Below are 220,670 nucleotides of genomic sequence, written 5' to 3' on the forward strand. Positions count from 1 at the left end.
CCCACAATGCATCTGGGTGACAGTCGCATGCACAGGACACAAGTTTACAGACCGTTTCGGGCGGGGTCCGTACGGCCAGGGAAAAAACTTATCAGACTTCCAATAACAAACTTTTCCCATCGTTTTGTTGTTACTATCAGTAATACACTGATAATGATAATACTTTACTAGAAAGCATTTAAACATGTCATTAGTATCATTTATATTTAAGAAAAAAAATTCATATGATGGAATTGTAATAAATGACATTCAATACAAACGTTACGGTGACGTCATCTGCCTCAAAACAATGAGAATACGGACCGGTAGCTCAAAATATTTCGAAAAAATGTCCACGTCACAAGAAATTATAATAAAAATCATTCCAAATTCGATATATTTTCGTTAGCTAGAAACATTACCGTTGCTACAGACTCCAAACGCTCGACATCATCAGTTTCAAAATCGAGCTCGTTACTACAAGTACGTTAACAACTTTCAAATTCATGAAAATAAAGAAAGTGATAATTAACCAATATTGATCACTGATAGATAATTTATGATGATCACTCTCCCTATTCTGTTGCACTACTACATTGCATCCATATCGAATATTACTAACCATTTGGTAACAGTTGATTGCCGCATAAATAACAATGCGAAATGTCATGTTAGCTCGTTCAATATTCTACCACTAACACTTGTTGTATTTATATATATTTAAATAAATGATCTACTTTTACATGTTCGTCGTCACATTTAAAAAAACTGTGTTGGTTGCTAACTAAAGGTAGGCAAAGATAACTGGGTAAAAAATTTCTCACGCTTGTTGAACGTCAACTTCGCTTAGACCAAGGGTATTAGTCCGATTTCTAGCGAAGTTCGGTTGAACGTTTTTATAACTACCGTTTAATTTGAAATTATTACAATGATAATTGACCTTTCAAATTAATTTAAAATATGTTGGATTTTTTTTTTCAATTTCAAAATTTGATGATATATCAATAATGTCTATTTCGCAAAAAATGGAGATTATCGAGGCGGAACGACCAAATATCGTTGTCAGAGAAGTGATGGATTCGAGCCGCCATATTTGATTTTCAACAGAATAATGTCACAGTACTGTGATATAACCCTAGCCTATAGAAGACATGACCGATCTGAACAGCTGAATGTATATCATGGATGCGTCGGTCTACGAATGCGATATAGATCCGAAGACTAAATTCATTATAAAATCGTAACTTTACTTTTCGTGAATGAAGGATAATATTTCCATGGTTTGTTTAGGACTATTTTGAATGCAAAGACGGAGGATTAACGCATGGTTTTACAGTTTCGGATAAAGGTTTACCGTTTTTATGTGAACCTGTACAAGATCTGATTAAACCTATTATTTTCACTTAGAAGCTCTAAGAACTGTTCTCCAATCAGCTGTCCCGTATATTTGGGTGAGAGGAGTTACCGAACACGCATGATTTGACGTAACTATCCTTTATTTGCACCTATTACAGAGTTATCTGCCCTCGCGGATAGGCATGGAGTAAAATATCATGTGTTTGCGAGCATAACGTCATACTTTTTAGAGATTTTTGGTGAATTTCGCTCCAAATAAACCTACTGGACATTAAAAACTTAATGAGATGAAAGATTGCAGTGTGAAACTTTCAAAAATCGACAAACATTAACAGTTTATCATCAATTCCGTCTTAACTTTTTATATAACAGAGATACCTTCCATCTGGGTAGACATCATCTCTGATACTCAGGGGGTTTCCGATCATTACGATCTCTAACCCCTGGACTATTCTCATAGTGAAATTGGAGGCATCAGCGGAAAACATTTGACCAATACACAGGCCAGCTAAAGATTTCCTTTGAAGACTACAGAGAGAGCGAGCCTAACATCAAAAAAGCCCCACAGCCAAACACATACAGTGTTACCGTTATACGCTCTTTTGATGTACATCAAATGAGGTAAATTACTGTTTCTATTCTGCTTGCATCCAGTTTTAGCTATGGGATAGTCGAGGGGGTGTAGAGATCGTAAGTGATCGGAACCCCTGGAGTATCCGCGGATGGGTAGACATACATTGTAACGTCATTATCAGGTGAGCAAAATTTATGTCACAAAATGCGACAACACAAACAACACAGGGCAAACTGTCTGATTGTCACATCTTCAGATTATAAAACTGTATTTGATCCAATAAAGGCGACTAGATCGTATGTCTTTCTTTTTAGATCGGTGACTTTTCAAAACCGGTTACCTTACAAAATCGGTGACCTAACAAATCTGGTTATCTTAAAAATCATACCTTACAAAACAGGGGGGTTGTTGTGCGGTCGGCTCTTGCCATTTTATGGAACATTCTCCGAACATTCCTGAGGAATGTTCCTTGGTTGTAGTCTCGATTTAATTTGGTTTTTTTATTACCATTCCAACGCATGACCTATTATTTTGTTTTGATGCTAAATTTTAGTTGTATAAACGGTTATCTAATAACATTTGCGAATCTACAAAATTCGTAAATTCTATTTTTACATTTTTATTATAAAAGTCAAAATGCCATTTGAAAAGGTATTGGATCTTTAATATCACACTGATCATAACTATCTAAACAATTAGTAATCAGAGCAAAATTAAATGCTAATTTCATAACGCCGGTCGTCTTATGATTTCCGCTGTCGTCCTAATTTCCTAGCGTTATATAATTAATTGACTACCACTACACCAGACGTTGAAAAAATGAAATGAATCTTCATTGTTAACATAGACTAGACAGGGAATCTAGTATTTGATTGGTGTTGTAACCTCATCTTAGACCATAGATATGAGATTATTTTTTTAATGAAACTTTTTTTTCAGACAGGTACAGGTACATTGTAGTATAATGTAAGTATAGGTATACAAACAAGTTATAACGTTCCCGTTAGAGGAATGGTTGAGCTGCATTGTTGTAGCTTTGTATGTGTAATTATCTACCAGTGCCTTTCTTCATAGCTTATTAAATATTTTGTCAATTTACAATGTATACCGTATAAAAACACCACCTCAATGCTTTATATTCAATCGCTAGACGCTAGTTTATAAAAAGGGTTATGAGTTATCGATGTGTCCTTTGAAATATTTCGTCACGAATGTACTATCGAGTTACATATATTTACGAGCGTGTTCAAAAATTGAATGATTTGAAAAGATGTGTCACATGCACATTTATTAGCTGTTTCTATTTTTAAAGCAGTACGTCACTGGAAATTTCCACTGTCTCCATAGCTCCAGTGTATACAGCTACATGTACATGCAAGTTTGTTAGATACTATTTTCCTGTGTAGAAGAAAGACTTTAACATTTACCTGCGTAAAGTTGTCTATAACTACCTATGTATGTAAATCGAACTTGAGATCTCTACAACCTGTAATTTTGACTTTTTGTATACTATATATAACTAGCACTGGACTGGACATTTTAAAAGACAACTGAAAGATCAACCTAAATACGTTTGATGTGGGTTATGACTATAGAGCTCTCTACAACATATTAATAATGACTTTTACAACCACATGTATGGATAGTGCTTGATTGATCATTGCTTTTAACATGGAACGCCAGAACTGTCTTAGGGGGTCATGAACTATCATATTCGAAGTTTTCCCCATTATATTCTGTGCATATGTCTTTATATGTGGTAATTACGGCGTTATATTCGGTAGTCAAGTCTTTATAAGCGGTAGTTGTGTTGTTATATAGGTGTTCTCGAACTACTATTGTTTTTTAGATATTTGCTGACCGAAAATAGAAAAAAAAATCACAAAAAAATATGTTTTCTGTAATCTTAGGACGAATGTTATCTCGATCCTGTTGATTTTCTGCCTTAATTTCTAACGATGTAACAATATACAAAACTATCGTATTTTAAGAAATGCTAACTAATTTACGTTATTTCCGAGAACCGTTTCTATACGTAATTATCATGTTTTGCCATATTTTCGCCCCTAAAAAAATCAATGAATAGGAAAAAAGGCATTGAACACTCATGTCAATTTCATAATATTTGTACATGATATGCCCAAGGTAATATGTTTTTCAAATATCATATAATAACATGGGGTCCTCGATCAAATATTCACAATTTTAAAGCTTAAAGTTTGTAACTCACACTCCTACCCCCATTTCATCCAGGGCTCAAAGGGTCATATTTGATTTTTTTTTAAATCATGCGACAAAAAACATTCTACATTAGTTCATATAATTTGTCATATCATATCATGTTTTTGTTTGTTTACTTTTGCGATTTTCTCTAAATTTTGTGTTTTAAGGAATTTTCAGAATTCCGGAATTTCAGTCCGGACGGGTCCGCTCTTATCATTTATTGCGACGAACATTACTTCCGGTGCTTGAAAAATCCATTCCCATTTACGACATGGACCGCAAAAATCTAAAAGATTGCATCTAATATTCACTTCATTGTTTTTATTTGATTTATTTAATGATTTTTAACATTGAATAAATATCCAAGTGGAATGTCGTAGCGTATCGGAAACCATTCTGGAATTCAAAACAACCACGGTAGCTTTCGGTTTAGCGTCATATTTATTGGCATGGTTTTCAAAAATATGAACCAACATTTGATAATCAAATAGTGTTAAATTGGATGAAGGTAGGGTTTGGATTTCAACATACTTTTTTAAACCATAATTTAAACACACAAAAATGGTCTGTTTATTACAACTGACAAACATATATAAAAAAGACCCACGGGTAGTAAAATATAAACTTATTGTTGACTTATATTTATCAGGTTTACTGATTTACATTGTTTATTTTTGAAAGACGACCTGAACAGTGAGTAATAATACTTTGTAACGCTGGTAAGAACCACAGATTTTCTATCATGATATGCGGCTGAAACATTTAAATGAGGCGTAATGAATCACATTGTATTGTATGGCGTTAGATGTGTATTGTTCTATTGTTCTAGTGTAACGACTTGATAACAATCATAGACATTTAAATGGGACCTCCTCTGTGTGTCGTCTGTATACTAGTCTCCCTTTGATAAGGGCCGAGGTAGCCAAATCTGCCAAACATTAAAGTACACGACACCTGGTTAAAGCTCTCCATTCATTGATCCATTAGTCTTGTGTTTGAGGAATTAAGGGGCGCAGTGGCCGAGTGTTTCAGACCCCAAACATATCAACACAAATCCTCCACCTCTGAGTCACGAGTTCAAATCCTGGACGGAGTAGATCTCAGGCACTGAGTGCAGGTCGGTGATTTACTTCGGATACTCCTACTTATCTTCACCTTCTAATACCAATCCTGACACGTCCTGAATTGACTTTTTCTATAACGTTTACTTACTGCTTAGGGATGAGGCCGATACATTTACTTACTGTTAGGGGTAGAGGCCAATACATTTACTTACTGTTTGGGATGAGGCTAATACATTTACTTACTGTTTAGGGATGAGGCCAATACATTTACTTACTGTTAGGGATGAAACCCAACACATTTACTTACTGCTTAGGGGTGAGGCCAATACATTTACTTACTGTTTTTAGGGATGATGCCAGTACATTTACTTACTGTTTAGGGATGAGTCCAATACAGTTACTTACTGTAAGGGATAAGGCCAATACATTTACTTATTGCTTACGGGTGAGGCCAGTACATTTACTTATTGCTTAGGGATGAGGCCAAATCATTTACTTACTGTTTAGGGGTGAGGCCAGTACATTTACTAATTGCTTAGGGGTGAGGCCAGTACATTTACTTATTGCTTAGGGTTGAGTCCAATACATTTACTTATTGCTTACGGGGTGAGGCCAGTACATTTACTTACTGTTTAGGGATGAGTCCAATACATTTTCTTACTGTTAGGGGTGAGTCCAATAATTTACTTACTGTTTAGGGATGAGTCCAATACAGTTACTTACTGTAAGGGATGAGGCCAATACATTTACTTATTGCTTAGGGGTGAGGCCAATACATTTACTTACTGTTTACGGATGAGTCCAATACATTTTCTTACTGTTAGGGGTGGAGTCCAATAATTTACTTACTGTTTAGGGATGAGTCCAATACATTTACTTACTGTTTGGGATGAGGCCAATACATTTACTTACTATTAGGGATGAGGCCAGTTAAATTTACTTACTGTTTGGGATGAGGCTAATACATTTACTTGCTGTTAGGGATGAGGCCAGTACATTTACTTACTGTTTGGGATGAGGCTAATACATTTACTTACTGTTAGGGATGAAACCAACACATTTACTTACTGTTAGGGGTGAGTCCAATAATTTACTTACTGTTAGGGATGAGGCCAATACATTTACTTACTGTTTAGGGATGATGAGTCCAATACATTTACTTACTGTTTGGGATGAGGCCAATACATTTACTTACTGTTAGGGATGAAGCCAACACATTTACTTACTGCTTAGGGATGAGGCCGATACATTTACTTACTGTTTAGGGATGAGGCCAGCACATTTACTTACTGCTTAGGGATGAGGCCGATACATTTACTTACTGTTTAGGGATGAGGCCAGCACATTTACTTATTGCTTAGGGTTGAGTCCCAATACATTTACTTATTGCTTACGGATGAGGCCAGTACATTTACTTACTGTTTAGGGATGAGTCCAATACAGTTACTTACTGGAAAGGGATGAGGCCAATACATTTACTTAGTGTTTAGGGGTGAGGCCAATACATTTACTAATTGCTTAGGGTTGAGTCCAATACATTTACTAAATTGCTTACGGGTGTAGGCCAGTACATTTACTTACTGTTTAGGGATGAGTCCAATACCGTTACTTACTGGAAGGGATGAGGCCAATACATTTACTTACTGTTTAGGGGTGAAGGCCAGTACATTTACTAATTGCTAGGGTTGAGTCCAATACATTTACTAATTGCTTACGGGTGAGGCCAGTACATTTACTTACTGTTTAGGGATGAGTCCCAATACTTTTACTTACTGTTTAGGGATGAGGCCAATACATTTACTTACTGTTTAGGGATGAGGCCAATACATTTACTTACTGCTTAGGGATGAGGCCAATACATTTACTTACTGTTAGGGATGAGGCTCAATACATTTACTTACTGTTTGGGATGAGGCCAGTACATTTACTTACTGTTAGGGGTGAGTGCCAATACATTTACTTACTGTTAGGGATGAGGCTAATACATTTACTTACTGTTTAGGGATGATGCCAGTACATTTACTTACTGTTAGGGATGAGGCCAATACATTTACTTACTGTTTAGGGATGAGGCCAATACATTTACTTACTGTTAGGGATGAGGCCAATACATTTACTTACTGCTTAGGGATGAGGCCGATACATTTACTTACTGTTTAGGGATGATGCCAGTACATTTACTTATTGCTTAGGGTTGAGCCATTACATTTACTTATTGCTTTAGGGTTGAGGCCAATACATTTACTTACTGTTTAGGGATAGGCCAAGTACATTTAACTTATTGCTTTGGGTTGAGTCCAATACATTTACTTATTGCTTAGGGGTGAGGCCAGTACATTTACTTACTGTTTAGGGATGAGGCCCAATACATTTACTTACTGTTTAGGGATGATGCAAGTACATTTACTTAATGCTTAGGGTTGAGTCCAATACATTTACTTATATTGCTTAGGGATGAGGCCAATACATTTACTTACTGTTTAGGGATGAGGCCAATACATTTACTTACTGTTAGGGATGAGGCCAGATACATTTACTTATTGCTTACGGGTTGAGGGCAAGTACATTTACTTATTGCTTAGGGGTGAGGCCATAACATTTACTTACTGTTTAGCGGATGATGATCAATACATTACTTACTATAAGGGATTGAGGCCAATACATTTACCTTACTGTTTGGGTTGAGTCCAATACATTTACTTACTGTTTACGGATGAGGCCAATACATTTACTTACTGTTTAGGGATGATGCAAGTACATTTACTTACTGTTAGGGATGAGTCCAATACATTTACTTACTGCTTTACGGGATGAGTCCAATACATTTACTTACTGTTTAGGGATGAGGCCAATACATTTACTTACTGTAAGGGATGAGGCCAATACATTTACTTATTGCTTACGGGTGAGGCCAGTACATTTTACTTACTGTTTTGGGATGAGGCCAATACATTTACTTACTGTTAGGGATGAGGCCAATACATTTACTTACTGTTAAGGGATGAGTGCCCAATACATTTTTACTTACTGCCCTTAGGGATGAGGCCAATACATTTACTTACTGTTTAGGGATGAGGCCAATACATTTACTTACTGTTTGGGATGAGGCCAATACATTTACTTACTGTTAGGGATGAGGCCAATACATTTACTTACTGTGTTAGGGGATGAGTCCCAATACATTTACGTTACTGCTTAGGGATGAGGGCCAATACATTTACTTACTGTTAGGGGAATGAGGCCAATACATTTACTTACTGTTAGGGATGAGGCCAATACATTTACTTACTGTTAGGGATGAGGCCAATACATTTACTTACTGTTTAGGGATGAGGCTTAACACATTTACCTTACTGTTAAGGGATGAAGGCCAATAACATTTACTTACTGTTTAGGGATGAGGCCTAATACATTTACTTACTGTTTAGGGATGAGGCCTAATACATTTACCTTACTGTTAGGATGAGGCCCAACACATTTACTTACTGTTTTAGGGATGAGGCCCAACACATTTTAACTTACTGCTTACGGTAGGCCAATACATTTACTTACTGTTTATGGGATGAGGCCAAGCACATTTACTTATTGCTTAGGGATTAGGCCAATACATTTTACTTACTGCTTTAAGGGATGAGGCCAATACATTTACTTACTGTTAGGGATGAGGCGAATACATTTACCTACTGTTAGGGATGAAAACCAATACATATTACTTGCTTAGGGTTGAGTCCAATACAATTTACTTTTACTGCTTAGGGATGAGGCCAATACATTTACTTATTGCTTACGGATGAGGCCAGTACATTTACTTACAGGTTTAGTGATGAGCCGCCAATACATTTACTTATTGCTTAGGGCCACACATTACTATTTGAGTCCCCAATACATTTACTTATTGCATACGGTGAGTCCAGGGTACATTTACTTACTGTTTAGGGATGAGGCCAATACATTTACTTACTGTTAAGGGATGATGGCCAATACATTTACTTACTGCTTAGGGTCTCGAGGCCAATACATTTACTTACTGTTTGGGATGAGCCAATACATTTACTGACTGTTTAGGGATGAAGCCAGTACAATTTACTTACTGCTTAGGGATGAGTCCAATACATTTACTTACTGTTTTAGGGATGAGGCCAATACATTTACTTATTGCTTACGGATTGAGACCAATACATTTACTTACTGCTTAGGGATGAGGCCAATACATTTACTTACTGTTAGGGATGAGGCCAATACATTTACTTACTGTTAGGGATGAGGCCAATACATTTACTTACTGTTTACGGATGAGTCCAATACATTTACTTACTGTTAGGGATGAAGCCAATACATTTACTTACTGTTAGGGATGAGTCCAATACATTTACTTACTGTTTAGAAATGAGGCCAATACATTTACTTACTGCTTAGGGTTTGAGTCCAGATACATTACTTATTGCTGTTACGGGATGAGGCCAATACATTTACTTACTGTTTAGGGGGATGAGCCATACATTTTACTTACTGTTAGGGGTGAGTCCAATACATTTACTTACTGTTAGGGATGAGGCCAATACATTTACTTATTACCTTATGGGGTGAGGCCAATACATTTACTTACTGTTAGGGATGAGTCCAATACATTTACTTACTGTTAGGGATGAGTCCAATACATTTACTTACTGTTAGGGATGAGGCCAATACATTTACTTACTGTTAGGGATGAGGCCAATACATTTACTTACTGTTTAGGGATGAGGCCAATACATTTACTTACTGTTAGGGATGAGGCCAATACATTTACTTACTGTTTAGGGATGAGGCCAATACATTTACTTACTGTTAGGGATGAGGCCAATACATTTTACTTACTGTTAGGGATGGAGGCCAATACATTTACTTACTGTTTTGGGATGAGGCCAATACATTTACTTTACTGTTAGGGATGAGGCCAATACATTTACCTTACTGTTAGGGATGAGTCCCCAATACATTTGTACTGTTAGGGAATGAGGCCAATACATTTACCTTACTGTTAGGGATGAGGCCAATACATTTACTTACTGTTAGGGATGAGGCCAATACTACATTTACTTACTGTTAGGGATGAGGCCAATACATTTACTTACTGTTAGGGATGAGTCCAATACATTTACTTACTGTTAGGGATGAGGCCAATACATTTACTTACTGTTAGGGATGAAACCAACACATTTACTTACTGCTTAGGGATGAGGCCAATACATTTACTTACTGTTTGGGATGAGGCCAATACATTTTTACTTACTGTTAGGGGATGAGGCCAACACCATTTACTTACTGCTTATGGGATGAGGCCCAGATAACATTTACTTACTGTTTATGGATGAGGCCAATACTTTTTACTTACTGTTAGGGTTTGAGGCCAATACATTTACTTACTGTTTAGGGATGAGGCCAATACAGTTACTTACTGGAAGGGATGAGGCCAATACATTTACTTACTGTTTAGGGATGAGGCCCAGTACATTTACTTAACTGTTAGGGATGAGTCCAATACATTTACTTACTGTTAGGGATGAGGCCACATTTGCTTACATGTTACTTACTGTTAGGGATGAGTCCAATACATTTACTTACTGTTTTAGATGAGGCCAGTACATTTACTTACTGTTTGGGATGAGTCCAATACATTTACTTACTGTTAGGGATGAGGCCAATACATTTACTTACTGTTTAGGGATGGATGCCAATACATTTAACTTACTGTTAGGGATGAGGCCAATACATTTACTTACTGTTTGGGGAGAGTCCAATACATTTACTTACTGGTTAGGGATGAGTCCAATACATTTTACTTACTGCTTAGGGGTGAGGCCAATAATTTACTTACTGTTTAGGGATGAGTACCAATACATTTTACTTACTGTTGGGATGAGGCCAATACTAATTTACTTACTGTTAGGGGTGAGGCCAATACATTTACTTACTGTTTGGGATGAGGCCAGTACATTTTACTTACTGTTAGGGATGAGGCCAATACATTTACTTACTGCTTAGGGATGAGGCCAATACATTTACTTACTGCTTAGGGATGAGGCCAATACATTTACTTACTGCTTAGGGATGAGGCCAATACATTTACTTACTGTTTAGGGATGAGGCCAATACATTTACTTACTGTTAGGGATGAGGCTAATACATTTACTTACTGTTAGGGATGAGGCCAGTACATTTACTTACTGTTTGGGATGAGGCCAGTACATTTACTTTACTGTTAGGGGTGATGCCAATACATTTACTTACTGTTAGGGGTGAGGCCAATACATTTTTACTTACTGTTAGGGATGAAGCCAACACATTTACTTACTGTTTAGGGATGTGTCCAATACATTTACTTACTGTTAGGGATGTGTCCAGTACATTTACTTACTGTTAGGGGTGAGGCCAATACATTTACTTACTGCTTAGGGATGAGGCCGACACATTTACTTACTGTTTAGGGATGATGCCAGTACATTTACTTATTGCTTAGGGTTAAGTCCAATACATTTACTTATTGCTTACGGATGAGGCCAGTACATTTACTTACTATTAGGGGTGAGTCCAATACAGTTACTTACTGTAAGAGATGAGGCCAATACATTTACTTACTGTTTTAGTGGTGAGGCCAGTAACATTTACTAATTGCTTAGGGTTGAGTCCCAATACATTTACTTATAGGGTTTACTAATTGCTTACGGTGAGGCCAATACATTTACTTACTGTTTAGGGATGAGTCCAATAAAGTAACTTACTGTAAGGGATGATGCCAATACATTTACTTATTGCTTAGGGTGAGGCCATATACATTTACTTATTGCTTAGGGGTGAGGCCAATACATTTACTTTACAGTTTTTACAGATGAGGCCAATACATTTACTTACTGTTAGGGATGAGGCCAACACATTTACTTACTGTTTGGGATGAGGCTAATACATTTACTTACTGTTAGGGATGAGGCCAATACATTTACTTATTGCTTAGGGGTGATGGCCAGTACATTTACTTATTGCTTAGGGGTGAGGCCAATACATTTACTTATTGCTTAGGGATGAGGCCAATACATTTACTTATTGCTTAGGGGTGAGGACCAGTACATTTACTTTATTGCTTAGGGGTGAGGCCAATACATTTCCTTATTGCTTACGGGTGAGACCAATACATTTATTTTTATTGCTTAGGGGTGAGGCTAATACATTCACACGTACTGTTTCGGATGAGGCTCAATACATTTACTTATTGCTTAGGGGTGAGGCTAATACATTCACTTAATGCTTACGGGTGAGTCCAATACATTTATTTATTGCTTAGGGTCGAGGCCAAAACATTTACTTATTGTTAGGGGTGAGGCTAATACATTTACTTACTGTTAGGGATGAGGCCAATACATTTACTTACTGCTTAGGGATGAGGCCAATACATTTACTTACTGTTAGGGATGAGGCCAGTACATTTACTTACTGTTAGGGATGAGTCCAATACATTTACTTACTGTTAGGGATGAGGCCAATACATTTACTTACTGTTAGGGGTGAGTCCAATACATTTACTTACTGTTAGGGATGAGTCCCATACATTTACTTATTGCTTAGGGTTGAGTCCAATACATTTATTTATTGCTTAGGGGTGAGGTACCAATACATTTACTTACTGTTAGGGATGAGGCCCAGTACATTTACTTATTGCTTAGGGATGAGGCCAATACATTTACTTATTGCTTAGGGGTGAGGCCAATACATTTACTTATTGCTTAGGGGTGAGTCCAATACATTTACTTATTGTTACGGGATGAGGCCAGTACATTTTACTTACTGTTTAGGGGATGAGGTCCAATACATTTACTTACTGCTTAGGGTGAGGCCAATACATTTACTTACTGTTAGGGGTGAGGCCAATACATTTACTTACTGTTAGGGATGAGGCCAACACATTTACTTACTGTTTAGGGATGATGCCAATACATTTACTTACTGTTAGGGATGAGCCAATACATTTACTTACTGTTAGGGATGAGGCCAATAACATTTTACTTTACTGTTTAGGGATGAGGCCAGTACATTTACTTACTGTTTAGGGTTGAGGCCAATACATTTACTTACTGTTTTAGGGATGAGGCCAATACATTTACTTACTGTTTAGGGGATGAGGCCAATACATTTACTTATTGCTTAGGGGTTGAGGCCAATACATTTACTTATACTGCTTAGGGTGAGGCCAATACATTTACTTATTGCTTAGGGGTGAGGCCAATACATTTACTTACTGCTTAGGGGTGAGGCTAATACATTTTACTTATTGCTTAGGGGTGAGGCCAAGTACATTTACTTATTGCTTAGGGTGAGGCCAATACATTTACTTATTGCTTACGGGTGATGAGGCCAATACATTTACTTACTGTTAGGGATGAGGCCAATACATTTACTTACTGTTTAGGGATGAGGCCAATTACATTTACTTACTGTTAGGGATGTGGCCAATACATTTACTTACTGTTAGGGATGAGGCCATTCATTTACCAGTACATTTACTTATTGCTTAGGGTGAGGCCAGTACATTTACTTATTGCTTAGGGGTGAGGCCAGTACATTTACTTATTGCTTAGGGGTGAGGCCAATACATTTACTTATTGCTTAGGGTGAGCCAATACATTTACTTTATTGTTTAGGGGTGAGTCCAATACATTACACTTTACTGTTAGGGATGAGGGCCAATACATTTACTTACTGTTTAACGGGTGAGTCCAATACATTTACTTTATTTTTTAGGGGTTGGAGGCCAATACATTTACTTACTCCTTAGGGAGTGAAGTCCAATTACTATTACGTACTGTTCGGGTTGAGGCCATACATTTACTTATACTGTTACGGGATGAGTCCATAATTACATTTACTTTACTGCTTAAGGGATGAGTGCCCAATACATTTACTTACTGTTAGGGTTGAGGCCAATACATTTACCTTACTGTTAGGGATGAGGCCAATACATTTACTTACTGTTTAGGGATGAGGCTAATACATTTACTTACTGTTAGGGATGAGGCCAATACATTTACTTATTGTTTAGGGTGAGGCCAATACATTTACTTACTGTTTAGGGATGAGGACCAATACATTTACTTACTGTTAGGGGTGAGGCCAATACATTTACTTACTGTTAGGGATGAGGCCAATACATTTACTTACTGCTTAGGGGTGAGGCCAGTACATTTACTTATATTGCTTAGGGGTGAGTCCAATACATTTACTTACTGCTTAGGGGTGAGGCTAATACATTTACTTATTGCTTAGGGGTGAGGCTAATACATTTACTTACTGCTTAGGGATGAGGCCAATACATTTACTTATTGCTTAGGGGTGAGGCCAATACATTTACTTATTGCTTACGGGGTGAGGCCAATACATTTACTTATTGCTTAGGGTGAGGCCAAATACATTTACTTATTGCTTAGGGATGAGGCCAATACATTTACTTACTGTTTAGGGATGAGTCCAATACATTTACTTACTGTTAGGGGTGAGGCCAATACATTTACTTACTGTTTAGGGATGAGGCCAATACATTTACTTACTGTTAGGGATGAGGCCAATACATTTACTTACTGTTAGGGATGAGGCCAATACATTTACTTACTGTTAGGGATGAGGCCAGTACATTTACTTACTGCTTAGGGGATGAGGGCCTATACATTTACTTACTGTGTGTTGGATTCGAAGTTCAATGATACATTTACTTACTGTTAGGGATGAGGCCCAATACATTTACTTACTGTTAGGGATGAGTCCAATACATTTACTTACTGTTAGGGATGAGGCCAATACATTTACTTACTGTTAGGGGTGAGTCCAATACATTTACTTACTGTTAGGGATGAGTCCAATACATTTACTTACTGTTAGGGATGAGGCCAATACATTTACTTACTGTTAGGGATGAGGCCAATACATTTACTTACTGTTAGGGATGAGGCCAATACATTTACTTACTGTTAGGGGTGAGGCCCAATACATTTACTTACTGTTTTGAGCCAATACATTTACTTACTGTTAGGGTGAGGCCAATACATTTACTTACTGTTAGGGGATGAGGCCAATACATTTACTTACTGTTAGGGGTGAGGCCAATACATTTACTTACTGTTAGGGATGAGGCCAATACATTTACTTACTGTTAGGGATGAGGCCAATACATTTACTTACTGCTTAGGGATGAGGCCAATACATTTACTTACTGCTTAGGGATGAGGCCAATACATTTACTTACTGCTTAGGGGTGAGGCCAATACATTTACTTATTGCTTAGGGTTGAGGCCAATACATTTACTTACTGTTTAGGGATGAGGCCAATACATTTACTTACCTGTTTAGGGATGAGTCCAATACATTTACTTACTGTTAGGGATGAGGCCAATACATTTACTTACTGTTAGGGATGAGGCCAATACATTTACTTACTGTTAGGGATGAGGCCATATACATTTACTTACTGTTAGGGGTGAGGCCAATACATTTACTTACTGTTAGGGATGAGGCCAATACATTTACTTATTGCTTAGGGGTGAGGCCAATACATTTACTTACTGCTTAGGGGTGAGGCCAATACATTTACTTACTGTTAGGGATGAGGCCAATACATTTACTTACTGTTAGGGATGAGGCCAATACATTTACTTACTGTTAGGGATGAGTCCAATACATTTACTTACTGTTAGGGATGAGGCCAATACATTTACTTACTGTTAGGGATGAGTCCAATACATTTACTTACTGTTAGGGATGAGGCCAATACATTTACTTATTGCTTAGGGTTGAGGCCAATACATTTACTTACTGTTTAGGGATGAGGCCAATACATTTACTTATTGCTTAGGGGTGAGGCCAATACATTTACTTATTGCTTAGGGGTGAGGCCAATACATTTACTTATTGCTTAGGGGTGAGGCCAATACATTTACTTATTGCTTACGGGTGAGGCCAATACATTTACTTACTGTTTAGGGATGAGGCCAATACATTTACTTACTGTTAGGGATGAGGCCAATACATTTACTTACTGTTAGGGATGAGGCCAATACATTTACTTACTGTTTAGGGATGAGGCCAATACATTTACTTACTGTTTAGGGTTGAGGCCAATACATTTACTTACTGTTTAGGGATGAGCCAATACATTTATACCAATACATTTACATACATATTGCTTAGGGATGAGGCCAATACATTTACTTACTGCTTAGGGATGAGGCCAATACATTTACTTACTGTTAGGGATGAGGCCAATACATTTACTTACTGTTTAGGGATGAGGCCAATACATTTACTTACTGTTAGGGGGATGAGGCCAATACATTTATTTTACTGTTAGGGATGAGGCCAATACATTTACTTATTGCTTAGGGGTGAGGCCAAATACATTTACTTATTGCTTAGGGATGAGGCCAATACATTTACTTACTGTTTAGGGATGAGGCCAATACATTTACTTACTGTTAGGTGTGAGGCCAATACATTTACTTACTGTTAGGGATGAGGCCAATACATTTACTTACTGTTTAGGGATGAGTCCAATACATTTACTTACTGTTAGGGGTTGAGGCCAATACATTTACTTACTGTTAGGGGATAGGGGATGAGGCCAATACATTTACTTATTGCTTAGGGGTTGAGGCTCAATACATTTACTTATTGCTTAGGGGTGAGGCCAGTACATTTACTTATTGCTTAGGGGTGAGGCCAATACATTTACTTATTGCTTACGGGTGAGGCCAATACATTTACTTACTGTTAGGGGTGAGGCCAATACATTTACTTACTGTTAGGGATGAGTCCAATACATTTACTTACTGTTAGGGATGAGTCCAATACATTTACTTACTGTTAGGGGTGAGGCCAATACATTTACTTACTGTTTAGGGATGAGGCCAATACATTTACTTATTGCTTAGGGATGAGGCCAATACATTTACTTATTGCTTAGGGTTGAGTCCAATACATTCACTTATTGTTTAGGGGTGAGGCCAATACATTCACTTACTGTTTAGGGATGAGGCCATACATGCTTTACTAATATTACTTACTGTTACGGGTGAGTCCAATACATTTACTTACTGCTTAGGGGTGAGGCCAATACATTTACTTATGTTTACGGGTGAGTCCAATACATTTACTTACTGTTAGGGATGAGTCCAATACATTTACTTACTGTTAGGGATGAGGCCAATACATTTACTTATTGCTTAGGGATGAGGCCAATACATTTACTTACTGTTAGGGATGAGGCCAATACATTTACTTATTTTAGGGTTGAGGCCAATACATTTACTTACATGCTTAGGGGTGAGGCCAATACATTTACTTACTGTTAGGGATGAGGCCAATACATTTACTTACTGTTAGGGTGAGGCCAATACATTTACTTACTGTTAGGGATGAGGTCCAATACATTTACTTACTGCTTAGGGATGAGGCCAATACATTTACTTACTGTTAGGGTGAGGCCAATACATTTACTTACTGTTAGGGGTGAGGCCAGTACATTTACTTACTGTTTAGGGATGAGTCCAATACATTTACTTACTGTTTGGGATGAGGCCAATATATTTACTTACTGTAAGGGATGAGGCCAGTTCATTTACTTACTGTTAGGGATGAGGCCAGTACATTTACTTACTGTTAGGGATGAGGCCAATACATTTACTTACTGTTAGGGATGAGGCCAATACATTTACTTACTGTTAGGGATGAGGCCAGTACATTTACTTACTGTTAGGGGTGAGGCCAATACATTTACTTACTGTTAGGGGTGAGGCCAGTACATTTACTTACTGTTAGGGATGAGGCCAATACATTTACTTACTGTTAGGGGTGAGGCCAATACATTTACTATTGCTTAGGGTGAGGCCAATACATTTACTTACTGTTAGGGTGAGGCCAATACATTTACTTACTGTTAGGGATGAGTCCAATACATTTACTTACTGTTAGGGATGAGGTCCAATACATTTACTTACTGTTAGGGGTGAGGCAATACCTTAATACATGAGGCCAATACATTTACTTACTGTTAGGGTGAGTCAATACATTTACTTACTGTTAGGGATGAGTCCAATACATTTACTTACTGTTAGGATGAGGCCAATACATTTACTTACTGTTACTACGTAGGGATGAGGCCAATACATTTACTTACTGTTAGGGGGTGAGTCCAATACATTTACTTACTGTTAGGGATGAGGTCCAATACATTTACTTACTGTTAGGGATGAGGCCAATACATTTACTTACTGTTAGGGGTGAGGCCAATACATTTACTTACTGTTAGGGATGAGTCCAATACATTTACTTACTGTTAGGGATGAGGCCAATACATTTACTTACTGTTAGGGATGAGGCCAATACATTTACTTACTGTTAGGGTGAGTCCAATACATTTACTTACTGTTAGGGATGAGTCCAATACATTTACTTACTGTTAGGGATGAGGCCAGTACATTTACTTACTGTTAGGGATGAGGCCAATACATTTACTTACTGTTAGGGTGAGGCCAATACATTTACTTACTGTTAGGGATGAGGCCAATACATTTACTTACTGTTAGGGATGAGGCCAATACATTTACTTACTGTTAGGGTGAGGCCAATACATTTACTTACTGTTAGGGATGAGGCCAATACATTTACTTACTGTTAGGGATGAGGCAAGTACATTTACTTACTGTTAGGGATGAGGCCAGTACATTTACTTACTGTTAGGGTGAGCATACATTTTACTACATTACTGTTAGGGATGAGCCAATACATTTACTTACTGTTAGGGATGAGGCCAATACATTCACTTACTGTTAGGGGTGAGGCCAATACATTTACTTACTGTTTGGGATGAGGCCAATACATTTACTTACTGTTAGGGATGAGGCCAGTACATTTACTTACTGTTAGGGATGAGGCCAATACATTTACTTACTGTTTAGGGATGAGGCCAGATATTTTTTTACTTACTAGTTAGGGATGAGGCCAGTACATTTACTTACTGTTAGGGATGAGGCCAATACATTTACTTACTGTTAGGGATGAGGCCAATACATTTACTTACTGTTAGGGATGAGGCCAGTACATTTACTTACTGTTAGGGGTGAGGCCAATACATTTACTTACTGTTAGGGATGAGGCCAATACATTTACTTACTGCTTAGGGATGAGGCCAATACATTTACTTACTGTTTAGGGATGAGGCCAATACATTTACTTACTGCTTAGGGATGAGGCCATACATTTACTTACTGTTAGGGATGAGGCCAATACATTTACTTACTGTTAGGGATGAGGCCAATACATTTACTTACTGTTAGGGATGAGGCCAATACATTTACTTACTGTTAGGGATGAGGCCAATACATTTACTTACTGTTAGGGGTGAGCCAATACATTTACTTACGTGTTAGGGTTGAGGCCAATACATTTACTTACTGTTAGGGATGAGGCCAATACATTTACTTACTGTTTAGGGATGAGGCCAATACATTTACTTACTGTTTAGGGGTGAGGCCAATACATTTACTTACTGTTAGGGATGAGGCCAATACATTTACTTACTGTTTGGGATGAGGCCAATACATTTACTTACTGTTAGGGATGAGGCCAATACATTTACTTACTGTTAGGGATGAGGCCAATACATTTACTTACTGTTTAGGGATGAGTCCAATACATTTACTTACTGTTAGGGATGAGGCCAGTACATTTACTTACTGTTAGGGATGAGGCCAATACATTTACTTACTGTTAGGGATGAGGCCAATACATTTACTTACTGTTAGGGATGAGGCCAGTACATTTACTTACTGTTAGGGATGAGGCCAATACATTTACTTACTGTTAGGGATGAGGCCAATACATTTACTTACTGTTAGGGATGAGGCCAGTACATTTACTTACTGTTAGGGATGAGGCCAATACATTTACTTACTGTTAGGGATGAGGCCAATACATTTACTTACTGTTAGGGATGAGGCCAGTACATTTACTTACTGTTAGGGGTGAGGCCAATACATTTACTTACTGTTAGGGATGAGGCCAGTACATTTACTTACTGTTAGGGATGAGGCCAGTACATTTACTTACTGTTAGGGATGAGGCCAATACATTTACTTACTGTTAGGGATGAGGCCAATACATTTACTTACTGTTAGGGATGAGGCCAATACATTTACTTACTGTTAGGGATGAGGCCAATACATTTACTTACTGTTAGGGATGAGGCCAATACATTTACTTACTGTTAGGGATGAGGCCAATACATTTACTTACTGTTAGGGATGAGGCCAATACATTTACTTACTGTTTGAGGCCAATACATTTACTTACTGTTAGGGATGAGGCCAGTACATTTACTTACTGTTTAGGGATGAGGCCAGTACATTTACTTACTGTTAGGGATGAGGCCAGTACATTTACTTACTGTTAGGGGTGAGGCCAATACATTTACTTACTGTTAGGGATGAGGCCAATACATTTACTTACTGTTAGGGGTGAGGCCAATACATTTACTTACTGTTAGGGATGAGGCCAATACATTTACTTACTGTTAGGGATGAGGCCAACACATTTACTACTGTAGGGTGAGGCCAATACATTTACTTACTGTTAGGGATGAGGCCAATACATTTACTTACTGTTAGGGATGAGGCCAATACATTTACTTACTGTTAGGGATGAGGCCAATACATTTACTTACTGTTAGGGATGAGGCCAATACATTTACTTACTGTTAGGGATGAGGCCAATACATTTACTTACTGTTAGGGATGAGGCCAATACATTTACTTACTGTTAGGGATGAGGCCAATACATTTACTTACTGTTAGGGGTGAGGCCAGTACATTTACTTACTGTTAGGGGTGAGGCCAATACATTTACTTACTGTTAGGGGTGAGGCCAATACATTTACTTACTGTTTGAGGCCATACATTTACTTACTGTTGGGTGAGGCCAATACATTTACTTACTGTTAGGGTGAGGCCAATACATTTTACTTACTGTTAGGGATGAGGCCAATACATTTACTTACTGTTAGGGATGAGGCCAGTACATTTACTTACTGTTAGGGGGTGAGTCCAATACATTTACTTACTGTTAGGGATGAGGCCAATACATTTACTTACTGTTAGGGATGAGTCCAATACATTTACTTACTGTTAGGGATGAGGCCAATACATTTACTTACTGTTTAGGGATGAGGCCAATACATTTACTTACTGTTAGGGATGAGGCCAATACATTTACTTACTGTTTGGGATGAGGCCAATACATTTACTTACTGTTAGGGATGAGGCCAATACATTTACTTACTGTTAGGGATGAGGCCAATACATTTACTTACTGTTTAGGGATGAGGCCAATACATTTACTTACTGTTAGGGATGAGGCCAATACATTTACTTACTGTTAGGGATGAGGCCAGTACATTTACTTACTGTTAGGGATGAGGCCAATACATTTACTTACTGTTAGGGATGAGGCCAATACATTTACTTACTGTTAGGGATGAGGCCAATACATTTACTTACTGTTAGGGATGAGGCCAATACATTTACTTACTGTTAGGGATGAGGCCATTATACATTTACTTACTGTGTAGGGTGAGGCCAATACATTTACTTACTGTTAGGGATGAGGCCAATACATTTACTTACTGTTAGGGATGAGCCAATACATTTACTTACTGTTAGGGGTGAGTCCAATACATTTACTTACTGTTTGGGATGAGGCCAATACATTTACTTACTGTTAGGGATGAGACCAACACATTTACTTACTGTTTGGGATGAGGCCAATACATTTACTTACTGTTAGGGGTGAGGCCATTACATTTACTTACTGTTTGGGATGAGGCCAGTACATTTACTTACTGTTAGGGATGAGGCCAATACATTTACTTACTGTTAGGGTGAGTCCAATACATTTACTTACTGTTAGGGGTGAGGCCATTACATTTACTTACTGTTTGGGATGAGGCCAGTACATTTACTTACTGTTAGGGATGAGGCCAATACATTTACTTACTGTTAGGGGTGAGTCCAATACTTTTACTTACTGTTTTTCGTCTACATTCAGGGAATGAGTTTACGCTTCCAGTTGATTTGAATAAATTACATGGACTTTCTTTAATATGTACGAAAATAATAGTATGATTACTGTCTTTGACTAAAATACAATTGCACTACATCCTAAACTTAATTATGACTAGATTAACAACTTGATTAACTTTCTTGAAAGTTGAAATATGTCACTTAATTCAAAATTCGAAAAAGTTACAATTATGAGAGGTCATGATGTCATTTAGATATAGAATTTGGACCAAAGACAAAAGATTTTACATGACTTTGTTAATTCAACGTAATTGTAAATTCCATGACGTATCATTTACTGGAAAGACTGTAGTATTATGTTTTAAAGAAATGATAACGTACAATTATTGTACAAATACATCAAATTAAATAATTAGAAAGGAAATTCCATATTCCATAAATATCCAACAGTGCTGAGTGTGATAGAAATAGTAGCAATGAATTTTAAAAACTTCCCACAATGCACTGCACAAATTAAGGAAATGTAAACAAAATGGCGGGTCAAACACGTGAGTGAAGTGAACACAAACAAATTCCGATAGAAATCGGAGTACGGCAAGGGTCAGTAACGCGCGCGATTTGGAAAGGAGGTTATGAATATAATGGATCGCAGCAATGCAAGAGTCGGGAGCAACACTGTATACATACCTGCATAATGACATGTCCATAAGGACAATAACCTCCCTTGGCGGTGCCCTGGAGGATAAAAACTTTCGTTTTACTTTCGATTTATATCATTCTAACGCTAAGCAAATTGTTTTATAACAAATATTAACAATGTAGCTTACACCGTATGTATGTGAAACATCATAAATTTGAAAAGCTTCTAAGAATATGGAAAACATATGTTCATTGCCATGTCAACGACTTTAATTTATTGTTCATCATAGCCTCATTTTTGACCAGCTTTCGTTTTGTTTTCCAAAAATAGAATATGACGGTCTATTTTTAAAATATTTGGAGTTGGTATTCCCCACGTTATCTTGACGTTTTAGATAACCAATCATTGTAATGAAACTATCAGCAAACATCTAAAAATCATGTCTACGGAACAACTTATTTTGCGTTCATGTCCCTTTAATGATAGTCTAATCATAATAAAAACATTTGAAAATTAAACGCTACAATCTGATTAAAATACAGATCCTTATAACCACTCCGTTAAATAAAGGATCTGACAATATCCCATAGGGGGTCACGTCCATATGACCTTTATACCACGTGGTCTTCATATCAGATACATTTTCTACACCTTGTCACGTCAACTGAAAACAATATTTCGTCCCAGTATACATATACAATTAGCTTTGTTTTGCTCTTTTGGGGAGACGACTATGTAAACCAAAATAATTCTGGCAGTTTTTTTCAAACTATTTCGTCTCCTGAAATTCACTGTCAAAATTTGGAAGTAGCAATTTGATTGGTCATTTCCAAAGGTCACCTGGACATGACCTCTAATAGGATTTTCTTAGATCCTCTTATCAAACGTAGTGATAATAAGAATCTGTATTTTAATCATATTGTTAAACGCTATGGAATGCAGTCAAACATATCCATCAAGTGAAGATGATCACAAAGAATCATGACGTCACATTCACGTCAACAAATGCCGCGAAATCAAAGAATTCGCATACACAAAATCGTTGACCTTTTTACAAAATTGGTAACCCTACGAAATCGTTGACCTTACAAAACCGGTCATCTTACAAAATCGGTGGATGTACGCTTATATGGAATACATACATTGTATTCTCCGAACATTCCCGAGGAAAACCCCCGGTTGTAGTCACGACCAGCAATTTTTTGTTGTTTATTACCGTAACAACGCTATTATTCTGTTTTGATGTCAAATACAAACTGAATATAAAACAAAATATCATGACGCAGGTCGTCTTATGATTCCCGCCGTCGTCCTAATTACCACGCGTTATACAATTGAATGTGGTTGACTATCACTGCTTCAGACATTGAAAATAAAAATGAAATGAATAATCACTGTTGACATAGACTACACAGGAAATTTGGTATCTGTTTGGTGTTGTAACCTCATCTTATGACACCGATATGATATTTTCTTATGTTATTGTTGTTTTTATATAAGAAACTTTTATTTTTTTGTTTTGGAAAGGTACATGAACATTGAAGTGTAGTTATAGAAACAAGTTATAACGTCCCCGTTAGAGGATTGGTTGAGCTGAATTGTTGTAGCTATATATGTATAATTATCTACCAGTGCCTTCTTCATAGCTAATTAAATCTTTTGTCGATTCACTGTGTATACCGTATAAAAACACCACCTCAATGCTTTATATTCAATCGCTAGACGCTAGTTTTTTTTTTTTTAAAGGTTATTAGTTATCGATATGTCCTATAAATATTTTGACTGTCACGAATTTACTATCGAGTTACATTCAGTACAATGGCGGTACAACAAAACATATGTATACGAGCATGTACAACGTAATCGAATGATTTGAGAAGATGTGTCACGTGAACATTTATTAGCTGTTCCTATTTTAAAACAGTACGTCACTGGACATTTCCGCTGTCTTTATAGCTCCAGTGTATACAGCTACATTATGTACATTTTTTTTATTTGTTTCTTATTCATGTTTTTCAAAAAATATACACAACACAACATGTACAGAAGGTACATGTAAGACAAATACATTAGAAGTTACATTTGAAGAATTCTTTTAAATTGGATATATGTTTACAAGTATCTTTATTATTAAAATAACATATAAAATACAAATGTCGTGACAAAGTCAACTAAGGAAGACAACTCTTGATAAAAAATACACCAAAGACAAGACAGAATAAAAAAAAGTGTGTGGGGGGGGGGGGGGTAAACCTAGGTCAGAGAACTATCATTAATTTTTAAAATTTACTGTTTATATATTTAACCAATTTTGTATTTCTGCAAGTGTTTATGATTTATACTTTAAATTACTATTGGATATTATAATCTAGTGAACTTCTAGTTCAAATTTAATATGATTTTTAGTCTGTTTGAATTGAGTTCTTTTTCAAGACATTTACAGTTGTAAATGTATTGTTTTACTAGATGCGATATCAAATTTCCAATATGAAAATCAGTATGTGTACTATCTTGTTTACCGAAAATAAAATTCTGTTTTTCAAATCTAAGACCTAAATTATTTGTAATTATAGAATTCTTAATTGTTCAATCAAATTTGATACATTTTCACAGTCCCAATATATATGAGTGATTGTTTCTGGCTATGGTTTACAAAATGTAGATAGATTGTTGTTTTATTTACCAATTCTTAATACAAATGTTTTTGTAGTTAGTATTCTGTGATTTAATCGGAATTGTAACCATTGAAGCTTGGAGCTAGTAGTATCATTAAAAGGATGTTTATAAATATTTCCCAACCCATCTCGATCAATTTCAAAATTTTGATTCCATTTATTTTGAGCGATAGGTATAACTTCATTTTTAATAAGAACAGTATATATATTTGAACACCTTTTTTACAACTTAAAATTAATTTGAGGTTTATTTGTATGTTGGGTAGAGTAATATTTTTTTTAAGTAAAGTCAAAACTTTGTTGATTGTTTCCTATAACATGATTAATGGCGTTTATTTCATACTCTGATATTCTAGAAAATTGGTCTGAATATTATACGTTTCACGTAATTCATCTAGACTATATATGGATTTGTCTGTTTTCAAAATGTTATAGATGAACAGAACACCCTTTTCATACCATAACTTCTTAAAATTAACTTTATGGTTTATTTTGATTTCACTATTAAACCAAAATAAATATATATAAGAAATATTTCATCAGGAATGTACTATCGAGTTACATATAACGGCAGTACAACAAAACATGTATATATATACGAGCGTGCACAACTTTATTGAATGATTTTAAAAGATGTGTCAAATGACCATTTATTAGCTGTTCCTATTTTAACATAGTGCGTCACTGGAAATTTCCACTGTCTCCATAGCTCCAGTGTATACAGCTACATGTAAATGCAAGTTTGTTTGATATAATTTGCCTGTGTGTAGAAGAAAGGCTTTAACAGTTAAACCGTAGGATTATTTTAATAAATTTTGGTTCTATACAACATTGACGGATATCCTTACCTTAAAGAGAATATATTTATCTTTCCAATGAGTGCTTGATGAACAAAATTGACCAGTATTGACGAAGGATATTGCTTGATTAATAGGAAAATTTACGAAAAATATGCTAGGGTAGACATCATTTCCCTGTCCGGGTCGAAATGTCCTTCTCGGCTCTAATGGTACCACTACATCAAAAACAAGCCATAATCACAAAATCCCTACCGCTTTGTGGTGGAAAACAGTACATAACTGTGTTCATCCACAATCTCCTGAATGGTGTCATGACCCGTACTTTGTATGAAACTCCATTTTAAACAGTCGTGTAGCTCACTTACTTTAACCGTCACCCCGCCATGTTCCCATTTTTCTCTCGGAAACGAAGTAACAATTTCATTGGCAAAATAGTTCCCAAAATGAAATTTGGAATTTCCGATTATCTTTTTTTTTAAATTAAGTTAAGGACGGTACCGAACAGTGGTCGAATGCGCCGTTCGTTCGGACCTCCTCGGGTCAAATGTGGTGCATTCGGAAATGCACATGGAAACTCTTTGTTGACTAATATTATGAAGAATAGCGATATATATGTTTATCCGTCTAACGATACCTGACCTTTTAACGTTAAAATCAGGATAGTATACTCGATAAACTGAGTATTTGTCTATATTGTACTTAGTTCGGTTTGCCGAAAGCTTGATACCGGGTGAAAATCAAAGTTTGTACGGTAGGTGTAGGACCTAGTTTCGATAAACTAGAAAAAAATAATGTCGTCAGATCTTTGAATTTGGCTAGGCTAATATAACATGAAGCTACATGTATCTTTTGAGAAGCACATTACATAACTCATACAAACGGACTGATATATGCCGATACGGTCTCGATCTTGTAGGCCTACTGAATAAAATGAGATTTCATAACAATCAAGTGATTTAAACATTTTCTGTTCAACTCTGTTAAACTGTGAATATCTGACACTTAATATACATGTGTTTTAAGGGAGATCCATAATTAAATCAAGATATTCCAATTTTGCCGAGTAATACTCTAGTATAAAACTACACAGAAATATTTTCATCTCTCCATCGCCCCACCCCTACTTTTCGTACATGTACATTTTTGTACAAAGTAGTGTATTTCATGAATATTGCGTATGGAGATGTCTACATGTATCATGTTTAGCTAATATGATCCTCAATAAGTACTAACACGTTCGGGAAACAAGATTTTATTTACTGTATACATGTACGATAAGACATAGGCCTAACTACTGTAATTAGATGATGCATGGATTTCCCGTTTTGAGAAAATACACGGAAGTACTCTGATTCAGTTGATCAAATACTATCTTACGAAAAAGCATATGTAAGCTAGTGTCAACATCAATATTATATCTGTGATATAGAAATTAAACATTTACATATAGGCATAGACTAATTTTTTTTTCTGTCTACAGTAATCAGCTGAACGTAGATCGATGATTCAGAATAAGAGATTTTTTTCTTAGGGGTATACTTGCCGTCTAGGTTATATCAGAAACGTATATACATAGAGATTGGCAACTTCGCCATTTTTACGATAGGCAGATGTACCTCTGTATGTCCCTAGGGGCTTTTAGATAAACTCTTAAATAGTTAAATACAGCAGAATAACTTTGATATGTTATAAAAGTTAAGTAATTTTCAGATGGTTTGAGTACGAATTTGGAAAGAAAAAATAATATTTTTACTTATATAGGGATTGGATTTCGTTTTTATGTTAACCATGCTTGTATGGAGCAATTCCTCCAAGAATATATTCTATGGGGCGCGTTAGCGCCCCATATTGAATATATTCTTAGAGGAATTGCTCCATACAAGCATGGTTAACATAAAAACGAAATCCAATCCCTATATTTACACTGACACGACTTTTTATTTATATTTTATGCAATAAAATCGTCATTTGAAAGTGACGTAATTATTCAATAAAAGTCGGTCAAAAGTGGGAGGAGCTTACTCAATTGAACAGCGAATGATGACGCTTCACGTAAGGTAGAATTATTCATCCGCGACGACAAAAAAAGTTCAATATTTTAGTGTAAAATAAACATGACAAACAAAGTAAATTTCATAGATAATTTTATTTAATCAGATCAGAACTTTAAATATATATTCAATTTTGCTAAGCGTAATAACATAAAGAATTTGTACACGGCCACATGTGTGAACTCGGTGACCGTTATATAAATATTGTGCAGCGAGGCGAAGCTGACGCACGCTTACACACTGGAGTTTGCCGAAGTTGTCGGACACCGATTTTCAAGTAACTCAATGTGTTTGAATTGTCGTCTGACTTGACGGTTTTACATCCTTGGGAGCCATGTGATTATATAATCTACGCTTAGATCCATATCGCCATCGATAGATGAAACAAATTCACTTGTGTTCGATGGATACAATGTATTTGTGGTGACGCGGAACTGTCAACACGTGGATTATTAGCGGTGCGTGTTTTATAATACACATGATTAAATACTCAAAGAACAAAAACAAGAGGATATGTTTATAACTGACCTCTATCAGAGGGTCTCACATCCGTCTACCCCAAAGACTCGATCGTAGGACGAACATAGGCACAGAGGTAATGTTTACATTTGTATGATTTGACATCCATCATTTTTAACATGATTGGTTGGGATATTTTTCCGTTTCTTTATACAATTGTTAATTTAAAAATTGTTTGAATCATATATAAATATAAAACATGTATATATTGTTAACATTTTTCCAAAATTCTATGAAAAACAACAATATACACGTAATGTTGCGTCAAAATGTAAACAAAGCCATGTGTTTCTTTTTTTTAAAAAGTAGTCCTTTTACGTTGCACAGAACATTTCCTTACGCAAGTTCAAAGTTCAATGTTACCATGCAGTTATGGTAAACAAAATCGGCTAGTATTAGCGTATAGTGACCAAGCCTAGCAAGTGTAAATATATGTTAATAAAACAAAATGCACTTCCGGTTTTGAATGCCTGATTTTCGAAAACCCAGGTAAAATTGCTCATTTTCATACTTTCAAAAATCATATTAAATAACATCAAATGGGAAAACTGATCACATCAAACCATGATATAATGTTTAAACTTTGTGTTGATGCAAAAATGTCATGTTTAAAAGAATACACTTAAAAGTAGTTAGCCAAGGGAAAATGCCTATAAACTGGAGGTCCCTCTGCCTGTCAACATAGACAAAGAAGGAGTTTCCAATTTTATGTATATATGTTTCTGGTTATTTTGAGGATCCAAAAATTTGTTTTAGTTTACTTCGGATAATAAACATATATCTACATGTATTAGATATGCAGATATCTCCTCAAAAACATACAAAGACATACAGTCGTGTATGATGACATGGATTTTATCGACATTGTACATGTTGTGATCAAGTTGAAGTTATCAACTTCGATCGTTGTCACGTAGACGCTTTTCATTGTTACAATTTTGGCGCCAAATTCAAATTTATGCTTGAATATCTGCCTCAAACGACTATTGAAGCTAAGATATCTTGACGATGGAAAGATAGATTTTGATAAAATATTTTCCCGCTAAAACAATATAAAATCATGGATTGTCTAAAGGGTAATTGAAGTAGAATCTTTACACGGAATTTTCCATATTCATTTTTCAGATATTATATCCAGGCAAAATAATGGCTTATTTGTGCCATTTCTTAGCTTTGTATAGCATCAAATCGGTGGCATCGTGACATAAAATTAACAGGTATAACAATTCATATTATCAGACTATTACACTTTATAATATTCAATATATAAGATGTTCTTTATAAAAAATATTACCGCTCGATTTCGGTCTAATAATATAATTGTGAAAAAGTCATTTTTTAGGGGGTAGGGGTATAGAAAGGCTAATTACTCAAAAATTCCGCGGTCAGTTTTTTTTATATTCTTTCATCATAACCCAAACAACTGTTTTATTATGTGGACAAAAAATAAAAAAAAAATAAACGACACGATTTTTTGAAATTAAGTATTTAAGTTGAAATTCAAATGCAAAAATTGGCCCTTTGCAGGCCTCATTTACACGCATTTGCGTGAAAAAATCACAATTATTGTATTTTGAAGAGTGGAAACGACATTGAGGTCCTTGATAGCTTTATAAACTTACATATTAAAGATACAAATGTTGTTGTTTGTAATATTTCAGTCAATTATCAAGCTTTGAAAATATGTGTGTAAAATTGTATTTTGAGAAAAACAGACGGTAAAGTAGGGTTATTGAGAGTACAATATTTCCAAAACCGCACGGTCAAATTTCAAATAAAAGCCTTAATAAACAGTTTATCAACCAATCTTTCAATGAGCAAATTTTAAAGAAAATTAAACGAGGGGAAATTTTTAGGCCTAACTGTATCGAACCACCTTAAATTGAATTTTATGCATTCATTTAAATAATTTTTTTATGTTATTTAGATATACACAAAAATCTGAGTTTACGCTCACCATAAGCCGTTTTGCGATTTATTTAGTGTACACTTATATTTCTGTAACATAAAAGATCGTTAAATTGTTGTACAGAATCGGCATAAACGGGAGGGTGAAACGAGCACGACCTTTTGTTACATGTACATCCGAGAAGTTCCGAGTGTTCGTTACTGAGTTTCGGATTACAGCAGACGGCCGAATATTGATTACATCGGATGAACAGACATCAAATTTAAAACAGTCGTCGTTTTGTCAAACTGAGAAAATGAAGGTAAATGAAGTTGCTCTGGTAAATTTATAAGGTCTAAGCTGTCACTGACAAGCAGTTTCAATCTAAGTTAATTAATAAGCAGTCACTGACTGAACATTGCAGTAAAATGTATAGTTTAACAAGCAGTGTCAAAGCTTGTATGGTGAAATATTAGCAGTTTTCAGTGACTTCAGTGGCTACTTCTAACATTGTTGCAGTATTTGACATGGGTGGTCATTTCATGTAGGATCATTATTGAATCCTTGGATAATCTATTTCTACCGGACACTAATAATATAATGTCCACAGGGACCTGGCATGAATTTCTAAGCAACAGTATTTATATATAAATTAATATGAACATTATGAATAGCGGAGAGCCTATTTCGACGAAACTTTCTCTATTCTGCATACAAATGTAACAGAAGGCTTTGTAGAAAAAAATACCAGTTTTGTTTGCTTTCGGCAGTTTGTCGTGCAAGATACTCGTAGACAATTTCTCATCACCAATCAATGCAACTAGGATCAACATTTTCCATTTTTCAACAGGAAAGTAAACTTCTTTGTATAATCCTTTTATAGACTTCTGGTCTTCTCAAAGTATGCATTCTGCATTCCGGAATAAAGGACCCTTCCGTGGTAAGAGAATAGAGCATTGTTCCATCAATGTCCATCTGCCTTCCAATTATTTTTTTCTAATTAACAGGCAGCAATTTACGGGACGCGTAAGGACGCGTCCATTTCAGTTGGGACGCATCATTTTATAACTAGTTTTCGACCGTTAACGCGTCCCGATTTCAGTGGCGAAATCACACAATTTTTTGGGAGTTCTCAATCGAATGCACCCGAAAATTTGCAATCGAACGCACCCGAAAAATGGCGGCCTTGATATGCAACAGGGGCTGTCAGCTACATCCCTGACTGTACCCGTCCACGTACGTACCGGAAGGCTGTAATCGTACCGGATGTATATATAGCCTGTTATCTATAAATAATTCGGTCCATCCGAATATCGGCATAACAACGCACAAACTGTAATTGATTTATTTTCCGTCTCTAATACGCCTGCACCGTCGATCCTGTTTTAAAATAGAGCCTGTAGAAAGGGGATAGCTATTGTAGAATGTAATAAAACGCATAACACTTATTCACGCGAATCTGACTTAAATGTACTACATGTAAGATGGAAAGAAAAAATGATTATATTCTACTACTTGTTAGGTATAGATATTCATCATTGTCGGTATCAGTCGGAGGAAAACTACATACAATATTATAATGTTATAAAATATATAAAAAACAATCCTGGATGTATCCGTCACTTAAAACATAATAAAACAGCTTATATATAGCATGTATAACTTCCATCCCTGACTGTACCCGTGCTATACTACATATATAACTTATAATTACATCCCTGACAGTACCCGTGCTATACAACATATATAACTTACATCCCTGACTGTACCCGTGCTATTCAACATATATAACTTACATCCCTGACTGTACCCGTGCTATACAACATATATAACTTACATCCCTGACTGAACCCATATTATACAACATGTATATAACTTACATTCCTGACTAAACCCGTGCTATGCAACATAAATATCTTACATTCCTGACTGTACCCGTACTATACAACGTATATAACTTACATCCCTGACTGTACCCGTACTATACAACATCGATAACTTACATCCCTGACAGTACCCGTGCTATACAACATATATAACTTACATCCCTGACTGTACCTGTACTATACAACATATATAACTTACATCCCTGACTGTACCCGTACTATACAACATGTATATAACTTACATTCCTGACTAAACCCGTGCTATGCAACATAAATAACTTACATCCCTGACTGTACCCGTACTATACAACATCGATAACTGACATCCCTGACTGTTCCCGTGCTATACAACGTGTATATAACTTACATTCCTGACTAAACCCGTGCTATGCAACATAAATAACTTACATCCCTGACTGCACCCGTACTATACAATATAGATAACTTACATCCCTGACTGTACCCGTGCTATACAGCATACATAACTTACGTCCCTGACTGTACCCGTACTATACAACATCGATAACTTACATCCCTGACTGTACCCGTGCTATACAATGTGTAATTTACATCCCTGACTGTACCCGTGCTGTACATCCTGTATAACTTGCATTCCTAACTGTACCCGTGCTGTACAACGTATATAACTTACATCCCTGACTGTACCCATACTATACAAAATATATAACTTACATCCCTGACTGTACCCGTGCTATACAACGTATATAACTTACATCGCTAACTGTACCCGTGCTATACAACATATATAACTTACATCCCTGACTGTACCCGTGCTATACACAACAAATATAACTTACATCCCTGACTGTTCCCGTGCTATACAACATCGATAACTTACATTCCTGACTGTACCCGAACTATACAACATATATAACTTACATCCCTGACTGTACCCGTAGTATACAACATATATATAGTTATAAGTTATATATGTTGTATAGTACGGGTACAGTCAGGGATGTAAGTTATATATGTTGTATAGCACGGGTACAGTCAGGGATGTAAGTTATATATGTTGTATAGCACGGGTACTGTCAGGGATGTTAGTTATATATATTGTATAGAACGGGTAGAGTCAGGAATTTAAGTTATCGATGTTGTATTATACGGGTACAGTCAGGGATGTAAGTTATATATGTTGTACAGCACGGGTACAGTCAGGGATGTAATTAAGTTATATATGTTGTATAGCACGGGTACAGTCAGGGATGTAAGTTATAAATGTTGTACAGCACGGGTACAGTCAGGGATGTAATTAAGTTATATATGTTGTATAGCACGGGTACAGTCAGGGATGTAAGTTATATATGTTGTACAGCACGGGTAGAGTCAGGAATTTAAGTTATCGATGTTGTATAGTACGGGTACAGTCAGGGATATAAGTTATATATGTTGTACAGCACGTGTACAGTCAGGGATGTAATTAAGTTATATATGTTGTATAGCACGGGCACAGTCAGGGATGTAAGTTATATATAAGTTGTATAGTACGGGTACAGTCAGGGATGTAAGGTATTTTGCTGAAATACTGTACATTTTCTATGTTCGACCACATGTGAGAAGAGTCTTTGACTCAATGTGCAATTGAATGAAAATGAAGTCAATTATTATTATTTATTTATTATTATCATTATTATATATGTTGTACAGCACGTGTACAGTCAGTGATGTAATTAATATTCGTTTGATAGTACGGGTACAGTCAGGGATGTAAGTTATATGTGTTGCGTAGCACGGGTACAGTCAGGTATGTAAGTTATATATGGTGTATAGCACGGGTACAGTCAGGGATGTAAGTTATATGTGTTGTACAGCACGTGTACAGTCAGGGATGTAAGATACATCTGTATATATGTTGTACAGCACGGGTACAGTCAGGGATGTAAGTTATATATGTTGTAAAGTACAGGTACAGTCAGGGATGTAAGTTATATATGTTGTATAGTACGGGTACAGTCGGGGATGTAAGTTACATATGTTGTACAGCACGTGTACAGTCAGGGATGTAAGATACATCTGTATATATGTTGTACAGCACGGGTACAGTCAGGGATGTAAGTTATATATGTTGTAAAGTACAGGTACAGTCAGGGATGTAAGTTATATATGTTGTATAGTACGGGTACAGTCGGGGATGTAAGTTATATATGTTGTACAGCACGTATACAGTCAGGGATGTAAGTTACATCTGTATATATGTTGTACAGCACGGGTACAGTCAGGGATGTAAGTTATATATATTGTAAAGTACGGGTAGAGTCAGGGATGTAGGGTATATATGTTGTATAGAACGGGTACAGTCAGGGATGTAAGTTACATATGTTGTAAAGTACGGGTACAGTCAGGGATGTAAGTTATATATGTTGTATAGAACGGGTACTGTCAGGGATGTAAGTTATCGATGTTGTACAGCACGGGTACAGTCAGGAATGTAAGTTATCGATGTTGTATAGTACGGGTACAGTCGGGGATGTAAGGAATATATGTTGTACAGCACGTATACAGTCAGGGATGTAAGTTACATCTGTATATATGTTGTACAGCACGGGTACAGTCAGGGATGTAAGTTATATATATTGTAAAGTACGGGTACAGTCAGGGATGTAAGTTATATATGTTGTATAGAACGGGTACTGTCAGGGATGTAAGTTATCGATGTTGTACGGCACGGGTACAGTCAGGAATTTAAGTTATCGATGTTGTACAGCACGGGTACTGTCAGGGATGCAAGTTATGTATGATTTAAAGATGCTCCAGGCTGACAAATGGTAATTTTTCACTATCAAAAACAGGAGTAGACGATTTAGTATTTTTCTTCATTTGCAAAAGTTACTTATCTTACACCGTTGAAAAGTTTGAGCTTCTTATTTTACTTCAAGTTAAAGATATGAAAAATAATTAATTGCATCCCGAAAATATTCCGTCGCACTATATCCTATTTGAAATGGAGTACTGATTGCGCATGCATCAAAGGCAAAATAAATTATTTTATATCATTTTTTTGTGTTAATTAGACATATATATACACGATAATACACCAATTATTGTTCAAATAACGAATATCATTTATGCTCTGTCGGCGGTGGAGCATCTTTAATTGATATGTGTTGTATAGTATTTTTTACATTAACAACAGCGCGCCATTCGATTGCACCGAAATAGTGTAGTAACTGACTTCCGGTACGACCACGGCCGTCCGGTACCAGCAGTGATACGGCTACAGTCACGGATGCGCCTGACAGCCCCTACTCTTGACATGTGAGTCGGCTGGTCGAGAACACAGGTAAACTAACCGAGGTACGGACGCAAAACGCTAACAAGGCATGGCAATTGGATCATGAATGGCAATCAACAATTAACTAACACCTCAAGCAGCTGCACAATCAATATCTTCGGTCCTGTCAGTAGGTATTTTTGCCACATGGCCGACTTTCAGCTTGGTACATACATGTAGTTAGCATGTTGTGTCAGTACAGCGCGCGCGCGCGGTTAGCTGCGATGACGTAGCTCTGAACGATGGACGGACGATTTCTGACAGATGGTCGTCGTCAGAGCTACGATTGAATCGGATTCCGTCCCATTCACCATAGTGTTGCAAAACATCCAGCGGTGAAAATGTTACATTTCACGTGTGCCATGTAAATTTGTTATATTCTACTATATCAAACTTTTTTTTAAAACTTTTTTTTTCAAAACTTCAAAACATTTTACCTGTTGAGCGTTTCATTTCGTCACGGTTTCCGGTAAATCAAACATGGCGGCATATTTGAACAGAATTATATGTGTGTTTTGTTTGCCATGGATTTTACCACTAATAGTTGTGAATTGAATATTGATCATAGTTGTCAGAACAATACAGTTACGTATGAATATTATCCGAAAAATATATTTTTATCAGCCTCCGTATCAAAGTGTCCGATGTGGATCACATCGGGGCTTGCAACACTGTCGGCAATGGGGTGGAATTCATACCCTGCCGGGAATGGAGTGGTTTCGTCTGCTATATGAAGTATGGGAGAAATATTTATCATTATTCCAGACTGAGAGTTGTGATTTCATTGCCACACCCTCATAGGTAGAAATTGATTCGCTTTCTTCCATATACAAAAGAAAAAGATGAGATAATAGCCAAACAACAAGCATTTTCACCGCGACATGAACATGGTTCCGTCAAATGCACGTAAATATTGATGACGTCATCAACAATGTACGCCACCTTTACACCGCATGAAGTCATGCTAAAACCGATGACAAATCAGTGAAAACTCATCTTACACAGTGGTGTAAAGCATCTCATACGCACTATACAATAACGTGACGTCATCAATACATGCTGTGTAACCGTGTCGTGCACTGTCCATGACGTCATCAATTTTGACACATATACGACGTTCGTGTGATAATGGCGCGATGATAAAACTGGAAAGCCACTGAAATGGCTTTTTTTTGTAATCAGTATTGAAGAGAAAGAATCAAATATGGATCTGTCAAGTGGGCAGGAATATCTCAACCCGAATTAATGATTTTGGCTCTTCATTCCCTCGGCAAGCCTCGGGTTGACAAGCCAAAATATTTCACTCGGGTAGAGATATTCCTGTCCATTTGACAGACCCATTTAAGATTCTAATAGTTGCAACCTATAGGACGAAGTTGGCGATGTTTTGTTACCGTTCTGGAATAAAGCTAATACTTCGTTAGCCAACAGAGTCGTGTTTTAAGTTCTATCTCCTACATTATCCACCATTACTTGGGCCATCATTGATATTATATACAAACAACTAACTATGACGTCATAATTAACCATCAATTGTTCCGTAACCATGACAGACACGTTAGTTCCGTAATGAGAGGTAGTTCTGTACTTAAGTATGTTACGCAATTCCTACGTGTTCATATATGGATTGGATTTCGTTTTTATGTTAACCATGCTTGTATGGAGCAATTCCTCTAAGAATATATTCAATATGGGGCGCGTTAATGGTTAACATAAAAACGAAATCCAATCCCTATATTTACACGCACACGACTTTTTATTTATATTTTATGCACAAAAATCGTCATTTGAAAGTGACGTAATTATTCAATAAAAGTCGGTCAAAAGTGGGAGGAGCATACTCAATTGAACAGCGAATGATGACGCTTCACGTAAGGTAGAATTATTCATCCGCGACGACAAAAAAGTTCAATATTTTAGTGTAAAATAAACATGACAAACAAAGTAAATTTCAGAGATAATTTTATTTAATCAGATCAGAACTTTAAATATATATTAAATTTTACTAAAAGTTAATATATAGCGTAATTACATAAAGAATTTGTACTCGGGCACACATGTGTGAACTCGGTGACCGTTTTTGTGCAGCGAGGCGAAGCTGACGCACGCTTACACACTTGAGTTTCCGAAGTTGTCAAAACACTGATTTTCAAGTAGCTCAATGTGTTTGAGATGTCGTCTGACTTGACGATATTACATCCTTGGGAGCCATGTGATTATATAATCTACGCTTAGATCCATATCGCCATCGATAGATGAAACAAATTCACTTGTGTTCCATGGATACAATGTATTTGTGGTGACGCGGAACTGTCAACACGTGGATTATTAGCGGTGCATGTTTTATAATACACATGATTAAATTCTCAAAGAACAAAGACAAGAGGATATGTTTATAACTGACCTCTATCAGAGGGTCTCACGCCCGTCCACCCCAAAGGCTCGATCGTAGGACGAACATAGGCACAGAGGTAATGTTTACATTTGACATCCATCATTTTTAACAAAAATGAAAGCACGTCGCCCCGGTCGGGATATTTTTTCGTTTCTTTATACAATTGTTAATTTAAAAATTGTTTGAATCATATATAAATATAAAACATGTATATATTGTTTACATTTTTCCAAAATTCTATGAAAAACAACAATATACACGTATTGTTGCGTCAAAATGTAAACAAAGCCATGTGTTGCTTTTAAAAAAAAGTAGTCCTTTTACGTTGCACAGAACATTTTCATACGCAAGTTCAAAGTTCAATGTTACCATGCAGTTATGGTAAACAAAATCGGCTACTATTACCGTATAGTGACCAAGCCTAGCAAGTGTAAATATATGTTAGTAGCAACACAGTTAATCAGTTATCACCCCTTTCGATTGTGCTATAATGACGGATGAAGTGTAAGACAGTAATTTTTATCATCACAAATTTAAGTAATATTTACCCCCTCCACCTCAAACTAGTGAATTCTGAATTTTTGGTATAATCAAAATGTCCCAGTGACGTGATATTACAGTGTAGTTTTAATAACCATAAGATGTTTACCTATGTAAATGCATATTTCTTCTAAAAATTATAAATTTAATCTTGATTTATATACAAAATTGGTTATCTGTTTGTAATGTACAATAATCACCACATATCTAACACGCTCTGATTTCCCCTATACTCATTGGTAATATCTGGTCACGTGACAATCAATATGTAGTATTTTGACTCGGTGTTTCTATTTTTAGAAACAACGAGTCAATATTTATTTGCAAACATCATTGCCCAAACGCTGCATTCTTCAGTGTGGCGTTCTTTGACCAATGCTTTTATCGTAATTAATATCCGCATTAGAAATTGCTTTTGACATTTGATAAAGAAACGTCATATCTAATATAAAAATTAAGGAACTTTGTTTCGGTTAATATGGTGTTATATCGTCCTTGTAGAATTTAAAAATTATAATGAGGGCGTAGACATACAGGCCCATGATATTTATATGATTTACAGATATCGTGTGTGATACAAACTCTATTCATTGTTAACACATTTGACAATAACTAAAGTTCTTGATCTAGTGACATTAAGTCTATTAGACTCTATTATTGCTGATATCTAAAGCAGGATGTCATAGTATATTTATATGCAAAGGGAGATAACTAGTAATTTGTTGACCAAATCAAAGAAGATGAAATACTTAGAAGTTATTCATTTTGATTAATAACTAGTAATTTATCAAAGAAGATGAAATATTTAAAATGATTCTGACATGGTCCCGACCAAGGGCTACCAAGTTTGTTCAAATGAATGACCTTGACCTTCATTTAAGGTCACAGGGGTCGAATAGGCTAAACTCATTAAACAACCTCTGTATGATAACTAAGACCGTGGGTAATAATAGTTGACCTGTAGCATGCTTTGATAAAGGGCTATCAAGTTTGTTCAAATTAATGACCTTGATCTTCATTCAAGGTCACAGAGGTTAAAGTATGTTACAATCGTTAAACATACAACTTACTGTGTATTTCAGTTCTACTACATATTAGATTAACAGTCAGATGACTGTTAAGGCCTATTGGGACTCTTGCCATAGCATATAACAGTCACATTATCGGGTCATCTTAGTCATAGACAAGAAGCTGTTTATAGATTTAAGCCTTTTGACCTCATGTTTAATGCTACCAAGTACCAAAGATCCATATATATTGTTGTCTAATGTAATTTACTCTAATCGTTTCAGATGTTGATGGTGTAAATACTACATATATGAAGTGCATTATGATTGAGAAGACAGACCATAGCTGGTCGATCATCTGTTACACATTTTTCCTCCGACTGTTTTCCTCCTCCGTTGTGTTTGTTGATTTAGAGTTCCTCCTACGTTACCACCTGTCCTACTGAGGTTATAAAAATAACAGGTATGTAAAATCACTGATAGCATATCTAATACGTTTTAGTTACAGTGATAGCTAATAAAGCAACACAATTTTCGGTATGTATGAACTTACTGAAAACAACGAAAACAGTAATTGCATGCTCAATCACTACAATTCTAGGTCACTACCATTACTCGGTCAAAACCACTGATACGTATATGGCTAATGAAGCAACACAATTATATATTAACTGACATAGCCGATTCTCAGTTAATTTACCAATGAGTGGACACTACGAATGCATGGTCACAACCAATGCTTGGACACTACTAATGCTTGGTCACTTCAAGAGCTTGGTCACTACTAATGATCGATCACTACTAATGCTTGGTCACTACCAATGCTCAGTCACTACTTATGCTTGCCCACTACCAGTGATCGGTCACTACCAGTGATCGGTTACTACCAGTGACCAGTCACTACCAATGCTCTGTTTCTACAAATGCTCAGTCACTACCAATGCTCTGTCACTACCAATGCTTGGTCACTACCGATGCTCGGTCGCTACCAATGCTCGGTCACTACCAATGCTCGGTGCCTACCAATGCTCTGTCACTACTAATGCTCGGTCACTACTAATGCTCGGTCACTACTAATGTTCAAGCACTACCTCATATTTACAACTGACAAAAAACAGTTTGGATGAAGGGCTTTGTTGAATGTCACATTATTCAAACAATTATACTCCGATATTAACTCGATATCTAGTTTTGGTATAATAAAGTGTTTCGGTCAATACAAAGAGTTGAACGTAATTCAAATCTACAGAATCCAATAACATGTTTAAGCAATAAACTGAGGCCTGATACATGTGTTTGATCTTTAGCATGTACCAATCGTAGCCTATTTGTGCAAATAAATGAACTTAACCTTCAATGAAGGTCTAGGGTATCAAACATGTTAAAACTTTGAAAATAAATTTTTATCCGGCATTTAAGAGACCTACAGACATGATACTTTGACTGACATGCTGGCAATTTAAAAAAAAAAAAATTATCCCCCGCCCAACGAAGTTGGCGGGGGATATACAAATGGGTTCCGTCCGTCCGTCCGTCCGTCCGTCCGTACGAATGGTTTCCGGAGCATAACTCTAAAACCAGTAGAGATATTTCCACGAAACTTCATACACACATTGGTCTTATGGTCTAGTAGTGCCTTTTGCTATTTTTAGGTTTTCATATTTTGCATTTTTTCCGTAACCATGGAAATATAGCTGAAATTATCATATTTTTTCTACCAGGATCGTTCCTGAGCATTACTCTAAAACCAGCAGAGATATTTCCACGAAACTTCATAGACACATTGGTCTTATGGTCTAGTAGTGCCTTTTGCTATTTTAAGGTTTTCACTTTTTTGTACTTTTTTTCTGTAACCATGGAAACATTGCTGAAAATGGCAGATTTTTGTGTAAGAATCGTTTCCGGAGCACAACTCTAAAACCAGCAGAGATATTTCCATGAAACTTCATAGACACATTTTATGTAGGACTTCTAATTTTGTATTATGCTTTACTTTTTATTTAATATGCATGCAGTAAAACTCAGATATATCAAACTCAATTACTATGAACATTCACTTAATTCCTATGTAACTCGTCGCTGTTTAAAACAAATCAAAAATCGCACTGTTAGCTGCTGAACTTTGTTAAAGCTAAGATCAATTCTGGTATTTTTCAAAGAAGCAAATGTTTTCAAAGTTGGTTTCACTTTGTTAAAAAAAACATAAGTATGTTTTGTAAATATTCTTCAATTGCAGTTGGGTTTTAAAATAATTTCCCTATACTCTTACTAGCATATAAAATTAATGCATTAATCGATTTAGCTCTCCATTGGCGGGGGATCTGAATGACTATGTCCTTGTTTTGTTTTGTTTTGATGATAGGCTATTTTGTATGCTAGGTTATCAAATAAGGAAAAATGTCCAGCTGACCTTTGAACAATACCGAAACTGAGACCAATATACCTGATGTTATTATATATATTATTGTAACATGTAACACTTAGATATATCGACGTACTTGGTTCAATTTGACTAGCATGTTTACAGACAACAAGGGCAGTTTCGCCGTAATATTCTGCAACTATTCAAAACTTATTTTATCGGAAATGAAAAGACATGTCACCTGGCAATCTCTAATCTAAAATGTCCTCTTTATTTTTACAGCTTTGTGATACTGGAAGGCTGCACAGCTTTATAAAATGGCCAGCAGATACCCATCTCAAACCGAGACCACCAATTTTGCCCGTCTGTCTCGACTTGTGCTGGATGTCTGTAGTGATATCCTGCGAGATGTTCTTGCCACCCACATTCCTCTACCCGGACTCCATGCCATTCTCAAAAGCCAAAAACATCATCTTAGACAGAAGCTTATAAGCCGCCAGTTGTCGATTCTGTACCCACCTGGCAATGTGTTTCTTGGTACCCTTAAAGATCTCGACTTTAGCCTCCTTTACAGCCTTGTCCGTAACATCCAGGGTATCAACATTTCACCTCATACAAAGGGGTGGGGTAAGGAACCAGACGCTACAGACCGGTCACTGGCGGCCAATATTGACAGGCTGAGGGTCCTAAGGAATGAGGCTTATGGACACCTACCAAAAGCATCTCTGTCCGATACAGACTTCCGTCGTATCTGGGGCACCATCCGTCAGTGTGTCTTTGAAATAGAACAAGACGTGCTGTCGGGAGATACATATGTCAAAGAAGTATACAACCTGTTGAATGTGACTATGGACCCAGACACAGAGAAGGAGTATATAGAGAGACTGAAAAAACAGCGGGATGAATTTGAGGCTGTTGTTGAGGGCCTGCCAGGTAAGTTTGTACAGTAAGATAAAATACTATATAAAAGCATGAAAGTATGTAACGATTAAGTCTGCGATTAAACTCCAAGGTGATCAGCACTTACTTATAATGTTATGAATAGATATTAATGAAACTTGGCACTACTAGTTGATCTTCTTCATCAATCAAGGGGAGATCAATCTGTATGTTCTCGTTTCCGGTCTGTTGACATAACTATTGCAGTTTCAATATATGGTAAACGGGATCCGGATCCGGTTGCTTTGTATCTACTTCAGGAAAAATCGTACTCAAAAATGATAAAGGTACATCCATTAGGCTACCAGAAACTGCCATCTTGGATTTTGATAACTGAAGATTATAATCGCTATTTATGAGAAAGAAATCTGAAGGGATCTGTCTCAAATATCATTGATAGTGGCTCCACTTTGGTCGACAGACGGATATCATAGCTTAGATGTGTTACCTTAAATAATTCTTAGAAAGTTAATATTAAGGAAATATTTATGCAATCAAGTCCTGTTTATTACCTTATTGTAAGCTAACCTGGCCCCAAGGACCAAGTGAGCTTATGCGATACCATGGCGTCCGTTGTCCGTCCGTCAACAATCAAATTCTTCTTCATAACCACAGGTCTGAATTTAATAAAAACAAATTCTAGTGTCGTACTTATGGGGTAGTGATACAAAATTATATCAATGGTCGGGCAGATGACGGACGAAGGACGCCATGATATCGCATAAGCTCACCTTTGTCCTTGGACCAAGTGAATTAATACGATACCATGGCGTCCTTCATCCGTCATCTGTCCCTCTGTCAACAATCTAATTCTTCATAACCACATGTCGCAATTTATGGGTTAGTGATACAAAATTGTACAAATTGGGGGCTGATCCTCTGGGGGCTTGAAGGGCAGACCAAAAAGGTTTAATTTTGATATTTTCATATAAACGTCTTCATTTCCTAAACTAAGCAATAAATAGCACTTCTATTGCCTTGGTAGCATTCCTGGACACTTGAAGAACAGGGACAAAAGTGGTCAGTATGGATATACATGTAGTATTAGACAATCATTTAAAACCATAAAGAAAAAGTTAATGATGTCTTTTTTTAATTTGGTACATGTAGCCGAACAGGAATCTATGTCAGCCAGGCAGGATACCATGGAAACCGAACAGAAATCTATGTTAGCCAGGCAGGATACCATGGAAACCGAACAGAAATCTATGTCAGCCAGGCAGGATACCATGGAAATCGAACAGAAATCGATGACAGCCAGACTGGATACTGTGGAAAATCAGCAGAAAACAATGACAGCAAATCAAGAGTTCAAGACGAAAGGTAAAAACCATAACTCAAATTACATATTGAACAATAAAAATTGGACACAAAAGTCAATGTAGTTATTGAACCGTGTAGCTGTCTGCTGACAGTATATTGAACATAACTTTTTGATATTTGTTCTAGGTATATAGGCAGTCATCTAGGATATTGTAATAGATGATGTTTTTAAGGCTTTTACTCATTAATTACGAAAAGTATTTGTCTCAAATTTCATATGTAGTCTTTCGTTGGATTCATTGTAGGATTAATAATAAACCAGCATGGTTGATAGGCAGTCATTTTGAATTTAGACATTTAAACTTTGTAATCATTACTGAATTATCATGTACTGAAGTGATATTCTTCATCTACAACTTTGTAGGGCCTTCATGGTCCTTCATTTTAGAACAAATCCAACCACAAAAGTGGCAATGGAAGTGTATTGTTGCTATGCATAATTGATGTGGAGTTTCAGTTTACATCTATGTGTATTCATTTTTTCTTAAGAAAAGGACTAGAAGAAAAAATCACATATCCTTCTTTACATCGAATGACATAGAATGTTTTGCAACTATAATTTATATTAATTTTTTTTTTACAGAAATCCATCCCGACCTTAAACCAATGATAGGTGAGTCATCTCAACTAGGCAGTGTATCGTTGTAGGATGTGATATACACTGTTAACAACATAATTATATCCACTACCCAGACTTTTATAGTAATACACACGTCCTTGTCTCAACAATAAGTTCTGTATAATGTATGTCAATGTGATCAACAGTAATTGGGTAGTGTAGTGGTCATTCGACTTTCACCTAGCCGGCGGACGTGAAAAGCCGCATTACCTGTCTGATCAGGTGGTCAATCTGTTCCTTAATCTTCTCACTCTTACATACCTTGCACACTTGAACAGAGCCATAAAAAGAAGATTTCGCAATCGATGTAATTAACAAAAGTTAATAGTTAATCTAGTCAAAACTTGAACCATCCTCGATATTCCAGGGGTTGCTATCAATATTGATATATCCACCCCTGGACTTTGTCAAAGAAAAACTGAAGACTCTGTGTGTTACAACAGATGTGCTGGTAGTTTGGTCCTTTAATGTACAAAATGTACGTCAAAAGAATCAAATAACGGTACATTGTGAAGTTAGGCATTGTCCTCTGCAAATTTTTCAAAGGAAATATATGCATACATAATTTGGTCATGTTTTTTTCCTAAATCATCTCGAGTTCTTGACATAGTCCAGGGGAGGTCATTACGACAGTGGTAGTAATAATATTAGATATAATGGAATATTGAAAATACTCATATAATAAACAAAAGCAACTGTTTTCTATTTTATACAGAAACAACTATGAACAGGATAAGAACGGAAAAAGAAAAGCAATTTCTGGAAACCAAAGCCTTCCATGATGCTCAAGACAAGCTCAGAATGAACAAAGTTTTAGTGATCAAGGGGAACACTGGGGACGGAAAAACGTCTATGGCACTCCAACTGCTACGCTGGTTAACAGAGGAGGAGCAGTGCAGAAAACCACTTCAGCTTCATAAAATTAAGAAATTGGATTTACTGGCTCCAAATTCTAATCTTGTTTGTATTATTGATGACATATTCGGACAGAAAGATATTAGTAAATCAGATGAGGTAGAGTGGAACAAAAGGCTGAAGCATGTAGAAACACTTTTTGTTGATAAACAAAACCAGACAAATATCTTATTTATTACCATTCGAAATGAAATATTTAATGCTTTGACAGAACAGTCTCTAGGGACAGTTTTTACAGAAGAAAATATTGTTGACCTGAGCTCAGACACGTACAATATCAAAGAAGAAAAACAAGAACTATTAGCAATGTATACACCCAAAAACTTTTCATGGACAGAGAAAGAAATGAAAAAAATCCTAGGTTGTGAATTGCATATTGGATTCCCACAATGTTGTCACCTTTTCTCCAAGTCTGATGAATTGCAGAAAAAAGGGGCTAAATTTTTTGAAAATCCTTTTCATTTTTTCAAAGATGCTCTGTCAAAATTACCAGAATGTTGTGCCATTTTGTTTCTCTTCCTCAATAATGGGGAAATAAAAGTAAATGATTTAGACCCAAATGTTGACAAAGTAGACAAAACATTGTTAGCACAAGCATTTAGCATTGAATTAGTTGAGAGTGAAGATCAAATTAGCCTAGGGAATGAGAATAAACAAGTAGATTTTGTAAGAAAGAGTTTAGATAAGCTATTGGGATTTTTGGTAAGGAAGGATAAATATTGGTCTGGTGAGGAAGTGTACAGATTTGATCATGAGTCTGTACATGTCACACTAGCTCTGTTGTATGGAAAGAAAACACCTGTTGGCTACATAAAATATCCATCTCAAACCGAGACCACCAATTTTGCCCGTCTGTCTCGACTTGTGCTGGATGTCTGTAGCGATATCCTGCGAGATGTTCTGGACACCCACATTCCTCTGCCTGGACTCCATGCCATTCTCAAAAGCCAAAAACATAATCTTAGACAGAAGCTTAAAAGCCGCCAGCTGTCGATTCTGTACCCACCTGGCAATGTGTTTCCTGGTACCCTTGAGGACCTTGACTTCAGTCTCCTTTATAGCCTTGTCCGTAACCTACAGGGTATCAACATTTCACCTCATGCAAAGGGGTGGGGTAGGGAACCAGACGCTGCAGACCGGTCACTGGCGGCCAATATTGACAGGTTGAGGGTCCAAAGGAATGAGGCTCATGGGCACCTAAAAAGAGCATCTCTGTCCAATACAGACTTCCGTCGTATCTGGGGCATCATCCGTCAGTGTATCTCCGAAATAGAACAGGACACGCTGACGGAATATACATATGTCAGAGAAGTAGACAACCTGCTGAATGTGACTATGGACCCAGATACAGAGAAGGAGTTAATACAGAGACTTCAGGAGCAACAAGTGGAATTTGAGACAATTGTTGAGGGCCTGAAAGGTGAGTTTTGTGTAGTAAGATATAATACTATAGAACGAGTACATGTCTACTGTGCATATTTTGAATAAAAATTTATGAAACTTGGTGCTAATGTTTGATCAATTTCATCATTCAAGGGAAATTAATTAATGCGTTTGATATAACCTTGGCCAGTACTCTTGATTACATATGAATTACATTGATTGCTGTATTTAACATTACCATTATGTGATTAATTACAGTTACACTGGAAACAATGCATTTTCTGATTTATGTGATAATTACTTTTTTGTATGTAAATGGTTATGCAAAAGCTATGTATACATAAAAGATAAGTGAGGCTATGAAGCCATTTTATTTCATTTAAAAAAAAACTTGTTTGTTTTGTAAAAAAATGAAGCGTGAATTCCTGATATCACTATATCCTTTTGACGGCCGTAGCGTATATATCTATTAACCCCCTTTACAGACATTGTGAGCTTCATTTTCAAGTTAGAAATATGCAAATGGACTCAAATCATAAGGATGATTGCATTTTGTACAGAGAACAGGATATCTACTAAATTCTCTTTATTCAGTTTATCATTGTAGATGTATATATTGTAGCGGTAGTCATATCGTTGCGCATTTAGACTTATTCAAAATCAGTTGTACGCTAATATTTAATTGTGCAAAATGAATGTTTTTGTAGAATTAAAGTAAGTTGATGACATGGTGCGGAGTCGGTTATCCAGCAGTCATCTTTTCCATTTAACCACCAGAAACTCAATAATTCTAATAAGGGAAGATATATAAATGAATTCCCTTCATCTACATCCAAGATTACAGGGGTCAAAAAGACTAAAATCTTTGAATGACTTCTTAGCATGCCCTGAGACCTCATCATAGAATAGTTTTGTGCTTGTATTTAGACCTACTTAGCATGTTCAAACGAATGACATTGGCCAAGGTCACATGGTATTAACGACTTGTCAATATATTAGATACCTAGATACCTGATAACGGGCCTGTACATTGTGGCATGCTGACGTCTAGTGCTAGCACTTTAATAAATGAATGACCTCGACCTTTAATCAAGATCAAAAAATGAAAATGGATATTACATGGATTCAAAATTTGCAACTTTGCTAGTCATGTTTTAGTGGTATTCTTACTTTACCGCTTTGGCATTTCACATAAAGAAAATTTGATTGCAGTTGCCAGGAACTGACCGCTGTCGGTGGGTTTTTTTCCGGGAACTCCGACTTTCCTCCACCAACAACGTTAAACTACTACAATCCAAAATATTTTTAAACTGTAAAGATAACTTAATGTACAGTCGTTTTTATTTTGTTCTTTTCCTGTGACAGATGAACAGAAAGCAGTGAGAGCAAAGCAGGAATCAATGGCAAGGGACATGGAAGAAATGAAAGGTAAAACATATTGTCAGTGAAGATATTTATAACAGGTTACAATCAAAAGATGAAAATGGAGATAACAGGTATTCAAAGTTTGCTACTTTGCTAGTATTGTTTTAGTGGTATTTTTATTTTACCGCTTTTCTCTACTTTAACATACATCTTTAACGTACATATAGTAATAAATGTGTACGTTGACCATTCGTGTAGGTTCCTCTAGGGCCTTTTGTTGTGCATAGCATTTTGGAACCAATGAGTGAACAAGATGGCCGACAGACCGCCATCTTGGATTTTGATAGTTAAAGTTTGTAACTGCTATTTCTCAGAAAGTACTTAAGCTATCTGTCTCAAATTCAATATTCATGTTCTTCTAGGGCCTTAGTTTTGCATATTGCATTTTTGTTTTTGGGACCGACCGGTGAACAAGATGGCCGATAGGTTGCCATCTTGGATTTTGATAATTGAAGTTTGTTACTGTTATTTCTCAGAAAGTAATGAAGGGATCTGTCTAATGTTTCATGTGCAGGTTTCCCTAGGTCCTTAGTTGTGCATTTGCATTTTTGGACAGATTGGTGAACAAGATGGCCGACAAGCCGCCATTTTTTATTTTGATAGTTGAAATATGCTACTGCTATTTCTTAGAAAGTACTGAAAGGATCTGTCTCATATTTTTAGCCCACCATCTGATAGCACACCATCATCAGATGGTGGGCTATTCAAATCGCCTTTCATCCGTGGTCCGTCGTCCGTCCGTCTGTTTGTCCGTCCGTCCGTTAACAATTCTTGTTACCGCTATTTCTCAGAAAATACTGAAGGGATCTTTCTCAAATTTTATATATAGATTCCCCTAGGACCCTAGTTGTGCATATTGCATTTTGGGACCGATCGCTCAACAAGAGCGATTTTGATAGTTAAAGTTTGTTACCGCTATTTCTCAGAAAGTACTAAGGGATCTTTCTCAAATTCCATATGTAGGTTCCCCTAGGACCCTAGGTGTTGTAGTGTATGCGAAATGGTTCAGTAAAGTGTGTAAATCCTTTTGTTATATATTCTGTTATTACACAGACTGTAATACCCCAAAAATACAGTTTTATTAATTTTGAATTTATTTACATCAACAAGAACAAAATATATTATGGAATAATGGCCGCAGTATGATAAGAGCACAGGAGAACTGGTAGCCAAAGAACCGAGCATATCAGAGTCTCCCACGGTAACACGTGAAACCGGTCTCCCAAAGTTAAAATTTCTGAGGGCGAACTGGAAAATAAGACCCCCATCCGTTTACTAAAACCCATTATGACCACCAGCCCACTTTGGTCAAATATAACAAGGTGGACACCTCCCTCCATGGTACCACAGATGGAGGGGGCCCTGCGATAACGACATAAACCCCGTTTAATTCTTTATGCCAAATAACCACCAGCCTATTGTAAAGCAAAGCAGGTATGAGAACTTAGCCGGGTGAGCCCATGTTCTCCTCTGTCTCCCTCTGGGCTTTGTCCCCTCCCTTAAAAATAAACAGCGATATAACATTATGACTATGAAAGGCTTAATGATTATGTAAATGCAGAATGAACAGTGTTTTGATAACGTTTAAGGTGTAATGAAAGCAATAGGATACAGACATAATCAATGTAGCGCGTTAGCGCTACATGTAGGATATGTCTGTATCCCATTGCGTTCATTACACCCTTTTTTATTACATTTTTTTAAATTACACATTACATATTTTTAATTACCTTTTTTAAATGTGCCAAACATCATTCTAGGTGGGGCGTGCTTGATTGGTATTTTAGGCTTTTAAAGATACCTTGTACCTGCATGCACCATATCCCTATTGATACCTATAAACTACAAAAAAAGCATTCACTGGCATTGAACACGTTTATCTTTTATTTGATAAACGGTATTAACGCATGCGTAGTACATGAGACGCAATAAAGATACTGTCGAGAGTAACATTCAATGGTGTTTGTTTATGATGTGTGTGGATTAATCTCGGATAATACACAATAAGGGTTGTACAAGTGTCATTGGTGTCTGGGATCCTCCAAAATACTTGATAACGAATGTATTCGATTAATTTAACAAGAAAGAAGTCCGTCATTCAATGTCGTAGTCATATCCTCATAGGGGTCAGAATGTTTAAAATCTTTAAAGTACTGGTATCATCGAAAGTTACCTCTTGCACGGAAAAATCTTCGTTTGATCCGAGACTCTCTTTAATGTGTCCCCACTATACTAGTATACATGTAGGTAAACTAAAATTATATTACATAACCATTTTTTATACATTTAAACTATACTCTTGATATATAAATCCATATTATTCATCAAAAATATTTCAGGGTCAAAATAAAAAAAAATGAAACGTTTGTCAATCTCCAATCATTTTTTTAATAGATTAAAACATTTTATACTTACTATAATTTTTTTTTCTAAAATGATTTAGGCATGCGACACCCATTTCTTCGTTTAACATGGAAACGAATGCAGTGCCACAACAATATAATTCTGAAATGTGCTCATCTCAATGAATGATATATTTCAACGATTTTTCCCCACACCTATTCACTTAAAACATTTGTTTTCCAAATAACGGTAGATTTGAAATAACCTGCAAACGTACGTGACGTTATATATATATATGTTACATTAACATCCTCTTTCGGCACACCCATTTTCCGTATATTACATTTCAAACATTTGATATGCTATTGTTCTGTATAACAAATATTGGGTGTTTGCATGTGGGAGCAGTTTTAATTCGCAATAAATTTGTAGTAAACAGCAGGACAAGGAAATGAGGCACACAGACACCAGATAAACACTCACTTGTCTATTATTGAGACCGTTTTACGACTGCTTTACATACTGTTATCTATGCTGTTGAATACGGCGTCTATATAAATGATTAATTTTATTCCTTAAACCTGGATAATGAGTGTGTCAGCCCTCTTAACGGGATGTTTTAATGTTGTCTACAGTTTTAGAACTCTCCTGTGTTGTATAGTGAGCCATAGCAACTGTAGAAAGTTTTTGATGTGAGTTTTATCATTTGTATGTCATACCTATAAAACAGTTGAAAACTCTTTCTTAAAATTAATCTACGGGAAAATATTACATACCCATGTAGATCTTTGAAAATATATGTATAAACATGTGAACCGGTGTAAATGTAACGTGAGGCCTGTAAATATTGCAGTGTCATCAGATGTCATCGGAATGTTTGAATGGCAACAACGTATAATATCGTAAAACATTGTACTTTTTATACAGAACAATACTGGAAGGTGGACAGCATTCACTCACAAGCGTCAGATATCAAGATATTAAAGAAACCTTCTTCACCTATCAACATGGATGAAACCGAAGGTGTAGAGTCCGTCAAGGATAAGGTGAGCTATTTGCATCATTTTATGTCACCTGTTCACACCATGGACATCACAGCATATAAGGAGACTAGTATACATATATTGCGCTTTTATTTACCTGTTTCCATTTGTACTAAAGTTGATAAAACATGTCTTCATTGCATACGTTTTAAAGCAGACGAGAATGTGAATGTTTTATTTGACTTTTTAGGTCATCTGACCGTGCGCCGTTCGCCGTTCGCCGTGCGCCGTGCGTCGTGCGTCGTGCGTCGTGCGTAAGACTATTTATACAAAAGCCTACTCCTCCTTAACCCTTGAGTGAATTACATCCATATTTGGTGTGAAACATCATTGGGGAAGGACAATAATATTTTATATAAATGAGATACGTCCGACCCCTAGGGGCAGAGGGGCGGGCCCCAAAAGGGGAAATTTTCTTAATTTTAGCTTTAAAATTCTACTCCTCTTTCATCCTTGGATAAATTTCATCCATATTTGGTGTGAAACATCATTGGGGAAGGACAATCATATATTATATAAATGAGCCTGGTCCGACCCCTAGGGGCTGTGGGATGGGGCCCAAAAAAGGGCAAATTTTCTTAATTTTAGCTTTAAAATCCTACTTCTCCTTCATCCTTGAATGAATTTCATCTATATTTGGTGTATAATATCATTGGGGAAGGACCATCATATTTTATATAAATGAGCCTGGTCCGACCCCTAGGGGCTGAGGGGTGGGGCCCCAAATGGGGAAATTTTCTTAATCTTAGCTTCAAAATCCTACTCCTCCTTCATCCTTCGATGGATTTCATCCATATTTGGTGTGAAACATCATTTGGGATGGACACTCATATTTTATATAAATGAGATAGGTCCGACCACTAGGGGCAGAGGGGCGGGGCCCTAAAAGGGGAAATTTTCTTAATTTAAGCTTTTAAATCCTACTCCTCCTTCATTCTTGGATGAATTTCATCCATATTTGGTGTGAAACATCATTTGGGAAGGACAATCATATTTTATGTAAATGAGATAGATCTGACCCCTAAGGGCTGAGGGGTGGGGCCCCAAAAGGGCAAATTTTCTTAATTTTAGCTGGTCCACTTCCTGTTTTCAGGTTTCAGTCTCCATTCACAATGAAAATTGGTCTATAGGGGTTTAAATTGATGCCGAACAACATGCAAACATTTTCGTAAAGATTTTGGTATTCCAAGATGGCCGCTGGTTCACTTCCTGTTTTCAGGTTTCAGTCTCCAATCTCAAGGAAAATTGGTCTATAGGGGTTTAATTGATTCAGAAGGGGGAACTTTAGGTGCGGACAATGATATTTTATAAAGGACCGAGCTAAGACCCATAGCGATAGTACGGCGGATGTCCAAAATGGAAGCTTTGCTGAAATTTGGCTTTAAGATCTGAGTCCTCCTTATATTAATCCGTGAATGGGTTACAACCATATACATATATGGATGAAGGGCTACCAAGATTGTTCAGCAAATGACATTTACCTATTTCAGAAACTTACATATTCAACTAAGGAGTTCCTTGTATTGTTTATATTAATCGTTAACCAATACTTTATACTGTGACTTTGTTGTTTTGTGTAATGAGTCAGATGACCGTTAAGGCCCATGGGCCTCTTGTTAATTTTTGCATCCTTCCATCCATGTTACATATTGTGTCACACAGTTTTTGTTTTCGTTTAATCTCTACTACTTGACTGATATCTCAGACATCTCGTTTGGGATTGAAACAACATAACAAAGACTAATTTGTAGAAAAATGTATAAACAGAAGTGTGCTGATAATATTTAAATCATCAATATGCATTATACATTTTACATCATATCTAAAGGATATAACTTAATCAGGAGAGAAAAATGTAATGGTGTTATCAGAAATGTAGATATTTTATGACAATTAAGAGTTCTCTTAGATCAACAGAGAACCATCAGGAACTGTCAATGAGCACTATGACAAGCAGAGAGGAAGGCTCATGTTGAAAAAAGGAGCAGACCCGGACATGATAGACCGTGCATACTATCAATATGTTTGTGAGATTTGTTTAAAGCACTGACAACTCTGAATCATCATTTTGAAATGGTTTCCAAGGAAGACAAACGCCTGAGAAGAGCAGACCTCGGACTGTTTCAGGACAAGATGGGTGTTCTGTTCAAACAGGTTGAGCATTAGAGAATCGTCGAAATATACTTTTCTTCGAGTGCAGAAACCTCACTACAACCTGCAGCAGTTTGGTGAAACCAAAGAAGGCGGCATGACCCGGAAGTGGAATACTTTCCCGTTGCAAGTATAACGGTGGAATTTATGTGACGACTTCTTCAATGTTTCAAAATATTTTATTGATCGCATGCTTGTAGGTACAAGCATATTTTAAAAACACTTTGCACTGGATTGAATTTCCAAAATAGCGTTTAATCGTTTTTTAGAATTGACACAAATCATGCATGTTGCTGAAAAAACACACTAATAGATAATGATGCACACATACTACAGAAGAAATTACATATAGCTATGAATAACATACATGACTTTCTGTTCTATTAAACACTTAATGATAACGGTATTTATTGGTCAGTTATCAATATTCGCTTAATTTGATTTTAGTTACACTGGATTTTGACTCTTAACTTAATCCCTCGATGTCACTCTCACTCCCGACATTCATGGGTAAACAGCTAGCAGGCAGCACTAAAATGTCCATAGTGTTTTAGCACTTAGTGCCTACCCAGCCACAAATATACAGATCATGAGCAACACTAATGGAGTAAATCATTATATATATATATTATATACATGTATATTCATTTTTACTTTCAATCCAAAAAGGAAAAGAAATTAATATTGGTTTGTTCGTTACATTAATGATTTCGCCAGTCTCTAGGCTACGCCCCATCATAATATAGGTTACAGCAAAGGGAAATGTCGGAATAGATATAGTAACTATGCAGTTGAATTAAAACATATAACAATTTTACTTAAAAGTTGCTTAAAGCTCTAAGGTCTAGTTGATTTAATGTATGACTGGATATATGCACACATTGTATTTGCAGAATTTAGATCATAAATATGATGATTACTCCCCCTTGTAAGCAAGTTAATATACCTAAACATTTAGGTTTTGATTCAACTAAAGATTTAGTTAGATATCTTCTTGTAGGACAGACAGAGAGTCAATTAAAAGTCATCTTTTAATTATGATTCTAGGCCAAAATTGAAAGAAGTAACAAACATCCTTAACAGAGCTGCCACAAATACAAGATCCAATGTCAATCATATGATCTTTGTATAAATCTGAGTTGATTTGACTTATTGACTTATTATAGGATATAGATCCACTATACAAGTATTTAAAAGCATAAGTACATGATTTTTCAGTATAAGTGCGTATGACATGACGGCTTGTTGTGCTGACCTCTTGATGACAATTTTGGAAGTAGGCTTCTACTGAAGTGGCCCACATTAAAGCTATGCCGACGGATGGAGTCTCCGTTTTGAAGTTAGGAGAATCAACGTTGAAGTCACACAGATATATGATTGAACGTCTAGCTCCGGACTTCTTGCAGACCAGAAATATTCTTGAATAGAAGCAGCTGTTTGTGCAGTCCTCCACAGGTATATTCTCAGCTGCGCTCTTTAGTTTCTAAAAGTGAATTATCTGGATCCCTGGAGGAGGAAAAAATAGGCTTTGTCACCTGGAAGGATCCCCCAATAGGGGAATGCCCAACCCTTTATTACCTACAAACAAGGCACAAAAGTTCTCTGTGATTTTCCTCCACTCCAGAAGGAATGCAGATAGACGCCCTCCTACAGTCAGTTCGGGAGGAGGAAGATCGAAACCCTCTAAGGTTGGAGAATCCTTTCCTATCGCGAAGCCTAATCTGCAAAAGGACCATAATTTGAGAATGGAGCAGCGTTATCTTCCAGAACAGACCCTTTGTCTTGAATGACCAAGAAATGGGAGTCAGGAACCCTTCTTCATATCTCCAAAAGGGATCATTCCCATTGTTGCCCTTGAAGTAAGGCCTCCACTTCGGCTGCAGAGCAGACTCGGGAGTTGAAATTAGCCTTCTTCTTAGTTCGCGCTGATACCTCCGAGGAACTGGCCTTCACTGTCTGCATTCTCTTCAAAGTAGGACTGAAGCGATCAAGTAATCCTTCAATCCCTTCTTAACAGAAGAAAGAGTCCTCCCAAAAAGAGTGGACCCAGAGAAGATGAAGTCAGCAAACTGGAACGGCAGGATTTTTAAAACAGAACAACGCCTAGCCAACAAGATATTGGAGAGCAATGACACCTGAGGCTTGCTTGGAATGGCAATCGCTCCCGTTAGCCCTTGCACGACAATAAATATGTCATCGTGAACGGCAGCTAGTGCTAGGACGCGCATCCGATATGGTGTCTCCCGTCACTTGTTCTGGCACTATTATCAGAATAAATATGTACTTATGAATATGCTGTTATTCCATAAACAGGGCGTGTTTGAAGTGGAAATAGGGGGTTGAATGACCTCTCACGTTTTTATTAACATGTCTCTCTCTATCTTTTAATATCTAAAATAGGTTGGTGAGGACATAATTGCTAAACAAAATCGCAAAATTGGATTTAGTGGCGAACAGCTCGTTCGATAGGCTCGCGGGTGCAAGTGCGTTGAGAAGGGCCACTGTAATGAAGCCAGCGCTCGCAAAGCCCTGATCAGGGAAGAGATAACTTTGTCCTGAATGTCGGCTTGTTCTGTTTCGGATATCCAAAGCTCAGCCACCCTATATAGACAATCTGTCAGGAGGTCTATATAAGACACAATCTGGATGAGGAGATGCATCAACATCTTTTTTTCTTGTGATATTCCTTGCAGTCATAAAAAACCGTCTTAACCGTATAGTATTGAATCAAAATATCAAACAGTTCATAAGAATACCTACTAATACATTTTGAACCACTTATAATGTTTTTAAGTAATTGGGAATCGAACATGTAATCAGGGAATCGAATAAGTAATCATGAAATCGAATAATTAATCAGGGGATCGAATAAGTAATCAGGGTAAAGCCGCCCGTATATAAATTTAAAGATACTCATCCTCATCCTAAACTGTTTTCAGTACTAAATCGATCGTACGATTGGGAAACATGTACATGTATCAATATATTAATTTGGGCATATGCACATACCTGTGTAAAAACAAGTGTGGTAAAGTTACATTGTTAACATGATCTACCATATCCCTTTGATCATGCGCATGGTGTTGATTTTACAATGTTGGGTAATGAATTTTTTACACACACGTTCCGATGATATCGCAATATTGACAGTTTCGTCGACACTGTCCAACACTGCGTTGTTCGTTACAATAAAGTAATTTGTGTTGGTTTCATTGCAAATGCATATGATATGGCAAGATGACAACAATAATGTGGTTAGATAAGGTTTCACCAAAGCGACAATACATACGAGTAGATCTAGCCTATGATATACTGTAACCTGTAACAGTACATGTAACCGGTCGTGGCACCCTGGCCTACCTACCCTGATGTGTTTCCAAATAACAGTACTAATGGATCATACAGTTTTGTTCCATATTTACGATAAATATCTATAAAACGTATTAATGAAGCGATTGAATCAAGGATGGAACTCTATGCTATTTTTTTCTGTTCTTCAAGGTCTACCTGTGTTTGCTTACCTACATTTCCTTATCCGATTATCTTGGAATTCAAATGGAAATAATGTTTGATATACCTCCCTGTGTCTCACCTATATACCACTGATCATGTTTGATATACCTCCCTGTGTGTCACCTGTATACCCCTGGTCATGTTTGATATACCTCCCCGTGTGTCACCTGTATACCCCTGGTCATGTTTGATATATCTCCCTGTGTGTTACCTGTATACCACTGGTCATGTTTGATAAACCTCCCCGTGTGTCACCTGTATACCACTGGTCATGTTTGATATACCTCCCTGTGTGTCACCTGTATACCACTGATCATGTTTGATATACCTCCCTGTGTGTCACCTGTATACCCCTGGTCACCTTTGATATACCACCCTGTGTGTCACCTACATACTCCTGGTCATGTTTGATATACCTCCCTGTGTGTCACCTGTATACCCTTGGTCATCTTTGATATACCACCCTGTGTGTCACCTGTATACCACAGATCATGTTTGATATATCTCCCTGTGTGTTACCTGTATACCACTGGTCATGTTTGATAAACCTCCCCGTGTGTCACCTGTTTACCACTGGTCATGTTTGATATACCTCCCTGTGTGTCACCTGTATACCACTGATCATGTTTGATATACCTCCCTGTGTGTCACCTGCATACCATTGATCATGTTTGATATACCTCCCTGTGTGTCACCTGTATACCACTGGTCATGTTTGATATACCTCCCTGTGTGTCACCTGCATACCATTGATCATGTCTGATATACCACCCTGTGTGTCACCTGTATACCCCTGGTCATGTTTGATATACCTCCCTGTGTGTCACCTGTATACCACTGATCATGTTTGATATACTTCCCTGTGTGTCACCTGTATACCCCTGGTCATCTTTGATATACCACCCTGTGTGTCACCTACATACCCCTGGTCATGTTTGATATACCTCCCTGTGTGTCACCTGCATACCATTGATCATGTTTGATATACCTCCCTGTGTGTCACCTGTATACCACTGGTCATGTTTGATATACCTCCCTGTGTATCACCTGTATACCACTGGTCATGTTTGATATACCTCCCTGTATGTCACCTGCATACCATTGATCATGTTTGATATACCTCCCAGTGTATCACCTGTATACTACTGGTCATATTTGATATACCTCCCAGTGTGTCACCTGTATACCACTGGTCATGTTTGATATACCTCCCTGTGTGTTACCTGTATACCACTGGTCATGTTTGATATACCTCCCTGTGTGTCACCTGTATACCACTGGTCATGTTTGATATACCTCCCTGTGTGTTACCTGTATACCACTGGTCATGTTTGATATACCTCCCTGTGTGTTACCTGTATACCACTGGTCATGTTTGATATACCTCCCTGTGTGTTACCTGTATACCACTGGTCATGTTTGATATACCTCCCTGTGTGTTACCTGTATACCACTGGTCATGTTTTATATACCTCCCTGTGTGTTACCTGTATACCACTGGTCATGTTTGATATACCTCCCTGTGTGTTACCTGTATACCACTGATCATGTTTGATATACCTCCCTGTGTGTCACCTGTATACCACTGGTCATGTTTGATATACCACCCTGTGTGTCACCTGTATACCACTGGTCATGTTTGATATACCTCCCTGTGTGTCACCTGTATACCACTGGTCATGTTTGATATACCTCCCTGTGTGTCACCTGTATACCACTGGTCATGTTTGATATACCTCCCTGTGTGTCACCTGTATACCACTGGTCATGTTTGATATACCTCCCTGTGTGTCACCTGTATACCACTGGTCATGTTTGATATACCTCCCTGTGTGTCACCTGTATACCACTGGTCATGTTTGATATACCTCCCTGTGTGTTACCTGTATACCACTGGTCATGTTTGATATACCTCCCTGTGTGTCACCTGTATACCACTGGTCATGTTTGATATACCTCCCTGTGTGTTACCTGTATAATACTGGTCATGTTTGATATACCTCCCTGTGTGTCACCTGTATACCACTGGTCATGTTTGATATACCTCCCTGTGTGTCACCTGTATACCACTGGTCATGTTTGATATACCTCCCTGTGTGTCACCTGCATACCATTGATCATGTTTGATATACCTCCCTGTGTGTCACCTGTATACCACTGGTCATGTTTGATATACCTCCCAGTGTGTCACCTGTATACCACTGGTCATGTTTGATATACCTCCCTGTGTGTCACCTGTATACCACTGGTCATGTTTGATATACCTCCCTGTGTGTTACCTGTATACCACTGGTCATGTTTGATATACCTCCCTGTGTGTTACCTGTATACCACTGGTCATGTTTGATATACCTCCCTGTGTGTTACCTGTATACCACTGGTCATGTTTGATATACCTCCCTGTGTGTTACCTGTATACCACTGGTCATGTTTGATATACCTCCCTGTGTGTTACCTGTATACCACTGATCATGTTTTGATATACCTCCCTGTGTGTTACCTGTATACCACTGGTCATGTTTGATATACCTCCCTGTGTGTTACCTGTATACCACTGGTCATGTTTGATATACCTCCCTGTGTGTTACCTGTATACTACTGGTTATGTTTGATATACCTCCCTGTGTGTTACCTGTATACCACTGATTATGTTTGATATACCTCCTTGTGTGTCACCTGTATACCCCTGGTCATGTTTTATATACCTCCCTGTGTGTCACTTCTATACCACTGATCATGTTTGATATACCTCCCTGTGTGTTACCTGTATACCACTGGTCATGTTTGATATACCTCCCTGTGTATCACCTGTATACCTCTGATCATGTTTGATGTACATCCCAGTGTGTTACCTGTATACCCCTGGTCATGTTTGATATACCTCCCTTTGTGTTACCTGTATACCACTGATTATGTTTGGATATACCTCCCTGTGTGTCACCTGTATACCACTGGTCATGTTTGATATACCTCCCTGTGTGTCACCTGTATACCACTGGTCATGTTTGATATACCTCCCTGTGTGTCACCTGTATACCACTGGTCATGTTTGATATACCTCCCTGTGTGTTACCTGTATACCACTGGTCATGTTTGATATACCTTCCTGTGTGTCACCTGTATACCACTGGTCATGTTTGATATACCTCCCTGTGTGTTACCTGTATACCACTGGTCATGTTTGATATACCTCCCTGTGTGTCACCTGTATACCACTGGTCATGTTTGATATACCTCCCTGTGTGTTACCTGTATACTACTGGTCATGTTTGATATACCTCCCTGTGTGTTACCTGTATACCACTGGTCATGTTTGATATACCTCCCTGTGTGTTACCTGTATAATACTGGTCATGTTTGATATACCTCCCTGTGTGTCACCTGTATACCACTGGTCATGTTTGATATACCTCCCTGTGTGTTACCTGTATACCACTGGTCATGTTTGATATACCTCCCTGTGTGTCACCTGTATACCACTGGTCATGTTTTATATACATCCCTGTATACCTATATAATCATGTATTTTCTTTTCAAGTGGATTTCACAAGGACCAAACCGGTCTTCTCAAGAAGCATATCAGCAACCAGTAGTGTAATCTAGGCATTTCATAATCCATTTGTTTTAAACAGGCATCAAATGCTGATATATTAGGTTATTCGTGATTAAACAGCTGGGTGTATCTCTGAATGCCAACATTTTGGATTTACCTGTAGGGTAGTTTGTTGTGACAGTGGTTATAGTCTTTTTCCTAAAAGGAGTCCCAATGCCAACAGGTAATTTTTTTAGGTAAGAGTTACCTGTGTTGAACCAATGTACTTATCTAAATGCGTATTGATTATCATACATTAATTTTTATTTCAATAAGTGTTCAGAATTAATATCAGAAACATATATACATAATATAGGTTTCTGATAATATATATAAAAATATAATATGTAACAGAATTTATGCATGAAATTAAATTCACAATGATTTTATTTCAAGAATTTTTAAGATTTCCATGATATATCTAAAATTTCTGGTATCAATCTCATTAGATTTTCAATAGATTTATACTAAAAACAAGCAAAATTCTTTGAAACCTATATTACATGGAAGTAACTTTCCCATTCAGATATCAAAGAAAAAAATCCAAAAAGAAATTATCTTCTTTCAACTTCGTGTGACACCAATTCGACTAAAATTTTGAAATAATATAAGTTCTGTGCCTGTTCGTTGAAACGTGATATTTTTCAACAATGTCTTCCCTATATGTCTTTTAAGTGACCTTATACACACACACACACATATATATATATATATATATATAAATATAGAACATGTAACATCTGCTTAAAAGAGAAAGAGTAAGTGAATTTATGTCATATATGATTTCCAAACTTTAGAAATTTATTTATTGTACTTGACTGACATTTTGTTAAGCTAACAGAACATACAATATATTTTAAAAATTGCATAAGTATGCATCATTTATCACAATCATATAATTATCCTAAGATGGTATTTCTAGATCAGCGTGATATAACATTATAATGTAAACGTATTTCATTATAGCAAAAGAGCGCCCAATATTTAACTGTTGTCCGTTTACAGCGCAGTAAAATGATATATTTTTGTGCATGTTAGAAATGACATATAAATTTTTTTCCTATGGTTGATTTTCGGTCAAACATTGTGACTAGATACAAATTGGTGTATGTATGTTCTGTAATCTTAAAACAGAAAAAGAAATAAGAAAGTTGTTAATTTGGTATTCTGAGCACTAAAAATTTGCAACATTTTGAGAATTACAAAACCTACAACATATGGACTTGAAATAAATTTGCCAGTATTGCAACATTATATCAAAACAAAAATAAACATATATAATGTGTATTAAAATTTCAGTAATAATCTTTAATCTCATTTCATTTAGTGTTTTAACATAATTAAGTGGCTTCTAAAAAATGTATCTAAAATACATAAAGAGCATTAGAAACCATTTATATATATATATTACCAATGTTTAGAAAACTATAATCAAGATGTCAAAATTTTCGACATAATCAATTTAAACTTTCTTATGACATTGTTTTTCTCCATTCATTTTCTAGCCACATGTACTTAAGGTGTACGTCTATGCGATAAAAGAAATCAACTATACCGTATGCACGGCCACAAGAAATGAAAGTTGACTAAGAATATAGACCTGGAGAACTCATATGTCAATACAGAATACCGTTACATCAAAATATACACTGTTCAAGAAACCTGTTTTTTCTGATAAAATTGAGATATGATTTGTGAAAAAAAAATTCACCTGGAACCCAAAATGCATTGTTCTTATAATAATCCACACATAGCTCCTTATTATTTCTTAGCATATTAAAGCACTGATTATCTTTAATTAATAATTTTAAGCATTACATATATATATTACATTACATAAAATACATTATATATTGTAAGGAATATATTGAAGGAATTATTTGCCAAAACCCACCAATGTTACCTATGATACTGATTGAAATACAGGTAAATCTCTAGTGAGTTTACAGGTGAAAATAAAGACAGCTTATATGAAACTGTATATAATTGCCTTCCTATTGTTTCCTAAAACAACACCTACCTATTGTTGATAAATATGTTGGCGTTCAGAGAACACCCCAAATAGCTATGTACAACTTACTCACCATGGAAATAGTTATTTTTTATTTGTATATTGTCATTGTGAGGCTGTTAGTTAATATATGGGTAGCGAATATGTTCTGTGGATGAATAAGTAAAATGATTTAAATATCGCTACATCAAGTTAATGAATCCGACACATTTTCTTTATACACAAATACAAATATAACTATTCTATTAATATCAATAAGAAATATATATCTAATGGCAATTGTTTGTTTTCTCAGACCAACAGAGAACTATTAGTAGCTATCAGGGATAATGACAAGCAAAGAGTTAAGGACTTGTTGGAAAAAGGTGCAGACCCGAACTTGGTAGGTGATAAATCATGCATACTATTAATATATATTTTTGAGAATTGTTTAATAAACTGACAAAATCTTGGACTAGTGGCAAGTATATCAAATAAACCAACTCTGTCTCTGACGATTTGTCAACACATACAAGCACCTCATTTCAGCATGTTGAAAGGCTTGTTTGAAATTGCAACTTGTAATAATTACAGTCTGTGGTGGATTGATAATACATTATGAAATACCGTTCATGTCAGAAACAAGATATTTAACGTGTTTTTTATCACGTCAATAAATATTTTATCATGTTAACATTTAACGCGTTAAGCTTGACAACCAATCAGAAACGTCGATAGGTTAGCACACAGAGAACTGCTTTTCGCTTGTGAATAGAAAGTTAATAGAAAAAAATATATCGATGGCTCATGGGTTTCCAACGATGCGTCATTCTAGCATTATTTTCTCCGTGCACCCGAAATGAAACTACTTTTCCAGCAGAAAAGAAATTGGCTACACTAAAGTCAATTTGATTGATTTTGGAAAATTGTTCAGTGGTAAGAAACGTGGTTAAGAGCGTTTTGGTTTCGCTTTTCGTCTCTGTATGCTTTACTGGCCTTGTAATTATTTAAGTACTGATGAAACCAAAATCGAATGATTCTGAAACAAAAATTAGATTGTGAAATGAGATAGAGACTGATAATGGTGAAAAAACTTAATAAGTTATTTTGAAACGCATTTTAATTGTTTCAGTAAACTTGGACCAACTAGGACAATTTTCGTAGCTCAAGTTGGTTCAAGGAAAGCTTTGCGTATAATTAATGTTATGTATATACATTTAGATATCGTGATTTTGATATAGAATCTTAATTATTTGTCGTTGACACATGATGTCTGGTTTCTATACACTATAAACAAACAATAAAATATATTTGAATTCAGAGTACGTTTTGTCAGAATCATATAACATGTCCACCAAGATGGCAAATTTTATTATCGGTGGTCTTCTGCTAATTGTTGATCAAACGATCTCATGAAACAACGTCTCTAATTGGTTAGCTTAGTTTTGTAAAACTTTAACGCGTTAACAATACAAATGTTATGTTAAACGCGTTCAACTTAAAAAGTGTTTAACGCGTTAAATGTTAACGCTTGGAAAGTGTATAGCCTTTAACGCGTTAACAGTATAAACCCGTGATTTCAACCAAAGGTTACTCAACTTGAATCCTCGATAGATTGACTACGTCACGCGCAATTTGAAGAAGCTGGATTGTATATAATATGTATACTGATCATCATTATCAAATGTTTTAGTACTGGACTGATCGTGCGATTGGGAAACATGCCATTTACTAATATTTATGTTTGGTAATATACGTGTATGCAAATACAAGTGTAGCAAAGTTATATTGTTAACGTAATATACCGTATCCCTTTGACCATGCACATGCTGTTGATGATACAGTGTGGTTTCATGTAAGCTTTACATACACGTTCAGATGACGTCGCATTATTTACATGGTGCGTCGACACTGTACAACACTGTACTGTTCCCAAATACATAGTAGTGTATTGTCAAAGTTTTTGTTGGTTTCGTTATAAATAAAATGGATAAGATATGAAAGATGGCAACACTATTTTAGTTGGATGATCAAATATCGACATTTTCGATCCAACAATATGCCTTTATTTCCTTGACCGTTTTGATGGTTTACTTCGCCGATATATAAGGTTATCTTTTGAAAGGCCAATTGCCTGTCGTCATAGAAAGGATTCCCGATATATCCCGTTACACTGACAAAGGACTTAACGCATGATTTCTGGAAACTAGGTTTCCGCTCATGCTCAGAGTAATCATCATTGTTCTCATTGAGAATCGGGACACCATGTTGTTCAAAGTTTGAAGAAAGCATGAAACTTTGCATATAGCTTCTTTAGGTTTTATGGTTTCAGGAAAAAATGGACCCCAAACAATCATGGCACATGATGGCCGCCATATTGGTTTTCAAAATGGCCTTCAATTACCACCTTCTACTACCCAATATCTCACTTTCTTAAGAAGCTAGACCCAAGCTTTAAAGGTCTATAACCATATTATTGATAATTAAGAACATTCTTGTAGTGTTCACATTAATGAAGAAGGACCACTATGTTGTATTTCAAAATGGCCGCCGACGTATGCGGCTATATCTATATCTGTATATAATACATAAAACTGGTCAAGCTGGCTTTAAAGAAATAAACACCTGCATATTACATAGTGAGAGTATTTATACCTTTGTACAGTTTGATACAAAAATAATTTGAATTTGAATTTTAAAATGACCGCCATTTTGAAATTCAAGGAAGTTAACACTCTTGAAATGTTAATACCTATGAGATAACTTGATTGTTATTGGAATAATTCCCTGTATTGCAACTCTACAGGCGTCATCAGTAGATCATCTTTTATGGGTTTTGTCGCCTCCTCAACTGGAAAATCTTCAAAGTCGCAAGTCAACTGCGATTGGTCAAATTACTGCTTATCTGCGGATAACATCAAGTTCATACCTTATCACTTCTACTGTAAACAGTCGTGCGCCTTCTTTCTATTATGACGGTACATTCATCGTGATTTCTAGTCGCTGCCCTTGACTTCCAGTATTGGAAATAGCTTTTAAGTTGAGCATGCAGGAAACATGAACACCCATTCCTGCATTCTAGTCCATTGATATCTTTCTTTATACGTCTTATTCCCCCTTTCAAATCCTAACTCATATTGAACAGTCAATTCATCCATAACAACGTCTGATGTGACCAGCTGAGAACATCTGGACACATTTGACTATCGTGTCTGAGGAAACAATTAAACTTATTTATCATGTGTATGCATGTATTCCTTCATCAGGTCATACAGACGTCTGTCATCCATTTAGTGGCTACGGGTTCTTTGTCTCTTCACCTTTCAAGAGGCCAATTTACATCCTCTTAGGGCGACCGCTATACTTTCTTTGTAGGATTGTAGTTCTCGCAAGAGTTCCTGCAGTACAATCAGTAGCGCGCACTATCTATCCCACTTTTTCGTCACATACCGATATCAACCAGAACTAATTTCGACAAGGTTCCATATGACCAATATCCAGTTAGTTTTCTGAACATGTGGTTCCCAATCCTATTTATACTCTACATCATCTTCAGAGTGTGCATCTAGTTTTAATGACCATACATACTTTCTCTTTGAAGGCTTACTGTTCTCCTGTTCTCTATCGCTGTGATTTTTTCCGCAAGCCGCGATGCCATATGCATGTTCTACCGATGGTGGCTATGGGTTTTAGGTTGATTAATTTGCATATGCTGCACTGCTAGAATATCGTTTTATCTTTGTGCTTAATTTAACACTATCACCGAAGAGAAGGTTGACGGAATCGTTGTGGACAGAATTTGCGTACTTCTGACTTCGGGCACGCTTCGGCGGCATTCTGGGGAGCTCGAAGCGCGAAAATGGTAGAATACCTTCTGCACTATCATCTGTCTAGCCTTCGCCAATTGTTTTCTCATAAGCTAGTAATTGGATTGGCAGTTCTTGCTCGGATGTTCAGCTAACATTTGTAAAACATTGACATAAAGGTATTCTTACTATTTTCATAAAGACTTGTTTGTGTTTAATTCTAGTGCCATTACTGTCAAATTGATAGACGTACCATAAGTGGCCATGTCATACGAAGAAAATCTCTTTAAGTGATGTCTCTTGATGAGTCGTTCAGGATTGTATCGAAGCAATTTCCCTGATATTCTATCTGATTATCAACAATAAAAGGAATATCTTCCACTGTATCCACATACAATCTATTGAGAAAGAATTTCCCTGGGTATGAACGTGATTATACAATAATATCCTTAAATTTGGTACTTCTGCTTGTAGGTCTGATTAATAGGTGAATCTCTCGGATGCCTTTCAAATGGATTTCGTTTATATATTTTCTGACAATTCCCTTTTTGTGGTCAGGGATAGTGATATGGTATTATCCATATGCATTAAATAGGTGAAGTCATAATAATCCAGTTGAAGCTGTAAATGCCTTTTTGCTATAACGAACGGTTATATTCGCTAGCCGTCATTAAGATTCTTATTACTCTGGCAATTGGATTTTGTTGTTTAGAATCAGAATCTTGCCGCTCTCTACAGTTTATCCGACATCCTATCTTTCTTCCAAATGACATTTTCAAGTCTACACATTATCTTTGATAAGGTTATGGCACAACTTGTGTTTGAAGACGGTATAAAGTATACATAAAACTCATTTGTGATTTTTTTCTAACTTAATATGAACATGTTCTTACCTGAATGACAAACATTGTCATCGTTAAATTTTATTCTAGGACTATAATTATCATGAATGATAAGGAATCAATGTAGTTAAAGGTCGGCTAACTGTCCAAAAGGATGAAATGGTTAAAAATTTACTAATAGCCGTAGTTAAGGTCAACCACAGTGTGTTTATAAGGACGATATCGGGAGTGATAAACGACTCGCGTTGTGGAAATCAACGTTTACATTACAATTGGTTCAGAAATTAATGCTTAGTGTAATATTTACAGAAGTTAATAATATTTGAGACCCAAGTTTGAAAGTAATGTTTTAGAAATGATCAGACGTTTTGGTTAATATATGTACCTTTTATATAATGCTGCCGGACATATTGAATTTCAGATTAATGGCCATTTTGAAATTAAAATAAGAATCGAATCACTGTGTATCAAACGCTACAAACTATAAATACCCACCATATATACAGATATTTTATTTGCTTAAAGTCAGCTTAGCAAATTAATATATTATTATTATATACATACTATATAGGTACATGTAATACATTTGGCAGCCGTCTTGGAATACAAAATGGCGGCCTTTCTACATGAAGTTCACCACTACCAGAATAATCCTAAGTATTAATGATAATACAGATTGATAATATGGGTGTAGATGTTTAAGAGTGTTAACTTGATGTTTTTTGGGTTTTTTTTTTTGTTTTTTTTTTTTTTTTTTTTTTTTTTGCTCGATCACATACAGAATGAAATACGGAAACAACTTAAACAGCCATCTTCGATGTTAAAATGGCGGCAATAATAATTTAAGAATCAAACTATTTATGTATCAAACATTTCAAAAGTATAGATACTCTCGCTATATTTGCGATTTGTTTATTTGCTTAAATTGAGATTTGCCAAAATAAGATATATTACATAATGATATAGCTTGCACAGTTGGTAGCAATCTTGAAGTACAAAATTGCGCTCCATCTACATGAAGTTTAAAACTACCAGAATGTTCCTTAGTATTGCTTATATGGGTGTAGTCGTTTTAAGCTTGAGTTTAGCTGGTATAGAACGTGAAATATGGGTAGCACAAGGTGGTTTTTGGTTGCCATTTTGAAAATCAATATGGCGCCCGCCAGGAGCCGTGATTTTTAGGGTTGATTTTTTTCTGAAACCTTATGTCCAAAAGAAGCCAGATGCAAAGTTTCATGTCGCAAACGAAAAGCAAAATAAAAGCGTGGCCGGACGGCCAGATTGTAATAATAATTGTTGATCGATAGATCGCAAGCTTAGTGAGCCGGACTTAGAAAGCAGTGCTTATTTTGATTTTGATTTAGTACGAGTTACATGTAAATTATTAGTATGATATACTACCTTAGAAATAAATTGTATTAGAAATATCCCGTTTACTTCAGTTTCTGATGCAAAGGTCTCCTCCCATATACAAGTACCTTATGACTGTAGAAAAGAAAGTATCAAAAGACAAGTGGTATTCTGTTTTATTTTCGAAATATATGCACTTTTCAAGACAGCTATCAACATTTGCTCATTTTCGCATATAAGGGGGTGAGGGCACTTAAAATAGTATTTTTATTATCTTCTTCCTGTTTGCTATGGAAACTATTACCCATATATGGATATGTTATTGTAGGAATAGCATCACAATTATGAATTCTGATATTTACAAATATTGAAGATATTCTATGTACCTCTGTATAACTCTAAGGTTTCTGATTCGACATCCATATGTGACACCTTCATGTTTCCCGGACTCTCCAGTTTCACACATGGAATCTGAAGTCTCATTCACGTTGATTCGTTTGAAACAACTCCGAATTGTTCTTATTAGTGACTAAGATTGTAATCTGAGCCCGGTAACCCTGCTGGTTCTGGTCAGGATCCATATACATTATGGTGTCGCTTCTGCGCTCTTAGTACTTTCTTCTTTTGCGATTCCTAGATATTCAGTGAAGTACAAATTTGTTGTTTTTATCCAATTATTTTCTTCTTATGTAAAGATAATTCAATCTAACAATTTGCGGAGGAAAATGTTGTTACCTTTCATACATACAATTTGACACTTGGTCTAATATGTTTTCTACTCGGATACAATTTTCGGGAGGATCAGACCTAGAACAAGGTAGTCGTCGGCCAAACTTATTGTGGATTTTGTGCTGAAGTATTCATTTCAATCAGAAACTATTTTGTTATTTCTCAATTGCATATGGTAATCTTACATATAAAACATACTAGGTGAATGAATGGGATGGTTAATCAAGTATCAGCTTTAATGATTAAGAAGGTGAATATTGGATGTGTGATTAAGTGTTTTGATGACAAAACGCTTATGGTTAATTCTACCAAAAAATGATCACCAATCATTTGGTCACAAAAACAGGATCCCCTCTGGCTTGGTCACACGAACAGCTCAAATAAAGACAATTTTCAGCTAATTCTGTCAAACATATAGGACATGCAAGATATTTCTATACAGCCTGTTTTAAGATGAAACAATTTAGCGACTGTCATGAAGTTGACTTCAATATATGATCACTGATGGAAGGATTCAGATTCGAGTCTTTAAATATCATGGTACTTATCGGGTTGAATCTTTACCTACCATGGTTTCTTTCATTTGGTCATATCCCATGCCTGCAGATAATGTAAGAACCTATTTAATACTGATGTTTAATTTACCGTAGATTGTTGGTTTCAATCTCCAAACAATCTAGTTATATACATTTCATACATTCCCTGTCCTTGTTCTTTTGACTTTTATGGAAATCAATTAATATCGTTTTGCTTCAATGAACAATTGTACTATTAGAAGTGCGGCATATGGTCAAAAATAGGAAAATCGTTCATTTTTATGATACAGGCATATACCTTGGCATGCAAGTAGTTATGACTATTTAAAAGAGAATAAGGGCAGGAGCCATCCCAAATAGTGCCTACTTCCGGTATTTTTCAAGATGGTCTGCATTTTCATGGTGAAACTAAGAAAACTAGTGAAATAACAAGCTGCACCTTTTGATAAAAGCATGAAAGTTGGCATGTCAGTAGCTAAGACAACCAAAAAAGGAATTAAACAGTAAACCATTGAAAAAAGTATCTTCTTCCGGTATTTTTTAATATGGCCGCCATTTTTGTAGGCGAAAGTTAGAGGAGTAACGAAATAACACGCTGCACGTTTTTATAAAAACATAAAAAATGGGATGTGAGTAGCCAAGGCAATCAAAATAAGATAAAAGCCGAAAGCCATTCACAATAGTACCTACTTCCGATATTATTCGATTATTCGATGTTTCTGTAGGCAAAATTAGTAGCTGGCATTTTCGTACATAATATACGGAGAAGTTATAATATGACAGACTGCAGGTTTTCATAAAAACATAACCAATTGGCATGTGAGCATCTAAGACAATCAAAATTAGATTTAAAACCAGGCGTCACAGAAAAAAGTACCTACTTCCGGTATTATTCAAAATAACGTTTATTTTCAAAGGCAAAACTAGCTGGCATGTTTGTAGACAATACCCGGAGAAGCCAAAGACAATCAAAATAAGATTTAAAACGGGAGCCATTGAACAACAAATGCCTACTGACGGTATGTTTTTTTTCAATATGGGCGCCATCATGGTCAGTAAAAGGTAGAATGAAAACCAGATGTAAATATTTTGTTTTGTGGGATATTGTTTTAAAAGATGATTGATGCATTGATGGAAGGCATATATCCTCCAAAACAAAATATTTACATCTGGTTTTCATTCCACCTTTTACTACCATGATGACGCCCATATTGAAAAAAAAAATACCGGAAGTAGGTATTTTTTGTTCAATGGCTCCCGTTTTAAATTTTATTTTGATTGTCTTTGGCTACTAAAATGCCAATTTTTATGCTTTTATAAAATATTGCAGTTTGATATTTCATATCTTCTGGCATGTTTGTATTGTCTACAAACATGCCAGCTAGTTTTGCCTTTGAAAATGAACATTATTTTGAATACTTGAAAAAGGAGCTGACGTAAATAAAGTTAGTGTCTAAACATATTTTTATACATACACATATGTACGACTTATTCATTATATTGACCGGAAATAAATTATTTGTTTTGTTACTCTCAGTAGGTAATTTTCAGATCTGGCCGAATTCAGTGCCATAAGCAGAATTACTTTACCTCTTTAAAACGAAAATAGTGCAAATGTTATCAAGCAATCGAAAACATGTTAGTTACAGTTCTATCGTTTTAACCCGTTTATTATTATAATTAACCTTTAAAAACACCGGTTCAAGCTCATCAGCTTACTTTATCTCGCCGAACAAAAACCAAATTGCATTGAACTCGCTAATTGTTTTCTTTAAAAATCAGAAAATAGTGCAAAAGTAGAGTTGTCGAAATTCTTTTTATATTTGTTCACATTTTTTTCTAATTAAAACATGTGTTAGGTGTTTTATTTCTATCAAAGCATCAACAGACTATTGTATTCAGTCTTTTCCTCGACGTAAGTTGAGAAAATGCATTTTTTATTTTCATTTTGGCATTGGATTGTATTCTTCTTATTTATACTCTTTCGTTTTCTTTCTCACTTTACTAGAGCTAATAAAAATACTATTGTATACTTGTTATAATGCTAAACCTTTCTTCCAATCTCGTTTTCTCTCCCTCTACCTGTGGAGAGTTAATAAAAAAAACTGGTGTTAGTTAGTGAATATGGAATAATTACCAAATATAAATAAAAACTGAAAAAAATAAACAATACAAAATGAAGGATGAGAAACTATTTTCACCACGGACAAAAGTTTCCAGCGGTTACAGGTCCCCAATCTACATGGATAATCTTAATTCCATACAAAGAAAAATGGTTGCCGGATTTACCGATATGTTATCCGCTTCGTATGTTATACAAGAAGTAACAATTTTAATGTAAAATGACAAGATGCTAGAGCACGATTACGTCAACATGTGTAGAACAAGCCTAACGTAGACACTTCGATGTGTCTATTTTTAGCCAGTCACATTGCTTGATATATTTTTCTTTAGAAGCATACAAATATATATCACAACCAGCTTTAGATTCTAAAAAAAGATATTTACATGACAGTGAATCATATTTTTAATTTATTATGTCATGTCCGTTTCTAGGGAAATGTCGTGGAGGAAGCGGCTTGGAAAGGACGCAAAGACATCTTGACACTGTTACTTGAGAAAGGAGCCGACGTAAATAAAGTTAGTGTCTAAACATATTTCTATAGATGCACATGTGTACGATATATTCATTATGTTGATCGGACATAAATTATTTGTTAATCTCCGTAGGTACATGTAATTTTTAGATCTTGCCGAATTCAGTGACATTAGCGGAATTACTTTACCTCTTTTAAACGAAAATAGTACAAATGTTATCAAGCTATTGAAAACATGTTAGTTACAGCTCTATCGTTTTAACCCGTTTATTATTATAATTGACCTTTCAAAAACACCAGTTTATTCTCATAAGCTTACTGTATATCGCCGAACAAAAACAAGTTGTATTGCACTCGCTATTTGTTTTCTTAAAAAATCAGAAAATAGTGCAAAAGTTTACGTGTCGAAATTGCTTTTATATTTTCAACATTTCTTTTCTTCTATGTAAAACATGTGTTTGGAATTTTCATTTCTATCAAAAACATCAACAGACTATTGTATTCAGTCTTTTCCTCGACATAAAATGAGAAAATGCATTTTTTATTTTCATTTTGGCATTGGGTTGTATTCTCCTGATTTATACTCTTTCGTTTCTTTCTCACTTTACTAGAGCTAATAAAAATACTATTATATACTTGTTATAATGCTAAACCTTTCATCCAATATCGTTTCCTCTCCCTCTGTCTGTGGCGAGTTAATAAAGACCTGTGTTAGTTAGTGAATGTGGAATAATTACCAAATATAAATAAAAACTGAAAAAAATAAACAATAAAAAATGAAGGATAAGAAACTATTTCCACCACGAAAAAAAAGTTTCCAGCGGTTAGAGGCCCCCAACCTACGTGGATAATCTAGATTCTATACAAGGTAAAATGATCTCCGGATTTACCGATATGTTATCTGTTTCGTATGTTATACCAGAAGTAACAATTTTAATGTAAAATAACCACATGTTAGAGCACGATTACGTCAACATTTGTAGAACAAGCTATCGTACGTAGATACTTCGATATGTCTATTTTAGCCAGTCACATTGTTTGATATATTGTTATTTAGAGACATACAAATATATATCACAACGAGCTTTAGTTTCTAAAAAAAAGATATTTACATGACAGTGAATCATATTTTTCATTTATTATGTCATGTTATTTCTAGGGAAATGTCGTGGAGTCAGCAGCTTGGGGAGGAGACAAAGACACCTTGACACTGGTACTTGAGAAAGGAGCTGACGTAAATAAAGTTAGTGTCTAAACATATTTCTATAGATACATATGTGTACGACTTATTTATTATGTTGATCGGAAATAAATTATTTGTTTTGTTACTCTCAGTAGGTAATTTTCAGATCTGGCCGAATTCAGTGACATTAGCGGAATTACTTTACCTCTTTAAAACGAAAACAGTACAAATGTTATCAAGCTATTGAAAACATGTTAGTTACAGCTCTATCGTTTTAACCCGTTTATTATTATAATTAACCTTTAAAAACACCAGTTCAAGCTCATAAGCTTACTTTATATCGCCGAACAAAAACAAATTGCATTGAACTCGCTGATTGTTTTCTTAAAAAATCAGAGAAAATAGTGCAAAAGTAGAGTTGTCGAAATTGTTTTTATATTTTTTCACAATTTTTTTTTTTCAAATTAAAACATGTGTTAGGCGGGTTTTTTTTCTATCAAAAACATCAACAGACTTTTGTATTCAGTCTTTTCCTCGACATAAGTTGAGAAAATGCATTTTTTATTTTCATTTTGGCATTGGATTGTATTATTCTTATTTATACTCTTTCGTTTTCTTTCTCACTCTACTAGAGATAATAAAAATATTATTATATACTTGTTATAATGCTAAACCTTTCATCCAATATCGTTTACTCTCCCTCTGACTGTAGGGAGTTAATAAAAAACCTGTGGAAAAATTACCAAATATAAATAAAAACTGAAAAAAAATAATCAACAAAAAATGAAGGATAAGAAATAATTTCCAACACGAAAAAAAGTTTCCAGCGGTTAGAGTCCCCCAACCTACGTGGATAATCTAGATTTCATACAAGTAAAAACAGTCTCCAGAATTACCGATATGTTATCCGCTTCGTATGTTATACCATAAGTAACAATTTTAATGTTAAATAACCACATGTTAGAGCACGATTACGTCAACATGTGTAGAACAAGCGTAACGTAGATACTTCGATGTGTCTATTTAACCCAGTCGCATTGTTTGTTATATTGTTATTTAGAGACATACAAATGTATATCACAACGAGCTTTAGTTTCTAAAAAAAAGATATTTACATGACAGTGAATCATATTTTTCATTTATTATGTCATGTCCGTTTTTAGGGAAATGTCGTGGAGGCAGCGGCTGGGAAAGGAGACAAAGACATCTTGACACTGGTACTTGAGAAAGGAGCTGACGTAAATAAAGTTAGTGTCTAAACATATTTCTATAGATGCATATCTGTACGACTTATTCATTATGTTGATCGGAAATAAATTATTTGTTTTGTTACTCTCAGTAGGTAGTTTTCAGATCTGGCCGAATTCAGTGACATTAGCGGAATTACTTTACCTCTTTAAAACGAAAACAGTGCAAATGTTACCAAGCTTTTGAAAACATGTTAGTTACAGCTCTATCGTTTTAACCCGTTTATTATTATAATTAACCTTTAAAAACACCAGTTTATGCTCATAAGCTTACTGTATATCGCCGAACAAAAACAAGTTGCATTGAACTCGCTAATTGTTTTCTTTAAAAAATCAGAAAATAGTGCAAAAGTAGAGTTGTCGAAATTGTTTTTATATTTTTTCACATTTTTTTTCTAATTAAAACATGTGTTAGGTGTTTTATTTCTATCAAAAACATCAACAGACTATTGTATTCAGTCTTTTCCTCGACATAAGTTGAGAAAATGCATTTTTTTATTTTCATTTTGGCATTGGATTGTATTCTTCTTATTTATACTCTTTCGTTTTCTTTCTCACTTTACTAGAGCTAATACAAATACTATTACATACTTTTTATAATGCTAAACCTTTCATCCAATATCGTTTACTCTCCCTCTGCCTGTGGGAGTTAATAAAAAACTGGTGTTAGTTAGTGAAATAATAATTACCAAATATAAATAAAAACTGAAAAAAAATAAACAATAAAAAATGAAGGATAAGAAACTATTTCCACCACGAAAAAAAGTTTCCAGCGTTAGACGGCCCCCAATCTACGTGGATAATCTAAATTTCATACAAGGAAAAATGGTCTCCGGATTTACCGATATGTTATCCGCTTCGTATGTTATACCAGAAGTAGCAATTTTAATGTTAAAATAACCACATGTTAGAGCACGATTACGTCAGCATTTGTAGAACAAGCGTGACGTAGATACTTCGATGTGTCTATTTTAACCCAGTCGCATTTTTTGATATATTGTTATTTAGAGACATACAAATGTATATCACAACGAGCTTTAGTTTCTAAAAAAAAAGATATTTACATGACAGTGAATCATATTTTTCATTTATTATGTCATGTCCGTTTCTAGGGAAATGTCGTGGAGGCAGCGGTGTCGGAGGAAGAACAAAGACATCTTGACACTGTTACTTGAGAAAGGAGCTGACGTAAATAAAGTTAGTGTCTAAACATATTTCTATAGATACATATGTACGACTTATTCATTATGTTGACCGGAAATAAATTATTTGTTTTGTTACTCTCATGTAGGTAATTTTCAGATCTGGCCGAATTCAGTGCCATAAGCAGAATTACTTTACCTCTTTAAAACGAAAACAGTGCAAATGTTATCAAGCTATTGAAAACATGTTAGTTACAGCTCTATCGTTTTAACCCGTTTATTATTATAATTAACCTTTAAAAACATAGTTCAAGCTCATAAGCTTACTTTATATCGCCGAACAAAAACAAGTTGCATTGAACTCGCTAATTGTTTTCTTAAAAAAAATCAGAAAATAGTGCAAAAGTAGAGTTGTCGAAATTGTTTTTATATTTTTTCACATTTTTTTTTCTAATTAAAACATGTGTTAGGAATTTTATTTCTATCAAAAACATCAACAGACTATTGTATTCAGTCTTTTCCTCGACATAAAATGAGAAAATGCATTTTTTTTATTTTCATTTTGGCATTGGATTGTATTCTCCTTATTTATACTCTTTCGTTTTCTTTCTCACTTTACTAGAGCTAATACAAAAATACTATTATATACTTTTTTATAATGCTAAACCTTTCTTCCAATATCGTTTTCTCTCCCTCTGTCTGTGGGAGTTAAAAAAAAACTGTGTTAGTTAGTGAATATGGAATAATTACCAAATATAAATATAAAACTGAAAAAAATAAACAATAAAAAATGAAGGATAAGAAACTATTTCCACCACGAAAAAAAAGTTTCCAGCGGTTAGAGGCCCCAATCTACGTGGATAATCTAGATTTCATACAAGGAAAAACGTTGCCAGATTTACCGATATGTTATCCGCTTCGTATGTTATACCAGAAGTAACAATTTTAATGTAAAATAACCACATGTTAGAGCACGATTACGTCACATTTGTAGAACAAGCGTAACGTAGATACTTCGATGTGTCTATTTTAGCCAGTCACATTGTTTGATATATTGTTATTTAGAGACATACAAATGTATATCACAACGAGCTTTAGTTTCTAAAAAAAAAGATATTTACATGACAGTGAATCATATTTTTCATTTATTATGTCATGTCCGTTTTAGGGAAATGTCGTGGAGGCAGCGTTGAGAGGACGACAAAGACATCTTGACACTGTTACTTGAGAAAGGAGCTGACGTAAATAAAGTTAGTGTCTAAACATATTTCTATAGATGTACATATGTGTACGATTTATTTTCATTATGTTGATCGGAAATAAATTATTTGTTTTGTTACTCTCAGTAGGTAATTTTCAGATCTGGCCGAATTCAGTGACATTAGCGGAATTACTTTACCTCTTTAAAACGAAAACAGTGCAAATGTTATCAAGCTCTTGAAAACATGTTAGTTACAGCTCTATCGTTTTAACCCATTTATTATTATAATTAACCTTTAAAAAACACCAGTTCAAGCTCATAAGCTACTTACTATATATCGCCGAACAAAAACAAGTTGCATTGAACTCGCTAATTGTTTTCTTAAAAAAATCAGAAAATAGTGCAAAAGTAGAGTTGTCGAAATTGTTTTTATATTTTTTCACATTTTTTTTTCTAAGTAAAAATGTGTTAGGTATTTTATTTCTATCAAAAACATCAACAGACTATTGTATTCAGTCTTTTCCTCGACATAAGATGAGAAAATGCATTTTTTATTTTCATTTTGGCATTGGGTTGTATTCTCCTCATTTATACTCTTTCGTTTTCTTTCTCACTTTACTAGAGCTAATGAAAATATCATTATATATTTGTTATAATGCTAAAACTTTCATCCAATATCGTTTACTCTCCCTCTGCCTGTGGGGAGTTAATAAAAAACTTTGTTAGTTAGTGAATGTGGAATAATTACCAAATATAAATAAAAACTGGAAAAAAATAAACAATAAAAAATAAAGGATAAGAAACTATTTCCACCACGAAAAACAGTTTCCAGCAGTTACAGGCCCAACCTAAGTGGATAATCTAGATTTTATACAAGGAAAATGATCTCCGGATTAACCGATATGTTATCCGTTTCGTATGTTATACCAGAAGTAACAATTTTAATGAAAAATAACCACATGTTAGAGCACGATTACGTCAATATTTGTAGAACAAGCGTAACGTAGATACTTCGATGTGTCTTTTTTTAGCCAGTCATATTGCTTGATATATTGTTATTCTGAGACATAAATATATATATCAAAACGAGCTTTAGTTTCTAAAAAAAAAGATATTTACATGAGAGTGAATCATATTTTTCATTTATTATCATTTCCTTATTTCTAGGGAAATGTCGCGGAGTCAGCGGCTAGGAGAGGAGACAAAGACATCTTGACACTGGTACTTGAGAAAGGAGCTGACGTAAATAAAGTTAGTGTCTAAACATATTTCTATAGATGCATATTTGTACGACTTATTCATTATGTTGATCGGAAATAAATTATTTGTTTTGTTACTCTCAGTAGGTAATTTTCAGAATTGGCCGAATTCAGTGCCATAAGTCGAATTGCTTTACCTCTTTAAAACGAAAATAGTACAAATGTTATCAAGCTATTGAAAACATGTTAGTTACAGATCTATCGTTTTAACACGTTTATTATTATAATTAACCTTTAAAAACACCAGTTTATTCTCATAAGCTTACCGTATATCGCCGAACAAAAACAAGTTGCATTGAACTCGCTAATTGTTTTCTTAAAAAAAAAAAATCAGAAAATAGTGCAAAAGTAGAGTTGTCGAAATTGTTTTTATATTCTTTTCACAATCTTTTTTCTTCTAAGTAAAACATGTGTTAGGTATTTTTATTTCTATCAAAAACATCAACAGACTATTGTATTCAGTCTTTTCCTCGACATAAGTTGAGAAAATGCATTTTTTTATTTTCATTTTGGCATTGGATTGTATTCTCCTCATTTATACTCTTTCGTTTTCTTTCTCACTTTACTAGAGCTAATAAAAATATTATTATATACTTGTTATAATGCTAAACCTTTCTTCCAATATCGTTTACTCTCCCTCTGCCTGTGGGAGTTAATAAAAAACCTGTGTTAGTTAGTGAATGTGGAATAATTACCAAATATAAATAAAAACTGAAAAAAATAAACAAATAAAAAATGAAGGATAAGAAACTATTTCCACCACGAAAAAAAGTTTCCAGCGGTTAGAGGGCCCCAATCTACGTGGATAATCTAGATTTCATACAAGGAAAAATGGTTTCCGGATTTACCGATATGTTATCCGCTTCGTATGTTATACCAGAAGTAACAATTTCAATGTAAAATAACCACATTTTAGAGCACGATTACGTCAACATTTGTAGAACAAGCGTAACGTAGATACTTCGATGTGTCTTTTTTTAGCCAGTCATATTGCTTGATATATTGTTATTTAGAAGCATACAAATGTATATCACAACGAGCTTTAGTTTCTAAAAAAAGATATTTACATGACAGTGAATCATATTTTTCATTTATTATGTCATGTCCGTTTCTAGGGAAATGTCGTGGAGGCAGCGGCTGGGAGAGGAGACAAAGACATCTTGACACTGGTACTTGAGAAAGGAGCTGACGTAAATAAAGTTAGTGTCTAAACATATTTCTATAGATGCATATGTGTACGACTTATTCATTATGTTGATCGGAAATAAATTATTTGTTTTGTTACTCTCAGTAGGTATTTTCAGATCTGGCCGAATTCAGTGACATTAGCGGAATTACTTTACCTCTTTAAAACGAAAACAGTGCAAATGTTATCAAGCTCTTGAAAACATGTTAGTTACAGCTCTATCGTTTTAACCCGTTTATTATTATAATTAACCTTTAAAAACACCAGTTTAAGCTCATAAGCTTACCGTATATCGCCGAACAAAAACAAATTGCATTGAACTCGCTAATTGTTTTCTTAAAAAATCAGAAAATAGTGCAAAAGTAGAGTTGTCGAAATTGTTTTTTATATTTTTTCACAATTTTTTTTTCTAAGTAAAAACTTTGTTAGGTATTTTATTTCTATCAAAAACATCAACAGACTATTGTATTCAGTCTTTTCCTCGACATAAGTTGAGAAAATGCATTTTTTATTTTCATTTTGCCATTGGATTGTATTCTTCTTATTTATACTCTTTCGTTTTCTTTCTCACTTTACTAGAGCTAATAAAAATACTATTATATACTTGTTATAATGCTAAACCTTTCATCCAATATCGTTTACTCTCCCTCTGTCTGTGGGGAGTTAATAAAAAAACTTTGTTAGTTAGTGAATATGGAATAATTACCAAATATAAAAAAAAAACTGAAAAAAATAAACAAATAAAAATGAAAGATAAGAAACTATTTCCACCACGAAAAAAAAGTTTCCAGCGGTTAGAGGCCCCCAACCTACGTGGATAATCTAGATTTTATACAAGGGAAAATGGTTTCTGGACTTACCGATATGTTATCCGCTTCGTATGTTTTACCAGAAGTAACAATTTCAATGTAAAATAACCACATTTTAGAGCACGATTACGTCAACATTTGTAGAACAAGCGTAACGTAGATACTTCGATGTGTCTATTTTGAGCCAGTCATATTGTTTAATATATTTTTATTTAGAGACATATATCACAACGAGCTTTAGTTTCTAAAAAAAGATATTTACATGACAGTGAATCATATTTTCATTTATTATGTCATGTCCGTTTCTAGGGAAATGTCGTGGAGGAAGCGGCTGTGAACGGAGACAAAGACATCTTGACAATGGTAATTGAGAAAGGAGCTGACGTAAATAAAGTTAGTGTCTAAATATATTTCTATAGATGTGCATGTGTACGACTTATTCATTATGTTAGTCGGAAAATAATTATTTGTTTTGTTACTCTCAGTAGGTAATTTTCATATCTGGCCGAATTCAGTGCCATAAGCAGAATTATTTTACCTCTTTAAAACGAAAACAGTGCAAATGTTATCAAGGTATTGAAAACATGTTAGTTACAGCTCTATCGTTTTAACCCGTTTATTATTATAATTAACCTTTAAAAATACCAGTTCAAGCTCATAAGCTTACTTTATATCGCCGAACAAAAAATAGTTGCATTGAACTCGCTTTTTTTTTTCTTAAACAAATCAGAAAATAATGCAAGTACTAGTAACAAGTAGAGTTGTCGAAATTGTTTTATAGACCATTGTCTCCTCGACATAAGATGAGAAAATGCATTTTTTTGTTATTCTTTTAATGACAGTAAATCATACATATATATATTTCTAGGGAACTCCCGTAAAGGCAGCAGCAAAACAAGAACACAAAGAGATCGTGACACTACTTCTTAAAAATACGTTTATTTAGATGGAAATATGTAATACTTATTCGTTGTCTTGATCGGTTTATTAAGGAATATCTATAGGTAAAATTGGTCTAATTCAGGGACATAAACACAATACATTGGAAAATGAAAACGTACAAGCATTAGAAAATCATTGACATTTTCTTAGTTACACTTGTATCGTTTTACTTCAATGACATTAGCAGGATTGCTATACAAACGTTATAAAGCTATTAAAATAATGTTAGTTACATCTTTTTTTATCAATAGACTATCAATAGACTATAATATTAAGTCTTTTTCCTGATATGATATGAAAAATACCTTTGAATCTTAAAAACAAATATTAATATGCCGATGTATATTGAATACCTAAACCGTTTTATCAGTTTATGCTCTTTAATCTTAAGAAACACCAGTTTATCTTCATTGGGTTACTAGATGTCAAAAGACAAACACGAGTCGTATTGAAATTACCATTTGACATTTGAAATAATCACGAACACAGAAACATTCAGATATCCAGAAAAAACAATATCCAGTGGATTGATGGTTTTATTTCTACTTTATTTTTATTTAATTGTATGCCTTTTTGTTATTCCATACGGTATAACGGAGAATTACATGTATATTTACCCGCTTTCTTATATTTAAGTGAAGAATCAATTTTAATGTGATATGCCCACATACTAGAGCATGTTTAAGTCACAATCGTTTGCGAGTGCACGATTACGTAAAAAGACATAGAATCATCATAATATCTATACATCGATGTGTATATTTTAGCCCCTTCAGATGCATTTTATCAGACACATATGGCTCATATTAATATCTGATTGTAAATTTGGCATTCAATCACACGTTTTGCGATATTATTTTAAATCACATAAACCACAATTGTATTGATGTTCTAGTTTCTAAGAAAATACATTATCTAAATCACAGTACGTATAGAAGGTAATGCTGCTCATCATTTAGTAGCCCAAAAAACAAGTGATATAATGGTGTACGATGCTATACATTATTGGAAATCAAACAATTTGATGTCGTAACATTATACAGATTTCGCGTTTGATTTGCACTGCTTGATACGATGTTTGCACATATATTTCTAATTATCTGCATTGATATGCTACATTTTACAGCCGATTAAGTTTAAAAGGAACATTTAACAATAATATATGTTACATAAAAACAATACAATTGGCATACGATTGCTCTAGTTTCATGTTTGCTTTCATTAGTTACCATTACTATGGCGTAAATTCTTGTCCGATATCAATCAATAGCATACACAGACGCTGAGGTTAATATTACGAATATGTAAGAGTAATTCTAAAACGTCTCAGTATTGGAAAATTGTAAAAAAAATGTCTATGATAGGAAACATTTTTGCCCATGGGACACTAGCGCTGTATAGCTGCTGATATCAAGTTATGACGTCATAATTTGTTATTGGCAACCAGAGCTATCAGCCCGAGCTAATTTGAGTTATCGGTCCTGGTAGATGTCATGTCATTTGGATTTTTCACTCTGAATTTTAGTGTTGCAGCTTCTATTCGGTTTACGAGGCAGACAATAAGTTTGACAGCGGGTAAATCTTTCAATTTCAAAATAGTTTGCATTTATTTATAAAAACCAGTTAGTTAACTATTGAGAAAGATCACGAAAATCAGAAATTGTGCATTTGAGTCGATTTGAATGGAGAAAATTGTTTTAGGTAGGGTTAGGTTAATTATTTATTTTTAACCAAAATGAATTACAGTATATATAAAAAACAATGGCGTGCAATACAGTAATGAAGCACTTTCCACTACTGTTATTCAACATCAAAGTGATATTTATTCAAGGTCACAGGGGTCAAATAGGCTTAAAATTTTAATTGACTTCTTGAAGTCAAAAGACAGACTTGATTTTGGGAATGTTGTATGTTGAAATAAAGAGCTAAGTTTTTTTTGAGTGAATGAATTTGACCTTTATTCAAGGTCTTGTTAAATCAGTTTTAATTTTCTTCAAACTGTGATATTATTTCTGAACATAATAAAATTACCCCAAGAGTTATCTTCCTTTCGCATGTCTGTTCATTTTATCTGCGACATTCCTTCAGGTGTCGCCCACTAGTACAGAAATCACATAAAATCAAAAATTGAAACCCTATTTATCTCATTTTACACTATTCTGGTATTCTAAAACTGGTAGAAGAAGTAAAATTTAGTATTTGCATCCATACATAAAACCAAGATAGCTCCAAAAACTAAAAAATTATTAAAAATTACCCAATCTTACAAAATACAAGTTCATGCAGGTTGAATATCAAATGCAAGGTTTTAAATTATAAGGATTAAAATCCACGATATATTATGTATATTTTGAAAATAATCTACGATAATTACTTATTTCAAGATGGCGAACCAAAATGGTGCAAAAATATGTGATAAATCATTATTACAGTATCGACTCCAACTACCGAGTTTAATGTTTTATTTCAGCTCAATATTTCTTCGGTATATTTCTCTCTATTGAATACTATCTACTGGAATGTCCTTAAATTTAGATATAACAGTCAGTATTTTCAAATCATTTTACTAGTTATATATAGAATATATAGTTGCACTTTTTTTTTAATTTCAAGATGGCGATACATATGACCGACAATAGCTGTTATATTTGTCCAAGATGGCCGCTGAATTTTGAAACATTCCATATTTCCTTCATTGAAAATTGAATCGCAAAACCATTTATCTCATTTTACTAGGTTTCAACTGTTATTTTTTTCAATGCTACACACTGTATACATCATCAAAACCAAAACATGATGGCGGACGAAATAACACAAAGTTCTAAAAAAATATTGCAGGTTGAATGTTACATACAAGGTTAAAGTAATATGGGCACGGCTTTCTGTTTTGTTTGTAAAAGAGGGGGAATGAGGAGAGGACAGCGTTTCCATCGTGAACAAAGCATAGACAAGAGAGATTTGAACATGAAGCTAGTCTTTCCTGATGACATTGGGCCCTGGAATCATGAACTTGTCGTGAAGTTTACACTCCTCATCGCAACATAATTGACAGGAATAAAATAAACAAGAAGTACAATCAGACGTTTGGCGAAATAGGCAGACTATAGAAACGGGAAGACGAGCCATTGTTGAAACCTACGTAGAGAGCGTTGGTTGAGGACCATTACACATCGGTCATTCCAAGCTATTTGATGTTAAAACATCAGAAGAGGGCTGGCACAGCATGAAATCTTTAATAGATGCGACTAAATGAACACCAGTGATATGCTTCAAGTAACGGATGTTGCAGAATGGGAATGTTCTCAACCTGCCGAGTATTTGGATTTTTTGTTAAGCATTGTTTCATTTCCAAATTGAAAAAAAAAAATGTCTTTCATCGAGATAACGTTTTCTGAATTTTGTTTTTGAAGTGCAGCATTACATTTTAAACGGAGATTATTTTGCTGTATAACATATAACTTAGGGGTATCACCTTGGCCAATCTGCGATATGCCTGTAAATACATTAAGGTCAGATGAATAGTGTATGTTATTCAGAACATCTGGTATTTTTTTATTTATATATTTATTTTCCTGTTCTTAAAGACTACGACACACTTTCATTGGGCTTTATTTTGTCATTTGGTCAATATTTGATAGGAAATGTGCTTCCGTAGAAAATATAACTTCTGTTTCCTGCTCTCTGATGTTATAAAACAACTTCTTAGCGTGATTTGTCCACATACTAGAGCACAAGTGCGTCAACATCCATGGAACTACCATATTGTCAATACATCGATATATTTACATATGCCCTTATACAGTCAATGGGAGGTGAGTTGCGTTCAAATAAGTGTAATCGCGATTATGTATGAATACAAACGCAGTGCAGGATCAGACTACTTCTAGTTCACGCCTCGATAAGATTTTGCGTCATAAGTTGACGGATTATAAAATTTTATCGCGAACATGTAAAAATATGCTTATTTATGTAAATATATATTGAACAGTATTTTGATTGCGTTAAAGTTGGTATGAACGCAATGGGATACAGACATATTCTACCTGTAGCGCAAACGCGCTAACCCTAACCCTCTATGTATATATTTAGCCACCTTATTTTGCATTTAATCATACACATGTGGTTGGTATATCTGTTTTTATGTTTTGCAATGCTATTATCAGTTGACATAAATAACAATTATATGAAAGTTCCATTTCTATGAGAGAATACAAAGATGATAGTTAATGATAATTTACATTTATTATATTACTTTTTTCAGTGGAATCCCTTGAGGAACGCTGTTTACTGTGGACATATAATATATATAGACATAGTGAGACTACTTCTTGATAAAAGGGCGGATGTAAATAATTTTAGTACCTCAACACGTTTGTATTTTATACGAATTCAGGGATATTAGTAATATAGTAATACCTTTTGAAACTAATAGAAAGTCTACGAGCTATACAGATATTAAAATTAAGATAGCGCCACCGGTGTTGTGGTATCGAAACAAATCGTGAACTTTTATCAAACACCTTTAAGCGGTAAATATTGTTCAATCTTAAGGGAAAAAACTACCAGTTAATATTCATGAGCTTTCTAGATATTCCCGGACAAGAAAGAGTTGTGTTGCAATAAATGTGTGCTTGCTAAGAAATCACCACGTGGTATAAAGGAGGAATTTTCAGTTTTGAATGAATGTTTCACGATCCTTCTTTTAGTTTAATATTTATATGATGTTTGAAATTTATCGAAAGTATCTACAGGCTATATCGTTTTAATCCTTTTCTCGACATGAACAGAACAAATAACATAAAGTCTTAAAATTGATATGGTGAAGAGAAGAATAGGTCAACGGTCATTACAATTTACTGCTGCGTGACAAATAACTTACGAAACTATCAGAGCCAGTAAAAATCTTCGATATTTCAGTTTTTTTTTCTTAATTGGTAATCGCTCACCCATTTTTTTCATTTCATTATTTTTTTTCATGATGCGTTTACAATATTAGAACAGAGACTAATTTATACTGACAAAACATATAATTAAAGGTAACTGTGTCCCCTAAATGATGTCTATACCAACACCTGCTAGATAGCCATTGTATACAATTTTATTTGTGTAAACTCAAGGTCAATAAATACTGTAACGTCGTCACCTATTCGCCGGCACCAATCGTAACGTCATTACCATTGTTTCCGTATCAACGACCGCGGTGACGACAAGACGTTTATGAGTTTCTTTTGTGGATAAAATGTGGTGCGATTAACGACTTGACAAAATGGAAACAGTTCGGAACATTATTAATTCTTAGTGAATTTAAAGTACATACAATTGATATCACAGTATGATACATGTTTTGAGGTTCACGAAAACAACAATTTCCTTCTATAAGAAAATGCTGCGCGCAAATGTCAAGAGTTTGGCGAATTTTATAACGGGGATGACGACAGAAAATAACAATGGCTCTGTACAGTTTGAGTTCCCGGATAACGTATTCAACGCTCACCCTATACGAGCTGAGGATTCTGTTAAATTTTCTAGATAAATGTTGTGGATTTGAGGGCTGTCTCCTTATTAAAGTACAATAAATTTATTACGAAAACAAATCCAAAGCTATCTGCGTTAGGTGTTTTGATTCGAGCAGCGACAGCGAATAAAAGCTATTACATCAGTAACAATTGTTTGTCTCCATTTAATCACAAAAATAGAAATGCATAACTAGGATCTACGTAGAGTGTACATATAAAATTTGAGACAGATCTCTGCAGTTATTCTTGAGAAATAATGGTAACACTTCTCTTTCGTGTGAATCTCTCACTTTCTTGATTTCTTTTTCCCGCTAAATACGAAATTGAATTGAAATAAGTTCCCGATGCTGTATCATAAGATTGTAAGAAATCATTGTAAAGATATCTTCATTTAAGGATACGAATATTATCAAGTACTCTCTTAATTACCACCGCTGTCAAACGTATTGTGATCCGTTGTATACATACTGGCTCGCGACCAGTTATCATGACTTCTGCGCACATTTTATATTTTTGTTACTTAAGTAATCTTGAAATTAAGATTATCCATCTGGATTTTCAGCAAATCCCGTGTGGTTGCTTTTGTTGGCAAAATTCTTTGAAAATTTTTGGAAAAAAATCATGATAACTAGTCGCGATCCAGTTGGTACATGTACATGTATTTAAAAAAAAATCATCACTTTTTCTCGTGACATGGTGGCTACAAAATCATCACAATTATTTTATCACTAGCGAAACGACTACACGGCGCATTATGCGTGGTACATTTGGTTATGTACATGTGTTTTAACTTTTCATACGACCCCCGAATACACGTCCGTCTAGATGTACGAGTACGTCTAAGCCCAGAATTGGATATGTCTAATAAAAGGTCTATCTTGCCTAAACATTTAACCATTCTAATGAAATAATCTATATTCTCAAAATTACTACAATACAAACATTTGTAAACTAAGTTGTGGATATCTGCTCATAAATCACATATAAAGAAATAAGGAGACATCAAAATGTGATAAGAAGAAACAAAATTTGTAATATGTGTAATTTGAAATTTGAAATAGAAGATGAGTTTCATTTTATTTGGAACTGTCCATTTTATATTCAACTCAGGCTCTGAATAATGAAACATTATTATAAAACACTATCGATCTTTTAAGTGATAATACATAGTATATACAATATTAGAGAGTTTTCAAGTTAAATAATTGTATTTAGCTTTTGAGAGACCACGATATAAAATATATGTACTTTGTCATACCTATATGTCAATCTTGAAAATTATGTATAATTTTTTTTATAACGGATTGTGTATTTGATGTCATTTACCACTGTCTAAACTATGTATGTTTGTAAATGGAAGTGTGCACACAAAACTGAAAGCCTTTTGATTGATAAAAGATGATTTATTGATTGATTAATTGATTGTTTGATTAGTTTAGTCACGTTATATGTATTTGTATATCAAATTATGTGGTTTTATATCTTTCATTGCAAATATAACAATCACTCGATTTTTTGTCATTAATCTGCTTCAGTATAACATATCTGACAAGTAATATAATAATTTTATCTTTTTCAAGGGAAATCCTCTAGAGACACCAGCCTTAAGAAGAGACACTGAAATAGTGGATCTACTTCTGGAAAAAGGAGCAGACATAAACACGGTTAGTGTCTCAACACGCTTTTATAATACTAATGAATACCCAAGTTAAATGTTTACATATAATTGTTTTGATTTTAGAATGACGCATACATTGTCCATTAGCATATGTATTAACGGGTCTCGATACACGCTCAGATATGTAATTAGATATCGTTCTCAATCCCCTATTTCTTAAGAATTCTTAGCAGAGTTTACGAATATTCTACCTTTTCATTCAAAGTGATTTTCCACCCTTTTGCATTATCATTTTTTGTAACCAATCCATATATATCTCGAGACTTCAGATCAGTTTGGCGTATCTGTGAGTTAAGAGGTTAATGTATGGGATATTGTTGAAGATAAATACCAGCATTTGATAGAAAGAAAACATACCCTAAAAAACTTGAAAATAAAACGTGGCTTTCGAGAGTATTTTAGTGGTAGTCAAATATATTAACGATGTTTTTTAGTGAATTCTTTATTTGAGTTATCTTCCTAAATTTTCCTTTTAGTTGTTACAATAAAATGTCATTATTCTTAATAACAATGACAGAGATAACTGAACATATTCTAAGCTTTATTTTAAAATTATTTTCAATTATTATTTTAAAAGCAATTAAGTATCTGACTTCGTATTAAAACGGAAAATCCAATCCCCGTTAGTCAATTTACAGGTGAGGTAACCATGCATGCATATCGCTCCGTATAAATCTGCAAGTGTGTACGGTAAGGCGTGTACATCTCGAGTTAGCTGTTTTATTGCTTAGAGGATTAAGAGACACTCTATAACGACATCTTAAACTATAAGTGAAATTGTAATACGTGATATTAAAACAAATGTACAAGATCTGTTTAATATGTTGTTCTGTGCGTATATGTATATGTACTTATACCATATATACTGTGTAAATGGATATATACAATTTGTATCACTAGATCTGCTAATGTGAAGGTATATTGATTGATTATAAGAGTACATGAACTCTTTCTGAATCATACTTAGAATTGCACTTAATAATTATATACGTTATATACGTTATCGGCCAAGTGTATACACAAATATCACTAACAAGTATTATGGGTTTCATTCTGTAAATTTATCTTAAATATTTATAGAAAAAAATGATATATTTGACAAGAAACCGATGACATCAATTGTTGAATTTGACTACATGTATACGATTTCCGTCAGTTACTTTAAACAGGCGTGTTTTTCGAATCAAGCTTATTTTCAGGATATTTTTTTCCCGTAGCTAGTTACAGGGTTATTTTCGAGTACGGCTCATTTTCGAAGCCGGCTTATTATCAAGATTTTAGAGTATCATTATCCTAGTATCAATATGAACATTCTGATTATTTCAATTCTCCCATCAAATTACTGACGCCACCCGAACAAATATTTTAACATAATGTGTCGCTATCATTAGTATAATTTCCTCCGTGCGTTCAAAAGGCTATAATTCAAGTATATCAAATGCAGAAAACCACAAAATTTGAATATGTTAGCTTCTGAAATCAATCGACATATATGTCATATATATTCTATGAAATAGTTTTCATAAAACATTAATTCTCCTAGTGGGGAAATAAGTGTCTATCAGATTATATCACTTCGTTTAATTTAAATGTTTGAAACTTCATTTCAAGTTTTATATATGAGTATTGCATTGATATTAGCGTTGGTCATGTGGTCTGAGAAACCAATATGCTGGAACTACCACTAGGATTGTCTTTATGCTTCAAGTTTAAGTTATGTTCTGATTGCTATGTATACAGTGTATATGTAAATTGATAACTAGCACAAACATGGGTTTTATATTCTTATTTTTAACAGAAAAATAATAGCTTCTGTAGTAGTACATGTAATTCTCTCGCAAAAATAAGGTACTTAAAAAACACCGAATGGTGACCAGAAATATATTCTTAATGAATGCATATCAATTGAATGATTTAATAAATAGTGTGTTATATTAGTAGTTATTTTGAATATATAATCAATAACTTTAAATCCCTTCTAATATAGAGCCTGTGTCAAATATGCTTCATTTTTAAGAATATTGACCTTCTTGTTCGAAACTGACCATAAAAAGCCCGCCTTGGCAACTATTGCGAAGTGTTCTGCCCCAATGACTCCGTACGGTAATGTACGGATTACGCGGGAAAAATTAGAAAAGAACATATTGCTGAATCCTTAGTTAATAATCATTAGTGTGTAGTAATTAGCGTACAAACTGTAGAACTATATTCTTATATCATTAGTGTTCAATAAGGGAGGGAATGTGTGTTAGGGGACAGATACAAATTAGGTACGCGGCAGATAAAGGTTGCTGGGCTAGCAGTGCTCTCTGGGGCTGGAAGTGATTAATGAGTTTTTAGGTCTGAAACCCAAACTGTATCTAAGTAAACCGAGCTCTCTGTATCTAAATGTCCCCCACCCCCCTGGTCAAGTATAGATTTATGGGATTTAGGTCCACTCTCTGAGATACGGGCATTCGGTATCTAAAATATCCCCCTTCCTACTTAGATACAAAACTTTAGGTCTAGTTTAGGTCTAGTTTAGATACAGTTCTGGGTATAGGGGTATATAAGGAACAAGTAAGATAGTTCGGGGGTTCAGAAGTTTATAGCGGGGTGGTTAGTTTTGAGTTGGGAGTGTTTGGTTGGTAGTCTTAAGTTGAAAGTTTTTAGCGAGCCTGATAGTTTAGAGTTGGAGAATTTAGAGTTTGAAGAGGAGTTACTGTTTTAGGACTTAAGGATACAGCTATAATTGATGTGCATTGTGACTGATGTTAATAATGTAAATAAACTTAATTGTACTACCTGCTTCCTGTGGAACGCTACAATATGATAGAAATTGTCAAAACTGATTCTGAAATACCTTAATCGATAGGGCTTCTGAGCAGAATAAATCGTTACTGTTTATATCATTTTAAGTCAAAGAGCATTGTTAACGTTTTCTGGTTCGTCACTAACAGAAATCGACTAAACAATTAAGAAATCAATTATATCCTGTATACATATGTACCTGAATACACTGACATAAAATGTCACAGTTCTTGTGTTTTTTGCGTGTCATTTTTTTGATAAATAGCATTACTGTAAAATGTAAAATGCATTAGGCTTCATGGTTTTACAGTGACTACCCTCAGACACAAATCTGCACTGAAGACAGAAATAATGATTTTTTTTTTATACATTTTTGCCAAATAAAGTATATTATATAATGTTTGTATTATTAAGGACTTTGCATCGTTGATATATTATTTCCCAAAATGTTGGTGGTAAATGACATTAATTCATCTGTAATCATGAAAAATATTGCACATATAACCTGATCATTTTGTATTTGTTTTGTTCTAGAAATCTGGGCCAGAAATGCCAAACTATGTAACCAAGTTTATCCATGAAAGGCAAGGTAATATACAATAAGTAATACAAAATATAATCGGCTCTTCGTTTAGATGTATCTTTACAATCGTGTATATATATATATATCATTTCCTTTTAAATTCTTATACTATATAATTATATAATTTTTTATGAGGTTGATGCATGTTTGACCAAAGAAAAATATCGAACGAGGACGTAGTCCGAGGTTAATCATTTTTACTTTGGTCAATATTAACATGTATCGACTGCATTCAAATTGCTACACTTGTTTTATTATTTACTTTTCATTACAGGATTTATATGTATCACCTACGTCCTTGATAGTGTGAACATTCCTTTTCTGTCAGTTATATCTATTTATATCATATATTCATTTATCAAAATGATTCTACCTATAAACTGAAGATTTAGATACTGTTGTCTATTAGTTTTGATTCCCAGATACAATGTAGAATATGGATAATGCACCATCAAACCCATACTGTAGTTTCCAATTTTCTCAACCTCTTGTGAACAACTTGGATCACTGTTTATTTCTAAATATATAATTATATATATATATATAATATGTCCAATCAGTGCTCTTATCGTCACATTTTGTATTTGCATCTCCGACATTGTTTAAAATGTTTCATTTCTCCTATACGGGTAGATAATGTTTGACGAAATTTGTGTTTCCAACAAAATCGGCATTTTAGAAACGCTTAAATTATCAACGTATAATGCATGTCGCATGTAAACGTTTAAATGACCTCGACGCTTCGATGCACTGGTTCGGGGATTTCAGTTCTATTTATAAACAGATCTTTCAATCAACTGTTATTAATCAATTTTTACAAGTCGATTATTGTTTTATAGGGAGGCACTTGGGGTACCGAGGTCAAATGTGGGGTGTACCATCTTATGTTGAATTCCGCACCAAAAATTGGGATTTCCAGGAATCTATTTTTGGTTTGATTCTGCGGTCCCTATATCCAACCGATAATATGTATTACATTTATTATCATTTGAATAAGGAGATGTAATACTTATAGTATCGGTATGTTCAAACTGAGACACGGGAGACAAATGAGGGTTGATGATATTTGTATGAGGCAAATGTTTCAACTGCTTGCACTGTGTGTTTTCACATTTGCTGAATGTAGATATTTCGTTTTCACTGACTCAGTAAATAGTATTGATACCACTATAAAATGAGTCTTTAAATGACTTAAATATTGGATTGGTTTCAGGTTTACTTTTCATTGTTCAACATTTGGTCCATTTGGGTTTTTGTATTGTAGTAGAATTCTTTATAAAAACATGGCCAATTCCACGCGTAGGAACATCGTTTACTCGTTGGTGTGATGAATAAATGACTGTATTAAATTGGAATTTGCATAATAAAATATTTAATACATACTGATTATGCTCACAATTAAAACACAAAACAGTTTGTCATCCCTTTGAGCTTTATTTGTTACCTATTTCTCACGAGATATTTATCAAAATCAAATTATCAAATTAAAGACCCATGCCAATATTTGTATCAAACACCAGAGTTAGTGTTGTTTGTTTGTTTGTATCTTTATAATTACACTTCCTCACTTGACTGTAACACACATCGCGATACCAGCAAGCTTTTTATACAGAAAAAAAATCAATGTCCAAACAAAATGTTTAATTATGATTTCGACGCGAAAAACACCATATACCGAAAAATTCACAATCGGCTAGAAACCTATTTTCATTGAAGAAAATGTGTCTATACAATATACGCGAAAAACTGTAGATTTTCCATATACCGGATAATGCGAATTTTTGCATTTGCCTAATTCCATGCATCCATCTAAAGTCCCGCTGTGACCCAAGAAAAAACAATATTGTTTTTTTTTAAATGATAAGTTCATCACTATATAACGTGTCAATATCGATTCGGTCATTGTATTAATGACGTCACAAATCACCTTCGAACATGCCAAAATAAGTAAAACAAAACAAAATGAGGTCTGACATCCACAATATAATCTGTGCCCGGCAACCTATCATTGTGAGCTTTATTGTCAAGATACAGACATGCAAATGGTCTCCGATGATACAGGAAAATATTAAAGTAAGAGAAAATAGAGAAAAAGGGAAGAGAAAATTAAAAAGTCCCACGCAGGTTTCTATTACGGGGACTTTCCGATGAATGTTGTTTGCTTTTTTCCTCGTGAGTACTGTTATTTATTGTCTTGAATAGAGCATCAAACAGAAATTTGGATACAAACTGCTTTCATAAATGGCATTTGTTATAACCTAGGTGACTGAGGTTCGAATACTGCCGGCCGTCGAAAGAATATAGCGCAACAAAGAAATGATAAGTTGGATGTCCATTTTATGTTCTGGGAAATAGATATATTATGGTAAAAATTCGTTGATTATAATAGTTTAAGAACTTCAGTACAAAGATAATGGTATGAAATTCAGAAAGATGTATGATATAAATATACTTTCATCATTTTAGCAAGATTAAGACGGCAGCAGGAATATACACAGGGGATACTGGAGACGACAGAACATCCCTGTAATATAACTATTACAGTCGTTGGTCATAAAGGAGTCGGTAAATCGTGTCTTGTCAAACAACTAAAACAAGAACACATTCCAAAAGGGGGTCCAGGATCAACAGACACAGCTGACTTCTACATAGACTATATTGCCTACAATCCTGACACGGGGTTCCGAAAAACGCTTGACGAAAATGGTGAAATAGAAACTCGCCAGCATCGACTGAAAACGTTAATTGATAAATTCCGAACAAGCAAGAACGACAGAAGAAACGAGGCTGACAGACGCAAAGAAATGGAAATGGTTGACCATCAACAAATACAAAACGAATATCAGAAACCATCGGAGGAGAATGCATTGCATCAAAATGAAACCTACGCTGAAAAACAAACGGACCCAGAACCACCGAATCAAACTAAAAAACAAACGGACCCAGAACCATCGCATCAAAATGAAAAACAAACGGACACAGAACCACCGCATCAAGCTGAAAAACAAACGGACCGAGAACCACCGCATCAAACTGAAAAACACACGGACCCGGAACCACTACATCAAACTGAAAACCAAACTAACACGGAACAATTACATCAAAATGAAACAAGAAATCAGTTTACGGAAAAACACAGTTCCTGCACAAATGTCACCACGAACACCTTCGACATCAAAGGGGCATAAGACAGGTACAACATATGTTTCTGTTTTATATGCGAGAAGCAAACAATTACTTACACCTAACAAACAAACACACATTTACAAAGGTATTTCAAGTATACTTTCTAAGTCAAGTCATTGATGAGTCAAGCAATTTCAAGATTAACAAAATAAATCCAGTCTGAGAAAAGAATATCAAAATAAAACATGGCATGTCAGGCGAATAAACGTTCTGTATGTTCGACTTAACTCACGAGAGCCGATAGTGGACCGAGGAAATAGTATTTAAAATGACAAACGTAACAACATACTTTGCTTTACGTTTTTGTTATAGAATCACTGGTTGAAGAATCATATGTCAAAGATGAAGTTCAACAGACCAGTCAACACATTTCCCAGGAACAAAGTCAGGTCATTTATCAGATAATGGAATCAAAAACAAAGGAAGGTGAAGAGGAAGTGAAAGGTTTTGTAACAATCTATGATTTCGGCGGTGAGAGGGTGTTCTATAACACCCATCATTGTTTTATGTCCAGCAACATGGGTGTTTGTGTTAGTGTTTGACGTGGACATGTGTCTGGATAAGGACAGATCATCAGCGGGCTACGGTAATTATTGCTCTGCTATTGATTGGAGGAAATGCATGATTAGAGTAATCTAACATTCGTTTCGTAAGTATGATAACGTTTTATTGCATACAAACATATACATATCACTCGTCTATAGTTGTTAAAAGTGCATCACATATAAACTATATAATATTTGCTTATATATCATACTTTGTTGACAGAAATAGCTGAGCATTGGCTTAAGACTATAGCGACGTATGCTTTGGATGACGAGCCGCGTGGTGACGGTATACCACCGATAATTCTTGTAGGTTCTCACTTGGACAAGGTGGCATCTAACGTAAGTGTCTTAAAATGTATAACACTTAAATAATAAGAAATTATACCCTAAATTACTTTCTTTGATAGTAAGAAGATTATAGGCTTATTTTCGAATGGCCCTAAAGTTCGAGATTATTTAAACAGTCGTCAAATATAGCATGGCTTATCAACGAGTTTTTTTTTTTTTTTTTTATCAAATACTTCGTTGGAGTTAACTCCCTAACTTTTTTTTCTTTTGCCAATTAATTATTAACAGTATACCTATTTGGTAATATCAAAATATCAATATTTTTAATTAAAAGGACAAAGATAATGCAAGCCACTGAAGTGAACATATTTGTCATTTCAAATTAACCAGTAACATTTTATATACAATTACGTTTCTGACTTCGTAACAAAGCGTGGAATATCCCGCCTCCCTGTAGGTAGGATGGTAGGAGTTGCGGTCAGGCGTGAAAGCATGATACCTTGACAACATCAAAACAATAAACAGAGATCTAAACTTGGCTGTTCTATTGTTTATAGTATTCTAAACGGCATCTTAACGTTGGATTGTTTAATAATTTATGCAGATTAAATTACAAACTTTGGAGGTGTTCAGAAATTATATAAATTGTAATAAACATTTACATAATATTTTGTCATAACCAAAAGTATATTCTGTGCGTATACCATATATAAATGGACATATCTATTTTGTATCTATGTTAATGTATATGCATATCAGTTAATTATAAGAGTTCAACTGTCATGTACTTTCTGGAACATATGTAAAATTACACCTAATTATTATATATTTTATCGGCCAATGGACCACGCATTTACTTATACAGAAACAATTCTTACAAATATAACGGGTTTCTTTTTTTAAAGTTATCTAAATGATTATAGAAATTTTAAAAAAAGATATACATGGTCAAGAAACAGAGGAAGTCATTTTTGGAATTCGACTACATGTATACTACTTTCAGAAATCGCTTATTTTGGAATCAGGTATATTTTCAAGGCGGTTTTTACCGTAGTTAGTTACAGGCTTATTTTTGAGTACGGTTTATTTAAAAAGCCGGCTTATTTTCAAGTTTTTAGGGTATTTTCTTTAACTTGTTCTTTCATAATGAGAATATATCCAATCACTCTTAATTTACGCACTTACAAGATAAGTATAGCTTCAACAAGTTTACATGTACTGTATTTAACAAGCCAATGGAGAAGTGCAAGATCCTTTTTTAGTATTTCAATTGTATCTGTCACAAAAAATACACCTATAAAAAGTGAAATATTTTTTTTTGTGTATGCTCACTTTCAAGGAATATTTGATTTATAAACTAAACTTGCATATGCTGTTTCTGTCATGAAATGAAAATGGAAGACTTTTAAATCAAAACTTTGCAAACTTTCATTCATTATAAATACAATGCATATTCATCATATAAATGACTATTACCTACTCTGATCCTGCCATATCCTGTCCGTTTCTGCCCGATCTGGTAAAGAGTTAATTCCCGTAATTATCCATTGTCATTCAAAATCTTCAAATGGTTCGACCTTAGAACAATCGACGGACCAATGTAGTGGATCAGAGAAGCAGATGTCCTTATTCGAATTTAAATGACTTAAAATTCAGGAAGGTGGTGCAGAAGAGTTTGTAACCAAAATTTATATTTTCTAATCGTAGTCAATAGACGTTTAGTTGCTATGGTTATTGATATAATATATATGAACACTTATTGTAGAGGATGAAGTTTTTGAAACTTGTTTCTTTATGTTAATGTATATTTTATTGGGTATTCAGAAGAAAACACAGGACCAGAAGTTTATCAAGGTATTAAAAAAACTACATTACAATAAGCAACTGCGTAAGATCATGGAAGATCATGTTCAGGAAATGTTCGCCATAGCAAATCTCAATGACTCAACAGCCAACAAAGATGTTTACGAAGCACTGTGGCAGAAGATCATTGAGATTGCCCCTTTACAGTCTCAGTGGAAAAAAGCAGTTCCCTCCCGATGGATAGCAATGGAGCACGAACTCATCAGACTGAAGAATAAAGGACACATTCTTCTGAAATATGAAAAATTACTTGATGTCAACTGCAAGCAGGCGGTTCCACTAAAGGAAGAGGAGATTAGAGATTTCTTAAGGTATCGTTTTAACATATCAATTATATATGCATCATAATACGTTTCACAAGTGTATGGGTTGATTTAATTTATAACATATCTTAAAAAACGAGACCAACAAAGAATGTATTGAAATGCATTAAAGAAAAACACAAATCGGCTATATGAAAATGCAATGAAGCGAGATAGTGCACTATGATGAATTTCTAGGTAACCCAGAACCAGGTGTAAATATGTAGATATATTCGTACAATTCAATGCATGACTTTAAGCATGAGTACCAGCTGAAATCGAGTATGTGTATTTTGCAGGGTTATAAATATGACGTCGTGCATAAATGACGTAACAAATAACGGTAATATGAAAATCCCAAATCTTTGCATACCCGGTATATCATATTCACTGTTTGAAGTGTTTGTAATTGAGTATGCAAAGTACCTTTGGTAATGATTACCAAATACATATGCAAGTCGTTTATCATAGTCCGGGGGCTAAATTTTCGGCGGAATTGTGCATTTTGCGATACAAGTATGAAATTTGGTACACCATTACTATGGGTAATATAAGGTATTTAGAACGGGACACCAAGCGGATCTTGCTGCTGACGGCCATCGCAAAATAACCGATAAAAATATTTAAAGTCTTTTGAAAACTAAATGATGTAGAACAATCTTTGTTATATACCTATATTTTCAGGGTAACTGAATGCAATATAAACATTAGTACACCATTACTATATGAAAATATCTAAAGTCTAATATCTTGACAACTAAATGATGTAGAATCCAGATTTTTGTTCTATACATTATATATTCAGGGTAATTGAATGCAAATATAAACATTAGTAATTGATAAAAGCTGTATGCCAACTTCTTTTTCAAAATGGCCGACACAGAAATGTTTAAATTGTAATATCTTGAAAACTGATTTATATATAATCTTGATTTGTGTTCTATACCTAGATTTTCAGGGTTACTGAATGCAAATATGAACATTAGTAATCACATTTAATTACTGAAGGTACAAAACACTTACTTACGAAACTGTAAAGGACATACACAGTACACAGCTATTTTAGCGTCATCCCCATGTTATTACTACACTGTAACTGCACGATTTAGGCCATTCTATGAATTTGATATCTTGCACATCATTATGTTGTGAGATTCATATTTGTTCATGACACTTCAGTTACACGTTTTTTTCCGTTTGTCGTATTTGCCCCGAAACTAGAAAAAGCATTTACTAATATACCAATCCGTTCCTACGACGTTAAATTACTAATTTATATATGTTTTTTTCCAGGTACCTTAAATATGCAGGGAGGTTCTTGTGTTTCAATCTCTATACGAAGCTTCCCTTCATAGTTATCCAGCCCCAGTGGATCATCGACGCGTTTAAGCAAATAATAACTGATCAGAAATTCAAAAAAGCTTTGTCGAAAAAAATGAAACTTGAGTGGGATGAATATGAAAAAACTGGAATTCTGCCGATGCATTTCCTTCAAGCAACTTTGGAGTGAGGACACGTTTCACAAAAATATGGAAGAACTCTTTATCGTCATGGAGACTCTGAATCTGTCAGCGCTACCAATTCCGATTGATCACAATGACAAGGTGAATTACTACATCGTTCCCAGCATGCTTCCAACTGCCGAACCAGAGCTTATTGGCCGGGTACTAAATGACCCCAACATCGTCATCACTGTAACGCTTTGTCTCGTGTTCAACAAACCATTCATCCCACAGGCAGTATGGGACAAGATGGTCGCTTCATGCCTACACAGATTTCAACGTCTCAATGAGCCTGGACATGACGGTTTGAAGTTTATCCAGCGTGGATTTGCTTGTCTAGAAGTAAATTTTCTATGGAATATGATCCTGAACTGTAGGAACAATGTCATTAAAATAACGATGTTTAAGAGAGATACAGATCGTTCAACACCAAAAGGAGCTGGTGTTAAACTACTGCCAGTATTGGAGTTTCTGATGGGGCGCATTCTGGAACTGAATCATCAAAGTCACCTTGGGTACACATACTATCTCCACAACGACTACCGATTCGATGTGAATGACAAGATGGTGAAGGTAGATGATCTACGGCAGACAGAAAGATTCCAGTGTTTTGGATCAAATGGATCATCATGGATAACTCCTGATGAGCTGAGTGTCTGGTTCGCACAATCAGAATCAGAGGTAACTTGCATAGACTTACCTTGTTTATTTTTATCAATATAATGTTTGAAAAACAAATAGTGAGACAGGAAGGTGTTTATTATATTTTCAATATCAAATTTATTAATATAAATATGATATATTTTACGTCAGTATTTTTTAAACCACTATGTTATTTTATTTGAAGATGGTGAAAGTCGCGAAGAAATGCAATGGTAAGTACACTGCTTTTGTCATTGTTTATTCCATATTTACTTTAACGTCATTCGTAGATAAACGAGATGATTTATTACTTTTCTATGTATGTTTTAGAAGTAACCATCACCAACCTGGGTATTCCTGATAGAAAGTTGACAATGAGAGAAATCGGGCGACTATCGTCATACATCGGTAAATCATACCATATGTTCTTTGTTGAACTGGACTGCCCGGTGGAACTACTCGAACAATTGATGGAGGAAAACCGTCATCATGCCTTCAGAGCCCGCATTACAAAGGTCTTGATTTGTCTTCAAAACGCCCAGCAAACTATTTGTTTCTCTAGTGTCGCTTGTGCGATGTCTAAAACTGGCATGGACCCTTCAAAATTGTCATTACTATTGGATAGCCACAGAAGCAATAACTTCAAAGGTGTGTGACTGTCGTACAATAAGAAATCAAAAATCATATATAGACTAGCAAATACATATGAAATCAATCTGTTACATTGTGTCCCTTCATCTTAAAATACAACGTAATGATAGCCCCACAGCACCAAATAATTTGTGGGGAATTTTTTTTCATTATTTTTGTTATTTTGATTAATACGTTCTCCCTGGGTAGACTTTTGAGAGAAAAACAATATTCTCTACGGTTGAATTATATATGTTTTTTTGTTGTTGTTTTTTTTCAATTGGATCATAATCATTATATCAATTATCTGCTAAATATTTTTTCAGACGACATACGGCTACAGACACCTACATCTGTAAAGGATGTTCCAATCATTGCAAAACATGTCGGCATTAAGATGTACTTCAATCTTTTCCTGGAACTCGGATTCTTACCAGAGCAGATTGATGACTTTGATGACGCTTTCCCTCCTGGTAAAACTCGTGAAAAGGTTGAGGCCATGTTAAAATGCTTCATTAATGAGACTAAGCCGACTCCTGCCATCTACGTTATTCTACAAGCAATGGAGGAATGTCAAATGAATGTTAGCGATGTAATTGAAGCATTACTGAGCAAACATGGTGAGTGAAAATTCTAAATGTAGTCCGTATCAACATATTCCGAAACGTCCATATTTACCTGGTGACGAGTATAGTTTAGACGAGCACATTCATTTTTGGTATTTACATTTTGTATATTGCAACGTTTTCCATTTCGTACCGGGTTGTTTCCTGCGTTGGGGTGTTCGCGGGATTAAATATATATGTAAGGGAATAAGAGAAACACTTAGCTTCCTTGACCAACAGATATATTTCAAATCCCTATGACATGTGAACATGTGTCACTGCTATATTAAGTACTTCTCACTTGGAAAGTTAGAACAGGGATGAAGACGTAAAGCTCAGTTTTCCCCTTTATAATCTGCATCATTTTTGTCACAATATCTATCAATATACAAACGAATTTCAAATATGGCTGTTTGTCTAAACAAAGATTTAGACAAAATTAGGTTAGTTTCTATTCATTAGGGATATTGTTTAGATTACATATTTTTTTAGAAATCTAATTACTATATCTAAAGTCTATAGTCAGAAAATTTCTTTTTGACGATGTAGAAGACGAACAGAATGTAGACCAAGCAGGCGTACACCATGAAGACGTCAAAGGTGAGAAGAATAACAAAGTTATCAGGGGTAGCGAAGCGATAATGAACGATATGATAACATTACAATAGGACCAAAGTAGAAAACAATCTTGGTGTAGCTAATAACTCTGATAACTGACGAAGGTAAACACAAATCACAGGCGACCGAAATTCGTTTTAAACTGAAGTAATGATATCCCTACCTATCCCGTATGTGAGATACATTGTAATTGCTTTAAATCATACAGACCCTGACTTCTGTTATTTTTTTGTGGAGAGGAGATATCCTATGATAAAAATGAGCAATAAGAATGAAAAACGATAAATCGTTTTATAAATAAAATGACATTTCAAATATACATTCACAAAACTTACTAGTCATTTACATAAGCCGTGGGTTTCCCTGTAATCCGTGTGTCATGAGTCGAAATATATATTCCGCTACATTAAATCCAGAAAGTGATATTTATATATATTTATATAACACCTGCTGCAACAAGCTATCTCTGAACAACGGACGGTCGAGGATTTCTGACAGATGGTCGTCGTCAGAGCTACGATTCCGTCCCATTGACCGTAGTGTTGCAAAACACCCAGTGGTGAAAATAATACAATTCACGTGTGTCATGTAAGTTTGCAATTAAATTCAACAATATCCAACATTTCTAAAATAAACTGATTATTATTATACCGACGTCCATGTCTAAAGTATGTTTGTAAGCACATTTCGACTCGCATCTCCGACACGAGTAACTTGGCCACTATGATGATTTCCATTAGCCTACTTCACCATATTTGGAAAAACCTAACTTACTTGCACACATTTTTACTACAAAAGATGATTTCAGCCGTTCACTATAAAATGTGCTATTCCGTGTATTTTACTTTATAATGGTCAACGAACGTATCACATTACATTAAGTTGGAATATTCAGGATATGCTTATATGTAAAATATATAAATAAGCAATGCAACCCGCCTTTCTATCTTTGCACTTTTAGGATGACCGTTATCTTTTTTTGATGTTTTAAATAAATCATACCTTCAGTCCCTAGAAAAAAAAACATTTTTTTTTCTATTCTAAAAATCTTAATGTATTGACCTTGTGTGCATTTAAGTAGATACGTTTTAAATATAATCGCTATTTAAATAATACTAGAAATATCAATGCTCTAGTCATAATAAATAAAATTTAATGTCACTTTACAGCCTACCAAATGACAACATCAGGCCCGAGTAAAATATCGTCGACCACCTGTGGTATTATTTGAGATGGTTACTTCAGCTATACATTCGGAGAGTTTCTGGAGTTTAATTACTTACCAGAGACATTGTTTATAAGCTGTGGATGTGACTATTGTGAAGAAACGTTTAAACCGTGATGTGAATTCCTTGACCTAGCGAACCATAGTTTATACTACCGATGGAATGGCGGTTTAGACTGTGATAACAGATGATGCTGTCAGAGTACCTATCAGTCACAGAGACTTTTATTGCTATATGTACAGTACAGTAACAGTAAAAGTTATAATCGTATCTGCATCACTTATAACGATTTAAAGAGACAATTCCGTCTAAAAGTGTGGAATACGAATATATATCGGAGTGAAATGAGTTCTAATAATACAGTTCAGTGTTTACCTTAATTATTTGATGCATAATCATGTCTAGAAAGCAATCGTTAAAATCATTTAGCCGTGCGATTTGGAATTGCAAAAGTTTGTTTTTCATACGAGAATTATGAACAGTTTTATGTCATATTTTGCTTCGTGATTACGTAACATAATTAGCCTCCCTGAATTGTTCTTTTAATTTGGTAGGTAAGTAACTGTGCCATTTTCACTTTACCCTTGATTCTATTCAGTCATTTTTTGTTTGATAACTTTGCCTATATGAGCTTTATGATTGTTAAACAAATGAGGTATTGTTTTGTCTTTTTTTGTTAGTGTATCTAATCCAAGCTGTATATTTTTCATCTCCATATTTTGTAATTAATATTGTTTAGGTAAAGAAAAGTGTGGTATTTATGGTATCAATAAGTATGTTATTATTGTATTGAAGGCATTTATAACTATGTTTGTGTTGAATAATGATTGATCCAATAACGTATATGACTGTGTATTTTTGGAAGATGATATGCGTACTGAACATGCACTCATTTTAGCGGTGTTCGGACATGTCATTGTGCTAATTCAAGTAAAGCGCTAAAATATGTCCGATATGTCATTTTTATACATGTACATAGTGAGATGTAGTGGTTGTGTGAACTGAAGATTGCGCTAATATGCTAATACCTTCTTTGAGCACTTAACTTTTGGTACGTTAATTTAAGTAACCATGCAATATTGGATAAGTTTCAGATGTATTATGCTACAATGTAACCACATATGAGATTATTGAGACGAACTATTAAATTACAGAGGATAAAATATCAATGCAATTTAGGCAGAGAAGAATGAGGGTTATATTATCCAGTAAAAACACTGTTTAATTTACGAGGTAATAGTTTCGACGTCCATTTGTGTGATAGAAGTTATGTATATAATGGCATAAACACAACCATGGAGATGATGTGTATAGAAGATTTTGTTTCAATATGCCACACGTGTTATCATGATGATGTTCTTATATAAATATGTGTTTCTGGAATATGTTTTTAATATTTTAAATATGTATTTTTATTGGAGTGTAAATAGCTTTAGAAGCATTAATATCATTGATACCATTGAAATGTATATTCCAAACAAAATTATATATTTATTGAATTTCAAGACAATAAACCGATATATATGAAATAAATATATAACATTAAAGTTTTCCCATTTTTATTCATTTTAAAGAAAGTGTATCACTACTTTATTTTGCCTTTTCTTATTTACTTGTTGAATACGACATGCCACTTTTAAAAAACCATATTTTTGCTTTCCACACTTTCGATGATTATATGAATGTCAGTATTATTATTGCTGTTTTTATCCCATTTGAAATCATCATTGTTTTGCCTTTTCCGATCTTATTTGTAAATAATGCATCTATTATTGAATATGAGAAAACTATTATGTGAGTGTTTTCAAGTAAAACTTTACTATTTTTGTTATGTTGATGATAAAACAGTATTTCATTAGATTACATTCAGATTACTAAACAGATAGGAACACATATGTAATATGAACAGATATGTAATGTAGTTTTTTTTTGTCTTTTTATGAATATTTTATGTCACTTTTCAAATATTCTTTTTTAAATTTTACAATTCTTTTAAAAAAAGATCGCTTTGAAAAATGTTTGTTTTTAGCATATATTGTTTTTTTTGTAAAAGCTGTAATTATGTAACATTATTACACATTTTTCTCATATTTCTTTCACTGATTTTTCACTATCTTATATCACCAGTCATAGTCGTAACAATCGGTATAAACTGTGTTGTATCTTTACCACAGCCACGACAGTTTTTCGTCCCCAAGATATGATGAAAAATATTTTGTATCATTTGTCTCTCATGTCTACAATATTTGTCCTAGCTTTGATACGTACTACTCTTGTGATTTAAAAGTAGCATCATGGGAATATGTGTTGCAGAAACTGACTAGACACTACACAATCACATTAATAGTATATTTTAGGAACATTAATTTTAATGTTCTTTTTTTTCATTGATGACATAAAGTTGTCTGATATTCAGTGACTTTGCCCACGTAAAGTTTTGTCACACATGTCTCTAATGAAACCATTCTTTACCAAGACCACTATTCAAAAACTGGAATTAACTGTGACGACATGACGTAAAAAATTCGAATAAATGGTTATTTCCACTGGGTTTAGCATTCCATTTTCACGTTAAAATGTAAGTTGATTTATTTAGGTAGTAAAAATAAGTTATTTATGTGTTTATTTGTAAATAATGCATCTATTATTGAATATGAGAAAACTATTATGTGAGTGTTTTCAAGTAAAACTTTACTATTTTTTTTATGTTGATGATACAACAGTATTTCATTAGATTACAGATTACTAAAAAGATCGGAACACATATGCATATGTAATATGAACAGATATGTAATGTAGTTTTTTGTCTTTTTATGAATATTGTATGTCACTCTTCAAATATTCTTTTTTAAATTTTACAATTCTTTTAAAAAAGATCGCTTTGAAAAATGTTTGTTTATAGCATATATTGTTTTTTTGTAAAAACTATAATTATGTAACATTATTACACATTTTTCTCATATTTCTTTCACTATTTTCTCACTATCTTATGTCACCAATCATAGTCGTAACATCGATATAAATTGTGTTGTATCTTTACCACAGCCACCACAGTCTTTCGTCCCCAAGATATGATGCAAAATATTTTGTATCATTTGTCTCTCATGTCTACAATATTTGTCCTAGCTTTGATACGTACTACTCTTGTGATTTAAAAGTAGCATCATGGGAATATGTGTTGCAGAAACTGACTAGACACTACACAATCACATTAATAGTATATTTTAGGAACATTAATTTTAATGTTCTTTTTTTTCATTGATGACATAAAGTTGTCTGATATTCAGTGACTTTGCCCACGTAAAGTTTTGTCACACATGTCTCTAATGAAACCATTCTTTACCAAGACCACTATTCAAAAACTGGAATTAACTGTGACGACATGACGTAAAAAATTCGAATAAATGGTTATTTCCACTGGGTTTATCATTCCATTTTCACGTTAAAATGTAAGTTGATTTATTTAGGTAGTAAAAATAAGTTATTTATGTGTTTAGTTCATTTGATGTTTTTTAAAACTCGTGTCGAAGCTTTATCCAATGACAATCTAATTAAATACATATCTATATTATCACTCTGAAAATATCCAATCAAGGGTAACGTTGTAGTGAGCTTTATACAAATGCACCTACTTACATCAATTAAAAACGACATTTCGTCTCAGTATGATTAGCCACTTGTAAGGTTTCAAGACCACGCCGACTCCTAATAGGCCCTGGGATCGATGTTAAAAGATCCTTAGGAGACATTGAGATTAAGGATATGTATTTTAATCAGATTATGCCAATGATCGAAAAAATTAAAAGTTCCTGAACTCTTCATAAAATCTTATATTGAATAAATTTATACTTATTTGAAAGTCTACACCTATTTTGAAATCTACATTTTTGTTAAAAAATATTTTACAATTCAAGTGAAGATAAATATTAATGTTAAACTTATAAAACGTTAAATACATAATGTAGATATGCTGTCAAATGTTTAACAATGCTTGTGTTCTAATGACAATACCATTATTCACTTCATGGCGTTCTTATATTTGTTTTTACTATATTCATTATTCATTGTTATATTTAATTGAAATGAAAGTTATGCTGATCATACTAGGTGGCAGTGTAAAACGGCACAATTTAGATTTTGTACATATTATCAATATTGACAGTAGATATTTTTGTACATATTATCAATGTAAACAGTATATGAATTTGTACATATTACCAATATTGACAGTACATGAGTTTGAAAATATTGACAATATTAACAGTACATGAGTTTATACATGTTGTCAATATTGACAGTACATCAATTTGTACATATTAACAATATTTACAGTACATGAATTGTGAACATATTGACAATATTGACAGTATATGCTTTTGTACATATTATCAATATCTATAGTACATACATTAATATATTATTGCCTTCTTTTTAGGGCACTATGGTCTCATAGTGTTGTCAAGGGATGGCATAGTACCCGAGCCGGAAGCGATAATATGTCATTACAAGACAACACTGTGAGGCCATAGTGCCCTCAAAAGAAGGCAATTATGTCTTAAGAACATAACGAATTAAAAAAAAAGCGACAGTGACGTCATTTTCGTCAATATGACGTTCGTAACAAAAAGCGCGCCAAACCATAGTCCCGCGGGAAACCCGCGGGAAACCATAGTCCGGCGGGAAACCATAGTCCCGAGACTATGGCTAAATAGTGACCGAGGGCTGAGCCAATGAAAACGCGAGGAAAGTCACGTTATGTACTAATTGTAACTATATTGATGAATTTGTACAATTTATCAATATTGACAGTACAATATTTTGTCCATATTATCAATATTAACAGTACATGATTTTGTATATATTATTAATATTTACAGTTCATATTTTATACATATTACCAATATTGACATTTCATGATTTTGTACATATAGATAGTATTGACAGTTCATTACTTTGTACATATTGCCATATTGACACTACATTTTTTTTACATATTGGCAATATTGACAGTACATGATTGTGTACATATGGTCAATATTCACATTCCAAAAAAAATGTACATATTATCAATATTGACAGTATATGAATTTGTACATTTTAACAATTTGAACAGTACATGATTTTTTACATATTGACAATATTGATAGTACATTAATTTGTACATATTGTCAATATTGACAGTACACGAATTTGTACATACTACCAGTATATATAGTACATAAATTTGTACATATTTTCCATATGGACTGGACATGAATTTGTACATATCATCAATATTAACAGTGCATGAATTTGTAAATTTTGTACATATAGTCAATATTGACAATACATGATTCTGTACATTTCATCAATATTGACAGTACATGCCTTTGTGCATACAATCAATATTGACAGTACATGAATTTGCCAATTACATGATGAAGCAAAACAAAATTTAATGGGACAATCAAATCGTGTTAACGAAACAAAATAAAATAAGTTGTGTATTGCATCTTGATTATTGAACGCAAACATACTTTGCAAGACTTTTGAACATTAAAGGTCCTCTGATTACTAAGATTATTTCAAACATAAAACATTGAACATGTCGAATATGCAAACTACAACATTTTTACTTATTGAGGTAAGAATCCAAATTCATACCAGTATATTGTATAAGCTGTATGGTATATTCTGGTTATAATGCCAAGCGGGGTATTTTGGACAATAGATAGACATGTAAAAGTTATGTTAAGAATGGTACATGTATGTAGTTCACATTAACACCATTCTGACGGTTCTAACCCTAAGTGGTCGAATACCTTCAATTCCTAGTTCTATGGTATTTATAATGCAGTCTACAGTGGATTTACAAAACTAATCTAAACAGTTTTGTGGACAATTGTGAACGTTATAATTATATTTCCGACTGTCAAACGCTAATGATTCGAATACACTGTGTTCTCGAGATTATTTACACGATCTTAATCTGGTCCAGATATCTGGACTCTGTAGTTAATGTATATTTGGAGCAGTTTGTACTTTACAATAACTGTAATAAGTATTCAATTGCTCTATGTATACATTACATTTATTAGATGTAATTACATAATTTGTATTAATTTGTTCTATTAATACAAACTTAAAATTTAAATCAATGGAGCCGAATACATAAATGTAAATGCGTTCTCAAATGGTAAAAATAAAATAACTGGAACTGAGATTACTTCCATTGTTTGCGTCTTTTATGATTTTTCCCCATGATTGTTTTCTGATAAAAAAATATCGTTGACAAATCTTTCAGATGTTAAGTTAATACATCTTTACACCGTTACAATGTTTACAATGTATAATAAACTGTGGGAATCTAATAAGTTTTTTTTTCTTGAAGTATCTAATTGTGGAGTCATTTATAGACACTTGGTATCGGAGCCAACAAAAACAAGGTTTTGTCGACTATGAATGGGAATGAATATCAAAGGACAGGTATAGCCGTCGATGTATATATTATTTAGGAAATTGATCGATGAATGGGGAAAATATGTGAATATATGATCCATTTTGCTGAAGAGTGAATGTATTCCCATGACTAACGTTTCCAAATATAAATAATTTGGCACAAGAAGCCGTACCAAATTTGAAAATGGAATAAAAATCACATATCGATGTGTTGTTTTGAATCAAAGTTATTTATTTGACATAATCTTAGCCATACACACGACACGCTGAAGCAATTGCGTATTTACAAGAACCAGTTAACCGCAGTTTTTGCTAAAAATTAAAAATACTTCTTAAAAGCGAAAATATGATAACAAAAGCTTATTTATCCAAATTTAAATCCTTAATATTTTTTCCTTAATGTACATTTAACAGATTCACAGCAGATGCACATAATAAGTACATAAAATACTCAGAAGTTTCGTCGATTCATTGGAATTTTGAAGTACAGTGTATAGTTTTTCGTCTGTCCTCAAAGGATATTAAGCACCAATTTCCTTGTAAAAAAACCATATGTAGCTACAATAAAGGAAGTTTGATGATCTGACATCCCTCTGTAGATTGCCCCTTCATTTTCCATTTCTTTACTATCCCTGAGGACCTGATATTAGTGCACTGTACAAGAACAGCAAATGCTACAAATAAGTTATGCATATACTGACTGAAATAAAGATGCCCGTCAACTCTGACAAGACTCAATGGTATCGGTATGCGTGCTTACACATGAACAAAAGAGTAATTGGGCAGAAACAATCAGATAACAATGTGTTAGTAACGTAAGAATTTACCACCAATACATTGTCGCGTATATGATTATAAACCTTTTCATGATTATCAATATATCTATACTTTTATGCGGTACACAAACGAAGCATCTTTTACTCGTTTCTGTACCATGGTACACTTCTGTGGCCGAGAGCGGCCATTGATACAATATGACCCTCAGTGCACGGCTATTAATCTTCTGATTGAACCAGAAATAACCTGACACTTAGGAATTCACTCTCTTGTATAATCTTCTTGATGTCGGGGTTCATGTAGGGAAACTTCAATTAATTCGTAAAACAATGTTATATTTTTATCTGTAAAGCAACTGATGATTACGATCATGAATTGAATCAGATTTATTTCATGATTTTTTACCAGGACAGCTCCGTATATTTCATTGTTGTTTTGTTGTTAACCTATGTCGCTATTTCCGCTTTCAGCCATCGTAGGTTTAGATGTTGTGGAGTACAGATCTTTGTTATTGCAAACACGGATGGATGTATTTGGATATTGAATGTAAATAAACTGCCGTATATTGTAAAATCTTTGGTCTGTTTTAATAGAAAATACAATGATTCACCACAGAAGTTATTTACCGTTTGTGAGAGAAAAAATAAAACAAACAATGTTAATTCGATTTACAAAGAAGATATTGAACGTCATTTAGAGACAGAAGTCGAGGACAATTGCTACAAACGACATCAATTACAATTGTGGAAGTGGTCGCCTATTTAACACGAAGCAGCGAATACAACCAATTCCTGAATCTGATGATCAAATAATAATCTTTTAATTTAATGAATTAACTATTTAGTGCTAATAACATTGTTTTCTAAAACTACTTCACTGAACAAAATTGTGCATCATATGATTGAGAAATGATATTCCCTCTTTTTACGTCAACACTTTTATGGTATTATTACAGAGCAGTTTATCTAAGGACGAGTGCATGTCAATATAACCCACCATTCCTTTAATCGGACAAAGACAACATAAAAAGAAAGATCTGAAATGGGAAACGACAGATATTTATAAACTTGAGCTACCATGTAGTCGCTTCAGTTTAGGTTACGTACTAAGGAGCATGGACTATTACAGCGAAATAAAACATGCGACATTGTGTACTTTATTTACGACCATTTTTATCCACTCTTTACTTCCAGTGAACGCAATGTAGTGTAGTGATCTATGTTACCGAGATGTGTAATCATAAATGTGTAGTCAGCTAAGGTTAAATATTAGAGAGTATGGACCAGTGCAGCGAATCACACACGCGACATTGTGTATCTTATTTCCGATCAGTTAATGGATCAACTATTTACTTCCCACTGCATGCAATAATCTATTTAATCAGGTTGAAGTTTAATCTATATAACTAGTGGCTCTAAAAGGTCTGTTGGTAGTCTTCTGTTTAAAGGTCTTGGAAATGGAAAGATTTCTGTATAAGATTGATATATAACTGTATATGTCAGTCGGTAGGTATTTTCCGGGTACTAGGATTTCGTAGGCAGTAATTGATGTAATGCACAAAATATCCAAGGTCTTATTTCAAATCCACAAACACTATCAAACAAAATGTTAATCCTAGAAGGACGAAAAAGTAAACACTTCCTGTTGTTCGGTGTTTCTACCGTTTGTATTACCGATCTTTCTCCAATATTATAGGTAACTTTTAAAATGCAGGAACTTAGTCATTCAAAGACAATGCCAGTTTTATAATTAAAAACCGGCTCTATCGTTCAAAGTATTTTAATAATATTTTATAATAAAGATATAAAAACAGCAAACTAAAGTGCTAGATGAAACAATATTTAAATTTCAAAATAGACACAATAACATATTTGATCGTCATGAAATATTCTGAATTAAATAGCCGATCTTCACTGCTAATTGTCTGAATCCACTTAATAGAATAGAGCATAAGCACTACGTAGCTTGAGAGGTGTGATTAATAATCAGAATTGACACGGATATGTCATCACTTATTTGCTTTTTAATTAACATTCTTATGTTGATATATAGAACATTTTAAATGTCGGCGAGTGTTTATCGTTTTACTTGTCAGTCCCTTTAATTCTTTATGTACAATATAAGCAAGATCTTAAATCGGAATTAACTGACAGCGCATGCTACCAGTTGGTCTTCATGACCAGTCTATCGTAGCGGAATCAGACACGCGACATTATGTATGTAATGAAGCGCATTATAAAAACAGTTCTATTCTCAAGTTAGAAAACATTATAATTTCAACGACAGTCATTTGTGTTAAGTTGTATTGTGATTAACACTGTAACATATATATAACTGGTGACCCTCTATAGATCAGTTGATACGTTTATTATTTAAATCACTGTTGATAGCGTCATTAATAGGCGTATCCTTTCAACACCTACGGAATCTACCGAATGCGTAACTTAAAAAAATGATGATGTGCATGGAGTGTAGATCGATATATTTTTTGTTTCGGTACTAGGACTTTGCTGACAATCATTTTCCTCTATAAATTATATGAGAGTCTGCACTTTACACCACCATTAGTCAAAATTATACTTCAAGACTAAAAGAAAATAGTAATATCAGTTACACCATTTACACGTAGAGATACTGGTGTGCGCAAGATTAACTCCTATATCCGTGAAATATGAGAAAGGATACTAAGTGTGTATATTTGATGGGATGGCTTGAAAGGTTTAGAGTTCTGATTATTTGTGCCTAATACGTACTTTTTGTATGGGCTCCACGTTTTCATGAACCAGTCTAACACATAACGAACCGGTCTAAGTTGTCATTATTATGTATCCGACTAAGTGTGATTGTTTACATTGTTCAGTGATAATCAGTATAAATGAATACACCATGTATAAACTTGTACGTCCTTTATTGAGCCAACATAACAGGGCTCTCGAGCAGAAAAAATAACGATAAAGTTTATGGTAGAGTAGATACATCTCGGTTACAGATGTGTATGTATCCGTCATATTGTTTTATACGTGTCGAGCTATCTACTCTAATCACAAAGAATGTAAACAATATTTTGTTATAAAAAGCAGCAAATGTTTATAAATAGAACAAAGGCAGGAAAAGTCATGCTGCAAACACGAAATCCTGATACTGCGAGAGTGCATCCCTTAAATATAATTATAACGTAAAATTAATAATATTAAGCCATCTTATCATGTACACATGTATAGTATATGTGTTGTAAACTGTAATGGAGAGGGCGTTTGTAAGTTATAATTAGCTTGTGTCCTATCCTCTTGCTAATATGGCATACAATATGTATAAACAAATCTTTAAATCTGTATTGTTTTACTTGATAATGCTCCGGGTAACCGAGCTCCGTATCAGAATAGTGTCTGTCAACAGTAAGGAGAGAGTGTAGGTCAAACGGGGTCACTTTAAACTTCCTTCTATAAAACTTCGCTGAGAGACTGTCAGCTAATTTTAGTACGTAATCAAGATAAGTGTGATTTGTTTTCGGAATAGTTATAGAGCAGCTTTGTTTAGGCAGTTCAGGTTCATGTTGCCAGTGTAGAGGATTTTGTGGAGAACAAGAATGTTTACGTTTTTATGCGCTGTGGATTATTATACAAACTTGAGTCTGACTTCAGAAAAAATGCAATGAGTCACCAGAAAGGTTATTTATCGTGTGTGAGAGAGAAAGATAAAACAAAAAATTGTTAATTCGGATCACACAGAAGATATTAAACGTCATTTAAAGACGAAAGTCGATGAAAAATATTACAGACGACATAATCTAAAATTGTGAAAGTGGTCGCATATTAAACACTAAACTGCAAATACAACCGATTCCAAAGTATCCATTTGATGAAATAACTTACTTTTTGAGTTTAATGAGTTAACTAATCATTGTTAAATCAATGCGAGATATCAATTAAAAATCCCAATTTTTTGTAAAACTACATAACTGAACAAAAATGTTCATCTAAATGCTAGGAAATTATGTTTCACACTTGAAATTGATACCAGGATGCCTTCGCTTATAAGCTTTTAATTGAGCACTTTTTTAGTATCAGTACAGAGCAGCTTATCTGAGGACGACGAGTGCTTGTAAGTATATCCCACCGTCCCTTTAATTTGACAAGGACAATTTCGCGTGCTACCTTGTGAATCTCACTTACGGTCAAATAATGTATCTCCTTTGATAAATCACTATCTACTCTTCGTGTACTTCATGCAATGGTAATGCAATGTGTTTTGTAATAAGATATATATAATCAGTGACTTTAAAGAGGTATGTGTCCTACAAGGAGGCCAGCAATTGTCGAACCTGTTAATTATGTCACGTTGTTAATTAATTATAATACATTTTATGCAAATTCATCCTGTAAGGTTAATAGTGCCAATTAACACTCTCTGAGTGTATAGGGGAGGTCAACGAGAGCTGTCTCAATTCCTGTTGATCTGATTAGCAATAAGCGTAGTGTTTCAACACTGAGTGGTACTGTTCTGAACGTTGTGTCCAGTGTAAGACATCGGTCTGTTCTATACTCAGATCAGTATCCTACCCTGTCACACATTAAGTGTACTTTATATGTACCTAGATATCACTAATAATTTACCAACATTTATCGCACCTCGGACAGAAATGTCCCCAAATGATTGGCGGAGAGCCGTCACGTGGTGACCCCCTATCACTTTATAGGGGGTCATTAAATTTTATTATGGTGCAATATGGCGGCTCTCGCCCTCGCTTCAAAATTTAAACACATTATCTTCACCTAATATATACCACTTCATTACCGTTAAACTATATATTACTTGTTATTTTTGTGTAAAAATAACTTTAATCGTTTTATTGCTTAAAATTAAATGAAATGCATATTTTCAAATACGAGTTGCTTCCCCTATGCCAGTTTTAAAGTTGATGACGCGGCGAAAGGCAAACGTTACAATTCAAGCGTTTTCTAGACTGTGATTATAAACAAATGGATGAGTTCGTACCTACCGATCAATACTCACTCTACAATCAATTAATCGGCATACCTTGTAAGTGATTATCTCAACTCAACGAGAATGCACAGATGATCAAGGAGATTGCACTTTAAATGTTGGATGGATGTTTGTGTCACTTTTGTTTGTGATGCATTCAATATCTACAGCCAGTTTGGTGTCGTATTGTGGTAGGCCTGTCTTACTGTACACTAGGAATGTCGAATATTGTTGATTTATGGATATTCAGTACGTATACTGCAGGTTCCATAATACAGTATATTTGCAAAGAAGTACATAAATAGATATGTAGGCCTACTGCCTAACGTTAGGCTACTTCTGAATTATTTTAAAAGCGGCGATTGGTTGTATCCTTCGCCAGCATATTTCAACTTTGAATTCAGATTCTTGACAAAACAAATAGGAAATAAAGACCTTATGAAACAAAGGTCCTCGATGCGATAAATTCGTTATATAGTTAGTTACTGACCCCCTATAAAGGCATAGAGGGTCAGTAAGAAGTATAGGAGGCTCGGACTACGCCCTCGCCCCCTTTAAATCTTACTGACCCTCTATGCCTTTATAGGGGGTCAGTAACTGACTATATAACTATTAATAAATACAATGCGTGTGCCTGCCCGCCAGGGATACCAGATAGACATTCAAAGAAGAGGTAATGACTTATGAACGAATAACACTTCATAATATAATATTCTACTCTATGATATAAATGCTAAGATCCTAAAATTACTACTGTAACATTTCGTTCTACAACTTTAAGCTCAGACCGACCTCCAAACGCTTTTCAACAGTATCCTCAACATGTCCGTCCTTGGACTTGTCGCACTTCTAGCGACCATGGTGTTTTAACACCGCTCGTTGACCGTATATCTTGCTGCCATAAAAGCCCCGCCAACCCACCTAAACTACGTGTACCTATACACAAATAAAACAGTGGCACATTTACATCTTATAGATATAATGATCAACTCACTCTAATATCACTTATCTTAACGGCCAGCCATAATTCTACTTAATTAATTAACACTAATTAGCATTACATGTAACCGGTCTAGAGAAAAAGAAATATATAGACGTTTCCAGGGAACAGAAGGAAGTTATAGAGGAGATTATGCACACAGAAATATCAGAGAGAGTGATGATGGCGTGAAAGGTTTTATAACAATATGCGACTTTGGCGGCTAAGAAGTCTTCTACAACACGCACCATAGTTATTTGTCCAGTAACATGGTGTTTATTGTTGTACTCGACTTAAAGATGTGTACAGATCCAGAAAGATTGGCAGCAGGATATGGTAATTATATCAACGGAGTGTTAATTATAGTTTAACATAGTCCACATCTAATGATTTCAGTATGCAGTAACATTATTGAGTGTCGGTTTTTCTTTTGTATACATGTATGTAACCCTGATCAATACCAACCGCAATATACCACCCGGCTACAGAGAGCGTCTCTATAGTCAGAGGTTCCGACCCCTGGCAGATGCAGTGATTGGATTTATCATATAACTACATGCTCTGTTGCATTAACAGTCATGTATTTCTCCTTTGAATCAATGTTGACAGGTATAACGGAGCAGTGGCTGAAGAACATTGCCACCTATGCTATTGACGACTCCGCAGTCGATGCCAGAACTCCACCCGTGATCCTCGTCGGGTCCCACCTCGACCAAGTGTCGTCTGATGTAAGGAAATTTATTGTATGTGCTCAATCAGTAGAATAGTATATGCTTACATCATTTCACCGGCCTTGTGCTTCGTCCGTTGCCGTGCTTCTACATTCATAATACATATGTACAAGAAAGCATGAACACTTCACAAAACAACATACATTTGTAATAATATCCGCACCGGAGACCCCAACCCTAACATATAACCTTACTCCTTGCCCAATGTAGAATACGTTGTGATAAATATTGTATGATAATGTATGAAAAGGCATACATAAACCATATGAAAAGATACAGTAATTTCTGATAGGGACAAATCCTGATAATATTTACAATATGAAATATATCATTCCCGATCTACTGTGACGTGAACGTAAAAATCTGATAAATACAGGAAGAATGCTATAATCAAAGCAGCATTTGAAAATATGGCAGTAAGCGTCCACTCATGGTAGGGGATACACATCAACGTAACCGTCAATGCATCCTGGTCATATTGACAGCCGTCGTTCTGTCAACGATGATCATCATAGAAAGTGTAGTGTACATTTGTTCAAATAGAAGTATTGTTTTGCTATACACTGATTGTTATTTCTTTAAGTGATGACACTGAACAATTATAACTTATATATCCTAACCGTAGAGAGAAGAGCAAGAAGCAATGTTTGCTGATGTTCTTCAAACTCTCCACGATAATCCAACTCTGCAAGGAATCATGGTGAATCACGTCCAAGATGCGTTTCCCTATCGCAAACCTATTCAATTCTACGATAAACCAAGACACGTACGAGGTAATGTGGCAGAGAATATTGGATATATCCCATCTTCAATCACGATGGAAGAAACCTGTCCCTTCGAGGTTGACAGATCTCCAACACGAGCTGGTACGGCCAAAGCATCAGGGTGTCATCGTTTTGACATATGAGGAGCTGCTTCATGTCAACCGTAATTTGCCAATGCCACTTAAAGAAGACGAAATCAAGGACTTCCTCCAGTAAGTATTTCTAAATTCTTGAAATGAGTTTTCCCTTGCACTAGAAACAATCGCTTCCCAGATATGAAACAGTTTGGGCAAGTATATTCATATTTATATATTTGAGGTTATCAAAACTATAATGTAAATTACATTTTTTTATCATACTCTAAAATCAGGAACTTGAAATTAAACGGATCATTTCATTGCAACAACGTTCATGGGAATAGCCCATTTGTCATCCTCCAAGCCCAATGGACGATAAATGCTTTTAAGAAGGTAATTACGGATCCGAAATTTACAACCAACCTTCCTAAAATACTGAGACCTCAGTGGACACAGTATGAAAATTCTGGCATCCTTCCTTTCAAATTACTGCTGCAACTTTGGAATGAAGAAACGTTTCTTGATAATAAAGAAATCCTTTTTTTTATCGTAATGGAAACCCTCAACCTTTTGGCTTTTGGCGAAACCACTTTCTGATGATCCCAATGATGATATCGGCTACTACATAGTACCATGTATGCTGAAAACCGCGGATCCCGAGGTGCTTCGACCCATACTTGAAGATCCCAACACTGTCATCACAGTCACTCTATGTATCCAATTCAACAACCCATTCATCCCACAGGCTGTATGGGACAAACTCATTGCATCTTGTATTCCAAGATTTGAACATTTCAAGAGACCAGGACAGGTTGGCTTCAAGTTTATTCAACGGCGGTTTGCTTGCCTGGCAGTAAACGGACTGTGGAACATGGTCATCAACTGTAGAGACCAAACAATGAAGGTCACCATGTTTACAAAGGATGCACAAGTAACAACCAAGGGAGCTGGGATAAGTTTATCCTGCATTCTAAACAATCTTTTACAGCGAATCCTTGATCAAAATCAGCAAAGCCATCTGGAGTATCAATTGTACCTACACAACGACTTCCGGTTCACGTCCAGTGACAAAATGGTGAATATAGACGAATTGAAAGGGTTTGAACGCCTTGAATGCATCGGACCAAATGGTTGTGAATGGATTAAGAGAGATGATATTTACGTCTGGTTAGATGATCCATCAACAGAGGTACGTGATTGATTTTTATTAAATGTGTATGCTAATGATTTGCATTGTTTTATTATGTTAAATTACTTATTTGTTATTGTAATAGACATGCTTTATTTTTCTAGGACAACCAGACAGCAAGGTTATCTGAAGGTGGGTCAATTAATCAGTGAAACTTAGGCATGCAATTCTAATTAATTTCTGTACAATTATGTTTAAAATGTAACTTGTAATTTTAGTTTTCCGACTTTTTTATGACTTACATATGTAGTCATTGAGACAAAATAAGACGTAAACTAATTTTCAACGTAAGATTAGAATGTAAAGATAGCGTGTGTGTGTTTATTTCGTTTTCTTCTATCGACCTCAGAAGCATATTCGCAGAAATGGGGAAACTGCAAAAAATATGTTTTTTTTTTAATCAAACAGATGAACCAATATTGTATCGGGAAAAAAAGTAACTGTATCAAATCCCCCTCTTGCAATGCATTAAAAGTATTATGCTTTGTCTATGACGTGGTTAAATTAAAGTTGATTGTAATTGCAGATATGAGTCATGAATTGCCTGAGAGGAAATTATCGTACAAAGAAATTGACAGGGTTTCCAAATATATCGGCAGTGGATATCAGACATTCTTTGTCGGCCTTGGCTGTCCTAGTGAACTACTTCAACAGGAGATGGAAGAGCATCGACACCTCGCATTTAGATCTCGGATAACAAAGGTTTTCCTTCAACTTTCCAAAATGAGAGTAGATAGCAAGTTCAAGACAGTAGCTGTGGCAATGTTACAAAACGGAATGGACCCAGGGAAACTATTTGGAATAACTGACTCCAAGGAGGATTTTATCTATAAAGGTAGGGATGTCTGATGAACAAATAGGCCACACATCGTGTGATTATTGTTAATATTTTCATCTTTCCTAACTAGATGATGAATTTCAATATCCGCAAAGGACGTCAAAAAATAAAGAAACTATTGGTTCCTTTAAGTCATCACCTTTTCAATATAATTTCAGATGAGCGATTGCCGGTGGTGTGGCTACAGGAAACACTCTCTGTACATGATGTCCAAATCATTGCGAGGTATATAGGCGTTAAAACCTACTTCAACATGTTCCTTGAGCTTGGTTTCCAGCCAGAAGATGTAGACAATTTTGACGACCAGTATAGAAGCAGGCCGACTCATGACAAGATTAAAGCCTTGTTGGAAACGTTCATTACCGAGACCCAGCCTCCGCCAACAAGGAACATGATTTTACTGGCGATGCAGGAATGCAACATGGACACAGAGTCTCTGATCACAGCATTTATCGCCACAAAGGTATCGTATCACGTTTAATTTAGTACCATTTATTAATTTATCCAATGTTTGAGACCTTTTCATATTATTTTCCATTTCCTTAATTGGTTTAGTTTAGGTAGAACTTGAACACATATGAAATTGTAATCCTAGTATATTGCTTTTAGCAAACCAGAACTTCAACTTAATGAACATACAATGCGTTTCCTGTTAACTATTTGATGTATTGTCTTATTATAGTTTTCACTATCACAATCAGCTACTGATAATGCGTTCCTTTGTCTTCTGTAGGGAACCAGATAAGAGCGGCAATAATAATAGTATGGTGACATTCAAGCACGCACGGGATATTTAATGCAAAAGACATATGTTGTGTTTCTCATTACGGATACATCAATTTTGTCATATCGTCATGCATTATAATTAAGTCTTATCTACATCGGATGAAAATTTTCGTGAACCAGTGAACTTTCAGAACTTTTCAAACGGACATATACAGAACGCATTACAATGGATCCCCGGAGAAGCAGTGTTTAGACAATATGGAGACAACACTGATTTCCTGTATGCTAACGTCACAAACCTGAAAACATGTAGCAACGATTGTGCCGTGAAAAGGACATATAAGTGAAACGATAAGACTATGTTTACCAGAGTTGTAGATCATATATGTATCAATGGATTCAGTATATTAAAACGCATGTGTCATTTCGATCACCTATCTGTTATAGACGTTAAGTTTGAATCCATGACTGGCATCGTTTTTGTATTTGTTTTTCTTTTATGTTAAATCGGGCTATATAACCTTTATGTAAGAAGGTGTTTATAAACAGGACCTATTTCAATCTGTTCTACCTAGAGTGATTTAATGAAACGTAAATAACCTAATGATGATGATGATAATTATACCATTGTTATGTTTTGAAATTTGTATCTACTTGTAATTATTTGTAAATGTCTTGCTGTATTTTCAACATAGCTTAACATGTATCGCCATGTTGTCGCAGCTACATGTATGCAATGAACAGTTTTTATCAGTGATTGTCTTTGCAATTATTATCTTTTATTGATCAGTATGTAAAACAGCGAAAATATTCCTTTTTAGTTTCTTGTTATTTTATCATTTATATATTTTTTCAGTGTTATATATGCTAAAGAAGTGTGCACATGGACCAAATCTGTGTAATATTGATATTTCCTATTAGGAAAGTATTCGGTACAGATCTAATGACCACACGGGATTGAACTGAAACATCATTGTATTAAAACATCGGTTTTTATTTGAAATGTCAAAGGTCAAAAAAAAGTACAATGGAAGTTAGAGAAAATTACTCAGAGGTGTCTTCGTCCTACAGATTCGTATGTAGGTAGAAACCCTTCAATGTGCACCAACTACTCTGTTGGTCTTGGACAAATAGGACATAATTATGACGTATAACACATGCTTTTATAACGCTTGAATTGATATCTGTTCTCGTAGATTTATCTAAACCGTCTTTTTTACCTTTTGCGAAAATATATATCAGGACTGATAATGTTAAAGGTGTTTAATCTGTTGTGTGCTCTGTTAATGAGTATGTGCATTGTATGTGAGTCTGATTCATGAGAATGTTTTCGTATGGCAAAATATACTGGTTGTAACTGTCAATTTGTCTGTGTATTACTGCACTGGATGTTTGGTCACACGTTATATCTAAATACCATAATTGACAATGTGACTTGGGAAAAGGTTGTTATCATAAGTTTGTCCTGTCGTCATTTGATATCAAACATATCGGAAGCATAATGTAAATTAATAACCAATGCAAATAGTAAATAAAACAAATTGTAAATGCATTTTTGATCATTTGGTCATTTCCTTTGCAGAATCATAATTCCCTGATATCTACAAAATGATACTAACAAGGTCCGTTCGTCATAACATATCAACTGACACCATACCCATCCCGACACAATTGAATATATCTTATAACACCAGCGAGTTGTACCTGTAACATCATGATATATACCTTATAACACCAGCGAGTTGTACCCTGTAACATCATGATATATACCTTATAACACCGAGCTGATGTTTACTTATACCAGCTGTACCCGTAACATCATGATATATACCTTATAACACAGCGAGTTGTACGAGATTACCTTAAACCCTGTAACATCATGATATATACCTTATAACACCAGCGATTTGTTTCCTATTACATTATGAGATATACCTGTAAACACCAGCGAGTTGTAATCTATAACATTATGAAATGTACCTGATAACACCATCGAGTTTTATTATATAACACCATCCTCGAGTATATGACACATGATGTTACTGATAACACCTCACAAAAACCCTATGTGACGCCATTTGTGTCCATAATAACACAATGTAATCAAAAAATGAAAAATAAGAACGTCAACATATATATTCTGCATAACTACCTGATGTGTAGATCTGTGGTATCTGACAACACTTGGTTGTCTACGACGACACCTCGGAGGTATATCACAACACCTCGGAAGTCTTTGACACATCTCGCAAAATTTGTATCAACGGTCTCTGGTTACACCTCCCAGGTCCCCTTAAAATACCTAAGATGTCTCTGACAACATACAAGATGTATCTGGAGGTATCCGAAGACACCTGTGGAGTCTCTAACAACACATCAGTTATCTCTTAAAATACAACTACAACAATACATCCCTGACGACACCTCGAAGGTCCCTGACAACACCTCGAAATATAGATTCAAACGAAAAGGAATTTCTAAATTTGTGGACTCGGAGAAGGATATTGGAGTTACCATAGATGATAAATTTTCTTTGATAAACATATCTATAAAAAGGTCAATAAAGCAAATATTTAGTCATGGGATTATTATGGTGGACTATGGAATATATAGACCAGCGCAGTTATCTTCTATAACCGGTATTGCATATGCCTGATATTGAATATGCTGTTTAAGCCTGTTGTCCTTGCATTCGAAAACGTTCTACATTGACCACCAGGCAAATATCAGGTCTCTCAATTTTGTCGAAAGCACTCATTTACAGTCGTTGATGCTTGAAATATTCTCCCATCAAATGCTGCAATTTTGATGTAAACTTGATTCATATTGGAAAAAAGCCACAAAATGTATTCTTAAACTGAACATATAATACTGTAACTTTCTAAGGGCTGTCTATTATATGATTATAAATGTATAATGTCAGAATAAATATATGTTTCTATGTATCATATAGTTTCTCCCTAAGTCAATATATAAAAATCCTATAGTTTGTCCCTAAGTCAGCATAAAAATCCTATTGTTTCTCCCTAAATCAGTATGTCTATATAGTTTGTATTCAGATATATAAAGCATCTGAAGTATAGATTCAAACCATATATGTTATTCCTAAATCTGTGAACAAGCCCTATCTTTTCTTCCTTAGTTTTTATACTAAATTCATCTGTATATAAACCATATATTTTCTCTCTCCTTTGTTCTGCTGCTGTACCTAGGTCTATATATAAACCATATTTCATCTATCTAAGTATGTATATACATATATTCTCACTAATGCAGTATACATGGCATTGTTTTTAAACCTGAAGTAGTGATTATTTTTCGTATTACACAGATTAAATGCCCTTGAGTGTCTATCATTATATTTCCCCGTCCCTTTAATAAGACGTGTGTGATATAACCATGACGATGTGGTGTGCGATAGAGTAGGCAGGCTAGATTACAGGTAGACTATTCGCTTTAACACCTCAGTGAAGGGTAGACCAGTTTAAATGGCGTCGATTGTTATCAATTTACGAGTCCGTCCCTTTAATTGAACAGGTGCAATGCATAACATGCTCAATGTAGTCAGTCTGTGTTACAGGTTAGGTATGTCGACATCAGACATTTTACTGGGGCTCAACATAACACTTCTGGAACCAATCAGGAGATATATAAATAAGAATGTATTGTTATTTACAATGAACTTTTAACGGTCATGTAAACCCAAATAAGTATTATTTATTGGACGGTAAATATATCCAGTTTTAGTTTGTAGGCGATATCGTATCCGGAGTCACTTCAATGCTTTCTAATGCCACGATGTTTCTACCCCTTTTATTACCAATATCACTTAATTGATTAATTAATTTATGTCAAAGGAGTCATGCGTAACTTGCTGTGAGCGATTGTTGTTTGGTAGTTTAGGCAGCAATTAAATTAGCCCCGGTGTGCATATAGCGACAGCATATGACATGAGCACATTGCAAATTGTGGAGACTTGTACGCCAATTCCTCATACATATATAAAACTAGAAGGAAAGTAAACGTTGTACGCCTTTAATTATAAGTGATTTTAGTACAAGAGTAATTTTAATCTTTGCAATTAAATGGTAATTTCATACAAGAGTAAGTTGAATATCAGCAAATGAATTATAAAATTAGTATGTATAACATAAATTGAAGAAAATATATACAGACGATACAAAACATAACAATAACGACAAAATCAAACTGTTAGCGTTTTCACTCTATCTAAGGGAGTCCGAAAATAAACGAAATCAGACACCAGATATCTGGTTGGTTTAGGGGAGGGGGGGTGGGTGGAGGGGGGGGGTATACCATGATTCACTACGGGACAGTAATATTTCTACTATCAATGCAAACACTGCACTAGCAATTTATATACTATGAATCACAATATAATGCAAATAAACCACTGTTAAATATATATTGGAATTTCTTACGATTACTTGTAGTTATTAAAGTTATTGTACACAATACTTAAAATGGAAATTGGCGTATGTAAGCACAATGTCAGTCGTTTAGTATATTTCAGGTAGCAGAGTTGTGTAGGCGATAAGTAATGCAAACATAATTTTGAGGGTTTGTTCGCGTTTAACACATCATCACAAACAAAAATTAATAAAATTAATAGAAATAAAAGATAATACTAAATCTAGTAGAACTAAAAACGTAATTAGACACTTGTATTTCACACGGTATTACTGCTATTTATATCACCGATAAATTCTTGTGTAGTTAAGATAGAAAAAATGATTAAATATATGGCGATTACTAAACTGAAATGCTAGATATCATTAACATATTCTAATTCATTAACATAATATATCAAATATATTTGAATGTTAATAAATGTGTATTTTTAAATGTCGATGAGTGCTTATCGTTATATATTTACATTTTCCATTACTCCAATGATAATCATGATCTGCATTATGAGTCATTGAATGCAGTCTGGACTTGAATGGGTGTCCTGCTTACTGACAGTAAGTTAGCCTGCGTGGTAAACTTACATTGTGGTTGAATGAATCAGTTTGGTTATGAAAATAAAAATAAAAAACTTTTAAATGTCTGTATTATCAATAGGAAACTGAAAAGCTATCTAGTGGTTGTCTATAGGTCTGCTGCTACGTTTTTTGTTTAGCTGTCTGTTGTTGATAGTCTTACCAATATTCGTAGCTTTCGACACTTGGTGGTATAACTACGTAATGCTTAAAATGGTATGATATGGCACAGTGCATGGAGGATATATCGGTAAATAATTTGGTCCGGAAATAGGCATTTGTAAGCGATAGATTATATCTATGAAAGTCTCTTATAAAATAATTATTATTTTGTGTTGTTTACTGGATAGGTGTGTGAACTGACAACTTTGTATATAAATGTTAAATGACACACGTTAATACCTTATATTTACATTTTGACAGAATTTTTCTTTTATTTGTGTTACGATAACATATACTCTTTTAATCTGGTCAATTCTTTTAATCTGGTCAATTGATTGGATCCCGGAATAGCTGACTTCAGTTTTTTTCATGCTATGCATGCAATATTTCTAAAACATTTTACTTCCTGATAAACAATTTCAGATTCCCATTACTTTACATCCACACCATTTTCGGGAGGCAGTGTTCCGTTGAGTGTTTTCATGCGCGGCATATTCTGAGTTTTCTCAAGTGTAAACGATTTTCCGACTGCATAGATCGTACAGCAAAGATATTAAAAATTAATCAGAACTGAAATAGTAAAAACATTGACATTAAAACTACCGGTCTACATTCTTTGTTTTATCAATTATCAGACTAATTGCGGGTGTTTAATTTACAATTAATGTCAAAATGGCACGTTTAAAAATCAGTTGCTTTACGGTAGACCGTCCCCTCTGATTTCCTCGGAAGAATTTTGTTTATTTTCTATTTTCTTTGATAAGGCAAATCCTGATCACAGAAAGCTCATAAAAATCACATATCACCAGGTTTTTTCCATGGTTCGTAAAGATATGTACGGATGACCTAATATTCCGGATTTTAAGGATTTTTAGATAGATACGATTTTCTCCCTGTAACTTCCCTTAAGATATAAAGAGTATGCCTATATCATATTCATACCTTCAGTAGGACATATACAATTCATAACTGTATAAGATAAAATGCATTTTCCGCAATAAAACAAAATATATTTATTTTTCAAATAAATCCAGACCCATTTCTAGTGAAAAATTGCATCAAAATGTTCATATTTTCTTTTTTTCTGAAGAAAATGATCTAAAATAAATAGAATTTTGAGAATTCCCATAAAGATAGATGTATTTCAATTACGAAAAGCAAATAAAGGTATACCTCACCATATTATTTTTAAAAATATGACCGATTCACTTACTGATACTCCTTCAGTTTGCTCAGAAAATGCTTAAATATGCGAATCCGTAGCATCCCTCTACATTATATGTTATTCATTTACCCTTGTATTTTTTATATTTATTTTATTATGAAAGTATATAAAATAACATAAATGATTACATACCTTGATAAATAACAAGCTTGGGAAGCTAGGCCTAACCTCAATCCTTTGTTTTAAAAGGTCTTATTCAGAAGGATATATAAATTAGTTTTTCTAAGGCGAATATTTTGCTCTGTGCGATTCGGTATTGAAATCAACTATTTTCCGAAATAGAACCTTTCAAATTTCAAGTAAAATCAGTATAATTTTGATAAAAAAAATGAAAATATGTTCAAGCAATTTTATTTCCTTTATATTGTTTATGCGTTTCAAGACGAAAATTAGTATACCAGTATGTTACGATTCAACTATCGAAGCTGAAAACTCGAATATTTGCAATCAAAACATCACAAACTTACTTCAGCATCGATATATTGTGCTAATAAGTTCAATCCTGCAAAAAGGATAGTATTGCGTACATGGTTATAAATGATAACGGTAATTAAGTTGTTAAAGTTGCATGGTCTGTGACTTGTTGTATATATCACAACGGAATTCCTGGTAGTTACAATATTTCTCTTTTTGCGGTATAAAATCGAGAGACGCTAATTAGTTTGCCAAATACGAATTTATTAAATCATTTTTCTATGAAGACCGAGCTCTAGATCCTAACTGATGACAAAATATGAGACATGGAATTAAATGTACAATTGATAAAATGGGTGACACCTGGCATGTATATGACTCTAGTATGGCTTGTCGGTACTCGGACAGGTGAGATAATTAGCTTATCTATTGTCTGAGTCGTAAGTGTCATAATACTAATAAGACCAGTTTGGATAATTAACTTCAAAGGGTAGATGAGCTATAAAAACACAATGAATACATTACAATTAACCATATGTTATATATAGAGTAATTGACTGAAATAGAGTGAATATATACATTTACATAATGTAGCTTTAAAATATCATGTCACAAGAAGGAAATAAAGTTACGAAAGTTTGAGGAAATCAAATTAAATAATACTGAATTAAAATTTTAACCAATGTTAAAAAAATGCATAATGTAGCACTTATATCATAAAATTCTTCATGATATACATTTGGCCTAGAAACGTATGTAAATCGTTCTACATATTTGTATTCGCCTCTCTAAGTATTTTCCGTATTTAATGACTTATGAAAAGTTGGTATTCGCAAAGTTACTAAACAATTAAATTAAAACATTGATTGTTTTCGTTTAAAATAGCTCGGCAGTATCCGAACTATTCCGATCTGTACGGGTATTGCCGATATTGACCACGTGGGACGGTTCGGGAGGTTCCGATCTATACGAGTATCGCCGATATCGGTCACGTCATGCAACTCAATTTTCCGATATTACCCGAAAGTTTGAATCATGGCGTTGACTGTGGTGGTTCTTTCAAAGCGTGTGATATTTCGTGTGACATTTACCACTATTCAATAGGGTATTGGTGTTTTTATGAATCCGAATTATCATATATATCAATTTTCACACATTGTATGTTTTATGAGAGTTTGTGATGGTGCAAATAACGAGAAATACAACTTTAACGTTAGCCTACTGACGCAAAATTTTTCATTTTGGGTTCAATAAATCCATGTGTATTCAATTTGATTGTTTAACGGCCATTGTTACTCTTGAGTTCTATTTTATGCATGAATCTAATGAATTATACAATATTTTCTGATTACCACACGGTTCACACTTTAAGATTGGTAAACGTCAAGTAAACATTCGAAAAACTTGCATACGAAATATTTGCGGATATCCAAAACCAGTTATAATGGGTACGGATAATTAAAAGACCCTTGCCGGGATCCGGATAGCGACGTTGCAAACGTATGGCGTCACAGAAGGGAAGGTGTACGTAAATACTTCAATGGTGAGCAGCACCTAGCTGTTTAAATGATGGTATTTGTCCATCATTACACCTCCCTCGTCCCCTTCATTGCTCTGATAATAAACTGGATTCTGAAATCGGAACAAACAATCACGTGTGTGCTTGTGTAGTCCACCTGTTGCAAAGCTAGAATAACATAAAAAAAATCTGACTTACTATATATGGTATTTGAACCCAAGATAATATTTTTGATCAGATTTGCTGAATAACACATTCCCTATCTTTGCAGTAGCCATTGTGATAAGAATAAATTATTTTATAGTATCATGCATATAACCATACAAATAATGTGCAGTTTACCCTGAGATATCGTCATGCAAACCATTTACTTTATAAACGGCCGCTGTGCGTATCCCAGAATGATCTATTTATCCCATTTGTTATACGCAGATCAATAAAATAGTAACCACTCAGACCAAATTAAGTTACAACTTCCTTTTGACATAAAAAGGTCATGGGTCATATCCTCGATCACATTGGATGTCTCCAGCTTTTCCAACATCATGATCTCTCACGCGCTTAAATCTAATAGTTAACAAACTCCTTTTTTTGTGATATAAATACTAACCCATTTATTGTCACATCATATTGTCTATTTGTGTTGGTTCATTGGTTTGTTTTTTATTTTATTCCTGAACATAATAATGGTATAAAGACACAGTATTTCCGCATGAATTAAATAACACTTTATTTGTATTGAGTGTTGCACGTTCGGCGAAAAATTGACAATGATGAAAGTGTGCAGCTGGTATGTGAAAATACGCCATTATCAAAAATTAAAAAAATGGCAAAAAAGACCTAACACAATGCTATTGTTGCATAGGTTAAGGCAACTAAATACGGAACCTTTATCTCGTGGCTCTAGCAAAAAAATATCATGTACAATGTATTTAACATCTAGTGTTGACTGTTAGAAACAATTCCCTTTGAAAGAACTGGTTTGTTATGACAGGAAAGTCCTAAGGAGAGACAAAAAGACTCCTCTATGATATTTGAGACGGAAATTCAAAATATTTTAATCTAGAATTGAGATCTCGGATATACATATGTAGGCGCCTTTTACGGTCATGCAATGGGGCAGCAGGAATAATTATAACATCATACTTTCAATTTAGCTGGTGTTTAAGGATTTTATTATAAAACGAACTTTTATAACTTGAACACTTGCTGTAAACATTGAAAATATTTAATTTTCAGGCGATACAATTCAATGAATATAACCTAATTTCTGCAACTGACTCGGCATATGTGACACAAGAATGTACTCATCTGAAATATACCGTGATATAATGCTTAACCTCACCCTAAATATTTGAAAAGTTTTTAAAATAGATTTTTGATCTAGGTAGCCATAGGATTAAGATTTAAAATTTAGATTTAAATAAATGCTTTAAACATTGTCAAACAAATAAAATTTCGTAAACAAATGGTATCATTCATTAACTATGACCTAGCTAATTGATGCACGTGACCCAGCCAATGTGATACTAGGATGTAATCATCTGAAGTAGGTCATGTCAAGATCAATATCAAGTTTTCATTTTCATAAAATTATCAAAGTTTTTATTTCCGAAATGTAATGCTAAACTAGGTCACTGTGACCTACTTATTCCATATTTTCTGAATTGAACTTCACAACCCCAAGATTTGCTGACAAAAACTGCTAAGAATAGCATTTTTAATATTGTATTTCATTAATTATGACTTAAATAATGAACATGTTAATTTCTACCCTTTTGACTTCTGGAATTACCATGAGCCCAGAAAAAAATGGATATTATGAATAGTATACAACATGCAGCTGATCCTAAGGTTTCTACATGCAAAATGTTTGACTTATCACTGAGTGGCCGTAAAACGACCCAAAGTGATACCTCTACTTTCTGGTGTATTTCTTTTTCGACTTCTTCATTTCTAATCTACCTTTTTATCGCCATGCTAAAGATGTTCCGATATACTAGAACACTCGTTCCATCTCTTTGTTCAAATCCCAGGTGGGTTAGTTGCCCAGTACTTACCACTGACGGGTGGTGTGTCCCCGAGTACTCTGACTTCCATCCATCATATTAAAGATGCTCCATCGCCGACGGAGCATAAATGATATTCATCATTTGAACAATAATTAGTATTTAATCGTGTATATATATATGTCTAAATAACAAAAAAAATATCTGAAAATAATTCATTTTGCCTTTGGTGAATGCGCAATCAGTACTTCGTTCCATATAGGATATAGTGCCGCCGACTTTTTTTTCGGGATACAAATAATTATTTTTTAATTATATTTTTAACTTGATGTAAAATTAGAAGCTCAAACTTTTCAATGCCGGTAATGGTGTAAAGTAAGTAACGTTTGTAATTGAAGAAAAATACTTAATCGTCTGCTGCTGTTATTGAAAGTGAGAAAATACCATTTGTCAACGGTGGACCATCTTTAACCTGATCCGTCCTCAAATGGACCATTCCATAAAAATAGACTACTATCCTAACCAAGTTTAATGTTAACTTCCATTGCAAATGGAAATGCCAGGGAGTCATCTGCTCAACCACGTTTTTTTTTCTTGACTATTCTTAATTTCTATCACTTTAAGATACATGGCCCGCTTACATTCGGGTCATTCAAAGTGATTTGTATAAGGTATTTTATTTGTTTCGAAATCGACGAAAAATAAATTAACAAGTTGATTATCATCGTGTTTATCTTTAATGATATCAAAAACTAATTTCAAACATATATTTTCTATTTATAACCATTGTTATACATGCATTTAAAACATACTGGCTTGGGGCATTTAAACTATTTAACACACTAAGACTTACAGTCATGTTGAAACCTACCTATTTCCTCAATGCACATGCGCGTATATTTCGTCATTGCTAGACAACAATAGATATACACCATGTTTTACTGATCCTGTTCAATTCAGTATAGTGAAAATGGATTATTGGATTTTCTACATGATAATGTGTTCCATATGAACAACCACTGAACAAGATGTGATGGTAAGTGTATTATTAACGGAACGTTATCCACGGTTGGGACTATTAATTAATATTCACATATGCCCCTATATAGTCAACGGGAAGGGAGTTGCGTTCAAATTAGCGTAAACGCAATGACGTATGAATACAAACGCAGTGCAGGTTCGGACTACTTCTAGTTCACGCTTCGATAAGATTTTGCGTCATAAGTTGACGGATTTTAAAATAACAATAAAGAGTTTTTATTAGATCTAATTAAATATGTATTTGACATCAAAACAAAACATGTGTTCAAGCATTGTAACGGTAATAAACTACAAAATGAATCGCTGGTCGGGGCTATAACCGGGGGGCTTTCCTCAGGAATGTTCGGGGAATCCCATAATTACGTCAGATGTACATGTGTGTACGGTCACTCATCTCACCTAAATATACAGAACATCAAATTGTCGGTGAATAATTCTGGGAGCGTCTAACCGAACAATAGGTTAACAGATCATATACAGGTTTCCAGAAAAAAACATTACAGGTAGCCTATCCGAAACAGTATCATGAGCTTAAATGGCCTCGTCTTTGCATTCAAAATAGGCCTACACACACGCAAACACTTGTCTATCCTCCGTACAATAAAATAAAAGTCATGACTGCGAAGAATTTAGTGTATATCGCGTTCTTAGACCGATACATACATGACAAACATTCAGCAGCTCAACGGTCATACCATCAATAGGCTTTATCACAGTCACTTTCCTCGGTTGAAAATCAAATATGGCGGCTCGCTTCACTTCGCACCGCATCACTACCCTGACAACGATACATACCGGTAGTCGTTCCGCCTTGGTTATCTCATTTTTATTCGAAATGGACATTATTAATATATATTATCAAATTGAAAAAAAAATATATGTTGAAAATAATTGAAAAGTGACATTGTTGTATTTCAAACCAAACTGCAGCTATAACATTCAACAATCGGAACTATATCTTCGGTCATCCTGACTACCGTAGTTACCCAACTTAGCAACCATCACCGTTTTAAATTGTATGTAAAGGTAGATTTATTTATGTAAATATATAGATTGAACAGTGTTTTGATTGCGTTAAAGGTGGTATGAACGCAATGGGATACAGACATATTCTACATGTAGCGCTAACAACCAGGGTCATGTAAGGACGGCCCCCCATGCTTGCAGTGTGGAACGTGTGTGAAGTGCGAGGTGTATGTTTTGGGAGACTGCCGTATGTTCGTGTTATGTATTATTGTATAGTGGAACTTTTGCCCTTTTTGATACCAATTGAAAGACTTCAATGATGAAATCAGACCATGGTGTTTTGGCAATCCTCTTTGGCATTGGAAGTTTTCCCGATGTAGTGCTATACTACAGACATGAAAAGGAAGCCTTTGCACTTAATGGTTTCAGGTGCCATATACAACTATATTAGCTGTAAAACATTTTTGTTTTATTTATTCCAATAAACACCTATTATCGATTATTGCAGGGTACGTTTAGAGAACAGGGGACGATAATTGGACACGTTTTTTTTAAAAGTGTCTATTTAAATTATGTTGTAAAAACCTCTTTCAAGAAACCCGATTATGATATTATGACAAGAACTTATTAACATATTTTTATGATACCTGTATCAATAGATAACGTTAGTATACTTAGTTAAGATTAAGTGAATAACCAGGGAATGGAGAAATATTTCTGAGAGTCTTTTTCTTATAACCGCGACCTGCTTCTTAGTTTTAACTCAATTAGTTACGGATGAACTGGAAATTGTGATTATGTAGAAAGTGTTCATGCCTTCAAATTATCTATGTAAATATTCTTACATAGAATCTATGTAGATATCCCTACATGTAGTCTATGTAGATATTCCTACATGTAGTCTATGTAGATATTCCTACATGTAGTCTATGTAGATATTCCTACATGTAGTCTATGTAGATATTCCTACATGTAGTCTATGTAGATATTCCTACATGTAGTCTATGTAGATATCCCTACATGGAGTCTATGTAGATATTCCTACATGTAGTCTATGTAGATATCCCTATAGGAGTCTATGTAGATATTCCTACATGTAGTCTATGTAGATATCCCTACACGGAGTTTATGTAGCTATCCCTACATTGAGTATATGAAGATATCCCTACATGGAGTCATAGTAGATATTCCTACATGGAGTTTAAGTAGATATACCTGCATGGAGTCTTAGTAGATATCCCTTCATGGAGTCTATGTAGATATCCATACATGGAGTCTATGTAGATACCCCTACGTGGGGTGTAGGTATAATAGACCCGGGAATGTAGTTTTTAAAGTCTGTAAAATCGCTGTCTATATTGCCTTCTTATTACCACTTAAATTATCGTGTTATTGTGTAACGCGAGTTTGTTTTGGAGACCATTGTATAGTTTGACTGCCTCTATGGTATTATTGAAAAGCTCAGATGTCGCTATCGAAGGACAAGGTCACACATTACTGGTTTTGTTTACAAAACCGGTTTTTAAACGTCATATTATGCTGTTTATGAACAAAGTATATTCATATATAGAGACGACGCTTATTTTACGCGACGTACAACTATACATTGTACATGGGAATTTATTTATGACGCATTATATACCGATTTCTTTCTCAAATGTAAACAGAAGTGTTCTTTGCAAAGTAACCTTCTAAGTTAGGTCGTGCAGGTATCATAATTAATTATGTGTTAAATGTCTGTAATGTCCCTTTCAAAACAGTAAATATTTGAAAATGACCAAAATGGATATGAAAGGTACGAAAAGAAAAAATAATAATTTGAGTGTAAATATGATAATCAGGTTAAAAATACATTTTGAAACTTTCCTTTCCAGTAATTAATTGACCATCACCTTTGTCTATTGTCACATGTATAATTGATTATTAGTGATATGGGTCTTACCATTACATTAAGTCAACCGTTTGATTCCCAAGGGATATGACGTATGTTAACATACGAACTAATAATAAGCTAGTAAATCGTGAAAGAAAAATAAAAAATAACGTCTAACTAAGATATGAAAATATTATTTTATTTAGACAATATCACTATGCAGTTTTGGGGATCATGTAAGTGTCAGTTATGCATAAATAAACTCGACATATACTCAACGACCATTACGGTATTCCACCCGGGTGACCTCAAGAGGGAAACATACGGAAGTTTGTTTGTCATACAGACATTTTATATGATCCGTGTATCAATCACAAAATACGATGGAATTTAGATATAACATCTGAAGCAAAATAAGTTTTGATTTCTAAATTGATTTTACATGTTTAAAACATGAATCCATCGTTAAAAGGTTGTCCCATATCTGCACTCGAAAAAAACTCTGAATTGTTCCTGTCCTTCCTATCACTAAATGTTTTTTTTTTCTTCAAAAATCACTCTAATACATCGACATTTGCAAAAAGACTTTTTTGTTTTGTTCAATTTAGAAATCAAAAGTTATTTTTTTGTCTTATCGGTAAAGTCTAAGTTAACATATATTGTGGAACGTTTAGTAGGTGGGAGACTATGAGACAAAGAAGCTAACGCTGTCACTAAGATGATATTACATTTCAGAGGGTATTCAGAAAAAAATAGGTTTAATTTGGATTAAGTGAATAGCCTGATAATTATTTTGGAGTATATTTTTAGAGCTTTTAATCTTTTGTTTCGTTATCAATTAGTAACTGATTTGATATAAACTGTGATTGTGTAGAATGTGTGCTTGCTTTTGAATTTTTTATGTATGTATATTTACACAGTGTTCGTGTATACGTAAGGACCCTTACCGAGAGTGTAAAGAGATATCCCTACATGAAGTCTTTGTAAATATCGCTACATGAAGTCTTTGTAAATATCGCTACATGAAGTTAATGTAGATATCCCTACATGAAGTCTATGTAGATATCCCTACATGAAGTCTTTGAAAATATCGCTACATGAAGTCTATGTAGATATCCCTACATGAAGTCTATGTAGATATCCCTACATGAAAGTCCCTTTGAAAATATCGCTACATGAAGTTAATGTAGATATCCCTACATGAAGTCTATGTAGATATCCCTACATGAAGTCTTTGAAAATATCGCTACATGAAGTTAATGTAGATATCCCTACATGAAGTCTATGTAGATATCCCTACATGAAGTCTTTGTAAATATCGCTACATGAAGTTAATGTAGATATCCCTACATGAAGTCTATGTAGATATCCCTTCATGAAGTTAATGTAGATATCCCTACATGAAGTATATGTAGATATCCCTTCATGGGGTCTTTGTAAATATCGCTACATGAAGTCTATGTAGATATCCCTACATGAAGTCTTTGTAAATATCGCTACATGAAGTCTATGTAGATATCCCTACATGAAGTCTATGTAGATATCCCTACATGAAGTCTTTGTAAATATCGCTACATGAAGTCTATGTAGATATCCCTACATGAAGTCTATGTAGATATCCCTTCATGAAGTCTTTGAAAATATCGCTACATGAAGTCTATGTAGATATCCCTACATGGAGTCTTTGTAAATATCGCTACATGAAGACTATGTAGATATCCCTACATGAAGTCTTTGTAAATATCGCTACATGAAGTTAATGTAGATATCCCTACATGAAGTCTTTGTAAATATCGCTACATGAAGTTTATGTAGATATCCCTACATGAGGTCTATGTAGATATCCCTACATGGAGTCTTTGTAAATATCGCTCCATGAAGTTTATGTATATATCCCTTCATGAGGTCTATGTAGATATCCCTAAAAGGAGTCTTTGTAAATTTCGCTACATGAAGTCTATGTAGATATCCCCTCATTGAGTCTATGTAAATATCCCTACATGGAATCTTTGTAATTATCGCTACATGAAGTCTTTGTAGATATCCCTACATGGAGTCTTTGTAAATATCGCTCCATGAAGTTTATGTAGATATCCCTACATGAGGTCTATGTAGATATCCCTACATGGAGTCTTTGTAAATATCGCTACATCAAGTCTATGTAGATATCCCTACATGGAGTCTTTGTAAATATCGCTACATGAAGTCTATGTAGATATCCCTACATGGAGTCTTTGTAAATATCGCTACATGAAGTCTATGTAGATATCCCTACATCTGTGCTTGATCCGGCTTCCTTAACAAACAGCGGTTCGTGACACTCAAGACCTCTGATTTATAAAAGACATTCTGGCAGCATGAAAGTTAAAACAATTAGGGCGGGAGGCTGGGTTTGATAACTTGTGTGCCCTGACAAATGACTAACCACAAGTTATAATCAGATAAAGGAAGGGCAATTGATATTTCATCATTTTAAATGTGCCAAACATAATTCTAGGTGGGGCGCGCTCGATTGGTATTTTAGGCTTTTAAAAATACACGTACCTAGTACCTTCATTAATCATATCCCTATTGATACCTATAAACTACAAATAAAGCATTCACTGGCATTAAACACGTTTATATTTTGTTTGATAAACGCTATTAACGCATGCGTAGTACATGAGACGCAATAAAGATACTGCATGGCGAAAGTAGCATTCAATAGTGTTTGTTTATGATGTGTGTGGATTAATCTGGGATAATACACAATACGGTTGTACAAGTGTCATTTGGTGTCTGGTATTGTAGTGTTCTTGAATTGGTAAACTAATCGAAATAATAATTACTCAATATCTAAATAACGATTTCTCCCTATACTTGATGTTGATGTGATCTGATGTATTGACATGCGCAGTGTTCATAAAAAGAAGCATGTGGTCATGAATGACACCTGATCAGAGTTATTCTATCCGTAGTGAAGAATATCTACAGGGATTTTCCAAAATACTTGATAACGAATATATTTGATTAATTTAACAATAAAGAAGACCGTCATTCAAGGTCATAGTACAATCGTCATAGGGGTCAAAATGTTTAAAATCTTTAAAGTACTTAGTTTAAGGGTATCATCGAAAGTTGACTCTTGCACCGAAAACTCTTCGTTTTATCTGAGACATTCCTTAAGGTGTACCCACTATACAAGTACACATGTAGGTAAACTAAAATGCTATTGCATAACCATTTTTTTATATATTTAAACTATACTCTTGATATAAAAATCCATATCATTTATCAAAAATATTTCAGGGTCAAAATAATCCAATTTAAGCGTTTGTCAATCTCCAATCATTTTTTTATAGATTAAAACATTTAATACTTACTATAACATTTGTGTTTCTAAAGTGATTTAGGCATGTGACGACTATTTCTTCATCCACATGGAAACGAATGCAGTACCACAACAATAGAATTCTGAAATGTGCTCATCTCAATGAATGATATATTTTAACGATTTTTTCCCACACCTATTCACTTAAAACCTTTGTTTTCTAAATAGCGGTAGATTTGAAATAACCTGCAAACGTACGTGACGTTATATATATATATATGTCATATTAACACCCTCTTTCGGCACACCCTTTTCCCGTATATAACACTTCAAACATTTGTTCTTTATAACAAATATTGGGTGTTTGCTTGTGGGAGCAGTTTTGATTCACAATCTATTTGTAGTAAACAGCAGAACAACGAAATAAGGCAAAAAGACACCAGATAAACACACAATTGTCTATTATTTAGGCCGTTTTACAACGGCTTCACATACTGGTATCTATGTTATTGAACACGGCGTGTATATAAATGATATAAATGATTAATTTGATTTCTTACACCTGGATAATGATCTTGTCAGCCCTCTTTACGGGATGATTTAATGCTGTCTATAGTTTTAAAACTCTCCTGTGTTGTACAGTGAACCATAGCAACTGTAGAAACTTATATTTTGATGTGAGGTTTATCATTTGTATGTCATACCTAGAACAGCTGAAAATTCTTTCTTAAAATTAATCTACGGGAAAATGTTCATGTAGATCTTTGAAAGTATATGTATAAACATCTTGTGAACCGGTGTAAATATAACGTGAGACTTGTAAATATTGCAATGCCATCAGATGTCATCGGAATGTTTGATTGGCAACAACGTATAATATCGTACAATATTGTAATTTTTACACAGAAGACTACAGGAAGATGGCCAGCATTCACTCACAAACGTCAGATATCAAGAAATTAAAGAAACCTACTTCAGCTATCAACATGGATGAGACCGAAGGTGTAAAGTCTGTCAAGGATAAGGTGAGCTATGTTTCTTGTTGCTTTTATGTCACCTGCCAATATGTCCTTATGAATATGCTGTTAAAAGATCCATAAACAGGGCGTGCTCGAAGTGGAAGTAGGGGGTTGATAGAACGAATACACGTACCCGGCCAACTATACCTCTCGGCCGGGTACGAATTGGTCCCTATGTTTCGTAGTGGAGCACTGCCTCCGAAAATCACTCGGGCACAGTTTTCTATATTTTTTGTAGGTTTCCAATTATCTGTTGCGTATATATGCATTTACATATTATTTTTGTCCAAAACAAACATAACTACTATTCTTAATCTCTATCGTACCGCTCACAAGACGTCAAATTCACAATTTGTAGATTTGCCGTAAAAATTCTCTTCAGAAAGACCTTCATATGTATTATGTTAAAAAATAATGCCTCGATGAGAATTTGGTATTTTATGCGGTTCAGTTTTATTGTCTACTAGGTAAGCGATATCAATCAAGTACGATAAAATGCAAACAAACGTTTTGTAATGGTTTGCATAATCATTTCTTTGCTCCATTAGCAGTAATAGGCATCAACTGTAGCTCTAAAGACGACACCATTTTCTGTCTAAAAGTCTTTTGAGTTACAATATTGCAGCTAGGGGATTGAATGACCGCTCTCTATCTTTTAAGGTCTAAAATAAAATTATTTTGTACTGTTTTCTTATTTCTTTTAAAATATCCTAAAAAGTTATTCCCATTCGGTTGGTAAGGACATAATTGCTAAACAAAATCGCAAAATTGGATTTAGTGGCGAACAGCTCGTAAGATAGGCTCGCGGGTGCAAGTGCGTTGAGAAGGGCCACTGTAATGAAGCCAGCGCTCGCAAAGCCATGATCAGGGAAGGGATAACTTTGTCCTGAATGTCGGCTTGTTCTGTTTTGGATATCAAAAGCTCAGTCACCCTATATAGACAATCTGTCAGGAAGTCTATATAAGACACAATCTGGATGAGGAGACGCATCAACATATTTCTCTTGTGATGTTCCTTGCAGTCGAAAACCGTCTTAACCCTATAGTATTGAATCAAAATATCAAACAATTCATAAGAATACCTACTAATACATTTTGAACCACATATACTGTTATTAAGTAATTGGGAATCGAATATGTAATCAGAAAATATAATAAGTAATCATGAAATCGAATAATTAATCAGGGGATCGAATAAGTAATCAGGGTAAAGCCGCCCGTATATAAATTTAAAGATACTCATCCTCATCCTAAACTGTTTTCAGTACTAAATCGATCGTACGATTGGGAAACATGTACATGTGTCAATATATTAATTTGGGCATATGCATATACCTGTGTAAAAACAAGTGTGGTAAAGTTACATTGTTAACATGATCTACCATATCCTTTGATCATGCGCATGGTGTTGATTTAACAATGTTGGGTAATGAATTTTTTACACACACGTTCCGATGATGTCGCAATATTGACAGTTGCGTCGACACTGTCCAACACTGCGTTGTTCGTTACAATAAAGTAATTTGTGTTGGTTTCATTGCAAATGCATATGATATGGCAAGATGACAACAATAATGTGGTTAGATAAGGTTTCACCAAAGCGACAATACATACGAGTAGATCTAGCTTATAATATACTGTAACAGTACATGTAACCGGTCGTGGCACCCTGGCCTACCTACCCTGATGTGTTTCCAAATAACAGTACTAATGGATCATACAGTTTTGTTCCATATTTACGATAAATATCTATAAAACGTATTAATGAAGCGATTGAATCAAGGATGGAACTCTATGCTATTTTTTTCTGTTCTTCAAGGTCTACCTGTGTTTGCTTACCTACATTTCCTTATCCGATTATCTTGGAATTCAAATGGAAATAATGTTTGATATACCTCCCTGTGTCTCACCTATATACCACTGATCATGTTTGATATACCTCCCTGTGTGTCACCTGTATACCCCTGGTCATGTTTGATATACCTCCCTGTGTGTCACCTGTATACCACTGATCATGTTTGATATACCTCCCTGTGTGTCACCTGTATACCACTGGTCATGTTTGATATACCTCCCTGTGTGTCACCTGTATACCCCTGGTCATGTTTGATATACCTCCCTGTGTGTCACCTGCATACCATTGTGTCATGTTTGATATACCCCTGTGTGTCACCTGTATACCATGTGTTTGATATACTACCTCCCTGTGTGTCACCTGCATACCATTGATCATGTTTGATATACCTCCAGTGTTTCACTGTATACTACTGGTCATTTTGATATACCTCCCAGTGTGTCACCTGTATACCACTGTCATGTTTGATATACCTCCCCTGTGTGTCACCTGTATACCACTGGTCATGTTTGATATACCCCCCTGTGTATCACCTGTATACCACTGGTCATGTTTGATATACCTCCCTGTGTGTTACCTGTATACCACTGGTCATGTTTGATATACCTCCCTGTGTGTTACCTGTATACCACTGGTCATGTTTTATATACCTCCCTGTGTGTTACCTGTATAACCCTGGTCATGTTTGATATACCTCCCTGTGTGTCACCTGTATACCACTGGTCATGTTTGATATACCTCCCTGTGTGTTACCTGTATAACCCTGGTCATGTTTGATATAAACTCCCTGTGTGTCACCTGTATACCACTGGTCATGTTTTATATACATCCCTGTATACCTATATAATCATGTATTTTCTTTTCAAGTGGATTTCACAAGGACCAAACCGGTCTTCTCAAGAAGCATATCAGCAACCAGTAGTGTAATCTAGGCATTTCATAATCCATTTGTTTTAAACAGGCATCAAATGCTGATATATTAGGTTATTCGTGATTAAACAGCTGGGTGTATCTCTGAATGCCAACATTTTGGATTTACCTGTAGGGTAGTTTGTTGTGACAGTGGTTATAGTCTTTTTCCTAAAAGGAGTCCCAATGCCAACAGGTAATTTTTTTAGGTAAGAGTTACCTGTGTTGAACCAATGTACTTATCTAAATGCGTATTGATTAATTGATTATCATACATTAATTTTTATTTCAATAAGTGTTCAGAATTAATATCAGAAACATATATACATAATATAGGTTTCTGATAATATATATAAAAATATAATATGTAACAGAATTTATGCATGAAATTAAATTCACAATGATTTTATTTCAAGAATTTTTAAGATTTCCATGATATATCTAAAATTTCTGGTATCAATCTCATTAGATTTTCAATAGATTTATACTAAAAACAAGCAAAATTCTTTGAAACCTATATTACATGGAAGTAACTTTCCCATTCAGAATATCAAAGAAAAAAATCCAAAAAGAAATTATCTTCTTTCAACTTAGTGTGACACCAATTCGACTAAAATTTTGAAATAATATAAGTCCTTTGCCTGTTCGTTGAAACGTGATATTTTTCAACAATGTCTTCCCTATATGTCTTTTAAGTGACCTTATATACACACACACATATATATATATATATAGAACATGTAACATCTGCTTTAAATACCAACAAAAGAGTAAGTGAATTTATGTCATATATGATTTCCAAACTTTAGAAATTTATTTATTGTACTTGACTGACATTTTGTTAAGCTAACAGAACATACAATATATTTTAAAAATTGCATAAGTATGCATCATTTATCACAATCATATAATTATCCTAAGATGGTATTTCTAGATCAGCGTGATATAACATTATAATGTAAACGTATTTCATTATAGCAAAAGAGCGCCCAATATTTAACTGTTGTCCGTTTACAGCGCAGTAAAATGATATATTTTTGTGCATGTTAGAAATGACATATAAATTTTTTTCCTATGGTTGATTTTCGGTCAAACATTGTGACTAGATACAAATTGGTGTATGTATGTTCTGTAATCTTAAAACAGAAAAAGAAATAAGAAAGTTGTTAATTTGGTATTCTGAGCACTAAAAATTTGCAACATTTTGAGAATTACAAAACCTACAACATATGGACTTGAAATAAATTTGCCAGTATTGCAACATTATATCAAAACAAAAATAAACATATATAATGTGTATTAAAATTTAAGTAATAATCTTTAATCTCATTTCATTTAGTGTTTTAACATAATTAAGTGGCTTCTAAAAAATGTATCTAAAATACATAAAGAGCATTAGAAACCATTTATATATATATTACCAATGTTTAGAAAACTATAATCAAGATGTCAAAATTTTCGACATAATCAATTTAAACTTTCTTATGACATTGTTTTTCTCCATTCATTTTCTAGCCACATGTACTTAAGGTGTACGTCTATGCGATAAAAGAAATCAACTATACCGTATGCACGGCCACAAGAAATGAAAGTTGACTAAGAATATAGACCTGGAGAACTCATATGTCAATACAGAATACCGTTACATCAAAATATACACTGTTCAAGAAACCTGTTTTTTCTGATAAAATTGAGATATGATTTGTGAAAAAAAAATTCACCTGGAACCCAAAATGCATTGTTCTTATAATAATCCACACATAGCTCCTTATTATTTCTTAGCATATTAAAGCACTGATTATCTTTAATTAATAATTTTAAGCATTACATATATATATTACATTACATAAAATACATTATATATTGTAAGGAATATATTGAAGGAATTATTTGCCAAAACCCACCAATGTTACCTATGATACTGATTGAAATACAGGTAAATCTCTAGTGAGTTTACAGGTGAAAATAAAGACAGCTTATATGAAACTGTATATAATTGCCTTCCTATTGTTTCCTAAAACAACACCTACCTATTGTTGATAAATATGTTGGCGTTCAGAGAACACCCCAAATAGCTATGTACAACTTACTCACCATGGAAATAGTTATTTTTTATTTGTATATTGTCATTGTGAGGCTGTTAGTTAATATATGGGTAGCGAATATGTTCTGTGGATGAATAAGTAAAATGATTTAATTCTTGCCGTTTTGTTAATGTAATAATAAATCCGACACATTTTCTTTATACACAGAAACAAATATAACTATTCTATTAATATCAATAAGAAATATATATCTAATGGCAATTGTTTGTTTTCTCAGACCAACAGAGAACTATTAGTAGCTATCAGGGATAATGACAAGCAAAGAGTTAAGGACTTGTTGGAAAAAGGTGCAGACCCGAACTTGGTAGGTGATAAATCATGCATACTATTAATATATATTTTTGAGAATTGTTTAATAAACTGACAAAATCTTGGACTAGTGGCAAGTATATCAAATAAACCAACTCTGTCTCTGACGATTTGTCAACACATACAAGCACCTCATTTCAGCATGTTGAAAGGCTTGTTTGAAATTGCAACTTGTAATATTTACAGTCTGTGGTGGATTGATAATACATTATGAAATACCGTTCATGTCAGAAACAAGATATTTAACGTGTTTTTTATCACGTCAATAAATATTTTATCATGTTAACATTTAACGCGTTAAGCTTGACAACCAATCAGAAACGTCGATAGGTTAGCACACAGAGAACTGCTTTTCGCTTGTGAATAGAAAGTTAATAGAAAAAAATATATCGATGGCTCATGGGTTTCCAACGATGCGTCATTCTAGCATTATTTTCTCCGTGCACCCGAAATGAAACTACTTTTCCAGCAGAAAAGAAATTGGCTACACTAAAGTCAATTTGATTGATTTTGGAAAATTGTTCAGTGGTTAGAAACGTGGTTAAGAGCGTTTTGGTTTCGCTTTTCGTCTCTGTATGCTTTACTGGCCTTGTAATTATTTAAGTACTGATGAAACCAAAATCGAATGATTCTGAAACAAAAATTAGATTGTGAAATGAGATAGAGACTGATAATGGTGAAAAAACTTAATAAGTTATTTTGAAACGCATTTTAATTGTTTCAGTAAACTTGGACCAACTAGGACAATTTTCGTAGCTCAAGTTGGTTCAAGGAAAGCTTTGCGTATAATTAATGTTATGTATATACATTTAGATATCGTGATTTTGATATAGAATCTTAATTATTTGTCGTTGACACATGATGTCTGGTTTCTATACACTATAAACAAACAATAAAATATATTTGAATTTAGAGTACGTTTTGTCAGAATCATATAACATGTCCACCAAGATGGCAAATTTTATTATCGGTGGTCTTCTGCTAATTGTTGATCAAACGAACTCATGAAACGACGTCTCTGATTGGTTAGCTTAGTTTTGTAAAACTTTAACGCGTTAACAATACAAATGTTATGTTAAACGCGTTCAACTTAAAAAGTGTTTAACGCGTTAAATGTTAACGCTTGGAAAGTGTATAGCCTTTAACGCGTTAACAGTATAAACCCGTGATTTCAACCAAAGGTTACTCAACTTGAATCCTCGATAGATTGACTACGTCACGCGCAATTTGAAGAAGCTGGATTGTATATAATATGTATACTGATCATCATTATCAGATGTTTTAGTACTGGACTGATCGTGCGATTGGGAAACATGCCATTTACTAATACTTATGTTTGGTAATATACGTGTATGCAAATACAAGTGTAGCAAAGTTATATTGTTAACGTAATATACCGTATCCCTTTGACCATGCACATGCTGTTGATGATACAGTGTGGTTTCATGTAAGCTTTACATACACGTTCAGATGACGTCGCATTATTTACATGGTGCGTCGACACTGTACAACACTGTACTGTTCCCCAATACATAGTAGTGTATTGTCAACGTTTTTGTTGGTTTCGTTATAAATAAAATGGATAAGATATGAAAGATGGCAACACTATTTTAGTTGGATGATCAAATATCGACATTTTCGATCCAACAATATGCCTTTATTTCCTTGACCGTTTTGATGGTTTACTTCGCCGATATATAAGGTTATCTTTTGAAAGGCCAATTGCCTGTCGTCATAGAAAGGATTCCCGATATATCCCGTTACACTGACAAAGGACTTAACGCATGATTTCTGGAAACTAGGTTTCCGCTCATGCTCAGAGTAATCATCATTGTTCTCATTGAGAATCGGGACACCATGTTGTTCAAAGTTTGAAGAAAGCATGAAACTTTGCATATAGCTTCTTTAGGTTTTATGGTTTCAGGAAAAAATGGACCCCAAACAATCATGGCACCTGATGGCCGCCATATTGGTTTTCAAAATGGCCTTCAATTACCACCTTCTACTACCCAATATCTCACTTTCTTAAGAAGCTAGACCCAAGCTTTAAAGGTCTATAACCATATTATTGATAATTAAGAACATTCTTGTAGTGTTCACATTAATGAAGAAGGACCACTATGTTGTATTTCAAAATGGCCGCCGACGTATGCGGCTATATCTATATCTGTATATAATACATAAAACTGGTCAAGCTGGCTTTAAAGAAATAAACACCTGCATATTACATAGTGAGAGTATTTATACCTTTGTACAGTTTGATACAAAAATAATTTGAATTTGAATTTTAAAATGACCGCCATTTTGAAATTCAAGGAAGTTAACACTCTTGAAATGTTAATACCTATGAGATAACTTGATTGTTATTGGAATAATTCCCTGTATTGCAACTCTACAGGCGTCATCAGTAGATCATCTTTTATGGGTTTTGTCGCCTCCTCAACTGGAAAATCTTCAAAGTCGCAAGTCAACTGCGATTGGTCAAATTACTGCTTATCTGCGGATAACATCAAGTTCATACCTTATCACTTCTACTGTAAACAGTCGTGCGCCTTCTTTCTATTATGACGGTACATTCATCGTGATTTCTAGTCGCTGCCCTTGACTTCCAGTATTGGAAATAGCTTTTAAGTTGAGCATGCAGGAAACATGAACACCCATTCCTGCATTCTAGTCCATTGATATCTTTCTTTATACGTCTTATTCCCCCTTTCAAATCCTAACTCATATTGAACAGTCAATTCATCCATAACAACGTCTGATGTGACCAGCTGAGAACATCTGGACACATTTGACTATCGTGTCTGAGGAAACAATTAAACTTATTTATCATGTGTATGCATGTATTCCTTCATCAGGTCATACAGACGTCTGTCATCCATTTAGTGGCTACGGGTTCTTTATCTCTTCACCTTTCAAGAGGGCAATTTACATCCTCTTAGGGCGACCGCTATACTTTCTTTGTAGGATTGTAGTTCGCGCAAGAGTTCCTGCAGTACAATCAGTAGCACGCGTTATCTATCCCACTTTTTCGTCACATACCGATATCAACCAGAACTAATTTCGACAAGGTTCCATATGACCAATATCCAGTTAGTTTTCTGAACATGTGGTTCCCAATCCTATTTATACTCTACATCATCTTCAGAGTGTGCATCTAGTTTTAATGACCATACATACTTTCTCTTTGAAGGCTTACTGTTCTCCTGTTCTCTATCGCTGTGATTTTTTCCCCAAGCCGTGATGCCATATGCATGTTCTACCGATGGTGGCTATGGGTTTTAGGTTGATTAATTTGCATATGCTGCACTGCTAGAATATCGTTTTATCTTTGTGCTTAATTTAACACTATCACCGAAGAGAAGATTGACGGAATCGGTGTGGACAGAATTTGCGTACTTCTGACTTCGGGCACGCTTCGGCGGCATTCTGGGGAGCTCGAAGCGCGAAAATGGTAGAATACCTTCTGCACTATCATCTGTCTAGCCTTCGCCAATTGTTTTCTCATAAGCTAGTAATTGGATTGGCAGTTCTTGCTCGGATGTTCAGCTAACATTTGTAAAACATTGACATAAAGGTATTCTTACTATTTTCATAAAGACTTGTTTGTGTTTAATTATAGTGCCATTACTGTCAAATTGATAGACGTACCATAAGTGGTCATGTCAGACGAAGAAAACCTCTTTAAGTGATATCTCTTGATGAGTCGTTCAGGATTGTATCGAAGCAATTTCCCTGATATTCTATCTGATTATCAACAATAAAAGGAATATCATCCACTGTATCCACATACAATCTATTGAGAAAGAATTTCCCTGGGTATGAACGTGATTATGCAATAATATCCTTAAATTTGGTACTTCTGCTTGTAGGTCTGATATATAGGTGAATCTCTCGGATGCCTGTCAAATGGATTTCGTTTATATATTTTCTGACAATTCCCTTTTTGTGGTCAGGGATAGTGATATGGTATTATCCATATGCATTAAATAGGTGCAGTCATAATAATCCAGTTGAAGCTGTAAATGCCTTTTTGCTATAACGAACGGTTATATTCGCTAGCCGTCATTAAGATTCTTATTATTCTGGCAATTGGATTTTGTTGTTTAGAATCAGAATCTTGCCGCTCTCTACAGTTTATCCGACATCCTATCTTTCTTCCAAATGACATTTTCAAGTCTACACAGTATCTTTGATAAGGTTATGGCACAACTTGTATTTGAAGACGGTATAAAGTATACATAAAGATCATTTGTGATTTTTTTTTAACTTAATATGAACATGTTCTTACCTGAATGACAAACATTGTCATCGTTAAATTTTATTCTAGGACTATAATTATCATGAATGATAAGGAATCAATGTAGTTAAAGGTCGGCTAACTGTCCAAAAGGATGAAATGGTTAAAAATTTACTAATAGCCGTAGTTAAGGTCAACCACAGTGTGTTTATAAGGACGATATCGGGAGTGATAAACGACTCGCGTTGTGGAAATCAACGTTTACATTACAATTGGTTCAGAAATTAATGCTTAGTGTAATATTTACAGAAGTTAATAATATTTGAGACCCAAGTTTGAAAGTAATGTTTTAGAAATGATCAGACGTTTTGGTTAATATATGTACCTTTTATAAATTGCTGCCGGACATTTTGAATTTCAGATTAATGGCCATTTTGAAATTAAAATAAGATTCGAATCACTGTGTATCAAACGCTACAAACTATAAATACCCACCATATATACAGATATTTTATTTGCTTAAAGTCAGCTTAGCAAATTAATATATTATTATCATATACATACTATGTAGGTACATGTAATACATTTGGCAGCCGTCTTGGAACACAAAATGGCGGCCGTTCTACATGAAGTTTACCACTACCAGAATAATCCTAAGTATTAATAATAATACAGATTGATAATATGGGTGTAGATGTTTAAAAGTGTTAACTTGATGTTTTTTTGTTTTGTTTTTTTTGCTCGATCACATACAGAATGAAATACGGAAACAACTTAAACAGCCATCTTGGATGTTAAAATGGCGGCCATATTGATTTAAGAATCAAACTATTTATGTATCAAACATTTCAAAAGTATAGATACTCTCGCTATATTTGCGATTTGTTTATTTGTTTAAATTGAGATTTGCCAAAAATAAGATATATTACATAATGATATAGCTTGCACAGTTGGTAGCAATCTTGAAGTACAAAATTGCGCTCCATCTACATGAAGTTTAAAACTACCAGAATGTTCCTTAGTATTGCTTATATGGGTGTAGTCGTTTTAAGCTTGAGTTTAGCTGGTATAGAACGTGAAATATGGGTAGCACAAGGTGGTTTTTGGTTGCCATTTTGAAAATCAATATGGCGCCCGCCAGGAGCCGTGATTTTTAGGGTTAATTTTTTTCTGAAACCTTATGTCCAAAAGAAGCCAGATGCAAAGTTTCATGCCACAAACGAAAAGCAAAATGAAAGCGTGGCCGGACGGCCAGATTGTAATAATAATTGTTGAACGATAGATCGCAAGCTAAGTGAGCCGGGCTTAGAAAGCAGTGCTTATTTTGATTTTGATTTAGTAAGGGTTACATGTAACATTATTAGTATGATATACTACCTTAGAAATAAATTGTATTAGAAATATCCCGTTTACTTCAGTTTCTGATGCAAAGGTCTCCTCCCATATACAAGTACCTTATGACTGTAGAAAAGAAAGTATCAAAAGACAAGTGGTATTCTGCTTTATTTTCGAAATATATGCACTTTTCAAGACAGCTATCAACATTTGCTCATTTTCGCATATAAGGGGGTGAGGGCACTTAAAATAGTATTTTTATTATCTTCTTCCTGTTTGCTATGGAAACTATTACCCATATATGGATATGTAATTGTAGGAATAACATCACAATTATGAATTCTGATATTTACAAATATTGAAGATATTCTATGTACCTCTGTATAACTCTAAGGTTTCTGATTCGACATCCATATGTGACACCTTCATGTTTCCCGGACTCTCTAGTTTCACACATGGAATCTGAAGTCTCATTCACGTTGATTCGTTTGAAACAACTCCGAATTGTTCTTATTAGTGACTAAGATTGTAATCTGAGCCTGGTAACCCTGCTGGTTCTGGTCAGGATCCATATACATTATGGTGTCGCTTCTGCGCTCTTAGTACTTTCTTCTTTTGCGATTCCTAGATATTCAGTGAAGTAGAAATTTGTTGTTTTTATCCAATTATTTTCTTCTTATGTAAAGATAATTCAATCTAACAATTTGCGGAGGAAAATGTTGTTACCTTTCATACATACAATTTGACACTTGGTCTAATATGTTTTCTACTCGGATACAATTTTCGGGAGGATCAGACCTAGAACAAGGTAGTCGTCGGCCAAACTTATTGTGGATTTTGTGCTGAAGTATTCATTTCAATCAGAAACTATTTTGTTATTTCTCAATTGCATATGGTAATCTTACATATAAAACATACTGAGTGAATGAATGGGATGGTTAATCAAGTATCAGCTTTAATGATTAAGAAGGTGAATATTGGATGTGTGATTAAGTGTTTTGATGACAAAACGCTTATGGTTAATTCTACCAAAAAATGATCACCAATCATTTGGTCACAAAAACAGGATGCCCTCTGGCTTGGTCACACGAACAGCTCAAATAAAGACAATTTTCAGCTCTTTCTGTCAAACATATAGGACATGCAAGATATTTCTATACAGCCTGTTTTAAGATGAAACAATTTAGCGACTGTGATGAAGTTGACTTCAATATATGATCACTAATGGAAGGATTCAGATTCGAGTCTTTAAATATCATGGTACTCATCGGGTTGAAGCTTTACCTACCATGGTTTCATTCATTTGGTCATATCCCATGCCTGCAATTGATGTAAGAACCTATTTAATACTGATGTTTAATTTACCGTAGATTATTGGTTTCAATCTCCAAACAATCTAGTTATATACATTTCATACATTTCCTGTCCTTGTTCTTATGACTTTTATGGAAATCAATTAATATCGTTTGGCTTCAATGAACAATTCTACTATTAGTAGTGCGGCATATGGTCAAAAATAGGAAAATCGTTCATTTTTATGATACAGGCATATACCTTGGCATGCAAGTAGTTATGACTATTTAAAAGAGATTAAGGGCAGGAGCCATCCCAAATAGTGCCTACTTCCGGTATTTTTCAAGATGGTCTGCATTTTCATGGTGAAACTAAGAAAACTAGTGAAATAACAAGCTGCACCTTTTGATAAAAGCATGAAAGTTGGCATGTCAGTAGCTAAGACAACCAAAAAAGGAATTAAACAGGAAACCATTGAAAAGAGTATCTTCTTCCGGTATTTTTCAATATGGCCGCCATTTTTGTAGGCGAAAGTTAGAGGAGTAACGAAATAACACGCTGCACGTTTTTATAAAAACATAAAAAATGGGATGTGAGTAGCCAAGGCAATCAAAATAAGATAAAAGCCGAAAGCCATTCACAATAGTACCTACTTCCGATATTATTCGATTATTCGATGTTTCTGTAGGCAAAATTAGTAGCTGGCATTTTCGTACATAATATACGGAGAAGTTATAATATGACAGACTGCAGGTTTTCATAAAAACATAACCAATTGGCATGTGAGCATCTATGACAATCAAAATTAGATTTAAACCAGGCGTCACAGAAAAAAGTACCTACTTCCGGTATTATTCAAAATAACGTTTATTTTCAAAGGCAAAACTAGCTGGCATGTTTATAGACAATACCCGGAGAAGCCAAAGACAATCAAAATAAGATTTAAAACGGGAGCCATTGTTTTGAAAGATGATTGATGCATTGATGGAAGGCATATATCCTCCAAAACAAAATATTTACATCTGGTTTTCATTCCACCGTTTACTACCATGATGGCGCCCATATTGAAAAAAAAATACCGGAAGTAGGTATTTTTTGTTCAATGGCTCCCGTTTTAAATTTTATTTTGATTGTCTTTGGCTACTAAAATGCCAATTTTTATGCTTTTATGCAACATTGCAGTTTGATATTTCTTATCTTCTCCGGGTATTGTCTACAAACATGCCAGCTAGTTTTGCCTTTGAAAATGAACATTATTTTGAATACTTGAAAAAGGAGCTGACGTAAATAAAGTTAGTGTCTAAACATATTTTTATAGATACACATGTGTACGACTCATTCATTATGTTGACCGGAAATAAATTATTTGTTCTGTTACTCTCAGTAGGTAATTTTCAGATCTGGCCGAATTCAGTGCCATAAGCAGAATTACTTTACCTCTTTAAAACGAAAATAGTGCAAATGTTATCAAGCAATCGAAAACATGTTAGTTACAGCTCTATCGTTTTAACCCGTTTATTATTATAATTAACCTTTAAAAACACCGATTCAAGCTCATCAGCTTACTTTATCTCGCCGAACAAAAACAGGTTGCATTGAACTCGCTAATTGTTTTCTTTAAAAATCAGAAAATAGTGCAAAAGTAGAGTTGTCGAAATTCTTTTTATATTTGTTCACATTTTTTTTCTAATTAAAACATGTGTTAGGTGTTTTATTTCTATCAAAGCATCAACAGACTATTGTATTCAGTCTTTTCCTCGACGTAAGTTGAGAAAATGCATTTTTTATTTTCATTTTGGCATTGGATTGTATTCTTCTTATTTATACTCTTTCGTTTTCTTTCTCACTTTACTAGAGCTAATAAAAATACTATTGTATACTTGTTATAATGCTAAACCTTTCTTCCAATTTCGTTTTCTCTCCCTCTACCTGTGGAGAGTTAATAAAAAAAACTGGTGTTAGTTAGTGAATATGGAATAATTACCAATATAAATAAAAACTGAAAAAAATAAACAATACAAAATGAAGGATGAGAAACTATTTTCACCACGGACAAAAGTTTCCAGCGGTTACAGGGCCCCAATCTACGTGGATAATCTTAATTTCATACAAAGAAAAATGGTTGCCGGATTTACCGATATGTTATCCGCTTCGTATGTTATACCAGAAGTAACAATTTTAATGTAAAATGACAAGATGCTAGAGCAAGATTACGTCAACATGTGTAGAACAAGCCTAACGTAGACACTTCGATGTGTCTATTTTTAGCCAGTCACATTGCTTGATATATTTTTCTTTAGAAGCATACAAATATATATCACAACCAGCTTTAGATTCTAAAAAAAAAGATATTTACATGACAGTGAATCAAATTTTTAATTTATTATGTCATGTCCGTTTCTAGGGAAATGTCGTGGAGGAAGCGGCTTGGAAAGGACGCAAAGACATCTTGACACTGTTACTTGAGAAAGGAGCCGACGTAAATAAAGTTAGTGTCTAAACATATTTCTATAGATGCACATGTGTACGATATATTCATTATGTTGATCGGACATAAATTATTTGTTAATCTCCGTAGGTACATGTAATTTTTAGATCTTGCCGAATTCAGTGACATTAGCGGAATTACTTTACCTCTTTTAAACGAAAATAGTACAAATGTTATCAAGCTATTGAAAACATGTTAGTTACAGCTCTATCGTTTTAACCCGTTTATTATTATAATTGACCTTTCAAAAACACCAGTTTATTCTCATAAGCTTACTGTATATCGCCGAACAAAAACAAGTTGTATTGCACTCGCTATTTGTTTTCTTAAAAAATCAGAAAATAGTGCAAAAGTTTACGTGTCGAAATTGTTTTTATATTTTCAACATTTCTTTTCTTCTAAGTAAAACATGTGTTTGGAATTTCATTTCTATCAAAAACATCAACAGACTATTGTATTCGGTCTTTTCCTCGACATAAAATGAGAAAATGCATTTTTTATTTTCATTTTGGCATTGGGTTGTATTCTCCTGATTTATACTCCTTCGTTTTCTTTCTCACTTTACTAGAGCTAATAAAAATATTATTATATACTTGTTATAATGCTAAACCTTTCATCCAATCTCGTTTACTCTCCCTCTGCCGTATGGGAGTTAATAAAAAAACTGGTGTTAGTTAGTGAATGTGGAATAATTACCAAATATAAATAAAAACTGAAAAAAATAAACAATAAAAAATGAAGGATAAGAAACTATTTCCACCATGAAAAACAGTTTCCAGCAGTAACAGGCCCCCAACCTACCTGGATAATCTAGATTCTATACAAGGAAAAATGATCTCCGGATTAACCGATATGTTATCTGTTTCGTATGTTATACCAGAAGTAACAATTTTAATGTAAAATAACCACATGTTAGAGCACGATTACGTCAACATTTGTAGAACAAGCCTATCGTAGATACTTCGATATGTCTATTTTGAGCCAGTCACATTGTTTGATATATTGTTATTTAGAGTCATAGAAATATATATAAAAACAAGCTTTATTTTTTTTTAAAGACATTTACATAAAAGTGAATCATATTTTTCATTTATTATTTCATTATTTCTAGGGAAATATCGCGGAGTCAGCAGCTTGGGGAGGAGACAAAGACATCTTGACACTGGTACTTGAGAAAGGAGCTGACGTAAATAAAGTTAGTGTCTTAACATATTTCTATAGATACATATGTGTACGACTTATTTATTATGTTGACCGGAAATAAATTATTTGTTTTGTTACTCTCAGTAGGTAATTTTCAAATCTGGCCGAATTCAGTGCCATAAGCAGAATTACTGTACCATTTTTAAACGAAAATAGTACAAATGTTATCAAGCTATTGAAAACATGTTAGTTACAGCTCTATCGTTTTAACCCGTTTATTATTATAATTAACCTTTAAAAACACCGGTTCAAGCTCATCAGCTTACTTTATATCGCCGAACAAAAACAAATTGCATTGAACTTGCTGTTTGTTTTCTTAAAAGATCAGAAAAAAGTGCAAAAGTAGAGTTGTCGAAATTGTTTTTATATTTTTTCACAATTTTTTTTTTTCAAATTAAAACATGTGTTAGGCGGGTTTTTTTCTATCAAAAACATCAACAGACTTTTGTATTCAGTCTTTTCCTCGACATAAGTTGAGAAAATGCATTTTTTATTTTCATTTTGGCATTGGATTGTATTATTCTTATTTATACTCTTTCGTTTTCTTTCTCACTCTACTAGAGATAATAAAAATATTATTATATACTTGTTATAATGCTAAACCTTTCATCCGATATCGTTTACTCTCCCTCTGCCTGTGGGGAGTTAATAAAAACCTGTTGAAAAATTACCAAATATAAATAAATACTGAACAAAAATAAACAATAAAAAATGAAGAATAAGAAATTATTTCCACCACAAAAAAAGTTTCGAGCGGTTAGGGGCCCCCAACCGCCGTGGATAATCTAGATTTCATACAACGAAAAAGAGTCTCCAGAATTACCGATATGTTATCCGCTTCGTATGTTATACCATAAGTAACAATTTTAATGTTAAATAACCACATGTTAGAGCACGATTACGTCAACATGTGTAGAACAAGCGTAACGTAGATACTTCGATGTGTCTATTTAACCCAGTCGCATTGTTTGTTATATTGTTATTTAGAGACATACAAATGTATATCACAACGAGCTTTAGTTTCTAAAAAAAGATATTTACATGACAGTGAATCATATTTTTCATTTATTACCTCATGTCCGTTTTTAGGGAAATGTCGTGGAGGCACCGGCTTTTAGAGGAGACAAAGACATCTTGACACTGTTACTTGAGAAAGGAGCTGACGTAAATAAAGTTAGTGTCTAAACATATTTCAATAGATACATATGTGTACGACTTATTCATTATGTTGACCGGAAATAAATTATTTGTTTTGTTACTCTCAGTAGGTAATTTTCAGATCTGGCCGAATTCAGTGCCATAAGCAGAATTACTTTACCTCTTTAAAACGAAAATAGTGCAAATGTTATCAAGCAATCGAAAACATGTTAGTTACAGTTCTATCGTTTTAACCCGTTTATTATTATAATTAACCTTTAAAAACACCGGTTCAAGCTCATCAGCTTACTTTATCTCGCCGAACAAAAACAGGTTGCATTGAACTCGCTAATTGTTTTCTTTAAAAATCAGAAAATAGTGCAAAAGTAATATTGTCGAAATTCTTTTTATATTTGTTCACATTTTTTTTTCTAATTAAAACATGTGTTAGGTGTTTTATTTCTATCAAAAACATCAACAGACTATTGTATTCAGTCTTTTCCTCGACGTAAGTTGAGAAAATGCATTTTTTATTTTCATTTTGGCATTGGATTGTATTCTTCTTATTTATACTCTTTCGTTTTCTTTCTCACTTTACTAGAGCTAATTCAAATACTATTATATACTTGTTATAATGCTAAACCTTTCATCCAATATCCTTTACTCTCCCTCTGCCTGTAGGGAGTTAATAAAAAACTGGTGTTAGTGAATGTGAAATAATTATCAAATATAAATAAAAACTGAAAAAAATAAACAATAAAAAAATGAAGGATAAGAAACTATTTCCACCACGAAAAACAGTTTCCAGCAGTTACAGGCCCTCAACCTACGTGGATAATCTAGATTTTATACAAGTAAAAACAGTCTCCAGAATTACCGATATGTTATCCGCTTCGTATGTTATACCAGAAGTAGCAATTTTAATGTTAAATAACCACATGTTAGAGCACGATTACGTCAACATTTGTAGAACAAGCGTAACGTAGATACTTCGATGTGTCTATTTTGAGCAAGTCACATTGTTTGATATATTGTTATTTAGAGACATATATCACAACGAGCTTTAGTTCCTAAAAAAGATATTTACATGACAGTGAATCAAATTTTTCATTATTATGTAATGTCTGTTTCTAGGGAAATGTCGTGGAGGAAGCGACAAAGAGAGGAAACAAAGACATCTTGACACTGTTACTTGAGAAAGGAGCCGACGTAAATAAAGTTAGTGTCTAAACATATTTTTATAGATGCACATGTGTACGATTTATTCATTATGTTGATAGGAAATAAATTATTTGTTACTCGCCGTAGGTAATTTTTATATCTGGCCGAATCCAGTGTCATAAGCAGAATTACTTTAGCTCTTTAAAACGTAAACAGTGCAAATGTTATCAAGCTATTGAAAACATGTTAGTTACAGCTCTATCGTTTTAACCCGTTTATTATTATAATTAACCTTAACAAAACATTAGTTCAACATCATAAGCTTACTATATATCGCCGAACAAAAACAGGTTGCATTGAACTCGCTAATTGTTTTCTTAAAAAATCTGAAAATACTGCAAAAGTAGAGTTGTCGAAATTGTTTTTTTATATTTGTTCACATTTTTTTCTTCTAAGTAAAACATGTGCGAGGAATTTTATTTCTATCAAAAACATCAACAGACTATTGTATTCAGTCTTTTCCTCGACATAAAATGAGAAAATGCATTTTTTTAATTTTCATTTTGGCATTGGATTGTATTCTCCTCATTTGTACTCTTTCGTGTTCTTTCTCACTTTACTAGAGCTAATAAAAATATTATTATATACTTGTTATAATGCTAAAAGTTTCATCCAATATCGTTTACTCTCCCTCTGCCTGATGGGAGTTAATAAAAAAAACTTTGTTAGTTAGTGAATGTGGAATAATTACCAAATATAAATAAAAACTGAAAAAATAAACAATAAAAAATGAAGGATAAGAAATTATTTCCACCACGAAAAACAGTTTCCAGCAGTTACAGGCCCTCAACCTACGTGGATAATCTAGATTTTATACAAGTAAAAACAGTCTCCAGAATTACCGATATGTTATCCGCTTCGTATGTTATACCAGAAGTAGCAATTTTAATGTTAAATAACCACATGTTAGAGCACGATTACGTCACCATTTGTAGAACAAGCGTAACGTAGATGCCTCGATGTGTCTATTTTGAGCCAGTCACATTGTTTGATATATTGTTATTTAGAGACATATATCACAACGAGCTTTAGTTCCTAAAAAGATATTCACATGACAGTGAATCATATTTTTCATTTATTATGTAATGTCTGTTTCTAGGGAAATGTCGTGGAGGAAGCGACAAAGAGAGGAAACAAAGACATCTTGACACTGTTACTTGAGAAAGGAGCCGACGTAAATAAAGTTAGTGTTTAAACATATTTCTATAGATGTATATGTGTACGATTTATTCATTATGTTGATCGGAAATAAATTATTTGTTACTCGCCGTAGGTAATTTTCATATCTGGCCGAATCCAGTGTCATAAGCAGAATTACTTTAGCTCTTTAAAACGTAAACAGTGCAAATGTTATCAAGCTATTGAAAACATGTTAGTTACAGCTCTATCGTTTTAACCCGTTTATTATTATAATTAACCTTAACAAAACATTAGTTCAACATCATAAGCTTACTATATATCGCCGAACAAAAGCAAGTTGCATTGAACTCGCTAATTGTTTTCTTAAAAAATCTGAAAATACTGCAAAAGTAGAGTTGTCGAAATTGTTTTTTTATATTTGTTCACATTTTTTTCTTCTAAGTAAAACATGTGCTAGGAATTTTATTTCTATCAAAAACATGAACAGACTATTGTATTCAGTCTTTTCCTCGACATAAAATGAGAAAATGCATTTTTTATTTTCATTTTGGCATTGGATTGTATTCTCCTCATTTGTACTCTTTCGTGTTCTTTCTCACTTTACTAGAGCTAATGAAAATATCATTATATATTTGTTATAATGCTAAAACTTTCATCTAATATCGTTTACTCTCCCTCTGCCTGTGGGGAGTTAATAAAAAACTTTGTTAGTTAGTGAATGTGGAATAATTACCAAATATAAATAAAAACTGGAAAAAAATAAACAATAAAAAATAAAGGATAAGAAACTATTTCCACCACGAAAAAACAGTTTCCAGCAGTTACAGGCCCAACCTAAGTGGATAATCTAGATTTTATACAAGGAAAATGATCTCCGAATTAACCGATATGTTATCCGTTTCGTATGTTATACCAGAAGTAACAATTTTAATGTTAAATAACCACATGTTAGAGCACGATTACGTCACCATTTGTAGAACAAGCGTAACGTAGATACTTCGATGTGTCTATTTTGAGCCAGTCACATTGTTTGATATATTGTTATTTTGAGACATAAATATATATATCAAAACTATCTTTCGTTTCTAAAAAAAGATATTTACATGAGAGTGAAACATTTAATTCATTTATTATTTTCTTATTTCTAGGGAAATGTCGCGGCGTCAGCGGCTAGAAGAGGAGACAAAGACATCTTGACACTGGTACTTGAGAAAGGAGCTGACGTAAATAAAGTTAGTTTCTAAACATATTTCTATAGATTCATATGTGTACGACTTATTCATTATGTTGACCGGAAATAAATTATTTGTTTTGTTACTCTCAGTAGGTAATTTTCAGAATTGGCCGAATTCAGTGCCATAAGTCGAATTGCTTTACCTCTTTAAAACGAAAATAGTACAAATGTTATCAAGCTATTGAAAACATGTTAGTTACAGCTCTATCGTTTTAACATGTTTATTATCATAATTAACCTTTAAAAACACCGGTTCAAGCTCATCAGCTTACTTTGTATCGCCGAACAAAAACAAGTTACATTGAACTCGCTAATTGTTTTGTTTACAAATCAGAAAATAGTGCAAAAGTAGAGTTGTCGAAATTGTTTTTATATTTTTTCACAATTGTTTTTCTAAATAAAACATGTGTAAGGTATTATATTTCTATCAAAAACATCAACAGACTATTGTATTCAGTCTTTTCTTCGACAGAAGTTGAGAAAATGCATTTTTTTTATTTTCATTTTGGCATTGGATTGTATTCTTCTTATTTGTACTCTTTCGTGTTCTTTCTCACTTTAGTAGAGCTAATAAAAATATTATTATATACTTGTTATAATGCTAAAACTTTCATCCAATATCGTTTACTCTCCCTCTGCCTGTGGGGAGTTAATAAAAAACACGTTGTTAGTTAGTGAATGTGGAATAATTACCAAATATAAATAAAAACTGAAAAAAATAAACAATAAAAAATAAAGGATAAAAAACTATTTCCACCACCAAAAACAGTTTCCAGCAGTTACAGGCCCAACCTAAGTGGATAATTTAGATTTTATACAAGGAAAATGATCTCCGGATTAACCGATATGTTATCCGTTTCGTATGTTATACCAGAAGTAACAATTTTAATGTTAAATAACCACATGTTAGAGCACGATTACGTCACCATTTGTAGAACAAGCGTAACGTAGATACTTAGATGTGTCTATTTTGAGCCAGTCACATTGTTTGATATATTGTTATTTTGAGACATATATCACAACGAGCTTTAGTTTCTAAAAAGATATTTACATGAGAGTGAAACATTTAATTCATTTATTATTTTATTATTTCTAGGGAAATGTCGCGGCGTCAGCGGCTTGGAGAGGAGACAAAGACATCTTGACACTGGTACTTGAGAAAGGAGCTGACGTAAATAAAGTTAGTTTCTAAACATATTTCTATAGATACATATGTGTACGACTTATTCATTATGTTGACCGGAAATAAATTATTTGTTTTGTTACTCTCAGTAGGTAATTTTCAGATCTGGCCGAATTCAGTGCCATAAGTCGAATTGCTTTACCTCTTTAAAACGAAAATAGTACAAATGTTATCAAGCTATTGAAAACATGTTAGTTACAGCTCTATCGTTTTAACACGTTTATTCTTATAATTAACCTTTAAAAACACCAGTTCAAGTTCATAAGCTTACTTTATATCGCCGAACAAAAACAAGTTACATTGAACTCGCTAATTGTTTTGTTTAAAAATCAGAAAATAGTGCAAAAGTAGAGTTGTCGAAATTGTTTTTATATTTTTTCACAATGTTTTTCTAAGTAAAACATGTGTTAGGTATTATATCTCTATCACAAACATCAACAGACTATTGTATTCAGTCTTTTTGTCGACAGAAGTTGAGATAATGCATTTTTTTTTCATTTTGGCATTGGATTGTATTCTTCTTATTTATACTCTTTCGTTTTCTTTCTCACTTAACTAGAGCTAATGGAAATGCTATTATATACTTGTTATAATGCTAAACCTTTTATCCAATATCGTTTACTCTCCCTTTGTCTGTGGGGAGTTAATAAAAAAAACTTTTTTAGTCAGTGAATGTGGAATAATTACCAAATATAAATAAAAACTGAAAAAATAAACAATAAAAATTGAAGGATAAGAAACTATATCCACCACGAAAAACAGTTTTCAGCAATTACAGGCCCCCAACCTACGTGGATAATCTAGATTTTATACAAGGAAAAATGATTTCCGGATTTACCGATATGTTATCTGCTTCGTATTTTATACCAGAAGTAACAATTGTAATGTTAAATAACCACATATTAGAGCACGATTACGTCAACATTTGTAGAACAAGCGTAAAGTAGATATTTCGATGTGTCTATTTTGAGCCAGTCATATTGTTTAATATATTTTTATTTAGAGACATATACCACAACGAGCTTTAGTTTCTAAAAAAAGATATCTACATGACAGTGAATCATATTTTTCATTTATTATGTCATGTCCGTTTCTAGGGAAATGTCGTGGAGGAAGCGGCTGTGAACGGAGACAAAGACATCTTGACAATGGTACTTGAGAAAGGAGCTGACGTAAATAAAGTGAGTGTCTAAATATATTTCTATAGATGTACATGTGTACGACTCATTCATTATGTTGGCCGGAAATAAATTATTTGTTTTGTAACTCTCAGTTGGTAATTTTTATATCTGGCCGAATTCAGTGCCATAAGCAGAATTACTTTTAATTACCTCTTTAAAACGAAAACAGTGCAAATGTTATCAAGGTATTGAAAACATGTTAGTTACAGCTCTATCGTTTTAACCCGTTTATTATTATAATTAACCTTTAAAAATACCAGTTCAAGCTCATAAGCTTACTTTATATCGCCGAACAAAAAATAGTTGCATTGAACTCGCTTTTTTTTTTCTTAAACAAATCAGAAAATAATGCAAGTACTAGTAACAAGTAGAGTTGTCGAAATTGTTTTTATAGACCATTGTCTCCTCGACATAAGATGAGAAAATGCATTTTTTGTTATTCTTTTAATGACAGTAAATCATACATATATATATTTCTAGGGAACTCCTGTAAAGGCAGCAGCAAAACAAGAACACAAAGAGATCGTGACACTACTTCTTAAAAATACGTTTATTTAGATGGAAATATGTAATACTTATTCGTTGTCTTGATCGGTTTATTAAGGAATATCTATAGGTGAATTTGGTCTAATTCAGGGACATAAACACAATACATTGGAAAATGAAAACGTACAAGCATTAGAAAATCATTGACATTTTCTTAGTTACACTTGCATCGTTTTACTTCAATGACATTAGCAGGATTGCTATACAAACGTTATAAAGCTATTAAAATAATGTTAGTTACATCTTTTTTTATCAATAGACTATCAATAGACTATAATATTAAGTCTTTTTCCTGATATGATATGAAAAATACCTTTGAATCTTAAAAACAAATATTAATATGCCGATGTATATTGAATACCTAAACCGTTTTATCAGTTTATGCTCTTTAATCTTAAGAAACACCAGTTTATCTTCATTGGGTTACTAGATGTCAAAAGACAAACACGAGTCGTATTGAAATTACCATTTGACATTTGAAATAATCACGAACACAGAAACATTCAGATATCCAGAAAAAACAATATCCAGTGGATTGATGGTTTTATTTCTACTTTATTTTTATTTAATTGTATGCCTTTTTTTGTTATTCCATGCGGTATAACGGAGAATTACATGTATATTTACCCGCTTTCTTATATTTAAGTGAAGAAACAATTTTAATGTGATATGCCCACATACTAGAGCATGTTTAAGTCACAATCGTTTGCGAGTGCACGATTACGTAAAAAGACATAGAATCATCATAATATCTATACATCGATGTGTATATTTTAGCCCCTTCAGATGCATTTTATCAGACACATATGGCTCATATTAATATCTGATTGTAAATTTGGCATTCAATCACACGTTTTGCGATATTATTTTAAATCACATAAACCACAATTATATTGATGTTCTAGTTTCTAAGAAAATACATTATCTAAATCACAGTACGTATGGAAGGTAATCCTGCTCATCATTTAGTAGCCCACAAAACAAATGATATAATGATGTACGATGTTTTACATTACTGGAAATCAAACAATTTGATGTCGTAACATTATACAGATTTCGCGTTTGATTTGCACTGCTTGATACGATGTTTGCACATATATTTCTAATTATCTGCATTGATATGCTACATTTTACAGCCGATTAAGTTTAAAAGGAACATTTAACAATAATATATGTTACATAAAAACAATACAATTGGCATACGATTGCTCTAGTTTCATGTTTGCTTTCATTAGTTACCATTACTATGGCGTAAATTCTTGTCCGATATCAATCAATAGCATACACAGACGCTGAGGTTAATATTACGAATATGTAAGAGTAATTCTAAAACGTCTCAGTATTGGAAAATTGTAAAAAAAAATGTCTATGATAGGAAACATTTTGCCCATGGGACACTAGCGCTGTATAGCTGCTGATATCAAGTTATGACGTCATAATTTGTTATTGGCAACCAGAGCTATCAGCCCGAGCTAATTTGAGTTATCGGTCCTGGTAGATGTCATGTCATCTGGATTTTTCACTCTGAATTTTAGTGTTGCAGCTTCTATTCGGTTTACGAGGCAGACAATAAGTTTGACAGCGGGTAAATCTTTCAATTTCAAAATAGTTTGCATTTATTTATAAAAACCAGTTAGTTAACTATTGAGAAAGATCACGAAAATCAGAAATTGTGCATTTGAGTCGATTTGAATGGAGAAAATTGTTTTAGGTAGGGTTAGGTTGATTATTTATTTTTAACCAAAATGAATTACAGTATATATAAAAAACAATGGCGTGCATTACAGTAATGAAGCGCTTTCCACTACTGTTATTCAACATCAAGGTGATATTTATTCAAGGTCACAGGGGTCAAATAGGCTTAAAATTTTAATCGACTTCTTGAAGTCAAAAGACAGGCTTGATTTTGGGAATGTTGTATGTTGAAATAAAGAGCTAAGTTTTTTTTGAGTGAATGACTTTGACCTTTATTCAAGGTCTTGTTAAATCAGTTTTAATTTTCTTCAAACTGTGATATTATTTCTGAACATAATAAAATTACCCCAAGAGTTATCTTCCTTTCGCATGTCTGTTCACTTTATCTGCGACATTCCTTCAGGTGTCGCCCACTAGTACAGAAATCACATAAAATCAAAAATTGAAACCCTATTTATCTCATTTTACACTTTTCTGGTATTCTAAAATTGGTAGAAATTTAGTATTTGCATCCATACATAAAACCAAGATAGCGGACACAATAGCTCCAAAACTAAAAAAAAATATTAAAAATTACCCAATCTTACAAAATACAAGTTCATGCAGGTTGAATATCAAATGCAAGGTTTTTAATTATAAAGATTAAAATCTTCGATATATTATGTATATTTTGAAAATAATCTATGATAATCACTTATTTCAAGATGGCGAACCAAAATGGTGCAAAAATATGTGATAAATCATTATTACAGTATCGTCTCCAACTATCGAGTTTAATGTTTTATTTCAGCTCAATATTTCTTCGGTATATTTCTCTCTATTGCATATTATCTACTGGAATGTCCTTAAATTTAAATATAACAGTCAGCATTTTTACTAGGTATATATAGAATATCCAGTTGCACTTTTTTAATTTCAAGATGGCGATACATATGACCGACAAAAGCTGTTATACTTGTCCAAGATGGCCGCTGAATTTTGAAACATTCCATATTTCCTTCATTGCAAATTGAATCGCAGAACCATTTATCTCATTTTACTAGGTTCAACTGTTTTAAATGCTACACACTTATACACCATCATCAAAACCAAAACATGATGGCGGACGAAATAACACAAAGTTCTAAAAAATATTGAATAGTTAACCTTTCTTCAAAATGAAAGTATGCCCATGCAGGTTGAATGTTACATACAAGTCGTACAAGGTTAAAGTAATATAGGCACGGACGAGCAGCTTTCTGTTTTGTTTGTAAAAGAGGGGGAATGAGGAAAGGGCAGTTGAAAAACAGCGTTTCCATCGTGGACAATGCATAGACAAGAGAGATTTGTACATGAAGCTAGTCTTTCCTGATAACATTGGGCCCTGGAATCATGAACTCGTCGTGAAGTTTACACTCCTCATCACAACATAATTGACTTTACCATGTGGGCTGCAGAGGTTTACATGTACAAACAACTTGAATGCAGCGGACACTTGGGGTGACAGGAATAAAATAAACAAGAAGTACAATCAGACGTTTGGCGAAATAGGCAGACTATAGAAACGGGAAGACGAGCCATTGTTGAAACCTACGTAGAGAGCGTTGGTTGAGCACCATGACCCATCGGTCATTCCAAGCTATTTGATGAAATGTTAAACCATCAGAAGAGGGCTGGCACAGCATGAAATCTTTAATAGATGCGACTAAAAGAGCACCAGTTATATGCTTCAAGTAACGGATGTTGCAGAATGCACAATATAATCATTTATAAGTCATCACATAGCAATTATGTGGGACAGAGGTATATTATAAGATACATGATATAGTTATCTTCACCCGAATATTGACGCTGTGGTCAATAACATGTATAAGAATATGTGAGAACAGTTCTAAAATGTCTAAATATTGGAAAGTTGTATGTTTATCTGGTGGATTTGCTCCCACTTGCTGACATTCATTATTCGTTATAAAAAACAAAAACATTGATGCTACTTTGTACATATGGAAAAATAGTATCAGGAGATACTTTTTCAAATGATATTAATGCAACATGTACACTTGTATATGACGCGTTTGATATCTGCAGGTTGTTCTCAACCTGCCGAGTATTTGGATTTTTTGTTAAGCATTGTTTCATTTCCAAATTGAAAAAAAAATGTCTTTCATCGAGATAATGTTTTCTGAATTTTGTTTTTGAAGTGCAGCATTACATTTTAAACGGAGAATATTTTGCTGTATAACCTATAACTTAGGGGTATCACCTTGGCCAATCTGCGATATGCCTGTAAATACATTAAGGTCAGATGAATAGTGTATGCTATTCAGAACATCTGGTATTTTTTATTTATGTATTTATTTTCCTTTTCTTAAAGACTACGACACACTTTCATTGGGCTTTATTTTGTCATTTGATCAATATTTGATAGGAAATGTGCTTCCGTAGAAAATATAACTTCTGTTTCCTGCTCTCTGATGTTATAAAACAACCTCTTAGCGTGATTTGTCCACATACTAGAGCACAAGTGCGTCAACATCCATGGAACTACCATATTGTCAATACATCGATATATTTACATATGCCCTTATACAGTCAATGGGAGGTGAGTTGCGTTCAAATAAGTGTAATCGCGATTATGTATGAATGCAAACGCAGTGCAGGATCAGACTACTTCTAGTTCACGCCTCTATAAGATTTTGCGTCATAAGTTGACGGATTATAAAATTTTATCGCGAACATGTAAAAATATGCTTATTTATGTAAATATATATTAAACAGTATTCTGATTGCGTTAAAGTTGGTATGAACGCAATGGGATACAGACATATTCTACCTGTAGCGCAAACGCGCTAACCCTAACCCTCTATGTATATATTTAGCCACCTTATTTGCATTTAATCATACACATGTGGTTGGTATATCTGTTTTTAAATTTGTCAGTCAGTCATATTATTTGCAATGCTATTATCAGTTGACATAATAACAATTATATGAAAGTTCCATTTCTATGAGAGAATAAAAAGATGATAGTTAATGATAATTTACATTTATTATATTACTTTTTTCAGTGGAATCCCTTGAGGAACGCTGTTTACGGTGGACATATAATATATATAGACATAGTGAGACTACTTCTTGATAAAGGGGCGGATGTAAATAATTTTAGTACCTCGACACGTTTGTACTTTATACGAATTCAGGGATATTAGTAATATAGTAATACCTTTTGAAACTAATAGGAAGTCTACGAGTTACACAGATATTAAAATTAAGATAGCGCCACCGATGTTGTGGTATCGAAACAAATCGTGAACTTTTATCAAACACTTTTAAGCGGTAAATATTGTTCAATCTTAAGGGAAAAAACTACCAGTTAATATTCATGAGCTTTCTAGATATTCCCGGACAAGAAAGAGTTGTGTTGCAATAACTGTGTGCTTGCTAAGAAATCACCACGTGGTATAAAGGAGGAATTTTCAGTTTTGAATGAATGTTTCACGATCCTTCTTTTAGTTTAATATTTATATGATGTTTGAAATTTATAGAAAGTATCAACAGACTAAATCGTTTTAACTTTTTCTTGACATGAGTAGAACAAATTACATAAAGTCTTAAAAATTGATATGGTGAAGAGAAGAATAGGTCAACGGTAATTACAATTTACTGCTGTGTGACAAATAACTTACGAAACTATCACAGCCAGTAAAAATCTTCGATATTTCAGGGTTTTTTTCTTAATTGCTAATCGCTCACCCATTTTTTTCATTTCATTATTTTTTCATGATGCTTTTACAATATTAGAACAGAGACTAATTTATACTGACAAAACATATAATTAAAGGTAACTGTGTCCCCTAAATGATGTCTATACCAACACCTGCTAGATAGTCATTGTATACAATTTTATTTGTGTAAACTCAAGGTCAATAAATACTGTAACGTCGTCACCTATTCGCCGGCACCAATCGTAACGTCATAACTATTGTTTCCGTATCAACGACCGCGGTGACGACAAGACGTTTATGAGTTCTTTTGTGGATAAAATGTGGTGCGATTAACGACTTGACAAAATGGAAACATTTCGGAACTTTATTAATTCTTAGTGAATTTAAAGTACATACAATTGATATCACAGTATAAATACACATCGTACTTTCACACAAATCCTTGGCAGGCTCTTTCACACATGTTCACACAAGACTATCTACAAGTCCATCCTCACAAAGTAACGGCACTACCACTAACTTCATAAAACTACAGGAAGAACTCTTTTTATGTAAAGCGCGCACCTCTATTATATGGCTTCAATAATAATTAATATTCATTATATCCCAAATTGTTCTATTGACCAATTCTAACCTTTTACCTTATGCATGTGCTCAACATGTGCCAATTATGGACCAAGGCGATGTCGGCAATACGACACTCACTAAAATCGTGTTCACATCTCTACCTTGATGGCCACTACGTGTAAACTTTCAGTGTCTCAGTAAACTATATAGAACCAAAGCGAGATGCGTAAACCTATACCAGACTACTATTACACGACCTTTACCGTACTCAAAGGCCTCCGTACTTGAGTAGAACAGATTGACTTGACTATAACTACGTTTCCTATATACACTTAATAGACATCTCCAGTTGTGATCGTAAACGTACTACATACACGTAGACGGACTCGTATACGACAATTATCAGGGGGCGTCTCAAAAATAAGCACAACATTATGTCATAAGGACAATGTGAAGCTTATATGTATTTGACCATGTTTAGGGGTCTAGAAATCAGGAACATCTCATTTTTTATATAAAGGTGTATATACTGTAACTACTACACCGAACCGCGCGCTACTTATGCAATATCAAGCAAATCAAATTAGCGGCAAACCACAGTCCTCGGTATACATTTTCAACGCTATTTCTGCAAATTATTTCACTATACGTATTGAAAACAACATAAGCCAAATCAATTTTAACATTTTTATATTATTAGTCAAAAACGTAAACTTTTGTGTTCTGGTATTTACCAGTGAACGTGTGGGCAGTCAACCGAAGAAACTAGTACTCTATATATAGTTAGTGACCGTTCGAGTACGGTGAGGCGTACATGTAGGTGACACACAGGCATGATACATGTTTTGAGGTTCACGAAAACAACAATTTCCTTCTATAAGAAAATGCTGCGCACAAATGTTAAGAGTTTTGCGAATTTTATAACGGGGATGACGACAGAAAGTACCAATGGCTCTGTACAGTTTGAGTTCCCGGATAACGTATTCAACGCTCACCCTATACGAGCTGAGGATTCTGTTAAATTTTCTAGATAAATGTTGTGGATTTGAGGGCTGTCTCCTTATTAAAGTACAATAAATTTATTACGAAAAAAAATCCAAAGCTATCTGCGTTAGGTGTTTTGATTCGAGCAGCGACAGCGAATAAAAGCTATTACATCAGTAACAATTGTTTGTCTCCATTTAATCACAAAATTAGAAATGCATAACTAGGATCTGCGTAGAGTGTACATAAAAAATTTGACACAGATCTCTGCAGTTATTCTTGAGAAATAACGGTAACACTTCTCTTTCGTGTGAATCTCTCACTTTCTTGATTTCTTTTCCCGCTAAATACGAAATTGAATTGAAATAAATTCCCGATGCTGCATCATAAGATTGTAAGAAATCATTGTGAAGATGTCTTCATTTAAGGATACGAATATTATCAAGTTTTCTCTTAATTACCACCGCTGTCAAACGTATTGTGATCCGTTGTATACATACTGGCTCGCGACCAGTTATCATGACTTCTGCGCACATTTTATATTTTTGTTACCTAAGTATCTTGAAATTAAGATTATCCATCTGGATTTTCAGCAAATCCCGTGTGGTTGCTTTTGTTGGCAAAAATCATGATAATAGTCCGACCCAGTTGGTACATGTACATGTATTTTAAAAAAATCATCATTTTTTCTCGTGACATGGTGGCTACAAAATCATCACATTAGTACAAAGACCAGAAATCCGACAATGGATTTTTTTCTTTTTTGTACATGTTTGTTTAATTAACGTCCTATTAACAGCTATGGTCATGTAAGGACGGCCTCCCATTATGCGGTGTGTTGCGTGTATGTTGTGCGAGGTGAGTGTACTGGGAGACTGCGGTATGTTCGTGTTGTGTCTTCTTGTATAGTGGAAACTGTTGCCCTTTTTATAGTGCTATATCACTGAAGCATGCCGACAATGGAAAAAGTATTTGATTCTCGGTAATGATAAATAGCAATTAACACTTGGAATGCCTTAATATGCAAATCTATTATAATAAATTGTAATGTCAGTATATTTTACTCTGACAGATACTGTGATATGTTACAGATTTGTCAAACGAAATATGTATGTTGCATTTCCAATTAATCATATTAGCTTATTTTATCACTAGCGAAACGACTACACGGCGCATTATGCGTGGTACATTTGGTTATGTACATGTGTTTTAACTTTTCATACGACCCCCGAATACACGTCCGTCTAGATGTACGAGTACGTCTAAGCCCAGAATTGGATATGTCTAATAAAAGGTCTATCTTGCCTAAACATTTAACCATTCTAATGAAATAATCTATATTCTCAAAATCACTACAATACAAACATTTGTAAACTAAGTTGTGGATATCTGCTCATAAATCACATATAAAGAAATAAGGAGACATCAAAATGTGATAAGAAGAAACAAAATTTGTAACATGTGTAATTTGAAATTTTGAATAGAAGGTGAGTTTCATTTTATTTGGAATTGTCCATTTTATATTCAACTCAGGCGCTGAATAATGAAACATTATTATATAACACCATCGATCTTTAAAGTGATAATACATACAACATTAGAGAGTTTTCAAGTTAAATAATTGTATTTAGCTTTTGAGAGACCACGATATAAAATATATGTACTTTGTCATACCTATATGTCAATGTTGAAACTTATGTTTATTTTTTTTATAACGGACTGTGTATTTGATGTCATTTACCACTGTCTAAACTATGTATGTTTGTAAATGGAAGTGTGCACATAAAACTGAAAGCCTTTTGATTGATAAAAGATGATTTATTGATTGATTAATTGATTGTTAGAATAGTTTATTCACGTTATATGTATTTGTATAACATATCAAATTATGTGGTTTATATCTTTCATTGCAAATATAAGAATCAGTCATTTTTTTTCATTAATCTGCTTCAAATTGCAGTACATCATATATGACAAGTAACATAATCATTTTGTCTTTTTCAAGGGAAATCCTCTAAAGATACCAGCCAGAAGAGGAGACACTGAAATAGTGGATCTACTTCTGGAAAAAGGAGCAGACATAAACACGGTTAGTGTCTCAACACGCTTTTATAATACCAATTAATACCCAAGTAAAATGTTTACATATAATTGTTTTGATTTTAGAATGACACATACATTGTCCATTTAGCATATGTATTAACGGGTCTCGATACACGCTCAAATATGTAATTAGATATCGTTCTCAATCCCTTGTCTCTTAAGAATTCTTAGCAGAATTTCCGAATATCCTATCTTTTCTTTCAAAGTGATTTTCCACCATTTTGCATCATCAATTTTTTTGTAAACAACCCATGTATATCTCGAGACTTCAGATCAGTTTGGCGTATCTGTGAGTTAAGAGGTTAATGTATGGGATATTGTTGAAGATAAATACCAGCATTTGATAGAAAGAAAACATACCCTAAAAACTTGAAAATAAAACGTGGCTTTCGAGAGTATTTTAGTGGTAGTCAAAAATATTTACGATGTTTTTTATTGATTTCTCTATTTGAGTTAACTCCCTTAATTTTCCTTTTTCAATTTAGTTGTTACAGTAAAACGTCATTATTCTATATAACAATGACAGAGATAATGCAAGCAACTGGACATATTCTATGCTTCATTTAAAATTGTTTTTTATTATTTTATAAACAATGAAGTATCTGACTTCGTATTAAAACGGAATATCCAATCCCAGTTAGTCAATTTACAGATAAGTAGCCATGCATATCGCTCCGTATAAATCTGTAAGTGTGTGCGGTAAAGCGTGATAGGTGTGATGCATTGACCAAACAATTGGTTGTAATCTCGAGTTAGCTGTTGTATTGTTTAGAGGATTAAGAGCCACTCTATAACGACATCTTAAACTGTAAGTGAAATTGTAATACGTGATATCTAAAACAAGTGTACAAGATCTGTTTAATGTGTTGTTCTATACGTATATGATGTACTTATACCATATATACCGTGTAAATGGATATATACAATGTGTATCTGTAGATCTGCTAATGTAAAAGTATATTAAGTAATTATAAGAGTACATGTTCTCTTTCTGGATCATATATAGAATTGCACTAAATAAGTATTAAGGGTTTCATTTTGTAAAGGAGGTGTTGCATGGCCGCCCACGATCGATTTTTAATTTTTTGGTGCAAATACATCAATCGGCACATAATACGTATCGGACCAGTACTTATTCCATGAATAGATTAATCATGCGACTACAGCGCCACCTTTTGTAAGTTTTACGTCCGATTCCTACTTTTGCGCCTTTAATGCATCATATTAAGACATACAAAACAAATAGATAAATTATTTTGGTGTAATAACATAGCATTTCGTATTATCTTTTTAACGATATACAATACGTCATTAGATCTGTTGGGGTTTTCTTGCAATTTCCAGTTTTGCTCTTAATTTTTCATGAAAATGGAGGAATTTCATTTCATTAGTTTTTAATAAATTCCTTAGATAACAATGGCAAACCCCGAGTACCCTAAAATTTCATCAATCAAAAATATCTTCATATATCATTTATTGACTCAAGAAAATATTGTGTCGATGAATCACTGGGTATGCCGACTTTTTTGCACTTTTGTACGGCTACCCCCTTTATTTCTTACCCAATATCAAAGTACTGAGAGTACTGAGAGTTAAAAATGTTAAACGAAATCTGTCCTTCTCTCGGCTCTATCATGTATCAAAAGCCGCTTTAGCGACGTCATACTTGAGTAAAACGTATCCTATGTAAGTTGGTGTACCAAAGTTGGTCAAACTGACTTATATATTGACATTTGACCTACATCTAAATAAAAACTTCTTTTGCCTATATCACAAAATGTTAATTTTAGGGTCATATATTGAACTAGACAATATGTTAAATAGGGTCCTATAATATTTCCTACACCAATCGTCAGAAGTATTTCTGTCTTCATGGGTTTATTTACTTATTAATAAGCAAATGTTCCGTTTAGCGAAACGTATTATGGTATATCGGTGTAACTTATATGTTGACCTTAGATATTTCTCAAAAGAATATACTGTTGTTTTTATGTCATAAACATGTCATGGATAATTTGGATTTCATTCTTCAGCCAAACAGCCCATCTCGGACTATTATTCACACAATAAAACATAGTCAAACTATACAGTAATGAAAAAAGAATACAGTGGACTGAAATTGCTTAACTTTTTGGGGCACCAAATAAGATATTTCACTGTAGGAACTCTTCAATTGACGTTCTTGGTGTCTGATATATTTAAAAACTGTTACTATGAAAGTAGGTAAAGTAAACAAATCATGCGGAATATTACAGACCCACTATCTGAGTTCTTTAGGCCTTTCACATATTGAAAAGCTGTTTGAAGATTTTCATATATTTGACTTGTCTGAAGTCCTTTAATCCAGCATACTGCAAGACGTCTTAGTTATTGTCAAGAAGTCGTTTATGTTTACCAATTTGAACCCTGTGACCTTCAATTAACGTCAATGTCATTCATTTGACAAACAACTTAGTAGCCCTTTATTTAAGAATATGTTAGGTCTAACATCATGTATTGATGCCTTCCAATTATTGAGAAGTCGTTTGAATGAAAAGTTTATGAACGACGGCGCACGAAGCACAATCACTCAAGGTCACCCTGGCCTATCGGGCAAGATGATTTAGGAACATTTGCCCTTCATTCCAACATGCTACATGTACAATACCAGGTGTCTAGTCCTCTTAGTTATCCACAAGAAGTCGTTTAAAGATTTTAGTCTGTTTGACTCAAGTGACCATGAAGGTAGGTCAAGGTCATTCATTTAAACAAACTTGGTAGTCGTTTAAGCTATCATTCTACAGTCCCAATATCATATTCCAATGCCTCTTAGTTATTCACAATAAGTCGTTTAAAGTTTTTAGCCTATTTGACCCTTGTAACATGCCAGCATACTTAATGCCTTATATCAGGTATCTAGGCATCTTAGTTATTCACAAGAAATCGTTAAAAGATTTAGCCTTTTTGAATTCTTTGACCTTGAATGAAGGTCAAGGTAATTCATTTCCACAAACTTGGTGGTCCATCATTTCAGCATTCTACATGCCTAATATCAGTTTCTTGGGCCTTTCGGATATTGAGAAGAAGTTGTTTGAATGAAAAGTTTATACGTACGACGAAATGCGAACAGCGCACGACCATGGACAAAGCATGGTGACTGTAGGTCATCCTGACCCTTCTGGTTAGATGACCTTATGACATTAAAATGAAATAACGATGAAAATGCGGTCCTGCAGGTAGGGCGTTAGAATTGTACCTACTGCCCTTATCGCATGATAAGAAAAGGCGACTAAATTTAGGATCGTATCATAGCATCTCTTCTTCCTAACTTAATTTATACTTCTTAACGTCTTCCTTGACACTGTCTCACATTTGGCCTTCGGTTGAGAGCTCGCCCCTGTGAGGTAGGCTCTGGGTTCTGTCACCTGGCGGAGACACACCCTGTTTAGCGCTCAGCATTAAGGGAGTAGGACGACTTGTTCGTCTGTTGTCAGTATGATGTGACTGGGGGATGTGTTGCTTGGTGTCTTCGGCGGCATGTTTCAGTGATATAGCACTATGAAAAGGGCAAGAGTTCCACTATAGAAGAAGACACAACATGAATATACCGAAGTCTCCCATATCGCACACTACGCACTTCATACACTCAGGACACTGCATGCATAAGATGCCTTCCTTACATGATCCTGGCTATCAATAGGGCTTTGATTTAATCAAACAAACAGTGAAAACAATTTTATAGAGTCAAGAATGCAGGAATTGGTCTACTGCAAAAGTAAACTTGTTGACTCGCTGATTTTTATTGACGTACTACTACAGCTATAGTCATTTAAGGACGGCATCCCGTGTATGTCCTTTCATATATTTTATGGTGTTACCCATCAAAGGACAGAACCAAGATATTTCATCAAAGTTTTCCCCCATAATTAATTTAGTAACAATAGTATTTTTTTTTTTTGAAAATAGTGAATCTGATATAAACATTGACCGACCAATTCTAATATAAACTCATTGATATAGGTATATCGGTCTCCTTTTGTTCTAAGAAGTTAGACGAAAATATCTAGCAAAATGAAGCTGCTAGAAATCATGCACTTTCATGAAGGTTGTTGGATGAGAAACAAACTTATAACTTGTAATCAGTACCTGGTAAACATTTTAGTGGTATTATTTCGCGATACCTATATGTTACTAAAGGTAAAATGAGACATAGCGCCTCGTCTGATGTCTGATTGACGCCAGCAAAATAATTACCAAATTCAGTCGCCTTTTACGATCATGCAATGGGTATAGCAGGTGCAATTCTAACGCCCTACCTGAGACGATGGCAACATTGATGGTTCCCTTTAAATAACAATGGGCAAAGGACACATACTGTCCTATTTATTACCTTAATGCTTATACAGTTTCTGGAATGCAACATGGCATTGTGTATATGTTAAATGTCAGTTTTATGTGTCCCACTGTTTCAAAACGGATAAGTAGAATTTCTGAAAAATATTATTTAAACATGAGTTTATGATGATTATTTCAAGGTTTGGTCGAAATACGCACCTCATCATCACATTCTACCCAACAGTAAAGTCGGTAATATTAGACAGTGTACTCTCATTACTTTGATATTATGGAAAAAACAGGGGGTAGACGAAATTAACCTAAAAAACGTGGCATATCCAATGATTCATCAACTTGAGCTGTTTATGGTAAATCGATGATAACCTGAATATAATTTTAAACATCAAAATTTTAGGGTACTCGAGTAGTGCCTTACTTATTCTGGTGCTCGAACGAAAAATTGAAAACTTCAAAAAGTCGTATTTTCTGTCAAATTTGATATTTACGTTCGATTTGTGATCGAATGATATTGGATACAGCCAAGTGTGATATGTCGTTAAAAAGGCAATTTTATGTGGTATTTTAAATCACAAGAAAAACGTGATTTAAGTGTTTTTACTATGACTTATGCGAGGTAAAAGGCCCAATGGACATTAAATTTACCAGTGTTAATGTAGGGGGCGCTGTAGTCCTAATAATGGTCCAATCGGGTTTTAAGTATTATAGACATATGTGTATTAATGCAATTAACTAATTTAAATTCAAAAATCAAAAAAAAATATCGTGGGCGGATTTTCACCCTGTATGCAACACCTCCTTTATCTAAAATATTATAGAAAAAAAATATATACATTGTCAAGAAACCGATGACATCAATTGTGGAATTTGACTACCTGTATACGATTTCCGTCAGTTACTTTAAACAGGCGTATTTTCGAATCAGCCTTATTTTCGAAGTATTATCAAGTTTTTAGGGTATCATTATCCTAGCATCAATTTGAGCATTCTGATTGTTTCGATTCTACCAACAAATTACTGACGCCATCCGAACAAATATCTTAACACAACGTACGTTGTCGCCATCATTAGTATAATTTCCTCCGTGCGTTCAAAAGGCTACAATTCAAATATTTCAAATGCAGAAAACTACAGTAATTAAAAAGATGTTAGCTTCTGAAATCAATCGACACATATGTCATATATGGTATGAATTATTTTTCATAAAACAATAATTCTCCGAGAGGGGAAATAATTCTTTATCAGATTCTATCATTTCATAAAATTCTGTCTGTGCAAACTTTAATATCAATTCTGTCTCAACTACGAACGTTAAAATTCAATATAATATTCATATAACACTTGAAATAAAGTTCCAAACATTGAAGATGAACACAATATCTAAATATTTGTGTTAGTCATGTGGCCTGATAAACCAACATACTGGAAAGACCACTAGGATTGCCTTTATATGCTCTAAGATCAAGTAATATTCTGATTGATATGTATATAATGTATATGTAGATTGATAACTAGTACAAACATGGGTTTTACATTCTTGTTATAAACAGAAAAATAATAGCTTCTGTAGTACTTTTAGTAGAAAATAATGAATGGTGACCAAAAATGTATGATAAATGAATGAATATCAATTAAATAATTAAATAAATAGTGTGTTATATTAGTAGTTATTTTGAATATTTATGATTCATTTTACTAAATATAATCTCTTCAATATTTAAAATTCATTTTGGGACTATTTTCTCTTTGAAATTATTACGCCGTCATCCTAGCCAATCAGAAGCGATGTTAAAAACGGCAACGCCATTTTTTCCTTTATGGGCTGATAAAATAATTTTTTTTAAGCCAACGAAGATGCTCGTAACAAGCGAAATTGAATCATATAATCAATAATTTTAAATCCCTTCTAAAATAGAGCCTGCGCAAAATATGCTTCATTTGTAAGAATATTGAATATTCAATATTGAATATTGTTCGAAACTGTCCACAAAAAGCCCGCCTTTGCAATTATTGCGACGTGTTTTGCCACAATGAATCTGTAAGGTAATGCAAAGATTGCGCGGGATAAATTAGAAAAGAACATAGGATCGAAAATATCAAAACTGATTGTGAAATACTTTAATCGGTGGGCTTCTGAGCAGAATCAATCGTTACTGTTGATACCATTTAAAGTCAAAGATAATTGTTTATGTTTTCCGGTACGTCACTTACAGAAATAGACCAAACAATTAAGAAATCAATCAATTCCTGTAAACCTGGCGACACTGACATAAAATGTAACAGTTCTTGTGTTTATGTGTGTATTTTTGTGATAACTAGCATTACTGTAAAATGTAAAATGAAATGGTAAACAACAACTTGGCGTCATGATTGTACTGTAACTACCCTCAGACACAAATCTGCTTTGAAAATATAAATATCATGATGTTAGAGATTTTTGGCAAATATAGTATATAACATTAAGTTTGTATCTTTATTTCCCAAAATGCTGGAGGTGAATAACATTAATTCATCCGTAATCATTAAAAATATAGCGCATATAATCTGATCATTTTTGTTTTGTAGAAATCGGCGCTAGAGATGCCACACAATGTTACCAAGTTTATCCATGAAAGACAAGGTAATATACAATGGGTAATATAAAAGTAAAATGTAATAATATGCTGTTTTGTCGTTTAACTGTGTCCTTAAAATCACATTGCATGTCTTTTTAAATTATTATACTATACAATTATAGCATTGTGATGAGGTTGATGCATGTTTGATTGACCAAAGAAAAAGTATCGACCGATGACGTAGTCTGAGGTTGATAATTTTACTTTGGTCAATAGAACATGTATCGACCAAATTCAAATTGCTACAATGGTTTGATTATTTTACTTGGCTTTTCATGCAAGCAATGATTTATAAGCGTCACCTAAATCCTTGATACAATGCATACAAACGCATATATGACAGTCTAGTGGTGTGAACATCTACATTGATTTTCAGTTATATTTATATATATATAATACAAAAAACAAAACAAAAACAACTCTGCCATCGATCGCTAACGTTTAATAAACATCTCCTGAAGAACAGCGGCAGCTGGGAAAACGTTAGAGATCGATTGCGGATTTGTTTTAGTTTTGTTTTTTCTATTTAAATTCCATCACAATGATATTCAACATTTATTTATTATATATATATTAAGCTAAACTCTATATTGTTGTGCTTTTTATATTATATATAAATATACATGAAAAAAATGTATTTTATAAAACTGTTCAAACCTAAACTGAACAGTATTGTTTGATATAATAGGTATAATTATCTCCCTTTCAATTATGACGTCACATAGTCGCACTGTTATGACGTCATATACTACTGCCTAGTAAAAGTGCATCTAGGCATCATAAACATATTGAAGGTATTCAAATGAAAGTGCTATGTGTTGCTCGATGTTATTCTGATATATTGTACCGGACAATGTGAATTTATCTTCAAATTTTAATATCTTGCAAAGGTACATGTATAAATAAAAAAACCAACACTAAACTAAATATGAAGAAATGAAAATCGGTAGTGATCGTATAAAGAAAGTTTTAAATAGTACTATTTTAATCAATAGTAAACGACAACCTTAAAAATCTGAAACGAATCCTAACTTGTTCTAAATTCTTCTAATGGTTGTGTTTCTAAGTGTCACACTCCTCGTTGCGGGATTTGTAAGTACATGGTAGAAGGAAGTGAAATAACATTAAAAAACTGGTTTCACTTTCAAAGTAAAAAAGAATATGAATTGTAGATCTAGTAACGTAATATATATAATGCTTTGTGGTAAATGATCCTAATTTTATATCGGTCAAGCGTAGATTGTAGCACGTATCCTATACGATAAAAATCGGACAATAATATCGCATGGATATATTTCTAACTTTGACCCCACCCTGTCGGATCTACTGATAGCACTCTTGGTTATCCTAATGCCGAGTTGAGTATTACAGGCGTCGATGATTAAAGAGTCAGTATTTTCACCATTTACTTCGGGGATTCCTCTAAACTTGAGGCAGTTCCTTCTGGAATATTGTTCAATCCAAATCCAAAGCCCGAGACATCAATACTTTTGTGACTATTGTGGTAGAAAATATCATATTCCAATTTGATTTCTTGTTCTTCGTATTTTGGAATTTTAAAATAGTAAAGAAAGCTTAATCGTAGAAAAAAATATTGTATTTTTATTTCATTTTTGGAAAATAGGAGCGTTAAATCTGACAAACAAGAAAACAAATTGGAATTGACTCACAGCTAGACATGATTTTTCCACATATAAATATGATAGTCTTTTCGAAGGAGAATTATACAGCAAGTATACAAATTGTGAAATTGATGTGTTGGTACGGTTAATATTAAAAAATGGTCGTTAGGTTTGTTTTGGACAAAGATAATATGTAATTGCATGTATACGCATAAATAATTGGGAACCTACAAACAAATTAAGAAAATTATGCCCAAGTGATTTTCGGAATCCACTAGGACACATAGGCACCATTGCGTATATAGTAGGCCGAGTACGTTTACTCGTTCTAATAATGATTATGTACTCAAAATTCAAACGCAAAGTTCAATTTCTATGTTCTATGAAATCAATATATGGTGGAAATTTGTTGATTATGAATTTTTCGGAACTTGATCAGTGGAGTGATTATGGTATAAAATTCTGTAAGATTAATGATAAAATGGTGTTATATCATTTTAGAAAGATTAAAGCTGACAATAAAAGTTAAAAACATGTATTTGAGATTAAAAAAAAGATAACGAAATATTTTTTTCGAAAATTGTTTCTGAGACATCCCATAGTTATGACAGTGCGGTATCTAAGGAAGTGGCAGCCATTTTTCTATTGCTCTGCTTAGTAACCTTCACTGGCCAACCCCCTATATAAAGCATGGGACACTTGACACACGTGTGTCATTCTAAACATGTCTTGTCTTAGATACACATGCCCCGATATTGCAAATAACAATGTCAAATTGAAAATAAACACTGCACTCACCTGACAATATTTCATTGAAGTAATGGATGAATGTGTTGTCAGCTATATCCCACCATATGTCAAATACGAACTAATAAAACAATATACACTAGGTTTTACACGTACATGTACATCGACACGTGTGTGTCCTTTATAGGTGTCGCTCGTTTGGGTCAGGTACTATAGTCACGTGTATATAGTCAGTTGAGTGCATCGAGTACGATGATATACGTGGAGATATGTGGACTGATTATTGTTTGGATTTCTATTCACTTGCGTTGAAATTTTATTTTGAGAAACATCTAAATGACAACTAAGAGGAGTTGACAAGTTTTCTTGCTAAAACAAGTCCAAATTCGTTTTACAGGTGAGGGTTTAGTAGGTGATATATACTGTGTACATGAATGAGCGCACGTGTGTCGATTCACGCGCTTTATATAGGGGTCAGTGATTCGTCGGAATGTAAAACAAAAATGGCTGTCCTCAACAGGGGAATGACTCATACACGATTTTTGAAATTCGAGTATACTTATTTTAAAAAAATCATTTCAATAATTTTAAGTTGCATTGTCAGCTTTAAGGCGGCAGCAGGAATATACAAAGGGTATACTGGAGACGACGGAACATCCCTGCAATATTACTATTACAGTCGTTGGCCATAAAGGAGTCGGTAAATCGTGTTTTGTCAAGCAACTAAAACAAGAACACATACCAAAAGGAGGCCCAGGATCGACAGACACAGCTGATTTCTTCATAGACTATATAGCCTACAACCCGGACACAGGGTTCCGAAAAATGCTCGACGAAAATAGTGAAATAAAAACTTACCAGCACCGACTGAAAAACTTAATTGATAAATTTCGAATGAACAAGGAAGACGGAAGAACCGAGGCAGACAGACGCAAAAAAATGGCAACGGTATGTGATCAACAGATACAAAATGAGAATAAGAAAACACCGGAAGAAAATGCACTGCATCAAACAGAAAACTACGCTGAACCAGAAACAATACAAATAACTGGCAAACAAACGGGATCGGAACCACGGCATCAAGCTGATGAACAAACGGACCCAGAAACACTTCATCAAACTGACAAACAAACGGAACCAGAAACACTTCATCAAACTGACAAACAAACGAAACCAGAAACACTTCATCAAACTGACAAACAAATGGAACCAGAAACACTTCATCAAACTGACAAACGAACGGAACCAGAAACACTTCATCAAACTGACAAACAAACGGAACCAGAAACACTTCATCAAACTGACAAACAAACGGAACCAGAAACACTTCATCAAACTGACAAACAAACGGAACCAGAAACACTTCATCAAACTGACAAACAAACGGAACCAGAAACACTTCATCAAACTGACAAACAAACGGAACCAGAAACACTTCATCAAACTGACAAACAAACGGAACCAGAAACACTTCATCAAACTGACAAACAAACAGAGTCAGAAATACGGCATCAAGTTGATAAACAACCAGAACCAGAACGACCACATCGAACAGAAAACCAAACAGACCCGGAACCACCCAATCAAACAGAAACAAGAACTCGATCTGATAAAAACACAGAAGCTGCCCAGGTGCCATCACCAACACCTTCTCCGTTACCTTCGTTATCAAAAGGACATAAGACAGGTAAAATTATTAAAGAGTCGTTTCTGTTTTTATGAGAGAAGCAAACTTACACGTAACGATAAATAAAGGTACAAAAGTTTGTTGTTTTTTTTTCGTCAAGTTATCGATCATTCATGACAAGCAATTCCAATATGAACAAAATAAATTTAGTCACGAAAAAAATATTAAAATAAAGCATGGTATGCCAGAAGAATAAACATTCTCTATGTTCGACTTAACTTACGAGGACTAGCATAACACCATACTTTGCTTACCGTTTTTGTTATAGTGTCACTTGATCAAGAAACACATGTCAAAATTGAAGTTCAACCAACCAGTCAATATATTTCCCTTGAGCAAAAACAGGTCATTGATCAGATAATGGAAACAAAAACAAAGGAAGGTGAAGAGGAGGTGAAAGGTTTTGTAACAATCTATGATTTCGGCGGTGAATGGGTGTTCTATAACACCCATCATTGTTTTATGTCCAGCAACATGGTGTTCGTGTTAGTGTTTGACGTGGACATGTGTCTGGATAAGGACAGATCTATAGCGGGCTACGGTAATTATTTTCTTCTACTGTTTCGATGAAATGCAGATACAAAAAAAATCTTTATTTCAAAGGTAAAATACTTCATAATTATCGGCCGCATGTTATCATTTAAATTTCACTCCGGAATTTCTATAGTTTGGGTGAAGTGCATACATATTCAGCGTCTAAGCACTGTTTTTTTTATATAATTAAGGCTTCATTACGAGGATACTATTGTTAAAGTCTCATACTGTGTTGACAGAAATAGCTGAATATTGGCTGAAGGCTATAGCGACGTATGCCTTGGATGATGAAACTCGTAGTAAGGGTATACCACCAATAATTCTTATTGGTTCTCATCTGGATAAGGTTTCACCCAACGTAAGTGTCTTAAGATTGTTATGGTTTAATACCTATGTTTCAGTCATTTCATGATTAGTGTCAGTGTTTCGTGTATAAAACCATACCACGATGTTATTATCGGCATAAAAAGATCTTTAAAATGCAGGTTTTGTCCGTTCAGCTTTTTATTGGGGATCCTAAACATTTGGCTATGTAGCAATTATACTGAACATTGTCTAGAAAGCTGGACTCATATATAATTAACATTTAGTGTTTGTTATTTCATTTAGGTTTTTGACGATTTTTTTTAACTTTTATTTGAGCTTTCCGTAGAATATTTCACTTTTTTTTCATTTTCAAATAAATATTGTTTCTTCAACCTCATATGATATACACTGTAAAACTAGATTATATTCCATTTTATTTCAATAGTTATTAAAAAAGCCATTCAGATAGAATTGGAAATATTTTCGACAGAAGGATTTTCTTTTACGCCGGAATATAACATCATATCTCATATATTACTAATTGGGCTATGAATAGACAACAATTATATCACACGTCAATCTGTTAACTTAGAGATAATATGAATTAATTTTTTATGTTATGATTTGTTATATATATATATATTGTAAACCTCTATATGTCATTTGGTTTTGTAATTAGAAAACAACACAGAACAAGATGTTTGCGAAGGTGTTGGACAATTTACAAACCAAACAACAACTACGATTGATAATGGAGGACCATGTACAGGAAATGTTCGCCATTGCAAATCTAAATGACTCAACAGCCAACAAAGATGTTTACGAGGCACTATGGCAGAAGATAATTGAAATTGCCCCTTTACAATCTCAGTGGAAAAGAACCGTCCCCGCTCGATGGATAGCGATGGAGCACGAACTCATCAGACTGAAGAATAAAGGACACATTCTTCTGAAATATGAAGAATTACTCGATGTCAACAGCAAGAAGGCGGTGCCCTTGTTGGAGGAGGAAATACGAGATTTTCTCAGGTATCGTTTTACCGAATCATTTTTACATGCGTATCTAAAGTGTTTTGGTGCTTTGTACATAACCTAAATATATCTTCTAAAATATTCTTCTCGTAAACGGAGGAAAAAAAAGACTAAATGCTTAAGAATTGCTTTGCAAATCGCAGCAAGTAGTCACTACAGGGAAAATGAGTTAGAAATAAGAATATGCATTGTGTGTAGCTATCTGAAAACATGAGTGAATTGTGTTAACGATGTCAATATTGCAGAAATTGTAGCGCTTAATATTAGTTTACATCAGCGAAAGAAGTTAGAAAACCAAGATCATTTAGATGGAGTTACAGTCTTTAACCCGAACTCTCCTTAAACCATTCCAACTTGGTTTCGTTTTCTATTACTTATTATGTTATTATCAAAAACTTTTTTGTTTAATCCCATAACAACCATGTGCGAATTTCTAGTGTCACGACATGTTCTAAGCACATATATGCTGGAATATATGATTAATAGCTCCGGTATCAATACAATAGCAATTTAATTGAATATTCTAATTTGAATCAGTAATTAACAATTTGACAACATAGTTTTTCTCATGTGCTTTTCAAAACCTAATGTGCATACCTTCGAAACGTAGACAAGCCATTCGTGTGATGTGCATTAAGAAACAATATGATTGTGAATTTTTGTCAATTTGCAACTTTAAGTCCTCTTGACAAGTACATGAGAAATAATTAACACTTTTTATTGTCACAGTCACTTTAAATAAAAAAGTAAAGAGTTATAACCCTTTTGCCTTTTAAGCATGTATACAGTACTTAAAGCGTCTAACATTCCCCAAACGCATTTTGGTTTCGTTTGCGTTCTTTCAATTTTCGCTTTTCGTTTGCGTTCGCGCATCCGGGTTATTTTCGTTCGTTTGCGTTCGTGTGCGGTTCGTCAATCGGATATACTTTGTTTCGTTTTGAATGATATTTGATAGCTACACATGCGCTAGACAAAATGGAACCAATTGCCTGTGTAGTACAACGATACTATATTATTATCATAAAATAAGATCAATATCCAGCCAAAGTTATATTAACTTATGGGACACATCAAACATAATTATTCATAAAAATGATAGAATACATATTTTACCTTGTACCTAAGATAATTTTAGCTAATTCAGCAGATTAAATAGTTCTTTCGTCTACTGTATCAATATCACTATCTCAATTTAATTTCGTCAGATATTTGTAGAATACCAACTAACCGTTACGATACAATGAGCCAGGTAACACCTGGACCGTAACTCAGGTAAGACACATGTGATTTGCAGAGCCCCGGCCTAGCCGTTGCCGCTGGCGGCGATCAGGTGACACTAATAATATAATTAATTCCCAATCTCCACAGGGCTCTGAAAGTGGAGTTATTTGGATCTACCATTTTCTTACACAAATAAAACGTATGGTAATTAATACATTGTACATGTACCATATGTATTCTGCCAACTGTATGGTGATATCCATATATTCGTAATCGGGATATACACTTATAGTAAGGTAAACTATGTAGAGATTACACAACGGGCGGTTGTTGGGTATGGAATTTATTACGCATGAGTTATTAAAAGTTACAAAAGTTACGAGCTTTATAAAGTAACTTACGAGTGTGTAATAAATTCCATACCCAATAACCCCGAGAAGTGTAACCTGTTTCTACCACAATGAAATCATCTATAAGGAGGCCAAAAAATAACTAAATTTTCCGACATATGCAATTAAGGTGAGTAGTAATATGAAGCAAATAGGCACACATTGATATCAAAAAATCTGAATTGTTTAAATAATGTATTAATAACAAATCTTTTGAAATTTAAACAACTATCCCATGCATTCTCGCTTACAAAACGTCTCCTTGAATCGAGATTTCAATAGGTACTTCAACAATAACCTAATCATTGTCGAACTACATTTTGAAATATTTACGGCACAGTGACATTTATTTCCCGCCAAATAATCATCAAACCATTGTAACCAAGTTAGAGCTTGGAGTTTATTCCGACGTCGTCACACATACATTTCAACAGCGGTTTGTTCTGCAAGCAGCGATCAGAGTACAGCAACATGACATCATTCGATAATTGATGTTTAAACTTTTAAAAAGTTTAACCTCTCGACCAATCAAAAGACTGGACGGTGTTCTTCCACTAGTGGAATATCAATATATTTATCCAACACCTAGCACATCTATACGATGGCATGAGAGTGGAAAAAACACGACGTATTGTGGTAGAAAGTGATTTTCGCCACGTGCATATTTACGGTCTGGTCCACACGTGTCTTATATACACGTGTATGTACGTGTATATGCATATATATGCAAGGAAATGAGCATTGGCGAATGATTCAACAGCTTTATTAGAAAGATATACAGATATAGTATTGCATACTTTCCTCGTGAAAATAATTGCCTAATAATATCATATTATATATATGTATATATAGATATATTTATTTATCTTTATATAGTGATTCTTTCATAATATGTATCCATTATGGACCTTTGTTGAGGTTTATATGGTGTTATATTACCCGTGTAGAATAAATAATGACCAAGGGCGTAGTACGAGGTCATCATTTAAAATTCTACAAGTACATCTTCTCGAAGAACTCGCCGTCGGGGAATTGTGACGTCATAATCGCAACACCGACTTGGGAGTGACATCAGAATAGGAATATCGATTCGGGTGTGACGTCACAATAGGGAATATATACTCGGTGTTTCTAAAAATGGAAACATCGAGTCAATATGCTTCCTAAATATCGAAACATCGAGTCGATATGCTAAATATCGCCCTCCATGTGACAGTGTTTCAGCAAATGAGAGTGGCAGAAAATCGGAGCATATCTAATATAGCCTGATAAAATGCATATTGTTAAATTTTTTTTTCATATTTGCCGATGATCTTCAGTGTTTATGTTATTATATTTATGTATAAAATGATAAAATGTATAAAAAATATGCATATATAAAATGCATATTGTTAATTTTTTTTCGTATTTGCCGATGATCTTCAGTGTTTATGTTATTATACATAATTGTGTATCTTTAAAAAATGTCTGCACACCCGTACAGCCAGAAACGTACATATACACGTAGAGAATTGTATACATGTGTCCTTTGATCAGCACACCCGTATACGTAGCGATTTTTTTTTTTTTTTTTTAATTGTGCCCTGAGCCGTGATTTAACTTGTCGAGGTAGCCCGTGCCTGTGTATAACTATACATATATATAGACTAATCCAGGTCACAATACCCCTGTTCGATTCGTCAAGAGCGGGCGCCCGCCGGCGACCCGGCGAGGCGGCTAAGTCACTCGATACAAAGAAAAAGTGCGCCGGTTGCGCGACCGGCGTACGCCGGATCAGCCAGTTTTGATTCACCGGCTAACACCGGCGCAAGATGGCGGAATAAAGGTTAGATATTTGTTGACGAAACTCTGTTTAAGCAAAACTCATTCCATTCAGACATAAATTCTCCAAATATTATGATTTTCTTGTTGTATTCATTAACGGACAGGAATTGAAACCTCTTTTGATACACACAGGTATGTAGATTTTAATTTATGAAGCGAATAAATCGAAAAGAGAGGTGAAGTATAGACTAAGATATATGTACCCCAGGCATTTGGCTCTATAGATATTTTTTTCTCTTTATAATGTGATATGTACGGTGTCACAGCATTATAAAGAACCAAATGCCTGCGCATGTACATTTTGTTAGTCTAATTAAAATAAAATTTGTTAAAGTCATGTATATAAAAATTGAAGGTTTTATTCCAAGTATATGAAATTTTAATGACTTCTCTTTGACAGTGTATCAATAACAATAAAAATATATTTATTGTTTATTCTGAGGTTTAACACTTTCGAACCCAACACATTTAAAGTTTTAATGAATCGTTTTCGTCAAACAATTAAAAATGACATGTAATTCAGTGTAACATAAGGAAATAGTAATTTGTACATTGTAAATACATAATTCAGAAGAAATAATGCTCAAAAGTGAATATGATTGTACGGGCATTCTGTAAATTACTACAATTATATGTCAAGACATGAGAAAAAAACTCTACTGGTGACATGTAGTAAGAAATAAATTAATAAAATAGTTTACATAAAGTTGCAACATTGCTATACCAGGGTATCAATTTAAACCCATTTTATTAAGATAAATCATGCTTTACTAATCAGTGCTTCAGCGATCTCTGTAATTTAAGTTAGGAAAAAATAATGATTGGCGTGTGGCCAATTGCAACAATGCATGGACGACAAAAATACCCTGCCGAACTCACGTGACTGTGCGATTAAACGAGAAAATAAAATTTGTCGCACCGACAGTGTATTTTTGTTGCAGTGTCACTCCGCGCATTATTTCACTGTTGCTTTGAATATTTTCTTGTGATGTGTAATTAAATTACAAGCTGTAATGCTAGAAAATTATCTCATATTATATTATATAATCCTACAATACAAATTACAATGCACCATACATTACATCAAATGTGCATTACAACAGGAACGCGCGGAGCGATTTTGTGAAGAGCGACAATGCGACATGGCCGAAATAGGCCACCATATATGTTTTCTATTATTTCATATGAAACTTCAACACAATAGATTAATGCAGTATGATGCAATTTCTTATATTTGTTCTTTTAAAATAAAACAGCATACACGAGTATTTCATACAGAGTAGCATGCACGATGAAGACAAAATGGTATTGGGGGGGGGCATTTTTTCAAAAAGACATAAGTCCGTCACGGTATCATATTGATATTGTGATGAACTCTAATGATTTGTGAATTCCTTAAAATTCTGGCCCAGTAATGAAAAATAGGAATATTTGAAAGCTAAATTTCTTATGGCAATATCGCTTTTTTCCATATACACATTATATTATTATAACCATTATATTATTATAACTCTACCATTACTATCTGAATGAAAATCACTCATCCATTACCAAACAGAGACAATTTAATCGCTTTTAATTTGGCAAATATAAAAGTTGTAAACGTACACGTAGAAGTATTTTTCTTACTCGTGCTAACGATTATTTTAGCGTAATTAATGTTTACCATAACTTTGATTGTGTTTGATGCAAAAATCAAAACGTTACTAAAGCTCTGAAGATTGATGGAATACGCCGGTTATGCTTGTTTTGCCAGATCGCCCGGTCGTCGCCCGGTCACGTGACTGGCGTACGCCGGTAGCCGGTTTTCAGAACGAATCGAGCAGGGGTTATACATATCACGTTTAATCTACAGTCTTTTCGTTTTTTGGTTTTCGTTTTTTGTTTGCGTATTTCGTTTGCGTTTATCTTTGATAGCTTGCGTTTTTTATTTAGCCAAAGGCGTTTTCGTTCTTCATTCTTCGTTTTTCGATTGCGTTCGTTGGTGTTTGGTTTTTGGTTTTCGCTTAGCGTATCGCGTGCGTTTGGAGGGAACGTTACACGTTTCAGGTACCGTATAATAATTGTTCTACATGTCTTATCTTTATTTATTTCGTCATTTAACCTAGGCTATATTAGGTTTAAACAAACTTATCAATCTGAACAGACAGTTCGAATAACAACAACTAGGGACCGATAGCCAAACTGTTCAGGTTTGAGAAATTATCATTATTATTTGACAAAAACAATCGGGTTAACATGATATCTAAAAGTATTAATATCTTCTACGACATTTGAAATTTGAATATAATCGGTTTTGCTCTGGGAACAAAAGAACACGCGATGTTTTCTATCAAACATATTGAAAAGTAAGAAATAAAAATGCGATTTTTATTTTTTATTTTTAATCGGCAATCATGCGTACAAGACTTTCCATGATGTAAAACTTCATATTTCTATATTTATTTGTTCAGATACCTTAAATACGCTGGGAGATTCTTGTGTTTTAATGTGCAAACGAAGCATACTTTCATCGTCCTTCAGCCTCAGTGGATAATCGACGGATTTAAACAGATTATCACTGATGATAAATTCAAAACAGCATTATCAGAAGAAATGAAATTTGATTGGGAATCGTATAAAAGAACCGGTGTTCTACCGATGGATTTCCTCAAAAAACTTTGGAAGGAAGATAGGTTTCACAAAAATGAGAAAGAACTCCGCATCGTCATGGAGACTCTCAGTCTTTTGGCTCAACCAATTCCGAAAGATCACACAGACGAGGCGAACTACTACATTGTTCCCAGTATTCTGCCAAATACCAACCCAAAGCTTATTGAACATATAGTACAAGACCCCACCAGAGTCGTCACTGTTACCCTTTGTCTAAAGTTCAAAAAGCAATTTATCCCACAGGCCGTGTGGGACAAGATGATTGCGTCATGTGTCCACAGATTCCAACGACTCAATGAACCTGGACATGATGGCCTTAACTTTATCCAACGTGGATTCGCATGTCTTAAAGTGACCTCTCTTTGGAACACGATTCTCAATTGCAAAGACAATTCAATGAAAATCACGTTATTTACGAAGAGCAAATCTGCAACTGCAAATGCTGCCGGAAAATCCACTGAGAAGAACGACCACGACAAATTTACAGGGGTAGGTGTTCAGTTACTGTCAATCCTGGAGTTTCTTCTACATCGCATTCTAGAACTGAATCACCAAAGTCATCTTGAATATCAATACTACCTTCATAACGACTACCGCGTCGCAGCTGATGATCAGATGGTGCTGGTGGACGAGTTGCGACGGACGGCGTGTGTCCACAGTTTGGACTCAATAGGCTACCCATGGTTAAACAAGGAAGATATATGGGTTTGGTTTGTGCAGCCGGGATTGGAGGTAAGACATTTTCTATGCGTTTCTTATCAGTTACAACGTTTTATCTATTAGATAGACAATAGACTTTGAGTCAAAACACGTTTTGATAAATTTATTTAAAAATTAAACATTATCAATGGTTATTGTTGGGTGTTTGCAATCAGACATGAAGAAGGTAAATTTGTATTCATATATTTCGAAATACATCATATATTATATCTAAGAGATAACAATGTATATTATAATCAAAACAGTAAGTAATATAATTGTGATTATGGATTAACGATTAACTATCACCACATGATCTAATTTCCAGGCACCGGATCCTATGGAGAAACAAAACGGTAGGTGAAATGCATATGCTTTTTGAATTTCAAGATACTACTACATTTAACCAACTTGTAATTTTAATATTAATAAATATAATTATCTATTTTTATTTTATATTTAGAAACCATGATAACAGCCTTGAATTTGCCGGATAGACAGTTGACGTTGAGAGAAATAGGAAGAATTTCGGCGTACATTTTTGGGTCATACTACCCATTCTTTGTGCACATGAGTTGCCAATTGGAAACACTTGAACAAATCCTGGAAGAAAATCGCCACCTAGATATACGATCCAGATTCACAAAAGTCTTGATTCGACTCCAAAACACCCAAAACAACGTGAGCTTTTCTACAATGGCTGAAGCGATGCAAAGATATGATATGAACCCGTCGAAGCTGTGGGTGATTTTAGATGAGCATAGAACCAATGCATTCAAAGGTATCAATTCATCCAGTATTCGAACTGTATTAGATAAATAATGTAATTAATGCTGTACTTCATTTGATCTAATAATCTGATAAAGTTAAAATTAGTATATTCAGTATACAAATCGTATTAGAAACAAAATTATATTTTAAATCTTGAATGTAAAAAGGTTGGGTTTTTTTTGGAAAATAAAGCAATCTAGAAATAAAGTTTAAAATGCTTTTACTTTCAAACAAATTGCAACTATGTTTCTCTTCTTTCGAGACTATTTTTATTTACAGATCACAAAGCTAGTCTACAGTCAAGTGATGCTAAACTCATTGCTGGAAAGGTGAGTGTGAAGATGTACTTCAACCTGTTTGTCGAACTTGGTTTTTCACCTGAAAAAATCGAAGACTTTGATGATATCTACTCTTGTTGCAAGAGTCGTGACAAGGTCGTGGCCATGTTAAGATCGTTTATCACAGAGGCGAAGCCAACGCCAACTAGAGACACAGTTCTACAGGCCATGCAAGAGTGCCAAATGAATACCAGTGACGTTATCAAAGAATTACTACAACAACAGAGTGAGTATTTTTTTTATTAACGCAAAAATATTACCATATATGAAAAAGACATTAAATTATCATAATTATATGACTAAATAATTTATGTTTTTGGATGAAATTTTGATTTAATAGTTCATTTATTATATTGTAAATTGTATTTTCCATTTTTACAATGCATGATCGATCGCTGGAATGATTCATATATGGTTTGTAAATGCACAATTACATTAAATAAAAAAAATGGTAATGTTTCAAATCCATCCTTTACATTACAGGTGTTCCAACTACATCATCCAGGTCAACATGTCCACGGTGTCTCATTATCTAGGAAGATCAATTGTATAGCGATATACTTTCCCGTCGCGTCTTACACTTTAGTGTCTACGCATATGAGGAAATAACATTAGACAATCAATTACCCAAATCACTTATGGAAATGAACAAATGGTTCCATCAAGGGAAGTTCTTTGGTTGAGACATTTAATACTTTGATATAATCTCGTTAGTGTACATGTGGTGAAATCACCCAAATATTCTTTGTTATAAACCACCACCGGTTTATGCCGAGAATATCATCTACCTTTGCTTCGTGTTTCATTTACACGGAAAACCTCACTAATATATTTAACAGTCTATGTATATATTACACATTCTATGTAAACGATGTAAATGGCAAGAACATTTTTGCATCATAGATTGGACACATTTATGGTATTGTAAAGGAAATGCTAAATTTATATTTATTTTGTTGTAATCATTGTAATGCTTTGTTATCACTTAGATGATCAAATATTCGATGTTATTATGATTTATCACTGACTGAAAATAATTCGAAATGTGCAGTGAACAGGGATTAAGTTTTCTTTTCTTTTTTTCTCTCTTTTTTAAGTAAATATTCTGCATGTATTTTTTCATTACCTAAAATTGTATAAATGTGTATGTGTTTTAGTATAAAATTGTTGACATACCAAAAGTGGAAAAATAGCCTTTATGTCTTTTGAATAAGCGATATTTCCAAACTACGCTAAAACTTTTGTCTTTAATTGTTAGTTTTACGTTTATAATATATTGGGTTCGGTCGAAACATGGATCGCAACTTATGATTGGTTGTTTATTGTTTAAATATAGACTATCAGCTGTACGTGAGATTATGCCCCTTCTGCTTTCTCAGCATTGGCTTGGGACTGACTATGGCGAAGTTACACAATTCATGCAAATGACGGTGATCTTGGAAATAATTTTTACTCTACCGGGCGACCTCATAAATACGAAAGACAAGCCTAACGTTAAATATGATGAACCGAATAGACCAATACACAGCGAAACTAACAATGGCAATTCACTACAACGTTAAAATGTGTTAAATCCATAAACCACCACGTTCCCTTAATTACATATATGTAGGCCCATTGAATTTAACATATCTTGGCCCATTTTGAACTTCGACACTTTGGGTTAATTCAGCAGGAAATATACGGCACTGTGGCGTACAAACGCCCACGTGTAGTTACACTGTTTGTAGTTAACTATTGGATCCTGGATAAAAAAAACATATACTCACTTAAGAAATATCATATTTCACTTTGCAGTGAAATATAAGGTTTTATAGTGAAAATAAAAGTGATATTTTCACTCGCTTTTGACCAATTGGAATGCAGCATTGAAAGTGAAAATATCATTTTGATTGTTACGTCGTTAGGTTTTGCACAAAAATGACGTCATATTTCTGCGCAAATAACTATGTAAAATACAATGGCGGAATAACCTTTGGCGGAACTGGTAGTGAAGGTCTTCTGTAAATCAAAGCGATAAAACAAATGTTAGAAATAGAGTACTCCTTGTTTCTTGATGAATACCAATTATATTTCATCGAGTGAGGTGGAAACTTTGATATTTTTCACGAGTGTGATGGATATATTTCCTCTATATATAGTAATTCCTGATTACAGGAATATGTTACCCTTACACCATTGATGCATATAATATTTTTTAAGAATTATAACATTTCCGCTATTGACATCACATACTAGTTCCAATGGAAAAGTTAATATGATTGGCCGTATGTTATATAGCATAATACTTATTGAGGTTTTGTAAGTTAATACGATGTATTTTTAAGCTGAAACAGATGGTATTCCACTGTGTTCGGGGGTGTCACATATTCTGGTATAATTATATCAACTTCATTTTGACACTTGATTATATAAGTAGTCAGAATAATGCAATTAAATATAAACATAAATAGTAAGAAAAGTATGCATTTTATTTTTTGAAATATACACAAATTGCATTAGTGATCTGTTGATGCCAAATGATTATTGGATCCAGATTTTTGTGACCTCCTGAACTCTAATACGTCGGTTTCGAGATTCCAAAACGACGTAGGTAAAGTACAATTTACCGTCGATTAGTCCCACCATCCGGTCATTATGACGTCACGAAACTCACGTCAAATGATGACGTCATAATGACCGAATGGTGGGACTAATCGACGGTAAATTGTACTTTACCAACGTTTTGGGATCTCGAAACCGACGTATTGTTATATATAATTGCGTCAAAACCTAACTCTCAATGTAAATAATATAATTTAATATGTTTTACTGTGTAGTAATAATGTCCAAGTGTGCATATGTCTGAATTATATTTTAAGTTATGAAATCGAATAGCAATGACAGCATTTGTATTTATTTATATAATGCAGTCTACAAGTGGATTTTCAAAACTAAATTGAACAGTTTTATAGATAATTGTGAACGTTATAATCATATTTTCGACTGTCAACCACTAATGACTCGAATATCGTGTGTTCTCGAGATTATTCAAACGATCATAGAAATATCTGGACTTCACAGTCAAAGTATTATTGGAGTAGAATGCACTTTATAATAACTGTTAATGAGTATTTGACTTCAATATGTTTACATTACATTATTGAATGTAATTACATAATGTATGTTAATTTATTCGATTAACATAAACTTAAAATTTTAATCAGTGGAGCTGAATATGTAAATGTAAAAGCTGTCTTAAATTGTGAATATGAATAAACAGTAACAGTGAGAGTAATTCCATTGTTTTAGTGTTTTATGATCTTTTTCCAGATTAGTTTATGATGAAAATGTCGTAAAGAAATCAATAGATTCGTTTCATTAATTTTGGAAGTATCTAGTTGTGGAGAAAGTCATTTATATATGCGTGGTAACAAATCAAATCAAGGTTATGTCGATTGTAAATGAGAACGAATATCGATGGACAGCCAGGTCTAACAGCCGATGATATACTATTTAGAAAATTGATCGATTAAAAATTTATGATCCATTTCGCTTTCCATTATAAATAATTGGGCATAAAAAGTCGTACCAAACTTAGAAATGGAATAAAAAACACATGTAAGTGTGTTATTCTGAAATATATTTATTTGACCCTATGAGTGATTTAACCGGAATTTCTTTACGTTGATCGTGCACAAAACACGCTAAGTTGTCATTATTATGTATCTGACTGACTGTGGTTGTTTACATCATTTAATGATAATTATTATCCAATGAATACTGCTAGCAATTACTACTGTTGTTAAAACTTATATATGCCCGCCCTGTATTGATATGCCCGTCCTGTATTGAGCAAGTCTCGAGCTGACGTTAGCGGTAGAGTAGACAAATCCCGGTTACAGATGTGTATAAAAGCATGAACTGCTCCATTAGGACCATTTCGAAACTGAACGTTTTAAAGCATACGACTAACAAATGATACTGAAGTAAAATCAGAGGCGTGTGATTGTATTACATATGGCCAATTATTTTTAACGTGTCAAGCTAACTATACTCTAAATGCTTAGAAAGTAATCATCATTTTATTATTTACTGTTGTAAATGCATAGATATATAACTAAAACGATGCTACATCTAAGACTTTCTGATATTGCAAGAGTACATAATGAGGGAAGTGACATTGTATAGGATTGAATGTAATAAGACTTTCATATGTGGATATGGAGGATAGGGATATTCTACCCACGGGTCACAAAATGTAGTTAAACCCGAGGCTTGCCGAGGGTAGAATATCCCTATCCTTCATATCCACTTATGAAAGAGTATTTTTTCCTTCATACCTCGACGTTTTATTGCAATTTTATAACTATAATATCCCGCCATTTTGAAATAAATTCGAAGAAATCCACGGCTGAAAGTCAATTTTCATACATGAAAAATTACGTAATATTTTCAACAAAAAAATCCGTTGTTTGCATGTTTTATTGTACAACCAGTTAAGTTTGTGAAACAAAATGGGTAGCCATGCAATACAGCCTCGGGCGGCACGAGTGTATTGCCCTAGACCAGTCATATTACACCCGTAGGTATGAAAGAAAAAACAATACAGTCTTAATACTTATTATTCTTTCATACTTGCGAGTGTAATCATGACGAGTGTAATCATGACGCCTGAGGCTGTATTGCATGGCAACCCATACAATAAAGCCTCGTGACGTCACGGCGTTAACAACATTTTTATTTCCTTGGTAAGATTTTAACATTTTTTCCACAAACTTGACTGGTTTTACTACAAAAGATGTAAACAAGGGAATTTTTGTTGAAAATATCATGTATTTTTTCATGTATGAAAAATTGACTTTCAGCCGTGGATTTCTCCGAATTTATTTCAAAATGGCGGGATATTATAGGCCTAGTTGTAAAAATACCATGAAACGTCGAGGTATGAAAGAAAAATACTCTTTCATAAGTAGATATGAAGGAAAGGGATATTCTACCCTCGGCAAGCCTCAGGTTTTACTACATTTTGTGACCCTCTGGTAATATATATCCCTATCCTTCATATCCATATATGAAAGAGTCTTATAATCTCACATTATCCCCGGGTAGTCAAGCTCTGTATCAGTACTGGTATAGGTCTGCCAACAGTAAGCGGAGCGTGCAGGTCAAACGAGGTCAGTTTAAACGACATCCATTGTGAGATTAGGTCTCTGAGATGTTGTCGGAGAATCAAAATCAATGCGATCTATTGTCTGGATAGTTAGGGGGAAGTTTGGTCAGACAGTTCAGGTTAAGATGTTGTAAAGTACACGGATGGTTTTTATGTGGATTTGGATGTAAGTAAACCGCAAGTATTGTGCAATCTTGCGTCTGATTTAAGAACAAAAATAAACTGGTTCACCATGAAAGTTATTTACCCTGTGTGAGAAGGAAAGATTAAACAGAGTATGTTAATTCGATTTACAAAGTCAAAAATGGACGTCATTTAAAGACAGAAGTCGAAGACAAATCCTTCAAACGACATACATGGATAATGCTGTTTGCGCAGATAAAAAACTAAGTTAATGGTGAAAATCACTACTGACTTGTATTGTAAGCCGACGGATTCGCATAACTATCTTGATTTTTATTCAAATCATGCAAGGCATGTAAAGCTAAATATCCCCTTTAATTTAGCGTCCCGTCTAATCACAATCGTAAATGATAAAACTATTTTAGCTAAACGTTTAGATAACTTTTTTATCTGCGCAAACAGCATTATCCACAAGAAGTTCTAGATTATGGAGTTGAAAGAGCAAAAAAAAGAAGGACCTATTCATTTAAGGAAACCGAATAAAGTGGAATCCAAAAGCAATATATAATACCTTTTGTCAGTACTTTTAATCCAAACAACTACAATATTTTTCCAATTGTAAAAGGTTGTGAAGATTACATGAAAAATAGCGACAGAATGAAATTGATTTTATCTAACAAGAAAATAATAAATTGCAAGCGTCAACCTAAGAACCTTAAACGTATTTTATGTGCGTCAAAATTTGATTCGAAAATTCAAGATACTTCTGTCACTAAATGTATGCAAAAGCGTTGCAAAACATGTGATATTATTATAGAGTGTAAAAAATTATACATTCAAAATAGTTTTAATTTCAAAATTAAAACTAATATGAATTGTACATCCAAAAATGTCATATACGCACTTATTTGTAGCAAATGCTCAGATTTTTATATTGGTCAGACAGGAATGGAATTGAGAAAGAGAGTTACATTACACCGACAACAAATCAAAACAGACCATCTCAGATATTTAACAGTAAACGAACATTGTCATATGTGTTCTAATGATAACTTTTTTATTTTACCAATATATCAAATGTCTAATTCAGATCTTTTAAAAAGAGAAAATAAAGAAATGTATTTCATTCAACTTATGAAACCTGTCTTAAATTCAGAACGGGACAAAGGAACTTCGTATTAGTTTTTATTTTGTCCTCATGTTTTTATTAGTTTCTTCCAGAACCATTCATAATATCTTTTTGTACCATGTCATGGCGTAATCTTACTATGACGTCATTGTACTATGACGTCATGTTTTACAAATAAAAGAATTCAAGCCCCTGAAGACCGGCATGAGCCGAGAATGCGCTAGGGAGGAAAAAACTGTTTTATAGTTGTGTTTTCTTTTCATGTATATATATATATATATATATAAGTAAAACCTGTTCAACTACCAGGACCTACTTTCTCGAGATTACGAGTTGTAAGCCAAAGTAAACAGGTTGGCTCGAGCTTGAGCTACTGTGAAAGTTTGAAAACTCTAAGCTAATCATACACTCAAATGTGGTGCGCTTCCGGAAGAGTCCAGTGCACCCAGTCTCAGGACGTAAATGATATTTGGTTTGGGGCCCATGGCCTATATGGATCTACTAGTGTAACAATGTCATGATAATAATTACAAGTCTAGTGATATAATGTCATGACAAACAGATAAGAATTTAGAGGTATAATATTGTCTACTGGTAGTCCGGTATATATACACTATATCTATATAAGGAAATTGCTAATTAGTTATGACCTCGTTCATACGAGATAATGATTATTAATTGGATCTACTTTCGCATCACTGTGAGATGCGCGGCAAATGTGTTTACATCATATATAAAGACAAAAATAGACAAGAATCTAGAGATAATACCACGACAACGAGACAAAAGTCTAGTTGTATAATGTCATGTCATATAGATAAGTCTTGAGGTATAATGTAATGTCAAAGAGACAAGAGTCTAGAAGAATAATGGCATGACAAACATATATGAGATGTAATCTAACGTCATTGAACAAAGAGACAATTGTCTAGATGTATACTGTCAGTGTCATATAAGATTATAGCTCTAAACGTATTACAATGTCCATGAACAAAGAGAACAATATAGTTTCTAGATGTATCAATGTTCATGACAAAAGAGACAAGTTTAGTATAGATGTACGGGATAATGTCATGAAAAAGAGACAGATATAGAATCCTAAGACATGTATACTGTCATAATATATAGATATGAGTTACATGTGTAAAACAATGTCCATGAAAAAAGTAGTCCCTTTTTACCGTTGCACACAGAGTCTTAGCAAGTACAAAGTTCAATGTTACCATGCAGTTATGGTAAACAAAATCGGCTAGTATTAGCGTATAGTGACAATGCCTAGCAATATATAATGTATGGCAAAGAATTACGAGTCAATGTACACAAGTCATATAACAAAAGTCTAGAAGTATAATGGAGACAAACATCTATTGTATGACAATTTACAATTTCATATCATATAGATTTGAGTCTAAAAGTGTATAATGGTATGACAAAGACACAAGAGTCAAGAGGTATAATGTCATGACAAATAGTTACGTGTCTAGGGGTATATAAGGCGACGACAAAAATATTATAGTGGTTTGATGTCATGAAAAACAGATTCTAGTTGTAAAATGTCATGGCAAAGGAATTCTAGCTGTATAATATCATGATAAAGATATCATAGTTGTATATACGTGATAGAGACATTTCTGTTGTATAATGTCAAGAAAACATTCAACAGTCTAGACTAAGAGGTGGTTTGAAGTTAGTTAAAGAAGTTTAATGTATGCTATCAACTTTACTGTTTTACTTGAATTCATATTTTTGACATGTATTGGTCATGTGTACTCTTCAATATGGATGTATTATCTACCGGGAATAAATCGTTAAGATCTGTAATAGAATCTGCGTTTGAACATTTTATTTCATAAAGTCAATGCATAGGGGACGCAGATGGATCGATGACTTCTTTGTCTTTTGAAGTTCCTAAATGACTACCGGAGTGATTTATTACTAAACCGGCTTGGTATACATTGTTATACGTTATTGATCAGATACTGCGGCTTCCTGGTCAGGTTCAAGGTCAAATTTCATAGCAGCTGTCTGGGCTCTTGATCCACATTGTGTTTGCTTACAATAAAATGGTTTTAAACAAAGGTAAAAAAAATATGTGTCGATCGTGAAATTAAAAACGTGAAATCAAGTCACAGCGAAAAATAGATTATTTTACCAAAGATGTTTGTCTGCAATGTGTCATAACATCAGTTTTTTACATTAAATGTCATATCATATTAAGTCATAATTAGTACATATATTTGATGATAATTGTTGTACCAAGTTTTAATTTATATAAAATATATTCTTATCTATCAGGGTTTGTTCAACATTAAAATTTTCTTCTTTTATATCCAAACAAAGGGAGTAACTATGAAGTAACTTTTCTTCTTTTATATCCAAACAAAGGAAAATAACTATGACAGATTTGGATGTTACAATATAGAACATGTATTAAGATGACGTTTTCTGGTCGACTCAAGTGAATTTATAATGATCATGCTTTAGATGGGGATTATCGACTGGTAAGCAACAAGTCGGGGTGGCTGTTTTATACATGTGTATGATCTGTGATGCATATACATGCATATTTTTGTTGACCTTAAGCTCCAATATGATATACACGTACCTTTCAAATATACATGTATGTCCATTACAGTGTTACCTGTGAAGCTCATAATTGTGATATATATGATATATAATAGAAAGCATGGTTACAATTAAAATAAGGTTTCAATATCGTAGGGAGCTGTACATTTTATTTTGATTTGTACATTAATAAGTACATACAAGAATTGTATGTATGCAGAACTTCAGAACTTTATGTATACAAACATATTTAGCAAATGAATTTAGATACGATAATATTCGACAAGCTTTCGTTTTGTGTTCCAAAAATAGGATATGACGTTCTTTATTTGAAACATCTGAAATTCATATCTAAACACTTTGGTTTGGTTTGTTTATTTTTACGTCCTATTAACAGCCATGGTCATGTAAGGACGTGCCAGGTTTGTTGGTGGAGGAAAGCCGGAGTACCCGGAGAAAAACCACCGACCAGCGGTCAGTACCTGGCAACTGCCCCACATTGGATTCGAACCCGCATCCCAGAGGTGGAGGGCTTGTGGTAATATGTCGGGACATCTTAACCACTCGGCCACCGCGAAACACATAGAACAACATATTCCTTTTCATATCCATTTAACAAAGAAGGATACTACAGTTGTTGACATCCGTTGCTGAAGGCTACAAACCAAACACCACGCCAGTCCCTAGTCCAAAGTGTGTTAATCAACTGTGTTAAATTGATGAGTTAAAACAAAACAAAGTAATCATACAGAACAAAATATAAAACATTCAATATAATATAGTCCAAATCCTTTGAAACGTTGTGTGTTTAATAATCACGAATTGAGGATTTTCATCAAAAACCATCAACACAGTTCGTGCACATCATTCATTATTCTGTTCTGGTTGTAATGTTGTACGAGATACTCCATACTATACTTTATCACTGGAACTCCTTTCTCAGACTTGAAGATCCTCATTCCCGGATATGTAAAAGGGTCCTTACTATCAGGTATACCTTCATTTACATGTTGATCACTTGAAGGCTTATGTTTGTTCTTATAATCAAGGTCAGGTAGACTAAACCTAGTTTTCTCACTTACAACTCTAGCGTCAACTAGGTGAGCAGTCAGTCCAGATCCATCATCAACAGTGCCAGTTTTTCTCACTTAAAACTCTAGCGCCAACTAAAGAAGCAGTCAGTCCAGATCCATCATCAACAGTGACAGTTTTCTCACTTACAACTCTAGCGTCAACGAGGTGAGCAGTCAGTCCAGTTCCATCATCAACAGTGCAAGTTTTCTCACTTAAAACTCTAGCGTCAACGAGGTGAGCAGTCAGTCCAGTTCCATCATTAACAGTGCCAGTTTTCTCACTAACAACTCTAGCGTCAACGAGGTGAGCAGTCAGTCCAGTTCCATCATCAACAGTGCCAGTTTTCTCACTTAAAACTCTAGCGTCAACGAGGTGAGCAGTCAGTCCAGTTCCATCATTAACAGTGCCAGTTTTCTCACTAACAACTCTAGCGTCAACGAGGTGAGCAGTCAGTCCAGATCCATCATCAACAGTGCAAGTTTTCTCACTTAAAACTCTAGCGCCAACTAAAGAAGCAGTCAGTCCAGATCCATCATCAACAGTGCCAGTTTTCTCACTTAAAACCCTAACGCCAACTAAAGAAGCAGTCAGTTCATTTCCATCATCAACAGTGCCAGTTTTCTCACTTACAACTCTAGCGTCAACGAGGTGAGCAGTCAGTCCAGTTCCATCATCAACAGTGCCAGTTTTCTTACTTAAAACTCTAGCGTCAACGAGGTGAGCAGTCAGTCCAGTTCCATCATTAACAGTGCCAGTTTTCTCACTAACAACTCTAGCGTCAACGAGGTGAGCAGTCAGTCCAGATCCATCATCAACAGTGCCAGTTTTCTCACTTAAAACTCTAGCGCCAACTAAAGAAGCAGTCAGTCCAGATCCATCATCAACAGTGACAGTTTTCTCACTAACAACTCTAGCGTCAACGAGGTGAGCAGTCAGTCCATTTCCACCATCAACAGTGCCAGTTTTCTCACTTAAAACTCTAGCGTCAACGAGGTGAGCAGTCAGTCCAGTTCCATCATTAACAGTGCCAGTTTTCTCACTAACAACTGCACTGATGAGATCTAGAGTGGACAGTTTAGATCCAGATTCTGACTTCACACTTCTGGTCTCCTTTACACTAAATCTTTCTAGTAAACATACCTCGTGTGGCTGTTGCGTACACTGGCTAGTAATGTCAGTCTGATTTAATAGAGGTAAGGACCGGATGTCTCCTTCATATTCGGCAGATGTTTTAAGATGTTGTCTAATGTCGGAAGGATAACTGAAGTTTGTTATCTCGTGAACTATTGAAGAAGTTGATAGGAAAGGAATTTCTTCACAAACAGTAGGCGTTTCAGTGCGTGTTCTCAAATGTTCCTTTTGTTTAGATGAAAGTCTTATTTGTTTGTCACAAATATCAGATTGGTACGATTTTTCTCTTTTATGTATTCTGAGGTGGTAGTTTCGGTCATATGACCTAGCAAACCCCTTACCACAGACATCACATTTGTATGGTTTCTCTCCTGTATGTGTCCTGAGGTGTCTTTCACGTCCATTTGACTTACTAAACCCCTTACCACACACATTACATTTATACGGCTTCTCTCCTGTATGCGTCTTTAGATGTTCTTTTAAGGTTTGCGGTTGGCTGAACGCTCTTTTACATACATTACATTTGTAAGGCTTCTCTCCTGTATGTATTCTGTCGTGTGTCTCCAAGTGATGAGAACTACTAAATCCCTTACCACAAACATCACATCTGTAAGGTTTCTCTCCTGTATGTGTCTTGAAATGTCTGTTTAATGCATTTTTCTCTATAAATCCCTTACCGCAAATTTCGCATTTATGCGACTTAATAGCATTATGCGTTCTCACGTGTACCCGTAGATCTCCAAAGCGGGCGTATCCCTTACCACACATATCGCATTTGTATGGTTTTTCACCTGTGTGTGTTATGAGGTGGAATTTAAGTGATTGGGTCTTACTAAACCTCTTACCACAGACATCACATTTGAATGGTTTTTCATCTGTATGTATCGTCATGTGTAAATTAAGGCTCGTTTTAACACTAAACCCTTTACCACAAATATCACATCTATAAGGTTTTTCTCCTGTATGTTTCCTCTGGTGTCTCTGAAGGTACTGAGTCTGAGCAAAATCTTCACCACAAATATCACATTTATAAGGCTTCTCCCCTGTATGTGTTCTGTGATGTTTATTTAGGTTGCCTATTTCAACAAACCCCCTACCACACACATCACATTTATATGGTTTTTCTCCTGTATGTATCCTGAGGTGTTTGTTAAGGTTACCAGTTTGAATAAATCCTTTACCACAGACATCACATTTGTACGGCTTCCCGTCTTTATGTGTTCTGAGATGTATCTTTCGGTCGATTGCCTTACTAAACTCCTTACCACAGATATGACACCTGTAAAGTTTATCTCCGGTGTGTGCCGATTCCCGGTCATCCTTTTTATCGTTCTCTTGCATTATCAAACAAATCACATTTCACAAATTGTACTGCTCTGGTCATGAATTCATCTGTTTCGGATGCCAATATTTTCGGGTCCTTCGGAATTCCTATCGTTTCAATGTAAGTGATATGCTCGGTTCATTTGTCATTTCTGTAAAAACAAATTTAGATATTTAGATATTGCTTCTGCCATTTTCCATTTAATAGCAAGGGGTATAACAACCAGGATATAGCGCAGCCTCCCAAAACATGTATCCACATACAACATGTATCCACATACAATATCCGTAAATAGGAAAAGAATTTCATCTTGTTGGTCGTAAATATAACGTGCTTTATCCTGAAACTGCTCCACATACTGACGGATAACGGATAAACTTGTGCTTTATCCGTCAATACGATCACGTGAAATTTTCCATATCTAACGGAACTTGATCCAGATCTTGAATCTTCCGGTGAATGAAATGTCATTCAGTCGCGCTAAAACATGACGTCACATTTACTGGAATGACGTCATTTTTACGGTATCGAAAAATCTCGTATGGTGGTGTCGTCTTTTTCTTGGCTCATAGCAAAGGTATGTAGATCTAATGTAAATTATTTCTTTGATGAGGAATATTGGTTTTTGAGTATTTTCAAATTGTTTAAGTGATATTACACACTGATTATAATTATCGGTACTGTTTGTAAATGCGCTTATATGTTTCCCACTGTAGTAAATAGGAGTACAATCTCAGTCGGTTAATTGAATGAATCTGTTCATCCGCATCAAAGAAGCGTCTCGCTTCGACCAAAACCAAGAAAATAACCAACAATTTGCTTTCGTTTGAATGTCATAATGGTTGCATGATAAACAGAATACACGATTAGTATCTAACAACACAAGTTTTATATTGGTGCTCGACACGGAAAGCCTTCCTAAGTCTCGCACCTATGTATACCACCGTGTGGTTGTGACACCGAACTAGGTACCCCCTGAAGCGAGAGTGAGAAAATCAGGATTAGAGCTAAGATTGTTGCATTTATCTGTATCTTAAGATGTTTTGGGATACTGATGTTTGGTACACGTGTTTCCGATTATATATCAGGCACAAAATTATATATATATGGTTTTCTAGAAGTGTCGCAAAAAAACCTTGACAGATGTAAACATGATACCACGCCAAGGGAGGTACCGACGTAAATCGCCTGTCGCTAGAACAAATGCTGATAAAAGCGACAATCTTAGCTCTGTTCAAATCCTGATTTTCTCGCTCTCGCTTCTATGGGTACCTAGTTCCGGTGTCATTACCACACGGTGTATACAGGTCGGTGCGAACAGAGCGAAGATAGAGTCGTAAATAGAACGTAATCGTATCACTTCGTGTATCAAATGTTAGCTACATGTACGTACATGTACATAATGCTACATTATTCTACGATAAGGTACGTTGAGGTACATGAACGTGCATGTATACACTTTTTGACAAGGTTATTATATTTATCACACCAAACTGTAGCTTGTGATATTCTATATTATACGCTGCTTTAAAGATACAATTTATATACAGTACCAAAACGTCCAGATGTATTTCTACCCATCCTTTTTCAAAAGATGCTCCACCGCTTACAAATAAATATTTTTGGCTCTATAAAAAACATGCACAGACGATTTAGTATTTTCCTTCAATTACCAAACTTTCTTAATACCATTACCACAATTGAAAAGTTTGAGCTTCTGATTTAACTTAAAGATACAAATATATGTACAAATATATGTCCTATATGATATGAAGTACTGATTGCGCATGAACCAAAAGCATTTTTTTCATATTATGTTTTGTGTTAATTAGACACGTATATATATTTATATATACGATTAAACATCAATTATTGTTAAAAGGATGAGTATCTCTTCTGCTCTGTCGTCTATGGAACATCTTTATACGTGTGCGCTATATATTTGATCGAAGGCTATAGCTAATATACATGTACGTATACACCGCGGCCGCCAGTTCTGACAGACACTATAAAACGAGTTATAGTTGCTCTTTCCTTCGTTTCACTTCGATTCGCCAGTCAATTTGAAACGATTGAAGGTAATATATTTATATATACATAATTTATACCTTACTCTATCTGATAGAGTACATGTTCAGATGGTCAGGAGCGGAACCAACGAACCATTGTTTTAATACACTAAATATGTATATGCATTGTACCTTATATATTTACAATGTTTGTTCCAACTGCAACGTTTAATTTGTAAATGTGTGGATATGGCAAAATGTATAAGTATATAATTATATAATAAACATGCAATATATTATGATCAAGAAGTATTATTATATTTATAAATTCTGTTATCGTAAGGTACATTGCACTCACCTAAAACATACAGCCAGCCAGCTTGCAAAGTCGGATATTGGTACAGTGTACAATTATGTACGTACAAGTAGCTTCGACATCCAAATAGCTTTTAAGAAGTCGTGGGACAGATTACCGTACAATGCATTATCAAACATACAATTGTACCCGACATGCATGGTGACCATAGCGATACAGCCTGACCTACAAATCGCCTGGTCATAATCAGTTTGGTAAACAAGTGACCCCGAGGGTTTGACACCTGTATTAAATAAACATTAACTGGCGACATACCTGTTGATTACGTCACAGTACTCACTGAATGACTGACACGATGATATCTTGTTCACTATAATCTTAATTCAATTTTCAATTTGTCTATTCTCTTAAGACTTCCGATTTAAAAGACACAAACTACAATTTTAATACATATTGAATACTTTAAACATGTACAAGAGAGTGATTGTATACAATAAAACACAAACATTAGCACACAATTATTATACATCATATACTATGCAGTTACGATGTATTAAGAGACTAAGAACGTTTCTGGAATGCAAGTTTTAAGAATTTTCCGAGAGTATTTAAAACTTTAACATTATTTACACTGAGTAATTGAACAAGTTTGAACACACTTGGATGAAAAAATAATAAGGTTTCATATATCTAACTCGTAGTTGGGTATAAATAAGACATTTAAGGATGAAGTGAAAATCATCTAACAATTAAAAGCCTCACGTTTTACTCTTTTTTAATTAGCCGATTAATGCAGTCTATATATAGACGTTCCATATTGAATAGTTCTGATTAGAAGTTGTTATTTTTTGTTTTTATTTTTTTTTTTTTATTTTTTTGTCAAACAATATATCAATTTTACATTAATTACATAAGCATGGAATATTAATGTCTTCCATGCACATCTTTCACTCTGCCATTCTTTCATTCGTCATTATAATTACTTTGTTTAAGTTTTTTGATAAAGAGGGAGCGGGGGAGAGAAAAAAATGAAATAAAGAACAACAAATTGGGAAGGAAGGATAATTGGATGAACTAGAAAGGAGAGATTGTGAAGAATAAGAGTTAAATGTAGATATATTCTTAGGTATATGTAAAATAATGAATAAACCAATGAAAACACGAGTAAAAAATAAAGAAAGAAAGAAAGAAAGAAGGAAAAAACGGAGGCAAGAAGTTAGATAAACATTTTATTTTTGACAGTGACAATTGAATTAAAAATTACTGCTCAACATCCCGATTAATAACAAGCATGACACATGTATGTGTATGACAACAAATAAATATATATTCTATTTTAATAAAAGATATGTGCAACTGTCAGGGATTTGTAAGTTCTACTAGCTTTATCCATTTTTCCAATCTTTGGGAATTTTTTTTCTCCTTTTCCATAAGATATATATCTTTGAACATACTAATAATCTTTAATACAGTTTAAAAGAGCCATCACTTTTAAAGAACCATGTGAACATCTTGTTTTGTAAATATAGTGTTTGATAAAAAACAATTCCATTATCTGTTATTTGATATATGCCGTTATGATTAAGTTTTCCAAAAAGCATAGTTTCTTTATTGATTGCAAATGGTATAAACAGAATATCTAAAAGACTCCAAATTCACTAGAATCTGTTGAACTTCAGAGCATTCCCAAAATAGATGAGTGATTGTCTCCCTTTCTAAAGCACATAACAAACAGTGAAGATTATTAAAGAGACTAATTTTACAAAGATAAGTGTTAGTTGTTAGTATATAATGGGAGATTCGGAACTGAAGCCACTGAAGAGATGAAGGGTATATTGTATATATCTTTCCATGTTTCTTGATCATAGTCAAAAGAGGTTCCCCATTTAGCTTGACCAGTTATTACAGTATTATTTTTGACAAGTGCTCTATAAAAATCTTGGACTCCACAAATGTTTTTCAGTATAATTTCAAGACTAAAAGGAATAATTAGATAAAATAATTTTTCATTTGGTAAATTTACCTTCTTCAAATACTTTTTTTATGCTGGATATCAGTCCATGATATTGAAGATAATTACTTATTACACCATAAATATTACAAATTTCATCATATGTAAGGAATGAACATGGAAAAACACTATTTAACAGGTCATGTATAATTGAAATTCCCTTTTCTAAACCATGATTGGTAGAAAATCGTTTTATTTTCAACAATTATTTTTTATTGTACCAAATCAGTGTCTTAAGAACAGAGTGTTTTTCCGCTTCTTATTGGTTATCCTTTAATCTTAGTTTGAACCATGCTGTAAATGCATCCTTCCAAAAATCATTCTTACAATTAGATAAAATTTTATTCAAATATTCACTTCCACAGTTTGCCAAATAAAGGAAGTTTACTTTAGTTTTTAGAATCATTTGCCATTTACCATTTGATCTAAAAATTCTTCGTATTTTATTATTAACCCTATTTTTAACGAGTCTATAAACGATGAAAGATGAATCATTTTCAAACCTCCATCTATATAATTCTGGATAACTACATCTCGCTTAATTTTATCTGAGTTGCTATTCCAAAGAACGTTAAAAAGAACTGTGTTAAAAATGTTTTTATCTGGATTTGGAAGTGAAATAAAAAGATGATTTAACTGAGAAATTAAAAGAGATTTTATGATACACACTCTACAAATAGGAGATATTTTCCTTTTGTTCCATGTTTGTATTTAGTTTTTTAGTTTACATATATTTATCCAGATGATCGAGGCTGTAATATTTTATAGAATTGTTTCGATTTCTTTTATTTCTGGTATGGACTTTAATGAAAAAGGTGCATATATTTATTGGTGCATTTGTGTGTGTTTTTATGTGATTATCTTTACTTATTTAAATTATCTTGTTTAAATTGTTATACATTATCATGATAATAAGAAATCAAACATTTTAGTGATCAACAACAATATTTATCGTAAAGATATTTTTAATCATCCATCATGTCATGCTTAATATTCCAGGTTAAATAATTTCACTTCTTATTTGAACGACTATCAATCGATCACGGTAGGTATTTCCCGGCGCTAACGAGAGGTATGATCACACGGCGATCTACCATGTACTGGGATTTGTTCACAGGTTGTAATTTTCACAATTTATATTTTCGTAAGTTACACAACTAACTACGGAAAATGGAGTATGCAGAGTCATTTCATTATATGTATCGTCCTGTATTGAAATATTTAAAAGGAAACGTATGAACATATCAATTATGCTTAAAGGATTTGTACACGGAATGGTTTGGTATATAAGGCTTGATAAATGTGTCATTGTATAAAATTTAGAATGGAGAAAGTACTAGTTTCATAGCGAATACGGTATTAGAGATAATACGACTTCTCTCTAGAACACACTTGAAGCTCCAAGCCATTGACCCCGATTCGGGACCCCTGACCTGTGACGTCACGAGGACAACGGGACCGACTCTACACGCATAAGATAGAGTGGCGATTTTCTGTGTCTGCCATCTAATATAAACTATCTGTTTGTAAATATCGATTTTTACAGACACAAGTACCTGTGTACATGTCCGATACCTATTTAATATTATCCTCAATCACAGATATGAGTTTGGAATACGCGTGAAAATAGGAATTTATACCATGCAAATATTGATGTACCTGTCGTAGATAAATGAACATTTCTGCACAATTATACACAATATAATGTGTATAATAATCCACGTACGTTGTAAAATCTACGGTATTTGGAACTACATATATATGAATATTATGGAAAGGATTCTTGACTATGTTATCCAAAACCCGACTCGGGTCGTTGTACTGGTCAAACCCGCTTTACAAATCTGACTTTTTCATATAACCTACCCATACGAATTAAGTTATGATTCTATAACAGATTTTTTTGCATATATTTAAATGCATCTACTTGCGTATAAAGGCAATCTTCATTTGACAATGGGTATGAAACTCATATTGAGAAACCGATAAAGTTACTTTTTCAAACATGAATTCCTGGTAAAATATTGGTACAGCTATGTAGCGGTCGTAAGCTAAATTAGAGACGACACACTATACATGTACGTACACAAGACCGGTTTTGTATACGTAAGTCATAACAAATTAGTTATTGACCACGGACATTTTTATTTAGACCTGGCTTTAGTTTTAGACCGGTAAGTTTAGATAAGGTCGTCATAATTCGGACGGTCAAATATATTTAAGACTGAACGTGGATAATCAGTGATGTTTTTCGAAAATGGTGTAAAAATTCAAATTAGTAGAGAAACGTTAAGGCGCGGGATAAGGGAATTATGAGTCCATTGAATTATTTGTCATGTTCGTCTCGTCGAGATCTAGTAATAGAGTCTACACGTGGTACTTCAATATTTGACTCGGACTCGGTCTCTTCATTTGGCCGTCTCTATAATATTAGACTGACTATTAGATCCCGTTGCTGAAAATTATACATTCAGTATAAAATTAAATTAAAGAATCATCAATTGTTTAGCGGCTATATCTCGTACGTATACATTTGAGGACCCGGTTGTAAACATTCTTCGACCTCACGCTATCTTTTCTGAGGAACAGTGCCTGTACCGGGCCGGTGATTGACAGCTCAACTACGCAGTAGCACACGAGGTGTGATGCCCCCCGTGGCTAGGTAGGACTGACCCGGGGTCCCCGCTCTGCGCAAGTTTGATTGACACTAAACTCTGAATTTAAAAGAACACGCTGAATATAATCGGACACGCTGAGTTTTCCGGCTTCACTCTGAATATAACCGAACATGCTGAGTTTAATATGACACGCTGAATATAATCTTCCAGTTTGAGTTTTCGGTCTTCACTCTGAATATAACCGAACATGCTGAGTTTAATCTGACACGCTGAATATAATCGGACATGCTGAGTTTTCGGTCTTCACTCTGAATATAGCCGAACATGCAGAGTTTAATCTGACACGCTGAATATAATCGGACACGCTGAGTTTTCGGTCTTCACTCTGAATATAACCGAACATGCAGAGTTTAATCTGACACGCTGAATATAATCGGGCATGCTGAGTTTTCGGTCTTCACTCTGAATATAGCCGAACATGCAGAGTTTAATCTGACACGCTGAGCTTAATAGTACACTCTTGTGTTTTCGGTCTTCACTCTGAATATAATGTAACACGCTGAGTTTTCGGTTACAATTCTGAATATAACCTGACCACACTGAATATAATCGTGACACGCTGAAAAACTCAGAGTTGTTGCTTAAAACTACCCAAAAACGAGGAAATTCAGAGTTTTTATATTCACCAGTGATAACTTTTTATCAAAGTTCAACTGATGGTATTTTATGAAGATCATCATGAAATTCAATACCAAGAAGTGTACATTTAGTAACTCCCCATTGTAAGTTCAAGCTCGGAATAAGTGTATCATTACTATACTTTTGTACTGCCTATCCAAATAATCTGGGGTTTTCCTGTATTTATTTTAAGTCCTGAAATTTTGGCATAAATATTTAATTCTGTAACAGCAGCCTTCAAAGAGTTTTCAGATCCATCCAGTATTAGAGAAGTATTATCAGCATATTGAGAATTTAAAACACTACAATTTTCTATATCTATACCAACAATGTTTCCGTTATTTCGAATACGAATAGCTATGGTACTGGTACTCTTTTTAATTAGCCGATTAATGCAGTCTTTATATAGACGTTCCATATAGAATATTCTGATTATGATTAAAAAAATAAGAAGTTGTTATACTGGTAGGAACTTGATTGATGTATATATATATATAGTTAGAACCAGATATATGTAGTATATATATATATATACAGGGGAAAGATGTAATTCTAACAGTGTGGACAAAAGATTGTTGCATTTTCGAGGCGATCTGCCGCTTTGTCAAGACACAAGAAGTACAAATAAAATTACATATCAAGGACTGTCACGGACGTACACAAATATTATAAACAATGAGCACATTTAGAACTTACAGATAAACTAAAAGGACAATATATATCATTGTCTGAATGACCCCTTTGGTTAGTCGCTATAATTAGTTGCGATCGCCGAAGGCTTAGTTAGTTTATCTATTGAAATGCATATCAAAATAGTATGTAGTTAAAATTAGTTTTAAATTAGAAATTATTTACATTTGTACATACGTAGACACATAAGAAGTTATGTACATCTTGTATTTATAAACAAACAGACTGGCACCTTCTCTGTTTGATACGCCTAGCGTTACACACATTTATTACATACAATGTCTACGTCCCTATTTAGTTTATCTGTATGTTCTATATTTTGTCCACACTGTTAGAATTACTTCTTTGTCCTTTATTTACTACCAAAAGTAATTCGTATCCTACAGACATATGTCTATAAGGATCCAGTGTTATATGGAAAATAACTGTTGATATAACTTCCTTGACCCATATATAAATATATATAAAGATGGCTAACTAACCGGAATTGGATATGTATAAAGATTACTAACTAACCGGAACTGGACATGTATAAGGATAGCTAACTAACCGGAACTGGACATGTATAAGGATGGCTAACTTACCGAAACTGGACATGTATAAGGATGGCTAACTAACCGGAACTGGACATGTATAAGGATGGCTAACTAACCGGAACTGGACATGTATAAGGATGGCTAACTAACCGGAACTGGACATGTATAAGGATGGCTAACTAACCGGAACTGGACATGTATAAGGATGGCTAACTAACCAGAACTGGACATGTAAAAGGATGATTAACCAATCGGAACTGGACTTGTATAAGGATGGTTAACTAACCGGAACTGGACATGTATAAGGATAGCTAACTAACCGGAACTGGACATGTATAAGGATGACTAACTAACCGGAACTGGACATCTATAAGGATTGCTAATTAACCGGAACTTGACATGTATAAGGATGGTTACCTGACCTGAACTGGACATGTATCAGAATGACTAACTAACCGGAACAGGACATGTATAAGGATGACCAACTAACGGAACTGGACATGTATAAGGATGGCTAACTAACCGGAACTGACATGTATAAGGATGACCAACTAACCGGAACTGGACATGTATAAGGATGACTAACTAACCGGAACTGGATATGTATAAGGATGACTAACTAACCGGAACTGGATATGTATAAGGATGGCTAACTTACCGAAACTGGACATGTATATGGAAGACTAACAAACCGGAACTGGATGTGTAAAAGGATGACCAACTAACCGGAACTGGACATGTATAAGGATGGCTAACTAACCGGAACTGGACATGTATAAGGATGGACCAACTAACCGGAACTGGACATGTATAAGGATGACTAACTAACCGGAACTGGACATGTATAAGGATGACTAACTAACCGGAACTGGACATGTATAAGGATGGCTTACTTACCGGAACTGGACATGTATAAGGATGGCTTACTTACCGGAACTGGACATGTATAAGGATGACTTAATTACCGGAATTGGACATGTATAAGGATAACTAACTAACCGGAACTGGATATGTATAAGGATGGCTAACTAACCGGAACTGGACATGTATAAGGATGGCTAACTAACCGGAACTGGACATGTATAAGGATGACTAACTAACCGGAACTGGACATGTATAAGGATGACTAACTAACCGGAACTGGACATGTATAAGGATGACTTACTTACCGGAACTGGACATGATATAATGATGGCTTACTTACCGGAACTGGACATGTATAAGGATGGTTAACTAACAGGAACTGGACATTTATAAGGATGGCTAACTTACCGAAACTGGACATGTATATGGAAGACTAACAAACCGGAACTGGACATGTATAAAGATGACTAAATTACCGGAACTGGACATGTATAAGGATGGCTTACTTACCGGAACTGGACGTGTATAAAGATGACTAACTAACCGGAACTGGACATGTATAAGGATGGCTAACTAACCGCAACTGGGCATGTATAAGGTTGACTAACTAACCGGAACTGGACATGTATAAGGATGGCTTACTTACCGGAACTGGACGTGTATAAAGATGACTAAATTACCGGAACTGGACATGTATAACGATGGCTTACTAACCGGAACTGAACATGTATAAGGATGACTAACTAACCGGAATTGGATATGTATAAAGATAGCTAACTAACCGGAACTGGACGTGTATAAGGATGACTAACTAACCGGAACTGGACATGTATGAGGATGGCTAACTAACCGAAACTGGACATGTATAAGGATGACTAACTAACCCGACCTGATCATGTATAAGGATGGCTAACTAACCGGAACTCGACTTGTATGTATAAGGATGGCTAACTTACCGGAACTCGATATGTATAAGGATTGTTAAGTTAACGGAACTCGACATGTTTAAAGGATGGCTAACTAACCGCAACTGGACATGTATAAGGATGGCTTACTTACCGGAACTGGACATGTATAAGGATGATTAACCAATCGGAACTGGACTTGTATAAGGATGGTTAACTAACCGGAACTGGACATGTATAAGGATAGCTAACTAACCGGAACTGGACATGTATAATGATGACCAACTAACCGGAACAGGACATGTATAAGGATTGCTAATTAACCGGAACAGGACATGTATAAGGATTGCTAATTAACCGGAACAGGACATGTATAAGGATTGCTAATTAACCGGAACTTGACATGTATCAGAATGACTATGGATATACTTACCGGACATGTTATAAGGATGGCTTACTTACGGAACTGGACATGTATAAGGATGACTAACTAACCGGAACTGGACATGTATAAAGATGACTAAATTACCGGAACTGGACATGTATAAGGATGACTTACTTACCGGAACTGGACATGTATAAGGATGGCTTACTTACCGGAACTGGACATGTATAAGGATGGTTAACTAACAGGAACTGGACATTTATAAGGATGGCTAACTTACCGAAACTGGACATGTATATGGAAGACTAACAAACCGGAACTGGACATGTATAAAGATGACTAAATTACCGGAACTGGACATGCATAAGGATGACTAACTAATCGGAACTGGACATGTATAAGGATGGTTAACTAACAGGAAACTGGACATTTATAAGGATGGCTAACTTACCGAAACTGGACATGTATATGGAAGACTAACAAACCGGAACTGGACATGTATAAAGATGACTAAATTACCGGAACTGGACATGTATAAGGATGGCTTACTTACCGGAACTGGACGTGGATAAAGATGACTAAATTACCGGAACTGGACATGTATAACGATGGGCTTACTTACCGGAACTGGACATGTATCTGGCATTGGATAGCTAACTTACTGGAACTGGACATATATAATGATGGTTAATTCACCGGAACTGGACATGTATAAGGATAACTAACTAACCGGAACTGGAACAGGTATAAGGATGGCTAACTTACCGAAACTGGACATATATAAGGATGGCTAACTAACCGGAACTGGGCATGTATAAGGATGACTAACTAACCGGAAACTGGACATGTATAAGGATGGCTAACTAACCGCAACTGGGCATGTATAAGGATGACTAACTAACCGAAACTGGACATGTATAAGGAATGGCTAACTAAACCGCAACTGGACATGTATAAGGATGGCTAACTAAACCGCAACTGGACATGTATAAGGATGACTAAATTACCGGAACTGGACATGTATAAGGATGACTAAATTACCGGAACTGGACAGGTATAAGGATGATTAACTAATCGGAACTGGACATGTATAAGGATGGTTAACTAACCCGGAACTGGACATGTATAAGGATGACTAACTCACCAGATCTGGACATGTAAAATGATGGCTAACTAACCGCAACTGGACATGTATAAGGATGGCTTACTTACCGGAACTGGACATGTATAAGGATGATTAACCAATCGGAACTGGACATGTATAAGGATGGTTAACTAACCGGAACTGGACATGTATAAGGATAGCTAATTTACCGGAACTGGACATGTATAAGGATGGCTTACTTTTCCGGAATTGGGCATGTATAAGGATGACTAACTAACAGGAACTGGACATGTACAAGAATGACTAACTAATCGAAACTAGACATATATAAGGATGACTAAATTACCGGAACTGGACATGTATAAGGATGACTTACTCACCGGAACTGGACATGTACAATGATGACTAACTAACCGGAACTGGATATGTATAAGGATGGCTAACTTACCGGAACTGGACATGTATAACGATTGCAAACTAACCGGAACTGGACATGTATAATGATGGCTAATTCACCGGAACTGGACATGTATAAGGAATAACTAATATAACTAACCGGAACTGGATAGGTATAAGGATGGTTAACTAACCGCAACTGGGCATGTATAAGGATGACTAACTAACCGGAACTGGACATGTATAAGGATGGCTTACTTACCGGAACTGGACATGTAAAAGGATGACTAACTTACCGGAACTGGACATGTATAAGAATGACTAACTTACCGGAACTGGACATGTAAAAGGATTTTCTAACTAACCGAAACTGGACATAAACAAGGATGACTAAATAATCGCAACTAGATATGTATAAGGATGACTAACTAATCGGAACTGGACATGTATAAGGATGGCTTACTCACCGGAACTGGACATGTATAAGGATGGCTAACTGACCGGAACTTGACATGTATAAGGATGGCTAACTTACCGGAACTGGATATGTATAAGGATGACTATCTAACCGGAACTGGACATGTAAAAGGATGGCTAACTAACCGGAATTGGACATGTATAAGGATGGCTAACTGACCGGAACTAGACATGTATAAGGATGAATAACTCACCGGAACTGGACATGTAAAATGATGGCTAACTAACCGCAACTGGCCATGTATAACGGATGGCTAACTAACTGGAACTGGACATGTATAAGGATGGCTAACTAACTGGAAACTGGACATGTATAAGGATGGCTAACCTACCGGAACTGGACATGTATAATGATGACTAACTAACCTGAACTGGACACGTATAAAATAGAGAAACTAACTGGAACTGGACAAAAATAAGGATGAGAAAATGACCGGAACTGGACTTATATAAGAATGACTAACAAACCGGAACTAGACATGTATTATGATGTATAATTTTATGTAATGTTTTATATTTATATGTGATTCAAACAATTTTTAAATTAACAATTGTATAATGAAACGGAAAAATATCCCGACCGGGGCGACGTGCTTTCATTTTTGTTAAAAATGATGGGTGTCAAATGTAAACAATACCTCTGTGCCTATGTTCGTCCTACGATCGAGCCTTTGGGGTGGACGGGTGTGAGACCCTCTGATAGAGGTCAGTTATAAACATATCCTCTTGTCTTTGTTCTTTGAGTATTTAATCATGTGTATTATAAAACACGCACCGCTAATAATCCACGTGTTGACAGTTCTGCGTCACCACAAATACATTGTATCCATCGAACACAAGTGAATTTGTTTCATCTATCGATGGCGATATGGATCTAAGCGTAGATTATATAATCACATGGCTCCCAAGGATGTAATATCGTCAAGTCAGACGACATCTCAAACACATTGAGCTACTTGAAAATCGGTGTTTTCACAACTTCGGCAAACTAAAGTGTGTAAGCGTGCGTCAGCTTCGCCTCGCTGCATGTAGTGTCTAACGAATCTAATCGACAAATTTAATCGGACAAACCACAGAAACGTCCTCTTCAAAGATTGCGCTTTATTAGAGAGCAAACTAGGGGCAGTAACTCTAACATGTAAACTCGACTGGTCACATTTAAGGTCGCACACCACTAAAGTATAATACACATGATACTACATCTTCTCCCCCCTTTTGAGAAATTATGCATAATATTCAGGGAAAATACTTATTCATAATTCCAATCGATTAAACACTTTTTTTCTGTCCATTAGAATTAATGTCCATTATTCAACCTGAAAATTGAAAACATTCAATTATACACATTTTAGCTTCTGACCTTTATCAGTTATCATTATTCTCGAGAGACACGGACGTCTTGAATTTTCCAAGCAAACACAACGGTACATCTGAACCATATGGGTAGACTTTCCTATTTGTCTTTTCGGAACGACACACAATTTTATTTCGCTTCAAATATTCCCATGTGTACTTATCAACAACATTGACATTTGCACCACTGTCTATTATC

General features: G+C 34.4%; 1 protein-coding gene and 2 pseudogenes across 7 annotated transcripts; all 3 read left to right on the top strand.

Annotated features, from left to right (window-relative positions):
* The first annotated feature begins 40,271 nt into the window (after positions 1-40,271).
* On the top strand, positions 40,272-194,689 carry LOC138306692 (uncharacterized). 7 transcript variants are annotated; one of them, XM_069247144.1, is made up of 25 exons: positions 40,272-40,445; positions 42,627-43,277; positions 44,394-44,606; positions 45,190-45,219; positions 45,941-47,560; positions 48,889-48,951; positions 52,219-52,337; positions 63,897-63,983; positions 73,400-73,483; positions 158,438-158,521; positions 159,624-159,707; positions 160,813-160,896; positions 161,995-162,078; positions 163,179-163,262; positions 172,764-172,847; positions 179,759-179,813; positions 182,770-183,864; positions 184,133-184,405; positions 184,638-184,756; positions 185,384-185,733; positions 191,624-192,554; positions 192,850-192,877; positions 192,985-193,302; positions 193,572-193,856; positions 194,114-194,689. In XM_069247144.1, exons 2-25 carry the CDS (start codon positions 42,662-42,664, stop codon positions 194,164-194,166), a joined length of 6,843 nt encoding a protein of 2,280 aa, XP_069103245.1. In that variant the 5' UTR covers positions 40,272-40,445; positions 42,627-42,661; the 3' UTR covers positions 194,167-194,689. The 7 variants fall into 7 exon arrangements, with proteins under 7 accessions (XP_069103245.1, XP_069103247.1, XP_069103246.1 ...); XM_069247146.1 differs by having other exon boundaries at positions 182,782-183,864; XM_069247145.1 differs by lacking the exons at positions 52,219-52,337; positions 63,897-63,983; positions 73,400-73,483 and adding exons at positions 140,317-140,435; positions 145,516-145,602; positions 154,880-154,963.
* On the top strand, positions 96,476-106,236 carry LOC138306731 (uncharacterized; annotated as a pseudogene).
* On the top strand, positions 117,823-122,962 carry LOC138306701 (uncharacterized; annotated as a pseudogene).
* Positions 194,690-220,670: the final 25,981 nt, after the last annotated feature.

The sequence above is a fragment of the Argopecten irradians genome, chromosome 13, assembly GCF_041381155.1.
Source record: "Argopecten irradians isolate NY chromosome 13, Ai_NY, whole genome shotgun sequence".
Taxonomy (NCBI): Eukaryota; Metazoa; Mollusca; class Bivalvia; order Pectinida; family Pectinidae; genus Argopecten; species Argopecten irradians.

What these genes read in the sequence shown, in the direction of transcription:
- LOC138306692 (XM_069247144.1), top strand. Translation starts at nt 42,662, where the DNA reads ATGGCCAGCAGATACCCATCTCAAACCGAGACCACCAATTTTGCCCGT. An exon ending in AAGGAGCAGACATAAACACG is followed by an intron (nt 172,848 to 179,758) that starts GTTAGTGTCTCA and finishes TTTGTTTTGTAG; the next exon opens with AAATCGGCGCTAGAGATGCC. An exon ending in CAGATCTATAGCGGGCTACG is followed by an intron (nt 184,406 to 184,637) that starts GTAATTATTTTC and finishes CTGTGTTGACAG; the next exon opens with AAATAGCTGAATATTGGCTG.